This window comes from Bos taurus, chromosome 5, assembly GCF_002263795.3.
Source record: "Bos taurus isolate L1 Dominette 01449 registration number 42190680 breed Hereford chromosome 5, ARS-UCD2.0, whole genome shotgun sequence".
Taxonomy (NCBI): domain Eukaryota; kingdom Metazoa; phylum Chordata; class Mammalia; order Artiodactyla; family Bovidae; genus Bos; species Bos taurus.
The window spans coordinates 116,556,382-116,819,872 of record NC_037332.1 but is presented as its reverse complement, the minus strand read 5'-3'; the positions used below and the strand labels follow the sequence as shown (position 1 = coordinate 116,819,872).

Below are 263,491 nucleotides of genomic sequence, written 5' to 3'. Positions count from 1 at the left end.
GTCCTTCACTGTCTCCCGGAGTCTGCTCAAATTCATGTCCATTGAGTCGGATGCCATCCAACCATCTCATCGCATGTCGCCCCCTTCTCCTCCGGCCCTCAGTCTTTCCCAGCATCAGGGTCTTTTCCAATTAGTCAGCTCTTCGCATCTGGCGGCCAAAGTATTGGAGCCTCAGTTTATGTTAACATCTTACGTTATTTTGTTACCAGGGAACCGATATCTATGTGTCATTGATCACTCCAGTCCAGACTTTATCCAGAGCCTTGTTGTTTAGTCACTAAGCCGTGTCCGACTCTGCGACCCCATGGACTGTAGCCCTCCAGGCTCCTCTGTCCCTGGGATTTCCCAGGCTAGAAAACGAGTGGGTTGCCATTTCCTTTTCCAGGGGATCTTTCCCATGCAGGGATGGAACCTGCGTCTCTTGCACTGCAGGCGATTCTTTACCGCCGAGCACTATCTTTACCTTTTTAGCCACTATCTTTAGCTCTGTTCTTTACCCGTGAGCCAGTGTTCTTCACTGAGAAGCCACTCTCCAGAGCCTTACTTTTATCTAATACACTTTCTCTGTTCCCGCACCCCCCGCCAGGATCCCTCACGACGTCAGTCACCGCATCTCCTTAGCTCCTCGGGCTCTGACAGTCTCTCCCACTGCGCTTGTTTCGATGGCCTTTGCTGTCCTGAGGGGTGTTGACCAGGAACTTTGCAGGGGGCCCCTTGCCTGGGATTTGCCAGGTGTTTTTCTCAGGACTGGACTGGGGTCCTGGGTTTTGGGGGGAAGACTACAGAGGTGAAGCGCCCCCGGCCCGTCCCATCAGGGCAGATGCCTTGGCCACTGTGCCGTCGACCTTGCTCACCGGGCTGAGGTGTGGCTGGCAGGTTTCCCTACGGTAACTTCCCCCCAAGCCCCACCTACTCTGTACTTTGGGGAAAAGTCAGAACAGTGACATGTATCTATTTAAATCTTCCTTTACATAAAGCATGATGAGAATGTAGTTTTATCACTTTATATAGCCAATACTTATAGATTTTCCCACCTATACATAGAACTTTTATTGTGGTAAAATATTCATAACACAGAATTTACCATTTTAACCGTTCTTAGGCGTACGATTCAGCAATGTTGGTGCGCGGCCGTCACCACCACCGACGTCCAGAACGTTTCTCGTGTTGCAAAACCGACTCTGTTCTCCACTAAACACCCCCTCCCCGTCCTCCTCCCCAGCCCGGCACCACCATCGTCTTTCTTTCTCTGTGGATTTGACTCCTGTTTGACCTTCAGTAAGTGGAATCATACGGCATTTACCTTTTCCGTGTTGGCTGATTCCATTGAGCACAAGGTCCTCAAACTCCATCCACGTGGCAGCAGGTGTCAGAATGGCCTTCTTTTTCAGGCTGAATGACATTCCATTGTATGCAGAGACCGCACTTGGCTTACCCATTCACCATCAGTGGAACTTGGGTTGTTTCCACCTTCCGTCATCTGTGAACAACGCTGCTATGAACATGGGTGCCTTCAATTCTTAGGGAATATATGTGTGCGTGTGCGCTCAGTCATGTCCGACTCTTTGTGACCCCATGCACTGTAGCCCGCCAGGCTCCTCTGTCCATGGGATTTCCCAGGCGAGAATACTGGAGTGGGTTGCCATTCCCTCGTCCAGGGGATCTTCCCGACTGAGGGATCAGACCCATGTCTCCCCGTGTCCTGCGCTGGCAGGTGGGCTCTGCTCCACCGCGCCACCCGGGAGCCCATGGACTTGCTGGGCCGTGTGGTAATTGTGAGCTTTGCCTTTTCAGGAGCTGCCAGACTGTCCCGCAGAGGCTGCGCCCCAGTGCACGTCCACCAGCGCTTCCTGGGGGTCCCGATTCCTTCCCATGCACACCAGTGGAACGTTATTTTCCTTTGTTTTCTTTTCCTAAATAGTGGCAGCAATCCTGACGGTGTAAAGTGGCACATCTTTTTAAATTTAACATTTGACATTTAACATTTAACATTTCTCTTGTTTTTTGAGCAGATGTCACGGACTAGTTCCGTTTTCTTCCCTCCCCAAATTCTTGTGCCGAATCCCTCATCCCAGCATGGTAGCGTTAGGAGACGGGGCTTTTAGAAGATGCTTAGGGTTAGATGAGCTCATGGGGGGTCCTCACGAAGGGCTTAGTGTCCACCCCACAGTCCATCTTCGGGGTGGGGGTCTCTCTCAACTGTGCCAGTGCCGGGTCACGACCCAGGTCCTCCCTGCCTCCTCCCGTGGTCTGGAGGCCGGGGCCGTGCTCAGCAGCCTCCATCCAGCAGCCCTTCCTGCACCCAAAGGCTGAACCCAGCAGCATGCCCTGAACACACCCCAAACCCTCAAACTCGCTGCCCCTCTGCCCACAGGATGCCCACGGGCAAAGCTGTTACCAGGAGAAGGGAGGAGAGGCCCAGACCGGCTCTGCCTCTTGGGGGAGAGCTTGCTTGGCGCCTCCGAGGAAGTGTAGTGAATGGGGAGCAACCTGGAGCCCAAGGCCCTGGGCTCCTGTCTTAAGGCAGGAAGGGTCAGACCAGGAGGCGGGAGGGTTGTTTGGCCGCTGGCTGTGGGCCCTCGCCTCGTGCCTTTGCCGCCCGGTCCCTGGTGCCCCCACTGCACCCCTGGAGTGACGACGCGTGGCCTGGGGCTGAGAGCACAGACGCCGGAGAGGGACCGCCTGGACCTGGGTCCTGGCCCTGCTGCCTCCAGGCTGTGTGACTCTGGACAAGTGGCTGAGCCTCTCTGTGCCTGAGTTTCCAAACCTGTTCCAACCTGTGTGATCTGTGTGATTTGTTCACACAGATCAAACAGAACCAGGGGTCTTGTGAGGAGTCAGTGAGTTTGTATGTATAAAGCATTTAAGACAGTGCCTGCCACATGGTGAGTGCCAGGTAATCGGACCTTCGAAGTTTTAGCCAACTTTTCATTATCCATCTAGCAAACATCTACCCATCGTGTGTACTTACCAGGTCTTGGGTTGGCAGAGATGAATGAAAAGAAAATACAACATAGGAACAAGTAACTGCTCCCCACGATAAGCTGGAATGGGCAATCGGTGAGGGGTCCTGGGTTCGAAGGGACATGAGAGGCAGGATGGAGGCTTTCTGCCTGGGTTAGGAGAGGAAGGCTTCTTGGGGGAGGCGGTGTTTAAGCTAGGCCTGGAAGCATGGGCTGGCAGTGACAGGCGCACAGAGTAGGCAGCCCGCTGATCGGCTGCCAACCTGCCAAAGTCTGAGTGCCGATGGGCTCTAAGTCTGCTGGGACCCGGGATCTGAAATGACTTCTTTGCAGAGCTGAGCGAACCCGAAAGCCCACTGGAAACCTGCGCTGACTGGTAGCACCCCACGGGGTGCCCACCGTACCGACCAAGCCGGAGGCCGGCAGGGGGCACTGTGGGCTGCTGGTCTCTGGACCGTGCTCCTCTCACGTGCCTCAGCTGAACCCTGAGGCTGGGGGTCCTGACACCAACCTGACCCATGAGGTGAGACCCCTGGGGCCTGGCCTGCCCCACTCCCGTGCAACGTTTCTGCAGTCTTACCCCGTATTCAGGCCTCCAGCTCTTGCCAAGGCCCACAGCTATCACACCGCTGCAGAGAGCCAACCTGGGGCCCGGGCCCTGCCTGGGCAGAGATGGTGCCCGGGAGGCAGCAAGCCGCACTGACTCCTGGGAAGACGGCCAACGTCTGCACCAGCTTGCCCAGGCGCACCCCTCTGCCCCCGGCTAACCATGACGCAGGCATCAGGGCCCGGCCTAGCTGTCACCTCCTCTGGGTGGGGACCAGGGCTGTCCATGCGGTCTCCAGCCTTGGTGCTTCCGTGACACGGATGGGGGAGGCGTAACAACAGGAAAAGTCAGGAAACCGACAGACTGATCTGGAAAACCGACAGGAAAATCCATTCAGACCCATCAAGAAGAAAAGGAGCTGTATCAGTGAAGCTGAAGCTCCAGTACTGTGGCGGCCTGATGCAAAGAGCCGACTCATTAGAAAAGCCCCTGATGCTGGGAAGGATTGAGGACAGGAGGAGAAGGGGATGACAGAGGATGAGATGGTTGGATGGCATCACTGGCTCAATGGATAGGAGTTTGAGCAAATTCCAGGAGATGGTGAAGGATGGGGATGCCTGGTGTGCTGCAGTCCGGGCAGTCGCAAAGAGTCGGACACGACTTGGCGACTCAACAACAGAGGGCCCTTTCAGAGTTACCCTGTGGGGCGGGGACTAAGCTAGGAGGGGAAGGCCAGGGGCCATGGCTCGTTGGAGGCCATCTTTGGAGACTGACTGCCACCTGGCAGACTCTGTGTCTGAGCTCAGGTCTCTGTATGAGACACTCAGACTGTGTCTGAGCCACTGTGGCCCCTCTCCTCCTCTGGGGCCATGGCCACATTTGGGTCGACTGGAGTTGCAGTGAGATCCTGTTTCTCTGAGATCTGCTCCTGGCTCCTGTTTCTACTGTGTGACCTCAGAGCCAGTCCATACAGTGCCTGTATCAGTGAGCTGTTGCCGTGCAACAAAACTCCCCCAAGCTTGGGAGCTGCAACCACAACCACTCCTTTTTTTTTTAATTAATTTTTATTGGAGTATAGTTGCCTTAAAACACAACCACTTCTTATTCCTCCTGAATCTATAGGCCGGCTGGCCGGTTCCGCTGGTTGGAGTTGGCATGTCCACAGGGTAGGCTGTGTGACCTTCCCCTTGGGCTGGGCGCTGAGGCTTCGGCAGAGGGCTCCTCTCTGGCCTTCTGCTCTCTCCCCACCTCGGAGGCCCATTCCCAGGGTTGCAGAGCTTTGCGTGCTAAGTTGCTTCAGTAGCGTCCAACTCTTTGCAGCCCTATGGACTATGGCCCGCCAGGCTCCTTTGTCCAAGGGATTCTCCAGGCAAGAGTACTGGAGTGGGTGGCTGTGCCCTCCTCCAGGGCATCTTCCCGACCCAGTGGTTGATCCTGCATCTCTTATGTCTCCTGCATTGGCAGGCAGGATCTTTACCACTAGCACCAGCTGGGAAGCCCCAGCACCTTGAGAGGGAGCAGACATGCACGGGACCCTTAAGGCCCAGGCTCAGACGAGCATGGAGTGGTTTATGCCATATTCTACTGGCCAAAACCAGTCATAGGCCACTGCTGATTCGTGGTGGAAAGTCACATTGCGGATACACGGACACAGGGAGGGTGAAGAAGGCTGGCCAGGTGTCACTGGTCTGCCGCTGCGCCCCGGGGAGACGGAGGGGCCCAGTCCCCGGGTCAGGACGCCCAGCTTGGCGGTGTCGGGCACTGCTTACCACTCATCGCTTGGCCGGACACCTCTGGGGACCCCTGTGACCCTGCCTGATGCTAATGCCTCCCTCAGGCTGGAGGCGTCATCTGAACCAGGCCAGCTCAGGAGCTGGATTAGAAATGTGAGTCTTGGCGTCAGCATCAGCTGCCGAGTTCACCTGAGATGCGCTGAGTGCAGGAGCTGCGGCTGGTTGCCGGGTGCACGGAGGAGTGGAGAAGACGGGCTGAGAAGGGAGTGAAGGCCGCGGGGGCACGCCGAGCGGGAGGACGGCGAGGCAGGGAGGGCCGTCCGGCTGCGGAGGGCCCGCGCCTCCAGCCTGTCCTTCCAGCGCCGTTTCTTCCGGGCCAGGGTGCGCTCCACTCCCCACCCGGCCACCGTACCTCCCGCACCCTCTATGCTCAGGGAGCCGCAAAGCTCCTTCAGATCCAGATCGGAATCCACGGCGGTGTCAGCCTGTGCGTGGTCAGTGTGCTCAGAGGGGCGGGGAGGCCGTGGGGCCGGGCGCTCCCGGGACCCGGAGCTGGGAGGCCGGTGGGGCGGGCCGGGCACTCGGCCGGTGGCAGGCTGACGGCTCAAGCCGGGGACAGCGGCGGTCATGCAGGAGGAGGACGCGGGGCCAAAGCTGAAGGGCAAACGGGGGCCAGGCGGGGTCAGCAGGAAACCAGCTTCCGCCTGCCAACGCTGGTGGGAGCCCGGACAGCCGGGCATGGGGTCCTCTAGGGCGTGCTGGACTGCAAGGCGGGGAGGTGGTCACCCAGTCTCAGGATCCGCTTAACGCCCGGAGACACGGGGAGCAGCGGACGGAGGAGGGGAGGGGCTGAGGGTCTGGGACTGCCCCCTCCCCCGCCCGCCGCCCCTCCCTCCTCACCGCCCCCCTCCCCTGTCCGGAGCCCACTCTGTGCCGTGGTGGGGGGCTCCCGAGGACGCCTGGAAGTGGGGCAGCACAGACAGAACTTGCCGGTTCTCTGTGTGGTGAGGCGTAGGAGAAGGAGATTTTTCGGATCCCGGAGTGTGGTGTCCAGCCCGCTCTTGGTTCCCAGAAGAGCCCCAGTCTGTTACCACGTCCACCCTTCACGCAAAAATAGGACAGTGGTCTGGGTTCAGAAAAGCCAAAGCTCTGCCCAGCCGGGTGTGGCCCGTGCTGCCCAGAGCTGGGGGCGTCTGCCGCCTCCCCCCTGCACCCGGGGTGCCCCAGCTCTCCCCGCGGCCTGCCTCCATCCCAACGGTAAGATGGGCAGAACCTTCTGGAATGGGCTCCCTCCTGCCCCAGGCTCCCTGCGTGCTCCGGCTCCCTTTCTCCTCCAAGAGGCCATCTCCCCCTCCAGGTTATGATCCAGACGGACCCGGAGAGAAGGGCCGCCCTGGCCTGGATCACACTGTGCCGAGCCTGGCATCCCCGGGCACCCAGAGCTCACCCCTAGACGCAGGTAACTGGGCAGAGCTCATCCAGGCCAGGGTCCAGCAGGGACCTGCCATCAGGATGGGCTGCTAGCCTCTGTGGACCCCGCGGCTCGTGGGGGTCCCTCCCCAGCCCCGCTCGGGGGCTCAGCCTGCGAGGCTGACACTCGCGGATGCTCCTAAGATCCAGGGGGCTGCACTGGGGACGCCCCGAGCCTCTCCTCTTCTCCCTGAAGCTGTCCCCACTGCTTTCTCCAGGGATGGGGCGAGCCGTGGGGGCGGGTAACCCTATGGTCCTGATTCCTGAGCTCTCAAAACCCCGCTGTGCTGAAGGTGGGTGGTGAGCACAGGGCCCCCATCGCCACGTGGGGCTCACACCTGGTGGGGGTTCGGCGGGTGGGGACAAACTGGATTGCTGAGGGAGTGGGGCTGTCCCAGGGACACCCCAAACTGGCCTGTCAGGCAGAGAGAAGTTTCGTCGGCCCGAGGCTCTGAGTCACAGGCCGACAGGCAGGGCAAGAGAGGGCTGCTGGCTCTGTGCGGCCCCCGGGCCCCTTGTCTCAGTCCTGCTGCCTCTTGGAGCTTTTTTCTGCCCAGCTTCTTCCCCGGGCATTTCAGGCCCAGCCAGGGCATCCCCTCCCCCAAGGGCCTCCCCTGACCAGCCCTGCCACCCCCGGGCTCCGTCCCACGACTCATCGTGCCCTGCAGCTCCCTCCTGACTGGCACAGAGGGTGCAGAGACCCCCAGATCCCCAGAGGATCTGGGGGTGCCCCCTTCACACCTCTACCCCGAGCCCCTCTCCTGCCACGCCTGGCCCAGCTGCACCCTCTGCATCCCAGACATGCTCATGGGTGCCCCCGGCTACACCCCACGGCAGCCCAGCTTCCGGAGGCAGGCCGGCCTTCTCGGACTCAGCACTCTGTGATGTCTTGGCCAGATAAGTGACTGGTTAGTCTGGTGACTGGTTAGTGTACTTCTTATCTCTGTCCTCAGGATCTTGCAGGAGCTGAAGTCAGCAGTGGCCTGGGGCCTGGTGGCCCGGGGAGTGTGTGTGTGTGTGCTTCTGTGTGTGTGCGTATCTGTGTGTGTGTGTGTCTGTGTGTTTGTGCGGTTATTTGCGCATAGGTGTTTGTATATGGCTGAGTGTGTATGTGTGTATTTGTGTGTGTGTACATGTATTTGGCTTCCCTGGTGGCTCAGACGGTAAAGTGTCTGTCTGCAGTGCAGGAGACCCAGGTTTGATCCCTGGGTTGGGAAGATCCCCTGGAGAAGGAAATGGCAGCCCACTCCAGTATTCTTGCCTGGAGAATTCCATGGATGGAGGAGCCTGGTGGGTTACAGTCCACGGGGTCGCAAAGAGTCGGATACAACTGAGAGACTTCACTTTCACTTTCTTTCACAGGTATTTGGGCTTCCCAGGGGGTACTAGTGGTAGAGAACCCGCCTGCCAGCGCAGGGTACTCAGGAGACATGGGTTCAGTCCCTGGGTTGGGAAGATTCCCCTGGGGAAGGGCATAGCAACGTGCTGCAGTGCTCTTGCCTGGAGAGTCCCAGGGACGGGGGAGCCTGGCGGGTCCGGTCCAGGGGGTCGCACAGAGTCGGACACGACTGGGCTCACACACACTTGCACTTGTGCGCTCAGGACGGAAGGGAGCGCCGTGCCCCCCACAGCAAGGGGCAGGGGGAGGCCCAGGAGAGACCCCGTCCCGAGCCGGGGAGAGGGAGGCAGCCTGAGGGCCTGGGCGCATCCTGGCTCCTCCAATTCCTGCCGCCGGTCCTCAGACGGGACACCCAGCTCGCCGTCTCCCGAAGGACACGCTCGTCTTCCTCTCGGGCGGTGGGGGCTTCAGGCTGCGGCTGGTTCCCCAGATGGCAGCTCGCCCACCTTCCTGTGGGAAACCTGACTGGAGACACAGGCGCCTGGCTCACGCGGAGCCCGCAGAGGGTGAGCAGGGCGGAATCTCACCCCCGGGGCTGTGTGCAAAGCTCTCTGAGGGGCCTGTGGGCTCCGGAGTTGCCCGAGGTGAAGGGGCCAGCGAGGGCCTTGACGGGCCGCCTGGCCTCTGAGCCCCTTTCCACGGGGTGAGGCTCCCCACCAGGCAGCACCGCCAGGCTCAGGGAGCCGAGCAGCGGAAGCGCTCAGTGAGGTGCGCAAAAGCCGAACTAGACGTCATGTCGCCCCCTTTACTGAAGCAGAACCGAGAGCACCCTCTTCCCCGGGCACACGGCTGGAGGGCGGCAGGAGCGGATGCCCCCAGGCTGCTTCTGCTGCGCCCAGCTCTCTGTCCATCCCCGGCAAGCTGGCCTCTCCACGAGTTACCTTCCACAGCCCGCCAGTGAGCCAAGGTGCTAGTCAAAGGAGTGACTCTCAAATGCTGGAATTTCTGTCTAGGAGACAGATAAGAGAGCAGGGCTCCGGGGGACTGGCTGTCATGGGGCAGGTGGCCTCGTCCCTGTCACCAGGAGACTCTCGGCTAGGGTGTGGGGACAACCCACCTGGCACCTGCTCCTGCCAGGGCCCCGTGTGTGAGTGTGGACACACCCCTTTCAGGGTGGGGACCTGTACCCTCAGCCACGCTCCCTGGGCACCACCTCACAGCGGGCACCACGTTTCATCAAGTGATCCTGCTTCTCTCACGGCCACTGCTGTTCTAAAACGCGCACCTGGCCATGTCCTTTCACAGCTTAAAATCCCTCTCACCTGCAGCGAAAGGCCAGACTCCTTCATCCCATCCCTGCCCACCTCTGAGGCCTCATCTCCCACCCCTCAGTAGCACTGAATGTCGTATGTTCTCCACTCTCCCCCAACACACACGATGCTCTCCGCCTCTTTCATGCTTTTGTGTAAGTTTCTCCCTCTGGCTGGAATTCCACATTCCCATTTACCTGGTGAACTCCTATTCATGCTTCAAAGCCCAGCTGCCCTTTTCTCAGACCTTCCCCCTCCTAAGAGGGAGAGAACACTTTCTCTTTGGAGTGACCCTGCCCCTCAGTCTCATCTGACAGTGTTTTAACGAGTACATGGGAGTGTCTCTCTGCCTGGCAGGCCTCGGCCAGGGCAGGCCAGCACATCTGAGTAAGTGGGGCCTGCGTCCAGCACAGGGCTGGGCAGAGGGCAGGCCCTCAGCAGCCCAGATGAGATGCAGCGCCCTCCCCACCGTCTTGGCTCCAGGAAACAAATCTATAGGAGTGGGCTTGGGGGTCACAGTGGGGTCCTTTGGGAAGGCTCCCAGCCTCCACCCTGGATCAGAGGCCCCTGTCCTCCCGAGGACGCGTGGGTGGGCGAGGCTGTTGATGACCTGATGCTTTGGCTTCTGCTGCCAGCACCGCCTGGTTCTCACCCTTTCGCAGGCGGTGTGAGCGGAGGCTTCCCCGCAGGAGCCCCAGCGCCAGCCCTGCGTGGCAGGCAGGACAGCCCCCCGCTGGACGCCCACCTCCTACTCTCCCAAACCTGAGACTCGGGTCACGCTGCAACAGGAGCTACGGCGGAAGGTGGACCCAGTGGCTGAGATGGGAAACGACCCTGGATTATCCCGGCGGCTCCAGTGTGATTGGAAGGAAACCTCACGGTGGAGGGGGGACGGGAGAGCCAGTGTCTGTGACTCAGCGTGAGAGAGGCCATCGCTGGCTGTGGACGGACGGAGGGGCCGTGAGCCAAGGAATGCGGGTGGTCTCCAGAAGGTGGGAAAGGCAGGAAGCGGGTTCTCCCCCCCTGGAGCCTCTGGAAGGACGCAGCGCTGCTGACACGTCAACCACAGCCTCGGGAGACCCCTGTGGACCCCTGACCCCCAGACTGTAGGGTAATAAATGTGTGTTGTTTTAAGCCACTAAGTTTGTGGGGTGTTGTTACATGGCCGCAGGAAATGGATGCACCCATTTCACAGACGAGGAGACTGAGGAGGAGGCTGAGAGAAAGGACCTGCCCAAGCCCACAGCCAGGGCACCGCCGTGCCCCCTGACTCACTGCCCCACGCTCCCTGTCCTGTCCACTCTCCTTCTCCAGCAACCCCCACGGTCCATTCCGCAGAGGTGAGAGGCTGGGAAGAGCTGGCCGCCGTCATTTTTCTGGCTGCCCTCGTGAATAAGTGAATTTTGTGGACAGAGAAGCACGTGTGCCTTGAATCATGCAAAACGACCAAGTACCCAGTTTTGACAGAAGTCGAAACTTGCAGGAGCCGAACGCCCTGCCAACGGTCCCTCCCCGGCCCCCCACCCCCGGGCCCCTGCAGCAGGTGGCGGCGGGCCCCCGGTGTCAGCGGGCTCCGGGGTTCCTCAGCTCTGTGGGTACCAGGAAGGGAGGTGCCCACCACACCCACTGCCTCCCGGGGGCAGCCTGGTGGCTCTGGCCTATTTACAGCGTTCCCATCCATCTTCGTTCCTTTTGATCCGAGCAGGGGCTGTTGCTTTGAGGCACAGCAGATCTCAGCATGCTCACTGAGCGGGCGTGACTCACCGCCCGGCCCCGGCGAGGGCTCTCCTCTGCCAGCAGGACGGGGGCCTGGGGCTCACCTGCCGCTCCCATCAGAGTCTCTGCCCCCTGCCCCCTGTACCCGCACACCCCAGATGACTCCTGGAAACCCCCGGGACCTCAGGCCACCTGCTCCCCTGCACGGACGGGGCCTCTATGAAGAAGGCGTCTTTAGCTTGTCTTTTCTTTCTTTCCAGACTGGGGACTTGGCTTTGGGGGCTCCTCGGGGCTGGCACCTCTTCCTTCGAAGCCACTGGGGGGATTTCAGTCATGCTCCCAAACCTTGCCCCTGTCTCCAGATGGCCAAAATCCCCATGCTCACTGGAATCTGGGGTAGCCTTCCAAACCTGAGGTCTGGGGGAAGCGCAGAGCTGGCCACTTCCTTCCTGCTTGGGGTCAGGCTTGGCCTAGAGGGCAGTCAGGGGGGCCCTGTATCCTGCTCCAGCACCCCACGTGGTCGGCTCCCTCCCTGTCCCCGGGCTGACCAGTCTGGAGGCCTGTGTTGTGTTCCTGACACGTCCATGGAGCGGACGGCTGGGCTGGGCTGGGGTGAGCACACATTCTACCGTGTGTGGCAAAAATAGTGGTGACCTTTCAGTCACTGTTCCCCGGAGTCGGGGCCTCTGCCGGCGTCATCCCCCCGCCAAGGGTCACGCGCTCATCTCCGAGGGCCCAGTGAGGGGACGCACGCGCACAGAGGAGGGGGCAGAGGGACAGGGCCGGCTCCCAGGCTTTGGACCCCAGGGTGTTTTAAGAAGATATAACTAGGACTGGGGACTGTCTTCACCTCCTCTGGGTCACTTCTGTGGCATCGTGAATGGACTCACCTCGCCCACTGTCACGTGCCCATCTCCCCCACAACCTGGAAAACTTTACAAGTTCAGCGAGAGAAATATACAAAGCACGGGGTGGCCCCGGTCCCCGTCTCCCCTGCAAGAGGGAGGTGGAAGCTTCCTGAGGGAGACGCGGGGCCTTATCCACCTTCACCTCCCCGCAGCTCCCGCTTCTCATCACTCTTCCCCACGAGTGCTGCGGCTGAGGCACCGCGGCCCTTCGGTGGAGACAGAGGCTCCGTGGAGGAAGGCGCTGGTGCGTGAGGCCCACGGTGTGTCAGAGTGAGGAGGCGTGCAGGCAGGAAGGGACAGAAGGGACCTGCGTCACCCACTGCCCTGTCGCCTGGCCCAGCTCTGGGGGCCCTGGCGCCTCTGTTTCTTTCGCCCCACTTCCACTCCACAGACAAGTCCCGCCGACTCCCCTCCAAACCCCAGCCCAGATCTGACCATCTCTCCACCCTCTGCATCCCCATCGTCCCGCTCAGGACGCCTAGGTCCTCCCCACCCACCTCCATCAGCCAGCGTGCTGGTCTGACAGCTTTCATCAGCTCTCTGCCCTCTCCTGTGCTCAGCTACATGCTGCCTTCCCATCAGACCCCAGGGAAAAGCAGAGCCCTGACGGTGGTCCACAGGACCCTGGCCACTCCCCATCCTCCAACTGCACCAGCTGCAAACCCCGGCACACACACTCCTGCTTCAGGCCCTTTGCACTTGCCGTCTTCCCTGCTGGACTCTGCTTCCCCAAGATGTTCCCGAGGCCGGGTCCTCACCCCTTCAGCCTCTGGCCCTTTGTCACCCGGCCAGGCAGCCTTTCCAGATCACTTCCCCCAAACAGCCCACCTGCCCCTTTCTCCCCGTTATTCTACTGTTTATCCTCGGCCTGAAGCATATTTCTTTGTTTTTACTGCCTGTATCCTCCCTGTATCCTTGTGTAATCGTCCACAAGGGCAGGGCATTGCCGGCTGCATTCACCATGGTATTGAGTGGACACTGAACGAATGCATGCATGAAGGGAAGGGAAGCCCAGGGCTGGGTACGCAGCAGCTGCAGGGTCCCCTGACATTGCTGGTCAGTGATAAGGAGGAAGGTGATGGTGTTGGGGAGGGGGCAGAAAAACAGAGGCCACCAGCTGCCCGGCCTCTCCCCAGTCCTGCCTGGGGCACTCCCTTTACCCAGCAGGAACCAAGGAAAGTCCCTGAAGAAAGTCCCCTGTGAGCCATTAACGACAGCATGGTTGTGGCCCTATTTTTGTCAAAGTATAAAAATAGAGAAAATTTTCAAAAAAGACTTTTGAGTGCAAATTTGCAGAGAGGAGTGCCTTGCTTGTACTTTTCCACTCAAAAGGAAAGGCGGTTATTCAAAATAATCAACAAAAGTGGAAGAAACCCAAACATCCATCAGGTGATGAGTGGATAAACACGCCACGGCCTAGTCACACGATGGAACATTACTCAAGCATAGAGATGAATGAAGCGCCGACGCGTGCTGCTGCAACCCAGGCGATGCTGTGGGGACGGAGCCAGACATAAGAGGCCACGTGCTGTGTGACCCCACTGACTCGAAGTGTCCGAGACAGGCAGATCCACAGAGACAGAGAGTGGATCGTGGTTGCCAGGGGCGGGGCTGCGGGGAGGAGGACAGCCAGCTAACAGGTACGGGCTCCTTTCCAGGCTGATGACAGCGTTCTGGAATTAGAGAATGGTGATGTCAGGCAGCTTTGTGCATATACTAAAAGGCACCGCGTTGTACATTTTTAAAAGGGTGATAAAATATATCTCAAGAAAAGAAGAAGAGAGGTACGGGAAAGGGAAAAATAATCAAAGAAGATAATCAGCAGCGCTCCCCTGAATTGGCTTTGTGATGGCGTGGGGGTGGGGGAGGACGCGACAATGACGATGATGACGATAACAGGAACAGAACAAGGACGCCTGCCACGGCGACTCTGGGGAAATGCTGGATCTTCAGGTGGTCTCTGCGGGCCCGGCTCGCAGCCACGCACGGGGCGGTCTCCTGCTCAGCTCTGTTCCTGCCATCTGCGGCTTCCTCGGCCCTTGGGCGCCTCCTTCAGACCAGCCGGCTCCCTCCAGGGGCTCAGGCACTGATCTGGGCCTTCCTGTCTGCCCACTCAGGTCACTTTCATGATGAAAGTCAAAGAGAGTGAACAAGTTGGCTTAAAGCTCAACATTTCAGAAAACTAAGATCATGGCATCCGGTCCCATCACTTCATGGCGAATAGATGGGGAAACAATGGAAACAGTGGTAGACTTTATTTTGGGGGGCTCCAAAATCACTGCAGATGGTGACTGCAGCCATGAAATTAAAAGACGCTTACTCCTTGGAAGGAAAGTTATGACCAACCTAGACAGCATATTAAAAAGCAGACACATCACTTTGCCAACAAAGATCTGTCTAGTCAAAGCTATGGTTTTTCCAGTAGTCAGGTATGGATGTGAGAGTTGGACTATAAAGAAAGCTGAGTGCCGAAGAATTGATGCTTTTGAACTGTGGTGTTGGAGAAGACTCTTGAGAGTCCCTTGGACTGCAAAGAGATCCAACCAGTCTATCCTAAAGGAGATTAGTCCTGAATATTGGAAAGACTGATGCTGAAGCTGAAGCTCCAATACTTTGGTCACCTGATGTGAAGAACTGACTCATTGGAAGAGACCCTGATGCTGGGAAAGATTGAAGGTGCGAGGAGAAGGGGATGACAGGGGATGAGATGGTTGGATGGCATCACCAACTCGATGGACATGAGTTTGGGTAAACTCCCAGAGTTGGTGATGGACAGGGAGGCCTGGCGTGTGGCAGTCCATGGGGTCGCAAAGAGTCGGACACGACTGAGTGACTGAACTGAACTGAACTGGTGACTGGACTGGATAAGAACCTGGAGTGTGAGTTCCAGCAATGCCCGCCCCGTGCTGTGCGCTATGGACTCCAGTTGGCCAGGGGTCCCCAGACCTTGGCCCCTCACCCTGCAGAGTCCCCAGAGCCCCAGGGAGTGTGGTCTGGCCTGCTCAGGGCAGCAAGGTGCTACCCAGCTCAGGGCTGCAGGCCCCACATGTGCACTCACCGCCCAGAGCTCGGGCCTGTTGCCGGCTGCGAGCTTGCTGGGGCAGAGGCTGTGCTTGGCCACTAGAGGCCAGTGCAGCCCGAGGTGGGCCTGGGTGGGCCTGTGCCCGGCTGGCTCAGTGCGTGCATGCATGTGTGTGTGTGTATTAGGGGTGGGGGGACCCGGGTAGAGGCAAGGCCCATTGTCGCCGGCGTCCCCTCGTCCCCAGCTCCCCAGAGAGAGGCAATGGCAGCTTGCACGCGAAACCTGTGCCCATCACCCTGTGCTCACAGCACTTCTGGGCAGTCCATGCCAGCTTTGAGAAACTTCCAGAATCCTCCCGGGACTGAGGCCTGTTGGGGATGGGCCGGGCACACGTTGGTCAGGTGCCAGTCCCTCCCGGAGCACCTGAAGGAGTTGAGATCTTCAGAGGGGCCTTCACCCAGGGACCCCCGAGGCCACACACCCCAGTCCAAGGGCCTGGGAGCCCGAAAGAAACCCCAGCGCTTGTATTTAGAGGCTCTGCAACTTCCAAGCAGAAAAGCCATCTTCTTTTTGTCATAACGTTACGCGGCTTTTTCGGGGCAGCACTGGTAGCTAGAATGTGCTCTGTGAGGATCTAAGTTTCCTCCACCCCCTTGCTTCTATTAACCTCTAATTAAGTCAAGGTCCTGCTTTGTTCCATCTTTTAACTTTCACAATTTCCACCAAAGGTAAGGGGCACCGTGAGAGCAGAGGGCACGGCAAATTCTGCTCCCAAGAAGGTTTTCCCTCTGAATTCTTAAAAAAAAAAAAAGGGCACAGTGGGGCCCGGCCTGGACTTGCTTTTCCGCTTTCACCAATAGGGTGTTTCTTTTTGCTCCTCGCTGTTTAAAGATTGGCCCAGGAATTTATTGTTAAGGAACAGATTCCAGAATTCATGTGGGCTCTGGTTCGAGCCCCTGGCAAAAAGCATTTGGGGCTGCTTTTTAGAACACGTAGAACACCAGAAATCCACACCTTCTGCCTTCTTTTTTCTTAGTTATGTTTTTTATTTTTAAAAAGCATTCAGTTCACGTGAAACACCTCAGGGAGCATGCAAAATATAAACCCCGGTTACGATTCCTGAGCCCGGGAGGGGAGGGGAGGCAGCCACGCCAGGCGCACAAGCAGCTTAGGCAGGGGTCTCTTCCTGCAGCGGCTCTGGGGGGGACGGAGGAGAGGCTGCCCCCTCCAGCCACGCCTGAGGGAGAGGGCCTGGGAACCGGCCGCAGCTCCCCAGGTGGTGCTGGACAGGCCGCTGCAGTGGCGCACCCCTTCCCATCGCCCCGGGCGCATGCCTTCCCGTTCTGGGCCCGGTTTCACTCTCCACGAACAGTCAGGGTGGACTGGATCAGGGACCAAGCACGGACTCCCTCACTCCTCCCCACCACCCCGCCCAGGAAGTCGGATGGAAGCTACAGCCCCTACTTCTCCAGAAGCAAGGACAGTGCACACTCTGTCTACTTGGCCATTTCCATCACACCCTGGGAGGCAGCTGTGAAGCCCCGTGGTCGCATGTTCCTTGGTGGAGATTTGACTACAGCAAAGGTGACCAGAGTAGGTTTGTACCCGAGCCAGATCCAGGCCAGCCTCCTTCTGCAGAAGATCTCATTAATCCCCCAACAACGTTAGGAATCTAGACTCCTGTTATCTCCAGTTAGATGAGGAGTTAGGTCCTGGCGAAGCCCACATTCCCAGGTAGAGGCAGAATTGGAGCTCCACTACCTCCCCGCCCCCCCGCAAGCATTTCAGATTCCTGAATCTGTCTCGCCGAAGCAACTGGATCGCCCGGAAGTCACATCACAAGCCAAGGCCTGTTCTTAATTCCTTCCTCCCACCCCACTCTTTAAAATTTTGGACTGCAGCATACAGGAAATAGAAAAGCACATAAAGCAGATATGTAGAGTTCAGGAGGCAGAGTGGTAAAGAATCCTCTGGAAAGGCAGGACATGCAGGAGACTCAGGTTCGATCCCTGGGTCGGGAAGATCCCCTGGAGAAGGAAATGGCAATCCACTCCAGGATTCTTGCCCGGAAGATTCCGTGGACAGAGGAGCCTGGGGGACTACTGTCTGCATCTGGGTGCATGCTATGCTGCCTCAGTCATGTCCGACTCTGTGCGACCCTGTGGACTGTAGCCTGCCACGCTCCTCTGTCCCTGGGATTCTCCAGGTGAGAATACTGGAGTGGGCTGCTGTGCCCTCCTCCCGGGGATCTTCCCAACCCAGGGATGGAACACACATCTCTTATGCCTACCTGCACTGGCAGGTGGGTTCCTTACAACTAGCACCACCTGGGAATCCCGGGGTCGCAGAGAGTCCACACGAGTGAGTATACACCCCCCCCAAAAAAAAGAGTTCACTGTAAGATCATAAAGCCAATACTCCGCTAACCCTCAGGTGTAGAAGCCGTCACCCCCTGCTCCCCAGCCCTCCTCTTGACCACGCTCTCATCACGTCCTTGACTATTTTTCATCTTTTCCCTGTTTTCCCATCTTTTCCCATCTTTTCACTGTTCATTCCTAACAGTGTGGCAGAGCAGCCTGCTTCTGACCTCTGTGGGAGTGGAAGCTGTCCCTGCGTCCCCCTCTGGGCCCCTGGAATCAGGAAGTGGTGCTGGGCTGTCCCTGCGGTTCCCTGCAGCTGGCAGGTGTCTTGTTCCAGGAAAGCATGTCCACGCCTAAACCCACTCACTGCATCTGAATTTTCAGAAACCAGCAAGAGCAGTGCAACACAACCTTTTGTTTATTTAAACCCAACCCACCCTATTCAAAGTCCCATTGCGAAATAAGCGCTCCAGGGCTTCTCCAGCAGGGGTCCCGTTCCCCTAAATCCCGGCTGGGAGCTTTCCAGGAGTCTGGGATGGGGAGGGTCGTCCCAGCCTTCCTGATCTTAGAACTCCTGCCTCTGACCCTCCCCAGGAAGAGGAAGGGCAGTCTGGGGAGGCCCTGGACCCTCACATTTAAGGGATGGACAAGCAGCACCGACTGCATTTCCCTACGGGGCTTAACAGTGGAAACTCCCAGATTAAAAGGTTCCAAAACCCATTTACGTTTTAGGTCAATAATAACGTATTCAAATCGTTGCTGAGGGGAAGAGAATGCTGGTATTTGCCTTCAGCCTAAGCACACTGTATTCGGTAACTTTCAGCCATATGGGTTGTTTATTTTTTGTGCCCCAGCTCCACAGCTATTGGCGCTCAGCTCAGAAATGCCGCCCGGGTCCCAAAACTCCATTCTAGAGACAGGACGAGTGGGTGAGGACTCTCACCCCTACGGCTGCCTGGGGAGGGGGGCGGGGGGAGTCACAAGGAGGGGACTCCGTCCGGATCCCCCCGACCGCTGGGAGGCGAGGGCCTAGAGTGTGTTCTGGGACCCAGAGCTTCGCGGACGACAAGTGCATCTCCCATCAGGAGGGGCCACAGCCCTAAAGCCCCGCGGGAGCGGGAGGGTGTCTCGCAGCACGAGCCCCCCCGCCCGCAGGCTGTGCCCGCAGGAAGCGAGGCAGGTGTCAGTCAGTTCTAAAGCACCCACTCCCCATCTGCGCCCCGTAGGAGGCGGCAGTGGTGTCTCAGCCCTAAAACTCCCTTCCCGGGCTGTTCCCCGCAGGAGACGGGGTGGGGCCGGAGACCGGCCGCTGTCGTAGGGTTCTGGGGGTCCCCCCGCCTCGCCCGCGGCGGCTCTCCGCCCCCCGAGCCTGCGCTCCGGGCCGCTGTGCTGCGGCCGTAGCCTAGGGGCCTCGAGCCCGAGCGCGCGGCCGCGAACTGTGCGCTCCAGCCAGTCTCACGCGCGGGAGACGAGCTCGCCTCCGCCGACTCCAACTCCGATCCCAAGTGTCAACTCGGATTGCTTTTCTTTTCCTTTAAAAGTTCCCTTTTAAACCCAAGGGGACCCTATTCTGGTTAGTCGTCTATAGAGTATCCAAGTCCAGGAAAATTTCTCTGGGTTAAGCACTTTAGCCTCGGGCATATGGCTGTAAATCTGTAACCCCCCACCCCCACCCCCACCCAGGCAGCAGCCGCCGCTGGAGAGCTGCCCCCTCCCGGGAGCCTCCGCACCCTTCACTCTCCCCTGTCGGTCCAGCCCGGGTGGCGGTCTCCACGGATCAGCGTTGCCGGGGTGGGGAGGGGGGCTTCGGTTGCTCTCAGCCCCCGGAGAGTGGAGCCACCGCCGCACTGGTGGCCACGGCACCAGGCGCCCCCCTACGCCGCTCCGCCCGCCTTTCCCGGCCCGACTCCTTCGGCCCTGCCCCCAAGGGAGGCCGGGTGGGGAGGCCGCTGGAGAGTGGGCCCTGCCCGCAGCCCCCGCCGCCGCTGCGCCCCCGCGTCTCCATAGCGATCCTCCCGGCGCGCACCTCCGGGCCGGCTCCCCCAGGGGCCGAACAATACGCGGCGGGGCCGGGGGCGGGGCCGGGCCGGGCCAGGGGCGGGGAGAGCGCGGGCGCTGGGGGCGCTGGCCGAGCGCACCGCCCAGGCAGCAGCCGGCCGCTGGGGTCTCGGCCGAGCAGTGCGGCCCGTCCCGCTCCGGGAGCGCAGCCCTGGTCCCGCCGCGGGCCCGCCCCGCTTCCCACGCCGCCCTGTCGAGCCCGCGCAGGAGCCACCTGGAACCACCCAGATCCGCCGCCACCGCAGGTTGATGCGCGACGCCCTCCCGGGACGCGCGGAGGAGCCATCTTGAAACCAACTTCGCAAACTTTCGCAAAGTGCTCTTGAAGTGGAAGCTGCGGGGGAGACCGGGAGCCCGGCCCCCGGTGTCCCCTCCAGGGCCCCCGGGGAGGCGGGGCGCGAGCCGCCCCGAGGGCCCGGCACCGGGCGCGCGGGAGCCGCCCCCCGGCCGCGCCGGGTGGATGCGGAGCCGCGCCGGGTGCATGGATTGTGCTCGGGCGCCCGGCTCGGGCTCCGGGCCATGGCGCCGCCGCCGCCGCCGCCGCCGCCCGTGCTGCCCGCGCTGCTGCTGCTGGCTGCGGCCGCCGCCCTACCGGCGCTGGGGCTCCGAGCGGCCGCCTGGGAGCTACAAGTGCCCGGCGGGGCCCACGCCTTCGCCCTCGGGCCCGGCTGGACCTATGCGCTGGACGTGGCGCACACGCCCCGGGCGCTGCGGGAACTGCTGGACGTGAGCCGCGACGGCCGGCTGGTCGGGCGGCGGCGCGGACCCGGCGCGGGGCTCCTGGGCTGCGCGCGCCTGGGGGGACGTCCGCTGCCACTGCAGGTCCGCCTGGCGGACCGCAGCGCCCAGACGGCGTTGAGCCTCCGCCTGCGGGCACGCGCGCACGGTCCCGGTTGCGGCGCCCGGCTCCGGGGCCGACGGGCTCTCGGCGCCGAGCTGCGCGCGCGAGCTGTGCTAGCGGTGCCTGGCCCCGGCGCGATGCTGTGCTTCCCGGCCCCTGGCGGCGGCGGGGCCACGCTACACTCGGCGCTGGCCGCCTTGACCACGTTTCCCGCCTGCAGCTGCCCGCCGCGCCCCGGTTCCCGCTGCCCACGCCGCCCTGTCTGCCTGCCGCCCGGGGGCTCGGCCCGCCTGCTCCTGCTCTGTGCCCTGCGGCGCGCGGCCGGCACCGTCCGGGTGGAGCTGGCGCTGGAGGCGGCCTCGGGGACGCCTTCCCCATCGCCGTCGCCGTCGCCGCCAGGCCTGCCTCACGCCGGGGCGGGGCCGGCGCGGCGGGCCCGGCGGGGCGCTGGCGGCAGCACCACCCCGCAGTTCCAGCTGCCCAGCTACCAGGTGTCGGTGCCCGAGAACGAGCCCGCGGGCACCGCGGTCATCGAGCTGCGAGCGCACGATCCCGACGAGGGCGAGGCGGGGCGCCTGGGCTACCAGATGGAGGCGCTGTTTGATGAGCGCTCCAATGGCTACTTCCTCATCGACGCGGACACGGGCTTGGTGAGCACCGCCCGCCCGCTGGACCGCGAGACCAAGGACACGCACGTACTCAAGGTGACTGCGGTGGACCACGGCTCGCCGCGGCGCTCCGCCGCCACCTACCTCACCGTCACGGTCAGCGACACCAACGACCACAGCCCGGTCTTCGAGCAGTCCGAGTACCGCGAGCGCGTGCGCGAGAACCTCGAGGTGGGCTACGAAGTGCTGACCATCCGCGCCACCGACGGCGACGCACCCTCCAACGCCAACATGCGCTACCGCCTGCTGGAGGGCGCGCGCGGCGTCTTCGAGATCGACGAGCGCTCGGGCGTGGTGCGCACCCGGGCGGTGGTGGACCGGGAGGAGGAGGCCAGCTACCAGCTGCTGGTGGAGGCCAACGACCAGGGCCGCAACCCGGGCCCGCTCAGTGCCACCGCCACCGTGCACATCGTGGTGGAGGACGAGAACGACAATTACCCCCAGTTCAGCGAGAAGCGCTATGTGGTCCAGGTGCCGGAAGACGTGGCCGTCAACACGCCGGTGCTGCGAGTGCAGGCCACGGATCGCGACCAGGGCCAGAACGCCGCCATCCACTACAGCATCGTCAGCGGGAACCTGAAGGGGCAGTTCTACCTGCACTCGCTCAGCGGCAGCCTGGACGTCATCAACCCGCTGGACTTCGAGACCATCCGAGAGTACACTCTGCGCATCAAGGCCCAGGATGGGGGCCGGCCGCCGCTCATCAACTCCTCGGGGCTGGTCTCGGTGCAGGTGCTGGACGTTAATGACAACGCCCCCATTTTTGTGAGCAGCCCCTTTCAGGCAGCCGTGCTGGAGAACGTGCCTCTGGGCCACTCGGTCCTGCACATCCAGGCGGTGGATGCTGACGCGGGGGAGAACGCACGCCTGCGCTACCGCCTGGTGGACACTGCCTCAGCCTCCGTGGGGGGTGGCGGTGCTGCGCCCGCAGCCCCGGCTCCGGCCGCGGACTTTCCTTTCCAGATCCACAACAGCTCGGGCTGGATCACTGTGTGCGCGGAGCTGGACCGCGAGGAGGTCGAGCACTACAGCTTCGGGGTGGAGGCGGTGGACCACGGCTCGCCGCCCATGAGCTCCTCGGCCAGCGTGTCCATCACGGTGCTGGACGTCAACGACAACGACCCCGTGTTCACGCAGCCGGTGTACGAGCTGCGTCTGAACGAGGACGCAGCGGTGGGGAGCAGCGTGCTGACCCTGCGAGCCCTCGACCGGGACGCCAATAGCGTGATCACCTACCAGCTGACCGGTGGAAACACGCGGAACCGCTTTGCGCTTAGCAGCCAGAGCGGCGGCGGCCTCATCACGCTGGCGCTGCCGCTGGACTACAAGCAGGAGCGGCAGTACGTGCTGGCCGTCACTGCGTCCGACGGCATGCGCTCGCACACCGCACAGGTCTTCATCAACGTCACCGACGCCAACACCCACCGGCCCGTCTTCCAGAGCTCTCACTACACGGTGAGCGTCAGCGAGGACCGCCCCGTGGGCACCTCCATCGCCACCATCAGCGCCACGGACGAGGACACCGGCGAGAACGCGCGCATCACCTACGTGCTGGAGGACCCCGTGCCGCAGTTCCGCATCGACCCCGACACCGGCACCGTCTACACCATGACGGAGCTCGACTACGAGGACCAGGCCGCCTACACGCTGGCCATCACGGCTCGGGACAATGGCATCCCCCAGAAGTCCGACACCACCTCCCTGGAGATCCTCATCCTCGATGCCAATGACAACGCGCCCCGCTTCCTGCGGGATTTCTACCAGGGCTCCGTCTTTGAGGACGCACCGCCATCCACCAGCGTCCTCCAGGTCTCCGCCACCGATCGGGACTCGGGCCCCAATGGCCGCCTGCTGTACACCTTCCAGGGCGGGGACGACGGTGACGGGGACTTCTACATTGAGCCCACGTCCGGCGTGATCCGCACCCAGCGCCGGCTGGACCGGGAGAATGTGGCGGTGTACAATCTTCGCGCTCTGGCCGTGGACCGGGGCAGCCCTGTGTCCCTGAGCGCCTCGGTGGAAATCCAGGTGACTGTCCTGGACATTAATGACAACCCTCCAGTGTTTGAGAAGGATGAGCTGGAGCTGTTTGTGGAGGAGAACAGCCCGGTGGGGTCCGTGGTGGCGAGGATTCGAGCCAGCGACCCTGACGAAGGCCCCAACGCCCAGATCATGTACCAGATTGTGGAAGGCAACGTGCCCGAGGTCTTCCAGCTGGACCTGCTGAGCGGGGACCTGCGGGCCCTGGTGGAGCTGGACTTCGAGGCGCGGCAGGAGTACGTGCTGGTGGTGCAGGCCACGTCGGCGCCCCTGGTGAGCCGGGCCACGGTGCACATCCGCCTCCTGGACCAGAACGACAACCCGCCGGTGCTGCCGGACTTCCAGATCCTCTTCAACAACTACGTCACCAACAAGTCCAACAGCTTCCCCACCGGCGTGATCGGCCGCATCCCGGCCCACGACCCCGACCTCTCGGACAGCCTCAACTACACCTTCCTGCAGGGCAACGAGCTCCAGCTGCTGCTGCTGGACCCCGCCACGGGCGAGCTGCAGCTGAGCCGGGACCTGGACAACAACCGGCCTCTGGAGGCGCTCATGGAAGTGTCAGTTTCCGGTGAGTGGCCGCAGGGGCTCCGAGGGGCACCCCCCTCCCCCCGGGGAGCGGCAGGGGGCTGCCAGGAGCCGCCTGGCAAGCCGGCGCACCTTCGGGCAGGGCCCCGGCGGCTCTATGGGGATCTGTGGCCTTAGGTTGGATGGTGGAATACCGCTCGCGGGAGGCAGGCCACATGGCTGCTCTCACTGAGCTTGCTGGGAGCAGGCCTGGGCATCTTCAAGTTCAAGACCGGACCTTCCCAGGCTTTTCTCAGAGGGCCTGGCTCCCTGCGTTGTGCTATTGAAACCTGGCTCTGGGGTTATCTGAGTCGTCTGGTTGGCTCGATGGTGCTCTGCAGTCAGCACTAGCCCGTTGGGAAAGATCAAAGGTCACTGCCCTCCCCATGTGCCAATTAGTTCCCGGGTGGGACCGTTGGAAATTGCTGGATGGGTCCCTGAGTCACCCTCTAAGACGGCTGCAGTTAGCTGCCTTCGTCTCTCCTTTCTGTCTCCTCCAGATAATAACAGGCGGGCTTCTGCGTACTCGCCCCTGTGGGAGCGCTTTGAAAACGTAGCCTCGTTTGATCTTGGCTTGTGCTCCTGGACAGGGGCTTGTAATTTGTGTGTAACTGAGAGGCCTGCCCAGGTTGGTGCTGGAGCCAGTGTGGGAACCCAGCCTGCCCGCTCTGGGGCTGGAGGGACGGTGTCCCGGCTCGGCCAGCCCGACCCAGGTGGGCAAGGGTGCCCTCCATGCTGCTGACCCCCTGGGACAAGCAGGGCGGTGGGGCAGAGAGGGGGGCAGATAGAAGGACAAGGAAGAGAGAAGGGGAGTGGGGGGGGGACAGTCAAGAGACCCCAGGTGGCTCCTGCAGGCTGTGACCTTAACTAGGAGACGAGACCGTCATCAAGAATGGCTGCGATCTGTGCAATTGAGTCAATATTTCAGATGAGTTGTTTAAATGATAAATTATTACAATGCAGCATACCCCTGGATGAATTAGCAAGTTACTTCTCGGATTTATTTTGTTTCCACATTTTGCTATAACTCTCCATATATCAGGGATTGTGTTGCATGTAGGTTCCAGCTGTTTGCTTATAAAAGCTGGTATCTGCAGGTCCGGTTTGGAGGCAGTGCAGTACCGCGACATTGACTTTGGCCGCCTAGTCTACCCGCAGGTGAATATCGTGGGTTTTGTGAAGTTGTGACTGTGTGTAGAGAATATGGAATAGAGCCTTAAGGAGAACTGTCAATCAGGGTTGTGGATTTTCTGAGCAACGATAATTTTTTTAAAAAGTCTCTCTCACAAATTTCCACTTTCATTTTTTTTCCCCCCTGTATCTGCTAGGTAGAGCAGAGTGGAAAATTTAGCCTATATAAAAGTGTCTTGGCAACATCATAGGGTTTTGAACTTACGTGGGACATGGTGCTTTTGTGGGAACCGGAGCTTGCTGGGAGCGAGGGTGTTTGTGTCCGAAGCATCAGGAGTGTGGCCCTCCCCGGCCCGTGATGTCTGGTTAAGGGGTTTAGGATGGATTTCAGTCTTTGGAGGTTGGGAACTGAGGGCTGTCTTGTCTACCTGGTGGGCCCACAGCCAGGACCGCACTGGAAGGTGAGCCGGGCGCTCCATGCTGTGTAGTGAACATCCGGTGGTCCAGCTCTGGGCTCTGAAGCCCGTGGAGTCTGCCAGGCACTGAGGCCTCGTGTCCACCTCCCAGTTGGTGGTGGTCACCTGGAGCCGGACTTCAAGCACTTTTGTAAACTCTTCTTACTGCCTTGTCACTTATCCATCCGGTACCTGGGATGCGAGTGGCATCATGCTGTGCCCATTATATAGATGAAGAGGCTGAGACTCAGAGGTGTGAAGTCACTGCCTCGGGGTCACTCTGCTGGCGAGCAGAAGCGCCAGGCATCCAACCGAGACCCAAACCCTCCCCTCTTACCTGAGAGAGACATTGTGAGGAATTAGTTGCTACGGCGAATTATTGCAATGCTCTGGTTTAAAGTAGACTTTCGAGACTTTCCTGACCATCCAGTGGTTAAGACTGCTCGCTTCCCATGCAGGGGGCGTGGGTTCAGTCCTCAGTCGGGGAACTAAGAACCCACATGCCTTGGGATGCAGCCAAATAATTAAATAAATAATAATGAAGTAGGCACCTTGGGATCCTACACAGCCCTCCAGCTGTTTGACAACTAGTTAATACTTCGAAGAACAAAATACTAGAAACTGTAAAAGCTGTAACTCCCAACAGCACGGCTGTGTGTAGAAATGGAACAAAGTTAACCGGAGTCAGAATCTTAGGTTTTCTTTCTTTCTTTTTTAAGAAACAGTGGGAAAGCTGTGGTTTCAAACTCTGCTGCTTTCATTGAAGTGTTACTGGCTTCTCCGGGTTTACAGCCTTACCCTACAGCTTCTGGCGCCCTGGAGCTGGAGTTATTAGCAGCTTATAATCTGCAGTTGTTACCGCCCTGGAGCTGCTGTCAAGAGAGCCCAGCCATCCACTAGGTTTTGTGGGAGCCCTTGAGGACAGGCTGGGTGCCTTCAGGAGAGGAGCCCGCTGGGAAGGTGCACAGGATTGGAAGGGGTATGTGGTACCCAAGATGGACACGCTTGGGAGGAGGGCAGCTCCTTGTGCCTGGATGGGGGTCTTAGTATGGTCTGGGAGCCTATAGCATTGATGGTTTTGTGTAGCCCACCAAGGACAAAACCCCGATGTTCTCTGAATTCTAAATATCGTCACATTCAAATCTCCGCCATTTTTAGAAAGCATCTGGTGATACACGGTGTTAGTTTTACATGGGACAGTTTTGAATGAGATTTAGCATTCAGTGGGAGGGGAGCCATCAAACCCGGAGAGATATTGAAGGACAGGGAAGCCTGGCGTGCTGCAGCCCATGGGGTCGCACGTGGAGCCCCTTGGGTAGTTCTCCTAGGAGCTGCTCATTTAGTGAACGGACGTTTTAAATACCCACCTGGGCATGTGTGTGCCTTTGGGTGTCGAGGCGTGAGTCTCACGTTACGGAGCGCAGCACTGGGGGAAAATGACCCGTGCTTTGGGCCTGAGGGCCTTTGGGGTGGTAAGGGCATCGTTGGTGGGGTAAAAGTGGTCGGGCCGTGAATCATTCAGAGGTGTCAGCAAATCTCAAAAGTCATGAAACAATGAGACTGAATAACCTTTACCCGCTTACTTCGGTGGGGAGCCGATAGGATAAAGTTGTCTAGGCTTGATAAAGGTTTAAAATGTGTTTTCTGAGTTAAATCCAGGATATCGCAGGGACAGCGACTGCCAACAAGGAAATAGCGAGGTGGGCATAGTACCAGGCGGTGTCTGGAGGCAAGCATTATGTTTCTTTTCTGCTTCTCGCCGTGTGGAAAAGGATCAGACCAGCTTAACCACGTCAGTTGTCGAGCTGCATTCTCCGGTGACATAACCGGCCCTGGAAGACTTAGGCACCTGGGGAAGCAGTTAACCGTCTCGGGGCTTCAGTAGCCCTGGAGGTAGTGTCCTGTTAATGTACTTACTTTCAGAAACACTGGCTCAGAAACAAGGGAGTGTTTGTTTATTGAGCACCTACTGTGTGCTAGACCTACTGTGTGCCTGGCCCTGAGCGGGAGGTTGGGTGGGGACAGTGGGTAAACAGCAAAGTGACTGCAAGGGGAGGGTGGGCTGGGGACGCCCCTAACCACAGTGAGGGTGATGCGCCCTCCTGGTGGCGGGTGGGGGTGGGTGGGGCAAATCTCCCCCTCCCCTGAACTGCTGTTGGGAACATGGCTCTAGGGTGAGCATGGTGCATGGAGGGGATTCGGGAGGCTAGATGGTCAGATGTGGGAGTGAGGTGGGGTTGATCAGCCGACTTGCCCCGCCTGCTGGGAACACCTCCCCCCCTTAGCCTCCTCCCCCCTCCGCCCCTGACCTCATGCTGCCCATCTGAGCCCTAGTTCTGCTCCTGCAGCAGCCTCATCCACAGAAGGCATCCCTGGCATAGGCTGGACCTGCCTCCAGGGCCTCCAGCTTGGGCTGCTGGCACTGGGATTTGAACTCTGGGCAGCGGCTCACGAGCTGTGCTTTTGGAAACATGCAGAGGAAGCTGGGTGACGAGGTGTGTGCAGGGGGGCCGGACCCTATGGACCCTGTGTGGCTGGACCCCTTAGATGTTGTCGTGAAGATGGTGGGACGTGTGGGTTCGGGCCGGGGAGAGCAGCTGGGGTCACAGCCAGAGGTGGGCTGCACGGCCTCGGGGGTGACAATCTGGACCAGCACGCCGTGGGTGGTCAGTGACCCGTCGGCAGGGCACTTGGGCTGTGATGGGGACGGGGGTCAGGTCCAGCCTGGGGGCGTGGGGGCCTGGCCTGAGTGGCCTGTCAGGCAGGCTGAACCTGCCTGAGAACTGGAGCTGGAATAACCACCCCGCAGGAGGAGAGAAATCAAGGGTGCCAGGCCAGGGGGCCGAGGCAGAGCGAGCGCCGGAAAGCGGTCAGCAGTGGTCGATGCCTTTTGGTGTCCAGGGGGCCTCAGGCCAAGTCACTTTGGGTTGGCCAAGAGGAGGTCCTTGGTGGTCTCCCTGAGAGCCAGGGTGGAGAGGGGCTTGTGGGGTGGACGACTGGGTCAGCGGGCGCCGGAGAGGCTCAGAGGGGAGGCGGGATGGCCGTGGGAGTGCGGGTGGAGTTGAGGGTGGAGAGGGGTCGATGAGCTAACGTGTACCGCCCTCCTGGTACTCCACCCGCCTGTGCGGGCCGCCTGTCGCAGGCGCGGGCCCCTTTGGGGAGCCGTGGACTGGACCAGGCTGGGGATCAGCGTCAGGGGCAGTTGCGGGCCTGCTGTGGCCGAGCTGCGTGCACCAGGGGCTGCGGGACTGGGGTGGGGATGGGGGCCTCTGTGTCTGCTTGAGGACCTAATGCAGGAGCGGGTGGACCCGGCTCCCCCGTCTCCGCGCTGCCCGCCCAGTGACCCGCGGTCTCCGGCCCCACCCACCAGCAAGGGTGACAGAGAAACCGCTTTTTTAAAACCTGGGAGAAGTCGCGGCCACACGAGCCCCTGGGAAGGAGGCTGGAGCTGAAGTCATGTCGGGAAAGGTGACTGGTGCTGGCGACCTGGTGACGCTGTGGGAAGTCCCCTTTGGGCTGCGCTGATGCACGCATGCACCTGCCCACCTGGGGGACACCGGCGGCAGAGACCCGCTGAGGAACCAGCTGGGTGGGTGCTGGGCACCCCCCCGCCCCTCCAGCAGAGGCCGTGCCCCGGGACGTGTGGTGTGGCTGGGACCACAGAGCCTGCATCTCCCCCAGCACTTATGTGCTGCGAACAGAAGTTGATTTTATCATGTGGGGCAGAGAGTGCGGAGAGTGTTCCCAGGTTCGGCTTGATTCTTTCCAGCTCACAGCCCTGGGGGAAATAGTTTTGGTTTTTCTTCTGTAACCTGAACACGTAGACTCTCCTGCGAGCCCTCTCTGAACGGTGGGTGGAGGGGGATGGTAAGGAACCCTCTTCCTTCTGCGTGCTTGGTCTGGGAGGGTCACCCTGGTAGCCTGAGGAACCGTGGGTGGGGACCCCGCTTGTGGGGACAGAGGGGATAACACGGCTGAGGACCCCGGGGCGCCCTCGGCTGTGCCCTGCGGGCCTGAGGCTCGGCACACAGCAGGTGCTCAGCGAACCTGTGGTCCCCGGGGAGGGCCGGGGGCCGCTGGTGCGGAAACAGCACAGCCCGAACACATCGCACTTTCAGTCTCCTCTGCTCCCCTGGAGGCTTGGCCCCAGGTGGAAGGAATGGGCTGCTTTTTTTTTTTCCCAGGAAAACTCTAGTGTCTGGATTCTCCTGCTTTTGCTTCAGGTAAGAACTTGTGGCTCCCTGGCTAATCAGGCACCTTTTAGGGAATGAACATTCCGGAGCTGGGAAAAGCCCAACGCAAGGGCTTATCATCCTCAACATTCTGTCCATACTCTCCTGATGTTCTGAAGAGAGGCGGTGGTTTTGTCTTAAATACACAGACACACATGTACACACACACACATGTACACATGCTCACACATGGATATACATGTACACACAGGTACACATGTACACCCAGGCATACACACACGCACACAGATACTCATGTATACACTTATACACACGTATATGCAATACACATGAACACACGTGCACACATGGCACACATATACATGCACACACACCTACACACGTACACACCCATGCACACACGTGTACACATATGTGTACACGTGTACGCAATACACACGTGTACACACACTTACATGTGTACACACACATGATCCTGACAACTGCTTTGAAGGCAAACTGTAGAATCACCTTCCCTCAGCTAGCCCACCCTGGGTTTTCCCCTTTGCTCTCACATGGAGGCGTGGGGGCCACACAGGGGCTCCCTCATGACTGGGGGCTTGTGCAGGCGCTTGGGAGGGACAGAGGATGGGGACCCCATGCCAGGGTGTCCTTCTAGCCCTTGGCTGGTGTACATCACGATGTCGGGTCCACAGTGCCTGGCAGGTCGGCAGCTGAGGCTGTGGGGACCAGCCTGTGGCCACCTTTCCACAAGCTTTTCCATTGGCGCCGCCAGGACAGGTGACCCTCGGGTGAGCAGGTGAGCTGGTGTACCTCCTCCCTGAATCTCGTGGGTGAGGATGCGGAGCCTCCATCTTCTAGGTGGGAATGTGAGACGAGCTGTCCGGCCCCTCTCCTGTCACTGTGTCTCTGCTGAAAGTGTGGGCGCTCCGGGGCCCCTGTGAGGCTTGTGCCAGCTCTGGGGAGCCGGGGGCTTGTGGGCTTCCCCGAACCATCCCCCTCGCTGGCCGTACCCGCTGGCCCCCTGCCTCCTCTCTGCTGTGGCTTCGTGGTCAGGGGTCAGAGCCTGGCCCCGAGGACCAGCAGGCCTGCGGTGCAGGAGGAGGCTGGCCTCAGAGCTGGACAGGGGGTCTGGGGTGGTCACAGGAGAGCACGGTCACCACTGTTCCGGTTTGCGTGCCTGGGCCCTGCCCACGTCATCTCGCTTGGATCTCAGAGAATGCCCATTACACAGCAGAGAGACTGAGGCCGGCAAGCTGGTTGGGGTGGGAAGGACCAGACCGTGGTGTCCAGGTGCTTTAACCGCTGTGCTGACCACCTCCTTCGATCTCCCCCTTTGGCCAGCAGCTAGGCCCTGGACGGGGGAGTGCAGGTGAGGGGGCGCCGAGGCTGGAAGCTCCGTGTGGCGGCCCGTTGTCCAGGCTGGGAGGCTGAGGGCCGCGTGTGCTCCACGCTTAGTCATGTGGGAGCATTCCCTTGCCCCTCGGGCGAGCAGGGTGGGGAGCTGCCCCTGAGCCTCTATGGGGCCTCCTGTGGTGGAGCCGCATCGCAGGGAGCTGTGGCGTGCAGGACTGGTGTGCTTCAGGTGCAGGCAGGACCCAGGGCCGGTGCAGGGGTCAGAGCCTCGGGCAGAAGCGGCGGACACCGATGAGGAACGTGCCTGAGTAGCTGTCTGATGTGCCCCGGGAGCACAGGTTCTGCGGGTCAGGGAGCCCCCCCCACCTGCCTTCCCTCCCGCCATCTGTCAATCAAGCCTTTTCTTTCTTTCCTAAAAGTCTGTTTTTACTGCCGGTTCTGTATCTTTCTTATCTTTTCAGGATTTTAAAAATACCTAATCTAAATGACACTTGGTTAAGGTAAACTGGCAGCAAGTCGTGTAAACAAAGCCGTGCTCTAAGCGTTTGGAGATAAGAGCCCTCTTGCAGGGTAATAAATTTTCATCAGTGAGCTGATGGTCGCGGGACGGTTTCTGTGAAGTGCAGTAGTTCAGCTGCTGTGCGGCCTGCGGTGGGGACGGCCGCATGCGGCTGCCGTCCCAGCAGCTGTCCTTTTCGGGGCTGTGACCCGTCTCTGGTGTTGAGAGAGCACAAAGTTTCAGGGGGCAGCAGAGACAGGCGCCGACTTCTGACGCTGGTCGGGCGGCCCTCTCGGGGCCCACACTGCAGCGGGGGCAGGGGGCAGGGCGGGTTGGTCATTGCCCAGGACCCCTGCTCCCGACCCTGTGTGCTTCTAGAAACGAAGGGTCGGAAGAACAGCAGTGCAGCTTGAGCTGTGGCTTGGGAAACTTTTCTCTCTTGTACTTTCTCACCTTGCACGTGCTGAGAAATGATCATATGTAAAAGTGGTTACGAAATATTTTCATAACCTGTATCTGATAAGGGATTGCTATTCGGAATATATTAAGCACTCTAGCAACCCAACAGCAGAGAAACAAACAGCCAGATTAAAAAGTCAGCAAAGGGCTTGACAGATACTTCTCCCAGGAAGAGAGACAGATGGTCCACAGGCGCGGGGAGAGATGCTCAACATCACTGATCCCTAGGAAAACGCGGATCAGGGCCGCAGTGGGACTCCGCCTCCCACCTTCAGGATGACCATTGTGAACACAAAGCAAAACAGAAAATACCAATTGTGGGCCAGGACTTGGAGAAATCAGAACCCTTGTGTGCTGCTGGGAATGTAAAATGGTGCAGCTGCTGCAGAAAAGGTGTGGTAGGCAGTTCCTCAACTGCCACAGAATCCAGGAATCCCACTTGTGGGTGCATACCCACAAGAAGCGGAAGCAAGAACTCAACAGGTATTTGAATGCCCGAGCTCACAGCAGCATGATTCACAATGGCCAAAGCTGGATGCAACCCAGGCGTCCTTTGATGGATGAATGGATAGGCAAAAGTGGCCTGTATACACCACGGAATATTATTCAGCCTTAAGAAGGAAGGAGATTCTGAAACAGGCTGCCACGGGGGGTGCACCTTGAGGATATTGTGCTCAGTGAAATAAGCCAGACACCAAAGGACCAGCTTTTTTGTAGGCGTATGAGACTCTAGGGTGGCCAAATGCGCAGAGATAAAAAGCAGGGACTTCACTGGTGGTCCAGTGGCTAAGACTCCTTATGTAGTGGCCTGGGTTCGACCCCTGATTAGGGAACTAGATTCCATATGCCACAACCAAAGATCCCGCATGCTGGCCAAAAAAGAGAAAGGAAAATGCCGTGTAGCACAACTAAGACCCAGCATAGCCAAATAAATTTAATACTTTTTTTTTTTTTTTTTAAAGAATGAGTATTACCAAGGCTGGGAGAGAGGGATGGGGGGAGGTTTTGTGATGGGTATAAAGTTTCAGTTTTGCAAGATGATCTCTGGAAATGGATGGTGTTGATGGTTGCACAATAATGTGAATGTACTTAGTACCTCTGAGCTGTAGATTTTAAAATGACTAAAACATTAAAATTCACATGTGCGTGCATGCTAAGTCACTTCAGTCGTGTCTGACTCTTTGAGGCCCTATGGCCTGTAGCCCGCCAGGCTTCCCTGTCCAAGGGATTCTCCAGGCAAGAATACTGGAGTGGGTTGCCATGCCCTGCTCCAGGGGATCTTCCCGACCCAGGGACTGAATACAGATCTCCTGCATTGCAGGTGGAGTCTTTACTGCTGAGCCACAGGGGAAGCCCAAATTTTATGTATATCTTACGATAATTTGTTTTTAAGTGCCACAAAGCAGAATTATTCTGGTCACTCAGGTGCTGGCCAGATGGGAGCAGGTACCTCTGATCTGTGGTCCCCCTGCCCGGAGGGCAGTGCCCTGATCCCTTTTGTCCTGTTTTGGGTCCTGACAGCATCCAGATGGACCCTGCAGAGCCCAGGTCTCTCATTCTGCGAGTTCCTGAACTCTTAACCTCTGTCTTGTAAACAGCAAAAGGGGCAGACACGGTCATATAATTTTGTGTCTGGCACAGGGGTAAAATCTCTTTGATGTTTAACTATATATGAGAAGCCGCAAAGATGAACGTGGATCTTAAGGCCCAGGGTAAGCAGAAGGGTGCTCAGTGCCTGGGTCCCCAGGTGTCCCCAGCGGAGGAGGTCAGCTCAGGGCTGGAATCCAGACCACAGGCCGGTGCCTTGGGGGGAGACCAGCAGAGGGGTGGAGACACTGCTGCCCCTCCCGCGTGTGGGGGGCTCTGCTCTCCCCAGCCCTGCCCTGTCCCTTGGCCCCGACCCCACCACAGCTCGGCACGTCTGCTGGTCCAGGCGTACTTGGCTGGCATTCTGACACATCTAAGCAATCAGATGTGATCTCTTCTCCGTGTTTATTGGGGTGACATTCATGTAGCATAAATAAACCATTTCAAAGTGGACGCTTCAGTGGCGTTCGGTACACTCAGGATGTCTGCAGCCACCACTGTGACTTTCAAGAGAGCTGGTGGCCCGAGAAAGAGGTTCTGGGCTTTTCCATGAACCGCCTCCCCAAGAAAGGGGGGTCTCCAGGGGAGGCATCTGGGTCAGGATGAGACCCCCATAGGCATGGATTTCAGGAGTCACGGAGGGAACGCAGTAGTGAATGTTATAGGGTGGGGCGGTGGGGTGAGGCTTCTCAGGAAGGTCTGAAGTGAGCTGGGGCTTGGGCAGGTCCGACTGATGGGGCTCTGGGGCCCGACGGGTGGAGGGGCAGTGACTAGTCTCAGAGAGGGGCTTGGAAGCTGCCGTGTCGTGGGGATTGAGGAGCAGAGTTACCCCAGGCCTCTGGTGCTGAGGTTGACAAGTCCCAGGGTCGTGCGGTCAGGACCAGCCAGAGCCTTCACCCCCGCATCCTCCCAGATCTGAGCAGGGCAGAGATTCAGGGCCAGCCGGAGCCTTCACCCCCGTCCCCCCAGATCTGAGCAGGGCAGAGATTCAGGCGACATCATGGGAATGCTCTGGACTGTCCTGTGTGGGATCCCCACCGGGCACATCCGCAGCCTCCTGTTCCCTTCAGAGCTTTGCTGGGGCTGCGCACAGACGGTTTGAGCTGTGGCTTCCTTGCTGAGCCCAGTCCTCTCTGTGTCCCTTCTGCAGGGTCCTGGCTTCACTTACAGACTTTTACAGGCTTCAGCCTGGGCTCCACACCAGCCTCGGAAGCCAAGGGACTTGTGATCGGCCGGTTGTTAGACTGAGTCGGAGGGTTGGCCGCTTCTCTTTGGACCCGTGCTTTGTGGTTAGAGGCCTGCTGAGTTGGCTTCCTGGGGCTGCTGTAACAAAGTCCAGCCCCACCCCCAACAACTGGCGCCTTCAAACAGCAGGCGTTTATCCTCTCACGGTCCGGAGGCCAGAGATCCGAAATCAAGGGGTCAGCAGGTGCTTGCTCTGAAGCTGTCAGTGGAGGGTCTTCCTGCCTCTTCCGGGGCTGCTGGGATCCAGTCTGCAGGAACATCACTCCAGCGTGTCTGCCTCAGTTGCCACCTGGCCTCCTCCTCCGGGTGTCTCTGCGTCTTCTTCTCACTCATAAGAACTCTACTCAGCAACTCTACTTCTGCTGAGTTGTTGTTGTTTTTGGCTGAGCGGCACGCAGGATCTTGGTTCCCCGAACGCGGTCGAACCCGAGCCCCCTGCTGTGGAACTGCAGAGTCTTTACCCCGGACCACCAGGGAAGTCCCTCCAGTTCTATCGACTTGAGGGCCCACCCCACTCTTCTGGTGGCTCAAACAGTAAAGACTCTGCCTGCAGTGCGGGAGACACAGGTTCTGTCCCTGGGTCAGGAAGATCCCCTGGAGGAGAGCATGGCAACCCACTCCAGTATTCTTGCCTGGAGAATTTCATGGACAGAGCAGCCTGGTGCGCTACAGTCCATAGGGTCACGAAGAGTCGGACACGACTGAGCGACTGACACTTCCCACTCCTAGACGTGCTGTGCTGTGAGTGCTCAGTCGCTCAGTCGAGTCTGACTCTTTGCAGCCCCGTAGACTGTAGGCTCCCCTGTCATGGGAGGGAGCCTGTGGCTCCCTCTGTCCATGGGATTCTCCAGGCAAGAATACTGGAGTGGGTTGCCATGCCCTCCTCCAGGGGATCTTCCCGACCCAGGGATCGAACCCATGTCTTATGGCTCCTGCATTGCAGGCGAGTTCTTTAGCAGTGAGCCCCTGGGGAAGCCATCGTCTCCTGGATGACATCATCTTAATTTATATCTTCATCACATCCTCAAGGATACTGTTTCCAAATCAGGTCATGTTCACGGGTACCAGGGGTTGGGACTTGGTCATATCTTTCGGGGCACACAGTTCAACCCACTACAGCACCTGCTGCATACTCATGCGTGTAAGTGATTTCTTTGTGTGAAATCAGGTGATGGAACTTTCCCAGTGGAACCCACAGTTTGCCCACCGGAACACCCGAAACACAGCATGGGTCTCCTTATTGTAGTGACCCATCGGGACCCTGCGCTCTTCTCTCTTCCCCTCAAACTCCTCTAATTAGACTGAATATCACACTGGTTGAGGTCCCGTGTTGGTTGCCATCCCACAGGCCCCGCACTGTCCATGCGCTTAGGAAGCCGTGGTGGCCTTTGGATCTCGCTTCCAGGTCCCGTTCGGGCAGCAGGGGTGCAGAGTGTGTGTTCAGCGGAGGGTGGGTGTGCGGCGGGTGAGTGTGCTTTCAATGACAGTGCCCCCAGCTCTGCCTTTTGTGCCTGATGCCAAGGGGCCCGGCTGTGGGAGTGGCCTTTCTGATCCATCCTGTCTTCTAAGCATGGAAAATTCTCTACTGTGCAATCGAAATTCCTTCCAAATCTTCAGAGAAGAGAAAATGGAAAATATGAAGGTTTATTGTTCTGGGAGGTTTCCTGTGCATCCGGCACGTGGCTGTCGGAGGTCAGGGGTGTGTTTGTGTGTGCGTGTGTGTGTATGTGTGTGTGAGAGTGTGACGGGAAGTCCAGTGCAGTGAGTTTCAGCGCGTGTGCAAGGGCACCTCACCGTGGAACAAACATGACTGAGGAAGCGGAATTGGCGGCCGACAGCTCTATGTCCAGACAGCACCACTTTCTGCTACATAGATAGTGCTGGATGGAGTCCGTTCGGGAGGGAAGCCGGGGGAGGTGGCCCCGAAGCCAGGAAGCAGAAGCCTTCAGGGTGGGGACAGCTGTCCGGCCCGGCTGGCCCGAGAAGGCCATTGTGTTTGCTGCGGGAACTCGCTCTCCCCCACCTTTGTTTCTGTCTCATCAGTCTGGCATTTTTTTTTTGAACCCAGAGTGACTTTGGGACAGTGTGAGAGCTGACCAAGCTCTTTCAGGAGCCAAACCGGTGCGTGGCAGCTCCTTTCTCTGGAGCTGGGAGGCCCTGGGAGGGGTCTTCATCCCTCTTTGAAGTGACCCCCTCAGGAAAGGGCTGCCTCCACCAGGACGCCCTCCATCCCGCTTCCCCGGAACCAGTGGGTCTCCGTGTTGGTGTTCTCTGGAGCCGGCGCCCCCAGCTTCGGGGTCCGTCCCTCCTAACCCCTGTTTGAAAACCAAAGAGGGTGTCTCCTGGCTCACCGGCCGGGACACGAGTTTGAGTCAGACCCGGGGGGTCAGCGCAGGTTCTTCTGGGCGGCAGGAGGGACTGTGCCGTGTAGCTTGGGGCACAGCTTCCTGCCGCAGGCCTGGGCTGTGGCCCGTGTCCTGAGAGTTGTTTTTAAACCCCGTGCGAGCTGGCGAGAGGCAGAGAGAGCGGAGCCGGGGCGCACAGGCCGTGAGGTGGCCGTGGGGAGCCCCAGGTGGGTCACGGTGGAGAAGGGGCTGTGCGGTGGGTGCGCCCATTACCGTTGTTCTGTTACAAGGTCACCCATGTGTGATACCCGTCAGCCGGGGCCGTCTCATAGTGTCTGATAGTGTTCTCGGGGTCGACTCAACAGACCCTTTTAGGGAGGCGGCCCTCTTGGGAGGAAGCCCTTAGTGAAAGTGAAAGTCGCTCAGTCGTGTCCGACTCTTTGCAACTGTACAGTCCATGGAATTCTCTAGGCCAGAATACTGGAGTGGGTAGCCTTTCCCTTCTCCAGGGCATCTTCCCAAGCCAGGAATCGAACCCAGGTCTCCTGCATTGCAGGCGGATTCTTTACCAGCTGAGCCACGAGAGAAGCTCAAGAATACTGGAGAGGGTAGCCTATCCCTTCGCCAGCGGATCTTCCCAACCCGGGAATCAAACTGGGGTCTCCTGCATTGCAGGAGGATTCTTTACCAGCTGAGCCACAAGGGACACCCAAGAATACTGGAATGGGAGCCTATCCCTTCTCCAGAAGATCTTCCTGACCCAGGAATCAAACCAGGGTCTCCAGCATTGCATGTAGATTCTTTACCAGGTGTGCTACCAGGGAAGCCCATACATCCTTAGCGCCACCAGCTAATAACACGGGGGAAACCGTTTGGCTGCCCGAGGCTGTGATCGCTGAGCACGGTCTTGTGTGCCGTGTACAAGCGTGCAGGCAGGACAACTTACTGAACGCGAAACCCACCAGGCATCACGCGGTGGACAGGCCAGTGGCGTGTGGAACATTCTCAGCGCTGTGCAGCCATCGCTCCTGTCTAGCTTGGGAATATTGTCTTCACTCTAGCTTGTACGCTTTTTGTTTTACTTTACTGATGTTTGACGTGAAAGTGAAAGTTGCTCAGTCGTGTCTGACTCTTTGTGACCCCATGGACTGTAGTCCATGGAATTCTCCAGGCCAGAATACTGGAGTGGGTAGCTGTTCCCTTCTCCAGGGGATCTTCCCAACCCAGGGATCGAACCCAGGTCTCCTGCATTGCAGGCAGATTCTTTACCAGCTGAGCCACAAGGGAAGCCCAAGAATACTGGAGTGGGTGGCCTATCCCTTCTCCAGGAGATCTTCCCAATCCAGGAATCGAACCAGGGTCTCCTGCATCGCAGGTGGATTCTTTACCGACTGAGCTGTCAGGGAAGCCCATGATGTTTGACAAAGTACTGTTAAATCACTAGCATGCGTTGTGACCAGTTGCTTCTAGCGGACTATCTGGTGGGAAGGGAGACTGGTGTCCACCCTCATTCTCGTGGGGCCTGTGCTGGGGGGCTGTAGCCGAGCCTGGAGACATAGCTTTGTGTCTTGACCTTTGACCTTCTGCCTGCTGCCCCTCGCTGGCACCAGAGTTGACCCGGGGGTGTCACCATATAGGACTTCAGTGCTAATGGTGAGCATGTCCTGGGCAGAGTGGGCTGGACGGTCACCTCGATCTCCCCGAGCCTGACAGTCCTTCTTGCATGACGCCCTGGACTCCATCGGAGTCCTCAGGTCTCATCCTTCACGTCCAGCCCTGTGGTCCATCCAGGGCAGCACCAGCTCATGCTGACCAGGCCCCGTCCCCTCTGCCCACTGCTGCCCGCTGTCCCATGTGTCTTCTAGGGTTCGCTTGTCTCCGCCCTTCCCTGCCCACCCCGTAACCCACCTGCCTTGGGCTTATCCAGCCCCTGGCCCCACCCCCTTCCCCAGCTCCTGCCCCTCCACCTGGACTGAGCAGGTGTGTCTGGGCCTGAGGCTGTCTCAGCCTTCATCAGTTCAGTTCAGTTGCTTGGTCGTGTCCGACTTTTTGTAACCCCATGGACTGCAGTATGCCAGGCCTCCCTGTCTACCGCCAACTCCCGGAGCTTGCTCAAACTCACATCCGTCGAGTTGGTGATGCCATCCAACCATCTCATCCTCTGTCGTCCCCTTCTCCTCCTGCCCTCAATCTTTCCCAGCATCAGGGCCTTCATGTTTTGTTTCTAAATGGTATTCCGTGTCTCATGCCCTACCTCAGTTCCCATCTGCTGGGGCCTCAGCCTTGGTTGCTGGAGGCCTGGCCTGGCACCATGGTGGCTGCTCAGCAAGTCCCCAGACTGAGGGTCCCCCACGAGTCACCTGGGTCACCTCCCTCGGGGCACTTTCTCCTGGGTCAGATGCCAGGTGGCGGAACTGAGCTGGTGGGGCCCCTGCTGCCCCCACGGGCACCCACACTCTGCTCCCCCCGCCATCCCGGCCACCCAGTCACCCTTCCCAGCAGCCCAGTCTCAGCGAGGTGTCCCTCCTGTGACCCTGTGGCCCTGGGACTTGGCACACGAGCCTCCCAGCCTGCTTGTAGGAGCTGTACCCTCAGGAACTGCAGAGGCCAGCCTGGGTGATGTGTTTCCAGTGTTGGGACGGTTCGTACTTTACACAGAAAATCTGACTCTCTGGGTATTCTCCAGACTTCCCTGCTTTTAAAAAAGCTAATTTTGTTAATGAGATGAGCTGTTGGGGAAGCAGAAGCCACCCTAGGTATTTCAAGCAGGAAGGAATTTGACGCCGGGAGTTGGCTCAGGGGGCGGAGGCGGGCATCCTGCTCTCCCCGCCCCTCGGTCTCTGCCCCTGCTCCACGGAGACAAGTGGTCACCTTCTGTGGGCTGTCCATGCCACCCAAGGGTTGGACCGGATCAGTGACTTAGGACAATCCTTCAGCAACAGAACTCTCTGCACAGGAAATCATGGGTTTTAAAATGAATCCATTCCAGCCGGGGGCCTTGGGGCTCGACGGGGGAAGGGGGACGCTGCAGTGCAGGAGGGTGCCCATGTGGGTCCCCGCCCTTCGGGGGCGCTGAGTTCTGAAGGCGACACAGGCTTGGGGGTGTGGGGTTTGAAGTGGACACCAGAGGCCCAGAGCGGCCTAGGCGCTTGCCCAGTGGGCTGGCGGGCTGACGGGTGCAGGCAGGCATCCCGGGGGTGGGGTAGGGCTCCAGGGCTGTGCCTGCAGTGACTTGCTCTTCTCGGAGGGATGGGGATGACTCAAAGCTGGCACCCTGGCCCGAGGCTCTCTCTGCAGCTCAGCCGAGCTGTGAGCAGATGTTCCTCTTCGCTGCAGCCCCGGCTTCCTCCATGGAGGGACTTTTCCTCGAGGGTTTGCTGCTCTTGACACTTGGGAGAGGGAGCACAAAGGAGTCAGTTACCATCTGTGAGCGTGAGAGCGCGGGCAGGGAGAGTGACCCTGGTGCTCGCCTCGCAGCCGGGATCTGGCCATGTGGGGCTCTCCACGTCCCCCCAGGTCCAATCAGACTCACTGGCAGCCCAGAGAGACGGGGCCTCCGGAGACAGGAACGTGAAGCGGGCCTCGGTGGACGCAATCCCGGGGGGCCTATTTAGATGTCGGGGCTTCTGCACCACACGGCTCAGCAGCTCAGGAGCGGCTCCCGCAGTGCAGTTTAGGAACCTTGACCCTGGCGTTGGCGCCCAGCGGGGTGGGGAAGACCCCCAGTCAAGGTTAGAGGCGGGTCCATTCTCAAGGGCCTGTTCCCGCTGCGGGGCTGGGCGATGAGAGAAAAGTGGACGAGCCCAGTACAGAGCTGGCTCAGGCTGTACACAGGACATTCGCGTGGGCTTTGTTTCTCTGAGGCTGTGTGAACTTTTGCTTCTGGCTTTCGCTTCTGGGCTCGTATTCCAAGGAGCACGTGGCGGGGAGAGCTGGGCCTGGGGATGGCCCGATGGGCCGGACAGAAGCGTTGCAGGCGTGCAGGCAGCATCTCCTTCCGTGACTGTAATGCTCCCCGCCCAGCTTGCTGTCTGCTTCTCGGGTTTCATGGTAGAGGACGTGGCCTGGGACTCGAGTGTGTCTGATCCCTTTCCTTTCCGTGTGGATGTTTTGTGTGACACACTGGACTTCCTGGTGTGAATAAGGATCCTGGCTAACCCCCGCAGCCTGAAAGCCTTACTTAGGACGCTCCGTGGGCCTGCCCAGGGGCTTTTGAGGTCTTAGTCCCCTGACCAGGGATCAAACCCATGACCTCTGCAGTGGAAGCAGAGTCCTAACCACTGGGGCACCTGGGAATTCCCCGTCGGGACTGATTTTGAACCTGGATCTTAATCTCCCTGCCCGGCTACTCCCCTGCCCTCTCTGCATCTCAGTGACACCCCGGGGTGCTCCGTGACTTCCTCGGGCACCCAGGGGGCTGTGACCCTGCGGGGTGCCAGACCGGTCCACCCAGAGCTGCTGTGGGTGCTGCCTCCCTCGTGTCGTCCAACGTGCAGAGAATAAAATCCTCAGTGAGATGTGTCAGTTCGTGCCCCCGGTCTGGCAGACTGGAAGCCATCGGGCGTGGGGCTGGGGTGGGGCCTGGCTTGTGCCAGCTCGGGCCTCTGCGCGGAAATGACTCGCACTTCCCTGGAGGCAGCGGGAGCCCAAGTGTGTCCTGGTGGAATGCAAACCGCTGATGCTGGGGGAAGCGAGCGGAACCTGTCACTCCACGGTTCCTCGGGCAGGCCGGGCAGTGAGCAGGGAGGCCGGGCTTGTGTCGGGTCTCCAGGAGGCGCTCTCAGGCTGGGAGTGCCGGGGGGCCGCAAGGTGGTCACCGAGGGCCCCCTCTGGTCAGTGGAGAGAGTGGCTCATCCAGGCGCTGCCCCACATTGGGTGGTGCCCTCGTGGCCCCTGACCCTCCGTCTGCTCACCTGGGCCCCCCGCCCCCTCTACTTCTGCCCTCAGTGACGCCCTGAGGTGCCCTCTTGTGCCCAGGGGCATGTGGCACCGTGAGTGCCACCCGGCTGCCCCGAGAACTTGTGGCTGTCCGTGCTGTGGGTGCCCAGCTCGACGTGAAGGAAGGCCAGTGTTTGTTGAATGGATGTATGCTGATGCGCCAAAGACATGGAGCAGAGTTAACGTTGGGTTACAAGCTGGGACCTCAGGGAAGGTTTACCCTGTGTTGCGCTCTGCTTGGGAGACCTGTGGTGTGGTGACGCGCCGTGTCCCTGCTGGGGTTTAGCAGCCTTGGCCGGGGGGTTGTCAGGAGCCTGGGCGGTGCTTACGGGCTGTGGACCTGCCGGGCTGGCCCCCTGGTCTGCAGGGAGGGAGCACCCGGCTGCGCCTGTGGTCTTGCCTTTCCCTGTATCTGTCATGTTTTTTTTATCCCACCTACGGTGCCTGAAAAGTGAAAGTGATGGTCGCTCAGTCGTGTCCGACTTTGCAACTGTAGTCTGCCAGGCTCCTCTGTCCATGGGATTCTCCAGGCAAGAGTACTGGAGTGGGTTGCCGTTCACGTCTCCAGGGCATCTTCCTGATCCAGGGATCGAACCTGGGTCTCCCGTGTTGGAGGCAGACTGTTTACCATCTGAGCCACCAGCACCTAGGAAAAGACAAAACCAGAGCAGCTACTGAGCAGACTGAGGAGAAGGTGACGCTGTGCGTTATTTATTTGTTATTTTTGGCCACACACCGCACGTGGGCTCTCAGTTCCCCGACCAGGGATCGAACCTGTGTTGCCTGCGGCGGAAGCCCAGCGTCTTCACCACAGGACCCCTGGGGAAGTCCCAACACTGTGCTTTTTAAATCTTTTAAAGCTTTATTGTGGGCTATAAACAGAAATTGCTTTTCCGAATCAAAAGCATTCTTGGTTTGTTCAAAAAGCTCACTCAGAAAATTCTTCCAATGTTGAAAAGCAGTAAAGGAGGAAGTGGGCTTCCCTAGTTGCTCAGCGGTAAGGAATCTGCCTGCAACGCAGGAGACGCGGGAGACTCGGGTTTGTCCCTGGGTTGGGAAGATCCCCTGGAGGAGGAAACGGCAACCCATTCGAGTATTCTTGCCTGGAAACTCCATGGATAGAGGAGCCTGGTGGACTATAGTCCTTGGGGTCGCGAAGAGTCGGACGTCAGGAACAAGGGAGGGAGCAGGACCTCGCCGCAGACCCCAAGCCCAGGGACAGCCCCGCCGCCCTTGTGGCTGGTCAGCCTTTCCCTGTGGCCCTTTTCTCTCTGGCTGTGTCTGCGGGGAGGAGGGTAGTGGTCCCTGCTCATCCCGCTGTCGCGGTCCGCCTGCCTGAAGCCCTGCTGGGGTTGTCATGGCGATGGAGCTCTTTGTGAGGCACCTCTGGGGCCCTTGCCCTGGAGAGCCGTCCCTTTGTCCAGGGACAATGGGGCCCTGAAGGACCGTGGTGTATCTGGCTCACTTTAATGACCTTCGAGGGGAACCCCTGGGGAGGGGGAGTCCCTGTCTCCTTGGAATGAGCTGCTCCTTTCCTCAACTGCTCACCCTCGGATCCCTCGCTTTAAACAACACGTGTGTGTTTCACGGCAGAGGCCTGAGCTGTTCTGACTTCACCGCCGTGGGCCAGGGGTGGACTCTGAGGGTGGCCCAGGGGAGGCCCGTCCGGGTCTGCTTTGTGCAGAGGGTGCAGAGCCAACCAGCTCACCAGGTCTCCGGCCTCTGTGACAACCGCCCTGGGGAGCACGCTCACCCTCCTGGACTGCACTGCCTCCCGCCGTGTTCCGGACGTGGGGCTCCCCGCCACCGCCGCCTGTGTGCTGGGCACGGGGTGGCCTCTGCCAGGAGCCGTGAAGCTCCAGCTGTGTCACCTGTGTCCGGGGAGGCGGCGGGCGGCGGGCTCAACGGAGGAAGCGAGAGCCCCCGGTGCTTGCGCTCCAACCAACAGCCGCTGGCTCCGGGCACGGGGCCCGCCCTGCCTCCAGGGGCCACGGGCCCCCTTGCTGGGCCTCTACCAGCCGAACCCTTGTTCACCCCTAGCCAGGTGTCCCCTCCTTCCTCAGAGGGCATTCCCCAAGTCCAGTCCCTCCTGAGCACCCCAGAGGCCCTCGCCTCTGTCTCACTCCCATGCTTGCCATCTGTTGGCCCCCAGAACAGCTTCCCCCCGTCAGCACTGTTGACATCCGAGGCCTGGTCATTCTCTGTGCACTGGGGGATGGGTTTTTTTTTTGGCAGCACCACTCGGAGTGGGATCTTAGTTTCTTGTCCAGGGATCGAACCTGCGCCCCCAGCTTTGGAAGCTCAAGTCTTAACCACTGGACCACCAGGGAAGCTCCATCAAACGGCATCGCTGGCTCCCACCCTCCAGGCTCTGGGCTCCCCACCCCCAAAGTCCCAACAAACAAAGCTGTTCCTGGACATCAGCCCAGGTGCCCTGGCCTCTCCCCCGACCCCCTTGACGTGACCACCTAGAGCTGGGCATCCGCTCAGAGGGTCCTGCCTCTCGTGTTCGGTTTGCCTTTGATCCCCTTGCCTGATACAGCCCAGGCACACAGGGAGTCCTCGGGAAGCCCTCAGGGGTCACGGCGTGTATGGTCTGGTAGGGCCGGCTCGGGGCTGGTTGCATGGAGGCCGTGCAGAGTGATCCATGCAGCATAGAGCTGGGCCTGTGGGTACTAGCTGGAATAGAGGCTGGCTCAGCCCGACCCCACCCGGCTGCGTGACCCCACCTGGCTGTCCTGGGTGCCCATCACCCTCTCTGAGCCCCAGTCTCCTCACGTAAGGGGTGTTGAGACCGCCTTGCAGATGTTGTGGACACTGGAACCCCCAGTGCAGGCCCCCCAGACCCCAGAGTCCTCTGATCCTGCCCCAGGAGTCTGCGGGAGGGCTGGGGCGCCTGCACCCTCTGACCTCCCCGCAGCAGGCCCTGGGCATGCTGGACTGGAGGGACCACCCAGCACGGAGACAGGGCACCCAGAGCCCCTTAGCTTTGTGCCAATGGCTTTAAGACGGAGCAGAGGACGAGGCTGGTCACCACCTTGTCCTGCCTGGTCCGGGGGCTGTGGTGGCAGAGTTACGCAAGGACCCTGGGCTGGCCACTGATCCGGAGGGTCCCCGACATGGCGCTGGCATCCCTGGTCCTTGCGGCCGGCGGCCTCCGGTCACCTCGGAGCCCCCGGCTCCCCGGCGCTGACGCCTCTCGGCCTTCCCGGCGCTTTCTCAATCTGCACTGTGTTCTCAGCGGCGCCTGCGGGAATGCGCTATTTATAACTGTGCGCAGACTCTTTCCTCGAAATTCTGGCATTTCTAAATTTCACCCAAACCGGGACTTCATGGTCTCCGGAGGGGAGACGAGCTCTCAGGATGGGGCGGGCGGGAGCGGCCTGGGTGGCAGCGGCTGGGGGCCGGGCCCCTCTGTCCGGGGCAGGGGGTGGGGGGCCACGAAGGGAGGCAGGACGCTCGGAATTTGGCGAGGAAGCGAGGGAGGGGAGGCACGGGAGTGTGTGAAATGCCACACCACAAAGGACTCTTGTGGGCCGAGGGGCCCCGTGGGGGCGGGAGCCCCCAGGGCAGACAGCAAGCAGGGCCACTGGCCCGTCTGACCCCCGCGTTCCCGGCCGGCGCCCCCTCCTCCCTCCCGCACGTACATGGGCTCCTGCTTGGTGTCCAGGACGTGGAGGGGAGTCTGCCCCCACGGCCCACCCTGATGGAGACGGAGGGCTGCCCGACAGAGGGGACCTGGAGGTGCTGTGCTCGGCCGAGGCGGCCCTCGCCCTGGTGTCCCCGCTCCACGGGCAGTGCCCTGGCTGTACGCATATCCCCAGTGCTGTGGCTGTGGCAGGACCACAGGGGTGGCCAGGGCGGTGCTGGCATGGCACGATCGGACAGGATTTGGGTGACACGCAGAAGGCTCCAGAGCACCCCTGGCTGTGTCCACCCCCGACGGCTGGGTCTCAGGGGCCCTGGGCTGGTGGGTGATTGTGGAGGGCCAGCGGGCCAGACCGGCCGGGCACTCTCTGAGCACCGAGTGCCCCCCAGCACGTCGTCCCACTGGGGAGCCCACCACCCAGGGCAGTAGGTGGATGGCCAGGGAACTGGACGGGGGCGGGGGTAGGTGGGAGGCAGGGGCCCCACCGGGCCGGCCAGCACGTCCCCGGCGGGCTCCTGCAGTGTGCTGGGCTGCGAGGGGTTCTGGGCGCCTGGCAAGGGAGGAAGCAGGCAGCATGCCCCCCTCACCTCGCCCACCCTGTAGTGGGGAACCCCCCGCCTGGCTGGACAGGGCTCCCCAGCACTCAGAGCCAGGGTGGGACACCAGGTGGCATGGCCGGCCAGTTTGGGGGCAGGGAGGTTCCCAAGGGCAGCTGCAGAGGCCTGGGTGGAGGGTGAGGGGTGGTGAGGGTCAGGGACCAGTCAGCTGGGCTGAGGGGCTGAGCGGTGGGGAGTGACGGGGTGGGGAGTGACGGGGTGGGGTGTGACGGGGTGGGGTCAGCACGCCCACTGCCCACTCTGAAGGGGAGAGCAGGAAGCTGGTGAGTGTCGGGTGTTGGGGGCAGCCAGAGCCAGTGCTGGGGGGGACGTCGGCATAGGGACCCCCTTGGGCGCCCCAGAGAAGCATGCGTTTGCCCACTGGAGGAGCTCGGGTGACCGTGGTCTCTAGGGGAGCCCAGCGGTTTCCCCGACCCCCCCCCAGACCGTGGCAGATGTTGGGGGTCTGGATGGAGGCAACCCCCAGCTGTGGGTGCCTGGCTGCTGCCTCGATGGGCTCTGCTGGCGTCTGTCTCAGCATCTTTGGGGTGCCCTTGGGCCCCAGCCCCCCGTTACCGCCCATCTCTCCAGGGACCTCTCGGCGCCTGTTTGCATGTAGGCGATGGGCTGGAGGCCTGAAAGTCTTCTGAGAGTCAGAGTGAGCTCCTGACTCGAGTTCGCGTGTCTGCACCCCATCAGCGTAAATGGGTTGCTCTGTGTCACTGGGGGAGGGACTTCGGTGCTGGGTGTTCTGGGAGCATCCCCCAGAGGGATGGTCTTGGCGGTGGGTGGGAGTTCCAGGGAGAGAGATCTTTCCAGTCGTGCTGGGACTGGAGCCGGGATAGCGGGGCCCTGGTGAGCTGGACCCCTGATCTGCAGAAGGGGCCTGGTGTGAGGGCAGGGGCAGGTGTGGAGTGGGGTCTGGAAAACGAGGGGAGTAAAGACAGTCTGAGGGGGGAGGAGGGACCTCCCTCGCCAGGTGCGCCTGGTCAGAGCGCCCTGGGGGCTTGTCCGCAGCTCTGCAAGTCCTTCCGGAGCCAGGCTTTGCGGGGAAAGGGGAAAGATGGGTGGAATAGATTAACTTTATCTTTTATAAAAGTTCTGAAGAATCTTGTTAAAGAGTAAAACAAGCTTGTAATAATTCAGAAGCGCACAATAGTTTTCTGTTTTCTGTGAATCCTTCCATACATTTTTCTGTGGATAGAAACACACATGGAATTCTTTTCTTCACCTCCCCATCTGCCCCCCACGTGCTCCTTCAAGTGGATTGCCATGGACGTTCCAGTCTAAATTCCTAGAAGTGAAATTATTGGTGCCAAAGGTCTGCCCCTTGCCTTTAGAAAGTTTGGACTAAGTTGTACCCAAATCCTCTGAATTTGCATCATCATGGGAAAGATGAATCTTTTTCATCCTCTCTAATCCTGAAGATAAAAATAAGTGTCTTCCTTTTTTGATGTGTCTTGAGAGAAAGGAAATCGTTTTTCCATCAGTTTATCAACCATTCCCGCTTCTTCTGTGAGTCGCCCGTCTGCTTTTTCCATTAGGCTGCTCATCTTTTACCGATTTACCTTTGCTCTTTGTATATTTGTAGGATCTCCGTATATACAGCACACCTTCTTACGTCTTGCACACGTCTTTTGTAGTTTTGAACTCTTCTCTTAATGCAGTGGCATCGTTGTAGCTCGATGGGGTGACTTGATGGAACTGCGGCCGTTCTCACTCCTGGCTTCTGTGTGTCCCAGGACACCATGTCACCACCACAGACAGAGGGAAAGGGAGCCCCAGGCTGAGTCCCTGTGCAGGCTGACTGCCAGTGGGAAGCAGACACCAGCACAGCCACAGCCCCTGGCCCGCAGGCCCAGTGTCCGCTCAGGGCCCCTGGATGCAGATGCTGGGTCTTCTGGCACGTTCTCCGGCTGACCTCCTGGCTGGAAGTAGGCAGCAGAAGGCGTCTGGTGGTTGATCGAACATCACCGGACCACCGGCAGGTTGGATTCCTGGGTGCAAGACACCATTCCTAGGGCGGGCAGGCTCTGAGCCTGCTGGCATCTTAGGTCCTGTCCCCAAGAGCTCCAGGGACCCCACGGTGGAGCTAGCTGAGCCTGTACATCCAAGACCACTTCCATCACCAGGAAAGAGCCTCACTAGGAAGAGCTGCTGGTAACCAAGCCTCTGGAGGGGGTGGGGGCAGAGAAGGGGCACAGTGCTCGTCGCCTTTGGAGTGGGCGTGTCCAGCTGGATCAGAGGCTAAGCAAAGAGGGTGGTCTCGCTGCTCCCAGGGGTACACCTGTGCCGCTCACCCTCTGTGGGAGACTTTGCAGTCAGTCATCCCTGGCCTGCCTCCTCTGTCTTCTTGGTTTAAAAGCATCTTGTTCCTTTCTCCTCCTGTCAGGGAGCCCATGACTGTGCCAGAGAGGATTAAACAGTATTCAGACATTCTTTTCTCAGGCAGTTACTCCCAGCTGATAGAAAGATGCGTTTAGTTCTTTCTCACGGGAGGTGTTCAAATGTCAAAGGGTGATGTTTGCTTTAAAAAAACAGCATTATAAGTTCTGCCTTTGTGGGCGGGCATTAAAAGTATGATGTTACGTGTGTGTCATGCGAACAGACTGGTTTTCAGCTCTGATGGGCCACCGCCAGCCCTGGAGTGTACCCGGCCAGCTCTGCGTGTAATGGGAGGTCATGAGCCGGCCATGCCTCTCAGCCACAGGCCAGCCGACATTCGGACCCTGGGCAGGGGTCGCGTCGGTGAGTTCCACTCTGAGGCTGCAGTCGACGTCCGCTTGTTGCTGAGAATGTAGGCGGGATGGTGGTGATCCAGTCCCCTTCAGGAACGGTGACATCTGACCAAGGACCCCAGGAGGCCTTGCTGTGAATTCCCCCGAAGATCAGAGAGTGCAGGTGTGGCCCGGCCTCGGCTCTTTTGTGGCGGCTACGGGGCCATTCACGCCCCCTGTGGTAGCCCTCCCGCGTCATTTTGCTAGTGGCCTTTGTCCGGGCCCCCATTCAGCCCGCCCCGCCATCTGAATGAGCACAGAGCTGCCGCTGTCATTGTCCCGAGGTTACTGATCAACCGCCCGCCTGCCTGCCCGCGCAGGGCTGCCCGTTTCCATGGTTACCGCCGCCGCGAAAGTGATCCCAGAGCCCTGGGGGAGGGGCCGGAGCAGCTCCACAGAGAGAGCGTCTCCGGCAGGCGGTTGAAACCCTGCACCAGAGTTTTACTGCGAGCTTTCCTTGTGTCCTGTGTCCCCGGGGGCTACGGGCTCAGCTCTCCTGTTAGGCCAGCGCTGTGGGCGAGGGGCTGAGATGCAGTTACAGCACGAGAGGTCCTGACCAACAAAAGTCAAACTGGGGTTGGGGGGACCATCACTTCTGGGGGTCTGGTGTGTTCCAGGGGAGAGGAGCGGGGAGGGCTTTGGCTATAGGGAGGGGATGTGCAGACAGGGGAGGGGTTTCAAGCCCACCGGTCGGAAAGATCCAGAAGGGAGCTGGTGGAACCCTTGGCATCTGGCAGCTTGGGATTTTGAGCATCAGAAACAGAGGATGCTGGGAGATGGGGGCAAGGGTGGAGGGGCGGGGGGCACAGGGCAAGATGGCAGGGCACAGGCTCAAAAGCCCCTGCAGAATTCCCTGTGGTCGGGGGCGGGAGATCGGTGAGGTCGAGTCCTGTCTCATTCCTTGCTGTTACAGCCAAAGAGTGACTATCCTTGGGACAACGGTCTTGGGGCGTGTATTCCAAGGCGCCTTGAAAATAGATGTGCAGAAGTGGGTTTGCTGCTTCAAAGACCGAGCTTGTTTACATTTTGAATGAATTACCAAATTGTCTTCTAAAAATGCATCACTAGGTGACATCCTTGCCACCGGCTCAGAAGCTTGGTAATCTGTGTCTCCTCCTAAGCTTGATGTTATCGTTGTCTAAAACGTTTGCCAATCTGATGGGTGAAAAACAGCCGTCTGTTGAATTTTTGCCCTTCTCTGGTTCCCTGGAGATGGAGCGTCTTTTCACATGTTTATCGGCCATTTGCATTTCTGCTGGGGCCTGCCAATTCCTGGGCTCCCCTCCCTGGTTTCTGCTGCGGGTTTAGCATTCCCACGATTATAAAAATGTCCCATGTTTTATTTTTTTAATTTTTTTAAGAAAGTATTCCTGTCATGTATGGCTCTTTAATTCGTTGAGTTAAACGCGGGGCAATGGTGTAAAATCAAGGTTTACTTTTATCAGTGGTCTCAATACGCTTTATTTGCACGGTCCATCCCCCGCTCCTTGAAATGCCACTTTCCTCACAAAGTGCATGCCCACAACCAGGTAAGCGGACCTGTTTCCCACCTGCTGCCGGGGCTGTTTGCCCCCACCCAGCTCGCTGCTTTAATGACTGATGCACTGTCGGTCTCCTGAGAGCCAGGGCTGCATAATTCCTCTCATTGTTTTTGTTTGTTTTAAAAAAAATATTTGCTGATTTTTTGTTTTTCGATGCGTGGGGTCTTAGTTGCAGCATGCTGGATCTTTCGTTGCAGGGCACGAGCTTCTTTCCTCTATGGTGAGCTGGCTCAGTAATTTCGGTGCAAGGATTTAGTTGCCCTGAGGCACGCAGGATCGGGGTTCCCCCACCAGGGGTGGAACCCAGGTCCCCTGCATTGGAAGGCGGATTCTTAACCACTGGACCACCAGCAAAATCCGACTTTCATTGTTCTTTATCATGATTTTCTTGGGCTGTTCTTATGGGTTTTCTCTTCTGTGTGAGCATAAAAATACCTCATAAGGCTTCAGTGAATAATAATAATTAAAAAAAAAAAACTGTAGGGATCTTGGTGGGAATTACATTGTGTATATGGATTACTTTGTGTCATGGGTTAACTAGCGGGCCCCCAGAAAATACATCTACCAGGAACCTGTAGGGGTGAACTTCTTTGGAAAAAAGGCCTTTGCGCATATAGTTAAGGGTCTCGGGATGAGATGGGCTTGAACGAGGAGGGGCCCTGAGTGCAGTGACCAGCCCCGAGGACAGCAGGGCAGGACACAGAGGGAGAAGGCCATGTGGGCTGAGGGTCACTGGCAGCACCAGAAACTGGGAAGAGGCGAAGAGCAGACGCTGTTTCAGAGCCTCTGGAAGGAGTCAGCTCCCCCAGCCAGACCCTGATTCCAGACCTCTGGCCTCCGCGGCCGTGAAGGAATAATTTCCTGCTGTGTTGACGGCACCCAGTTCGTGGCAATTTGTTGCGGCAGGTCCAGGAATCCAGTACACTTTGGTTCAAGGGGTATCTTCTAGTTCAGTCACTGAGTCGTGTCTGCGACCCCGTGGACCACAGCACGCCAGGCTTCCCTGTCCCTATCTCCCGGAGCTTGCTCAAACTCATGTGCATCGAGTCGGTGATGCCATCCAACCATCTCATCCCCTGCTGCCCCCTCTCCTCCTGCCTTCCATCTTTCCCAGCACCGAGGTCTTCTCCAGTGAGTCAGCTCTTGCTTTTCTGCCTTAGAAACATGGTATGTTTTCATCTCTTTATGTCATCTCTTATGTGCTGTGGTGAAATCAATCATCTCCTCCACATACAGGCTTCATTTTAGGCTCATTTCTAGGGATTTCATGGGTTTTGTTGCTGTGGTGAGGACTCTGTTGATTTTGATTGTATTTTTAACTGGATCTTGGTGGGTGCTGTGAAGTAATGAATTTTTGGTGATGTTGCATCCAGCCACCATCACAAGCTCTCTAATTAAAATAATTCCTGAACTGATTCTCTAGGAGAGCTGTCATATTGACTCAAACAACAAAGATTTTGCTCCTTTTGTTCAGATATATCCTCTCTCTCCTGCTTTTTTCTGTCTTACTTTGTGGTCAGGTGGCTTTACTTGCTCAGACCCCCTGTGGCCCCTGTTCATTTGCTAACAGACTGGACTGGGATCTCCTGGCATGAAGTCCAAGAGCCTTGTGGTGACACTCGGTGCCACTAATAACTTGGCTCGTATCACCCAATCAGTATTCATTTGGTTTCTACTTCTGGAGAAGGTAATGGCACCCCACTCTGGTACTCTTGCCTGGAAAATCCCATGGATGGAGGAGCCTGATAGGCTGCAGTCCATGGGGTCGCTAAGAGTCAGACACGACTGAAGTGACTTAGCAGCAGCAGAGGCCAGACCTTTGATTTAGGTTCTGAATTTGCAACATTGTGCTGGAAGTCAGCCAATACAATAAGACAAGAAAAAAAAAAACCCTGTAAACATAACACTGTTATTATTATGAATAATAAAATCTATTAATAATAACATTGTTATTATTCACAGATGATGTGATAACAGAGAACATCCGAAAGAATCTGCAGGTAAATGGTTAATAATAAGGGACCTCAATAGGACTGCTGGATGCTTGGGTAATATATGAAATCAAATGTGTTCCTGTGTACAAGCAGTAAATGGTAAATGAAATAAGATGTATCATTTTCAATAGCAGAAAAGATCAGATAACTAGAAGTAAATCTAATAAAAGATGGGCAGAAAACTCTAAAATGTTATTATGAGAAGTTCAGATAGACTTAAGTACGTGAAGGAGGGATTAACTGTGTTCTTGGATTAGAAAACTCAATACTGTAGAAATGTCATTTCCCCCCAGACTGATGTATAGATTCAGAGCAATACTAACTAAAACCCACAGGATTTTTAGGGGAAATTGAAAAAAATGGACAAGTTAGTTATGAAACGTATGTGAATACATATAAAATTTACATGTAAATACATATAAAATTTACATGTAAATACATATAAAATTTACATGTAAATACATGTAAATTTGGGCTTCCCTGATGGCTTAGGCAGTAAAGAATTCATCTGCAATGCAGAAGACCCAGGGTCGATCCTTGGGTTGAGAAGATCCCTTGAAGAAAGGAATAGCAACCCACTCTAGTACTCTTGCCTGGAGAATGCCATGGACAGAGGGGCCTGGCAGACTGTAGTCCATGGGGTCGAAAAGAGTCTGACACAACTGAGCGACTAACACACACACATGTAAATTTACACGTATAAATTGCATGTTAATTTACATATAAGCTCACAGGTAAATAAAATCATATGTAAACTTTGTTTGTACATGATACCGGCCAAGAAGATCTAAGACAACCTTGAAGGACGAGGAGGGTGGACTTGGTCGGCTACGTGTCAGGCTTGTTACAAAGCCATTGTGATTAAGAGGGTCGGCCACTAGCCAGGGACAGCTAGATAGATAGGCCAGCGGAACTGACCAGAGAGCCCGGAAAGCAGGCTCTGCATGTTCAAAAGTTTAACTGATCAAGTAACAAAGAATAAATCGAGAACACAGAAGAGCTGAGTTACTCCCTGTGAGGGTGGGTCCTATGCCTGCCGTCGAGCTTCTGGATGTGCTGCGTCCTCAATATGCTCTTTTGACCTGTCTTAAGATGTACTAACTTCCTCATCAGCTGGGCCTATTCTGCTCCATCTAAGTTGGAAGGTGCCTTGCTCACAGGCAGGGGTCCTGCACAGCGGTTCCCCCAGGCACCCGGGCACCCCGATGGCACGTCACGTCCTCACCCAGCTTATCCTTCTGTCCCTGGAGGCCTTCGGGCCCAGCAAACTTTCCAGATAGAGGGACCTGTCCTTGGGGCTCCCCGTGGGCAAGTGAGAGAAAGGACACGGACCAGGGTCACTGTGTGGTGGCTGCTGCTGACAGGCAGGGATGCTGCTCAGTGTCCCAGGGCAGGGGACAGTCCCACGCGACAAAGAAGGAGCCCACCCCAGTGTCCATAGCGCCCGGGTGCAGAAGTCCGACTTCAGGAGATGTACCGTGCGGATTTCAGCTGAGCTCCTTCCTGCGCTGGGGGAAGGGTGTCCTGACTCCCTCCTACATGCAGAGGCAGCGAGTGTGAGAAGGTCCTGGAGCCCCTGACTGGACATGGGCTTGCAGCTTCACACACCATTAGCCAGTTAGGTGACCCTGGGCAAGTCACGTAACCTTCTGACCCTCTGAGGCCTGGTCAGAGCTGCCCAGGAGGATCGCATGGAGACTTGATGACGTTCCCAGGGTCAAGCCAGACTGGGGGCTGGGTCATGGTTGGTGGATGAGAAAACCCCATCTGTGTCTGGAGCATGGGCTGCTGCATCAGTGGAAAGGCTTGCATTTTTCTGTTGTTCTCAAGGCGAACCCCAGCTCCCCAGGTCTGCAGGCTGCAGCACGTGCCCTGTGACATGGTTGGGGAGGCCATCTGGGGTTACCTGGCGTTTCACCCCAGGTCGTACCTCAAAGGTATTTTTTGAGTAAAATGCTTATGGCCCTAGAGTGCCCAGGTGAGTTTTTATTTCTCTCTTACTGTGACATAAACCGTCGAGGCTGAGAATAGGAATGTTTAGATGGAGGCCGCAGGCAGAGTGTTCAGGGGCCCGGCTCGGCTGGAAGCTCTCCCGACGGCCCCTCCAGAAGCCGTTCTCCGCCTCCTTGTCAACAGGTGCATGGCCGGGCAGGACCCCGAGCGTCTGGGGGCTCTTCTGGAGGGAGGAGACCAGGGCCCCTCTCCAGGCCTCTGGGTGGGGGTGCCCGGGTGGCCCTGGAGCTCTTTGCACATTGAAAGCCTGGCCTCGGGAAGCGCCCCATTTGCTTGTGGCAAATGGGATGAGGAAGCTGAGAACGGCAGGGGAAGGGCCAGCTCTCACACCCACCAGGCTGGGCAGCTGCAGAAGGCTCATCCTGGGAACCCCCAGCCCTAGCGTGTTTCTTCTCAGACAGACTGAACACTGCTGTCGGAGACCTGGGCCCAGGCTCATCTCTGAGTCAGGGGAGGCTGGGCCGCCAGGGCCCCTTGGAATCTCAGCAGCGTCTGGCCCCTGATTACAAGGGGCAGGACGGCCACTCGGCACCTGCAGAGGCCTGGGCGCCCCAGCTTGGGCCTCCTTGTCTCCCGCGGTCATTGAACCCTTCATGGTGGTGATAAATGATGGTCTCGGTGCCCCCGGAGCCGAGCGTGGGAAAGTCAGGCCCCGGGTTAATAGTTAAAAGCGCCCTCGTCAGAAAGGCATCCACCACCCCTGCTGCTGGGCCAGGCACGGTTGCTCCTGGATCCTGACCGGCTGGCCCTTTGGGTTGTGACAAGTAGAGGAATTGGGGACAACAGCCATCTGTTGGTTAACACGTTCAAACAAAGAAAAACCACTCAGGCATCTCTGACTGGTTGCACACTGAAAGTAATGGTTTGCTTCGGGAGAACTAGCTTCCTGGCAGGTAATTTTTCAGATCAGTGTATAATCAGCAGGAAGGAGGCCCTGCCCTGGGGTGTGGGTGCTTCTGGGCACCTGAGCCCATTTATCCCTTCCTGCCTCTGAGACCCCAGGTGCCACCTGCTGAAAAGAGTACCGTCTCGGTGCAGACGAGCAGGTCCCTTGTCACCAGGCACAGTGACAAACGGGGACAGGGAACGCCAGGGCCAAGGCTGTGTGGACTGGTAACCTTCACCAGCTGCCCAACCAGTGCCCGTCCTCCTGCAGGCCCCTTCCCCCCGAAGCCCATCTCACGCTGGACACCTCCCCCAGCACCCCAGTCTCACCCTGGATACCCGCTCCCACTCCACACACCCCCATCTGCACCTCGGATGCCCCTCAGGCTGCGATTGTCTGCAGTTCCTCCTGTCACCCCCACCAGACTGAGGACTCCTTGAGACAGCCCTGTGGGTTCTCCTCTCCGAGATCTGGGCTCAGAACACAGAGGGCTGCAAGGATTGGCTGCATTAATGAGTGATGACAATTTTAATTAGTTTTTTTGAGTTTAGCTTGCAGATTAGGTCGTTAAAAAGGCTTATTATCCCAAACAATTTTAAATTATAAATGAGTTGTGAATGTCATGAGTCGCAGTAATTCCTGAGCGAATTGCATACATCCTTTCCAGGACCCTTGGGGGAACTAAGAGGGAAATCCAATTTGTTGTTTTTAAGTCATCTCTTAATCACTTAATAACAGGAAATCTGATATTAGATTAATCTCTTCCTTCTGTTTAGACCCATGCTAAAGGCGCCACTGGGAGAACTTGGAGCTGGCGTTCTTCGGAACCTCAGAATTGTGTGTGCCTGTGTGTGTGTGTGCGTGCCTCTGTGTGTGTCTGTGGGTGTCTGTGTGTCTGTGTGTGTGTGTGTGCCTGTGTGTATGTGTGTGTGTGTGTGCCTGTGTGTGTGTGTGTGTGTGTGTCTGTGCCTGTGTGTGTATGTGTGTGTGTGTGCCTGTGTATGTCTGTGGGTGTCTGTGTGTGTGTGTGTCTGTGCCTCTGTGTGTGCCTGTGTGTGTGTGTGTGTGTCTGTGCCTGTGTGTGTGTGGAGGAGGGGAGGGCTGGAAGTCCCTGGCCCGGCACACAGCAGGTGCTCCTGGGAGCCAGGAGGTGGCCTGCGGGGCTGGGGAACACAGGTGTGACCCCTGCCTTCGGGGAACAGGGCTGGACAGGTGGGTGGGAGGGACGAGAGGCCAGAGAACATTCCTGATGTGTGACTTTACCAAGTACCTGCAACACGAGAGCGTCTTAGCAGCAGAGCAGAGTGGGCCACAGCGTGCGTGCGGACTTTTGAGTCTTTCTCGAGTATTTTCACCTTCAGATGACTTCAGAGCCGACCCACAGCTCATTAGTTTCCAGGAAAGGCAGTAAGGCGGCCGCCAACAAAGGCCGCAGGAGGAGACTCCCAGGGCACCTGTGAGGAAGGAGGACTCGTCCTCCCCTGGAGCCGAACAGAGGAGGTGGAGGCGTGGTTCCACCGTTTGAATCCTGGAACCTGGTTTCGCCATCTGGACGGAGAGGAAAGAGGCCTGAAAGCGAATTGTGAGACTCAACTCCAGAAATTTAAGATGTAATACAGACAGGAGAAGAAAGGATGCCAAAACACACACTTCTGCTGTTTGCTGAAAGATATGTTTTCCCCGGGAGGACCTAGTGACTTTTCTCCTGCGCATCGTCTGGTTTCTGGTTAATTATCTAAAATGGCCAGGTCTTACCCTTCTTAGGTCATGCAAAATCGGTCTCTTGAAATTTAGGGTTGGAATTTTCTTAGCAAATACTTAACCAGAAAAAAGAAAAAAATCCTGCTTTTCTGCTCTGGGCAGTTTCGATGTATCATGTAAATTAATAGATGCCTGGGCCAATATTTGATCTTTTCCCCCAAAGGAAACAAGGCTTCCCTGGTAGCTCAGCTGGTGAAGAATCCGCCTGCCATGCAGGAGACCCCGGTTCAATTCCTGGGTCTGGAAGTTCCCCTGGAGAAGGGGAACTTCAATATTTATGGGCTTCCCTGGTGGCTTAGACAGTAAAGAATCCGCCTGCAATGTGGGAGACCTGGGTTCGATCCCTGGGTTGGGAAGATCCTCTGGAGGAGGGCATGGCGTCCCACTCCAGTGTTCTTGCCTGGAGGTCCATGGAGATGCAGAGTCAGCCACAAGAGCGACTAAGCCCAGGGCAGTTGCCCCGGAGAGAACGACGCGTGGGGTCTTCGCTCGGTGGGAGGGAAGGGCCTCGGGAAGCAGCAGAGATGGTCCCTTGCTGTTGGAGGGTGGTCGTGCCCCTGATGGGGGCCAGGCCGGGTGTTTATTGTCCCGGTAGCACAGGGGTGAGCTCATAGAGAATGTCAGTCCAGCATCTCCGAGGGCCACACGGTGTGAGGGCAGCTGCCTCCCTCGTGGGGAGCCTGAGCTGCCCCCTCAGACCTGGGGAGCTCAGGCACCAAGGGGCCAGGCCCTTAATATAACCTCCCAGTGGCATTTGTAACTTAGAAGAGGGTTCAGTGAAGTTACTCTGCCCGGGACTTCAGGGCCCTGAGGGCGTTGCTGGCAGGGGGCCTGGAGGGTAACCCTAGTCCCCGTCGGATGCTCTGCCCTGTCTCTTGAGGAAGGGTAAGCCTGCGGCGGCTGCTGCCACAGGCTGGGCTGGAGGGCTGGTGCTGTTCCGTGCTGGGGCCCTGCAGGCGAGGGGGCGGGCCGGATGGGTGGCCCGCACTCTGCCCAGGTGCCAGGCCCCCCCACCCCACCACTGCAGCTCCCTCTCTACGGCCTCATTCCCTGGGTTTCTGGACTGAGAGCCCTCTCTGCAGGGGCTCAGAGCCGGGCAGGGTCCGGGGCCATAGGTGTGTCAGAGCCGGGCAGGGTCCGGGGCCATAGGTGTGTCAGAGCCGGGCAGGGTCCGGGGACCTCAGGCGTGTCCCAGCCTGGCAGGGTCCGGGGACCTCAGGCGTGTCCCAGCCGGGCAGGGTCCGGGGACCTCAGGCGTGTCCCAGCCTGGCAGGGTCCGGGGGCCTGGGAACGTCCTGGGTCTTGTCTGGCGTCACACACGCTGTGCTCAGCTCTGCGCTCTCTTACCTGGAGGCAAGGGAAGTGGAATCTGAGGCGGTGGCTTCCAGCCGCCTTTGTTGTAGCCCATTTGCTCATAAATAGGTACAAATTATTGGTATTAGAAACCCTCGCAGCTCCTCTCCTCATTAAGCCTCTGCAGTTAATAATTATTTTCTCTCTGGAAAGCCTTCGTGGGAAACAGCGGAGGAGACGTGGGAGGCTGCCCTTCCTCCCGGAGGCGGGGTGTCCTGGGCGTCCCCGGGCCCCACGCCCTGGGCCCGGGGCAGCAGCCTGAGCCGTGGGAGAAGCAGAGGGGGTCACGGCTCACGAGAGCAAAGACGCAGCCCCACAGCCCTCCTGGGCCTCAGGGGGAGAGCCTGCCGTCCCGCCTTCCGTGTGGGGAGCCAGGAGCCCAGGGTCACGGCAGAGGTGGGCGGCGGGGCAGGGCTGGCTGGGCAGCGTGGGATCGGGGACCGCTGTGACCCGGGGGTCACGCTGCGACAGTCTTGTCTCTTCTGTTAGTTGAAGCCGTCCGAGGCCCACCCAGATTCCAGAGGAAGGGGACACCCGTTCACCTGTGGGTGGGAGGAGGTTGCCACATTTGTGGCTGTTTTAAAACCACACATCCCTCAATCCCATCACTGCCCAGACAGGGAAAACCTCACCTCCTTCCTGTCTGGGAACAGGATCCCCATTCAAGCCTGAAACCTCGGGCCTGCCGCTTCGCCCCTTTCCATCACCCCCATTGCACTCCCATTGCCTTTACAGAACTTTCACTGTTGATTTGAAACAGTTCAAAGCTATGAAATAACAAAGGACAGTTACACTCACACATGCGCAGTGCAGCCTTCCACGCCCCTGAAGCCCCCTGGGTGTCACCTCCCGGTCCTGTCCTGGTGTTTGTTTTGACTCTGGGCCATGTGGTCCTAGATGTTAGGATGCCAGTCCATAGCCCTCAGCTGCTTTCCCCAAATCCCAAAGTCTGAAAATCAGAGTCAGTTCGGTTCAGTTGCTCAGTCATGTCCAACTCTTTGCGACCCCACGGACTGCAGCACACCAGGCTTCCCTGTCCATCACCAACTCCCAGAGTTTACTCAAACCCATGTCAGTTGAGTCGGTGATGCCATCCAACCCTCTCATCCTCTGTCGTCCCCTTCTCCTCCTGCCTTTAATCTTTCCCAGCATCAGGGTTTTTTAAAATGAGTCAGTTCTTCACATCAGGTGGCCAAAGTATTAGAGCTTCAGCTTCAACATCAGTCCTTTCAATGAATATTCAGGACTGATCTCCTTTAGGATGGACTGGTTGGATCTCCTTGCAGTCCAAGGGACTCTCAAGAGTCCTCTCCAAGACCACAGTTCAAAAGCATCAAATTCTTCGGCACTCAGCTTTCTTTATAGTCCAACTCTCACATTCATACATGACTACTGGAGAAACCAGAGCTTTGACTAGACGGACCTTTGTTGACAAAGTAATGTCTCTGCTTCTTAATATGGTGTCTAGGTTGGTCATAACTTTTCTTCCCATGAGCAAACGTCTTTTAATTTCGTGGCTGCAGTCACCACCTGCAGTGATTTTGGAGCCCAAGAAAATAAAGTCTGCCAATGTTTCCACTGTTTCCCCATCTATTTGCCATGAAGTGATGGGACCGGATGCCATGATCTTAGTTTTCTGAATGTTGAGCTTTAAGCCAACTTTTTCAGTCTCCTCTTTCACTTTCATCAAGAGACTCTTTAGTTCTTCTTCACTTTTTCCCATAAGGGTGGTGTCATCTGCATATCTGAGGTTATTAATATTTGTCCCAACAGTCTTGATTCCAGCTTGTACTTCATCCAGCCCAGCATTTCGTGTGATATACTCCGCATATAAGTTAAATAAGCAGGGTGACAGTATACAGCCCTGATGTACTCCTTTTCCTATTTGGAACCAGTCTATTGTTCCATGTCCAGTTCTAACTGTTGCTTCTTGACCTGCATACAGATTTCTCAGGAGACAGATCAGGTGGTCTGGTATTCCCATCTCTTAAAGGATTTTCCACAGTTTGTTGTGATCCACACAGTCAAAGGCTTTGGTATAGTCAATAAAGCAGAAGTAGATGTTTGTATGGAACGTTCATGCTTTTTCAATGATCCAGCAGATGTTGACGATTTGACCTCTTGTTCCTCTGCCTCTTGTAAATCCAGCTTGAACATCTGAAGTTCGCGGTTCACGTACTATTGAAGCTTGGCTTGGAGAATTTTGATCATTACTTTACTAGCATGTGAGGTGAGTGAAATTGTGCGGTAGTTTGAGCATTCTTTGGCATTGCCTTTTTTTGGGACTAGAATGAAAACTGACCTTTTCCAGTCCTGTGACCACCACTGAGTTTTCCAAATTTGTTGGCATATGGAGTGCAGCACTTTCACAGCATCATCTTTCAGGATTTGAAATAGCTCAGGTGGAATCCCTCCACTAGTTTTGTTTGTAGTGATGCTTCCTAAGGCCCACTTGACTTCACATTCCAGGATGTCTGGCTCTAGGTGGGTGATCACACCATCGTGGTTATCTGGGTCATGAAGATCAAAAATTCATTTGGCAGCAAAACCAGACCCAGACCAGTGGGAGGCTGTTGACAGTTTTTATCCTTGTTCGTGTGACTGTTCACACGCAGTCTGCAATAGGATTACCCATTCAAAGGCGAGATCAGTTGTTATGTAAAATGGAATATGCACTGTTTATAACTTCCATATTAAAAAACTCCCAAATTCCAGAACCACCCGGCCCCAGGGGTTTCAGGCAGAGGACCTGGCCCTGTCTCACTGGGTCGTGTCTGTGTCTGGGCTGTGTGCACGGCGCCCGCTGCGTGACCTTACGACGGCCTGCCCCTCCACTCGGCACCGTGTCGGCATTTCAGGCTGTAGCTGGTTCCTTTCACTGTTGCGTGGCGTTTCGTCTGTGAACATTCCATTCTTTTTTAAAAATTTCATTCATTTTGCCTGTGCCAGGTCTGGGTCGCCACATGCGGGATCTTTGATCTTGGTTGTGACTTGCGGGGTCTTTAGTCGAGGCTTGCAGGATCCAGCTCCCTGACCAGGGGTCAAACCCGTGTCCCTTGCACTGGAAGGCAGATTTTTTGCCACTGGACCGCCAGGGAAGTCCCCGTTCCACTGGATCTCTTCTGCTGCTTGGACATCTGTGTACCTCCTGCCCACGGGGGCGTGGTTTCCCCAGCGGTGACTGCCTTGGGGTGATCCCCCTGGAGTGACTCCCCTGAAAGTTTCTCCCCGTCGGGCCTGAGGGTTAGGTGACTCCAGAGTTTTGCAGAGTGATTGGACCAATCACTTTCCACCAGCAGTAAGCAGCCGTGCCTCCCTCGAATGGGCCTGCCGTCACTTGTGGGAGTCTGGCTTCTTCACTTTCGCCAGTCTTTGGGTGTAAATTGGTATCTCACTGTGGTTTGGATTTGCATTTCTCCAATTGCTAGTGATGTCGAGCATCTTTAAATTTGTTTTAGGGCCAGATATCTTCCAGTTTGTGGCTTGTCTCGTCATTAATTTTTAAAATCATATTCTTTGTAAAGTTCTTCTAGTTAATATCAAAATGATACACTTTTCCCCTTTAAGATCATGATTTACATCTTAGGAAATCCTTATTTGCCTCAGATCATAAACAGTAGTTCTGTACAGTTCCTTCTGAAATAGGTTTTCCCTTTCATACTGCTGGCCTTAATTCCCTGGAATTGCTTTTCGTGTTCAGTGTGAGACGGGGATCCAGTGTCATTTGGTCTAGGGTTTCCCTGTGAGTCAGCAGGTGAAGAATCTGCCTGCCAAGGCTGGAGACACAGGAAATACGGATTTGATCCCTGGGTCCGGAAGATCCCCTGAAGAAGGAATGGCAACCTACTCTAATGTTTTTTGCCTGGAAAATTTCATGGACAGAGGAGCCTGGAGGTCTGCAGCCCATGGGGTCTCAAGTCGGACACGACTTAGTGACTTAACAACAATAACAGATAGACGGCCCCGGGCCCACCTGTGGAATGCTCCTCTCTCCCAGCGGCAGCTCGGCCACCTGTCGTTTTCCTGTGCTCGTGGGTCTGATTCTGGTTTCTATCCTGGCTCTAGCTTGCTCCGTGTCAATCCCCTCCAGTTACCGTGGACTCGGACGAGCGGTCACGTCTCCTGCAAGCTGTCCCCCTCACCCTGCCTGGCTGTGCTGGTCTGTCTGTCTTCCTTGTGGATTACAGACTGTCTTGCCAGTTCTGTGAGGGACCCTTTTGGGACCCAGACAGATAAGGCAGTGATTCTTGTGTCAGTTAGAGGAGAAGGGCTGCCCTTTCCATGTTGGCTTTTCCTATCAATGAATATGGTTGGATCATCTTTGTTTCTGCCAATAGTTCAGTTCAGTTCAGTCGCTCAGTTGTGTCCGACTCTTTGTGACCGCATGAATCGCAGCACGCCAGGCCTCCCTGTCCATCACCAACTCCTGGAGTTCACTCAAACTCTTGTCCATCAAGTCGGTGATGTCATCCAGCCATCTCATCCTCTGTCGTCCCCTTCTCCTCTTGCCCCCAATCCCTCCCAGCATCAGAGTCTTTTCCAATGAGTCAACTCTTCACATCAGCTGGCCAGAGTATTGGAGTTTCTGCTTTAGCATCAGTCCTTCCAAAGAACACCCAGGACTGATCTCCTTCAGAATGGACTGGTTGGATCTCCTTTCAGTCCAAGGCACTCTCAAGCGTCTTCTCCAACACCACAGTTCAAAAGCATCAATTCTTTGGCACTCAGCTTTCTTCACAGTCCAATTCTTACATCCATACATGACCACTGGAAAAACCATAGCCTTGACTAGATGGACCTTTGTTGGCAAAGTAATGTCTCTGCTTTTGAATATGCTATCTAGGTTGGTCATAACTTTCCTTCCAAGGAGTAAGCGTCTTTTAATTTCATGGCTGCAGTCACCATCTGCAGTGATTTTGGAGCCCCCCAAAATAAAGTCTGACACTGCTTCCACTGTTTCCCCGTCTATTTCCCATGAAGTGATGGGACCGGTTGCCATGATCTTCGTTTTCTGAATGTTGAGCTTTAAGCCAACTTTTTCACTCTCCTCTTTCACTTTCGTCAAGAGGCTTTTTAGTTCCTCTTCACTTTCTGCTATAAGGGTGGTGTCATCTGCATATCTGAGGTTATCGATATTTTTCCCAGCAATCTTGATTCCAGCTTCTGCTTCTTCCAGCTCTGCGTTTCTCATGATGTTCTCTGCATAGAAGTTAAGTAAGCAGCATGGCAATATACAGCCTTGACATACTCCTTTTCCTATTGGGAACCAGTCTGTTGTTCCATGTCCAGTTCTAACTGTTGCTTCCTGACCTGCATATAGCTTTCTCAAGAGGCAGGTCAGGTGGTCTGGTATTCCCATAATAGTAGTTTATCTTTTTATTCTTTTTGTTTATAAAGGGCTTCTGTATCTTTTATTGGATTAGTTCTTAAGTGCAGTCTATATTCGTTCTATTGTAAATGATATTTTAAAAATTGTGTTTTATGAGACTTGTGATTTAGTATATAGGAAATGAGCTAGATTTTTCTTTTTCTTTTTTAAGGCATCCTTTGAGATTAAAAAAAATTTTTTTTTTTTTAAATTTTGACCGCACCATGTGGCATGCTGGATCTTAGTTCCCCAACCAGGGATCGAACCCACACCACCTGCACTGGAGTGCAGAGTCCTAACTGTGGACCGCCGGGAAGTCCAGATGTTTTTGTCTCGCTCTTTAGCTACCTTGCTATGTGCTCTGGTGCGTTCTGACGGGTTGCCTGCAGAGCCTGTGGAGTTTTCTGTGTCGTTCGTCGCATGATCTGTGAGTAACGATGTGACATCTTCATTCACTCATCCATGTGCATGGCGCTGACCGGGCCTCCAGGACGACGTGGAAGTGGACGTGGTGGGCACCTCTGCTGAGTGCGCTGTTTGCTGTTGTGTTTATCATCTGAGGGAAGTGTCCGTCTCGCCGTTGTTTGCTAGCATCTGTGTTAGGAGTCATTGCAATATTTTACTGACTCTTTTCCTCTATTTATTGAGATGCAAATATGCTTTTTATAAAAAAGTGTTATGTTAGCACATTTTCAAATGTTAAAGTCTTAAGATAAATCCAACTTGGTTTTGATACATTGTTTTATTTTTAATAATTATTAGATTTCGTTTTCTGCTTTATTTTTAATAATTATTAGATTTCGTTTTCTGTTTTATTTTTAATAACTATTAGATTTTGTTTTCTGTTTTATTTTCAATAATTATTAGATTTCGTTTTCTGCTTTATTTTTAATAATTATTAGGTTTCGTTTTCGTTTCCTTTTTAAAGGGTTACTACATTTTGTCCATGAGTGGTGTGGCCTGTACTTTTTCTTTCCAGTGCTCTCCTTGTCTGATTTCTGTCTTTTTTTTTTTTTATAGTTTTGTTTGTTTATTTTTGGCTGTGCTGGGTCTTCGTTGCTTTTCTCTAGTTGTGGAGAACAGGGGCTCTTCTCGTTGCGGTGACGGGCTCCTCCTTGCGGGGGCTCCTCCTTGCGGGGGCTCCTCCTTAGGGGCACAGGCTCTAGGGTGTGAGAGCCCAGCAGTTGTGGCTCCCAGGCTCTAGAGCTCAGGCTCGGGAGTTGGTGGTTCACCCTCTTAGTTGCGGCACATAGGGTCTTAGTTGAGGCATGTAGGGTCTTCCTGGGCCAGGGTTCGCTCTCCTGTCTCCTGCATTGGCAGGAGGATTCTTAACCCCTGAGCCAGGGAAGCCCTCTCCTTGTCTGACGCTGGTGTCAAGGTTACGGTAACCTCACAGGATGGAATCTTTCACGGCTTCTGTAACAAATGACCACAAGTATGGTGGCTGGAGACAACCTGGATGTATCCTTGCTCAGTTCGCTGGGTAGGAGTCCGGCACAGTCTCACTGGGAAGAAACCGGGTTGTGGCAGGCTGCGCTCCTGTCTAGACGCCCCGGGGGGACTCTCCGCCCGGCTCCTCCAGCAGCCAGAGGCGCCCCCACCGCAGGCTCGGGCCCCCTCCCTGTCTGCGCAGCGGCGGTGCGGCATCCCTGTGCCTTTCTCTCACTGCCTTCTCTTCCGCTTCTCGGGGCCCTGTGGTCACACTGGGCCCACCTGGATGGTCTCCCTGTTCCAGGGTCAGCCTATCAGCAGCCCGACCCTTCGTGACGTAGCGTGACACACTCACGGGTTCCGGGCCTCTGGACTGGGCCTCATCTGGGGAGGTGAAGCATTATTTTGCCCACCACGCAAAGCCACAGACAAAGATTTACACGCGTGCCGAGTAACAGCAGGGGGTCCCCTCCTCACCTGTCCCCCACGAGCGCCACTGGGGCCCACGTCTCCTGCCCAGAGGCTTCCTGGGTCTCCTGCTTCTTTGGAACCTCCCGGACTGCCTGTGGGCTGCTCGCTAACTGCAGTGACTGAAGAGGCCCCGGCAGCGCCCATGGGCTCAGCAGCCTGCAGGGTTAACAGTTAACAGTTAACTGGGTTAACAGTTTCATCTTTACTGCCCACTGTAGTCTCGGGCTGACCTGCCTGGGGCCGCAGGACATATGAGTGACCCTCGGCAGGTGCCGGGGCCATGTCACCCTGATCACCCTGGAGGTCGTCGCTCAGCTCGGAGCCAGGCAGGACAGGGCACTCACCAGTTCTTTTTTTCCCCCCAATTTTTTAAAATCAGAGGATAACTACTTTACAATACTGTGGTGGTTTTGCCGTACATCAACGTGGATCAGCATTATGTGTGTGTGTGTGTCCCTCCTTCCTGACCCCCCCGCCCCCTGCCCACCCCATCCTCCAGGTTGCCACAGAGCGCCGGCTTTGGGTCCCCACGTCGTACATCGAGCTCCCACTGGCGGTCTGTCTTACTCGTGGTAACGTGTAGGTTTCAGTGCTGCTCTTCCGAATCTTCCCACCCTCTCCTTCCCCCACTGTGTCTAAAATGTCTGTGTCTCCTTTGCTGCGCTGCAAGTGCACATTCCCTGAAGAAAACCAGAGTTGAAAAAGACACGTGTACCCCAATGTGCATTGCAGCCCCGTTTACAACAGCCAGGACACGGATGCAACCTGGATGTCCATCACCCGATGAACGGATAAGGAGGTTGTGCTATACACAGTGGGATGTTACTCAGCTATAAGAAGGAGTGCGCTTGAGTCACTAGTTCTTTGAAATCCATTTGGACCTGAGTCTTTGTCGTGGGGGAGCTTTGGCCGATTTCCTAGGATGGGACACAAGAGTGGCCTGTCTGGCTCTGGCAGGGCAGAGTGAGGCCGGACTGACTCCACGTTGGCCCCGACGGTGGAGGGAAGCCCCACTGCACTGCTGGAGGCATGGAGCCCCTGGGCCGTCCTGCCTGACGCCCAGCTCCCGGGTCTCACCACCAATCTCAAGCCAAAGAAGAGTCCAGAAACCTCCGTGTGGTCTCCCAGAGCAGGGCTGTCACCTGGGTGTGATTCTGCCCCCGTGGACGTCTGCCGAGGTCTGGAGTCGTTTGTGTTTGGGGCTGCTCAGGGGTGGGTGACCACCTGGCCTGGGAGTGCTGTGTCGCGCCCTTAGCGCCCGGGCCGGCCCCCAGCCGCAAGTTACCCACCCCTACCCTTAGTGTCCGCGGGCTGCCCACGGTGCGGGGGCCCAGCCGGATGCTGAAGGCCCTGCCTCTCCGCCTTTCTCCCCCGAAACGTAACACAGCCTCTGTCCCCAGCGAGGAGTGTGGGAGGATCTGACTGCTGGCTTCCTGTGCCGCCAGCGAGGCTACGCATTGTTCAGCCAGTGCTGGAAATAAAACAAAACCCAGGAGCAACAGCGGTCCCTGACAGACGCTCCACGAGACCCCGTCGGAGCCGGGGCTGCCGCTGTGTTTTCACTGAGGGTGTGTGCTAGTCTCTTTCGCAACGTTCAGTTGACAGTGTAAACAGCCGGCCTGGCCTGAGCGGGAACTCGTGTTTTCACCGTCACCATGGGTCAGAACGTGGCTCCCAGCTCTGTCAAAGCTTCTGCTCCCCGCTGTCGGCTCATCTCCTCTGACTCAGTTCATCAGTTAGTTTTAAGAAAATCCTTCTTACAATGCCTTTTTCTTTTTTTTGGCTGCACTGCTTGCCAGATCTTAGTTTTCTGACCAGGGATCGAACCTGTGCTCCGGGGAAGTATAGAGTCCTAACCCACTGGATTGCGAGGGAGGCTCCACAATGCCTTTTAAAATAATTTCTTTCCTTTTGGATAATCTCATGCAAGATAAAACTATACTCTTTATAGGGTGAATCCTTAACTCTTTTTTCCTTTTTAATTATTGAGGCGGCATTCACATCACGTCGTAGAATGAGCCGTTTCAAAGTGGACGCCTCAGTGGCATTTGGTACGCTCAGGGTGTTGTGCAACCACCCCTCTGTCTAGTCCCCAGATATTTCCATCACCCCAGGGACACCCACACCCACCAGCAGGCCCCACGCCCGTCCCTGGCAGCCCCATTTGGTTTCTGTTATTACGGATTTACGTGTTCTGGACAGTTCATGCGTGTGAAATTGTAGTGTGTGCTTCTGAGACGGGCTTCCTTCCCTGAGCGTGTTTCTGAGGTTGTCAGTTCTTCGTCTCCCTGTGTCTGAGTTCGTCATATGGAGGCACCACATCTAGTTTCTAGTGTTTTTTTTTGGACCACATCTTGTTTAGATAGGATGCATCAGTCCATGGGCACGTGGGTTTCCACTTCCTGGCTCTTGTGAATCGTCGTCGGCTGCGCCAAGGACCACGTACAAGATTTTGTGTGGATATATGTTTTCATTTATTTTATATTTCCCCTCGGAGTAGGATTCGGGGTCAGGTGTCAATTACATGTTTAACTTTCTGAGGAACCGATCCTTGACTCTTAGGTGAAAGTGCTTATCTTGACAAGAATGCGTCTCAGCTCCCAGCTTCTGTAGCCCAGGGTCAGAGTGGCGGCTGGGAGCTGTGAGAAGCCTTCCTGGAGGTAGTGAGGCCTGGTACGATTTCAGCCTTCCAGAAGGTTCTGTCCGGCATGGACACAACGCACTGTTTCATGGGATAACTCGATATTGTGGATGCTGAATTCGACCCTGGGACAGGAGCTTCGCTCACACACGAAATTAGGAGAGGGCGTCTCTGAGTCAGAGTTATCCCGTATCAGAAAGCTTTACAGTAAAAAATAAAAGTGGGAGTGAGAGGAGAAGGCAGCTTTGGGATCTTGGCTGTTTCTTTATTCATTTCTTCATCCTTCCTGTTTGTTTGCGTATTCATCTTTCTTATTCAAACTGTAAAATTTATAACATAAAGGCTGTCGTTCAACCGTTTTTCTGTGTACAGGTCCGCGGCATTAAGTCCACTCACACCGTTGTGTGACCGTCAGCCCGTCCGTCTCCAGGACGTGTTCATCTTGTGCAGCTGAGACCCTGTCCCGCTTAAACGCTAGCCGCCCCCCACCCCGGCCCCCGACACCCGCCGTCTGCTCTGTGTCCGTGAGCTCGGCCGCTCTGGCTGCCCCGTGTCCCTGGGCTCACACGGCATCTGCGCTTTTGTGTCTGGTCCCTCTTGCTCAGCGCTCTGTCCTCAGGTTCCTCCGTCTCATACCTGTGCCGGGACCCCCTCCTTTGTAAGGTCTCCCCGATCCTTGTGCCTCGTGAGGCCGGGTGTTTCCTGACGAGTGTCGGGCGTGTTGGCCTCACTTGATGATCTGGTGATGTAGCTGGACCTGTGCGGGTACGATGAAGCTAAGCACGGTCAGGAGGTCCTCCTGGACTCGGGTGGGTCCCGATCCAGCACTGGTGTCCTTTTAAGAGGGGAATCTGGACACACGACCCACGGCGTGACGTGAGGCAGAGGTGTCTGCAGGCCGAGGACTGCTGGCAGGCACCGGACGCCAGGTCAGCACCAAGGGACCGGTCATCCCTCTGAGCCCCTGGGCGGAACCAACACTGCTGACCCTTGACTTTGGACTTCCGGTCTCCGCACAGAGAGGGTTGGTGTTTTCTGAGCCCCAGGCTGCGGGCCGGCCGTCCCGACACGCCTGTGTCCTGAGGCCGCGGCCATCTGGGCCCTCCTGCCTTCTCCATGCTCCATGCTGGGAAGGCGGCTGCCCTCCGCCGACTGACCCCATGCCCCGGCCTCCTGGGGCCTTCCTGTCTCACCTTCCGCCAGCCCAGCTCTGTCCCCTGCCCACTGAGGGCCCCCGGCTCTGCGGGCACTGAGACGGGCGGGGCTGAGCGAGCCCAGGGTCTAGACTGTGGACGACGGCTGCCCCCTGACCAGAGCCGAGCTCGTGGACGGGCCCCTCCCTCCATGAAGACCTTCGAGGCCCCCTCGCCTGTGGTCTCTGGGGTTTGTGGGCGGTGCCCACTGGTGGGTGCCCCAGCCCTGCAGCCCTTCTCCTCTGTCTCTTCTCTGTGACTCAGGGACCATGAGGGGACCTGGCTGAGCTGGCGAAAGCCCTTCGCCCTCCCGGCTTGGAGGCCCTGGTTCCAGCCCCATTTGCAGCCGCGGACGAAGGACCTGCAGCTCAGGCCCGGGGAGTCCTGCGGGAGCTCCCTGGTCTCCCAAACAAAACAGGCTTCTGAGTGATCGACCAGACGGCTGCTCAGGCAGAAGCAGGTGAAAGGCCCCTGAACATCAGCGACATTCCTGACCAGAGCTTCTGCAAACAGTCAAGATCATCCAAACAAGGAAAGTCTGAGAAACCGTCACAGCCGGAGGAGCAGGGGACGAGACGCCTACACGTCTTATGCGGTCCTGGGACGCCGAGGACAGGAGGCGAAACCGAAGAAAGGACAGGGGAGTGCGGGCTCCGGTGAACAGTGTGTCCATCTCGCTTCATTCAAATACACACCCCACACAGTGTGATAATAAAATTAACTGTGGGAGTAACTGGGTCCTGAATATTCACTGGAAGGACTGACGATGAAGCTGGAACTCCAGTACTTTGGCCACCTGATGCGAAGAGCCAACTCACTGGAAAAGACCCTGATGCTGGGAAAGATTGAAGGCGGGAGGAGAAGGGGACGACAGAGGATGAGATGGCTGGAGGGCATCACCGGCTCGATGGACTTGAGTTTGAGCAAGCTCCGGGAGTTGGTGATGGACAGGGAGGCCTGGCGTGCTGCAGTCCATGGGGTCACAGAGAGTTGGACTCGACTGAGCTCCTGAATAACAGGACACTGGATGCTCGGTATACAGGACCTCTCTGCACTGTCTGTGCAATTTTTCTGTAAACTAAATCTACTCTAAAATAAAAGTTTTCCTTAAAATTTAAAAACAAACTAAAAAAGTTTTTGATTTAAAAACAAATTCAGCAACCCAGACAGAATCCCTGTCAGCACTGAAGTTTTTGCTCCCCATGCTAGTGGCTCTCTGGACTTGCGTGTAAACATGTGTGTTGTGTGAAGAGTGACTTACTTTTGCCCCCTAACTTCACGTTGTCTGGGTCTGCCCTGATGCCTGTGGAGGGGGATGTCACCCAGTCGGTGTGGCTGAGCTGAGCTGCACGGTGCAGACAGCCGTCCTTTTATTTTGTGGCTCCCTGTTGATGGGCAGTCGGGTTTGTGCTCCTGGAGACTCAGAAATCCAACCCAGATGATGTAAACTCAGAGCAAATTCATTGTCTCCAGGACCTGGTTGTCCAGGACAGTCCATGGTCTTGAAATAAATTAATGGTAAGATTAACAGTAAGGTGCATAAGCACCTTTGACGTGAGTTAATATTCAGTGCTGTTTTCTGGTCATAACCTGGCTCCTTGGTCCTGGATGTTCCTCTGTGCTCTGCCCTCCTGGACTCCCTGTGGGAGGGTCTGAGCCCTGGACCCCTGGGAGGGAGAGGGCAGGACAGCTCAGAGCACATCCAGATGGCCTGAGCTTTTGAGCTTAAAACCAGCATGACCCTCGAATCTCGGACCAGAACCCATCTGTGTGTGGTTTAAGATTAAAAGAATGTTTCATAACAAGTGCTACCAGGAAAGAATATCCTATGTCTCGTATTATTACATTGGGCCTTTGCAAAAAAAAAAAAAGAGAGAGAGAGAGAAAAGAAACACCCGCAGAAAAATAGCTTGGATGGAAAAATGAAGTCTCTGAAACTGTTGGTGCTAATGTCAGTCTTGGGGTTAAAGAGATGCCGCTGGACAAGGTTTTTCCCTTCCCCCCTCTGCTGCCCCCTCCCACCTTCCCCCGAATGTTTGTCCAGCGGCCTCTGAGTGCCAGGGACCGCTGTAGAAGTGACAGGTGCAGCAGGAACAAGACCTACAGGTTCTTGGTCCTCACGACTTCACTGGGGGAAGAACGGACATGAACAAATAAATCAGGCCGCGGCCGCTCCTATGCAGGAATTAAAGTGGGGGTGTGGCAGAGCATGAGTCGGGGGACGCGGAAGGCCCCTCTGATGGGGGTCGTGCCGCTGAGTCCCGGGTGGCCCAGGGAGCAGCTACCAGCGACAAGGATGCCGTGTTCCAGGCAGAAGATGCGGCGCGCAGGGGCCCTGGGGCAGGGGGGTGTCTTTAAGACAAGGGAGGGTGGTGAGGATGGACCACGCAGGACCATAAGGACCGTAAGGTGTGTGGGCGCTTCCCTGGCGGTCCAGTGGTTAGGACTCCATGCTTCCACTGCCAGCGGCCTGGGTTCAGTCCCTAGTCAGGGAACTAAGATCCCGAAAGCAGAGCAGCACGGCCGAAAAGAAAAAAAGTCAGCCTTTCCAGGTTATCGTGAGGACCAGGTGGAGCCGTCAGAGGGCGTTCACTGCCTGACCTGCTAGGCGGTGGGTGTGGTTACTGGGGGAGCCGGGGGCCCCTCCACCAAGCATGAGTTCTCAGGTGTGAGACTTGGCTTCCCAGGGTCTCAGTTTTTCTCGCCTGTCAAATGGGGTAATGCCGGCTTCTCTTAGAATCCCTGGGAGTCTCAGGTTTGCACCCGAACGTGTTGTGACTTCTGCAGCGGTTACGTTTCTCCGCTGTCTGGACAGGTTTGTGACTCAGGGTTCCCCACAAGTGGCTTCTGGCTCCTGGGTGTCTGAGGAAACCCGTCCCAGGGCAGAAGCTCCCATGCTGTGCCTGCCGTGCCTTCTAAGGGCTCCCAGCAAGCTGAGTGTGGTGGCGGCTGTGCCGGGTCCAGAGGGACAGGGTGGCCTCCCGGGCTTGTCGCCTCACCGCATCCTCTCGGGGGTCCTGAGGCTTCCCAGACTCGGGCTGGAAGGTGGTCCCTGGCCCCTGACCGTCCGGGGGCACAGCCCAGCTCCAGCTCTGGGAGGGTGGGGCCCGCCGGGGGCTCAGAGCTTGCCCAGATGCCCCAGGGAACCGGGGCGGGGGTGCTCACGCAGGGCACAGGCTGCACCCGCATTGTGGGGCATCCATCTGGGCTGCCGGGACCCAGAGCCGAGCTGAGTCACAGGGATGAGAATTTGGCCAGGTGTTTCTCGGGCCCCAGAGCACGTGGTGTGGGCGGTGGACGGGAGCAGGTGGAGGTCCCTGAGCATTGTGGCTGCACCTCAGGGCTGCCCTGGAGGTGACGGAGCTGCCCTGTGGCCATCGTGGCCGGAGCCAGTTCCTGGGGCAGCCGCTGGACAGCCCGCCTGGTTCTGGGCTGGGAACCTGGGGCATTGCTCAGCCTGGTGACCCAAACCCTCCGCCGTCTCTGGCCACCAATTCCTGAGGACCTCCCTTCATGAGTGGTCATTTGTGTTGGCTGAGAGGCCGTGTTCTCCTGTGTCTTCCTAAAGCAACACATGGTGAGCTTCTCCTGGATGCTGGGCTTCCCAGGTGGCGCCCGTGGTAAAGAACCTGCCTGCCAGTGCCGGAGACATAAGAGACATGGGTTCAGTCCCTGGGTCGAGAAGATCCCCTGGACAGGGGCATGGCAACCCACTCCAGTATTCTTGCCTGGAGAATCCCACAGACGGAGGAGCCTGGCGGGCTGCAGTCCATGGGGTTGCAGAGTCAGACACGATTGAAGCGACTGAGCACGCACGGGTGTGTTTAGATGAGCAGGACACAGCCAGGAGGAGAGAGGCCGTCAGCGCAGCAGAGGTCAAGGCCGTACCTGGGCGGGGACCGTGCTGGACACCGTGGGCTCTGAGCTGGGCTGGGGGGTGGGTGGGTGGCTGGAGCAGGTGCAGAGAGAGGAGAGAGCAGGGAGAACGGGGTCTCGGCGTCCCCCCGCGTCTGGAGGAAAGTGTGTGAGGCCAGAGTCTCAGGCAGTGAGGGCTGGGTTGTGTGGTGAGGGTTGAGATGTCCTGATGAGCTGGGGGGGCGGCTCCCCTGGGGGCTTCTGAGCTTGATGGGCGTGACGGGAGCTGTGCTTTCAGAAGCCGAGTGCTGGGGGAGGAGGGAAGCAGGCCCTGGGATGCGGGGTCAAGGTCGTGGTCACGAGTGGGCAGGGGCCTGGGGCTCGGGGGTGCCGGGCGAGGGGACCGGGCAGGCAGGCTTCTGAATGACCCCCCACCTTCTGTCTCACAGACGGCATCCACAGCGTGGTGGCGCTCTGCACCCTGCGGGTCACGGTCATCACGGACGACATGCTGACCAACAGCATCACCGTGCGTCTGGAGAACATGTCTCAGGAGCGGTTCCTGTCCCCGCTGCTGTCGCGCTTCGTGGAGGGCGTGGCCGCCGTGCTGTCCACCACCAAGGACGCCGTCTTCGTCTTCAACATCCAGAACGACACGGATGTGAGCGCCAACATCCTGAACGTGACCTTCTCGGCCTTGCTGCCCGGCGGCGTCCGGGACAAGTTCTTCCCGTCGGAGGACCTGCAGGAGCAGATCTACCTGAACCGCACGCTGCTGACGGCCGTGTCCACGCAGCGCGTGCTGCCCTTCGACGACAACATCTGCCTGCGGGAGCCGTGCGAGAACTACATGAAGTGCGTGTCGGTGCTCAAGTTCGACAGCTCGGCGCCCTTCATCAGCTCCCCCACCGTGCTCTTCCGGCCCATCCACCCGGTCAACGGGCTGCGGTGCCGCTGCCCGCCTGGCTTCACCGGCGACTACTGCGAGACCGAGATCGACCTGTGCTACTCCAGCCCCTGCGGCGCCCACGGCCGCTGCCGCAGCCGCGAGGGCGGCTACACGTGCGAGTGTCAGGAGGACTTCACAGGTAGGGGGCCCCCCACTTCTCCCCGGGGGGCTCGGGGGCGCGGGGAGGCCCCGGTCACCTGTGCCTCACACCAGGCTTCCAGCTCACAGGTCAGAGTGCCCGGAAGTTTCCTCCGTCCACTCCCTTCCTGAGGGACGTGGCCAAAGGCTGGACCCCGGGTCCCCGGGTGTTGGCTCTGCTTCCTGACCACAGCTCCGGGGTCTCCACTGACCCGTGCTATTTAAGCCACCCTCTTAAGCGTCTGCCTGCAATGCGGGAGACCTGGGTTCCATCCCTGGGTCGGGAAGATCCCCTCTGGAGAAGGAAATGGCACCCCACTCCAGTATTCTTGCCTGGAAAATCCCATGGAAGGAGGAGTCTGGTAGGCTACAGTCCATGGGGTCGCAAAGAGTCGGACTGAGCGACTTCATTTTCACTTTTCGCTTTCTTTGGAAGGACAGTGGAGGAAGCTTGGGCAACCAGAGCCCACTGAAAATCTATCCAGATGAAATGACATGTGTTTTGTTTAAGTGGCTTCATTTTCTTTTAAAGATTTTTTTTTGATGTGGACCATTTTTAGTCTCCGTTGAGTTTGTTACAATATTGCCTCTGTTTTATGTTTTGCCTTTTTAGGCCACATGGCACGTAGGATCTTAGCTGCCCCCCGACCACAATTAGCTGCCCCTCCCCCGACCACCAGGGTCAAACCCACATCCCCTGCCTTGGAAGGCGGGGGTCTTAACCACTGGACCACAAGGGAAGTCCCTAAGTGGCTTTGAATTTAAAGTAGTTCATTCCTGATTTCGAGTTTAATTGGTTATAGTGAAACAGCATAGGAACCTCCCTGGTGGTCCAATGGGTAAGACTCGGAGCTCCCAGGGCAGGGAGCCAGGTTCGACCCCTGGTCAGGGAACTAGGTCCCACGTGCTGCAACTGAAGATCCTTCGGGCTGCAATAAAGATCCAAATAAATAAATATTAAAGAAATTAAAATAGCATAACTGGGATAGAAACAGTGAGCCACTAATTGTTGGGATCTGGAAAGATGACGTTGGCTTTTTCATGCCTCGTTGTCGCTGTAGAAATTACTCATCTTCCCTGCCTCCAATATACGCTTCGCTTGAGACATCCTCATCTGTCACCAAAATGAGTCTTTCTAAAGGCAGCCGATGGTTGTTTTTAAAAACAAAAATCCTACCGAAAGCAGCCCAGAAACACACACTCTTGCTGTGGTCACGTAGAATCCAGTCGCCCGTTCGAGAAACAAGTGTTCTGAGGCAGATGGTGACCGTCTGTCTTTCTGGAAAGTTCTCTGAGGTCAAGTGGGACCTGACTCGGCCCGGAGGAGGCTCTGAGAGTCTTCTGTGGACCATGTCCTCGGTGGGCATGTTTTGTGTAGACAGTGGGGAGACCGTTTCTGCGCGCGTGGGGCGTGGCCCGGATGGAGCCCCGGCCAGGGCTTACGGGCACAGCAGGTGTTCCGGGAGCAGGACGAGCATGAGCCTGCGGTGGGGACTCCAGGGGCGGGAGGCAGGCAGGCCGTGCTCTGCGCCGAAGAGGAGGAACCACTGCTGGAGGAGGCGGTGTCTGGCAGCCTGGGGAGCTGGCGTGCGCCCCGGCCCGCTGCGTCTGAGCCCAGCCTGGTTATAACCCGCTGGCACGTCTGTGGCAAGAGAGGCTTGATTGCCCGCCCTGGCGCCCCTCAGCCGTCTGTGTCCATCTGTCCGTCCATCTGTCACGTCCGGCCCTGCCCATCTCTTCTCCATGGTCTCCCAATTGTTAACTGTAAATTCCTGGCTGCCCTGGGATCTGGTGATGAGCAGGGAAGGTAAAGGGGACCCCGGGGCCCGAGCCCACACCTGAGTCATCAGGGCTGTCGTCATGCCCAGGAGCCGTGCCACGGACACGCGGGTGGGGCTCCACCCCTTCCTCCCCTCCCACTCCTCGCCTGTTCTGTTCCGAAGTCCCTGCCCAGTTGTGCCAGCCGTGGTCAGCCCTCCACACAGTGGGGAAATGTTCCCCGCCTCCCCGCCAAGCTGGGTGTCTCTGCCTCCCTCCCCATCGCATGGCCTAGATGGGGACTGGGTCCACAATGACTCCTGCTTCCAGCGGAGAAGCCGTGGCCCCAGGCCCCTGGGACAGAGCCTGGTGCCCTCCAGGGAGTCAGCCAGTGAGCGGTCATTTGCTAGCTCAATGAGCATTAGTTGAGTACCTGCTGTATGCCGGCCAGCGCAGGCATCAGACCTGCCCCGCCCAGTGGGGTGGGCCACCCAAGGTTGCCATGCAATCGGCCGTCTCCCTGGTGGAGACACATGACGGTAGGGGCCACATGGGGGACACCCCAAGCACCCCAGACTCTGGCGGCTTCATCTTGAAGATGGCCAGCGTGGGGGGTGCTCTGTCCTGATTGAGCAGACCAGCGTGGCCTCGTAGCCGCAGCCACAGACCTGGGCTCCAGAAATCCCAAATGTGAGCTTGAGGCCACATCTGGGCAGGGTAAGCAGAGGCACTGGGGACCCGTGGACCCTGGGTCCTCTCCACAGAGGCATCAGCCTATTGGTGGGAAGGACTTCCAGACTTCTCAAGTTCCGTTTTCATCACCAGAGTCATTTCTAGAGAAATTATGCCCGGGAATGACCCGGTGTGTCATCGCTGCTGAAAGGTCCTGATGGGCAGGGGCCTCATCTGAACGTCCTTGGTACTGAGTAGTCGTACGCATTTCCCTCCGAGATAAGGCTGAGTCAGACTGATTACTCCTCCTGCATCCCCCTTCCTCTCTTTCTTCCTCTCTCCCTTTGAAGCCCTGCTCTCTCGCTGGAGGTAATTGAGCCCATTTATTCCTGGTGAAAGCCGTGCTGTCGTCACCAGCGTTTTATTACTGGCTCCCGGGTAAGGCGAGCTCCGGCCTGGCGGGAGGGAAGCTGGAAGGGGCCCAGGACCGCCGGAGGACCCCGGCTTCCTGTGTTGCCGGACGGGAGATGAGCTGGGTGAAGGAAGGTATCAGTTAATTTCAGGAAAAGCTCATGAATCTGATGCTGGAAAAATACCCCGACGGCTCCCCGGGGTTTGTTCCGTCCCTTTTGGCCTCAAGGAAGTTCCAGGGCCCCCGGAGCGAGGGCTCCCTGTCCTTCTAGGGAGGAGGCATCTCTCCTTGTCATAGCTCTGCGTGGGGGCCTGGCTGGGGTCTTCAGGGGCCCCGCTCTGGAGGGAACGGGCACAGAGGACTGCAGGCATTGAGGTCAGCCTGGCGACCTCGCATGCCGGTTTCCTGGGTCTCGGTCCCTGTCCGCTCCGGCCTGTGAAGAGCGTGGCTTTGACTTGGGTTTTGGTTAAACTCCCCACGCATGTGGCCCATCCCTCCTGCCTCCTCTCCTCCGCACCTGCCATCTCTCTGTCATCACCGCCCTTGGGTTCCAGCCCAGTGCTGTCCCTGCTCTGGGGAGCTTCCAGGAGGTCCCTGGCTTCCTGAAACAGTGACTGTTGATCTCCCTGGAAACTCCCTCTGTTTACATGTTGGTCGATCTGCTCTCATTTGGGGTGTGAGCCGCATATTTCCACGACCCTCAGGAGGGCAGCAACCTGAAGATGGTACTCGGTGGGCCCTTCTGTGTGCTGTCCTGTTCCAGACGAGTCTACCCCATTTCCCTGATCCTCCTAGCAGCTCCGTGGCCCGAGTCGAAAACTGGAGAGCCTGTTGTGCAGGACATTCAAGTGTCTCATCTAGAGGTTCTCTGTGGGGGAGATTCTGCCCCTAGGGGACACGTGACAACATCCCAGGATGGGGGTTGGGGTGCCCGTGGCTGGAGGCCAGGCGTGCTCCCAGTGCACTCCAGGGCATGGGGCGTCTCCCACAGAGAACGGTCCTCCCACAGAGAACGGTCCTCCCCGGAGTGTTCTGGTGGCGGCAATGGGCCTGCTCTAGAGCCGGGTGAGGGTGAGGCAGGATTTGAAGCTGGTGCTCTGGCTTCTGAGCTCAGGCTCATCCACCCTGTGGACCCCTTGAGGGCGGGATGGCCGGGTTCACCTTTACCGAGTCCTTTTTCTTGCTTCATTGACGTCACAACATCTGTTCAGAAGCGCCTTTTGCATGCAGGGCGCTAAGGGTTCCAAGTGAAGTGCGAAGGGTCTCTGAGCGGTGGCAGCGGGAGAATCACACTGCGTCCCCCTGTTCCCGAGGTCAGTCCAGTCGCTCAGTCGTGTCTGACTCTTTGCGACCCCATGAACCGCAGCATGCCAGGCCTCCCTGTCCATCACCAATTCCCGGAGTTCACTCAAACTCTTGTCCATTGAGTCGGTGATGCCATCCAGCCATCTCATCCTCTGTCGTCCCCTTCTCCTCCTGCCTTCAATCTTTCCCAGCATCAGGGTCTTTTCCAACGAGTCAGCTCTCCGCATCAGGTGGCCAAAGTATTGGAGTTTCAGCTTCAGTATCATTCCTTCCAATGAACACCCAGGACTGATCTCCTTTAGGATGGACTGGTTGGATCTCCTTGCAGTCCAAGGGACTCTCAAGAGTCTTACTCAGCACCGCAATTCAGAAGCATCAGGGGGAGGCAAACTCCTCCCAAGGAGGACTTGCCACTGGGCGGGGCCAGGGCAAGCCTCGGGCTGTGACTCTGAGCCTGGGTCCCGCTGCCCCTTGGTGTTCGTGTCCCTAATTAAACAGCCTGATCGCGCCTCGCTGCCATGGGGGAGACCGTGTCCACCCAGGCTGTGGTCTACTAGGCCTGCCACAACCCCGTGAGGTGGGGACGGTTGTCACCCGGTTCAGGGACACCCAGATGCAGAGCTTGGTGGGGGGCGGGCGGACCCCGGGGTCTCTTTCCCGAGCACCGATTGCAGTGCCCGACCCAGCCTCCCCACCTGGCCTCCCCACCCTGGCTTCTCATTTCAGCCTGTTCAGGGCTCACAGTGGGTGCCCCCTGCCCAACCCCATGCCTCATATTTAACCTGAAGCCAAACCTCCCGGCCCTGCCCCTGCGATCTGCTCTTCACGGGTGCCTGGGGTAGGGTGGGTGCCCAGAGGGTCCCTTTGGTGCAGAGCTTCAGCCTCCCCCACAGCCTCGGACGCCGACCTCAGCCCAGCACACCGCCCCTTGCTGGCCTTCTAGGAGCAAGACTGGCTCCTCTCACCAGGGCAGGCGGGAGCTTTGAGGTCAGCTGGGAAGGAGGGCTTTCCCGGACAGCTCAGCCACGTGCATGTCGGGGGACGAGGGGAGGGTCCTGTTTATTCCTGAGCCTCTGTGTTTAGACCCCGGGCCGCTCCTCTGCGTTCAGAGGGTTCAGCGAATAGTCCTGCTCTGTGCGTGAAGCGCCCGGCTCTCCCTGGGCTCCCGACGTCCACGCTGCCAGACCCTGTGTCGTCAAAGGTGTGCCCCAGCGGACTTAGCCTGGACTGGGGATCAGAGGGTCAGGGACCACTTAGTACCGTCTCTGTGATGCTGGGTTTGAGCTTTGTGCTAACTACCCCTGGGTGGGACGTCCCGTTGTCCTAGGGGGGCCCTTCTGGGACTCTGACTGTCCCTCAGAGTGACCTCCCCCAGGCTGGGGGCCTGGACTGTCCCCAGGGTGACCTCCCGAGGGCCAGGGTATTTTGTGTAGGTTCAAGGCCAGAGAAACTGTTAACATAAAAATTGAGTCACCTTTTCTGTTCATGGGGAAAACACTGAAGTCAGTTCTGGCGCTTCTCTGATTCTGCTGTGAAAAATGACGCTTACCCCACCTCTGAGTGTTCTCTCGGCATCTCTCATCACCACAACGGCATCTCCGCGCTCCCGGGACGCACTGACCCTGTGCCCTCGTGTTAGACGGAAAGCGCTCCGTGCGTCTGAGCTGTGCCCTCCTCCTGGGGGTGACGGGCACATGACACAAGAGAAATACGTTTGCTGCGCTTATTGCCGTTTACTGGATTAAAGCTCATTTGGAAGAGTTCGCCGTCAAGTTGAATTTAGTCCTTAAACCCGAGTGTTAAGTATCATTCGAAATGAAAATCATTATCTGGCCTATAATTAAAATCTCAAATAAAGCAGAGGCAGAATCCTTTCTTAGGAAGATGTACTTTCCAGATACTCAGGATTACTCCAGTTTTCTCTCTTTGTAGCATCTACAGCTTCCTGGTTGGGGATAGCAGGCATTTCTCGAGTGCATTATCGTAAAGCTGGGGAATTATTGCACTTCTGGGAGACTTTGTTTTCCATTAAAATCATATTCGAGGCATTGCGGTGAGGATAAATTTGGCCAGAGAGCTCCTTTTCTCTTCCATGGAATTCTTTTCCCCAAAGCTGGGACTTTTGGCACACAGCATTAGCGTCTTCCTCGCCGGTCGGGGTGTCCACGCACAGCCAGATGGTTTCTGGGGAGAAGGATGGTCCTCGGGGTCCTGTTAGCTCCCTGGGCCTGCTGTCACAGGGCCGCACACTGGGTGGTTTAAAGTAACAGAAATGTATCTGGAAGTCCAAAATCAAGGAGTTGGCGGGGACTTGCTCCGGGGGACAGTCCTTCCTGCCGCTTCTTAGCTTCTGGTGGCCCGGGTGGTCCTTGGCTTACAGCTCCATCTCTGTCTTCATATGGCCTCCCCCACCCCACCCTGGGGGGCTCTGTCCCCATGTCCAGATTTCCCTCATCTTAAAAGGACACCAGTCATTGGACTGACGCTGAAGTTCCAATACTCTGGCCACCTGATGGGAAGAGCCAACTCATTAGAAAAGACCCTGATGCTGGGAAAGATTGAGGGCAGGAGGAGAAGGGGACGACAGAGGATGAGATGGTTGGATGGCATCACTGACTCAGTGGACAGGAGTTTGAGCAAGCTCTGGGAGTTGGCGATACACAGGGAAGCCTGGTGTGCTGCAGTCCACGGGGTTGGACACGACTGAGAGACTAAAGTGAATTGAACTGAGTCATGAGACCAGGGCCTTCATCAATCCAGTATAATCTCACTTTAACTTGGTTATCCCCTGGAGAAGGAAATGGCAACCCTCTCTAGTATTCTAGCCAGGGAAATCCCATGGACAGAGGAGCCTGGTGTACAGTCCATGGGGTCACAAAAAGTCAGACACGACTGAGCAATTAAATAACAACAGCTTGTTTCCATCTACAAGAACCTGTTTGAAGACTAATTCCCGAGACCAGGGATTAGGGCTTAAACGTAAGGTCTGGGGAGTGGAGGGGTGCTGTTCCACTGGCCTCAGGGCTTCTGGGGGTCGGTGTGATGGCCACTTCTTATCAACCTGCTTGTCCAGCAGCTGCTGGGCCAAAGGACACTCAGACTCTGTGGTTTACTTTCTTTTTAGACACCGGAACACAAGCGTTCCCCACATCCACCCAGCCGGCGTCCAGGTGGGTCAGTGAGCTGGGCGCAGGGCCTGAGTTGTTGAGAAACAGAGGTCGGTACTGAAGTGTCCGACCGCAGTGAGCGAAGCGGCCTGAGGACGTGCGGGCGGAGCCTCCCTGGGCCGTCCCGCCTGCTGTCCTGGGGGAGACGGGGCTCCTTGGCCGGGTCCTGCCAGGGTCTTCCCCGCATACGTGCAGGCTGTGTCGGATGTGCGTGCTTCTGCGGAAAGACCTGGAAGGCGGGCTCCACAGGAGCAAGGGCTGGGCTTGCCTCCCCCCAGCTCGTGTCCTGCAGCTGCTGTGATAAAGTCCCACACACGAGGGGCTTAAACTGCGCGGGTTTATTCTCAGAGCTCCAGGGCCCCGGGGAGCCCCCTCCGGGTCCGGCTTCCGGGCGCTGCCTGCTCTGCGTGACTGGTGACGCCCCCCCTCACCCCGGGTTTATTCTCAGAGCTCCAGGGCCCCGGGGATCCCCCTCCGGGTCCAGCTTCTGGGCGCTGCCTGCTCTGCGTGGCTGGTGACGCTTCCCCCTCACCCCAGCCTCTGCCTCTGTTTCACCACTTCCCCGCTGACCCCCAACCCCCAGGACCCTGGTCATTACCTCGGGCCCCCGGGGATCCAGCTGGCCTCCCGGTGTCGAGTCTCAGGGTCCCTACCTGACCCACACCCGCCCAGTGCCTTCGTGGGGTGAGGGCACGTGCCCACAGGCTCCAGCGGGTAGGGTGGGAGCCTCCGGGGCTCTGTGCTCCGCCACCGCGCCCGGGTCCTGGCGCTCACTTGGTGCTTGTGTGGGGATGCGCACGCGAGGCCTTTGCCGTGGGCACTGACGTGGGGGGTGGAGGGTCCCTTCTGTTTCTGTGGAGGCACCACGTGGACTGAGGGCCGCCCACGAGTGTTGCTGGGAGTCCAGTCTGAGCCCCAGACCCAAGAGCGGCCACCCCGGACGTCCCCACAGAGAGCGGTCTCTGCTCACACAGCTGCCCGTCGCCCACCCTGAGCCCTGCCCCTGGTGTGGACAGGCTGACGTCTCCCCGGGCCAGGGGCCTGCGGGGCTGGGGTGGCGGGGTGACTTCTCTGCGGGTGGCCGGGCGCAGCTGAGGAGGCCGTGTGTGTCAGCCAGGGCGGCGCGGCTGTCCCGACTCCAAGCGGCGACTGAAGAACGTGAGTTCTTGCTCGGGACGTGGCTCCGTCCCCAGACACTGTCCCCGCTCCTCCTGGCACCGTGCGGGAAGGGGAACCTGAACCACCGGCGGCTCAGCCGCTACTCCGCGCCGTGATTAAGGTTTTAGTGAGCACTCCGGCCGAGTCTGGACACGTCACTCTTCCAGAGTTGGCATGCTTTCCCCACAAACTGATAACATGCTGGGCACACCCCTTTCCGGCTTGGCCCCCACAGCTGCGGGTTGACTGTCCACCGACAGGATCTTTCCCGTGGTCACTGGGGACCCCCAGCCCGGCCTCCAGGCCTCTCCCCTCACCCCCACACAGCAGCCTGGGGCCAAGCCCTGCACCTCCGTCTCCCCCGGGGCGTGGGGTCTCTGCCACCCCTCCTGCACAAGCCCATCCTCTCTGCGAGAGGTTCCCGGGCCCGCCCGTGCCCCCACCCTCAGAGGTGCCCATGTCATTAGAACTGAACTGCAGGCCTGAGTCTGAGATGCTGTCCTGGGGCTGGTCCTCAGGATGTTGCAGGACAGATTCCCCGGCCACAGGCTGGCCATCCCTGGGGCTCCAAAGCGGGGACCTCTGGTCTCTGGAGAGAGGCCTGCAGAGGCCCAGGAGGACACAGGGGAGCCCTGGGCAGCCCTACTGTCAGCCCACAGGGCAGGATGAACCTGCCTCCCAGCAGGCCCCAGGGGATGTTGGCAGCGGCCAGTCTGCCTGGGGTGGGACCCTCCGCCCGGCTCTGCCTCATCCTGGGCCCCCAGCTGAGCCCACATCCCTGGCTGGGGAGGACCCTGCCTTTGCTGTTGGAGGCGGAAGCACCTGGTGAGGAGCCAGGATGGGGTTCTATGTGCTCAGGCCCTGGTGGTCAGCTCAGTGGCACCTCCGCTGGTCGCCAGGCGCACCTTGCCTCAGGCCCTGCGTGTTCATTTGGCACCTCCTGGGTCCTTAGCAGCTGCCCGCCGGGCACCACGAGGGCCTGGGGGACACGGGGCACTCTCTCTTCCGTGGCCCTGGGTCTGCTGAGGTTTCTGGAGATGCTGAAAGGTGTCAGGTGTGCTGCTTTCTCCTGGGACTGTGCCCAGGAGGAAACTTCTGCTGAGTCAGACTGGCCTCTGTGGTGTGTTTAGGATTTATCGTGGTTTCCCGTGGCTGCAGGAATTGAAGACCAGACGGGGCGGCCCGACACAGCAGAAATTCATCCTTTCACAGATCCGGAAGCCAGCACTCTGAATCAGGGTGTGGGCGTGGCCGCCTCCCTCCCCAGCAGGCGCTGGTGGCCCGGGGCGGGTCCGTTTGCCTCCTTCAGCTGCGGTGGGCTCGGGCTCCCTGGGCTTGTGGCCACAGTGGCCTCTGCCCCATCCTCACGTGGGCTGCAAACCCCAGCTGCTCCTCTTTCTCGATTGCAGAGGGCCCTTCTGGGTAACAAGGAGGCCTCATCTCCACATGCTTATTTTAATCCCGTCTCGCGCCATGTGACGTGATATTCACTCGTCTGCCCCGTGGGGTGATGTTCACAGGTGCCGGGGGTCAGAATATGGACACATCTCTCAGGAGCCACCGTTTAGCTGACCTCAGGTTGGCTATTTTCTGTTCCCCCCACCCCCCAGAGGACATCAGGGGGTAGGGAGAGCACCCGTTTTCTGAACGGAGGGTCCCCAAGTGTGGCTGCGGGCCGGGCCGTCCCTGTACCAGGAGGTTGGAAAGCACAGTGACTTTTCAGGTTCTCCGGGTTCCAGCCCCTCGGGTGTGTAGGTGACTCTTGACTCACAGCCAGGAGCTGAGGGTGAGTTGGAATCACTTTTCTTTGCTGCTGGAATGCATTTTTTAATTTATATTTTAAAAAATGGGTGTGCCGGGGTTCTGGGAATTTGCTTCAGAGACAGTAGTGAAGTCAGCCCAAGGCCCAGCCCGGGACAGGCCTGCCATGGTCTGGGCTTCCGGTTTCTGGCCTCTGGGAGGCCTTTCCCAGCTGCCTTGCCCACTGGGGGAGGAGGCTCGGGGGCAGGGCCAGAAGATGAGACAGTCCAGCAGCCCTGAAACTCAGAGTAGGAGGGGAGAGGCTGGAGGAGCGGGGAGCAGGGCTTTGGGGTGCAAGGGGTGGACAGAGAGCACCTCCAGTGTCAGGAAGCCAGTTCCTAGCAGGTGTCACATGACAGCTCCGCGTGCCAGGTGTGCAGCTCAGAGCTTCACGGAATCAACTCATCTCACCTGCACCCTGGCCTCCGAGGGGCCTGGATAGTTCCGGGGCCACAGACAGAGCTCCCGCCTTCAGTGGGGGGGTGGGTTTCCAGCCGGGGAAACTGAGGCAGTGGTCAGGAGCCTGCTCGGGACATCTGTCCACCGCAGCGGCCTGCGGGGGCTGGCTGGGAGGAAGGCAGGGTGGATGGGCCGATTTTCTCAGGGTTTAACCTTTGCAGGACCCTGCCCTTGTCTCCGCTCCCACTGCTGAAGCTGCCCCCGTGAGCAGGGTGGGTGGCTTGCCGTGGGGTCTGGTTCTTTAGTTGGCAGCCCTGAGCTGCTGCTTAGGACCAGGCGGCAGCTGTCTCTTTATCGAAACGCTGGTGGCCTCAAGCCTCTACTCGCCCTTCCCCTCCTGGGCCCCGTCCTGCCCTCCTTCAGGGCTGGGGGTTCGGCCTGGCTACGCAGCCCCCGCTGCCGGCCCCCAGCGCCTCACCTCCCCTCGCCCCATCGGGGCAGACCCGGCCCTTCTGAAGTGCCTCTTGGCGGGACCACAGTCACATCAGCATCTCCTGGTTCCTGCCCTGCCCCTCGGCTCCCAGACCTGCCGTGACGGTCACACACACGTGCACACGCCCCACATCACATGTACACACCACACACACACCACATATACACACACGCACACCACATAATAGACACATCACATAATACACACACACGCGTGCACACACCCAACATCACATATACACAACACACACGCACATTATACACACACCACATATACACACATGCACATCACATAATAGACACATCACACAATACACACACACGCATACACACAATATCACACACACACACCACACACAGACACATTACACATACATGCCACACACATCACATATACATGCCACACACATTACATATACATACGACACACGTCACATATACACACAAATCACATAGAGATCACAGAATACACACACATTACATATACATGCCACACACATGTCACAGATATACACACATGCACATCACATAATAGACACACAAATCACACAATACACACCCACATTATATGTACATGCCACACACACGTCATATATACACACAAACATCATATAATAGACGTAATAAACACACATTGCATATACATGCCACACACACCACATATACACACATGTATATCACACAATACACATGCACACACACCCACATTACATGTACATGCTGCACACATCTCACACACATTACATGCACATGCTGCACGCATCACATACACACACATGTACGTCACATACACACGCATGCACACACACCCACATTACATGTCCATGCAAAGAGCATGCACACATCAACAAACACTCTGCTGGGCCTCAGTTTCCCACCTGTAGGATGGGGGCGTGTAAGAGCTCCCACACCAGGGGCTGTGAGGCTCCCCTGTCCCCTGTCACCCTGAGCTGTCAGCACAGTTGCCTTGCACACGAGCCCATGTAAGCTCGGTGCATCTGGGGCTTCTCTCAAGGACTTAAGGCCCTCCAACCTGGGGTCTGTGGTTCTGGCACTTCGGGCTGGGGTCCAGGCAGGCAGTGTCCCTCAGCCCCCAGCGTCAAGCCTGGGCAGGACAGGCATCCCATGGTGGGGACGTGTGTGAGGCCATGGCAGCCAGAGGGGCCTCAGCGTTTGCAGCTAAGAATGCTTCTTTAGGAGGTGGGGATCCCACAGTGGTCTCTGTGGGATTGTGCCCTTGCCACCGTGAGCAGGAGGCTGGGTCCCAGACCCTGTGGGCAGGGGTTGCGGTGCTGTGTGCAGTATGGAGCACAGCTGTGGGTCTGCTCGGGTGAGCCTGATCCTTGTTGTGGGGTGAGGCTGGCAGTCATAGTGGACAGGGGCCGCACAGGAGCAGCAGGGGGTCTTCCCCAGGGTTAGGGAGACTTGGAGCAACATTTGAGCCCAAGCAGGGCACTGGGACGCTTGAAACAAATTTGGAAATCCAAATTTATTTTAAATGAGAATTCCTAGAAGAGGAAAACTGAAGTTAAATCTTGATAAGCAAACGTAACTGAAAACATTTATTACAGTAAAATAGTGTTTCTTGTAAGATATATATATATATATATATATATATATATATATATATATACACATATATATTAAAGATAGAGGGCTCACTGAATTTGATCCAAGTTATTTGCCTGAAGTAAGATGATGATGTTGAAGCTGAAGCTCCAATACTTCGGCCACCTGATGCGAAGAACTGACTCATTTGAAAAGACCCTGATGCTGGGAAAGATTGAAGGCAGGAGAAGGGGACAACAGAGGATGAGATGGTTGGATGGCATTACCGACTCGATGGGCATGAGTTTGGGTGAACTCTGGGAGTTGGTGATGGACAGGGAGGCCTGGTGTGCTGCAGTCTATGGGGTTGTGAAGAGTCGGACTCGACTGAGTGACTGAACTGAACTGAAGATGATTTTAAGAATTAAAAGCCATCACATCATGTCTCTTCCCTACTCTGAGTTCTGTGGTGCCAAGCTGGCTGTGATGAGGGTACATCCACCATGGGAATCCGGCCATTGGGATCTGCCAGGTCACCACTGCATAGAGGATACAGTTAAGGAAACACGGAAGTGGATTCCTGTGTGGTTTGAACAAGTCAGCGGGAACGTCTGCCTCGAAAAGTACCCTGTTCAGGTGCCCATAGGGCCCTAGGGTTGGCCTGGGTCTCGCCCCCGGAACCCAGGGGTGAGAGCCTTTACAGGGAGCCCCATTCATCTGAAACTGGCATGCTCAGAGTTCTCACTGCCTTTTTTATTTTAAAAAAGTCATGTTTATCTGTAGAATTAATTCTTCATTCATGACATCAACATCTTTCCCGACATCATTTGAACCAAACATGTGAATTTTGCAAGTTTTATAATTCTGTACGAGCAGTCGTCACCAGCTTGCACGTGGGGAAGTCCTGGCATTTTATGACTTCATCTCACAGGCACTCGTCCAGAACCTGCTGCATGCCGGGCGTTTACCAGGCACCCTCTGTGTGCTGGGCATTCCGACTTGACCCTCGGACAGGCGGTGCCCCTCCCCCAGAGCCTGGGGAGACAGAGGCTGAGGGACAGTCATGCAGTGGGTGTCACCCTGGGGCTGGGACGGGCTGGGATGGAGAATTCTGGGCCCATCAGAGTCTGACCTGGCGCCCTGGCCCTGCCCAGGTGGGCGAAACCTCCAGAGGGATGTGGGTGCCTGAAGTGGGTCTGCATCTGGGCACCGGAGAGTCATCTGCAGAGACTAGAGAAGACGTGCCAGGCCAGAGAAAGGCGGTGTCCACGGGGTGACTGCTGATAACAGTGAGCGTGTGCGAGTGTGTCTGGGCGATGCCAGGACAGAGAAAGGTGGTGTCCATGGAGTGACTGCTAATAGCAGTGAGCGTGTGTGAGTGTGTACGCAGATGCCAGGCCCAGAGAAGGCAGTGTCCGCAGAGTGATTGCTGATAGCAGTGAGTGTGTGTGAGTGTGTTCGGGGTCTCCTCCGTTAGTCTAGTGAGTCCCGCGGCCGCCCTTCATGGAGGGTGACTGTGCGGCTGGCCTGGGAGGTGAGGAGCTGGTGTCGGCTGGGCAGGTATGTGTCTGGCTCCCCGAGGCGGAGGGTCTCTGTGGAGCGGCAGGACTGGCTGGGAGCCAGGTGGGCTTTCTGGAAAGCTCCCCTGGGTGTTCTGTGGGGAGCCAGCAGATCTATGAGGCGCTGAGCTGCTGCGGGGGTCCCAGAGGCCCAGGGGTGGTCGCGGCGGTTGTGCAGATCGGGCTGGTTTAGACTGGGGTATGACCGACAGTGGAGGCGAGTGACTCGGGCTTGGGGGGTGGCTCAGGCCCTGGGGGTGGCACGGACCCTGGGGGTGACTCGGGCCCTGGGGGTGACTTGGGCCCTGGGGGTGACTCAGTTCCTGGGGGTGACTCGGGCCCTAGGGCTGCACTGGTGAGGACAAGGCAGGAGGGGTGGGTGGCTCCAGGGCTCTTGGCCACCATCCTCCGTGGTGGCCGCAGGACCCTCCCTGGGTGGGGGACCCAGAGAACAGACTTGGTTTGGGGAGACAGGTCTGAGGCCTGGGTTTGTGGGGCAAGAATGGGAGGAGCGGGTGGGCGGGTGTCGGCCCAGAGAAGGGGCCCGAGGTGTGGCCGTGGAGCTGCGGAGCTGGCCCCTCGCTGGCCGGCTGGGGAGGCCGGAAAGAGCATCCCGGGGGTCAGGGAAGCCAGAGCCGGTGAGTCACCGGGTCCCTGAGAAACCAGGATCGCAGCCCTGCAGGCTCGGGTGCAGGCCCCTGAGGCAGCGTTTACCGGGAGAGCGGTTTTAGGGCGGACGCAGAGGCCAGCAGGGGGCTGGATGGTGTCCCCCCAGGTTCATATCCAGAACCTCAGAATGTTGGAAGCAGGGTCTCTCCAGGTGTAATCCGTAAGGCTCCCAGTGATTAGTGAGCATCGTCCCGGACTCGGGGTCCACCTGAACCCAGTGACTGGAGTCCTTATAAGAGAGAGGATGGGGAGACGAGACCCAGGGAAGATAGCCACGTGACCACGGAGGCAGAGATGAGGGATGCGGAGGCCACAACCCCAGGAACAGGGGTGGGGGGGGCCTGACAGCTGGAGGAGGCGGGAAGGAGCTCCCCTGGAGCCTGCAGAGGGAGGTGGCCCTGCTGACACCCCCAGATCTACGAGAGAATTCGTTTTTGTTCCCTTTAAGCCCTCTGCTTTGCCGTATTGTCACAGCAGACCCAGGAAACAAATACAACTACCTATGAGAAAAGAAAAACCTTTTGTGCTTAAAACAAATAATTTCACGGCAACTGAGCTTTATTTGCAGTTGATTTAAAGTTGCACGATGGGTTAAGCAGAGGAATGGAGGAACCCCGCAAGGCAGCACGCCCTTTCCGCAGCATGGTGGAGGCCCTGCAGCAGCGGGCTGAGCGGCTGCGGGGCCGCGGGCAGCACACATCCTGCTGGGCTGTCCTCCCTTCCCCAGGGCCGCCTGAGGACCCAGGCTTCCCAGCAGCTGCTGGAAAACCACCCGTGAGCAGGAGTATGGCGGGCAGAGTCAAATGCAGGCCTCAGAACTGAACGGAGGGCACGCTCGCTCTCTCTGTGCAGGGCCCTCCTTCTCTGGGCCCAGGCAGCTGGGAGCCCGTTGCGGGAGGTGGAGGGGTCCAGACGTCCCGTTGGCTCGAGGGCAGAGCCCGTGAGCCGCCGCTGTGGCCTTGGTGGGGGCGGGGCTGCGCTTGCCTCCCGGTGACATTGACCACCGGGGCGAGCCCAGCAGGGCAGGGTTCCGGGCGCTGTGGGGAGGGCCGGGCCAGGCCCCCCTTTGTTTGCCGTCACGGCTTAGGGAGCGCGGCCCACCCCGGCCTCTCACTGCCGCTTTATTACTTCAGAACACGCTGTGCTTGGCCCTCGACCCGCCAAGCTGGGACTTGGAGAGCAAACAGTCCCAGACGTCACATGGATTTTAAAAGGGGAGATTAGAGAATCTGAAGTGAATGAAGAACAAATACACCTTCGGCTAAGCATTTACAATTAATGAATAGAATTTAAGAAGGCTGCGAGCCGCCCACCTGGGAAGGGGCCAGGAGCAGGGCTTAGTGTGAGAGTGTGAGAGTGTGGGTGCGTGTGTGTGCATGTGTGTGCGTGTGGCTGAGGGCAGGTGTGAGGGTGCAAATGCATGTGTGGGTGTGAATGCTTGTGAAAACGTGAGCGTGTGTGTGACGGTGCGAGTGTCAGCAGCGTGTGACTGGGTGTGAGTGAGGGCGCGTGTGTGCATGTGTGTGAGGTTATGCGTGCCCACGTGCGCGTGTGTGTGCACAGCCTGCCTGGCGTCTGTGGCGGGCGGGGTGGGGCGCCCTGGTGACCCCAGAGCCGGCGGGGAGACCAGAGAGTCTGCCCCGATGGTGGAGCCCAGAGTGGGGTGTGCGGCTGGGTGGGCCTCTCCTTTCCAAGCAGCGTGTGAAACCTCTGCTCACAAGTCATTTGGGGGCAGCTGCCTGCTAAGGGAGAGCAGGTGGGTGTCCTGGGTGGGCCTGTGGTCTCTCCCTTCCCTGCCTGGTGGGGAGGAAGGGGATGGAAAAAAAAATCCGCCTGACCCTGCCAGGCCCTGGGGGTGGACACAGCTCTGGGTGGGGGCTCGGCCTGGGCCCCTGGCCTGGTGGTCCGTGTGCGGTTATGAAATTCAGTAAGAGCTCAGCGGTTGAAACTCTCCTGCCTGTGTTTGAGGGGCTCAGGCTGGGTCACCTTCACTTAGCAAGTTGTGTGTCCTCAGCTGTTGCAACCTGGGGAGGAAGATACTCCGGGGAAGGAGAGGAAATTCAGATTTCCCTGGTGCCCCGCTTGTTTCCGAGGATCGTCGTGCCAATTACAGATCAGTTTCACCTGCTCCTCAAAAATAAGCTCTTGTGAAGCGTTCCCTCTCAGTGACGGATGGAGTTTTCTTACACCTGTCAGTTACCAAGCTCTCGAAAATAAGAACGTTCAGAGGTTGGCCTCCCTGAGAAACAGACCCCAAGGCCCGAGATCCGCCTTCCCAGGAGCCACGCCTGGGCAGGGGCTGGGGACAGGGGCTCACGGGGCTGCCCAGAGGAGAGGCTGGGCCTCAGCAGTGCAGCAGCAGAGGCCTCTGTGACCCCACATCTCAGCTCTGGCGATGCGGTGCAGAGGAGGCTGCCCTGGGCCACGGGGCTGAGCTTCCCCATCTCCCTGTGGAGCTGTCGCTGGCTGTGAGCTGCCCCAGCGGGGGCCATGCCACTGTGGGTGAGGAATTTCGGGGGGAGGGTCTGAGTGCAGGGTCGCAGCTGTGAGTGGTCGTCACCCAGCCCTCCAGAGCCTCTGTCCTGGCGGGGCACGTGGGGTACACACAGTGGGGTACCCACTCTCCACCATATCCAAGAATTAATGATCGGGACTTCCCTCGGGGTCCAGTGGTTAAGAATCCACCTTGCAATTCAGGGAATGCGGGTTCCGTCTCTGGTTGGGGAACTAAGACCCCACGTGCTACAGAGTAGCTCAGCCCACGTGCCACAACTCGAGTCCGTGCGCAGCAAGGAAAGATCCTGGATTAACACAGCAAATATCGTGTGCTGTGACCAAGACCCACCGCCGCCAAAGTTTAAAAAGCTGATGATAAATTTTAATATCACCATCCAGTTTGTTCACATTCCCAATTGACTCATATGTGACTGCTACCGTCTGAATTGCATCCGCCCTGCCCCCAAATTCACAGGTTGCAGCCCTAGCCCCCAGTAGGACTGTGGCTGGAGGTGGGGCCCGCAGGGAAGTAGTTCAGGTAAATGATGAGGGTGGGCCCCCATCCGATAGGGTCAGTGTCCTCCAAAGAAGAGACGACAGAGACCTGTGTCTCCCGGTGCACAGCTGTGGAGGACGGGCTCTGTGAGGACAGAGCGAGAGGGCAGCCAGGAGGGAGCCCTCGGGGGAACCCAGCCGTGCTGGGACCCTGATCTCCCTGAGACTTCCAGCCTCAAGGGCCGTGAGAAATACATTTCATCATTTAAGCTCCTGGCCTAAGGTATTTTGTGATGGAGGCCCGAGCAGACTGAGACAGTCGGGAATGTATTCGCACAGTTCAGTGTTGAAGAGGCACAGAAGGGCACCCAGGGACACCCGTGTCTGAGGACCCTGGTGACTCCAGTTCCAGGGTGGTGCTGCCTCTGTGCACCCAGGCTCCTGATGCTGGGTGCCACCGAGCTCTGAGTGTCCTATCTCTTCATACCCGAGAGCTCTAGCATCACAAAGGAAAGATTGATCAGTGTGACTGCACCCAGATGTAATACTTCTGTTGCTGTTGTTGAGTCACTCAGTCACAGCTGACTCTCTGACCCCATGGACAGAGGAGCCTGGAGGGCTTGCTTCTTCCCAGGCAAGAATATTGGAGCGGGTTGCCATTTCCTACTCCAAGGGATCTTCCTGACCCAAGGTTCAAACCCACGTCTCCTGCACTGCCAGGCTTTATATTTGTATTATAAAAATGTATATTATACTTGTATTTATATATTTATATTCTTTACCACTGGGCCACCAGGGAAGCCCTATAATATTTTTATGTGCCACAAATACAAAAATAAATTGAAAGTTAAACTTAAGCCAGGAGGGAGTTGTCATAGAAATGGTAGAACATAATTTCTGAAATTTACAAGGAGCTTGTATACAGAATAAAACAAGACCAACCATCTGATCGAAAAATGAACGCAGGAATCATCGGGCAGTTCAGAGAAAGGAAAAGGATGTTGCCAGTAAAATTCGGGCAGATGTTGCACCTCAGCAAAAATTAATGCAAATAAAACACCTTGGAGGTTCATTTGTCAGAAATATAAAATATTTTACAGATTGATCACCACTCTGTGTTGGTGAGGATATATGAGTTTGTGCATCCTTTTGTGGAGGGCAGTTTGGAAATACTTATCAAGTGCGTACCTTGATTCACCACTTTCAGGAATTTTCTCTGGAGAGATATTCTTAAAACACACCAAGGACGTGTATCAGAAAGTTATCCGCGGGGGCCTCCTCAGTGGCTCAGTGGCGAAGAACCCGCCAGCCGAGGCAGGAGTCACGGGTTTGATCCCTGATCCGGGAGGCCCCCATGTGCCACGGAACAGCGGGTCCCGTACCCCGCGACTCCCGAGCCTGTACTCCAGGGTCTGCGCTCTGCAACGGGAGAAGCCACCGAAGTGAGAAGCCTGGGGACCACGACTGGAGAAAGCCCTTGCGGCAGCGAAGAGCCAGCGCAGCCAGAGACAAATAATTAATAATTTAAAAAGTGGTCTGCAGTAAAAGCGAGTTATAAGCAGCCTACCTGTCCATCAGCAGTAGAAGGAGAAACATCGGTGATTTGGGTTCTGATGGGGTCCTCTAACAGAAGACTGTGCAGCCACTGGGAGGAAAGAGGAGAAGCTCTGAGTGCCCACAGGCAGGGTCTCCACGGTACCCCTGGCCCTGAGCCCACATGCGGGCGGCAGGGCACCCCGCTCTCCTGTCTCCTCCGGTGGGACCTGCAAGAGACTGAAGATTTTCCAGGCCTCACTGTTTACATGGTGATTTTTTTTTAGTGTGTGAATGTAATACTCTTATTTTAAATGTATTCATTAAGGGACCGCCCTGGTGGTCCGGTGGTTAGGACTCCACGCTTCCACTGCAAGGGGCGTGGGTGCGATCCCTGGTTGAGGAACTAAGATCCCACATGCTGAGTGGCACGGCCAAAAAATTTTTTTAAATGCGTTCATTTAAAACTCAGTACCTGGTGAAAATATGGGTGAGAGCTGGGGAGTTTCCGGTTGTTGGAAGCGCCTGTTGGTCTGCGGGTCTGTGAGGGGCTGGCGATGCCCACCCTGTGACACGCAGGCCCGGCTGTGTTCCAGGGAGTGAGGGTCATGCAGCCAGGCCCCCGCGGCGGCCTCACCACTGATGGGCAGCCTGGGTCTGGTAGGCCTCTGGGGCAGAGACGGTCAGCCTGGGCTCCCTGGTCAGTGGAAGCTTCCAGAACTCCCCTGCCACGGGGGTAGCCGGGGCTGGGGGGGTGCAGTTTTCGCAGGGAGGCCGTTGGAGCACAGCTGGGGGCCAGTGTGCAGGACAGACTTGATTACAGGATCGGAGCCCAGCATGGTCAGGGGGGCAGTGGGTCTGCGTGGGAGGTGAGGGACTGGGGGCGCTCTGACGAGCCCCAGGATGCCCAGCCGTCGTGCAGACATGGGTGTGGGGAGGGCACGGGGCCCTCTCAGCATTCTCAGTCTTTCTAGGTGGGGCTCTTGGAAGAGCGCCGGGCTCAGCTGGGGGTTCAGAACGGGTGGGGTGCCCCTCCCCTCCCCCTCCCCTCCCCCTCCCCTCCCCCTCCCCTCCCCCTCCCCCCACCAGGCTGCCGTGTGACCCCCTCTCTCCCGCTCCGTCCCCCTAGGCGAGCACTGCGAGGTGAACGCACGCTCCGGCCGCTGCGCCCACGGCGTGTGCAAGAACGGGGGCACCTGTGTGAACCTGCTCATCGGCGGCTTCCACTGCGTGTGCCCCCCCGGCGCGTTCGAGAGGCCCTACTGCGAGGTGACCACCCGGAGCTTCCCGCCCCAGTCCTTCGTCACCTTCCGGGGCCTGAGGCAGCGCTTCCACTTCACCGTGGCCCTCGCGTGAGTGCCCGCGTCCCCGCCCGTGCTGGAGGTTGGGGTGTGGTCTCGGGTCTTGGGGCGGCCCTCCGGCCCTGCATCCACGGTCGCCCTGGCCAGCGCTGCCTGCAGGACCCCGTGCAAATAGAGGGTGTGGCCCCTGATTCAGGGGCTTCCCCTGTGGCTCAGCTGGTGAAGAATCCGCCTGCAACACAGGAGACCCCGGTTCGATTCCTGGGTCGGGAAGATCCGCTGGAGAAGGGATAGGCTACCCACTCCAGTATTCTTGGGCTCCCTGGTAGCTCAGCTGGTGAAGAATCCACCTGCAATGCGGGAGACCTGGGTTCAGTCCCTGGGTTGGGAAGATCCCCTGGAGAAGGGAAAGGCTCCCCACTCCAGTATTCTGGCCTGGAGAATTCCATAGACTGTATAGTCCCATGGGGTCGCAAAGAGTCCGGCACGACTGAGTGAGTTTCACTTTCACTTCACTTTCCCCTGATTCGAAAGTGAGAAATTTCCAGTTGGCAACAGCAGAGCGTTAACGAGCCTGGGGCCCTGTTTGCCCAGCTCCCACGCCTGTGAAGCCAGCCCAGACGCCCTGGTGCTGCCCACCTGCCACCACACAGGCACCTCTGCCATCCAAGTGCCCAGAAACAGGGGGCAAGGGCTTGGGACTCAGACTCGGCGTGGGCTCCTGTGAGGTCTCTGGCGAGCTGGGTAACAAGGGCGAGTGGCCTCACCCCTTTTAGCCCTAGTCCCTTAACCCGTAACCGGGAGCAGGTTGACTGCACGCTCGGGCCATTCTTTTATTTTTTCATCTTTTTCTCCAAGAGAATTTGGATTTAACTTTTAATTTTTAAGATCTACTGTAAAGATTTTTCTCAAGTCCAACTTAGTAGAATAAGGTGTTTTCTGTGTTTGGTGAGTATTTGGGGACGCAGTCTTTGGGGACACAGTCTTCATGGGAGTGCGCCATCCGTGTGCCCCAGAACCAGATGCTTGCTCTGAGCTGCCCTTTGGAACTCGGGGCCTCTTGGGGCAGGATGGCGCAGCTCCTCTCCTGAGGGTCCTGCCCCACCCGGGGAAGCCCTCCCCTATCTACCCCCCGCCACTGCACTCAGGTCCTCTGAGTCCTTCACCCCCATGTCTCCCTGTCTGGCCGCTTCTCTCCCAGTTTCCAGCATCTTGGCCTGGGCCACCATCCTCCCCTCGGCTGACAGCTGTGGTGTCCTCGACTCTCAGCCCGCGCCAGGGGGATCCGGGCCCGCCTGCCACCCGGGGTAAAACCCAGCTTCTGAATATGGCACTTGGCGGCCTCCCTGTGCTGACCCCTGTGACCCCGATCCTGGCGGGGGCCGCCCTCACCTCCTGATGCTCTGGCCCCGCCCAGCCCTGCGCGGGTGTTTCCTCGGCCCCTCCCGCCTGCCCCCATCCCGTCTCCCGCTGCTTCCTTCAGGAAGCCCAGTGAGCAGGCTGGCCACGCCTGCATTCCAGTGCTGGCCGTCCAGGCTTGGCCATCGCCTGCTCGACTGCTGCCTTCAGCCTCCGATGCCCCTGCTTGCGGGATCAGGCTGCCGTCCACCCTGCCTGCCCCTGAGGTCCTGTGGAGGACACACAGTTAACACGGGGCTTGTACATTGGCGAGTTTTCTACATTGTGGCCCAAATCTGCTCGCTGTAAACCCATCCCCCACACTGGGCGGCCGGGTGGGGGGGCCTGGTGCCAGGATTCCTGGCCCTGATATTTTTTTTCCTGGTTGTCAGATGATTCGATTGGGCTCAAGTCTCTGAAGCAGATGCTCGTCCTTAGAAGCCTTTAAATGGCCCTTTGGGTTCCCTGGCTGGGATCCGGGCTTCAGCCCCAGGACTGCTGTGCCCGTGCCTGTCCACCCGCTGGCCAGAAGCTCCTCACGGGCTTCTTATCCTGCGTCCTGACACCCAGGGGCCCAGAGGCCACGAGCAGCTGACTGGTAGTTCCATGCCGACACGGTGTGAACACTTACTGTTCCCCACCTGTAGCCTGGAGATGTCACTGGGGGGCCTCCTGGCCTCCCAGAACAGGGGCTCTTCCGCCCGGTGGGGGTGGGAGGGGTTGAATTGCAGAGGGCAAAGCTTCCAGGCATTCTCAGTGGTCTGGAGTGCCGGCTGGGGCCCTACAGAGGTGGGCAGACCCCTGAGCCCCCAAACCCACCTGGGCCCGCCCACCTTGTCCAGCTCCAGCCCCCCGGTAGGTTCTCGGGCTTGGACATTCGCACTGGGTACAGATGTGTCCTCTTGGAGGGCATTCCGTTTACAGACGCAGGTCCCTGGTGAGATACCTTCTGGGCTCTGCCCAGCTCATCACAGACCTCAGCGTGGACCGCTCAGTGGCCAGCCTGCTTATCCTAATCTGCAGGCATTTCCCCGTTCAGCCCCCTTCCTGAATCTTCCTCGGAGGCCAGCTTTAATGAAAGAGCAAGAGTGGCCCTCATCCGTGAGCGTGCCTGTCCTGGATCCTTTGAGCATCGCCCCCTTTCCCGGCAACTTGGAAGGAGAGTGGGAGACACAGCTCTGGTCGGCCCCCTGGCCCGACTGCAAGGCTGGAGTGGTGTTTGATTCCAAGGGCAGTTGCGAGGTTTGGGCCGTGTGGAGCCCGCTGTTGGGGGTGATTGCTGACATCTTGGTGCACGGTTCGCGGCGCCACCACAGCCTGTAAACCAGCGAACCAGGGTCCCTCTCCAGGGTGTGGAGAGGGCGCACATGAGTTGGCATGTGCTGTTGCCCTCCCACCCTCTCACAGGGCCTCCGTGCCAGGCCTTGGTCCCGGCCCCGCCTGCTCCCAGCCCAGTCCCTCCTCTGCCCGTAAGCCCTGTGCATAGGAGGCCACCGAGTGGGCACAGCCTCCAAAACAAGGGCTCCTCTTTGGCACCCTCGGCAACTCTGCGTGCCATGTGCCTGGATGTTTAGCAGGCTCCTGTGGGTGCCCATCCCCAGGTCAGAGGTGCCCTGTGTCTTCTGGCAGATTCATTGCTCCGGGTGGTTTTGCTGTCTCTGTGGCCGTGGCCGCTCACCACTGGGCATGGCCAGCAGCCCTCCATCGAGGGCAGCGCAGCCACTAAGCTGCAGGGGGCTGACCTGAAAGGTGGCCGGAAGTCCTGGGGTTGGGGAGGGGGGGTGGCCCACGGATGCAGAAACTGGCAAAGGAAGTCTGGCAGCTCCAGACTCAGAAGCTGAAGAGCAGTCGTGTTTAATTCAGCGTCCCTCTAATTCAGCGTGTGTCTCTGCTCGGGAAGTGCAATACTTTAGGTGATCATGTGACAACAATTTAGGGACAGTTTCCCATGGGCCTGATGATGGCTAAGGTGTCCAGGTGACGCCAAACCAGGGAGCGTTCTGCATCAAAAGCAGAATGTGAAAAGTCCCCCAGAGCATGGGCGGGGCCGGGAAGGAGCTGGCCCCCTGCCTGCTGGGGGCTGCGCCATGAGAAAGGTGGGCTGGGGCACTGGCCCAGGGCTTTTGTTTCAGGCAGTTTCTCTGGAAGCTGCCTCTCCCCTTTCTGGCTCTGTTTGCCCAGGGCCTGGGCTCGAGTGGGCGCCTCCGCCCGCCTCCTTTGTCCTTTCTGTTGCCCGGCCCCCTCTCCAGGCTGCGGTTTCTGTTTCTGGCCTTTCTTCTTTGGCGCTGTTCAGACCCTGCCCGGGGCCCCAGGGCTCTTCGTTAGCTCTTCCATCCTGGCAGTGCAGGGGGCCCACCCCTCAGGACCCTCCCGCACTGACCCTCTGCACCGGCTCCCACCCTGGTCCAAAGAGAAACCCACACCTGTCAGACCTGCAGAAGGGGAGCAGGTGCGGCCCGCGGGTCTCAGGAAGAGAGCCGCTGTTAATTCAGCTCCTCTCTTCTTCTGCCTGCTGGCTCCACATTTTGCTCTGCAGGTATTGTTTGGGTTGTCATTGGCGCCCGCTGCCTCTAAACCGAGGGGCTGCCAGCTGTGGGCGGGAGGTGTCAGTTCTGGGCACCTCAAGGAGTGGGAGCTGGGGTCAGGGCTCAACGCTGGCTCCCACAGACCCCTGCTGCACGAGAGGGTAACTGACCTGGAATCAAAGAAAGGACTTTCCCCACTTAATCTTGGGGGAGAGGGACACCCAGCTGTCTCAGGAAACAGTCTTGTGTTTCCCCTGGGATTTGCGGGTTCTTTGTAACCAGGGAGTCCAGGAGGTGTCGGGGTGTGTCGGGGACCCTCGGCTCTGATGGTAGCGGTCTCCTATTGGGTAGGAGGAGATTTCTGAGGCTCTTTGTTTCTTGTCGGAGTAAGTGGTTTTTTACTCTCGATGCTTCAAGTCTGACAAGACTATTTTCACGCGTCTTTTGGTTCACGGGAGCCCCATCCATGCATGGATGCAACACATGGGTGTCACACACTCTCCTGGACCAGATCTTTCTTGTTTGGTCTTGGAAATGCAGTTGTGAATGAGAGTCATCATCCCTCCCCTTAAAGGATCACTTGTCCTTTTGTAAACATTTTTTTATTTTAAAAAGTTTTTCAGCCTGCGGGATCTTTGTTCCCCGACCAGGGATCAAACCCTCGCCCTTGCACTGGAACCTTGGAGTCTTAACCACCGGACTGCCAGGGAAGTCCCAGGAGCACGTGTTCTCCTAAAGGAACAAAGAAGCAGGACAATTTCAGAAATGAAATGAGTGGCGTGATAGACTGTGGGCGGGGCACAGTTTAGATAAAACGAGTTGGGAAAACACAACTGCAGCGATGCCTGGGAGACCTGCAGAGGCGGGGAGTTCACCCCCGGGCAGGAGGCAGCAGGTGCGGAGGCCCCTCCGGGGGCAGGGAAAGGGCAGAGGGACCCAGCGTGGCTGCGGCTGGAGCCTGGTGGTGGAGACGAGGGGCTCCGGCCTGAGCTGGTCATCGGCACCTGCTTCCCGTGCCCTGGGGGCACGCGTGAGTCTGCCCCCCTGAGCAGCAGGCACCCTGCCTGTGTTCAGTGCCCAGACATTCCCCGTTGGTAGAGCGTCTGTGTCACCCTCCTAGAGCATCATACGGAGGTGGTGGTAACCAAGCTCCCCCCAGAATCTGCTTTGCTCCTTCCAGAAAAGAACGTCGTTAATCAGGATTTGTGCTATTTGTATGTTAAGTCGTGTCCAACTCTGCAATCCCATGGACTGTAGCCCGCCAGGCTCCTCTGTCCATGGGATTCTACAGGCAAGAACACTGGAGTGAGTCGCCATGCCCTCCTCCAGGGGGTCTTCCTGACTCAGGGATCGAATCCGCATCTCTTGTGTCTCTTGCATTGGCAGGCGGGTTCTTTACCACTAGCTCCTCCTGGGCTGTCAACTTCTGATGTGAAAGAGAGTCCCGGGACCAGGGTCTTGGCTGAGCATGGCCCATGCTGTCACCCACTCTGGCTGGGCCGGTCGCCCTGGGCGCCCCGCCCCCGGCCACCTGCAGATTCCACCCTGGGGTCATTCATTGTGTGATGTGTTCTGCCCCCAAGGTTTGCCACTCAGGAGAGGAACGCGCTGCTGCTGTATAACGGCCGCTTCAATGAGAAGCACGACTTCATCGCCCTGGAGATTGTGGACGAGCAGGTGCAGCTCACCTTCTCGGCAGGTAAAGCCTCCCGTGCGGGAAGGAGCTGCCCTCGGGCTGCATCCCAGGCACTTGGTTGGTTAAAACCACCCCATCCTGCAACAGCGCCCTCTAGCGTGCCAATCCCTGGTTCTCCACCTGGAAATCCATCCTGTGGCGTGGGGGCGTGGGGGGGGATCCCCGAACGCACAAAGATGTTCACTGCAGCGCTGTTTATAATGCTGTAGGCACAGCTCCAGTGTCCAGAGACTGGGGAATCCTGCGCCCTCTGTAGGATGAACATATTGACAAAGCCGTTGAAAACGTCTTCCCGGTTGCTGGGGAGAACGCGGGTCCAGAGGGTCAGAAGGCCTTTTCGCCTTGGGGGTCTGCTCACTGTTCCTCTCTCCGGCCCCGCAGGCGAGACCACGACCACGGTGGCGCCGCAGGTTCCCGGGGGCGTGAGTGACGGGCGCTGGCACGCGGTGCAGCTGCAGTACTACAACAAGGTAGGCATCCCCCGCCCGCCCCGCCGGCAGCCCCGGCCCATGCGCCGAGGTGCAGATAAGCATGCCGGGTGGCAGAGTTACGTAGGAAACGAGCATCTGTTGAGGGTCTGTGTGAAGATACCCAAGCCCCGCGGTGTGGCAGATACTCCCTCAGGGAGCGCTGGGACCCCAGAGATCACCCGACCCCCAGGGCAGGACGCAGAAAGAGCTTATTCATTGCGGCTGCCTCGGCCGAGCCATTACTGGGGGCTGAAATCCCAGGCCATTCAAACACAGTTCCAAAGCCTAAACCTTCCCTGCCTCCCTGGATGAAACCCGAGAGGCAGAAGGCTCTCCCAGGAAACGCTGTGAAGGTCTGGGCGTTTTTGGGGGGTTTCCTTTCATTTTGCTGTTTCTTGACTCCTTGCTAGTTTTTGCATCAGAATGCCCCGCTTTCCAATTGCCGGGGATTTGGCAAGCCTCTCTTTTCCTTCTTGGGGAACTCTGGGGCGCCTCCCCCTCATGGCATTCAGCCACAGACGTGGGCCTGGCTTGGCTCGCAGACAAGGGGTCCCCGCTCGGTAAGGGATACGCCCACGGAGAAAGAGCGCTGCCTTTCAGCCTTTGGACACAGTGGGGATCTAACTCTCCACGTCTCCACCGCCCTGAACGTGTAGCCCCTGGCAGTGATTGCCCCGCAAGGTGACCCTGGTTTTTTGCCCCCACCTGAGGGCAGGCGCTCCCGTTACCCCGCCCCGGGTAGAGGGCGGCCGGATTCTGACTCGGGTGTGGAACTCGGCGCCGTGTTTGTGATGAGGGCCGGGGTGCAGGTCTGAAGCGACGCAGGGGCTGGTGTCCCTCTCGGGAGCGTGAGGACCAGGTGGGAGGTGTCCACAGCTGCCTGGGACAGACGCCCCGCGCTTCCCGCTCTGTTAGGCCCGGGCCATGGTCTTGGCGGTGGCCGTGTTACCCGACGCAGGGCCGAGTGTGAGAGCTAAGGACGTGGGCTGGGGGCTGGGTGTTGGGTGGGGGGCCCAGAGGGAGGCAGGGCGCCCCCAAAGACACGGGGGCAGTTTCCTCGCTGCCCCGTCGTGCGTGCAGGAGCCTTCTCCTGCGGGTGTGCCTGTGGCCATTTGGGACAGTCATTAGCCAGCGCGAGGCACCCACCTCCTTCCCACCTGGAACAGCCTCTTGTGGCCGCAGTGGGAGATGAGGGGTGTAGGGGGACCCTCAGAGCTGACCTCCCAGGGCTTGAGGACAGACGGATCCTCAGCTTGGGTTTTTCTCTCTGCGGGGTCTTAACCCACCCAACCTCCTTTCCCCAACCCGTGGGCCTTTCTGACCTGATTCAGCTGCTCTGGAGGAAAGCAGGGGTCCCCCCAGGGACCCCCAAGGGAGTTCTGCCCCACAGCCCACTCGAGGTCAGATGCTTTCTGACGCATCTCTCTGCCCTGGAGGCAGTGTGCTGAGCAACCGTAGGAGCCGCAGGGCAGCAGCTCTCAGCTGGCGCAGGTGTGAGGGCTGCCCGAGCCTCCTGGAGGGCCAGGTGCCCACGGCATGGGGCCCCGTCCACCGAGCAGGGACGGCCGGCTCTGACCTCAGGGCCTCGATGTGCTCCAGCCAGTCCGGCAGTGGACGGCCCTGATGCCCCAGGTCGTGGCGATGACTTTCCCACGTCCAGACGGGACCAGCAAGAAGCCATGTTGGTGGCAGGGCTCCTGCAAGGCCGACCCCCTCCTGGCGCACAGATGGGGGACACGGGGGTCAGTGGTTCTCTGGGGCTCTTGAACCTGTGGTTCTCTGGCTCAGACGCCTGTGGGCTCTTTGTCAGGATGCTGCACACGCCCTCGAGTAGAACGAAGGGAAAGTTAAGAGTCACAGCGGTGCTCCAGGGCCACGCGGCAAGGACGAGGTGCCCGCCGTCTGACCTTCCTGCCTCTGAGCTCTCAGCCTCTGGCCTCCTCCCCTTGCCGGCAGGGCCAGGACCCCAGGGAGGGGCCGTCCCTGGTCATCCTCTGGGGGGAGGATGCGTGCGTCCGGGGGGCTTCCCGCCCAGCAGGGTGCCAAGGAGACCCCCGGGGGCCCCGCTTCATGTCAGGGAAGCACCCATGGTACCTCTTCCTTCCTGCTTGTGTGGGAAACATACCTCCCGGGGCCGGCTGAAGACTGGGCTTGGGGGCTGAGTCGGCCTCGACTCCCCAGCAGGGTCAGCTGCCAGTGGTTCCAGCTGAGCAGAGATGGGGCCTCTGGCTCGGCCCGCCCAGCCCTGGTCCCAGGGCGTCCATCGGCCTCCGACATCGCCAAGGCCTGCCTGCTCACAGCGCCCCTGCAGGCGGCCCCGAGGAACAAACTCCCTCCTGAAGGGGCCCCCGGGGAGGAGGGGCCCAGGAGACGTGGACCCCTGCCACCCCCGCTTCCGATCCTGAAGCAGACCCTCCGTGCGGGATTAGGCCTCTCCTCTGGGCCACTCAGCTGCTTCCTCTCTCGCCCGAGGCTGCTGGGTGGAGGCACCCTGCAGTTTGCACGCAGACCTGGAGGCCGCCCCTGTGGTCTGCCTCCGCGCACCATGGGAAGTGCTCGGGATTAGGGCGTCTGTCTCGGGGGCTTTGTGTCTCTTGGGGCCAAGGCGCGGGCTTGTCCAGGCGCAGAGCCCCACCCACCCTGGGCCCGGGCGGGGAGCAGCTCAGGCCCGTGTGGAGGGGCTACGGTGGGGGGCTGCGGGGGCCCGTGGCTGCGGGGGGCCGCGTCAGGATGCGACCGCGGGCAGGAAGGAGGGCAGACGTGAAGGTGGTCTGTGGGGGGCGGGTCGCTCTGCTCTGCAGCTGTTTGTCTGTCTGTCATCCACGTCGGGTCTGGTCCTCAAGGTGGGTCCTGTGTGGGAAACCCCTGGGGCCCCATGGGGCCTGCCCCCACGTCCACGGTTGCCCTGGGGCCTGTCTGGGCTATTTTACCAGTCACCGCCCCCCGCCCTCCGAAACAGGTAGAAACCTCCCCAGGATGGCGCAGGAGGGCTTACGACCAAAGGGGACAGGATGTGGGGCTTCCATCCATGTGGGCAGTGCAGAACCCAGGGCTGTGTGAGCCTTGAGGCCGAGAGGGACCGGGAGAGCGCAGAGTGGAACCTGGACAGAAGAAGTAACCTCCTGGCAATGCCCCCCACCCTCAGTCTCCTGTTAGGCCTCCCACTGGCCAAAGGCAGCCAGGAAGCAGAGGACGTGACCCCTTGATAGGGTCCATGCGGGCTGGTCCCCCAGGCAGAAAAGTGAAAGAAAGTGGAAGTCGCTCAGTCGTGCCCGACGCTCTGCGACCCCACGGACTATGCAGTCCATGTAATTCTCCAGGTCAGAATACCGGGGTGGGGAGCCTTTCTCTTCTCCAGGGGATCTTCCCAACCCAGGGATCAAACCCAGGTCTCCCGCACTGTGGGTGGAAGAATCTTACCAGTTGAGCCACACGGGAAGTCCCCCAGGCAGGGAGTCCAGCAAAGTCAGTTCCCTTTTTCTTTCTGCTTGGGGTGGCATTTTAAGCGAGAAGGGCCGGTGGCAAAATTCCCTTTCAGTGGAGCTCGGGTGCCCGCTGGAGCTGGGTGTTTTCCTGGGAAGGTATTTTGAAGGCGGACACTTTGTACAAACATGTTGAAGTCCGTCAGGCGCAGGTGGAACCTGGGGCCTCTCTGCTCACACCGCCCATGGAGGTTCGGGGAGGATTTGGAGGGTTTGTGCTCTGGTGAAGACCTGCCTGCCAGCGCAGGAGACTCAATAGACACAGGTTCGATTCTGGGGTCGGGAAGATCCCCTGGAGAAGCAAATGGCAGCCCACTCCAGTATTCTTGCCTGGAAAATCCCATGGACAGAGGAACCTGGTGGGCTGCAGTCTATGGGGTCGCAAGAGTGGGACACGATTGAGCACCCACTCACGCACGCCCACGTGGTCATCACCTGGTCGCAGATGTCTTTTCCTCCGAGGCTGTTGTGCATGATCGATAAACGTTTTCCCCGCCAGCTTGCAGAAGGGTCTGTGTGGCTCATGCTTAAGTGATTTCTCTGCACTGGGAACTCGGGTTCAGCATTAGTCAGAGCTCTGTGGGGTGTCTGTCCTTCCCCCTCGCCCTTGGGCATCAGAATGTTTGTGTTGAGACCCCCAGGGCCATGGGGAGGGGGGAGGAGCACCCCCCTGTGGGAGCAGCAGGGAACACACGTCTCTGCTCTTCGCAGGGAGGACAGTCTCTTGCTGAGCACCAGCAGTGCCCCCAGCGCGGCGGGGGGGGGACATCTGGAGGGGTTACTTGGAGGCCTTCACCCTGTCCAATCAGGCATCTGGGGCGCAGACACATCAGCCAGAAGGTGACTGACGGGATCCTGGGCGGGGCCTCGGCAGGCGGGGCCTCGGCAGGCAGGGCCTGTTCTGGTCCTGGTGACTCCCAGAGGACTGGGTTGTCTCCGGCCTGGTGCTGGAAGCATCTTGGAGCAGTGAGAGCCTGGCTGCACTGCTTCTCTCGGTGCCCGCATCCTGTGCTTCTCACCGAGCAGAGCGTCCCATGCTGAAGGTTCCAGTGACCCTGGGGGAGGGGCCGCTGGTGTGGGGCTCGGCGGGGATGGTTCCACCCCGGCCGCACTCATCCCCAGGCTCGTCCACGTCCTTCTTGACCTCTCGGGTCTGTGCCGCACATGACGTTCCAGGGGCTCCAGGGAAGTGGGCTCTGCGCGGCATGGTGCAGGGGGGTCTGATTGCCTGATTGTGGTGTTGAGCAAGACTCTTGAGAGTCCCTTGGACTTCAAGGAGATCCAACCAGTCCATCCTAAAGGAAATCAGTCCTGAATGTTCATTGGAAGGACTAATGTTGAAGCTCAAACTCTAATACTTTGGCCACCTGATGCAAATAACTAACTCTTAGAACAGACCCAGATGCTGGGAAAGATGGAAGGTGGGAGGAAAAGGAAATGACAGAGGATGAGATGGTTGGACGGCATCGCTGACTGGATGGACATGAGTTTGAGTGAACTCCAGGAGTTGGTGGTAGACAGGGAAGCCTGGTGTGCTGCAGTCCATGGGGTCGCAAAGGGTCGGACACGACTGAGCGACGGAACTGAACTGAACCACCCCCAGGCTCAGGGGGCTCCCTCTGCTTCGGCAGATCTTCCAGAAGACTCAAGGGTTTCCACTCAGAACCTTGTTTCAGGCTGGTCTTCATGGAGGTCCTCCTGGTGTCCTGCAGACCTCTGTGGGTTCACCCCTGGGCAGGGCTGCCCGGCCTCTGGGTCACTCCCTTCTGCCCTTTCTTCGTAATACATGGAGCAGTTACTGAGTGCCTGCTGCATGCCACGCATTGTTCTGGGTATGGGATACACAAAAAGACCAAAAAGATAAGACTGTTGTCGTGTAGGTGTGCGTGTTCCAGAGGGCGTGGGGGAGGGTAGGAAGGGAGAGACAGTGAGCAGAGGGAGAGAGAGAACTCGAGGGAGGGAGGAGGTCCGCTTTACCCGCAGAACTCCGGATCCTTTCCGTAAAGGCAGGTATTTAGGAATCAGGATTCAGGTGCGGGATGCACTCGTTGCTCCTAGGGGGTCTCACTCCCAGTCTCTTACTGGGCCAGTAGGGCATGTATATGTATGTACAGGTATGTGTGTGTGCTCATATATACTCATACTGAAATTCATGTTTCTTTCTGTCTCTACTTATTGAAAACTTTGAATTCCGTTCCAGCACCACAGAGTCATTCCAGTTTTTTTCCCCTTCCATGTTTGTAAATCTTTTCTTGCTCAGTGAGAAAACCTGTTCCCATTGCCCTCGGTAAAACTCTTCATTGTCTCAATCACCGTCGTTTAAACGGCCTCCAACCCCAAAGGGCCGCCACCTCCTTGCTCACTCTCATCCCCCACCAGGCCGCCTCCCCAGCCACCCTTCTCATCCAGCCCAGCCTTGTGACTGCTGCCTCTCTAGGCCCTGAATCTACCGACTGACTCCAACCGGTGCTGGGAACAAGGGACGTTCATAGAGATTTGACATAAGTATTCAATTATTCAGAAAAGGGAAGAAGGGGGAAAAAATGAAGGAAGTTTGTTTAAATCTGTGTTTTTAATTTAAAGGAAATGAAAATACAAAATGCCAAAATATGTGGGATGCTGAGAGGGAAATTCATAGCATTTCATACTCACATTAGAAAAGAGCTGTGCTAGGCTGTGCTTAGTCAACCAGTCGTGTCCAACTCTGCGACCCCATGGACTGCAGCATACAAGGCTCCTCTGCCGTTGGGGATTCTCCAGGCAAGAATACTGAGGCTGCATCTCAAATCAATCATCTCAGTTCCCACTTCAGTTCAGTTCAGTTGTGTCTGACTCTTTGCGACCCCATGGACACACGCCAGGTTTCCCTGTCCATCACCAACTCCCGGAAGGCTCCTACTTCAAGAACCTCCACAAAGAAGAGCAAAATAAACCCAAAGCAAGTAGATGGAAGGAGTGAATAAAGACAAGAGCAGAAACCAGAGATTTTTAAAACAGGAAACCAATAGAAAGAATCAGTGGAACAAAGAGCTTTGGGAAAACCCGTAATGTCATCAAACTTCTAGCAAGAAAAAAAAAGAGAGGGAGAGAAGATAGGTTAGTAGTATCAGGAATAAATTCTCAATTCCTTGAAACACACACACTGTCACAAACCAACCAACACGAAATAACTAATTCAAACAACTATGTTACTATTACGGAAACTGTGCTTTAAAAACTCCCCAGGATGGAATCTCAGGCCCTGGTGGTTTCACCTGAGAGTTCTATCAAACGTTTCCAGAACTACACCGATTGTGTACAGTGTCTTTCAGAAAATAGAAGAGGAGGGAACACTTCCTGGGCCATTTTTTTAAGTTAATGTTCCCCTAATACCAAAATCAGATGAAGACAGTACCAAAAAAAAGCTACAGACCAACGTTTCCCATGACTATAGATACAACTCATGTACACAAAGATTCAGAACAGCTTACATCCCTAACATTCCCAAACTGAATGGTTAACACAGACTGTACATCCACGCACCACGGAACCCGGAATACTACTCAGTAATAAGACAGGAGGAACTTCTGACACATGTAAGAGAAAAGTGTGCTGACCAGGGAGAGCCAGTCTCATGAGTTTGCGCCAGCAAAGATCCATCTAGTCAAAGCTATGGTTTAAAGTCATGTATGGATGTGAGAGTTGGACTATAGAGAAAGCTGAGCACTGAAGAATTGATGCTTTTGAACTGTGGTGTTGGAGCAAACTCTTGAGAGTCCCTTGGACTGCAAGGAGATCCAGCTAGTCCATCCTAAAGGAAATCGGTCCTGAATATTCATTGGAAGGCCTGATGCTGAAGCTGAAACTCCAGTACTTTGGCCACCTGATGCAAAGAGCTGACTCATTTGAAAAGACCCAGATGCTGGGAAAGATTGAAGGCGGGAGGAGGAGGGGACCACAGAGGATGAGATGGTTGGATGGCATCACTGACTCAATGGACATGAGTTTGAGTGAACTCCAGGAGTTGGTGATGGACAGAGAGGCCTGGCGTGCTGCAGTCCATGAGGTTGCAAAGAGTCAGACACGACTGAGTGACTGAACTGAACTGAGCTTGCGTGCTATGTGGTTCGATCTGTATATCACTCCTGAAAGAGGGCATGGCAGACCTGGAGCACGGATGAGTGGCTGCCTGGGCTGGGGGTGGGGGTGGGAGGGCCGTGGGTGGGGTCCTCATGCTGATGGAAACACTCTGTATCCTGACAGTGTCGGCGTCCACATCTGGGCCGTGATGTTTGCAGTTGGTGGAAACTGGGTAAAGGGCGCCTCAGACCTCGCTTATTTTTTAGAATTGCGTGTACATCTGAAATTAACTCAAGGGCTTAATTAAAAGAACTTGGAAAGATGGACAAATATGTGCTGGCATACGCACATTTTTTTCCTGAAGGGCACCCTCCTCCCCTCTGAAGCAAGTCCATCAACAGCACGGATCAGATAGCTGTGCTGGGTCCTGAGCCAGCCCACGCGTGGTATCTTGAAACATCAGCTGTTTATTATTCCTGTGATTCAGTGATGGGAGGCATTGTTGCAACTCTTTCTGCAGAGAGTCCGCCGCATGTGGATGCCTTTGGGAATACGGTTAATGAGAAGGGGGGGCCTTTGTGTTCGCTTTAACTTCCTGTGATGTCTTATGTGTTTCATGCTTTCTTTTATTAAAGAATACAGCAGGAGTCATCTGGGTGATGGGCTCGTGAGCCATTTTTGTTTTCTTTTCTGAAAAGTTTTCCGTTTAGAAAATCATTTGATTCAAAGCAGGTACGAGATAAGGAAGCTAAACTCTTTTCAAGTGTAGGTAGGCATTTGCCAAGTCCATCAATGCTTCGTGATGCAGGAGAGGGCCAGGTGGGTGGTTGCCGTCCCCCGGTCTGCACGGGGTCTTCTTAGCCTCGCTCCTCCCGCTCACGGAGGTGGTAGTCTGGGAGCCTTGCAGGCGAGTCGGTGGGACACGCTGTACACGCTCAGTTCCTGCCGGGCAGGCTCACCCGTTCCAGTCCGAGTCTGCGGTCTGGGGGGTGAATCGTTTTGTTTCTCTCTGGCTGGATTTCTTGCTTTCCTCGGCCAGTTTCTGGGGACAGGAATGGTCCCTGTTGTGTCTGGACTGGTGGGTAGCCAATCTGTGTCTGACATCGATGTTCCCGTGACCACAGTGTGAGCCCAGTGCCCAAGCGGGCGGGGCGCCCACCTGCTTCCTTTCCAAACACGCCCCATCAGAGGGCAGAGTCACCCGCCATGGAAACAGAATCACTCAGCCCCACCCGGGCCCCCGACCCCCGCCTGCCGTGGAAAGTTGCCCGCAGCCCAGAGCTCCAGGCGGCTCCCTGTCTGGTGGCCTCGTGCCTCCACCGGCCGCCCTGTCCCACCCAGCACGCCCAGCTCAGACCCCGTCACCGCCCCCCAACGCTCTGCAATGAAACACTGCCCGCCCCAAGCCCTCTGCCCTCCCAGGCTGCCCCCCTTTCTTCACCCCTACCCCCTGCCCTCCCCAGGACCAGCCTGTCACTGCCGAGGGCCTCACGTCCAGCCTGGGAGGAGGACACAGAGGGATGGGGTTGGGGCTGGACGGAGCCCACCTGCCAGCGCCCTCCCGCTCTGCCCTCCCCCCCCACCTTCCCAGCCCTTCCAGGCCTCACCCCTGCCTGCTCCCCACCGACCCAGCCCTGTCCCCACCCCTGCACGGCACCCTAGAGGCCTGCGCACCCGAGGTGGGGGCAGGGAGGCTGACCCGGAGCAGGGTGGAGGCAACTGGGAGGCGCTGGGGGTCTGTAGGGAGAAGCTGAGGGTCCTGGGGTCTCTTTGTGGCCATGCATGCTCTGCGGACAGAGGCAATCCTATTGGGGTCCCAGCAGGAGCAGAAGGGGGCTTTGCAAGAGTGTGTGTGTGTGTGTGTGTGTGTGTGTGTGTGTGTACATGTGAGTGTGAGTGGATGCTTCTCGAAAGCCTCTCTCTCTTTGTCCGAGAAGGTTTTCCGAAAAGATGACCTGTAGCCTGCAGACCCCGGCAGCCCAGAGACGTGTCACTGCTGACGCCGCCTCCCTTTCTCTCCTGGACCGTTCCAAGGGCCCCTCTGCGGCTCTGGTCCAGCTGGGAGCAGCCGACGTCAGAGTCATAGACTCCAGGGGTTCAGGGCGTGCACTTCTCGTGGGGCGCTTGAGGGGCCTCCCCTTCGTGTTGAGCAGCTTCTGGTCCACAGAGCCCCTAAAAGAAGGAACATGTGTAAATGTTCCAAGAAGGCACTGTGTAAATGGAAAGAACCCTGACCTTGAGCCCTCCATCTGTCACTGGAGAAGAGACCCCCTTGGAGCAAAGCTGCGTGAACTCCTGGGTTCCCAGAAAACTCGGAGAGCCTGCCCGGCCAGGCAGATACAGATAAGGGACCCGGCCTGGTGGGGACGGCAGCTCTGACGCTCCTGGGCCCCGCTCACCGGCCCCCGAGCTTGTCTGGTGAAAGGCCACACCTGGGGAGGATCTTTTCCAGAACAAAAGGCGTCCCCACGGAGATCGCTGGGGCCAGTAGGAGGTGCTTCTTCATACGCAGTGCCGAGCGCACAGGCCACGCTCGGTGGACCTCTGCCTCCCAGCCCTGGGTTTTCCCACGTCTGAGCAACTATCACAAAAGCACCTCCTTCGACCTGTGGCCGCAGTCCTCAGGAGTCGGGTCACTGCATTGCCTGAGAAATGGACAGCTCTGCGGTGGTTCGTGTTAAGGTGACCAGCTGATTCTGACCCTTGTGAAAAGTCTCCTCTTTTTAATGCTCCCCAAATAAGAAGGGTCCATTCTCACAGCACAGTATTCTGCCGGGCAGCCGGACACATGAGGGACTCAGAGCTGAGCGGTGCTCTGCGCCCTAGAGAAGGACCGGGGACTGCCGCGACGGCGCGCGGAAGCCCGGGCTGCTCGCCGCTCCTGGTCTGCTGCGTGTGGTTTTGCCGTGTGGCCGCTTGCAGGATCTTAGTTTCCCTGCGAGAAATTGAGCCTGGGGCCTTGGCAGTGAAACTCCCAAGTCCTAACCACTGGACTGCTAGGGAACTCTTGTATTTTCTTTAAAGGTGTTAAAAAAAGAAGCTATATATTTTTCATGCAGGAAAACAGCGTGGCGAAAATACAGGGAGAACGGCCGTTTGTGTGTATTTTGGCTTTCTTCCCGCCTTTCTTAGCAACAGCGCGGCAGCAACAAACTTCCTGGAATGTTCCCTTCACAAATGTCCCTGTGCATTTAATCCCACCCGGGAGGCCCCGTTTTCACCTCGGTTTTACAGCTGAACCTGGCTCAGGGGTCTGGGGTGGAGAGTGGGAGTCAGGGGACTCTGCTAAGTGGGGTAAGGATGTGACCTCTTGGCCTTTTGGAGGTGATGCTCGTTGGAGGCTGTGGACCTTGCTGTCCCCTGGCCCCTGCCAGCCTTGGGCCCTGGCTGCGTTGGTGTGACAGCCAGCCCAGTATCAGGGACTCGGCAGGGGGCCCGGGTCCTCAGTTCTGAATGACACTGGACTTAGCCTCTCTCCAGGAGATGCTGCCAAGCTGGGCAGCGTGTCCCCTGCCCCAGGTCCCCGGCAGGCGAAGCAGGCAGGAGCAGGTGCCCCTTTCGGCCAGCCGTGCGCCCTGCCCGGTGGCCCCGTCAGGCTTCCATGCAGCAGTGTGCTGCCCACGCCCTGGGGGACACTGTGCCCATCCTAGGGTGCGGGCGTCCCTTGTCTCAGAGGAAAAGGGTCAAGAAGGCCTGGGCTTAGGTCTTAATGTTAAATTCAAGAAGTAAATATGTTTACTGCTTCAGTTCAGTCGCCCAGTTGTGTCCGACTCTTTGCGACCCCATGAACCACAGCACGCCAGGCCTCCCTGTCCACCACCAACTCCCGGAGTCCACCCAAACCCGTGTCCATCGAGTTGGTGATGCCACCCACCACCTCATCCTCTGTCGTTCACTGCTTCATCTGGGGGAACTCTGAGCTCCTGCCAATTTCACTGAAGAAGGTTCTTGTTGCCGTTTAGGCACTAAGTTGCATCCGGCTCTTGCAACACCATGGACTGTAGCCCATCAGGCTCCTCTGCTCATGGGATTTCCAGGCAAGAATACTGGAGTGGGCTGCCATTTCCTTCTCCACTGAAGAAGGTGGAATGACTTCTTTTTCTACATTTTATTGAAGTATAGTTGATTTACAATGTTGGGTTTAATTTCTGCTGCCCAGAAAAGGGATTGATAGATATTCTTTCCCACCGTGGTTTTACCCCGGGACATCGAGCATCGTTCCCTGCGGTGCACATGGATGTTGTACATCTACTCTATATTTAACAGTGTGCAGCCACTACCTTGCATCCCACCCTCCTTCTCTGCTCCTGCCTGGGTGGCTTTGGGGCAAATCCCTCCCCACAAGAGAGGTGGACCTAGCTCTCCATCGCAGAGCCCAGAGCCCCTGTGTGGGGGCCTGGTCAGTGCTCCGGGTCTGGGAGGTGCCGCAGCCTGCCTAGGGGGCGGGAGGGCATTCCCACTTGTGTGTTACAGGCGGGGAAGCTGAGCGTCAGAGTCGCTACCAGAGCATCCAGGGACTGTCTGCACGTGGGGCGCCCCCCAGACCCAACCTGGGCCCCCGGGGACGCAGCATCTTGATCTGCTGTTGGAGTTCCAGCAGAGTCCTGTTGGGAGGCTCCCTGGGCGTTTGGTTTGGATCCTGGAAGTGTGTGTGCCTGGGTGTTTTCTCCTCTCGTCCACAAGTTAACATCAGAGAGAAACACCACGCCTGCTTTGGAGGGGGGCCTACTCACCTTTGTGCCTGGACCGGGGCGGGGGCTCACCCACATTTCTCGGTGTGCCCATCGTCCAGCGGGCTTCGTTCGTCCAGCCGGCCCAGTCGTCGGGTCTGAGCCTCACACATACACGTTCCAGGCTGCATTTCCACTCTTTGTGACATTCCTCAGGCCCAGCCGTCTGTGAATTCTTTGATATGAACGTCGGTTAATCATTTCTGACACAGAGCGTGGATCTATTTCGTTCCCAAGACTTGCCCCTCCTGGTATCTGGTTTCGAGCCCCCACCCCACACCTCCTTCCCTTGCAACCAGCATTTGAAATTGAACCCCCATCCGCCTCCCTGATGAGGAATTGTCTGTAGCAGGTTAAAAGGCTGTAGAAATATGAGCACTTCGTGGGGACCAAGCCCTATTGTGTCACAAACAATCCCCACGGGCTGCTCCGGGACCCCTGAATGGAAAAGCCCAGGGAGGGGGGGTTGCTGCCCAAGGAGAAGAAATAGCTGAAGGGAAATAAAAAGGGGCAGACCCCAAGTGACGACTTGGGGCGGGTTCGCCGGGAGCCAGGAACCCGGATCCGCACAGATTTGCAAAGCTGGTTGTTTTGGCCCGCCCCCCCCCCCCCGATGCGCAAGGCATCCTTCAGAACTCTTCCCGGGGGTGGGCACGGTGGGCCTGTCCTCACTGGCCCCGATCCCGCCTGCCCGTGGTGGGCTCTGCTCGGGGCAGCCTGTGGGCACTGAGCAGTGTAGTCTGCCCCTTCTTCAGGCCCTGCTGGCTGGCCTGGGCCTCCAGCTCTTGGATCGTATGCTGTGTCCCCTCGGCCCCTGGGTGTCCACGCCAGGCCGCTGTGGGGTGGGGCTCGGGGTGAGAAAAGGGCAGGGATCCCCCGACTGGGATAGCTGCCCCCTGGGGCCAGGCCCCAGGAGGAGGAGGGAATGTCAGGGCTCGGGCCTTTACCTGTCCTGTGCCCGGAGCCCCTTTCGCTTGAGAAGTAAGGTGACTTATGTCCTGCCACGTGGCCCCTTTATTCCTGGCCGTCTTTTTCTCTTGCACAAACTTTAAAAATTCATCTTGAAGATGTGAAGGGGCAGCTCCTTTCGCCTTGCTGTCTGTTCTTTGCTCCTCCCCTCTGTGCCCACAGAGCCTTGCATGCCTTCTCCTCCCCAGCCCCAGTCTCGCCCTGAATGCTCGGGTGAACCGCTCGCATCACAGTCCCTCCTGCCAACGCGCGGCTGGCCGTGTGCGCCTGAGCCAGGCGCCGTCGCCGCCTCACGATTGTCCTGATTCCTCCCCCCCACCAGCCATCCAGCCATGCTTTGTCTTCCCTCGACCAAGATGGATGAGCTGAGCCCAGATCAGACACCCTTGCTGGGGCCTTTGTTCCTCCCAAACCCCCAAGTCAGGCTGACTGTGTCGACACACACACTTCCCAAGCCTGATGGAGAACGCTCGCTGCTCTTTCTGCCTGTAATTGCTTGTGAGTCTCTCTAGGAAGGCTTTGGGATGCAGTTTATCCTCGTTTGACAGATAGAAAAAACGGGGAAGGTGAATGGTGGGTGTCCATCCAATTTTTTTTTTTCTAATTGGGTGAAGTTTACATAAAATTAACCATTTAAAGTGGCATTTAGTGCATTCATGATGCTGTGCAGCCACCACCTTTATCTAGATCTGAGATATTTCCATCACCCTGAAAGGAAACTCTGTACTCATTACCAGCCCCTCCCAGCCCCCCACCACGCCCTCCCCCTGAAACCACTCCTCTACTTTCCGTGTCTCTGTCTGGACACATCACATAAATTGGGTCACACAAGGCATGATGTGTGTTGCGTGGTGCAGAAGACGTCTGTGCCAGGCGTCTCTCACTTGGCGTAATGTCTTGGAGGCTCACCCACATTGTCGCGTATAACAGTATTTCGTTCCTTTTTAATGGCTGAATGATAGTCCATTGAATGGATATACCACATTCCGTTTATCCGTTCACTTGCTGATGGACTTTGGGGTTGTTTTGCCTTTTAGCTGCCGTGAACAGTGCTACTGAGACCTTTTGTGAACAGGTTTTTGTTTGAGTCCCTGTGTTCGGTTCTCTGGGGTCTATTCTTAGCAGTGGTTTCCTGGGTCACGTGGGGCCCCAGCTCAGTACTCCCTGAAGTTGCTCAGTCGTGTCCGACTCTTTTCGACCCCATGGACTGTAGCCTACGAGGCTCCTCTGTCCATGGAATTTTCCAGGCAAGAATACTGGAGTGCGTTGCCATATCCTTCTCCAGGGGATCTTCCCGACCCAGGGATCAAACCCACATCTCCTGCATCTCTTCCATTGCAGGCGGGTTCTTTACCACTGAGCCATCGGGGAAGCCCCGGGTCACGTGGCTGCTGTGTTGAACTCTTTGAGGACCCTCGTCCATGTGTTCTGAGTCACTGCAGTTTTGGTTCCTGTTACCCACAGCCTTCCCCCCAGCTCCCTTCTTGTTCTCCTGGCGATCCTGACCACACGTGGACAGTTGGCCTGGGCGTGAGGCTGGCCGGCCTGGCATTCTGCTGGTTCAGGAGTAGCGGCCGTGCTGCGGAGTCAGGCGCTAGCCCTGGGATGTCGTGGCTCCTCCCCGAAACCTCCCTGTGCGTCTCTCCTGCTGGTACTCACAGTTCTTACTCTGCGGGTGCTCAGTTCTGTGGTCCAAAGGGCCATCTCTTTTGGCCCAGTGGCTGGTGGATGTGGGAGCAGGAACGAAGAAGCAGATGCCAGTGCTTGTTTGTTTCCCCCCGCCTTGCTGCTTCAATGAAGTGACGCCAGACTCTGGGATCTGTCTTACCAGTGAAACCCGTCTCACGTCTGTAAGTGCTGCTGTAAATACAAATGCTGATTTTTTTTGTTTTTTGTGTTTTTCTGTCTTTCCGTTTTCCTCCTCGTTTCCGTTTGAAGCCCGTGGCTCTGAGCTGCTGATTATCAGCAGCGGTTTACAACAACCACAGTTGTGTAGACAGCAGGTTCGTTTCACTAGCGCCTCCCAAGTATAAATGCTGTTTACGTCCTTCCCCTGAAAGGCTCACACCCATCCCCAAAAATGTAAATTGCAAGTTGTAAAGATAATACGGGGCTTGCACAGCTGGAGGACGGTTCTTTCCCCGGGATCGCACCTAATATTTAAGCGTCTCATAATAGGCACTTGGACGTGTTCTCTAAAGGGGACTGCTATTACAGAGCGAGAAAACAGGTTATTTTTTTACTTATCTAACTGTTGCTTAACCAAAGGTGAAATCTTTAAAGGAATAGCTTAGCCAACCTTGTGATCTCACCAACTGACGCAGAAGAAAATGGAGAGAATTATGCGCGAGCTGGGCCACCACGGGCAGGGGCAGTCTTCCTCTGGCTCTACCTGAGAAGGGCTCGAGGGAGGCTCCGGCGTCTCACGTTGACGTCGTCCTGAGGTCCCTGTCGCACAGAGAGGATGGGTATTCCAACATTAAACCTTCGTCTTGTAGACAGAGAGACAGGTGTAGTGATGGCCTTGTCCGGGTCGGATGGTGGCCAAGGAGGAAGCAGGAGGTTTGGCTGGGGTTGCCAGGTACAGTGATGTAGGCTGTGCAGAGCGCAACTCCAGAGGGTAAGGCCAGGGCGAGCGAGGCCTCCTGGAGTCACACAGCTCGGCCGCCTGGCTGAGCTCCTGTTACCAGAAACCCCACGTCCTGCCTTTCGGCCCGGCATCCTCAATCAAACGGATACTTTTTTTGTTCCTATTAAAAACTGAAGGTTTGGAGAAAAGGAAACCGAAGGTTTGGAATGAACTGTGTAGTTGTTATTTCCCCGTGAAAAGACATCGAAGATGATTCAATTAAATTCTCTGTTTTTACAACTCCCCATTTCCAATATTATTATAAAGAAGCATCGAATTTCATCATTATAAACTCGACTGGACCCAAGACCTATCACGTGGAGGCCCTGAGCCCTTGCTCTTGGGGTTGATGGACAGTCCCCACTGGGACTGGGAGCAAATGTTCTCTGTGGGGGAGGAAGGAGCCCCCACACGTCGCGTGCGGATGGTGAAGCGTGGTGACCCTCTGGGTTAGCCCACACGCCCCCTCAGGAGGCAGCGCTCGTCCAGGCTGTGCAGATGGGGAAGGGGCCCAGGCGCCTGGCCTGGCCCGAGCCTGCCCTCTGCATTTCCGGAACAGTGCCCCTTCCTGTATCACGTGGCTGGTGTGAACGGCGGCGCTGTATCTCCCGTTAGGAGGAGTCTGAGGGCCGTCTGGGTGGGTGTGCTGGGTGTCCTCGAGGGCTGGCCGGTGGGGGACTGGTGAGGAATGCCCAGGATGAGCGGGCTGCCCAGGGAGAGGGAGTCAGTCCTCGGATGTGAACCTCAGCCTCCCTGCTTGGGGAACGCACTCCTTCCAGAAGTGGGCAGGCTGCCCCCTGCGCAGTGGTCCCAGGGGATTCTTCTAAACAGCCCTGGGCAGGGAGACCAAGTATGTGAGAACCACGGGGACACCAGGGAACGCGGGGAGCTGGGGAGGACGGTGACTGATCCGGGGCACAGAGGGTGGCTGACCTCGGGCCAGCCAAAGGGGCTGGAGGGTCACCCCCGGGCCAGGAAGAGCATGAGCCCTCGAGGGGTGAGCACCTGGAGCTGCCATCCTTCTGGGCCAGATGAGGGGTACCCCGCCGGGTGTGGGAGCACTGACTGTGCAGCCCTCACCCCAGGAACCAGGTCAGGAGGTGCGTGGACATGGTCTGGCCAAGGTGTGGACTCACACGGATATTCAGAAGGGGTCCCGGGGCCCTGGTGTCGGCTGTGGGACGAGACACACAGACTAGGGGGCTGACAGCAGACCGGCCTTCTCCCTGGTCCTGGAGACGGGCATCTGGAGCCAGCTGTGTGCAGGGCCTCCCGAGGGCTGCAGGGCACGCTCCTTTTTGTCTCCGTCAGGGGTGCTGGCGCCCTTGGCTGTGGCAGCGTCACCCGCCTCTGCCTCCATCGTCACACGACGTCTCCCTGGGTGACTGTGTGTGTGAGGGTCTATCCCGCTGCAGCACGCCCTCAGCCCAACCAGTTACGTCTGCCAGATGCCAGTTTCCAAACAAGGCCACATTCTGGGGTTCTGGGAGGGACGTAAGTTTGGGGGGCTCCCCGTTCACCCAGGACAGGTGGTTTGGAGACTAATTTAAGACCAGGCTAGTGGGGGGGGCGTGTGCCGGGGCTGGGGAACCGGCTGGGGGCGCTGGCGGGAGGTCACACTGACGGCTTTCTCGTCCCCCAGCCCAACATCGGCCGCCTGGGCCTGCCCCACGGGCCGTCCGGAGAGAAGGTGGCCGTGGTGACCGTGGACGACTGTGACACGGCCGTGGCCGTGCGCTTCGGCAGCTTTGTCGGGAACTACAGCTGTGCTGCCCAGGGCACTCAGAGCGGCTCCAAGAAGTGAGTGTCTCGGGGGCGGGCCCTGCAGTGCGCCCTGTCCACAGCCACTGCACCAGAGGGGTCGCCCAGGACGGGCCACAGTGCGGGGCACTCTGGGCCTGGAGTCCTGGCAGTCCCAGTCTGGGGTGAAGTCGTGCTTTGTCCCTCATCCCTCGATATGTCAAAGCCTCCCAGAACAGGTCCCCTTAGACTCATCTGCCTAAGCGGTGGCCAGGCCACACCCAGAGTTGTGACGGCCGGCGTGCTGAGCCCAGAAGCCCTTGCCAGCCCTGTCTCCACGGGAGCCCTGGCTTTGTTCCAGAAAGCGCTGGTCCCTGCGATTCAGGGCTGGGTCAGTGAGCCCTCTGTTAGGTCCAAGCGGCTGCATCACCATGTGGATGCCGGGGTCCCTGGGGCCCATCGTAACCCCGGGCAGAGACATGCTGACGTGGAAATTTCCAGTCGAGGGGTATAAGGGTCCATGCAGGACTCAACTCGGATTGCTTGGGTGGGATATTCACTAAGCTCTTTGAACCCCACAGTTAGTTGAGCCTGGTCTGCTGGGGCATCTGGTATGAAACGTGCCTGTTTCCTAGGCTCCCCGCCCCCAGCTCTGGTGCAGGCGGGGCGCCCCCGGCTCAGTGATGGGACAGGTGTGCGCCCGCAGAGCCAGGGTTCGTGTTTGCTGTGACCTCCACTCAAGGTCGTTAGGGACCAGAGGCAGGTGGCACCACTGTTCGGCTCTGCGTGTCCTGTTGCGGTGTGGACAGGCCAGGCCAGCGGGCAGGACTCGGGCGGCCACCCGAAACCTCCCGTTTGTCAGGACCTGATGCGAGGGGGTAAACTGAGGCACAGAGCGGCTGAGAGCCGGGGGCGGCCCCGGAAGCAGGATCTGCCGAGTGTGTTCTGGCCTCTTGGCCGCCTGCTTCCTTGGCCTGCCCACCTGTTGGATTTACTGCTGCTCAGGGTGACGAGTCGGAGAAGGCAAAGGCACCCCACTCCAGTACTCTTGCCTGGAAAATCCCATGGATGGAGGAGTCTGATAGGCTGCAGTCCATGGGGTCGCTAAGAGTTGGACATGACTGAGCGACTTCACTTTCACTTTTCACTTTCCTGCATTGGAAAAGGAAATTGCAACCCACTCCAGTGTTCTTGCCTAGAGAATCCCAGGGACGGGGGAGCCTGGTGGGCTGCCGTCTATGGGGTCGCAGAGAGTTGGACACGACTGAAGCGACTCAGCAGCAGCAGCAGCAGCAGGGTGACGAGTGAGCCCGCAGCTGAGGCCACGGCTCAGCAACACCAGGTTATGGCAACGCCAGGGTCCCCCTCGCCAGCCCGCCATTTCAGCGGTTGACGTTGCCTCCACAGGTCCCTGGACCTGACTGGGCCGCTGCTCCTGGGGGGCGTCCCCAACCTGCCTGAAGACTTCCCGGTGCGGAACCGGCAGTTCGTGGGCTGCATGCGGAACCTGTCCATCGACGGCAGGCACGTGGACATGGCCAGTTTCATCGCCAACAACGGCACCAGGGCAGGTGCGGCGGGGGCATCATGGGGTCGCGGTGGCCAGGCAGGGAGGGCATCCTCCACCTCCTGGGCCCTCAGGCCTGCCACCGACCCAGACCCACGATCCCAGGTCCCCAGGTGGCCCGGTCGGCTGGCGGGCTGGGCCTGCGGCTGCGGGCCTTCAGACATGGCCGTTCCATGGCGTCTCAGGTCTTAGATCCTGATGGCCCAGAGGGGCCCGGGTCTGCCCGCCACCTCTCCAGCTATATCCACGGGATGCATCTCCCTGCCGTGCGGGTCGGTGCTGAGAGACACGAGTAGACCCCCACCCCACCCCCTCGTGGTTCTCTGCTCCGTCTCGTGCTCTGAGCCCATACCCTGCACTCCATCTCCAGGCTGCGCTGCTCAGCGGAACTTCTGCGACGGGACCTGGTGTCAGAACGGGGGCACCTGTGTCAGCGGCTGGAACACATACCTGTGCGAGTGCCCGCTCCGCTTTGGCGGCAAGAACTGCGAGCAAGGTGAGAGCTGGTGCGGTGGGTGCCGGGTGCCCCGGCCTCCCGTGGCACGTGTGTCCCCAGGCCTGGGTCCTGGTGGGGAGCTGGGGGGGCGGGGCAGCCCAGGGCCAGGGCTGCGGGCACCATGGTGCGTGATGTTGGAGCAGAGGCCGGGCACCCAGGATGGGTCTGCAGGACCCAGCCCTTTGCGTGAGCCGGACCAGCGTGGCGTGGGGTGTCCACGAGGGCCAGAGGAGCGGGCGGGGCCTGGGTGAGCCTCCTGGGGGCTGTGTGTCTCCTCACGGGCACCCTGAGCTGCCAGGGGCAGCTCCCCAGGCCCCGTGCCCCCACGCCCCTTCTCACCACCCCGGGGCTCCGCCAGCTGGCCGCCTCCCCGCCGGACCGCACACTGCGTGGGCATCAAAGCCTGGGCCTCCCCCCAGACCCCACCCCTGCTGTTGTAGAAACTGGCAGGTTTTAAATGACTTGTTCATTTTGAGGCAACATGGTGTTAAATAAGAGCAGTGATTTAAAACCACTGACGCTCCTTACAGTCGAGGGGCCTAAAGGGGCAGGCGGAGGCCACACCAGCTTGGACCCTCTCCCTGGGTCTGCCTTACAGTCAAGGGGCCCAAAGGGGCAGACGGAGGCCAGACCAGCTTGGACCCTCTCCCTGGGTACAGTCAAGGCCCAAAGGGGCAGGCGGAGGCCACACCAGCTTGGACCCTCTCCCTGGGTCTGCCTGGAGGTGTTGTTGGTGTTGTCCAGTCGCTCAATTACGTGCGACTCTTTGCAACCCCGTGGACTGCAGCACGCCAGGTTTGGAGCTGCCCGGAGCCCATTAGCAAGTTGATGGCCTGGGGAAGTCCTGCCTGTGGCCACCCGCTGGCCCCCAACCCACAGCCTCTCCGTAGAAGGCAGACGCTCCTCACCCCAGCCTGCAGGCCCCGAGGGATGGGCTCGGGATCTCCTGTGGCTGTTTGCGGGCGTGGGGACCACGGCTTCCCTGAGATTCCCTTAAGGAGGTGATGAGCAGAAGTGGGCGGGCCCCGTGATAGGAGGTTCTCAAGGGGAGCAGAGTTCACAGCGCGGGCGAGAGGGTGGAGCTAGCGGGCAGCCCACCTGTGCCGGGCGGCCCACCCTGCTCAGGGCCACAGCGACGGAGCTGAGACGCGTGACGTGGGAGCCGAGGTGTCGTGTTACGACTGCAATCCTTGTCCGGGACGCGGTCACTGGTCAGGGCCCCCTGCTTTGTGTCACGAGGCACAAAGCCTTTCAAGGCCCCAAAGGTCTGCTTCCTGTGTAGCAGGTGGGCACGGCCCATGCAGGCCCCGTGGCCAGGTTAGGTCCAGCCCCAGCTGAACGCCACGTGCAGGAAGCTGGGGTCGCGGGAGGGGCAGAGGCCCCTGGGGGACACAGCACCATCCGGCCGCCTGCCCTCGGAGTTCCTGTTATGGAGGCTGGGAGCCTGGCTCCGACTGTGCCAGAGCAAACAGCTGCCAGGGCTGGGTTCCTGAGAACAGGAACCAGATGCTGGTGCCCACGGGGCTCAGTGGCCCCCCGAGGCCGCCCCCGTCTGGCATGCCCCGTGCTGCCCAACCTCGTGGGGATGGCCCCGGGCCCACCTGGGGACCTGGGCTGAGGCTCGGGGAGCGGCCCTGAAGCCTGTGATACGCAGGGGTCTGGAGGCAGAGATGAAGCGGGGTGGGCTCAGCATCACCCCACCCACCGGTCTGTCTGTCTGGAGGCAGAGACGAAGCGGGGTGGGCTCAGCGTCACCCCGCCCACTGGTCTGTCTGGAGGCAGAGACGAAGCGGGGTGGGCTCAGCGTCACAGACGAAGCGGGGTGGGCTCAGCGTCAGGTGTGTGTCGGGGGTAGGGGGGGCACGTAGACTAGGCTCTCAGGGGCCCCCACTGAGCCCAAGGGTCCTGGGCTGTCCCGCTCTGCCTGCAAGCCCCTTCCCTTACACGGGCCTGCTTGAGAAGCCCCAGGCCTGAGCCTCACTGTCCAGGAGTGTGGCCTGTGTCCTGGGGGGTGAGAGGAGGTTTCTGCAGGGCCCAGAGTTCCTGGACTCAGAGGGCGAGTGCTCTAAAGTAGAAGTCTGAGGTCAGTTCTGCATTAAAATAAGAAAGGCCCAGGGTTTCTCCCCTCCCGCTCCCTGGGGCCCTGTCCCGCCCTCTGCTGCTGAAACGGACTCTCAGGGGCCGTCTGATGCGGGGAGCCTGTGTCTGTGTCCACAGTCATGCCCCACCCCCAGCGTTTCAGCGGGGAGAGCGTCGTGTCCTGGAGCGACCTGGACATCATCATCTCCGTGCCCTGGTACCTGGGGCTCATGTTCCGGACCAGGAAGGAGGACGGCGTGCTGATGGAGGCCACGGCGGGCGTGTCCTCCCGGCTCCATCTCCAGGTGAGTGGGAGCCCCGTCCCACCCCGGGTGCCGCAGGACAGCTGTACACCCACGTGAGGCGACCAGAGGCTCGGGCCGTCCGCCCTGAAGCCGGGCCTTCCCACTGCCCTCGAGGGGCGCCTGGTCACTTCTCTCTGCCCACGCCGCTGAAGGACCAGGAGAATGTGACCACCCAGCGCCCAGCACCAGATCAGTCAGCCTGTCAACCCTGCTGGGCGGGGGCTGGGGGCGCGGAGCCCAGGGGGAGCCCCTTCTCTTCTCCCACCTGCCCCACCCCCACCTGCCTCTCACGCCTCCCTGTCCCCTCCCCGGTCTCTGCTCAGGTGCGTCTCCCGCGCAGGCGCGTTCAGGTCGCACTGAAGGTGCAGTGTGTGCCTCCCGGGTAAACACGGCCACCATTGTTTTTCCCGTATTAACCAGGAATTGTATGGGTTTACCAGGCGGCCCCAGATGCCCGCTCTGGGCCGGAACACGGCGGGCACTCCTCTGCCCGGGGATGGGGTTTCCCTCTGTGGTGGTTTTACCGTTGGAACAAATTAAATTGGCTGATTCAGGTGACGAGTGGGCGCTCGCGGGCTGTCATTGGCCATGGGGTCTCCGTCGGAAAAAAGTACGCTCTCAATGGAACAACACCCAAAGCCACGAACTCCTGTATTGTCTGAGTAATTAAGGTATGAGTAGCTGATTCAAACATGAAGGGTTTCTGCCAGGAACCGTGGCCAGCGCCTCCCTGTGGAAGCCTGGGTGGCAAACGTGGTGACCTCGGGGCGGCAGGGGGATCTTCCAGACCCCGGAGGCCACCCAGAAGGCCGCCCCAGGGCCGTTCCCAAAGGCTGGTCAGCTGGGGATTACAGACTACTCTGGGCTGTTTCCACACGACGCTTGTGGAATGCAGGCCCCCCGCGGCCCGTGTGCTCTGGGGGCGGTCTCCGTGGTGTTCCCAGCCTCCGCAGCGGCCCAGACAAGGCACAGAGTCATCCTGCAGCCGGAACAATTTGGCTGATTGCTCTTAGGTGCCCTAAATCCACCTCCATTGTCAAGTGGGAATCACCTGGCTGCTGCTAAATGCTCTCCTAAATCCGGCGACAGACCTCAGGTGGCAAGCAGCTACTCCCAGTGCCCTGGGATCATTCTGCAGGCGCTGCTTTTGTTTGTGGTGGTACGTCATTTCATCGTGGAGCTGCTGGCTTCGGGGCTTTGTTAGCGAGGACAGCGAGAGAGAATGGCAGGGCAAGTTTAATGAGTTGACTGGGGCTTCTGCGAAACGAAGGGAAACGAAATATAAAAAGGTGAAAAACTGCCTTCTTCCGTTGACTCTCAGTTAAGACTGAAAAGTGAAACACATTACTAGCTGCGTTGTCTTTATAATCAGCTAAACACATTTTCTGTTTTCCGTCAAGATTTCTTCTTTGGCCCTTCGGGTATTGGTAAGCAGCTCTCTCAGTTAGCAGACAGGTGGCGTTTTTAGCCGTTTTGTTATTGTTTCCAGCGTAACCGCAGGACAGAGAACGTTCGCCGTGTGATTTCGGACCTTTGAGATGTGCTGAGACTTGCTTGTGAGCCCCGCATTTGGTGATTTTTGTCGATGTTCTACCTATGCTTGAAAAAAACACGTGTTCACCGCAGTCGAGTTCTGCGGCGTTCTGTCTGTCAAGTAGGTGGCGTGTGTTCACAGCGCGTTCACATTTTTTTCTGTCCTTATTGCTTTAGGGAGTTTACTCAGCTGCTGAGAGAGGTGCGTTAATCTCCAGCCTCGACTGTGGCTCACCTCTGAGCCCCTCTGGACCTGTCCGCTCCTGCTTTGTGGATCTGGAGGCTCCATTGTTGTTCTGGTTGTCACTGTTCAGTTGCCCAGTCATGTCTGACTCTTTGTGACCTCATGGACTGCAGCCCGCCCGGCTCCCTGTCCCTCACCATCTCCCGAGGTTTGCCCAAGCTTACTTCCGTTGCCTCGGCGATGCCATCCAGCCATCTCATCCTCTGATGCCCTCTTCTCCTGCCCTCAGTCTTTCCCAGCATCAGGGACTTTTCCAGTGAACCAGCTGTTCGCATCAGATGGCCAAGATACTGGAGTTTCAGCTTCAGCATCAGTCCTTCCAACCGGTATTCAGGGTTGATTTCCCTTAAGGTTGGTTTGATCTCCCTGCTGTCCAGGGGACTCTCAGGAGTCTTCTCCAGGACCGTGGTTCGAAGGCATCAATTCTTCAGCATTTTGCCTTCTTTATGGTCCAGCTCTCACAGCCGTATGTGACCGCTAGAAGACCTTAGCCTTGACTAGACGGACCTTTGTCGGCAGAGTAACGTCTCTGCTTTCCAACACACTGCCTAGGTTTGTCATCGCTTTCCTGCCAAGAAACAGTCGCCTTCTGATTTCATGGCTGCAGTCACCATCCACAGTGAGTTTAGAGACAAGAGGAAATCTGTCGCTGCTTCCACATTTTCCCCTTCTGTTTGCCATGAACTAATGGGGCCGGATGCCATGATCTTAGTTTTTTCAATATTTAATATTAAGCTGGCTTTTTCTCTCTCCTCCTTCACCCTCATCAAGAGGCTCTTCAGTTCCTCTTCACTTTCTGCCATTAGCATGGTATCGTCAGCATGTCTGAGGTTGATGTTTCTCCTGCCTATCTTGATTCCAGCTTGTTACTCACCCAGCCCGGCATTTCTCACGATGTGCTCAGCATGGAGGTTAAACAAACAGGGTGGGAGCAGACGGGACTGTGGTGCTCCTTTCTCAATCTTGAACCAGTCAGTTGTTCCACACAGGGTTCTGTTGTTTGTCAGGAGGCAGGTAAGATGGTCTGGTATTCCCGTCTCTTTAAGAGCTTTCCAGTTTGTTGTGATCCACACAGTCAAAGGCTTTAGTGCAGTCGATGAAACAGAGGTAGATGTTTTTCTGGAACTCCCTAGCTTTCTCTATAATCCAGTGAATGTTGGCAGTCTGAGCTCTGGTTCCTCTTCCTTTTCTAAACCCAGCTTGGAAGTTCTTGGTTCACATAAGGCTGAAGCCTAGCATGCAGGATTTTAAGCATGACCTCACTAGCGTGGGAGATGAGTGTAAGTGTCCAGTGTTCAGTACTGCCCTCCTTGGGAACTGGGGTGAGGACTGGTCTTTCCCAGTCCTGTGGCCACTGCAGGGTCTTGCAGATTTGCTGACACATTGAATGCAACACCTTGATGGCATCACGCTTTAGGGTTTTGAGTAGTTCTGCTGGAATTCCATCGCATCCGCTAGCTTTATTAGCAGCAGGGCTTCCTGAGGCCCATGTGACTTCGCTTTCTAGAATGTCTGGCTCTGGGTGATGTGATTAGGCAATGTTATTAGGTGCATACAATTTTAGGATTGTTTTATCTTTCTGGAATATTGACTCTGTTATCACGATGAAAATCCTCTTTATTTTCATAATTATTTTTGCCTTAGAATATACTTTGTCTCCTGTTAATATAGCTGTGCTTAGCTTTTGTTGGTGTTTCTGTGATGTATCTTTTTCTATCTTTCTCCTTTCAACATTTCTGTTTCCTCGTATTTCAGGTTCCTTATATTCAGCAGTGCACTAACAGTGTTTTTTTTTTTAATATGCTCTGTATGTAATTTGAAGTTAGGTTCGTTACAACACTGTGTTTTTAGATTTCTAACATGTATTTTTGGAAGTGTAGTTGATTTACAATCTTAAAGTATTTAAACATGGTAGCTTGAGTCTTATCTCATGAAATAAGGAATAATTATATCCAGAAATAAGTCTACTGGTACCTGAATCAGTCTCCTTGAAAGCTCTGTGGTTCCCATTACTGTTTTCACGTCTGTGTCTGATGGTTCTCTCATCTGGATTCCCAAGAGTCTGTTTTAAGACACCGTCCTCTCTCCTGGCGTTCTTGGTTATTTTTGATTGAATACTGGACATCATGTTGACAAGCAAGAGGCAGTTTGAAACGAGGATGGTGGTGTCATTATCCCCTGTGTTTGCTTCTGGTTGCAGCCCTCACCCTGGGCAGGCTCAGAATTCCACTTCCTCTCCTCCCAGCCGCACAAGCCAAGAAAGCTTCGCACAGCTCTCAGCCTCATCGGTTCCTCCCAGAGCCGTCTGGCAGCTGTGCGGCAGGGCCGAGCGCGTCCCTGCAGACCCCCACCCTCTGCCTGGCTGTGCTTCTGTGACTTGCAGTGCCTTGGGTCACTCTGGTGCCTTGGACAGCCGTGCGTTAAGATTCTGCCTCATTTTCCCGGGTGTGCTCAGGAGGCGGGCTGGTCCAAACTGCCCAGTCCTTCACTGGAGAAAGGGAACCATGATCTCAGCGTTGCCCCAGCTACGTTCTCTCAAAACACGAATGTCTTAGGCCGGTTACCACGCTGACTTCTGTCTTTTCATACATATATTTGAACATGGTGGCCTGAATCTTGTCCCATAAAATGAAACATTTACATCCAAAAATAAGAGCCCAATAGTCAACAGAACCTGTGATTGTTCCGATACCTAAGTCCAGGGGGCTTCGTCTTACTTGATCTCTGCCAATATTTGATGCTTCTTACCATATAAGAGGGGCTTCCCTGGTGGCTCAGCTGGTAAAGAATTCGCCTGCAATGCAGGAGACCCTGGTTTGATTCCTGGGTCGGGAAGATCTGCTGGAGAAGGGATAGGCTACCCACTCCAGTATTCTTGGGCTTCCCTCACAGCTCAGTTGGTAAAGAATCTGCCTGCAATGCAGGAGACCTGGGTTTGATCCCTGGGTTGGAAGGATCCCCTGGAGAAGGGAATGGCTACCCACTCCAGTATTCTGGCCTGGAGAATTAGGGTCGCAAAGAGTCGGGCACGACTGAGTGACTTTCACTTCACTTCACTTCATCATAGAAGAAAGCATGTGATTCTGGAACATGTGACAGGCAACAGCAAATTAGACTTTGCCCAATTTTTATGTTCATCTTTAACTTGGTGCCCCACGGTGAGTCTGTCTGCATGGCTTTGTTCCTTAAGTGACTGCGATGTGGTTTGTATCTTGTCATCACTGCCTCAGTCCCCAGTGGAGCTCTTCCCGTCCTGCAGATCCTGAACAACCACGTCCAGTTCGAGGTGTCCCACGGCGCCTCGGACGTGGTGTCCATGCAGCTGTCCAGGTCACGCGTGACCGACGGGGAGTGGCACCACCTGCTGATAGAACTGAAGAGCGCCACGGAGGGCAAAGACATCAAGTACCTGGCCATCATGACCCTGGACTATGGCATGGACCAGGTGAGTGGGCCTGCGGGAACGCAGGGGGACCCCGCCAGGTGCCAGGTGCTTGTGGATTTGGAGGAGTGCTTTCTGGGCTCCCCTGAACTCGGGTCTGATGTTCCTCCTTCTGCTGGGGTCCCGGGAGCCTGCACCTCATCCCTGCCTAGACGGTTTCTTGTAGCAAAGCTGGCTTGAGCCACAGCCATTCTGTGCTGTGCGTCTGGGGTACACAGATGGATCTGGTGGGGGCACATGACCGAGGTGCCGGAGGGGCTGTGGGCCCCCGGAGAGACACACCTGTTGCAGCTGGGCAGGTGGCATGCCAGGCAGGTGACTCAGAGAATGCTGGATCTGCAGGGTGTGAGCCAGGTGATCGGAGGCATGTAAGGGGACCCCCACACACTGGAGGGGCTTCCCTGTGCTTCCTAAGAGCTCTCGGAGTCCAGGCTCTTCCCGCACCTGGCTCTCGGAGTGAATAGCTGCCGTGTTCTGAGCTTGAGGATCCGGCTGAGACTTCCTTAGGTTCCTGCCACCACGGATGGGTTTTACTTTTTTTTAGTTTATCGAACTTTCTTATGCAGTGGCTCATTGGCGGTGCCCATGACAAGTGGGAGGGTGGCCCATGTTCCCCCAGCCGTCCACCTTGGCCGGGTTGGGACACAGACACGTGTCCCCCGGCTGGTTCCCGCACCCCGCCATCTCATGCACGAACAGCTGTGGTCTCCACGGAAATGGCTGCGTGGCCCCCTGTGTGAGGCAGGGACGGCCCCCAGGCTGAGGGGAGCGCCCGGCATGGCTGGGTTGCAGTCTCTGAGCACGCGCTTCCTAGCCAGGTGTCTGCAGGCGGTGGCCCAGCCCCTCTCTTTGCACAGGACACGGTGCAGATCGGGAACCAGCTTCCCGGGCTGCGGATGAGGAGCCTCATCGTGGGGGGCGTGTCTGAAGACAAGGTGTCCGTGCGTCGCGGCTTCCAGGGCTGCATGCAGGTACCCCGCGTGCGCGCCCTCCCCAACCCCCACCCTGGGCCTCCACGGCGGGCTTAGGGCGGCCGGCACCGCCGTGGGTGTCATGATCGTCCTGCTGGTTTTCAGCAAACGAGTTCACTTGTCTAATCGCCCACCCAACTTGAACACATCGTGTTTCCCACTTACGGCCCCCCTCCTCCCTGCCTCCCCTCGAGTTCTGCACCGCCCTCCCAGCCACCCCCTCGTCCACCTGCAGCCCTGCCTTCATGTCCCGTCCAGAGCCTCCCTCTGGCCGCCTGCAGCAGCCCCCATCCTCACCCGGACGGGCCCCACGCCCATCCCCTAGACCAGGTGTGCTGGCAGCAGCCTGAGGGAGCCGTTCATAACGATGTTCCGCTCATGTCCACCCGCCCCCAGCCTCCCACTGCGGGCGACAGTCCTTCGTGCCTGCCCTGCGCTCTTGCGCCTCCGTGATCTGGCCCCATGGTGCTTTGCACGGTGCCTCGACTCCGGACACCCTCTGCACAGCCCCCCGCTTCTCCCAGGAGCCGCCCTGCCCTCCGTCTCCAGCAGCTGTTCTGCTTCCTGCTTCCTCCGTGACCCTCACCATGGAATTATCAGAACATGGAATTAGTCCGTCTCCATCCCAGATGGCCTGAACCCCGTCCTGGGGTCCACACCTGGGGAGGGGCGGCAGTGCGTGCATCCTGGCCTCACTTTTGCAATAAGGGACCCCTGGCTCCCTTTTGGGGATTCCTCCAGCCCCGAGGGACTGACTCTGGGCCCCCCTTTCTGAAATGCAGGGAGTGAGAATGGGGGAGACGGCCACCAACATCGCCACGCTGAACATGAACGACGCCCTCAAGGTCAGGGTGAAGGACGGCTGTGAGGTGGAGGACCCCTGCTCCTCCGGCCCCTGCCCTCCCCACAGCCGCTGCCGCAACACCTGGGGCGGCTACGCCTGCGTCTGTGACAGAGGTGGGCACCTGCCGGCCGCGGGGGGCGGCGCCTTCTGTGCTTTAACCCGCCCCGCACGCCGAGCCGGGCGCTGGTCCCCCAGCAGCTCTCTGCCGGCGTGTGGTGCCGGAGCTGTGTTTCGTAACTGAGGAGGGGCCCCTGTGCTGTCTCTTCACCTGGGGGCAGGGACACTCCCGCTGTACCCTCCGGGCACACTGACACGAGGGAGCGGTAGTGAAGGGCACACGCTTGAGAATAACATGTTGGGTGCTCGCCTCTGACTGTCGAGGTGATGCTTGGCTGGTACCGTCAGCTCCCCCAGCCTCCCACCCTCCCCAGGCAGCCTGGGAGGCCCTCTCCTCCGTGTTTCCAGGTCGGACCCCCTGAGTGTCCATGCTTCCCGTGCTTCCAAGGGCCTCTTCAGCTTTCCTCTGCAGAGCAGCCTGGAAAGGGGGTCTCGGGGCAGCCGCAGATTGCAAACACAGGCTCACGCAGAGGGTCTCTCCCCACCCATCCCCCCTCGCGGAACAAGGACCTGCGGTGTGAGAGGCGGGTCCCGGGGTGGGGTAACACTGGCCTGTCCCCACAGGGTACTTTGGGAAGAGGTGTGTGGATGCGTGTCACATGAACCCCTGCAGGCACGCGGCGGCCTGCGTGCACAGCCCCGACTCCCCGCGCGGCTACGTGTGCGAGTGCGGGTCCAGCCACTACGGGCAGTACTGCGAGAACAGGTGAGCGCCGCCCCCGCCGGCGGGCCCGTGCGCTGCCCCCGCTCCCGACCTGCTCTCTCCTCTCTGTTACTGAACCCCAAGTAGGCGAGGTACCTTCTGATCACCTCCATCTGATTCCCCCTTCATCACCACTCGGTGAGTTTACAGTAGCTTCATTACGGGGTTTAAAAGCCTCCCCAGGTGGCTCAGTGGTAACGAATCTGCCTGCGAGGCAGGAGACACGGGACATGTGGGTTCAATCCCTGGGTCGGGAAGATCCCCTGGAGGAGGAGATGGCAGCCCACTCTAGTATTCTTGCCTGGAGAATCCCATGGACAGAAGAGCCTGGCGGGTTACAGTCCATGGAGTCACAGAGTGTCAGACACGACTAAGCGACTGAACAGCAACATATGGTTCTGGATAACAAGGACGTGTCTTTTAATTTGGCGTGAAATAAATGAGAATCCAACCGGGCATCTCTCACCAACCCCTACTGAGCTTGTCTCCACCCAAATGCACAGCAGAGCTGCCCGGCCTGCCGGGTGATGGTGGGATGGAGTCAGGGAGGCTGAAGGGAGGGGCACCTCCAGGGGGTGTTCCGGGGGGGACACCAGAGGGCAGAGCCAGCGAGCAGTGATGGCATGAGGCCTGTCTAAGGAGCTCAGAGGGTCAGCCAGTCCCGGGCAGGGCTGGCACATGCTGTCCCAGGCAGCTTCTGGACCGGGGAGACTCCCAGGCCTGAGTGGAGGGCCTGCCCGCAAACGGGGAACAGAGCTCAGCTTTGTGGAGGCCACGGGGGCCCCGCAGAAAGCTGTGGGGGGATCAAGACTGGGTGTCAGAGAGCCTCCGACTCTGGGGTGCAATGTGGCTCAAGCAGGTGGAAGCCAGAGGCCAGGGCACCGGCTGGGAGGCCGTGTGGCATCCCTGAGGCCTGGTGTTGCCCGTAGTGCAGGGCTGAGGAGGCAGGGGGAAGGGGTCCCCCCCAACGTCGATGCAGATCCGTCAACACCAGACTGGAGCCCCACCCCTGTCCCTGCCGTTTGTATTCCCCTAGTGTGTACACAGTCAGTACTTAATAATTGCTGGTTAGGTGAACAGGTGAGAAGGAGGGATTGACGCTGGTGGGAGGGCGGATGGAAAGCTGTCAGCCAGGGTAGTAAACGTAGGGCAGGGTTTCATTTTGTGGAGCCTGAAGGGCACGCATGTTGGGTGGCGCCGGGCCACGGAGAGCCAGCCTGGCGTGAGGGTGGCTGTCACCCACCCCGTGGGCCAGGCGTCCTGGTGGGGGGTGCTGGGCAGTGTGACACGGGAGGCTGGGCCAGGGCGTCACCAGTGTCTTCCAGACCTGGGCCCCTGAAGGCTGGGCCTGGCACGTGAGAGGCTAAGGGCTTCCATGGAGGCAGCATGGGGAAGCGGACCACTCGGGCGGGGGGCGCCCAGATCCAGGCCAGTTGGGGCCCAGGCCGCCAACATCCCTCTAGTGCCACAAAGGGCAGTTATGCACCTTCCACGCACTATCTGATGTCCCAACAGAATCGACCTTCCGTGCCCCCGAGGCTGGTGGGGGAACCCTGTATGCGGGCCTTGCCACTGTGCGGTCAGCAAAGGTTTCGACGCCGACTGCAACAAGACCAGCGGGCAGTGCCAGTGCAAGGTGAGGCCCGCAGGCCGTGGGGACCCAGGGGAGGGAGGGGCGGGCACCGCGCCTGCCTGGACAAGAGCACGTGAGTTAGGTGTTCACGGTGTTCACCCTCAGCACCCCAGGCCTTCTGGCTCAGCCCACCCGGGGTCATCAGAAGCTGAGACATTTCTGTGAGTTTTGGCTCATCTTCAGCACCAGCCGTGGTTCTCCCCGGTTGGCCGTTTTTCTGGTCTTTTATTGAACCACCCAACAATGACCCCCATTGAAAATATGAGGGACTTTCCTGGTGGCTCGGGACTTTCCTGGCATTCCGGTGGCTAAGACTTAGCCTTTCAGTGCAGGCGGTGTGGGTTCAATCCCTGGTCAGGGAACTAAGATCCCGCGTGCCTCATGGCCAGAAAGCCAAAACATACAACAGAAGCAATGTTGTAACAAATTCAGTAAAGACTGAAAAGTGGCCCACATAAAACATTTTTTAAAAATGTAAACAAATAAATGTGGAAAGCGTTGCCCACTCCCCCCGCCTTGTATACCTGTCGCCCTCATGCACGGCCTGTTCTCAGCCCAAATCACATGGAAACCCGGCCCCCTTGGCCTCCTGGAAAACACCATGTACCTTCAGAATATTGTGTCAATAATCGCCGTGAGCTGCCAGTAACTTGAATCCCAAAGGGAAGGTCTGTCTGTAACAGTAGCTGCTCAGAGGGACGCGCAGTCTGCTGGCTTAGCTTGCTGACCCAGGAAGGGACCCTGCCCTCATGGTGCTCTCTGCAGCCCCAGCGCTGTCTGACACCCGCGTGTTGCTTGGGGTCTGAAGAATCACGAGGGCCCAGCAGAGCAGGACCACGCACGCAAGCCACGTGGTGGTGGATGGGGTCGTAGCCTCAGTGGGGGGCAGGGCAGAGGGAAAGAGGGTACTTGGGGAGAACGTGCCTAGGTTTTTCTTTTTTTTTTTTCATAAAAAGTTATTGCAAATGCAGAAAGGACTATGAACGTTGACAGTGACATCCATGTCCCCTCCCAGGGTGGCTGCTCACGTGTAGCGTCCCCTCTAGGCCCTGGAGGACATGTGGTTGGACCCCCCAGGGGACAGTTCTGTGTCCCTGTCTGACACGGAAGCCTGTGTCACTGTGTCCTGGGCTGCCAGTTGCCCAAGTCACCGCCTGTCCCAGTTTCCAGCTGGCGACCCGTGGGCTTCGGGGGACCGAGTGGCCCGGCAAAGGCGTTGTGGCCCGTGAACCACCCAGCTGGGCGTCAGTCCAGGACTTTCCAAAACTGAAGCCTGTGTTCTTGACCATCACCCTGACCTGTCTGATGACAGATGTTCAGACGGCTTCTAATTTCTTACACTTTAAAAAAACAAAGCACAAAGCTCCCATCTGCCACCCTGGTGCCCCCGTGCACAGATCGCCACTGAGTCTCTGATCCTCTTGAGGACAGCAGCTGGCTCACAGTAAGCACTTGCTGAGATGTGAAGACACCCCTGCCCCGTCCAGCGAGGGGGCCCCAGGCACCGTCCGTCTGGACGCCGTGGGTGGACGGCAGCCGTGAGGCCGGCCGGCCGGGCTGGAACCCTGACGTCACTCAGGACACGTGCTCCAGGGGCGGGGCCTCTGCGGCACTGACGTCCAGCCTCTGTTTCTGGCTCCCGCAGGAGAATTACTACAGGCCCCCAGGGCAGGACGCCTGCCTGCCCTGTGACTGCTTCCCGCATGGCTCCCACAGCCGCGTCTGTGACATGGACACCGGCCAGTGCAGCTGCAAGCCCGGGGTCATCGGACGCCAGTGCAACCGCTGCGACAACCCTTTCGCCGAGGTCACCGTCCTCGGCTGCGAAGGTCTGCATCACCCTCGACCCGCTCGGGCCGTGTGGCAGGGACGGGCACTGTGGGTCTGCCTCTGGGGGGGGTGCTGTGTGTGTGCATGCGTGCGCTGCGCTCTCCTGCGGCGTTGGGGGGTGTGTGTGTGCACACGTGCGCTGTGCTCTCCTGGGGCGTGGGGGGCTGTGTGTGTGCACGCGTGCACTGCGCTCTCCTGCGGCGTGGGGGGCGCCTGACAGCCTCGTGATCCAGTTGTGTCTGCCTGGCTTTCTATGGCTGGTGCTCCAGGCGGCGTGGGTCAGAGCCTGTGTCCCCCTCCCTGAGTCTCACCCCCATGGTGGAGGCGTGCGGGGTCCGGTTCTCGGTGGGGCTGGGCTCCCTTCCGGGAGGAGCGTGCAGGGAGCACCGCACACTCATGTGCCAGGCTGAGCGCCTCCCCTCTGTCCCCAGTGATCTACAACGGATGCCCCAGAGCGTTTGAGGCTGGCATATGGTGGCCACAGACCAAGTTCGGGCAGCCAGCCGCAGTGCCGTGCCCCAAAGGGTCCGTGGGTAAGTACCACAGGGTGTGGCCTGTGGCATCCGTTCCAGACAGGACAGTCAATGGTGTGGGGCTCGCGGGAGGGCTGGCCAAGGCATCGGAGCTCACTGGATGTTCCGTGTTGAAAGAGTTCCTTTACCCAAAGTGCCAGGGTAATAAGAACTTCTTCGTCCATCGTAAACGGCAAAACCTGGAAAGAGCACAGGAAAACGTGAAGAGCACCGCGGCGGGAGGGTGGGGTCTCTTGGTAAGATGGGGGTGATGCCTGCGCCCGCGCCTCCAGGGGCCTGGAAGGTCCAGTGAGACGACGCAGGGAGCGCCAGCCCCAGGCGGGGTCCAGGCGGGCCCGCAGTGCACATGGACACGGTGGGCGCTCCAGAGACCACCCAGCCGATTTATCTTTTCACGGACTTGCTCAGCTGCCCACCCACGGTAACTGAGCGGCCCAGGTCAATTGTAAGGTTGCAAATGTAGGGCAGATGTGGGCACGGCCCCAGACCTGAGGGAAGAGCTGTGTCGGCTTCATGGCTGCAGCACCCTGGGCCCTGGGCAGCCAGGGGTTGGTTCACAAGTCAGCTCTCAGGCTGGACGGGTCCTTCTCTGCTCCTAGGAAACGCGGTCCGGCACTGCAGCGGGGAGAAGGGCTGGCTGCCCCCGGAGCTCTTTAACTGCACCACCGTCTCCTTCATCGACCTCAAAGCCATGGTAGGCTGCGCCCTGGGGACACGCGGGAGGGTGCTGGGCGTCCAGACCCCGGGATCGCGTGGGCCCAGGCCGGCCCTTGGAGGCCGTCTCCGCCTCCCTTTCCAGATCTCAGCCCGCGTCTGGGTCTGCAGACTCGGGGCCCCCGGGTTTGGGCCCCCCGCCCACAGCTGCCCGCACCCTGCCCTGTCCCTCGTCCACCTGGGCTCTTTCTCCAGGTGCTTTTGAGCCTGACACACCCTCCTTTTGTGTGCCATGGCCATCTGGGAGTCTGGGGGTTTTTAAAGTTCTTTCCTGAGAAGGGGGTTTCCACTGGAAAGCGACGGGCCCTGCGTCCTGGGAAGGGCCCAGGGCTGACGTGGCGCTTGCTTCCTGACCCAGAACGAGAAGCTGAGCCGGAACGAGACGCAGATGGACGGGGAGCGGTCCCTGCGGCTGGCCCGGGCGCTGCGCAACGCCACGCAGCACGTGGCCACGCTCTTCGGCAACGACGTGCGGACGGCGTACCAGCTGCTGGGCCGCGTCCTGCTGCACGAGAGCAGCCAGCAGGGCTTCGAGCTGGCGGCCACACGGGATGCCGACTTCCACGAGGTAGGAGGGTGGCAGGCGCGGGGCCCTCAGCCCCACACATCTGGGGTCCAGGTGGGGCTGTGACCGGCAGGCGTGTCCAGTGTCCTTGGGGCAAGACCCCACTTTCCCCATGTGAGCTCAGGCCCATTTAGTGACTGGAAAGGGGACTCCTGAGGGTTAGGAGCATCGCGGAAAAGGAGCAAAGGAGCAGGCCTGACGGGGAACAGCAGGATGCCGTGCGCACCAGCGTTCGGGGTGGTCTACCTGAGTCAGCCCGCTGACTGCCACACTCATCCTCTGTGGAGCCCACTGTTGCCCAGCTTTACAGTTAAGGAATCTGAGGCCCAGGGGCCCAGGGCACGCAGCCTGTGAGAGGCCCCTGAGCTCCCGATCTCGGGTGGCCTGGCGTCTCCTGCCCTAGAGACAGCCATGCATCGTGTTTAAGTGATCAGTCCCTACAAAGCATCTGTTGAAAATAACCAGTGAGGAGCCGCGTTCACTAGCTTATAAACTGCTCTTGTGTTGGCGGGTGGCTGGCATTGCCTCGTGTTTCTGCTTCACTCCTAAGGCCTCCTGGTCCATGTAGAGCCCCCGGGGACCCTCTCCAACCACTCAGAGCCCCCGGGGAACCTTCCTGTCCATGCTGACCACCCCCAACCCTGGGAACCTCCATGCAGAGTCCTCAGGGCCTCAGAAAGTCCTGTCACCCGCATTTCAATCCGGGCCTGAGGGTTTGGGCCAAGGGAGTTTTGTTCCCATTTCCAATTGCTTGCAAACAGAAGTTTCTCATCCTGCCTTCAGCCTGGGTTGTGGCCCCCTGAGTCCCAGTGACACCCCCGTGTCCTCACCACGCTGCCCCCCGTTCATTTGCAGTGTTCGGGGAGGGGGCGTCACCTGAACCAGAGTGCACCGGGCATCCTGGGCTGCCTCCCTGTGGGCTCAGCAGTGGCCAGGGTCCCCACGCCCGGCTCTCCTGGTGGGGTGGGGGTTGCCGATGTGACCGGGGGGCGTCTCTGCCTGCCTCTCCCCTTTGCATCTCGGGGGGAAGCCCTGCAAGGATTCACTGACCATGGAGGTTACACTCCAGCGCCTGTCCCCATCTCTGACGTCTGGGCCCAGCCTTGTCCCGAAGGCTCCCCAGAGCCCGGGCCCTGTCTCGTCAATCAGGCTCCTGCGGGCTGGCCGCACGTAAGCTGAGCACCGTCTGTCCGTCTGTCTGTCCGAGCAGGACGTCGTCCAGGCGGGCAGCGCCCTCCTGGCCCCAGCCACCAGGGCCGCCTGGGAGCAGATCCAGCGCAGCGAGCCCGGCACCGCTCAGCTGCTGCGGCGCTTCGAGGCCTACTTCAGCAACGTGGCCCGGAACCTGCGGAGGACGTACCTGCGGCCCTTCGTCATCGTCACGGCCAACATGGGTGAGGCCACGGCCCAGCGGGGGTGGGGGACCCCCAGGGCCCGTCTGCAGTGCCACCCACCTTGGCCACGTGTCGGCGAAGGGTCGACGCGGGGAGGATCTTAGTGGTCCGCAGGCCTTCCAGACCTGGGGGTGGGGCTGCCCAGGGAGGCGGGCTCGAGGGTCTGGCCATAGGTCCAGCCTCCAGCCTCAGGCAGAGGCTCAGACCCCAGAGGGGCAGAGACAGGCCGCTGGTAGCAGGCGCAAGGGAATACCACCCCCCATATCCACCGCGCCGGGCCGGGGGCTGAGCCGTCCGCACAGCGGACGCCTGTGGACCAAGTCGCCCCAGGGACCCAGGACGTGCTATTCTGGGCTCGGGGCTTAAACAGTCGGCTTCCTTCCTGGGGAGGAGGCCCTGATGTAGGGCCAGCCCCACCTGCCCAGACAGGGAGACGCTGGAGGGTGCCGTCCTGGACGTGGGGCTGCTGGTCTCCCTCCTGTGTTTATTAAGCTCCCCCATGGGGCCTCAGGTGGGACCCCAGCACTGCCCCTTCCCTGGGAGTTGCCCCTTAATTTCCGGGATCATCTGTCTCCAGAGGGCTGAGCCTTTAACCCAGAGCTGGCGTGGACCCTCGGGCTCATGGGGAGGGGCCTCACTGATGACCAGATGCTCACGCTGAGCTCACCTGAGCCTGGGACGCTGGGGTGGAGGAGAGCGTGGGATGCTGTCGTCACTGGGGCAGGAGGGAAGGAGGAGCTCCCGGGGTCCCTGCCTCCGTCTGTGGAGAGGATCTGGCAGAGCCGGCCTGCAGACTCCCGGGGCAGACAGGACTCAGGCACCCGAGGGGCGTCTGGTGCAGCTGCTGCCCCCCAGCCCCTTCGAGAGGCCGGTCCCGGCCAAGCCTCTGCCCGCACACCCTCCAGCGTCCACCCCGATGCTCTGGGGTTGGGACCCTCCCCCTGCCCTGGCCCGAGAGCGTCCTCCTGGGTGCTGCTTGTGCTGGGGCCAGCCGTCCACCTTCCCAGCCCTTGGGGCCAGCCGTCCCTGCCTCCCGCGTTCCAGGGCTCCCGCTGCCCCTGACCCTGACTGCCAGGGTGGGAGCACCCCTCCTTTGTTGTGCAGTGACTTCGGGGTACCCTTCACAGAGCGGGTGTTGAATCAAACAGCTCAGCAGCATGACCTGGGGGTTCTCCCTGGAGCCTGCAGGGGTGACCGTCGGCAGGGACACGGCTGGAGGGAAATGACACTCCTGTGGGGGGGTGAGGGCACCCCTCCTAAAGCTCCCCAGGTCCCCAGGCCCCCGGCTGTCTGATTCAGCCAGAAGTGGGCGTTGGTTCTGTTCAAAGGGGATGGTGACCAGGGACAACCCTTCTGAGCCGTTCGAAAGCATCAGCGGTCCAGTCGGGCTCTCCACGGGGGGCGGGGGTCAGGGGCCGTGTGTGATGGGGCCCCCCGTCCCCCCCAGTTCTTGCCGTCGACGTCTTCGACAAGCTGAACTTCACGGGAGCCCGCGTGCCGCGGCTCGAGCACCTCCGGGGCGAGGTCCCCAGAGACCTGGAGTCCTCGGTCTTCTTCTCAGAGGACTTCTTCAAACCAGCGGAGCGGAAAGGTAAGGCTGATGGGACGTGGGGGCTCCCCCGGGGGGCCTGCAGTGGGGGCAGGAGAGGGGGCTCAGCCTGCTGTGGCCCCCGCCCTCTGCCCTGCACCCTGCAGCCTGGCGTTTGCCGGCCCAGAGGGAAAGGCAGCCACGGGGGTGCCTTACAGAAATTGGGCTGGTTTATAACTTGGTGATGGAGTGAACACCCACACTGTGTGTGAGCCAGTCCTCCTTGTGCAGTGAAACACTGCCTCTCCACGGATGTGAAACTTTAGACTCTTCCCCGACCCCCCAAAACCCAAGCAGAGCCATCTGAGTGCAGTCCTCCAGTCCTAAGTTAGGACTTGCCACACAGCTTAAACACTGCAGATTTTCTTTAAGTATGTTTCCCAGATCTGCTCCAGCTGCTGAAAACATCTCTCCCAAATAGGGACTTGATGATTCAATGGACACTTTAAAATTTGAAACCTTTTTAGTCAATTTGTTTTGTCAGTAATATGCATATTATTTAGACATCTTAAAACCTTTAAAATTTTACACTGACGTAGGATATTGTTGTTGTTCAGTCTTGTCCAACTTTTTGCGACCCCATGGACTGCAGCACACCAGGCCTCCCTGTCCTTCACCATCTCCCGGAGCTTGCTCAAACTCATGTCCATTGAGTCAGTGATGCCATCCAACCATCTCATCGTCTGCTGTCCCCTTCTCCTCCTGCCTTCAGTCTTTCCCAGCATCAGTTTCTTTTCCAGTGAGTTGGCTCTTCCCATCAGGTGGCCAAACTATTGGAGCTTCAGCTTTAGCAACAGTCCTTCCAATGAATATATTCAGGACTGATCTCCTTTAGAATGGACTGGTTGGATCTCCTTGCAGTCCAAGGGACTCTCAGGAGTCTTCTCCACACCACAGCTCAAAAGCATCAGTTCTTCAGCGCTCAGCCTTGTTTATGGTCCTACTCTCACAGATATTTGCTGTTAATTTTTTAATGTGCTAATTTACCAATTAAACTTTGTATGTATGCATAGGAAAAAAATACAGGGTTCAGTACTAAGACCTAAGACTAAATATTAAAAAAAGTAGGATCATGGCATCCGGCCCCATTAGTTCATGGCAAACAGAAGGGGGAAAGGTGGAAGCAGTGGCAGATTTCCTCTTCTTGTCTCTAAAGTCACTGTGGACTGTGCCTGCAGCCATGAAATCAGCAGACGATTGCTTCTTGGCAGGAGAGCGATGACAAACCTAGGCAGTGTGTTGGAAAGCAGAGACGTTGCTCTGCCGACAAAGGTCCATCTAGTCAAGGCTAAGGTCTTCCCAGTGGTCAGGTACGGTTGTGGGAGCTGGACAGTAAAGAAGGCAGAACACCAAAGAATTGATGCCTTCGAACTGTGGTGCTGGAAAAGACTCCTGAGAGTCCCTTGGACAGCAAGGAGATCAAACCAGTCAATCTTAAGGGAGATCAACCCTGAATATTCCCGGAAGGACTGATGCTGAAGCTGAAGCTCCAGTATTTTGGTCACCTGATATGAACAGCCGACTCATTGGAAAAGTCCTTGACGCTGGGAAAGATTGAGGGCAGAAGGAGAAGAGGGCATCAGAGGATGAGATGGCTGGATGGCATCACTGATGCAAAGAACATGAATTTGGGCCAACTCTAGGGACGGTGAGGGACAGGGAGGCCTGGTGTGCTGCAGTCCAGGGGGTCGCAACGAGCTGGACACGACTGGGTGACTCAACAACACCAACAACTATCTCTGGTTCCAGGCGTCCACAGGGGGCCCTGAAGCGCAGCCCCGCAGCTAAGGTGCGGTGGACAGCTGTGTGTGTGTATCTGCATATAGTTTAGTGTCTTGACCTAAACTCAGGCTCTTTCTCTGTGAGGGCGTCAGTGTCACCCTCTCTCGGGGCCTGTGGCATCGGGAGTCGACACGCACGAGGCCATTTGCTTTAGGAAACCCCATGGGAGAAGCTTGTGGTGCCTGCTCCCCTGCCCTGCTTGGGAAGCCTCAGCTGACGCCCCGGCCCCCTGCACGTGGCCTTTATTCAGTGTGGTATTTACTTAAGTTGCCAAAGTGTCAGTTGACCAGCACAGTCACCCCGTGGTAAACCCGCCGATTCTCTTTTGATAAGATCCCACCCCGGGCCTCTGTGGCCTCCCCCGGCCACTTTCCCAGACACCTGACTTGCCACGTGGCCGGGAGGCTGAGGACCGCAACCCTAAGCTCCCCCAGCCCGAGATGTGGGTGAGACCCTCATGGCTGGGCTTCCCGGGGTGCAGTCCGGCCCCCTGGCCCCCCGTGTCCTGCCGGCCGCTCGGGTGTCCCTCCTGGAAGACCCCCTTCTCCCCGCCCCATTGCCCTGGGGGCTCCAAGCCTCTGTCCACTCTCACCCCCGCCCCCTCTGGCGTCACCAAGCCCACAACCCCCTTGCTCAGACACTGACCTTCACGCCCTGCTGACGCCACAGCCAGTGTCGGCCAGCCTGCCTCACTAAGCAGCCTGAGGGTGGCTAGCCAGGGTTGTTAACTGGCCTGAGGGTGGCTAGCCATGCTGTTAACCGGCCTGAGAGTGGCTAACCAGGATTGTTAACCAGCCTGAGGGTGGCTAGTCATGCTGTTAACCGGCCTAAATGTGACTAACCAGGATTGTTAACCAGCCTGAGGGTGGCTAGTCAGGGTTGTTAACCAGCCTGAGGGTGGCTAGCCATGCTGTTAACTGGCCTGAATGTGGCTAACCAGTGTTGGTAACCATCCTGAGGGTGGCTAACCAGGGTTGGTAACCAGTCTGAGAGTGGTTAGCCGGTGCTGTTAACCAGCCTGAATGTGACTAACTAGGATTGTTAACCATCCTGAGTGTGGCTAGCCAGTATTGTTAACTGTCCTGAGGGTGGTTAGCCAGTGCTGTTAACCAGCCTGAGGGTGACTAGCCAGGGTTGTTAACTAGGCTGAGTGTGACTAACCAGGGTTGCTGACCAGGCAGAGTATGGTCAACTGGAGCTGTTAACCAGCTGCTGACCGGCACAGCCCTGAGCAGGGTCAAGAGGATGTGGAAAGTGGGTGGCTGCCTCGGGGCAGAGGGGCGTCTGCTGGAATCGGCCGGCCACCCTGAGGCTGGCCCCCCGCCTGCGGCACCCAATCACGGCAGCAGAGGGAAGACCCTCTCCCACCACCCGCCTCCCTGGAGCCCGTGCTCCGGGCAGTGTGTGCTGGCTGGAGATGCCTCCCAAGGTGACCTCTGGACGAGGCCCAGCGGGCACCCTGTGGGTTGTTGGGAATGTGGGTGGTGTGGCCATGAGCCTCCCGCAAGGGTGGCGGGGAGCTGCTTTCTGTGCGTCCTAGGGGTCTCTGGGGCCCCACGTGAGTGGGGTCGACAGCGTCCCACTGGATTCTCAGGAGCACCATGCCCTCGGGTTCACCCACGCTGTGGCCCGTGCGGATGGACCACGTTCTGCCAGCCCGTCATCCATGCAGGGACACCTGGGCTGCTCCACCTCGTGGCTGCCGTGACTCAGGGGGCCGTGGGCGCGGTGTGCACGCCTCAGTGAAGCCCTTGCCCCCGGCTCTTCAGGGCACACCCAGAAGTGGGGCTGCAGGGTCCGGGGCGGTTCCATGTTCGTGCTTCTGAGGAGCCGCCTAGGGTTTTCCACAGAGCCTGCATGGATTTCACGGGCTCGAGGAGAAAGCGGTCTGGTGGGATCACAGGTGTCTGGCCCCCATCCTCACTCTGTGCTTCCGTTGCAGAGGGGCCCACGGCGAGGCCGGCCGGTCGCAAGACCACCCCCCAGATGGCGCGCCCGCAGCCCAGAACCGAGATGGAGGCCCCGTCCAGGAGGCAGAAGAGACACCCCGAGGAGCCTGGGCAGTTCGCCATCGCCCTGGTCCTCATCTACCGGACCCTGGGGCAGCTGCTGCCAGAGCACTACGACCCAGATCGCCGCAGCCTCAGGTAAGGCTGACTCCAGGAGGCGGGGTGGAGGAATTTCCAGAAGGTTCCAAGGCGCCTGTAGGTCAGAATCTCGACCACTGGAACATCTGTACAAGGACACTGCACAGTGACCCCGGCTCCAGGCCAGAGACCGCTGCCCCGCGATCTGCCTCGGCAGGCGTTCTGAGCGTGCCTGGTGTTTCTGCCGGAGTGCCCCTCCCGACACACGCCCCCGGCTTGGCCGTGTCGCCGCGGCCTGCCACCAGCTGCCAGTGGCCCCAGGCCCAAGTTGTTGTTCAGTCGCTCGGTCCTGTCGACTGCGACCCCACAGACTGTAGCACCGTAGGCTCCTCTGTCCTTCACCGTCTCCCAGAGCTCGCTCAAACTCATGTCCATCAAGTCGGTGATGCCGCCCAAGCATCTCATCCTCTGTCCTCCCTTCTCCTCCTGCCTTCAGTCTTTCCCAGCATCAGCGTCTTTCCCAGTGAGGTGGCTTTTCTCACCGAGGGCAGCTCAGTGAACACTGGCTGAAGAATCAAATGCCACCCAAGGGCTTTGAGGCCTGAGCAGAGGCAGGCACCCACGGAGGCTTGGCTCTTTTCAACCTTCGGGTCACTTTGCAGCTCTCCTGCCCGGGGCTGAGGTCCTCATGTGCGCCCCTCCCGGGGGCTGGACAAGAAGCCTCCCAGAGCCACAAGAACGGCATCTCGTTCCTTTTCCGGGACGTTCCCTGCAGGCCAGGGTTATCCAGTTCTGTTATAGGTTGTGGGGCCCGACATTTGCTCGCTCATTCCTTCTCTTCATGTTGAATTTCCAGAGTCCACCTCTGTCCCAGAGGGGCGTGTGCTCTCCTGTCTGGGGTTAAACCTTCACCAAGCCCACAGCCCTCCTCCTCCCCCAGCCCATCACACGCTCTCAAGGGCAAAGGCCCTGAGCTTGCCCGCTTGGTCTGGTCCCTCCTGAGAGACCCCCGAGCTGTGTCCTCCCGGGGCCGCAGGCGGGTTTGTCCTGGGTTCTGCTTTCTGCCTACAGGTTGCCTAACCGGCCCGTCATCAACACGCCAGTGGTGAGCACGGTGGTGTACAGCGAGGGGGCCCCGCTGCCTAGCCCCCTGGAGAGGCCCATCCTGGTGGAGTTCACCCTCCTGGAGACCGAGGAGCGCACCAAGCCGGTCTGCGTGTCCTGGAACCACTCCATCACGTAAGGGTGACGTCACCCCCTGCCCCCAGCGCTGTGTGTCTCTGGGGGAGCTTTGCTGAGCCAGGGTGCCTGCCCGCAGGTCCCCAACGCTCCGCTGGCAGAGCGTCCTGGTCGGGGGCATTCGTCTGTGGTCGCTTTCTCCCCTTTCAGTCCCTCCTAGGGCGTCAGAGCCCTCCATAAGCACAAGTACACACGCATGTACACGCATGCACACCTGGAAACACATGTGTGTGCACACACACCCAGTTATGACCAGGCGTGTGTGTGCATGAGTGCACGTGGACACATGCCTGGAAACACAGATGTGCACAGCGTGTACACACTTGCACAGGCACACACGGTGGTCTCTCGAGAAGCCCAGCCCTGCAGGACTCTTGCCAACAGGTGCCCCGGTCACCACCGGACAAGGCGGGGGCTCGTTCTGGACACACGGGGGTGGGAGTCAGAGACTGGGTCCAGGGTCCTCCTGCACTGACAGTGGGAAATCCCAGATGTGAGGGAGGGGTCCCCGTAGCAGACCAGAGTCCCTGACCTCAGCCGTCCCACCCTGGAGACCCACATGGCAGCTGCTGAGGCTGGCTTTACTGCTCAGAGGCCCCGCCCACAGCAGCAGCATCCGTCTGTGTCCAACCCCCGCACGCCACGCTTGCACCCGGGACAGAGCCTTGAGCTCGCTCCAGTGCAGCCCAGACCTTCCCTGACATTGTGGATCCGCTGACGGCAGGGTGTCTGACGCGGGGGCCCTGCGGGGCCGTGGGCTGGCACTGCCGCTGGGAGGCAGGTTTGGCTCGGCACAGACCACGCATCATCCCCCTCCTTCTGGTTTTTCCAAATTCTAGTTAACGAGCAGCCAGCATAGCGCCCGGAGGGTAGCAGGCGCTTGGCTTACAAAAGAGAATGAGGGGCCCCCTTTGACGAGGAGGGCGGCGCTGAGGTCTGTCTGGCGCACGCTGGGCCCGGCTGTCTCTCTGGTCACTTGATTAGACCCCGGCAGTAAGCGGTGCGCTAACGATCCGCCCTCCTCTGTGCTGCACCTGCCGGCCTGACCTTCATGTTCTTGGCAAACGTGTGTGAGCCTTCACATCCCACTTCACAGATGAATAGACTAAGGATCAGAGACGTCGCTTGGCTTTCCCAGAGTCAGGAGGGCAGGGCCCTGCGGCAGCCTGTCATCTGGGGCTTCCCTTCAGTAAAACAGGGTAATAATGGGCCCCGCTTCCAGGCGGCTGCCATAAAACTGTGTGCAATCTGAAGATGAAAGTGTGAAACGGACACACCAGGTCTCTTCCTAAATCATCGAGACTCAAAAGGAGACCAAAGCACAAAGTGGCTGTTTGAACAACTGACTAATGTCTCCGACAAAGAGGCCTGTGACACCCGTTGAAGTTTTACTGCGGGATGACGCATGAGACGTGAATTTCCGAGGGTGCCCATTAGAGGCCTGGGAAGGGAAGGGAGAGGGTTCACACGGTCACCGGGGCGGCCAGCCTGCGTCCTCACAGCGGGGACAGTGGCGCCTGGCCAAGGCACGGCAAGGACGTTGCTTGGGCTCCAGCGGGGCGGGAGGGCCTCAGAGGCCCCTCCTCACCCCCTTTTCCTCTGCAGCACTGGCAGGACTGGAGGGTGGTCGGCCAAAGGCTGCGAGCTGCTGTCCCGGAACCGGACCCACGTCGCCTGCCGATGCAGCCATGCTGCCAGCTCAGCCGTGCTCATGGACGTCTCCCGGCGTGAGGTGGGCACCACCCCAGGGCCGCCCCTGCCCACCTGGCCAGTGTGTCCAGGGACCCATCCCTCTGGAAAATCAGCCTGGCCCCACGCCTACCCCTCTGCGAGCTCTGCCTCTCCTTCTAAGGGCTCTGAACAAACCGATGCCACGATTGCAAACTGTGTTCTGGGAGGACTGGCCAGACTGTGTTAGGATTCCCATAATAAAACCCCCCAGAAGGGGTTTTCACAGAGGCCACACTGTAAGTTAAAAACTGTGATGGCCGCCCCGAACCTCGGGCTGAAACTCCTGGAATATACACCTCACTTCAAAGCAGGGAGCTCAGCAGCCTGTTAGGTGATGCGGTTTATGCTGCACGAGACCGGGGAGGGGGGAACAATAGAGTTATTTCCCTCCAACGCCATACACACCACCCCCGGGAAGACAGAGGAGGCTCGGTCAGGAGCCGCAGAAGCGGTGGGCAGCTGATGTTTAACCTCCAGTCTTCAGTGGCCTCCGTGGGCCTCCGATGAGGCCATGGGGCCTGGGGGCAGGGTGGGGCTGGCCGTCGGGGGCGTGTGCTGCTGTCGAGGAGCCGGCCCGGGTGGCTTGGGTACCTGACCTTGTATTCAGGCCTGTCATGTGCCCCGGGCAGCCGGCCATCGTCCCTCCCGGGACGCCCGGTCTGCAGCGGCCCAAGTGTCTGTCCCGTCCTCAGGAGGTGAGTCAGCCACAAGCTGCTGCCGACCGGGCGTCAGAGTGTCAACAGCAGAGACTGCGCCTCTGGGCGGTAGGACAGCAAGGCTCCCCTGGGCAGGGGCACTTTCCAGCGGGAAGCACTGGCCTGCGGCCTGGACAGGGTTAATTGTGAATCATCTTTGTCCACAGAGGGGCGGGTTTGGGGGTCCACAGATGGCCAGGAAGCTGGGCAGCACCAGGAGCAGCCTCGCAGGCAAAGGAGGCAGAAGGAAGTCCTGGTAGAAGAACTTAAACGAGAGTAGGAGTCGAGGCCCCCCACGCCCGGGTGCTTCACAGCCAGAGGCATCTGAAGAGCCCCCAGCCTCGGGGAGTGGGTGCTGCCACACTTGCGGATCACTCGAGGCCCCCCAGGCCTGGCTCCTCGCTTCCCCCGGGAGCCTGGCTCACGGTTCCGTGCCCGTTCAGAGCAGTGCTTCTAGAAGTTTCCATAGAACCAGTTTGTTTGTTTCCCAAGTGCTGAACCTCCACCGGGCGCCGGACCCTAGACGGGTGTCCGTCCTATTTTGAAAAATATTTGAAAAAAAAAAAAAATCAGAGGGGACGACTGTGGTTTCCTGCAGCTCTGAAACCTCTTGTTTTTTGCATGAGCTGAGACTCTGTTGGAAGGTCTCTCAGCTCAGAATTGGCTCCATACCTCCTGCCAGACAGTGCAAGTTAGGCTTAAAGTTGTTTTTTTTTTTTTTTCCCACTTTTTTGTCTGTTTTTACTTTGGCAAAACACACCTAACATGAACGTGGCCATCTCGGCCGAGTCTGAGCATGCACCTGAGAGCCACGTGGCAGCCACCCTGGCTCCTGTCCACGTGATTAAGCATCAGTGTGTCTTGATTGTGCAAAAACGCCGTCAGAGCCACGGCCCTCACGTGTTCTCCCGCCCTTGGCCCACCCGCCCGCAGCACGGGGAGGTCCTGCCTCTGAAGATCGTGACCTACGCGGCCGTGTCCTTATCGCTGGCCGCGCTGCTGGTGGCCTTCGTGCTCCTGGCGCTGGTGCGGACGCTGCGCTCCAACCTGAATGGCATCCACAAGAACCTCATCGCCGCGCTCTTCTCCTCCCAGCTGGTCTTTGTCATCGGGATCACCCAGACCGAGAACCCGGTGAGGACCCTGCCCTCAGCCCCCTGTGGGGCCACCTGGGCACGTACGTGGACCGACCTTCTCCAGGGCTGGGGCAGGAGGGGTCTTCTCACCCGTTCTTGGGGCCGGGCGGCGTGTTTGCGGCTGTTTCCAGGGATGAGTGAGGCTGGGAGTCTGGTGGGAAGCTGGGGACCCAGGCCCTGCATGTGGGCATGTTGCTTAGCCCTCGGCAGGAATCTCCCTGCAAGGTCACCTTGGGAGCCAAGAGCTCTGTGCACATCAACTCTCACTTTTGTGATCCAGACGCTTGCAATTACATCTGAGAGTACACTCTGAGACCCCAGAGTCCTACAAGCTGTCACTTGAGCCTGAAGCCCCCTGCTGGGCCATGTCTCCCAGCCCTGCATTTTCTGGGGAGTCATGGCCACACTCTCTGTGAAAGCACTGGTGTTCAGGACAGGCAATGCGGTGGTCCTGGGTCGGCAGGGTGACGAGAGAAGGGAGCCTGCAGAGAGAGAGAATCGTGGGGGAGAGGAGGAAGGATGAACGTCAGTGTGATCACATTAAATACGGGGCGTCTCTCTCAAGCCACCCCAGGTCACGTGGGCTCCTGGGGCATCACATGGGTTCGTGGGGTGTTACCTAGGCTCCTGGAAGTTATGGTTAGGTGATTATACATCTGATATGATGGACCTCACAGAAAAATCCAGACCAACCTACAGACACATTATAAGAAATGATTAAAGAGTTCAGCAAGGTAGCTGCCTATTATGGGGCTAGATGTATATAATCAGCTGCATTCTTGCCCACCAGCCACAGTCTATTTAAAAGGTAACGAACAAAGGAGGGGGTGGAAACGACAGCACTTGGAGAACCTGGTCGAGACTGAAGTAGTTTGGCTTCAGGAAGGAGAGGGTAAAAGATGCTGGCTGCAGCCAGAGCGGGGGCAGGGCACAGGCTGTTCTGTAGGATGTGAGGGATCTGAGTCCCAGAGGCATGGCTGACGGGGCTGGGTCGAGGTCCCTGGGGCCTGGGGTAGGGACCTGCCCTGGAGGGGAGAAAAAGGCAAGAAGGAGGAGGGAGCGTGTGGCTTGGTCCCTGGCTGGCTGCTAGTGGCTTTTCCTTTTTCCCAAAGAGGTTTTCAGAGACCAGGGGTCACAGCCCCTCGATGGGGGTGAAGGAGGAGGCACGGGCTCTGTGCCCAAGGCTTTGCCTGCGTGCTCTGGCTCTTGGCAACCTCCCTGGGGCCCTGGGGGTGGCAGCATTCCTGCTCACAGGTGGGGAGCCCCGGGGCCGGCCAGGTTGGGTAACCCGGCCCAGGGCCGACAGTTCATCATGTCTGAGTTCAGGGTCCATCACTAAATGGTGACCCCAATGGCCCTGGGACGACATGAGGCCCACTGACCATCACATGTGCACACGTAGTGATGGCAGGAAGTTCGGAGTTTGCTTTCCTAATTCCGATCTCTCCTGTGGTGAGCAGTGGGCCCTTAGCCTTTCAGTGGGCCGTTCCAGCTGCCCCCTGCTGCTGACACAGGTGTCATTCCTCCGTCCCTCATGCAGTGAGGACTCGTGGTTGGCGCTGTGTTAAGTCTGCCCAAGACCCAGACCCTGGAAGCGCTGCAGCCTCCATCCGTGTGTCAGACGCCGACAAGGGTGGGGCGTTAGGAGTGTCAGATGCCAACCTGGCACCGCAGGGGCTGATGGGAGCGCTGCGCCAGCCCAGAGGACGGCTGAGCAGGATGGTCCCGTCACTGTCCGGTGGGAGGGGCCTGGATCTCTGGTCATCTCTGTTGGCAGGCAGCCCTGTGCCACGGACAGCCAGGGCCAGGTCTACGTTTTGGTAAACGGATGGTGACAGGGAAGAGGGTGGCTAGGGCTGAGGCTGGAGGTCAGAGGGGCACCAGGATGGCATCTTCCTGGGGTGGGGGGTGGAGCCGCGGCCAGGACCGGGGCAGGGGGAGAGGGCCAGGGGTCAGGACCCTGCGGACATGGAGGGAGGGGGCGGGGGCGCGATGCCTCGAGTGTCCAGAAGGGGGCGCCACCAAGTGAGCTGGGAACAGCGGCGCATCTGGGTGAGCCTGGACACACCGGTCTTTAGGGGCTGAGGAAGAGCAGAGCTGGGCATGAGGGACCAGCCCTCACTGCAGGAGGAAGCGTGTCTGTGAGCGTGGTGGCCCGGAGAGCATGCAGTGTTAGGAAAAAGGCACAGCCTTACTGGCTTGCTGGCCCCGGGGCCCTTGCAGGTTAGCGCTCTCCCTTCTCTGACCCTCCGGAGGAGGGTGTTAGGGAGAGAGGCAGGGCGTCCAAGCAGACGACCTTGAGAGGGCTCCATGATGACCTTGGCGGTTCGCCAGGCCTGGCACAGAGGACGGGCCCGTATTTGTCAGGCTCCCAGGGCAGGTGGGGGCGCTGGACTGACTGAGCTGCCCCTCTGCACCTGCCGGGCTCAGCACCCCTCTCCCTGCCTGCGAGTCCCTATCCCTGCGCCAGCCGGGGGCGGGGGGAGGGGGGCTGCGTGACTTAGGGCAAAACCCCTCAAGGGTGTCTTTGAGTGGTCTGAACAGAGGGACGGAGAGGTGGGGATGGGCCACTCCTCGCAACCAAACCCGGCGTGAGAAACGCTCAGGGGCTGTTGCTGGCTTCAAGCTCTGACTCACCGGCCTCTGGAAGGGGAGCTGAACGGTCTCCACGCGCTGGTGAGCACGAATAAGAGGAATGCCGTGCGCGTAATTCTCGGGATTGGCGCCGCGCCTGGCTTTGATGGGTTTTCTGTAAACTGAAGTCCCCTCTCCAGGCGAGGTTTTCATCTCCCGGATCACTGGCAGGTTGAAATGATTTATTGTGCATTAGTGTTTGTCTTTGTTCTGTTTCTGGAAAAGGTAGTACTTTTGGTGCAGAAGCCCCTGAATGTATGGTCCCATTACATTTTAAAACATCGGCTTCTGGCGCATGGGGACTTTTCCCCCCCAAAGGTGGTTTTGTGGGTTTACTTTTCATGTGATATAAGGCAGCACACCAGTCTCTTCCCCCTTCTTCATTCTGCTGAGCCAGCCATGGGTCAAAGGTGGCTCAGTGGTAAAGAATTCTCCTGCCAATGCTGGAGACGCAAGTTTCAATCCCTGGGTCAAGAAGATCCCCTGGAGAAGGAAATGGCAACCCACGCCAGTACTCTTGCCTGGAGAATCCCATGGACAGAGGAGCTGGGTGGGCTTCAGTCCACGGGGTCACAAAGAGTCGGACATGACACACACATGAGCCAGCTGTGCTTTGCACAGCGGGGCTGGGGGTTGGTATGGGGCGGACCCAGCCTCAGTCTCACCCTTTGCGGCCAGGCTGACCGCTCTGCCCATCCCTAAGGGTGGACTCCCCCATTTCCTGTGCAGCGTTGGAGGCACAGGGTGTGTCTCCAGCCATCACCTAAGGTTCTGTTTTTGCTTCTGCTTGGGTTCCCGCTTCCTGCTGCATTTGACAGATGTTAATCTTAAAAAGGGTCCCTCCCACATGTCCGGGGTTCTGTTCCTGGAGAGAACACCAGGTGGACTCAATGGCAGGTGGCACTGGTGTTTCCAACAAGCCTGGGGCCTGGGGACCCCTCACGAGGAGGCTGCCCGGGACTGAGCAGAGAGGCCTCAGCGTGCATCAAGTGGTGGCCCTCGGTCTCCAACTCGGTGTCTGTTGGGGCGGAAGTGTCTCTTTGGCACAGACGGTGAGACCCGGGGAGGTCGGGCTGGCCAGATAGCAGTGAGGATTGGACAGGATGTCTCAAGGGGTGTGGCTCCGCGGGGGCGTGGCTCTGCGAGGGCGTGGCCCAGCTAGGTGTGGCTCTACGGGGGCGTGGCTCCGCGGTGGGGTGTGGTACCCTCGGGGGCGTGGCTCCGAGGGGCGTGGCTCTACAGAGGGTGTGGCTCCGCAGGGGTCTGTGGTACCCCGCAGGGGTGACCAGGGACTTTCTCCTCCTCCCCCGCATCTGTCCTTCCTCTGCTCTCCTGCCAGTCCAGCCTCCTGGGACCTGGAGGGAAGCCTGCCCAGCCGCTGGGCCTTGGGTTCCCGGACCGGGCAGCCAGCCTCCCCCCAGCAGGACGGGTGAGGCTGCTCTGGGCCAAGGCAGAGGTCTTGAAGTTCCGTCCCTGGGCACCTGGCCTCAGGCTGGACGCCCCGATCCCACAGTGTCCCCAGTCCCGCCCCCCCAACACTATCTTCCTCCTGTTCTCGCCCCACCTTCGGTGTCCAGGGACTCGGGCTGGTTGCCAAGGCCCCCAGAGGCCGGAAAGCTGAGCCTCGACTATGGAGGTTGACTTTCTCTTCCCGACACTCGGCCCCACCAGCCGGGGACAGAAACATGACAAACGCTGCCCACCCTGCTTTCTTCCGTGGGAGGCAGAGGCCCCGATAAATCAGCACAGGCACGGTGATTTCTTTCTTATTTGATGGCGTGGTCACAGGGCTGAGGCTCCATCTCACCGGCCGCAGCTGGACTGCGGAGACCTGCAGCAGAGCCCGAGTGGTGGATGAAGGCCACGCTCACCATCGGGGCCACAGCCTGAGCTGTCTCCATGATACGTATTTTTTAGTGTTAAATGAAATGGCAACATTAAAACATTTGGAGCCATGAGGTGAAAATACAGATTTCTAGCTTCTAAATCTCTCGAGGCTGAGTGCACCCATCACCCCGGGTTAGGCTCACTCGTGGCGCTGACCTCGGCTGGGGGACGGGTGTCCTGGGGCCCCAGGCACCTACTCCCTGTGCTCTGTTCCGCGTGGGGAGCCTGAGACGCTGGCACTTGGCGCTCAGCTGCACTTGGGTCAATCAGGGAAAACGACTGAGCTGCTTTCCTTTCTCAGACCTGCGTGCCCTCTTGTTTGCAGCGTGCCGGATTTGGTCCCTCCCCAGGACCCCACCCCAGCCCCTCTCGGCCCCATGCGGTCTGGTCCTCACCCCACCGCCACTCCCTCCAGCCCGCCCCGCCCCCAGGCGCCCCCACCCCCGTCCCAAGCCGCGTCAGCCCACCGTGCAGGGGGAGGGCCGCACTCAGCCGCTGCCTCTCCCGCAGTTCCTGTGCACGGTGATCGCCATCCTCCTGCACTACGTCTACATGAGCACCTTCGCCTGGACCTTCGTGGAAAGCCTGCACGTCTACCGCATGCTGACCGAGGTGCGCAACATCGACGCGGGGCCCATGCGCTTCTACTACGTGGTGGGCTGGGGCATCCCGGCCATCGTCACAGGTGAGCATGCGCAGAGCGGCCACGCCCGGCCAGGGACCCGCGGGACATCGCAGGAACCCACGTCAGTGCCCCCAGGTGCTGGCAGGGGAGCTCTCTGGCCTCGTCCTGGGCACCTAGCACCCACATCTGCTCACAGGAGTGTGATCACTCAGTGTCCCTGTCAGGTGTGAGCACACTGAGGGCTGGGTTCAGGCCATTCAGGGTTCTTTCTGGCACCTAACAGACAAAAACTCCCACGTCTGCCGCTTTGTGGACAGATGGGTGAGTGGATGGATGGTGAACGACGGACAGATGGGTGGGTGGATGGATGGTGAATGACGGACAGATGGGTGGGTGGACAGGTTGGTGAGTGGATGGATGGATGGGTGGATGGATGGGTGGGTAGGATGGATGGATGGATGGATGGATGGATGGATGGATGGATAGGTAGATGAGTGGTTGGATCAGTGGGTGGAGAGATGAGTGGATGGATGGATGAATGGTTAGGATGGATGGATGGATGGGTAGATGAGTGGTTGGATCAGTGGGCGGGTGGATGGAAGAAGGAGTTAATGAACGAACAGAGCAGTGGCACTTGCTCAGCACACTTTTCTCTAAACATCAGGAAGTCAAAGTTTGCTTCCTGTGGGGAAAGATCCCCACTGGTATCACAACAGGTGAGCGGCACCCTCTCTCCTCTCAGCACCTGGGCTCCCAGGGATCCTGAGTGACCACTGTCACCTCTGTCCAGGGCTGCTGGGGGGGCAGTGGGGCCTCCCGTGCTGGCAGCCACCCCTCTTGACCCAGAGAGTGACCCTGGCAGACACACCATGCTGCATGTCTCTGGTCAGCTCAGGAGAAAGGTGCTGAGTCAGGTGGTCTCTGAGCCCCAAAGACTGGGAAGAACAAGGGCTCAGAGCAGCTGGTTTCAGGGGCCCCCACTGCCCATCTACTGAAACCCTGAAGCCAAGACCTGGTCCTGCTTGGACACTCAGGACACTCACCTCATCTTGAATTTCATCTCCAATCTGCTCAGAGCCTCAATTATTACTTGTTTTTTTTTTTTTAATTAGCAAATTAACCTCAGAGACCAGAATGTCAGATTTTATTTACATTAAATTCTATGAAGAGGAGTGAAGAAGTCAGGTCGGAATTATTTGCCGATTTGCTTATTTTACAAAGCGAAGAGTTAAAGTGTGCCATCTGGTTTTCCAGGCTTCCCTGGTGGCTCAGACAGTAAAGAATCTGCCCGCAATGCAGAAGACCAGGTTCAATCCCTAAGTTGGGAAGATCCCCTGGAGGAGGGCATGGCACCCCACTGCAGTACTCTTGCCTGGAGAATCCCATGGACAGAGGAGCCTGGCGGGCTACAGTCCATGGGGTCGCAAAGAGTTAGACACAGCTGAGTGACTCACACTTTTCTGTGCCCCCAGTAAACTTAGAGTGTGGCTTCTGGTCTGTAATGTACCCCGTGGCCGGTCATGCGTGGCCTGGGGCCGTAGTAGTATTTGTGATGGGAATGGAGTTCGCTGCGTGCACAGATGTCCCACCTGTAGATGAGCCCCAGTCCGATGGCCAGCCCCAGGGCCACGCTCAGGAGCCGATGTCCTGGCCAGCGTGGGCTGAGGTTTAAGCACAGGTGTTCCCACTTCAGGGCTTCTGAGACAAAGTATCACACACTGAGGGGCTTAAAAGACAAACAGAAGCTTCTTCTCTCGCAGGCCTGGAGGCCAGAGTACAGATCAAGGGGTAGGCAGGATGCTCTCTTTCGGAGGCCCTGGGAGTAGTCTGCCCCTCTGGTCCCCTGGCTGCGGCAGCCTGGCCTTGTGGCTGCGTCCCTCCCGTCTCTCCTCCCCCATGTCTGTGTCCAGACCTCCATCTCCTTCTGAGAACACCAGTCATTGGGTGGAGCTGCTGCTGCTGCGAAGTCGCTTCAGTCGTGTCCGACTCTGTGCAACCCCATAGACGGCAGCCCACCAGGCTCTGCTGCCCCTGGGATTCTCCAGGCAGGAACACTGGAGTGGGTTGGCATTTCCTTCTCCAATGCATGAAAGTGAAAAGTGAAAGTGAAGTCGCTCAGTCGTGTCCGACTCTTCGTGACCCCGTGGACTGCAGCCTACCAGGCTCCTCCGTCCATGGGATATTCCAGGCAAAAGTACTGGAGTGGGTTGCCACTGCCTTCTCCAAGGGCCCACCCTAAATCCAGGATGACCTCATCTTAGATCTCCAGCACACTTCCATCTGCCAAGACTGTATTTCTACATAAGGCCACATTCAGAGATTCAGGGAACACCATTCAGGCTGCTCCAAGGCAGCCACGTGGGAGTTCACGGGGCTGAGGCCACGCCGAGCCCCTACTGGGACACTTGGGACCTTCGTAGGAGAAACTCGAGCCCCCACAAAGGGCTTCTGTGCCGGCGGACTCGAGCTGGGTCCACGTGGTCACTCCAAGTGGGGCCGTCCTCACCTGCGAGCCGGAGGCGCCGAGCCCCGGCTAACAATCACGGGCGCTGTTGGCCCCAGGCCGGCCCAAGGCGTGCTGCGAAGGAGCCAGCAGGAGGCTGTCCTGCACAGGCAGCCTGTCCCTCCGAGGACGAGGACTGCCCACGGGGAGAGAGGCTGCTCTCAGTGCCCTTTTGCCTCACACCCTCTCCCGGTCGACCCCGATCTGGGCAGGGGCACCGCCAGTGCAGAAACACTGCTCCTCTAAGGCGGCGCTGGAGTCTCAGTTCAGACCGTTCATGTTTCTAACTCGCTTTAAGAACAGTTTTGGGTGCTTTCCTTTTTTTAACGCCTAAGCCTCTTGCCAAAGAACTTAAGGCGGTTCCCGGGACCTCGGCTGGAACGAGGCATGGTTCCGGCCACACTCCGGCCCACGTGGACCCCGCTCCAGCCCGGCCCAGCCTCGGGTCAGTCCCCGGCCAGCCGTGCTCCCATCATGTCTTCCACGTGCTGGGCCCTGAGGACACACGCCCCCAGCCCCGCAGCCTGGTTCCTCTGAGCCTTCCAGGGCGGAGGGTCCTGCCTGGGGGGCTGGGGACACCCCAGGTGTGGGCCACCCCTCATCGGGACGGCCCTCACTCGTCCCCTGCCTGTTGTCCAGGACTTGCGGTGGGCCTGGACCCGCAGGGCTACGGAAACCCGGACTTCTGCTGGCTGTCCCTTCGAGACACCTTGATCTGGAGCTTCGCGGGGCCCATCGGGACCGTGATAGTTGTGAGTGCTCAGAACCCCTGATCCTCAGAGGTGTGGGAGGCTGGGTGCCCCTCGCGTGAGTTGAGTGGTGTTGAGAGCCCATGGGTTACCGGCTCCACTGGCCATCTGGACGGGACTGGAGGGGCTGACCTCCCGGTGATGCAGCTGCGTCCTCAGACCCGTGGATTCCAGGCTTTGGACCACATCCACATTCACTCAGACCACTCAGCGTCCGCCCCCAGCAGGCTCCTGGGCCCTGAGGGCTCATCTCAGGGGCACACCCCCCGAGATGAGGGCTGAAGACCCTCAGAAGCCTTTGGGTTGTGAAGGTGTGTTGTGACAGTACTGTGAGGCTGCCACCTGACTTTGGGATTTTCTGTTGTTTTTTTTCAGGTCAATACAGTCATTTTTGTCCTGTCTGCAAAGGTTTCCTGCCAGAGGAAGCGCCATTATTATGAAAGAAAACGGGTCGTGTAAGTTGGTGCTATACCCGGGCAGTGGGCGGGACTGGACCCAGCCCCTTCTGAGACCCCCGCCGGGCAGAGCCTGTGAATGTGCCCGTCACCCAGCGGGTCAGCTGCTGGCTTTTCTGGGCCAGGTCAGGGGGTCACAGCAGTGGGGCTCGGCGGGCTGCAGTGGGGAGCGGGCGGCTGAGTCTGGCCGTGTCTGGGCTGAGCCCGGCGGGCCTGGGGCGGGGGGCCAGGATGGCAGCCTGGACCAGGGAGGGGCGCACTGGACCCCAGAGGTTTTCGGGGTGCAGGACACACGGGGCTTGGTGGCAGAGTCCCCGAAGGGAGACGGGTGAGCGGTGACACCCGGGTGGGGGCGGGGGGGACAGTGACAGCAGATGGGGGAGGTGCCTGGAGTGGGGGCGGAGTGGGACATTCCAGGCCGTGGTGATGATGGTGATGTTGGTGCCGCAGGAGGGGAGGTACTCGCCCAGCGAGAGGAGAGGACGTGCAGCACAGCAAGAGTGGGGGCCCCGCAGAGAGGGTGCCTCCAGCGTTTGGGGGCTGGACCAGGGCGGGGGACCTACAGAACAGCCTTGGGGAGGCAGGGCAGCAGCTGAGAGCACAGCGTGGGGCCCAGGAGCCACGAAATGGTCAGAGCAGGGGTGACCACTGGGCCAGGCGACCCAAGCTGGGGCCAGGAACGGGACGGTGTGTGAGGAGGAGCTTCGAGGCAACAGGAGGCTCCTGTCCACACACCCCCGGAAGAGCAGAGTCTGAAACGGCTGTGGAGGGGTGGAGACCCCGGGCAGGGGACACAGGGCAGCCTGGTCATCGGCTCCACCGCCCTCCACCTCCTCCACCACGCACATGCACCTTTCCAAGCACTTAACTCACCTTAATGCACATGGTCCCGCCACCCCAATGACCCCACGAGGGGTGCACATCGCCAGCCCCCTGACAGCTGGGGAGACGGAGGCAGGGAGCGGGGAGCCCTAGCAAGTAGCCTGCACGGGGAGCCTGACACCCCTCTTCTTGCCCCTCACCTCCTCCGGGTCCACGGAAACTCCCAGGCCTGTGCACCAGGCTCTCCACGTCACTGTGGACACGGCCCGTCCCCTATCTTGGCCCCCAGCTTCTTGATTACCTCATTTCAGTTCAGTTGCTCAGTTGTGTCTGATTCTTTGCAATCCCATGGACCACAGCATTCCAGGCCTCCCTGTCCATCACCAACTCTCGGAGTTTACCCAAACTCATGTGCATCGAGTCAGTGATGCCATCCAACCGTCTCATCCTCTGTCGTCCCCTTCTCCTCCCGCCTTCAGTCTTTCCCAGCATCAGGGCATTTTCCAGTGAAAAGACCTCCCCCTTTGCTGGTTAAGTCCTCGCCTGCGTTTCACCTCCCCGCTAAGCTCCACCTGCCTTTTCCCCTGTGAGCCCCGTGGTAGATGCTTGGAGAGGTGGTGGGAAGGAACGGGGTGGGGGGGGCGGGTGATGGCGGAGGGGCGGGGCATGCCCGACACTCAGCCGTTGCCCCGCCCCCAGCGCCCTCCTGAGGACCGCCTTTCTGCTGCTGCTGCTCATCAGCGCCACCTGGCTGCTGGGGCTGCTGGCTGTGAACGGAGACGCGCTCGCCTTCCACTACCTCTTCGCCGTCTTCAGCTGCTTACAGGTGGGCGGCCGGGGAGTGACCCTGCGGGGCCGGCCCTGGGGCGGTCAGGGCTCACCCGTGCTGCTTCCTGCCCCCCGGGGAGACCCTTGACCTGCCATCCAGACTGCGTCCTGGCTCTCCGGACACACGGGACCACGCCGCGGCTGTCTGGCCGGTGTCACCGCGGTGTGTGCGGGGCTACGGAAACGCCTCGTCGTGGTCCTGCCGCCAAAGACAAGCCTGCTGCTGCAAACGCAGCTCTGCTCGCAGCCCCCCGCCCCAGGGACCCCGGTCCACGGCCCGCTGTGTCTGTCAGGACACAGTGGTCTGCTCAGCTGGAACGGGCCTCACGCTGTCCCAGCCAGCGGGGTGTAGACCCCGCTGTGTCCTGAGAGTGCTGACCATTTACAGCCCACATCGAGGGCTTCCCCAGACCCTGACTGATGATGCGACATTGGGGGCCCAGATGCCCCGAGGGCTGGGGCCCAGGAGGGGATGGTCCTCCAGGCACCTGGCGGCAGGCTGCTTGCCCTTACCAGGCCCCTCCTGGAGAAATCGGAAGCGCCCAGGGCAGGGCAGGGCGGCCAGGTGTGGGCCCTGCTGGGCTCCGCGCGGTCTCTGGGCAGGCAGGCACGCGGGGGTGGCCGCAGCCGGGTGTCTCCCCGCGAGGCCGAGCCGCGCTGACCCCGCGCCGCCCCGCAGGGCCTGGCGGTGCTCCTGCTGCACTGCGTGTTCAACAGGGAGGTCCGGAAGCACCTGAGAGGCGTGCTCGCTGGGAAGAAGCCGTACGCCGACGACTCGGCCACCACGAGGGCCACCCTGCTGACGGTAGGGGGCGCCCGCGGGCCCCGGGGTAGGGTGGGCCAGGCTTGAGGGGACGCAGATCAGATGCAGCTCCTTGGTCTCGCCTCCCCCACCACTTGGACGTCACAGGCCTGAACCGGAGCACAGCCGCCTTCCCTGCAGCCTGGGAGGAGTGGGCTGACAGGGTCGGTGTCTGTCCCGCCGCGGCCCTTGGTCCCCTGAGGCCGAGGCCAGCGGGGGTCCCGACCAGGGGCGGAGAGGCTGCTGTGCCCAGCGCCCGGCGGGTGCAGGCAGGCTGCTGCGTGGAGCCCTGCAGAGGGGACCCAGCCGTCCCCCACGGCCCGGTGGCCTCCGCTCGTCCGCTCACCAGCCCCCCGCCCCGCAGCGCTCCCTCAACTGCAACAACACGTACGGCGAGGAGCCCGATGTGTTCCGCACGGCCCTGGGCGAGTCCACGGCCTCGCTGGACAGCACCGTCAGGTCAGGCCGCACTGGGCCCTGCTGTGGCCGCGGGGCGGGGTGGCGGGGACAGCTCCCAGAGCAAACGCCAGCTTTGTCACCTCCACCCCGTCATGTGTCCCGTTGGTTGGGCCCGGCAGGGCCACCCTAGCACACACATGGGGCACTGGGTGAGGGCAAGGCTGGGTGGCCAGTCACGTGTCCCCCCTCCCCGCGCAGGGGCGCTGAGCCCACCCTCTCCCCTCTCCAGGGACGAAGGGGGCCAGAAACTCAGCGTGTCCTCAGGGCCAGCGCGGGGCGGCCACGGGGAGCCGGACGCATCCTTTGTCCCCAGGAGCGCCAAGAAGCCCCATGGTATGTGTCCCATGGTGGGTGGTCTCCCTTTCCGGGGGCCGGCTGCCCTGAGGCCCCCACCTCTGGCCTGGACCCAGGTGGCTTCACTCAGCCCTTGACAGGAAGCCCCCCACCTGCCCCCTCCCCAGGCCATGACTCGGACTCGGACAGCGAGCTCTCCCTAGATGAGCAGAGCAGCTCCTACGCCTCCTCGCGCTCATCTGACAGCGAGGACGACGGGGGCGAGGCTGAGGACAAATGGGACCCGGCCCAGGGCCCCGTGCACAGCACCCCCAAAGGTGAGCGAGCCCCAGGCCACGGCGCAGATCCCAGGCGTGGCCGCCCGGCCCTAGGGCAGAGCTGTGGCGGCGGCAAACACAGACCCCTGCTCGCCGTCTGGGCAGCACAAGCAGGCCTGCTGTGGGACCCCCCCTAGCGAGGATTCCGTGAAGCCGACCCCGCCGCTCAGGGAATCGAGGCTCCCGGGGCTGGGGGTGCAGGGTGCTTGCAGCCGGGGACCCCGCATTGGGACCAGCCCTCCCTGGGTCTTGATGTCCCCCCTGGGCTTGCGGGTGGGGGGCTGGGGGTCAGCGCCCCTCTGGACAGGCTCTGCTGAGCAGGAGCGGGAGGTGGTGGGGCTCATGAGCTGAGCTGGCGGCCACACGTTGAGGGTGTGTCTTGCGCATCAGTGGACGCCGTGGGTAACCATGTCTCAGCCGGCTGGCCCGACGAGAGCCTGGCTGGGAGCGACAGCGAGGAGCCAGGAGAGCTGCCCCGCCTGAAGGTGGAGACCAAGGTCAGCGTGGAGCTGCACCTGGACGAGCAGGGCAACCACTGCAGCGAGCGCCTCCCAGCCCGGGACAGTGGGGGCCCCAGGCCCGCGGCCGTGCCGCCCAGCCAGCCCCCTGAGCAGAGAAAAGGTGCCAAGGGCCTGGGCTCCCCTAAACGGGGGGCTGGGGAGTCCCTGCTCCTGGGGGAGAGGGCCCCGGGGACGGGGTGCTAGAGAGGGACCACCCCTCCCCTGCAGGACACAGGGGAGCCCTGAGGTGGGGAGACCAGCGGCCATGCCTGCAGCCCCGTGTGACTATCCCTCCCCCAGTCCCCCACGTCCCCAGCATCTGGCAGGGCCAGCCTGGCTGTGACCTCTTCCATCTCCCCCAACCCCGGACCCAGGCATCCTGAAAAACAAAGTCACCTATCCGCCACCGCTGACCGAAAAGACACTGAAGTCGCGGCTGCGGGAGAAGCTGGCCGAGTGCGAGCAGAGCCCGGCATCTTCACGCTCGTCCTCCGTGGGTTCCAGCGACGGGCTCCGCGCCCCTGACAGTGCCATCACCGTCAAGACGCCGTGCCGGGAGCCTGGCCGGGAGCACCTCAACGGGGTGGCCATGAACATGAACGTGCGGGCCGGCAGCGCCCAGGCCCATGGCTCCGGCTCCGAGTGAGTAGCCTGGGCCTTGGGAGGGGCGGCGGGGGCCCCTGGCCAGCCTCCCCTCTGCTCCGCATCTGGAGGGCGGACGCCAGGTCCAGGGGCCCATGGCCAGGGTCTGAGCACAGGGGTGCCCAGGATGAGGCCTGGGGGGCCGTGGAGGGGCTTCCACCCAGGAGAGGAGCTCTGCAGGGGTCAGGAGGAACCAGCCGGAGGTGGGCCAGACCCCCATCCTGGGGGCCGAGTCAGCCACAGCCGAGTCCTGTCCAGCCCTGAGTCCTGTCCAGCCCTGACATTCTAGGATGTGAGAGCATGTGGGACTAAGCATTGTCTCCTCAGCCCGGGGTCATTACTGACCCATTTCGTGGCTGAGGAGACTGAGGCTGGGGGTGGGGGGACACCCGGCCACAGAGGCATGGAAGTGGGCTCCAGCTCCGAACCGGTCTGCTCATCTCACCAGATGGCCCAGGGAGGTGGGAAGACTGGGCCTGGGTCTTCTAGTACATTAACAGAATGGCCTTCCTAAGCCCAGAGCAGGAGTCTGGTTGTCAGTGGCGCTCCGTGGGCCTCTGTGGAGGACACTCAGATGGGCCTGGGTCTCTGTGGCCCTGTGGGCGGGGTGCAGTTTCGACCTGCCCCCTCCCCTGCCTGCGAGTGTCACTGCCCACACGTGAGTTTGCCCTCCGTGGAGCCTCCGGGCGTCCCCTATCCCCAAGTGGGGGCTCTACCCCCGCCCGACCTCAGACCCAGCCCCGCTGCTAGCTTCACGGGTGGCAGGGCCGTCCTCGCTGACCCTCTGCCTGCCTGCCGGCTTCTTCCCACGCGCAGAGGCAGTAACGAAACTTCAATTTGAACCATCAGGAAACCGTGAGACAAGCCCGCCACCTCCACCAGGCCTCGGTGCCGTGTGGTCGCGCTCCTGGATCTCGGAGCCCCAGGGGCCCCCGCGTGGTCAGCGGAGCAGGCCCTGAGGGCAGGGGTCCCTGCAGGGGCAGCCCCACAGCTGGCGTGACTGAAGGTCCAGACGCAAAGCCCTGAGTGGCCTGGAGGCTCCAGGCCCCTCAGGCCCCGTGACAAGTGCCAGAGGCCATGGGGGGGCTCGGACTCCCAGACGGGCACGGCTCAATCCTCAGACTGCAGACAGAGCCCAGACTGTGTGCTGGCCTGGCCGGGACTGGGCCCAGCAGGAGAGCTGCCTAGAGACAAGCCGCCAGGCCGGCTGGCCAGGACTCAGGGCCCCAGGCCAGCAGCTAGCCCCGCAGCCGCCTGCAAAGCCAGCCTGTGCCTTAAGGCAAACCCTTTCCTTTGTCGCAAAGGTGTAGATACTTTTGTATATTTGTATGGAACTTTGAAAAGGCGAAAACCTCTGTATATTTTGCATCTGTACTGACTCTACCCTGGGAGATCCGTGGGGGTGATCGCAGACTCCAGCCTGGAGTCTGGCATGCAACCAGCAGTAGGTATCCCAGGAAAGCAGAGATGGGACGTGTGTAGGGTGTGAGCTGGACAGGGGTTCCCGTGCTGCTTCCAGCCAGGAGCCTGGAGCCCGTGGGCGTCACACGGGGCCGCCCCGGATGAATTTGAGCTGCTTGCCCTCAGCTCCCACCTGCTTGGATGTGGGTATGGCTCCAAGACAGGACCGGGACCAGGCAGGACTCAGGAGCCCTTCTGAGCGTGGACGCGGGTGCACACGGCTGAGACGGGCCCGCCGGCCAGCCCCTCAGCCCCGCGGGCCTCCCTGGCCCCCTTCCCGGCCGGGGCTGCTGCAGGTGGGGCGCTCCTCTGTCTGCTCCTGTTCTCGGCGGGACTGCGAGTGTTCACACGTCCCCGATTTGGGCGGAGGGATGAGGTCTTCCAGAATGTCACATTCCTTCCTGCCAGTTTTCCAGCTCTTTGAGGCTCCGAGGATCTCCAGGCAGGCGGGGGTCTCACCCCCAGAGTCTGACCAATTACTTCACTTTGCTTCGAATGGCCAATTGTGCGGAGGGACAAAGCCACAGCCACACTGCTCAGTGGTTACCGGGCTGCTTTTGGGAAACTCACACCGGGGACCTGCTGGGACTGCCCCTCTGCGGGCAGTTGGTGCGGCGTGGCCCGAGGGGCTGTGGAACAGGGCCCAGAATCATTCAGACACGTCTCATTTCAGTGTTTCTTTTGTTCTCTAATCGGTGCCCAAATAAACGATCTGCCCAGCTGCTTCCAAATATGAGAAGCCGTAAACTATGAGGAGAATCGAGTAAAACGCAAAGATGTCCGTCTACTGTGTTGTTCTGATGGAAATGCGAGTGTTGTTCGTGGTGTAAAGGAAAGCTTATCTGATACTGGTCTAAGACCACAAGTGAAAATGAAATGAGATCCCAGAGCCCTCACAGCAAAATGAACTATAAATGTGCCTTAGCAGGGGAGTGGCCTTTTCAAGATGCACAATAGTAACAGTACCTTCGAATGTTTACCATGGAGGAAGCATTTTCTAAGCAAAAAAGAAAGTGGAAATATTTTTGAATCTTTGAACACTCCATTTTCATATTATCCCATATTCTTCCACAACTGGATTTTGTCCCTTGAGATGTATTTAGTTTTTAATTTGATCAGAACTGTTACCAAAAGAGAAAAAAAATGTCAGTTTTATTAAGACAGGAAAAATGTAAACCTATTTTTGTGATTTAAAGACTTTATGAGAAATACTAGACACTGGAGGGTTTTTTTTTTTTTTAACAAATGTGTATTTATTAATGTTCAGAACACTGGAATTGCAACACAAATGAGGAAAGAGTCTACAATAAATTAAGATGTTTTTGAATTTGTACTTCTGCTCTGCTTTCGCCCCATCCCTACTTCTGCACCCCTGTTCCCTCCCTGTTCTGAGGCAGCCCTGGAGAAGGGACCACGAACAGGACGAACAGGACGCTGAGAAGCCTGGGGGGGCAGGAGCCATTCTAGAACTTTCTGTATGTTCTTCTGCTCATCCAGACTCTTGCACCTCACACTTCAAAATCTTCCCGCCCCAGTCTCTCTTTCCAGCCCCGCAGGGACTCCAGTGAACACGAACGGTTCCTGTGGCTTTGTTCATTTGTGTTCATTGTTTCAGGTTAGATCACCTCTAGTGATGAGTGTTCTTTTTCTTTTTTGCGGGGGGAGAGGAGCCTCAAATCATTTTATTTACATAACAAAGGGAAGGGTGACCCAAGACTAGAGGATTTGGGAGTACTTGGCCTGCATATTTAAATACATAAACTATATATATATATATATGACATATATGTGGAGTGGGAAATGGCAACCCACTCCAGTAGTCTTGCCTGGAGAATCCCATGGACAGAGGAACCTTGCGGGCTGCAGTCCATGGGGTCGCGAGAGTTGGACACGACTGAGTGACTTTGACTACTTTGACTTGACTGTAACATATATAAGGGTATATGTACACACACACACACACACACACACACACACACACGTAGTTGGGCTTCCCCGGTGGCTTAATCAGCAAAGAATCTGCCTGCAATGCAGAAGACTCAGGTTCGATCCCTGGGTCAGGAAGATCCTCTGGAGAAGGGAATGGCTACCCACTCCAGTATTTTTGCCTGGAAAATCCCATGGAGAGAGGAGCCCCGAGGGCACAGTCTGGGGGTTGCAAAGAGTCAGACATGACTTAAGCAACTAAACCTAAATCAAAACCATATACATATATACATAGATTGTACCTTTTATTTTAAACCAAATTAATGTTAACTACCATTTTACTATTAAAAATTTTTTAAATTAGGATATATATAATGCTATGTTGGTTTTTGCCATACAGCAACATGAATCAGCCAGAAGTATATACAAATCCCTTTCCCCTTGGGACTCCCTCCCATCCCACCCCTTAGTGAGCCACTTTCAAGCTCACTGATTCCTTCTTCTTTAATATCCGTTCTGTTATGAAGTCCATGCAGTGATTTTTTAAATTTCAAATATTGTAAGTTTAAGTTCTAAAATTTCCACGTGGCTCCTTTTTATAATTTTTATTTCTCCACTAAAGATGTCTAAGTTTCCATGAATTACAGAAGTGTTTACCTTTACCTCATAGAGCATGGTTGTAACTTTAAATTCTTTGATAATTTGGACATCTGGGGGCCCAAAATCTGTTTTCTTTCCTCTTGGCATTTTCCTGGTTCTCTGTAAACTGGCTAATTCCACACTGAATCCTCGACACTCAACGTTGCATCATGAGCCTCTGGGTCCTGTTAAAATCCTCTGGCAGATGTTGGTTTTGTTTTAGGAGGCAGTCAACCCAGTGAGGTTCAGACCACAGCTGTGTGTCCCTCTGTGGCTGACTGCCGTGCGGCCCTGGGCCCGCCCTGCACACCTGGTGCACGGTCAGCCCGGGACCCGGGGTGGTTTACGGCCCATCTGCTCTCAGAGCCTTTCATGTGCTGCCCGGGGTCTGTTCCAACTGGGGTGAGCCAGCGCCTGTCAGCGTACGTGGAGTGAGGGGTCCGCTCTGCCCACGCTCTGCTCTCTGGGTTCGCCTCACGTACGCTTACTCCCGGGGCCCCTTCCTTAGTTCCTCTGTCCAGAAAGACGGGTTGCCCCCAGGGTCCTAGCCGCCTGCACTGCCGCGCTTCCACCCAACTGGGGCTGCCTTTGGGAAAAACCAGTGGAGCAAAGAGAAACAGCGGGGACCCCACGATCTCAGCCCACAGGGCCCCTCTTCCCGGGCCTCCAGGAGCCCTCGCCCCGGTGCTGGCCACACAGCTCCAGAGGGCGAGGCCACCCTTGGGTCAGGTCTGGGAGGAGAAAGAGGAAAACCACCCAGAAAAGCCCTCCCCAAAGGCCTCTCTTCAGGTCGTCTCTTCAGTCCACCTGCGGACAATCGCCTCTCAGAGAGCTTGGCCATGAGAGCAGCAGACGCGCTCCATCTCAACCCAGAAGCCCTCCTGTGGGGGACGCGTCTGAGAAGGCGAGGAGCCCCTGGGGAGAGGGGAGCAGGCGCATCTGCTGGGCCTGGGTGTCCTCCCGTGGACGTGAATGGCGGCCCTCCACACCACCCCCAGCCCCAGCTGCTCCGGGACCCACACAAGACAAAAGCACTGAACAGATGTGAACACTGAACCCCGTCCAGGCCACGCAAACACCCTACGTAGTAACTGCCCCTCACGTCACAGCTGTTGCCTCGCCCCAACCGCCCTCCCTGCAGACACTGAAGGTGCTGGGAGGCCTGGGACTCGTGAAGGCCTCCCTGGACGTGGACAAGAGGCCGCTGGAGCCCCAGGGCTGCGGGCAGAAGACGGGCCCCAGGGGCTGACCCTAACACGGACTTGAGCCTCCCAGGAGCGGAGCACAGGCCGGGCTCAGGGGTCTGTCTCGCCAAGGTGACGTGTGGGGGGCGGGGCAACCCTTCATCTGCATCGAGAGACGGGGGTTGGTGTGTCAAAGCAGCAGCCCGGACCCTCCCTCAGGATGCCCAGTGTGGGGTGACTGGCCTGGAGGCAGGGCACCAGTGGGGGAGAAGGCAGGGAAGCCCATCCACTACCAGCCCCAGCCCCTCTGAAGGTCACGGGGTTATAGCCAGGGCCCAGGGGGTGGAGCCAGAGGCCAGCCACACCCCCTGCCGACAGCTACAGCTGAGTCGGAGGAATTGCCCAGAGACCTCCTGAACACACGGGAGGCAGGCTGTGCCCAGGAGGTGGCACTGCAGGCCTGGAGGACTCGGGGGGGCAGGCAGTGCCCAGGAGAAGGTGGCACTGCAGGCCTGGAGGACACGGGGGGGGGCAGGCAGTGCCCAGGAGAAGGTGGCACTGCAGGCCTGGAGGACTCGTGGGGGCAGGCTGTGCCCACAAGGTGGCACTGCGGGCTTCTAGGCTCCCTCGAGTAGTGCTGAGCCAGGGGTAGCGGCAGGTTTATGACCCTCCTCCCACCTCCACTGGCCGACCTGGCTGGAGGCCTGGCATCGGGCCAGCAGGACAGGCAGAGCCATCAGGAGGCTAGAAAGGCAGCTTCCCTTCTGCTGGTCTGTGTCCCTGCCAACTGCCCCCCACCAGCCACCGTTCCTCCCACCGTGGAGGCTCCCCAGACGGCGAGAGCCCCAGCCCAACGCAGTGGACCCCGGGGAACCTGAGCCCAGGGGGGCTCCACGCCGCCCCTGGAGCTGGCAGAACACAGGCGGTGTCTCAGCTCTGGCCTCCAGCGGGGCTGAAGGTACCCAAGGCACTGCTGGCCTCCCTGCCCCACCCCCACCCGGCACAATGCGGAGAGCGGCTGCGGGTCTGCCTCCGCGCTGGGCTGAGCAGAGCCTCTCTGGCCGAGCCTGGCTGGAGGGCCCCTGGTCTTGGAGGCCACGCAGCATAGTGGAAAGTGCCAGACGTGTCCCCTGCCCCACCCTGGGGACGCGCCCTGCTGGGGGCCTGGAACCGGGGGAGGGGAACGTGGGGGGCTGCAGCTCTACAGATGGAGCAGCACAGAGAGAAGACCCTGGGGTGGCTGGGGCCCACAGTCCCTACGGAGCGGTAGCCTTCTCCCTGCCTGTGAGCGCACCCTGTCCCACCCAAGGCCAGGCCCTGGTCTCAGACACGTGGCCCGGGCAGCTGAGAGAGAAGACTCCCGCATCAGTGAGCCACCAGCTCTGGGGTGTTCTGGCACGGCAGCCTGGACGGACCAAGGCGTGAGCACCTGCCAACCACCTCTTGGTGGACCCGCCCAGGGGCCCAGGCCCCCTGCTTCTGCCGTGACTGGCCAGGGTGCAGGACACTCTGGTGGGGTGTGCAGCTGCCTGGACTCAGGGCAGGGCCGCACTCAGAGGGGCCTCAAACCTGCAGCGCTTCCCGGCAGACACCCTACAGGCTGGGACCCAGCTCAAGGCTGTTTACACGGCCCTGCCACAGGGGAGGGTGGGCACAGGCGTGAATGGAGAGGCAGAGAAGCGGGACCCATCCCCTCTGTGCCATCCCCTGCCTTGCCACACACCCCCAGTGCCCTGGAGCCCCGAGACAGCCCCCCAAGAGGCACCGTCAGAACCTATGTCCCAGACAGGGTTTTTATTGGACGCTGCCCCTCCTGGGGGTGTGAGGCAGGAACCCTACAAATGGGCACCTGGGACAGATCCTCCAGCCAGCACTGGAGCGGCTGCCGGGTCACCAGAGGGGAGGCAGTGCTGAGCCCCTGGCGGCCTCCCGGCTCCGCTTCCCCACCCCTCCTCCCGCGAGCTCCGCAGCAGCCGTTCCACCTCCGTCAGGGTGCAGGCCCCAGGCCCGGGCTGTCACTGGGGCCCTCCTTGGCCACGCTGGACGTTCTCTGGCCCTTCTGCAGTGTGTAGGCGGACGGCCCCAGACGTAGGATCTTCCCGCTGCCCAGGCACTCGTCCCCTTTGTAGAACACGGCGAACTGGGGGGACAGAGGCCACGTCACCTGCAGCGGGACCCGGCCTCCGGGTGCCCTGAGCAGCCTGGACCCGCGCGGCTGGTCTACTGCTGGGGGAGGGCGGGCCCCGGGCCGCCTCCCCCGGCTTCAATCCTCGCCTCCCTGGGCCCAGGCCACAGGAGGGCCAGGGCGGGGCCACACGGCAGCCAGGCTGCGTGCTCACAACTGGGAGAGCAGCGCCAGGTGCAGGGCTGGCCGTGTGACCAGCACCCCCACACCCCTCTGCCCTCAGCCCCTCATTGTCCAGAAGAAAGGCAGGCCGTCTGTCCTTCCAGAGCATGAAGCCTCTACCGAGAGCCTGCATGTCTGCAGGCTGAGCTGGTGCTAAGAAGGGCCACACACAGCTGCAGGGCCACAACCCCATTCAACCCGCCAGCCGGAGTCCCCACTCACCTGTCCCGGGGCGAGAGCGCGCACAGCCTTCACGGCAGTCACCCACACGGTGCCATCCTGATTGAGGGTCAGCACGCAGGGCACTGGGTGGAAGACAAGGATCCTTGGAGGAGGCGCTAGCCTTGCTGACTGCGCAGCCTCAGGTCTTAGCCCCGGGGAGGAGGAGCAGGAAGTGCGGACAAAGGAAGCTTGGGGCAACAGCAGCCAGAGGGGCTCAGCACCGCCCAGCCGGGGCCAGGTGGACACACACACTACCTGCCAGCCACCTGCCGGCTGGACCGAGGCCCCCACACCCTTCCCAAGACGCCCCCCTGCATCCCGGACAAAGGGGGCTCAGCTGGCCTCAGTGCCCCCAGCCTGTCTGTGCATAGGCAGAGGGCGAAGAGGGCTGAACGGGCTATGTGGTCTGGACACTGAGGCCCTCCCTGCCCCAGGTCTGATCCCCTGTCCCAACTCTGCCCTGGCCCACGGGCCCTCCCTGCCCCAGGTCTGACCGCCTGTCCCAACTCTGCCCTGGCCCACGGGCCCTTCCTGCCCCAGGTTTCACCGCCTGTCTAAACTCTGCCCTGGCCCACGGGCCCTCCCTGCCCCAGGTCTGACTGCCTGTCCCAACTCTACCCTGGCCCACGGGCCCTCCCTGCCCAAGGTCTGACCTCCTGTCCCAACTCTGCCCTGGCCCACGGGCCCTCCCTGCCCCAGGTCTGATCCCGTCCCAACTCTGCCCTGGCCCACGGGCCCTCCCTGCCCCAGGTCTGATCCCCTGTCCCAACTGTGCCCTGGCCCACGGGCCCTCCCTGCCCCAGGTCTGACCTCCTGTCCCAACTCTGCCCTGGCCCACGGGCCCTCCCTGCCCCAGGTTTCACCGCCTGTCTCAACTCTGCCCTGGCCCACGGGTCCCTGAGCAGTCACCTAGCGCCATCTGGTGGCGGAAGCGGAAGTGACACTCCATCATCTTGTCGCGGACCAGGGCAGCAGGCGGCTCCTCCGCGATCCAGTGAACGCGGCCGGTCCGCAGCAGGTCCCTGTACAGGGCCGGGTGGTCCGTCCGGGGGGCCTACGGGACGGAACGCGAGGCTGTGGTGCCCTGCACCCTCAGTAGAGGGTCCCTGCCCAGAGCCCCTCACTGCACTGCATTCACAACTGTAGCAGCGAACACGCACTGAAAACCACGCTGCCCCGTGGACACTCGCGCGCGTGTGTCCCTGGAGCCTCCCTAAGCCTGTGCAGATGAGTGCAGAGGGAAAGCCACTCGCCACGCGCCCTCGGCAAGCAGCAGAGGAGCATGCGGTCCACTCACAGCCTCACTCCTCTCGTCCCCGCCACACTCTGCCTGTCCAGCGCCCGGACACCCGGGCCAGCCACATTCCCACAGGGATCCCACCAAACACCACGTGGCTGGGAATAGGCTCCTGGGGCCTCCACACACCCTGGCCTCCTAGCACCCAGCAGCCCCCTCAAGGCAGGACCGAGAACATCAAGTCCAGTGCCCTCAGGCTCTAAGGAGACAAGGACACCCACACAGGAACCAGCCTTTCCCAAAGCGAAAGACACTGCTGAACATCACACGAAAGTCACTTTAACTCAATGCGATCAGAATCGCCGTTCAGACTTCTGCACCAGGGCTCTCCTGGGAGGAGATGTCCCGGCCACGGTGGGCAGGGTCACTGGCCCTCCACCCGGTCTAAGAACAGCATGCGCTCAGCCAGGCTGCTCACCCCCAGCCCTGCCGAGACTGGGACTGGATCATTCCGCAGGGGACAGGGCCCCGGGCTTCACCCGCTACACACCAGCAGGACCTGTTGCCCGCCCCAATGCTGTGACACTAAAAATGTCCCCTGTTAAGCTGCTAAATCGCTTCAGTCGTGTCCGACTCTGTGCGACCCCATAGACGGCAGCCCACCAGGCTCCGCCGTCCCTGGGATTCTCCAGGCAAGAACACTGGAGTGGGTTGCCACTGCCTTCTCCAATGCATGAAAATGAAACGGAAGTGGCTCAGTCATGTCCAACTCTTCGCGACCCCATGGACTGCAACCTACCAAGCTCCTCCGTCCATGGGACTTTTCAGGTAAGAGTACTGGAGTGGGTTGCCGTGGCCTTCTCCAAAAATGTGCCCAGGTCCCGCTAAAGTCCCAGGTCCCAGAGCTACAGCAGGTGGCCTGGGCTGGCCCCAGCTCTGTCCTTGTCTGCTCAACAGCAACTCGCTGGGGCCCCTCATGAGCAGGCCCATCCTGGGCACTGCCCACCCCACGTCCACGAGGCCTTCCGCACGCTACTTCAGCTTTGGGTCTGTCCACTGGGTACAATCAGAGGAGTGACATCTACTTACAGGGACTGACGTGATGACGACCAGCGTGATGGGCATACAAGAAGAGCTATCAAGTACCTTACACAAAACCTTTGGTAGCGGCGCCAATCTTGGAGGGCACAGAGAAAAGGCCCTGCAGAGCCCCCACCCCGCCTGCTCAGCTTCGTGGGCTCTGCCCAGCCCGGCCTCGTCTCCTCCCGCCGACTCACCACGAGCACATCGCCCTTGGCACCATCCTTGTCCACCACGTACCAGGGCTCCCGTAAGCCTCCTATGTTGGCTCTCTGGCCCAAAGTGTACAGGAACCAACCTGTGGAGACAGTTTCTCGGTGAGGTGGGAGGAGTCCTCTCGCAAACGTCCCGGTGGGACGGGGCGGCAGGCAGGAGGCGCCCCTCTGTGGACCGCTTGCAGCAGCTGGGGTTAGGCTGCACCTCCCACCCTGCAAGGAGCAGTTCCAGCCACGGGGCCACCCAGCCTGCAGTGAGCAGGGCCCACTCCTTTAGAAGGAGGACCTAGTGCCCCGCTGGAAGCCACGAGCCCCTCCTGCCGAGCCTCTGTGCGTTTCACAGGCATGCCCGCTCCCCTGTACTGACCACATGGGGCGGGGGCACCAGCGCAGCCTCGCTCCCTCTGTGCCCAGTGCTCTCCAACTTCCTCTGTGTACCCCCCACCCCACCACCAGCAGCACAAGACCCAGCGGGGACAAGGGGACCCACGGTGCCCAGGCTCAGCGCTCCCCTCCTGGACCAGGCTCCCCGAGGCTCCGGCCATCTCCTGCCAGGACAGGCTGGGAGCACCCTGCAGCTGTTCCCAGCAGGGCCAGCTTCTCCTCCTGCCTCAGGTCTCGGGGAGCCCATGACATCTAAGCCCCACCCCCCCACCAGCACCAGGAAGGGGAGGCCATCCAGCCCAAACCAAGGTGGACTTCTCTAAGGAACAAGCCCCTGTTGAGTGTCCACGTCTGAGGCCCAGCCCTCCTCCTCCAGGCAGGTCAGACCCTGCTGGGCCGAGTCTCGCCTGTCATCAGGCCCCCAGGGTGCAGCCCCACATCTGCCCTCCCACCTGGGCACCTGACCTGTCCTCCCACGCCAGCCCAGCACAGACTGGGGGTGCCCAACCCAGCAGAGTCTGCGAATGAGGAGCGGCAGCCCACCAGGAAGCGGGTGGTCCCAGCTCTTCACACCGTCCTAAGTCACGGAACTTGCACTCTGCAGTCGACCCGACTCCTTCCCCCAGGGTGGAACTTTCCTGTAGCCTTCTATTCTCCCTCGCGTGGATGAACACCCAACTCGCAGTGAGGCCTTCTGAGCCAGGCGCACTGTCTATTATTGGCTGCAATGCCTGAGGAGCCACACCTCGAGATGCAGACCCCCGTCACAGCGACGCCCGCCCCTTCCTGCGGCCCTCCGAGCCCCCTGCCACTCAGCAGGGCCTGGGGCACCCCGCCTGAACCCCCAGCATGCAGGCGCCCCAAGCCTCAAGGCGCTCAGCACGAAAAGCAGCCCTGGACTGCGCTCACCTTTGTGTGTCCCCAGAACCTTGTTGTCTTCTATAGAAATAAATCGACCAGGTCGAGGCTGTAAATACTGGAAAACCAGTGCTCCATCACCAACAGCTCCAGGTTCAGAGCAGAAACAGGGCCCCATTCTTTCACATCAAAGAACACTCACCTCAAGGATGAAATTTTCAAAGTTCCTTTTACCAATAAAACAGATGCCCATGCTCTGAAATGAACAGAAGACCACGTGTGAGATGAGCGGCTGGGCGGGGGCCCCACGCTCCACTCGGAGACCCCAGGCAAGGACGGGGGTACAACACAGGGCCTCCTAGGGCTCACCCGCCCTGAGCCACCCCACCCTCCAGGCCAGGGCCCGGCTGCCCTCCTCCAGGGCCACAGACACCAGTCAGAGCCATGCACGGACCTCGAGGGGCTTCTCTAAGGTCCCAGACAAGGACCTGGCGGCTACGCTTGCGAGCAGTGCCACCGCCAAGACCTGCCGGGCCTGCCTTCACGGCAGACCCTCAGGCCAGCCACCCAGAAAGGAAGCCAGTGCTAGAGCCCCGAGGCACTGTCTGTGAGGCTGGGGAGAGGCTGGGGAGAGACAGGGGCCGGAGCAGGAGCAGGAAGCGCAAGCCAGGCCACAGGGCGAGGGCGCAGGAGGGTCAGAGATGCAGGGTCAGGGGCCCTTCCCGAGGTGACACGTCTAGGTGAGAGGAGCGAGTGGGAATGGCCGTCGCCCGGCGTCCTCGCCTCATTCTGCCTTGTGTCTCCCTAGAATGGGGGTCCTGAGGGCGGAGCCCTCGCCCCCTGCCAGCGGCAACGCCCTTCAATCCTACCTCCTTCTTCTGAAGCACATGATGAAGTCTGTTCTCAGCAGCTATTTTCTTTACGAAATCTTTCGTTAACTCCCCCAGGGGGAAGAGGGTTCTCCTTAGTGCCTCCTGGGGAACCTGGCTGAGAAAGAAGGTCTGGTCTTTAAAGCTGTCAGCTGCTTGGAGGAGTTTTACCGCTGCCAAGAGTAAAGAACAAAAGATGTTGCAGGAACAAAAATAACCATACATTGCTTTTAATAGTGTCCTCCTGTTTACTTTGACAGATTAGCCCTGGTCTGGCAGAAACAAAGATCAATAATCAACAGTACATTTCCAGAAAAAAGATCTGCCATGGTTAACAAAAAGTCCCACCCCTAATTCATCTACTGTTGAAAAAAATACACGGAAGGGAGATTTTATGTGATAAGGGAATTTATTCCGGTTCATGTGTTAGGCTATGTTTTCAAAGATTAAACATCACATGACAAAAACATTATGAAATATTAAGAAGAAAACAAAATGAGCCACATTTGGGAAAATCAAACCCTGCTGAGACGGCCTGGGCTGTGCTGTTTCCCACTGACGACAGGAGTTCACGCCCTGGCTGCTCTCCTCACCTCCCGCCCCCAGTGCATGCCGACCACACTCCCCAGCAGCGCCCGCTTCTCAACCCGCTTCCCCGCCTGGTGACAGTGGGCTGTTCAGAGTCCAAGCTGTCACCTGTCAGCCGAGCCTCTGCGGTTTCTCTAAAGGTCTGCGTGTGCGCTAAGTTGCTTCAGTCGTGTCTGACTCTGCGAGCCCACGACTGCAACCCACCAGGCTCCTCTGTCCATGGGATTCTCCAGGCAAGTGTACTGGAGTGGGTCACCGTGCCCTCCTCCACGGGATCTCTTACAGGAAACCCACACCTCTCACATCTCCTGCACTGGTAGGTGGGCCTCTACCACCCGAAGCCCCTCCAAAGGTCTGTTTCATGTGAAGACTGTTCCCAGCTTGATGGCAATGGTGCAGAGCTCTGCCTGACCCTGGCCTTGGGACGGGGTTCTCTGGGCTGCTGGGTCCTGCCTGGCATGTTACAGGCCTTCTACAACCAAGAACACTGGGTCCTCCGCTCTGCAGCTCAGTGACCAACGGAGGAAATGGAGCATGACGCCAGTGTCACGGCCTCTCTCCATGTGTCATGACTAGGGCTAAGCGAAGCCTCAGCAAGTCACACGCCGAGCTCACATCCATGCAAAAGGTACAAAGAGCCCAGGTACAGCACGTGGCCCGCCCCGTCACACGTGTAGCGTGCTCTCTGTGTGGTTGGTTATGTTTTCCTTCTGTGACCTCAAATTTGACCCTCATGTTAGCCCTATGACAGATTTATCCCCATCTTCAGGTGAGGAAACCGAGGCCTAGATAATGAAAGTGACCGCCCACAGGGGTGCAGGGAGACGAGGGCAGAGCTGGAAACTGAGCCCAATCACATGGGTTCCATTCCATCAGTTTTTACGTATAAAACAACAAAATCAAGTGAAAAGTGAAAAAGAGAATCCAGTCAACCAGTCATCAGGTAGGAAGACTCATTTGCCAAATGCTATTTTTTGTTTCAAAACTAAATTTAAGCAAACAAACAAAAAATTTATGATTTTAAAAAAAGCAAGCAGGTAACCCTTGACCAGGAAGAGGGACCCCCACTAAGGGAGGGTTTGCTGGCACCCAGAGCCCCCTTCAGCACCTTCCCTGCTCCGGGTTGGCCAGCGTGCCACCTGCCCCTGATGGGTGAGGACACAGGCTGCCCCTGGGATAGGAAGGGCACAGGAGCTCAGGGTGGGCGCGCTGACCCCGTGCCCTCTCCCCAGTGACTAAGGCCAGGAGGCTTAGTCCAGCCCCCAGGGCAACTGAGTCAGAACAAAATAAAAAACCTGTAGTGTCTTGAAAACACGCAGAGAACAGACACTGCGGCCCTGTTCCAACAGCGACACAGGCCAGAGCAGGCACCGCGCCACCAGGTCTGGTCAGAAAGGCCCGCCAGCTCTGCGCGGCAGCGCCTCTTCCAGGAACTCAGCAGGCACGCTACGCGACACAGAAACAAATCCTTCATCTACTCCCACCCCGAGAGCCACAACCACTGGGTCCTGGGGCCTGATTCTGCTGTGGAGTGCCCGGGCGGCAGGGCTGGGCGGCCACAGTCAGGCCCTCCCAGTGTGCGGGGCGGGGGGCTGCTTTCCTGCTGAGGGGTTCCCCAGGAGTGTACAGGTCGCACCGGGGAGGGAAGCGGTCATGTCTCCCTGCGCACCGGCGTCCCCCAGCGGACACAGTGCTGTGCTGGCGGCAGCAGGAGGCCTTCCCAACACAGGCTAAGTGGCGGCCTGGTCTGGGTCCAGTCAGTTTGTTGATCTGTGGCCTCGGCTGCCGCAAGGTGGAGAGGAGGAGAGATCACAGGGCAGCTGAGCTGCGGCCTGTAACTGGGCTGGACAACACGGAGGACCGGGGAGGAGCAGAGACTGTGGAGCTGGGTGGACCGGGCTGTGTCCAGCCCCCGACCCAAGGCCCCCTGCCAGCGATGCAGCCAAGCTTCAGTTACCTCCTCGGAGAAGAGGACCCGGAGACCCGCCTGCTGGCCCTGCTAAGATGGGTGCAGGGAGGGGACACCTCTGGGGTCAGAGAGGGAGGCGGTGGACAGGAGGCAGGCCAGGGCAGGCCAGACCTGGAGAAACGCAGGTTCCCTACTGTCCTGCAGCCAAGGAAACTGTCTGCAGAGACGTGGCTCTGGGCTCCATGCCGTCCTTCACTGCATAAGGATGTAAATTCCTCTCTTCTACATAAACGTGCACCAGGACAAGCCAACAGCCTTCCAGTCGACTGCTTGGCACTTTCTAGGCTGGTGACACCTCGTGCCCTTTGACACTGAAAATTTATACATGTCATCTTCCGAAGCAAGCTGCCAGACCTGTGCCATGAATGTCAGGAGCCAGCCTCATTTCACACTGAAGTACATCACCCCTCAATCTCGACAACGCAAGGCTGAGAATGGGGTCTGTGACACTCCAACACTGTCGCCTACTTCCCCCAGAACTGGGTTAAGTTTCCCAGCAGCCCTGCCCGGGTGCTCGCCTGAGCCAGTCGGAGGCCCCGGGGGCAGTGACCCTTGAGGCAACTCACTGTCCTTCTTTGAGGAGGAAACCAAAGCCAATGAGCTCGCCTGGAAAACACGGGGAGAAGTCGGGCAGAGCACGCTGACAGCCCGCAGCCACTGCTTCGCTCCCAAATAGTTCAGCCCTGGCCTGACACGTGTACTCACCGTTCCTAACTTCAAACCGGTTTCTGAAGAGCCCTTCCGGCCTCTTGATGTGTTTCTGCTGGAACACCTCTTCATCTTCCAGGGACGTTCTTGCGTAGTGACCTGTCGCCACCGCATCTGCGCCTGGGAGGTTTTTACAGAATGAGGGTCAGAGTTCAGGCGTGCACTTGCTGGCCTCGGTCAGTCTGAGCCCAGGGTGCTCCGTGGGGCAGAGATGCCAGGTCTCACACCAGGCGGTCTGCACAGGGGATCCGCCCCGCTCCCCAATGCCCAGATCCCAGGGAAGAGACACACTCCTGGGATTCCATTAGACAGGTGGTCTTTGAAGTCTCTGAACTAATAAAATGTTAGCTACGAGGTTTTGCTGCATCTCTAACAGCCTTTCAGAAGTTAATGTCAGGAAGTCCCGGGGAGCTCAGTGCTTAGGACTCAGTTCTCTCACTGCCAGTGCCCAGGCTCGATGCCTGATCGGGGACCTAAGAACCCACAAGCCACACGTCCAAAAAAAGTTACCATCTATTTATTCATTCTAGCTTAAGGAAAACATCAAACACATACACAAAGGTTTAAATACAGAAAGCTCATTTCAGCGCTTCTTATACTAAGAAAACACTGAAAACAACCAAACTGTTTAATACCAGGAGACTACGAATAAAGCACCACTGCACGATAACAGCACCACACACACACAATGTTTAAAGGCACCGGGGAAACACTTATGATGTTATTCAACAGATAAAGTACAGGATCCCACTCTTCTCGATGTACAGGAAAACCGGAAGACAAGCAACAGAAAGCCTTTCTTTTTGATTCTGGGAGGAAATTGCAGATGACACTTTTCCTCCTCTTCTTATGCTTGTAAGTTTTAAACTTTCTTTAATAAACGCATAGTACTTTTATCACAGTGAAGGACCATCCAGTAAAATCAATTTCTTCTTTCCATACTATGCAAAAAAGTCAAAGAACCTACCGAGGCATATACTAATCCACAGGCCTTGCATTGTGTGAAAATTTCATAGACATTCAGGATTGTGAGACTGTTTCCTGGAAGCTGCAGCAAAACTGACCCAGCACTTAACCAAAGAACTGTTTAGTCGCTAAGTTGTGTCCAACTCTTTGTGACCCGACTGTAGCCTGCCAGGCGCCTCTGTCCATGGGATTCTCCAGGCAAGAATACTGGAGAGCGTTGCCATTTCCTTCTCCGGGGATTCTTCCTGACCCAGGGATCGAACCCACGTCTCCTTTCTTGGCGGCAGATTCTTCACCACTGCGCCACCAGGGAAGCCCATCAATCAGCTGTCGTTCAGCTGCTCAGTCGTGTCCGACTCTGCAACCCCTGGACTGCAGCACGCCAGGCGTCCCTGGCCTTCACCATCTCCCAGGGCTTGCTCAAACTCATGTCCATTGAGTCGGTGATGCCAGCCATCTCATCCTCTGTCGTCCCCTTCTCCTCCTGCCTTCAGTCTTTCCCAGCAATAGGGTCTTTTTCAATGAGTCAGCTCTTCGCATCAGGTGGCCAAAGGACTGGAACTTCAGCTTCAGCATCAGTCCTTCCAATGAATATTCAGGACTTATTCCTGATGGACTGGTTGGATCTCCTTGAAGTCCAAGGGACTCTCAAGAGTCTTCTCCAACACCACAGTTCAAAAGCATCAGTTCTGCCTGGCTCAGCTGTGATTCTCACTCCGGAGCTGGAGGAAAAATACTTGTCCAATGCTGGGTGAGCTCTTCAAATTTAAGCTTTACATCCTCAGATCCAGCAGATACATGCTGAAACCAACCTCAGCTCCTGGAAATCTCATGATTTTTAAAAAGACAAATGAAGATAATTCAAATCACTTACCAAGGTTATCCACAGCATAATTAAAAAAACAACGGAATTTGATATGCTTGTTGCAGACTATGTCAGGATTAGGAGTTCTTCCTTTTTCATATTCATTTAAAAAATCACTGCAATGAAAAGAAAAGCCTTTTTATTTCTAAGTGTCAAACATCCTACAGAAAAATAAATCAGGTACACGACTTGCTTAGAGATTCTCCATGTTTGATTAAAACTGTAACTTTCTGCAAGATAGTAGCTTCAGTACAGAATCATTTTCAGTATTTTCATCAAACGTTTGTTTAAAGCCAGCTGCGCTTTCCATCTGAATCTGCACTCACCAGACACCGAGGCCCATTGTGCCATTTCCCAAAGTAAGAGCCACAGGACCCCATCCGAGAACCAACTGGAGCGCCTGCTGAGGTGCAGGTTGCAGGGCCCCGCCCAGGCTCGGATGTCTGTTTAACCAGCACCCCAGCTGCTTCCTCAGCCCAACACTGATGGCCCAGGGGCTCCATCCTCAGGGACCAGCCACAGCCGGCCTCCCAGAGCAGACCTGAGCCCTCACTCTCTCATGCTAATTTAGCAACAGAACATCTCAAGGTTCAAGAGACGTTAAAGAGACTTCTGGCAGGTGGCACAGTAATAGGAACAAGGGCTGGGGTGCTCAGGATGCAGGCCTGGCTTCCAACCCAGACTCTCCAGGGGCGGTCGAGGCCTCCCACACACGGTCTCTGGCACCGCGGCCTGAAAAGAGAAAGCACTGGCTGACCCCAGCAGGCCTGCCGTGGAGAGGGCCTGCGCCACGGCAGGGAGCCCTGACCTGAACACGTCGTTCCAGTACTCCTTCGCGTAGGACACCTGGCGGAAGGGGATGTCCAGGATCCGGCACACTCTGTAGGCGTCCTCACAGTCTCTGTCAGCGGTGCAGACACCGTGCTCGTCCAGGGAGTCCCAGTTCTTCATAAACACCCCGGTCACCTGGTAACCTGGGGGTAGGAGTGGAGGGGCAAAGTCAAGAGGGGATGTGGCGTCGACCAGGTGTGGAAAGGCAGTGCCTTCCGAGCTCTCCTGCGCCCCTGGGCACTGGGCCTGGCTGTCCCTCCTTCCGAGCTCTCCTGCGCCCCTGTGCACGGGGGCCTGGCTGTCCCTCCCGCTGCCACGAGGTCTGCAGCGCTCCGACCACATCTTGATGTAAACACTCCTGATGCTCTGCTGCACTTGGTAAAGGCCTCCATCATCACAACACCCTGTGGGGCTGAACTGACAGTGTGCAACCCGGGGGTGTGAACACCCTGGAGGTGTGGACGAGATGGCATCTCTCCATCTTCACGTCCCCACACTGTGTCAGCAAATAGAGAGACTTAGCAATGTGACTGAATGAAAGAAAAGCAGAAATTCTACACAATTTTTCAAAACAAATAAAAACCGCCATTCAGTTATCAGAAAAGTAAACTCAATTCAAAAATTATTTCCAATTACCCACTAAGAATTAGATTCTAAGACATCAGACATAAAGACTGTTGGGAAGCGTAGTGCAAAATAGCCGTAAAAGGAGAAAGTCCTTGGGAAAATGGCGAAGGGCCAGAAGTACGCGGCTTTGCACTACGGACAGAAAGACATCTCCTGCCTTTGGTTATGCTCGGCGCCAAGAGTTAATAATAAACAGGGATGTTACTTGTGAGAGCGGGTTGTGGGAGAAGCCCATGAGTCATTTAGAGCGCGCTGTCCTTGAAATGTTTCTACTGATTATGTGTTAACTCCGTACGCGCTCTGCTGGCCGCATACTTTAAGCTCTTTGTTCCTGCTTCTATAAAAAAGCTTGACTGCAGAAATGAACTTGTCAGTCCTTGCGAGAGACTGTCCAAGTGTCCTTCTTTCAGGTCCGTCGCTTCCAAGTCCCGGGGAGAAAATCCCCAACAAAGACATTAAAACTTTTGGTTGCTTTATCATAGGGCTTCCCTGGTGGCTCAGACGGTAAAGAATCTGCCTATAATGCACGAGACCCAGGTTCAACCTCTGGGCCGGGAAGATCTCCTGGAGAAGAGAATGGCAACCCACTCCAGTATTCGTTCCTGGAGAATCCCATGGACAGAGGAGCCTGGCGGGATACAGTCCTTGGGGTCGCAAAGAGTGGGACATGACCGAGCGACTAACACACACACAGGCACACACATCTATGTACTTTGGGACCTGTTTTTCCCCTTTTCTGTTGCAGACAAAGTACCAAACCAAACGTGGGGGAGACCAACTTTGTAACTGCATAGGTGTCTACCATGTATGAGAAGCGTTTCTTTTGGGTAGGCCGAATGTGATGAAAGACAGGGCACTGGACTGTAAAAGCTTTGACACGGCATTCCAAAGAGCAGAGACTCGGTGACAAAGCTTGGCCAAACTCCAAAACGCCATGTGAGCCAGGCCACTAGCCCCGTCCCAGCAGGTCCTCCCTTCTCTTCTTCCCAAATCCCCTGACCGTGCTTCCCTAACAGTGCACCCTACACTGGGCTCCAGCTGGTCCTGTCTGCGCCCCTGCAGCTACCAAAGTGAGGCGCTCTGCCACCTGCCAACGCCGTCTCCACACCCATGTGTCCCCAGAGCCCAGCACACAACAGGAGCTTACGCAAAACAAACACACAACTCCACACCCAGAGCTTTAAAAATCCCCTCTTCCGTGGCTCATGTGCCTGATCATCCTCCTCCTGGCGACGTGACCACTCACGTGGCTGAGGCCCTGGCGCTCCAGGAGACCACAGCGCTCTGCAGGCTCTCAGCTTTTCAGGAGGCACCTCCGACGAGATTGGGAAAGGCCTCCATGTCGAGGGGACAGGGCCGTGCTGCTTCTCTGCTGTGCCCCTCGGCTTCCCACCCGGAGGAGCAAAACCCAAGGTAGCTGGTCTGTGACGGTGCTCAGCCTGGATTCTGGGAAGGAGCACTAGCCTCCTGAAGGAGTAAGATAACCCAACTAGCCTCCCCAGGGATGTCTGCCACATCACCCTCGACGTGTCGCTGCCTAGTCAGAACCCTTCAAGGGCTCTGCGCTGTCTCCCACGACACAGTGTGAAGCCCCGAACAGAACACACTCCACAAGTGCGCTCAGCCGGCCTCCCCTCCTCTCTCCCCCCATGCGGGGAGCTGCCCATGAGAGGTCCTTTGTCCGAAGGACACAGCTCTGGGAGCTGCCTCAGTCCTTGAGGGTTTGCTTGCAAACACAGCTCTCTGTCCCGCCACCCCAGAGATTAGGCGCTTATTTACTGCAGGCACCTGGAGTTCTGTGCAAACTTCTCACGCACAGAGAAATGTTATCTGGTGTAAGAAATAATAACAGGGAGCCATTCCCATGCTCTCAAGATTTCTTGTGACTGTTTGTAAGATGTATAGGCCAACCAAGAAAAAATGTCAACTGTCTTGTCTTTCTCACGCTTTTCTGTATAAATATAAGATGCTGAATGAAGTCGGTGTCAGACTGCGTCCCTTCGTGGAGCCGTGTCTGAACCTCTCGACCCCATCTTTGTAGTCTCTTGCTTTAGTTTCTTTCTTAGCCCCGCCGTGCACGTTCTCGGGACCTGATCGACTTTGCCGGCTGACACCAGCACCCCCAGACCCAGCCAGCACTTTCGTGCCTGAGCTTCGCACCTGCTGCCGACTCCACCGGAAACGCTTCCTCCTCACCTCCTAAGCCCCAGCCTTTGCTCAGGGAACTCCTCCTCCAAGTCCTCATACCATGGATGAGAGGATCTTAGGTCTCTCATCTTCCACGTTGCAACCTCCTCCATGAATAAACCTTGCTCCGCTCCAAACTCAAACCTTCAGTTTGTCTGGCCTCACTGTACCACTGGACACATGAACTTGGCTTTGCCAGTAGTCTCAGCGCAAACACCACCATCTCTGTGATGCTTTGATTCCCTGCCCTATCGCAATTATATATGCTCACAGCCTGCCTCTACATTAACTGACACTTTTTGTTACACCTTTTGTGACAGTTTGGTTATTAATACGCACTAATAGGCTCTACTGCTGAGTGCCTAACGTGTGCTGGGCACTGTGGTAAAGGCTTTGTGTGTCCTGTTACTTATTAATACTACCTCCAGCAACCCTGGGAGGTAGGCGGTCCCTCCATTCTACAAACAGGGAGAGCTTGACTCACTTGTCCCAGGTCAGGAACCTTGGGTTCCCTCTGCATTCCAAGTGCCTAAGAACGAAAGGCGCCTCAACAACAGAGCGTCTACAAGTGCCACTAGGTACAGGAGGGCTCCCAAGGGAGCGGGTCACACGGACGGAGAATTAGACGGGCAGTGAAGCCCGGCTCCCGACCGGGGGCGCCCGATAGACGCCTGAGAAAACGGAAGCGCTCCTGCGCCAAGAGTCTGTCATCCACCGAGTGGAAAGCACAGCCGTGACCTGATAAGCACACCGCCCGTCGAGACTGGTCGGCCACGTCGTGTGTCGTGGAGGGAAGGACCTCCACGGAGGCTGCGGCGCTCCTCAAGCCTAGGCTGAGTGTGGACGCCGCCGCCGCCGCCGCCGCCGCCGCCGCCGCCGCCGCGGGAGCAAGGCCTCGGGGCCAGGGAGAAACGCGACCGCCCGGAGTCGGAGACCCACTCTCCCCTGCTCGACCCCGGCGGCAACTGGGGGCCTGACCGCTCCCCGACAGGCGGCCGCGCGCTCTCCGACCCCCAGGCGCAGAGGGCGGGCCGGGGCGCGCGCCACCAAGCGGGGCTCTCCGAGAAGGGGCCGCTCGGGGGCGGCCGGGTCACTCGGCCTTCTCACCTCTCCGCCTCAGCAGCAGCGCTGCCACTGCGCTGTCCACACCGCCGGAGACGGCGCACACGACATGCCGAGCCACCTGCATCGACAGCGGCCGATTCCCCTCACTGCCGCCGTCGCTTCCGCTTCTAGCCGGAAGTCCCGCCCTTCCCTGGAGGCGAGAGCGCAGAAGAGGCCCGGGCGGAAGCAGGTGCTCAGCGCCCTGCGTTCCTCCCTGCCCGCTGCTCCCTGGCGGGCCTGTGACCACGCCCCCTGCGCTCCTGGCTCTGGCTTACCTCTCTGCCCGCAGCTGCCGGACACAGTCTTCGCTTCCTACGCGCGCGCGTGCGAGTGTGTTCCCAGAACACACAGGTGTGTGTGTGATGCCAACTACAAATTGGCACTTACCAAGAGCATTCCCAAGGTCTGAACAACAAAGGCATTTGCCATCTGCCTCCACGGATATTGAACCCCATTCTGCTAAAATAGCTCTTGACCTTCAACATCACCTGAGGGCGTTCAGGGTGGACTGAGGTGCTCTGTGCTCCAGGGAATCTGGTAGGACAGGTCTTTGTATAGTTGGATGTTTTTAGGAACAGGTTTTATAATCTCCATCCTTGCATCTCCTCGTATCTAGAGAAGCACTAAATCCCTTCAAGGTGACATCAGACCCTCAGGACTAACAAAAAGCCCTGTGTAAACTGAGTGCTTCACGGCACTGAACTCCCCCTTCCCCAGACCTTCTATCCTGACTCTCCCCCACTGCCGCTTTGGAGCAGTCTCTCAGAGCTGTCTGAGACGCTGCCTCCCGGGCTGCAGTCCTCCTCTTGCCCCAGATAAAACTTAACTTGCAGCTCTCAAGTTGTGCATCTTTTTTTAGTCAACAGTGACAGGCAGGCGCCCAGTGAACGGGCTGCTAAACGATAGAAGGGTGTGAGGTCGCCCCGGGGCTGTGGTGTCCAGCTGGGTGCTTCTGGAAGTGGGCGCGGGCCTTCCCTTAGCTGACCGGGAGGGGAGGGTGAGCAGGCGGAGGGCCGGGCCCTGAGTGAAGGGCGCTGGGCCTGGGGATGAGCGTGGGGCCAGACCCAGCAGGGGCAGGGTGCCTGCCGACCCCGGTTCAGTCCCAGGGGAGATGCTCGTGGCCACAGTGCAGACAGGCACTGAGAGCCTGGTGGGGGCTGCTAGGTCAGGCATCTCGTCATCAGCGCTGGTCCTGCTGCTGTCTGCTTCCAAAATCAGTGCTCACAAATGGCAGAGAGGCAAACTGCCTTTAGTCCAATGCCAGCAATCTGGGGGAGGTGGTGGGCTCTCCGTCCCATCAACCACCTCTGGAGATTCTGCTCGGTTATGAGTTTTTGAAGGGGAACAGAGAAGTAGTCTCAGTCATTGAAATAGTGGGTCAGAGTCACCAGGAGGTTTTTTTTTTTTCCAAATTCAAGTTTTTATTTACTTATTTATGGCTGCGCTGGGTCTTCATTGCTGCGCACGGGCTTTCTCTAATTGTGGTGCCCAGGCTTGCCACTGCAGTGGCTTTCCCTAGAGTCTAGAACAGCCACTAGGGGACCAGGGCTTAGTTGCATGTGGAATCTTCCCAGAACAGGGATTAAACTTGTGTCCCTTACACGAACTAGCAGGTCAATTCTCAACCACTTGACCACCAGGGAAATCTTATTTTTCCTGTTTAAAACTGTGGAAAAGTTAGGGTTTCCCTTGTGGCTCAGCTGGTAAAGAATCCGCCTGCAATGTCGGAGGCCTGGGTTCGATCCCTGGATTGGGAAGATCCCCTGGAGAAGGGAAAGGCTACCCACTCCAGTATTCTGGCCTGGAGAATTCCATAGACTGTAAAGTCCATGGGGTCGCAAAGAGGTGGACATGACTGAGCGACTTGCATTTTCAGATAACTGCTGGGGCGGTTCACAAATTGACTTCAGGTAGGACTTGAACCACGGTTTGAAATAAGCAGGGGAGGAAATGCACTAGAGATGCAGATGGTTTTTATTTTTGTTTATTTACTTTTGGCCACATGGTATGTGGGATCTTAGTTCCCCAAGCAGGGATGGAACCCACTCAGCCTGTCTTAACCACTGGGCCACGAGGGAAGTCCTGCCGATGGTTTTTTAAATCAGGCAAATATACACACCAAAGCTTGGCATTAAAATCACATTAGTTTCTTAAAAGGTTAACAGTGGACGTTAACGTCTAAATGCGAATAATTCTTAAGGCAAGTCATTTTCTTGAGAACAGGAGTAGTTTCGAGTTCAGAGTGAAGGAATTCCCTGGCAGTCCCGTGGGTAAGTCTCCACGCTTCCACTGCAGGGAACTCGGGTTTGATCCCAGATTGGGGAACTAGGATCCCAAATAAGGAAGAAAAAAAGAGAGTCTAGAGTGAAATGCGGGAGGCCCCATGTCCCCGTTTCTGAGATGAGAAGCAGGAAATGCCAACCGAGAGTGCAAGAGCAGGAGGCGTAAACTCTGTGGTTGGAGCGAAGTGCACGGGGCCCTGCAGGGAAACAGGAAAAGGACGTTTCAGAATAAGGTGTCCGAAAACACCCGAGGGGGCCATGGCATCTTGCATTTCCCGGGAGAGATGATGACACCTGGCCTTCAGAGGATTTCAGGGTGAGCATTTGTTTAGCGGAGGCTGTGGGATGGCCCAGCTGATGTCACTGGACTCTGGGCTCTGTCTGGGGGACCCCGCCCGCCTGAGGCAGAGTCCAGTACCATGCCCAGCACATGGCCTTGGGGTCAGGAGAGCTGCCACCCACCCCCACAGTGGCTGAAACAGGACACCTCGGCAACCGTGTTTTCTGCTCCTTCTTGGTTAAATGGGCGGTATTAGCTATTTGGGATCGCAGTCAGACACAACTGAGACTGAACAACCATTTGCTACTTGGCAGCTCCAAATCTTTGATCACTGCCTAACACAGGTGCACGATGGACCAGCCGTGTAAACGACAACGACATCCCAGGTGCCCCAACAACAGCAGTGTGAGCTGTGTGAATGTCAGCTGTGAAACGTGAAAGCGTGTACTCCTGAGAATAAATGGAACGTGACCATCACGTGAAGCTAGGCCTCTCAAGCTGGGAGGGTGGCCCTCTGGCGGCAGCTGAGGCTGTTCACCCCCAGGTCCCGAGGAAAGGGCGGCCCCTCCCCTCCTCTCGGTCTCCCTCCCAGGGGTGGGCTGGGGACCTGCGAGCCAGAGAGGAAAAGTGCTTTGTGGGACCAGCTGGATGGAAACCCGGACAGGAAGGGAAGAGAGCGACACACGCGGATGGCAGGCACTGCTTTACCCACTGTGCACTCTGGGGCCTCCTCCCAACTGTCTGAAGACTTTAGATCCGGTTACTCTGTCCTGCCCCGGGACACCTGTAGACTGGACATGGCACCGTGGCCCACAGGAGAGTGTGGCTGCTCCAAGGAGAGCCTGGGGGAGCAGGCGGGGGCCAAGGCCCAGCTCACCCCTGCGCTGTAGGCCGGACGGCCGGAGCCCCTCTCTCCCACCCACCGCCACGCCCCCAGAAGACAGCCATGTGCGAGCTTTGCACCCCCATGACCACTGCCCACAGGAGAGTCCCCATAAATATTCAATGAATGGATCCGACCCCAGATTTTGGCTTTCCCCTGTGAAATGAGGAGCCAGACCAGACATCTGAGGACCTTAGTGGTGGATTAACACCACACTGGCCACCGGGATGGAGACAAGGGCGGAGGAGCAGACCGCCGTGACTCCCGCGGGCTTGGCTCCACTGGCCCGGGGGAGCTCCCAGGGCGAAGGCTGTTTTAGGTCAGAGCACGGGAGGGCCACCCTCCCGGGCAGCCGCTGGTCAGCTGGACGGTTGCCCCCAGGCAGGAACCCCGCCTTCTGAGCAGCCCCTCCTTTACCTGTGGCGCTAGACCTGCAGGTGTGGCAGCGCCGCCCAGGGCGCACTTTTCACTCTTGATCCACTGGGGTTGCCCTTCCAAACGATGACCTGGAAGTGCAGGACACCCCTCTGGGGTCAGAGGCCGCCTGGCTCCATGCGGGGAGCCCTGGATGCGAGCCCCAGAGCGGGTCCACTTAGCAGTGTTCCTACTGTTTGCTGTGTAGCCACCGCAGAGACTGAGAAATTATCCGTACACACTAGCGGCTTTCCGGTCCGCTCATTTTCAACCAAGATCAAGTCAGAACAGCTGCAGGCCGCGAGTGCGCCTCCCAGGGGCCCTGCCCCCTCCACAAGGAGCGCTCCTGCTCCAGCACCCCGGGGGTCTGTCCCCTGCACACCACCCATCACCCCCGCATTCACACGAGCTCCTCCTCCCCCGTGCTCGCCTCCCCTCAGGTGTGGTCTGTGGACCATCACATCAGGACCCCCTGGCTGCCCACTCAAAGTGCAGATGACTAGGCTGCCCCGGACCTGGGGGCTGGGGCCTGGGGTCTGCACTTAACCAATTTTTCTTCATGCTAAATTTTGAAAATCACTTTGGGAGAAAGAATTAACATTTCGAATAACACATATTGTGCATACTGACCACTAATAAACGCAGCCATCTGTCTTTGAAAATTAGGATAATCTGAAACATCAAGAGGTGCTTTAATCCATTTTCATTTACTTTACCATTTAACTTAAACTAGAATATTTAACTTTTCATACAATGTTAACTTAAAAGATGGGTCACTTGCTATTTTACATGCAAAAAATCCAGACTCATCCGGAGCGTAGCCATTCTTCACTCTGCACCCAGCACGCAAGCGGGGCCGGGAGGACGGGGGCCATTGGCCTGCAGTGACCTCAGGTGGCCAGACACCGCCCCCAAGCCCATCGCCCGCTCCAGGCACGGTAACTTTACTTAGCTTTTTGTTTCATTTTACAGCTTTTCCAACACAAACTCTTCTAAAATTTATCTCTGACAGTTGAATACCACTTGAGGACTGTTCTTGTAACTGAGTGAAGTGCAAAGGACTGTTTCACTCCACTCAGAACTTGAGGAGCGGAGACTCCATGTTTTCCTTGTCAGCCTCGGGGCTCAGCAGGATCAGAGGGGAAGCCAAGTCTATGAGCTGTAGGAGAAAGGCCACACAGGTGAATGGAGCGTCTGTGACCCCCTTCCCGCCCCAAAGACCCCGAAGGACTGGCTCTCTGAAGCCAGGGCTGCCTGCGGCCGGTTCCCCACGGTTTGGCCAAAGTACTGGGTGAACTTGGCTCGGGCCCAGAGGAAAGGCACCTTGAGCGCCACGCTGAAGCCGCTGGAGGGAGGCAGCAGCACACCCAGAGGAGCTCTGAGTTCCTCTGGCGTTTCTGCTCCCTGTTAAACGCTGGGGGCCATGGGCACAGAAGGGCTCCAGCGAGATGCCTCCTTGGCACTCACACTGCTGAGGGTGAGGCGAACCGAGCCATGTGGCCCTCGGAAGCCCCCGTGGCCACTCTCCAGGGTCATCGTGATGTGCCTGAGCATCAAACCCAGCAGAGACCACTTGAGGCCAGAGCCAGCAGGCCCTGCTACAGCTCACCTGTCCCACCTCGTCAGGGGGCTTGGCCACGGCCTTCCTGTTTGCCTCTGGGGTGTTTGTCAGGAGGTCAACTAGAGGCCCACTTCCAGACCGCAGGGCCACGACTGCCTCGGGGCTTCTGCAGAAGTCAATGAGCGGGCGGTCGTCTAGGGCTGTGGCCGCAGCCTCCATGGTGAGGCTGAGTTGATCCAGTTTGAGATCCACGAGGAGAGCCTGGATGACAAACTAGAATGAAGGGCCATCCCAGCGTCTTCTGTCAGCCATCTTGGGAAAGCGGTGGGTTCTGCCTAGGCCCTGGGGGCTGCTGGTCTGGAGGCCTAAGGAAGGAGGCTGGGATGGCCCTGCTGGGCCGGGCTGTGGTGTGTGAGCACCGAGGACTCCCCTCCTGCCAGTGGTCAACATGGGAAGCCCCTCCCCTGTGAACCCCCGTCCTGGCTTCCCACCCCTCCCGTGAACACCAGCTGCCCCGATGTCAGACACAAGGAGATGCAGCTTCTGTCTCCTCCAGGGGAGGAGGTCCCACAGCCTCCCGCCTCCCAGCCGTGGCCTGGCTGACACCACAGGCCCCGGGCTGCAGGTGACGTCCTCAGTTACCCGTAGGACCCAGGAGCGCAGACGTCAGCCCTGCCTGTGCCCCTCACCTCACTGGGGGCTGTGGCTTCAGGGGGCTGTGCTTCATCCAAGGTGACTTCTACAGTGACACTTTGTGAAAAAGTAAAATCACTCTTTTCTGGAGAAAAGTCCAGTGCCTGTGGCACAGCAGACGGAGGTGAGCAGCTGCCGTTGGGGGACAAGTCGAGGCGCCTGGATGCAGGCTGGCCGTCGCCCTCCATGGCAGGCGCAGTTCTGTAAAGAGAAGAGGGCATCCATCAGGACACGCCACACAGCGCTCTTGTCTGCCTGTGACCCGGGTGGACCATGGCGGGAGCGGAAGCGGCATCTGCTGCAGAGCAGACCCCCCCAGCACATGGTCACTTGAGGTTTTACAAATTGGCGATGAAGAGACTGCAGCCTTTAACTCTCACCTCACTGTGGATTTTTTCGGGGGCTCAGAAGAGAGTCGCTTAGCAGATGTAGGCAGGGGAGAAGCCAGGAGCCTGGGCACAGTCGTGGGGGTTGCCAGAGGGAGGCTGGAGAGCCGGCGGCCGGCAGGCGTGGGCAGGGCCGATAGGCGCCTCGTGCTCACGGGGGTCCTCATGCTGCTGACAAGGCTCTGTGCGGCTGAGGACCACCTCATGGGAGTGCTGTGGGCCACCCTGGAAAGAAGAAAGCCTTCAGCAGAGATGACCCAAAACCTAACGACTCAGCCACACACTGAGAGTAGAAAACCTGTGGCTTTAACGTGGAAGGCTCAAGCCAGCGAAGCCTGTTAGACCCCTGGGTGGCGGGGGTCACGGCAGCACCCCCTGGGAGCCCTGGAGTGGGCTTCGGTTCCTCAGTGGGCCCATGTGAGGCTCCGCTCTGGTTTGGCTGCACATTAGGGGTGGGACCAGGAGACGCTGTGTGGGAGTCTACGGGGTGCCGAGCCCCCTCTCGCTGGCTCTCCCATTTCCACGAGGGAGCCCAGGCCCAGGGCGGCCCGGCGGGGTCACGCAGTCTCCCTGTGTGCTCCCACTCCGAGTCCAAGACCCCTGAGCTGGGTGAGCACAGGTGAGTGGGTCGGGTGCCAGGCTCCCCACCCATCTCTCCTTCCCACCCTAACCGTCCAATCTGGTCTCGCTCTGACCCCGTGTGCATGGCAGGGAGGCAGCCCAGCGTGGCTGGTGCTGGGAAGGGAGGGCTGGCCCAACCCCAGGAAGTGTCTGCCAAGTTCATGTACAAGCAGAGGCACTCCCAGAGCCCTGGAGAGCCGAGAGGAGGGCCAGGCTGGCCTGGGGCAGAGCCAGGAGGAGGACCCTGGCCCCGGGGCTCGTCCTGCCTGTCCCACCCTGCAGGGTCCGAGGCCACACTCCCACCCTGCTCACGGGCACTGGCACCAGGACCCTGCCCTGGGCGCAGCGTGCCTGCGGGTCAGGTGACCTCACTGTGCCCCGCCCCCAGCCAACAGGCACAGGACTGAGGGGCCGGGTCCCTCCTCTGTGACAGCACTCAGAGCTGGGGAGGGCCAGCTGTGTGGACAGTGCTGCCCGCCCCCTCGGGGGGGACTGCCCTCTGTGTGAAGAACCCCCAGGAGTGCACATGTGCATGGGGCGTGTGTCGTGTGTGTGGATGTGTGCCTGTGCGTTTTCTTACTGTTTGACTGGTTCCATTCCCACTGGGCAGACGAGGAAATGAGGCCAGCAACCTTTCACAGGCTGCACGAGACGCTGACCGGGGCAGCAGCAGCTCCGGGACCCAAACCCGAGCCTGAGCCAGGCCGGCGGTCTTCAGCCGTGGCACATGGGAATCACCTGAGACCCGCAGGCCCTCAGCTCCACCCAGACCGACCAAGCGGAACCTCCAAGGAGGCTGGGCGGTCTGGCTGGAGACCCGCATGTCAGGGCTGAGGACCGGCAACCCCGCCCCGGGGGCCAGTCTGTGCTACTGCCAACCTCGAGGGACACCACGGCGGCTCAGGAGACCAGGCTCAGGCCAGGCCCGCGAGGCCAGGCTGGGGGGCCCCACACGTCGGAGAACACACTCTCAGAGGTCACTGGGGACTCGGTTTGTTCTCGTAAGAGAGGAAGCAGACAGACTCGGTACCTCCCCACCGACGTGCAGGACTGCGGCCGCTGCGCCCGACAGGACTTCGGCGTTGCACCGTCCGGGGGCTCACCTGAGAAGAGAGAGGCGGTGAGTGGTCAGGCAGCCGGGACACCACCTTCACCACACGGGCAGCCTCCTCTAAGCGTCTCTGTCCTCCCAAGTTGCAGGGAAAACCTGTGTCCCCAGAGTGCGGGGCTGGGGGAGACACATCCCTCCCCAGGGACCCACCCCAGGACCAGCAAGTGCAGAAGAGGGAGAACCCTGGTCCCACTGCTGCCCTCGGCCTGGCTGACCCCCAGACGGGGACGGAGCACTTGGTAGATGACCCTCTCAGGTCTCCCAAGAGCCCCCCACAGCAGAGCTAACAAGGGGGTAGGAGGAAGGTTCCAGACGGGCCCCACGGAGCCTGCCACAGCCTCTGCTCTGGGGAACTGGGGTGGCCCGGGGTCATCACAAGACATAACGGTATTCACGTGCCATCTGGAGGCTGACAAGAGTTTCGTGTGATCTCACCTGGTCATGGAGTGACGACAAGCGGGCTCAGAGGACTGAGGCCAGGGCCACTGTTCACGGGACTGAGTCCCAGACTCACCTGGGGCCAAGGCTCAGATGCCAAGCCCCGGGTAGCAGCCTGTTGTCTTGGAGGCCACGGGCAGAGGCCATGACAGTCCCAGACGAGAAGGCGGCCCGGGCCTCCGAGGAACTGGGAGAGGCCCAGGCCAGGTCCCCCATCTCAGAGCAGCCTGCAGCGGCCGCTGTGCTCCGGGCCTGCTCCCTGCCCCGTCCACGTCCCTGCGCCTCTTCACAGCAGGATCTCAGAGAGCCGCCTGCACACGCTCATACCCACCCCCACCTCCTGTCCCCTTAGAAGCTGATCTTATCAAAGTGATTCCTGCGCCAAAACAGACAAGTTGTAAAAGCCACCCCGCCTCTAACCTGCTTCCCGAGGGGCTCGCCTTCTGGCTCTACGTTACACATCCTGCGACTTCCCACGGGCTCCCCACCCCAGCCCACACGCCTGCCCAGCCCCCAGGGTTTCTGTTTTGGCAGCGAGCGTCTAAGAACAGCACACAGCCCACCCCTGCAGCGCCCACCCACCCCACCTCCAGGGCTGAGAACTGCTTCCGCCTTTTGCTGCTTTCTTATTGGGCGTCCTGTGATGAAACTTCCCTGCACACGGTTCATGCCACCTCCTAAAGGAGCTGTGCTGACCAGCAAGCTGAGAGAACCTGTCTGGTTAAACTGTTCTCCAACTTCCTTTATTCATGCCATTAAGCACAAGCTGGAATCAAGATTGCCAGGAGAAATATCAATAACCTCAGATATGCAGATGACACCACCCTTATGGCAGAAAGTGAAGAACTAAAGAGCCTCTTGATGAAAGTGAAAGAGGAGAGTGAAAAAGTTGGATTAAAGCTCAACATTCAGAAAACTAAAACCATGGCATCTGGTCCCATCACTTCATGGAAAATAGATGGGGAAACAGTGGAAACAGTGGCTGACTTTATTTTTGGGGGCTTGAAAATCACTGCAGATGGTGACTACAGCCATGAAATTAAGACGCTTGCTTCTTGGAAGGAAATTTATGACCAACCTAGATAGCATATTCAAAAGCAGAGACATTACTTTGCCAACAAAGGTCCGTCTAGTTAAGGCTATGGTTTTTCCAGTGGTCATGTATGGATGTGAGAGTTGGACTGTAAAGAAAGCTGAGCGCCGAAGAATTGATTATTTTGAACTGTGGTGTTGGAGAAAACTCTTTGAGAGTCCCTTGGACTGCAAGGAGATCCAACCAGTCCATCCTAAAGGAGATCAGTTCATTGGAAGGACTGATGTTGAAGCTGAAACTCCAATTCTTTGGCCACCCGATGCAAAGAGCTGACTCATTTGAAAAGACCCTGATGCTGGGAAAGATTGAAGGCAGGAGGAGAAGGGGACGACAGAGGACGGGATGGTTGGATGGCATCACCGACTCAATGGACATGAGTTTGAGTAGACTCAGGGAGTTGGTGATGGACAGGGAGGCCTGGCGTGCTGCAGTCCATGGGGTCGCGAAAAGTCGGACATGACTGAGTGACGAACTGGAACTTATGATCTGACAGTGTACTTATCTGACTGCATTTTTTATCTCTTACTAGAAAAATCTAAGTTCCATCGGTGGGAGCTATCTTACCATGATGCCCCTTGTACCTGTTAGACTGCCGAGCAACGGACAACACTCAACAGCCGGCTCATTCCTTTTCAGGGTGGAGGGCGCAGGGCGCGTGACAGCTCCCCGAGTAGGGATTAAACCCACACCACCTTCTGTGGAAACGCAGAGTCAACCACTGGACCAGGGAAGCCCCAGAGTGGCTCATTCTTACATGAGCAAGAACTCCAGTGAGGTTTTCCAGTGCTAACAGCCACCTGAATTGGTCAGCAAAGCTGACAACTTCGACGTCCTGAAGCCGCTAGACAGCACGTACTTGAGAGGGGAGGCCAGAACCACCCTGGGCTTTCATCAGTGCCGTGCAGCCTCCTGCGTGACCATGTTCCTCAGATGAACTCACCTTGACCAGACGCTGCACCTGCCAGGCACCACGTGGGCTTTCTGCCCAGTGGCCCTGGCAGGACGCTGCGGCAGATGGGGAGAGCCCGAAGGGGCTGGAATTGGGAGCGGCAGTGTACTAGACACGAGGGAGTTAGAGAAGAGAGGACTAGAGAGGGAAGGAGCTCCGGGAGCCCAAGAGGGACCCCGAGTCCTGGCTGTGCAGTGAGCAGCAGCGCCACGTGGGTCGAGAACAAGCGCCAGGAACGCTGCCTCGTCACAGGGCTGGGAGGCACGCCCAGCAACTGGCCAGAGGGGACACACGGCACAGGCAGGAGGGCTCGGAAGGGCCGCAGGTGGCAGGGCTGAGCTGTCCCGAGAGTAAAGGCCGAGACCCCCACCATCAAAGCTCTAAAGGAAGCCTTGAACGAATCAAGTTCTACTGAAACCTAACTGCCTGTCAAAGCAAGGTTCAACTCCTTCAAGTCCAGATATGCAGAAAATTTATGATGTCTAGCAGACAATAAAAAATCGTTAGACAAGTGAAGAAGCAGGAAAATGTGACCATCACCAGGAAAAAAATTAGTCAATAGAAACAGGCCCCAAACGATACAGAGGATGGAATTAGAACACACCATTATAGACATGTTCAAGAATTCACAGGAAAACATAAGCACCACGAGGACAATAAAAGGGGAAACTGTAAGGTCAGAAATGAAAATCTAGCTGGATGGACTTAAGAGCAGATTAGACACACGGTGGAAAAAACAAACACGTGTGCATGGAGACAGGCCAGAGAAACGAGCCAGACAGAAGCAGAGGAAGGAGGGGGGCGGAGCGCGAGTGACCGAGGGGACAGCACGAGAAGGCCTCTGACACAGAGACTGGAGTCCCAGGGCCAGGGGGGCAAGGAAACATGTTTGAAGAAACAATGGCTACATTTTCCCCAGACCCAGTTAAAAATATCAACGCACAGAACAAAGGAGCTCAAGAAGGCCCAAGCAGGATAAACACAAAGAAAGCCACACAAAAATACATTAGTAACAAAAACCCTGAAAATAACAACAGAAAGTCTAAGAGTAGCCATGGAACAATGATATGTTTACAAAGAGGAGAGTAATTTAAGAAATTCACTAACTTATCCAAACCTACAAAAATTAAAAGACATATAAAATGCTTTATAAGAAATGAAAGCAAACACCATCACCAAAACTGATAATTATTTGAACTTTATAAATATAATTTGTTCACTATTTTAAAAACATGTTAAAGTTTATCTATGACTTACCAGTAGAAAATCTGGGAATTTTAAATTGATTCGTAGGGGTAGCCACAGCCTTTGTCTTGGAGTTTAGACAGGAATCGCGCCTCCTTGTACCCCCGGTCTTATCCCACTGAGAAGACTGTGACAAACCACAACAAGAGCTCGGCCCAGGGCCTCCCTGTTCCGGGGTCTGGGGCTGGGGGAGAGATGCTCTGGGGGGCCCCCTGGGCCGCTCCGCCGTCCACTCCGCAGCCTCTGGCCTCTGGCTTTGCCTGCAGGCCACGCCCCCGGGTCCCGCCTTCAAGGACGGCCGTGGCAGGGCGAGCCCCGCTCTGCCCGTCTGGCTGGAGCTTGACCGGGCACTGTCCGCAGAGATGCCTGGACGCTCACTGGGCTTAGCTGGAAGAGGAGACAGGAAATCTGGTTGTCACTCACCCCGATGCTGTGTTTAAATGATGAAGTTATTTAACATACACACACAAGATATGCTATCTTTAGCATATCTACCTCAGAATGTGGAAAAGAAAACAACTTATTTCTATCATGGTGATTTCCATATTAAAAAATACGACACAGGAACAATATTCTGCATGTCCACCAGACAACATCCTCAGACACAAGACGACCCGGGTTGCTTGTGGCTTAGCTGAGTATGATCCGAGGTGCTGATTCTAGACACGGTTGCCAAGATGCATCAGGATGCATAAACTCAAGCTCTCTTGTCCTCACTATGTCGACAGCAGAACTCTATCCCAGCTGAGCAGGTGAAGACGGACAGTCTGGTCAGATGCCCCACCTGGCCAATCAGGGGTGCGGGCAGGGAGACATGGAGAGCAGATGCTCCTTACTAGTCAGTTCCTTTCAGCCACAGGGAGGCTGGGTCCTGTCAGTCACCGGGACTATTTAAACGAGCTAGCTGAAAATACTCAGTTGCCAAAATAGCCAACACAGGCCAACCTGGGGAAAGGCTCTTAAAGAGAAACTTAGGAGGACTAAACCGCAGCCCACGTCACACAGAGTGCAGGCTCATGGTGCTCTTCCCGCCGCAATGACGGTCAGATCCCCATCAGATCTGACCCTGGGGATTTTGCCACGGAAAACTGAGGAACACACACCAGAAGGCCCCCCGCAGCCTGTCTCGACCTTTCCCAGAGGTAGGCTCAGAAATCATAGACAGAACTGGTGCTGATGCCTGAAGCAACACAGCCAGACTCACGGAGCCTAGTGTAACAAAACTTCGTTTCCCTGAACACGCGCCGTGCCACACACGGGGCCAGGGCACCGTGTGGTCCTCAGGCCCGCAGGGACACTGCGAGGGCGGGGCCGCCCCCTAGTTTGTAAAGGTACAGACGCAACTTCAGTTCTCCTAACCACCCAGGCGGTCGGGGCCCCAGATCGGACCAGCCTCGCTCCAGAGGAGAGACTTCTCACGTCTGTGTACAAAACGCAGGCCGTGCTGCCCGGCTTAGAGCCTACCCAGCAAATCTGTTTCAAAGAAGGTTTTAGTCCTTGAGGGCAGGAGGCCGCGTGCCTTCCCACAGCCTCCTAGGGTTTCTCCCCTTTACCAGCAGATGGCACCCTCGGCTTGGAAAGACAGCAAAGTCGCCTGAGTTGAAACAGGTTTGAGCAGATTTAAACAAACACCCAGGAGTTACGGCTCCTACGCCTACACTATCTGGAACAGCCCCACTTTAAAATACTACATTTGATCACGTGGCTGAGGCTGGCCTCAGCGTCATGCCGGGTCCTTGGCACCAGCAGGAAGTGCCCACCTTGTGACAGCTTGTGCTCAGTCATGTCTGACTCAGAGACCTCAAGGACATAGCCCACCAGGCTCCTCTGTCCATGGGATTTCCCAGGCAAGAATACTGGAGTGGGTTGCCATTTCCTTCTCCAGGGGATCTTCCCAACCGAGGGATCAAACCCAAGTCTCTTGCATCTCCTACATTGGCAGGCGGGTTCTTTACCTACAGAGCCACCTGTGACAGCTTAACTCAGCAGAAACTAAGACCGCCTGCCTGACCGTGCCTCTCCTCGGAGGAGGGGAGGCACCTTGAGGATGGAGGCTTCAACAGTCTCCCTACCCCAGACCAGAGCCAGCCTTCCAGAACCTGCAGCCGAGCTGAGTGGTTCTGTGAAGAGTCTGGCAGGAACAAGGCGCTCAGGGCTGGCCTTACCTCCGCCAGTCGCAGGGGAAGCACGTGCCGTGGAGCTCAGGCCTGAGACAGACCCCGACGAGGACCTTCCTGCCAGGCCGCCAGCATACCCAGGTGGTTTTAGCATGGTTTTCTTCGGCCCGGACTAAAACAGAGACTGCATTACCTACCCAAGACTTATTTCTGCAAAATTCGGGGTTTTCAACAGCTTACAAGATATCATCTCGAATCAGAGAGAGGCTGAGCAGTGTTCCCTGGCGTGGCCGCCAGGCTGCCTGTGTGAGGAGCGCCGGGAGCCTGCTGACCGCAGGCGTGGGGCCTGGACTCCAGCCTGGGGAGTCGAGAGCTGCAGGGCCCAGTGTGGGCAAGCTTAGCAAGTACCACCAGGGACGTGGCACTTTCACAAGCACACAGAGCTCAGCGCTGGAAAACAAACAGCAAAGACGAGGACGGTCGCCCCCACGCCTGGGAGGAGCTGTAGTTTTCAAAGCACCAACAGCCCATCTCCTCGGCACACCAACCCCGTGAGGGAAGCAGGGGCATCTCTGCCATCAGACACCCCGATGTCAGCTCAGGGGGGGCCGACGTTCCGCGGTGCTCACGGCTCCCCGGGGGCAGTGGCCAGGCCCTGCCACGTGCCAGTCCTGTATGCCCTGCATTTCAGCACACCGCCCCTCCTAGATCCTATCTTCAACCTCCTAAACATTGATTTTGGTCCAGACGCATCCCACATCCCACATCCTCAAAGCTGCCTCTTACTCCCTGCACTCACAGGCCAAGCCCCACCCCTGCCCCAGCCCCGGCCAACCCACCTTGTTTGGAACAGGGAGCGACCGCTTGCCTGGGACCAAGTGGCTTCCACTGGCTGGCACGCTGGCGACGGCCCGGGTGGTGCTGAGCTTGTCTGGGGGCACGCTGCTGTGGGTGTCCTTTTCATTTTGGATTTTCATCCTGGGAGGACTAGCTGGTTTCTGTCTCACAGGCTGAAAAATTGTAAATCGAAATGTGAGAACTGTCTAGTCTTTCACAACGTAGAGACACATAAAGGCTTCAATTAGAGGGCATGCACCATCCATCTTCCCAACATGCAGTCCTCAATTCATCAACGGGAGAGAAAAGAACATAGCGGTTCACTTCCTCCGCCAAATTACCACAGAAAAAAATGATGATGGAGCCTGCTTCCTCATTAAAAACAGGGTAAAATAATACCAAGACAGACTATTAATAGGAGAGAACTCCTCTAGGCTAGTCCTCAATCAGGATTCTTATTTAAGGGTGATAATGAGGAAATGGGATCTGGTTACACAAATTTTAAAATGCCGTCCAGAAAGGAATCGTTCATTAAATGGTCATGCCCTCTACCAGAGGAGCTGCTCGGCTGCAATGAATCTTCATCTAGGACTGAAAGCCATTTTTCTTTAGTGAGCAGAGCCCAACAAAGAATACATTCCTCACTTTTAGGTACAAGGGCATTCGTGGAAGTAATTCATGCTTCCATAAATAACCCCCCATACTAAGAAGAGTTCAGAAGAAGCAAAAGCAGCTCATAAAGCAGTAACCTTCTTTCTCCTTTACATCATTTTTTACATCGAGATATGCTTCACCTAAGCTAAGGTCCACCATTTTAAAGCGTGCACTTGAGTGGCTTTAGCATACGGTCACAGCGTCACTGGACAACATTTTTGTTGCCCCAAAAAGCAACTCCTGGCCGTCAGCACTCCTTGCACCTCCCAGCAGGGTGACCATGGACCCACTGTCTCCAGAGCAAGACAGGACTCGCCTGCTACGGTTACTTCCTGTGAATGAGACCGTACAACATGGGACCTTCTGCGTCTGGCTTCTTCCTCTGACCGTGTTCCCAGGGTCACCCATGTTTACCAGCATTTCTTCACGGGCCAAAAGTATCCCACTGCATGGACCAGTCATCAGCTGGTGGGCATCTCGATTGTTCCTACTTTTTGGTTATTATGAATGAAGCTGCTTTCAACACTGCTACACGGGTTTCTGTGTGGACATATGTTTTCAATTGTCTTGGGAATACGCCCAAGTAGAACATGTGGAATTGCTGGATCATGTGATAATTCTGAGTTTAACTTTTCCAGGAACTGCCCAACTGTTTTTCCACAGAGGCTGCACCACTGCACAGCCCTATGGGCAATGCACAGGGATGCAGTTTCTCCACGTCCTCATCAACACTTAGTTTTTTAATTCTCACTACAGCCATCCTGGGTTTTCCTCGTAGCTCAGATGGTAAATCATCTGCCTGCAATGCAGGAGACCTTGGTTTGATTCCTGGGTCGGGAAGATCCCCCGGAGAAGGAAATGGCAACCCACTCCAGTATTCTTGCTTGGAGAATCCCATGGACAGAGGAGCCTGGCGGGCCACAGTCCATGGGGTTGCAAAGAGTTGGACACGGCTGAGCGACACCACCACCACCCCAGTCATCCTGGCAGGTGTCCTGAAAAGACACTTCTAGGCGGCGCCATCAAGAGGCCCAGCCTTGTCCACAGGTGATCCTCACAGGTGGCGGTGTGTAAGTGAGTCAGTTTCCATAGAAACAACATGGGAAGTGATGGGGGTCCCTGTGTGAGCTCAAACAGCTCCATGGTCCAGCTAACCCCTCATTGACCAAAACTCAGCTCTCTGGCAAGAGTGCTTCTTACGACCCAGAAAATTAAAGGATCCAGAATAGTCATGGGCTTCCCTGGTGGCTCAGACGGTAAAGAATCCGCCTGCAATGCAGGAGACCTGGGTCCGATCCCCTGGTTGGGAAGATCCCCTGGAGGAGGGCATGGCCACCCACTCTAGTATTCTTGCCTGGAGCATCCCCGTGGACAGAGGAGCCTGGCGATCTGCAGTCCATGGGGTTGCAAAGGGCTGGACACGACTGAGGACTAAGCACAGAACAGGTGAAATTACACCACAACCCCGGCCCTGAGCCTATGTGTGACCACACAAATCCGGGCCCAAGTCCGGTGTTGCACCTGGACCCACGATGCTTTCATTCTGGAAAAGTCACTTCAGAAATTTACATCCAAACGATCTCCAGGAAAAGGCATTTGCAAGACTAAAGGACAGCTTCAGCCCTGGGGAAGCAGAGGCCACACGGCCCCTCGAAGGGTCTCCGTGCAGAACTGCGTCCAGCCTGGTTCAGTTCTGGGCTCTGCTGGCAGGCAGTTGTGGGCTCAGGAGCCGTGCAGGGATCTTCTTTGCCTGTGCTGGGTGTTTTGCACGGACCTAACCCTGCTGACAGCCCCGCGAAGCAACGCTCCTCTCTAACTAGCTGGGAGTGCTGAAGCTGGTGGCCAGGGCCGCGGAGCTGGGGACGGCGCAGGGCAGGCTCCCGGCTCTCCCTCGCCTCCCCTGTGCTACCGCCCCGCCCTGAGCTCAGAATCAGAGGAGACAAACCCAGGTGGCAGCCGCAGTCTGACCCCTACCCTGCTACCCACAGACTGCTAGGACTCCCAGCTTGGCTAACAGCACCCCAAAGACACACGTGTCCCCCACATCCCAGAGCAGCACCTCCACTCATGTCTGGGAGGAAGGCAATCTAAACACAGTCATGGTTCAGAGGGAGACTCGTGGCCATCCAGAAGGGGATTTGGCAAAGAAGCTGCTTGTTAACGCACCTAAAATCCCTAATGGGAGCGGGGAGGGGGGCGGGTTGGTGAGGGGAAATGTCCAGTGCTGTAACAAAACGAAAGGGAAGACCTCAAACAGAATGGAGGAGGAGGTGTCCTTGAGTCACCACGATAGGGACCCAGCCCTGCCTGTGCCACCCCTGCCTGGCTCCCCACGCCACGGACACAGCTCCTTCTGAAGTTCCCATGCCAGCATCTCTGAGTCCTCCCTCCAAGCAAGACATCCCCAGGCTTCCCCCACAGCGGTCTGTTCCGGGGCATAAACCCAGAGGGCTCGGAAGCAAGGCCGCGTCTGGTCCCCGAACAGAAGTGCTGGGGGAGCTGGAGGGGCTACCTTCTCCACGGCCGAGTGAAGGCTCTTTGCTCGAAGGGACGAGGTTCGGGGCGGCAGCAACTTGCTGGCGACCTTCTTCTGAGCCCCGGCCTGGTTCGGAGGCTGAGCAGCACTGGGCTCTGCTGGCAGAGAAGGGCACAAGGTGGGCGGCGGACCCGAGGTCTCGGGGCAGCCGGTCTGGGCCGGAGCGGCCAGCGGGGCTGCGCTGGAGGCGGGCTGAGTGCCCCGGAGCAGGGGTGCCCTCCAGAGGTCGTCCGACAGGCAGTATGTCTCCCGCTTAAGTGACTTGGGGCTTTTCTTCACTTCGTTTTCTCTATCGAAGAGGTTTATTTTGAGTTTAGGCTCCTGAATGAATCCTTCCCCTCCCTGGCCCCCAGGGTCTTCGGGCTGGGCCGCCTGGGCCGCCGTGGTTCTGCCGTTGCTTTGTATCTGGAAGGCCAGTAAGTGAGCTTCTTTATAAACTTCCACAAACTTTTCCCCCGCGAGCGGACTCCAGATGAAGTGTCTTTCAGAAGCTGGCAAAGGAGGTTCTTCGGGAATCTGATTATTTAATTCTAAGCTGGCAGCAATACATCTTTCTTTATGGCCAATAGGTCCGAAAAAGACTTCATCATCTTCATTGGCACTATTTTAAAAGAAAAGGATTATTAACACTGGCATCACGCAAAAGACTTGACCGAACGTGGTTACACCAAGGCAAGGGGAGAAAACTCATTTTTTTACCTTGAAGAAGACAACGAAAGGTCGAAGTCAAACTTTTCATCAGCCAACAGAAGAATGTCTGGGGAGGAAAAAGTCGGCCGTTACCTTAGGGGTGGGCTGATAACGAGCAAACATCACCAGCCTCCACCAGCGATCAAAACTCTTCAAATTTCACTTCTACAGTGTGACAGCAGTATTTTAATAATCACATTTTCTCAAGGGGCTCTAGATTATCTTAATTTTTCCTTTAAAAAAAAAATAGCATCAGCCATTCTGTGTTCGCTAAGCTGCCATCAAAGCCCAAGTCCTTGTTTTTAAGTTCTTATATTTAAGACACGATCTAAAATGCATTCACCGAGTCATTCGATTAGCTTTGCAAGACTCAGTCAGTCATTTTCTGGTAAAGAACATTTTCAAAAGACCCCCTGCCTCAGCTCCCCAACTCTCCAGTTACAGACTACAGCTAGTCCTCTTTCAAAAGCAAATTCAGTGCCCCTCACAGGCACAGTAGGGGCCCCATGCACACCTGAGGACCATCACCTCTCCCTGGACCCCATCCCAAATGGCCAGATAAAGCGCAGCTGACATCCTGCGTACACAGGGCCTTCACCAGCCCTGACGGCCCATGAGCCTCTGGGCGAGCGCACCCCTTGGCTGGGGCCACCACTCTTTGCCCCAGCTCCACATCCCGCTCCATGCCCGCCTCCCTTAGGGCTTCCTGGGGCTCCCACGGCCCCGGCCCTGATGTCTGCCTCAGCATCACCATCCTGTAAGGACGTGTCTCTCGCCCTTCTGCGGCGCCACCCGGCCTGGACGCGCCTCCAAACAGTGAACGGCTAGTCCTCTCCCAAGCTCCACCTCAGGGTCTGGACACTTAGCAACTATTTCTCAAAAAGCAACGAACCGGGGATTCCCTGGTAGCCCAGTGGTTAAAAATCTGCCTTAACCAACACTAAGCAACATTGACCAACAAGTGAACAAAAGGAAAGAATGTGGAGGTTAAAACTGCCGCAACGGACAGATGCTATGATTACATACAAGAAGTATCAAGAAAATCAACTGAAAACTATTATAAATTGTGAAAGAATAAAAGCAAATGTCTGAGGACAAAATTATTATACGACAAATCAACAGCTTTCATATCTAAAAAGAAGAGAAGGTATAATGGAAGAGAAGACCTCATTTACTATAACCAAAAAATGCAAAACACCTGTGAATTAACAAGAACTATGCAAGATGGATACAAAGAAAGTTCAGCATATCATAAAAGTAACATATCAAATAAAAGGGGAAAATGCATTATTCAATGAATGGTATTGAGATAAACTAGATAATCCTTTGAGAGGGAGAAATACACACATCTGAAGTTTGATCCATAGCTCATAGACCATACCAGGACAGATCCCAAAAAGGTCCAAGACTTAACTGAAAAAAACTAAACCCAAAAGGAACAAGAAACCACGGGGAAATCCCTGTATAGCCTGGAGTGCGGAGGTTTAACTCTGTCACCAAGCTGGAAGCCATAAAACAACAGGTTGATAGTCCAACATATTAAAGATTTAACGTCTCTGCGTGACAAAAACCACCGCGAGCAGAGTTGGCAGGAGCAACAGACAGGGAAGAGAACACGCGCGGTCCCATCGCGAGGGCTGATGGCGAGCGCTCCCACAGACCGCAGGCGAGCGCTGGACACGCGGGAAGAGCAGGCAAAGGACACGAGCAGAGCGAGGCACAGGGGGCAAAAGGAGACGTTCTGAAACACACGACCGGAAGCTCAGTCGCACTCAAAAGCAAGAGCCATGAAAAACTCAGAGACGCCCAGGACTCCAGTTTTCATTGATAAGACTGTTAAAAATCTAAAAGTTTGATCTGTAAGCTACTACAGCTGTACGGAGGGCAGCCTGACAGTGCCTACCGAGAAAGAAGCGCACGCACCCTGGCGGGAGGCCCACTGCTGCCGAGCACCCCACCTGGTTTGCTGCAGCAGCACTTGCAACAGCAAGATACCAGCCACAAAGCCAAAGCTCCCGGGTGGCAGATAAGCGTACAGCACATCCCCACAGCGGAATGGAACACGACTTGGGCTCAGAGAAGAACAGTAACACTTCCTATATTGACACACAGAGCTCATGGAGATAAATGAGAGGCAAAACCCAAGATGGCACCCAGGGTTCTACATGCTATAGAAGAGGGGGCTGGACTGACAGGTACTGCCTCGCACGTGCACAAGTCAGGTCTGGACTGCCCAGGAGGCCGAGGAGATCAGTGGCCTCTGGAGGTGGTAACTGGGCAGCGGAGGGGCATAAAGGAGGAGGAGATGGACTTCTCACTTTTTAATGTGTCTAAAACCTAGGAAGTCAATTTCATGGGTCACTACCAGAAAATTCCAAACGTCTGCTGTGGGAAAAGGAATTCTAGACCGGGAGTCAGGGGAAAAGCCTTCCACGCCAGGCTCCGCCGGTGGCTCAGGGTGACCTGGGCTAGCTGCCCCTCCATCCACTCTGCAGACGTGGGCTGCGTCCTCCGCTAGGCACTCCTCAGGGGCGCATTGTCCAGTGGGCATACACCGTGGAAGGCGGTGTGGGGAGGGGCCGCCGGGAAGTAGGGACACCTCTGAGGCCAGTGGCTGGAGGAGGTGGAGACACAGGTCAGGTCAGATCCTGGGTGGCGTCCAAGCCATGGCAAGCTTTTAGTTTATTCAGAGTGCAATGGGAGCTATCGAAGGGTTTTAAGCAGAAGAGTATTGTGCTCTAACTTCTGTTTTTAAAAGGCTACCCTGGTGGATGTGCTATAAAAGAAGCAGGCGGTATCTACTGAAATTTCAGCATACACATTGGCTAAAATGCATAATATATATGGTAGGTGGAGGCAAGTTAATATGGCTGAGACCAAGGTGGTGGCATCAGGGTGGAGCTGGAAAGAGGCAGATGGATTCAAAATATACCGTGGAAACGACAGTAATTGATGACTGAACAAATGCTTCACAACCTTCTCAGCTAGGTGAATGGACAGACACTTGACTTCTATTACAGAGACAATAGAGAAGGAAATGGCAACCCACTCCAGAATTCTTGCCTGGAGAATTCCATGGACAGAGGAGCCTGGTGGGATATAGTCCATGGGGTCACAAAGAGTTGGACAGGACTGAGTGACTAACTTTCTTTCTGCTTTTCACAAAGACAAAGAATCAGCCAAGAATGGGGTGGGAGGTGGGACCCGCTGAGTAAGAGGTGGGAGACATTCACGTGAAGACGCCAGCCAGCCAGGTGGATGCACAAGCCCAGAGCTCAGAGGAGAGGCTGTGCCCAGACAAAACGTGGGCACCACCAGAAGGTGGAAGGATTTAAAGGACTGTCTGAGAACCTGTTGGAGGGTAGGGGGAGTTCAAAGAGACCCCAGACCAGGTCCTGGGCAACTCGGCTTCAGAAGGTAGGGCAGAATGAGAAGTCTGCAAACAGATGGAGATATACTGGCCAGAGTGGGCAGAAGGAAAAGCAAGAAGCCAAGCTGGCCAAGTTTCCTGTAGGAGAAGAGGTCAAAAGTCACTGAAAGGACAGAAAAAAACGACCGTAGATTTCACAACACGGATGTGCTCACTGGTGGACAAAGGCAGTCTGGGTGAAGTGAGAGGGCAGAGGAGGTTCGGAGGGGTTGAAGGTTGTGGAAAAGAACAGCAGAACAAGTGGGAAAGCTCTTGCCCTGAAGTCTGGCTCTGAATAAGGCACACAGCAGCGGAGAGGGCGTGGAGCACATGAGGGCAAGTCGGACAGCGGGACCTATTTGTACATCATGAGCATGAAGAACAGACAAGAAAAGATATAAAGATACAAAGGATGGGTGACAGGCAGGATTAGTCCTCAGGAAGCAGCAACAGGGATTCAGCTGCATGTGGAAGGGACTGGAAAAGGAGGGCGTTTTCGCCAGGGTGGAGGTCAGGCTGCAGCAGCAAACCCTGTTCTAGAACCGAGGAAGCAGCGCTGATGACTAGCAGTCTTGGGGCTGTTTCTGCAGAATGGGGGTGTTAAGGAGAAACTGGGTACCCAGTCTCCCTGACTCGCACACGTGTCCTGAAGACAAAGGATATAAAGGATGTCCCCGCGCTTCAGCAGAAAAAGAGGGCAGGGCCCGTAACTCCTTTTGTAAGGCTGTGCTCTCACTTCCACACTCACAGCAGGCAGGAACAGAACAGGACAGCAAGGCTACAGGCCAGGTCGACTGGTCCGACGTGCTGGCAACGATCCTGGCAACGATCCTGGACAAGTCTCAGCAACCAGCCAAGAGGCAACATCAGTTCCCCAGACCTGAGTGCCTGTGGAGAACGTCAGGCCCTGGGGACAATGAAGTATATAGAACAGAAAGAATCCCTGCTCCGCGGGAAGTCACAACTTGGGGGGTAAAGAGAATGTAGAAAACCCGAAAAAGAAAGAAGTTAGAGGAATGAAAAAACTCGGGGAAGACAGTTTACCGGGGCGCAGAGAACGGGGTGAGTACTGAATAAACAAACGAGCAAGTTTTCTCAGGAGCATTAAATCGACCTGCGTGTTCCCTGAGACCCCCGGACCGACAGGGCTGCGGAGACAAGGACGTACCTTCCTTCTTGGGAGCCTCCATCTCCGCTTCCTGGGGGGGCCAGGCAGGCTGAAGGCACGTCGCTTCCTCCTTCCGCGGCCAGGGCTGTCAGAGGTCACAGCAAGGAGCAGGAGACAGAAGCGGGGTGGGTGTCGGAGCCCGGGTTCCCCCAGCCCCCCAGGGAAGCCCCCACCGTGCGGGCCGCTGCAGCACCGGCTAGGCAGAGAGGGCTGGTTAGGGAGAGGTCGCGAGGCCAGCAGAGGCCAACGAGTCAGGGAGAGACCGCGAGGCCGGCAGAGGCCACCACGACCGCAGCCCAAGACCCTCCGCCCCGGGGCCCGCTCGCCTCTGGGCCGGCGCCACCCGAGGCAGGCCCGAACGGGGGCACTGGACCCGGACAACCAGACCTCCCCGGCTGGGCTTCAAGCCGGGGGTCTTCGGCTTGAAGACCTCCTTCAGCCTCGCCGGAGCGTGCAAGGGAGTACCCCCCGCCCCGAGGACCCCTGACTGCCCCCCTACACAGAGCCACACCCGAGTCGCCCGACGACCCCCTTACCCCAGAGCCGCTGCGATACCCCAGCCGACGCGCCTGCGCCCTGGATTTAAACGGGGCGCGCAGGAAGCGCTGCGGGCTGCTGATTGGCCGGTTTGAAAGGCCGCGGGGCCCGGTGCATCCTGGGGGTTGTAGTCGGAGCCTCAAGAGGGGTGGGGGGAGGGAAATGGAAGGTGGCGCGCGTGCGCACTGCCTTGGCTCGCTGCGCATGCCCGACAACTGGCCAGAGCCGGGCCGCACTGGGCTGGGTGCCTTAGGCTCCTTTGGTGTCTCCGTAGGCTCAGCATCAGGACAGCTACGTGTCGCAAGGGACATGGTTATGACACCACATCTTCAACCTTAAATGAAGATCCAATTCCTATGGTAGGAAATAGGTGCGTATGCCCGCTTTGTAGAGCACTGCCGGTTCGTTCTGGGGGATAAGAAAACCCCATCCCTGCCCGCGGAGCGCCCGGTGACTCTGGGTGACCAGACACCCTAGTTTATGGCCCTGGACCACCCTGACACCTCATTTCTATTTAGAGGCTCCCTCTGCAGCCTTCAGCCTCGCTCTTTGCGGTCCCCTTCACTTCTGATGTGCTGGGTACGCACTCCCTCAACCCTCCCTGAGCTTCTGTCCACAGGCTCCCTTCTGAGTTCCATCATCTGTTCAGGATCCTACTTAACTGGAGAAGAGAGATGGGGCCATGCCGGGAGCCTTCATATTGCATATTGAGTGCATATTGCGTGCAGCACTTTCCACAGCATCATCTTTCAGGATCTGGAATAGCTCAACTAGAATTCTATCACTGCCGAGAGCCAGCGTGAGGAACTCCGCCCATGGCAAAGGTCAGGAGGAAGGAGGCTCAGCATAGGCAAAGGCGGGATTGAGCCTCAGGAGTCCCCCTGGAAATTCTCGAGCATTTACCCCCAAAACCAGAGTCTGCCTACTTTCTGCTTTGTGCCTTCACCTACACTTCTGACTTTACGGGGGGCTGTCCCCCACTACCTCTCTGAAAAAAGAGTTAGCTTACAGCTCCAGTTAATAATTCCTGGGTGTGACAGTGTTTCAACCTACAAACTCCTTTGGAAATCCTCTAGCCTGCCTGAATAGGTTTTTCTGGCCACATGTGATTGTTCAGAGCCTCCCAACTGTGAGAGGCAGGAGATGTTCTAAACTGTCTAAACACAGATTCCTTTGAGTAGTTAAAAGATTGATTAGAAATTGTATTGGTGAAGGGATTTTCACTTGTTGGGCCAATGTTTGCTGCATCCCTTACCTGCTGTGTCCCTGGCAGTGTATTGATTAATAGAATTGGTGTAAGTAGTAGCTTTAATGTTTGTAACCTGGGACCCTTGAGTTAATTCTTTTTCTTGTTGTAGCCCACCACACCTTTGCCCTATAGGAATGCAACTTTAATGCTTTTGGAGGGTGGCGCTTGACTAATCACCTTTAGAGAAAAATAAGTTTTCTGAAGAAAGGGTCTTAAAATGTTAACAGGCCTCCGGGCCAGAAGATGATGCAAATCACCTAAGCTTTTGCATATGATAAGTTTGCAGGAAGAAAGCCTGGCTTGCTGCATGACTCTACCCCTTCCCCTATTATCCTCTATGCATAACTTAAGGTATAAAAACTACTTTGGAAAATAAAGTGTGGGCCTTGTTCACTGAAACTTGGTTTCCCTATGTCGTTCTTTCTCTTACCTTCTGGCTGAATTATTCAGCCTCTTTTCTCCACTGAATTCCCTCACTGAGCTATCCTTATTCTATTACTCTTTATATCCTTAATTAACGTTTAATTAAGCAGTTGTTTCCCGATCCTAGCCGACGCCGTCCCCGCTTCGAATTCCCTGGATCCACCGGGGCTGGACCCCGGCAGGGCCATACATACCCAAGTTAAATCCCAGCTGCAGATACTGGTCATGAGCCTCGGGGTTGCAAGTAACAGAAGACCAGCCTCAAGTTGGCTTCAGAAGAAGAATTTATTGGCTGGAATTGGGAAGTCCAGGAGCAGCCCTGGCTGCAGGTGTGGATGGAGAGAGGGGCTTGAAGTAGGGCACTAGGTCGAACTGTCCCCCAGCGGCCTCTCTGGGTCTTGCTCAGCTTCTGACAGGAGCCTTTGTTGAGCCCACTGCCCAGGGGCCCCAGGCTTCCCTCTGCCTGCTGGGGCCTCCTGAAGGCAGTGGCCAGCTTAGTGCTGTGTGTGCTCAGTCCGTGGTCCCAAGGCCTGGGTTTGCCTGATTCATGACCACAGGGCCACTGCGGCAAGAGCCCAGTGGGTCCTAGCCTCAAGGGGTATTCACCCAGGTGTCAGATCCACACAGCCCTGGGGAGGTCTGCTGGGGGCCAGGGTCCCCAAACGCTCACTCCCAATGCCCCTCCCCCTGTATCATGTCAGCACATGAGACTCGGTCAGTGAACACACCAATTGTTGATAGCTCATTGCGGCTAACTGAATTCTGTCTTCATCCAGCCCTTCTCTTGGGCCCCTCCTCTCTTCTGTCAACGGCCTACCCACCTTTTCTTCCTGTCCCCAGTCGGATTCTGCTTCATTTTGTAATGCACTCATTCAAGGGCTCATTCACCAGTCATGGGTTCACTGACAGGTAGTCAGGGCAAGTTCCGTGCTGGATGATGTTGGGACACAGATGTCCCTGACCTGCGGAGGGCGGAGCTGGGGGAAAAGGTGCAGTAGCAAGGACTGTGGGACCCTGGCCTGCAGTGGGAGGCCGGAGGCCTTCCTGGAGGAGGGGGCCAGGGTTCTTGCTCCCCTGGCCAGGCTGTGTCTTGTTTGGAACCAGGAGAGGGGAGAGCATATGGGGTATGAGCATGGGAGCTGGCAGGAAGGGACAGCTCAGAGTGGGAGGGCAGGCTCCCCTTGGGATGTGTCCCTAACTCCTGGGGACAGACAGCAACTCTCTTGAAATCCCATTGTAATGACTCTGCTTTTGACTCACTGCCCTAATCCAACCCCATGTTCAGGAGAAGCCTGTCTTCCCAGGACCCAGCCCAGGCCTGGCACATGGAGGAGGCTCAGAGGTGCCCACCCAGTAACAGTCAGGCAAAGGAACCAATTAACTAATTTATTTTAATCCCAGGAAATGTGTCTAGTCGATTTAGAGGTGTCTGCTGCCTCCCGGAAGACCCGCCCCCTCCGTGCCCCGTGAGTCCCTAACCTAATTTCAGTTTGCACTGAAGGAACCTGAGAAACACCAGTGGGCAGAGACTGCCTCTCACAGCATCACCAAGTTGGACGTCAGGGCCGGGTTCCCCGCGGGGAGGGAGACAGAGGCAGCAGTTATAAAACTGGCTCAGATCTTGTTAAAGCCAAGTCACAAGGCTTTGGTTTCTGCGTCCACACTCAATCTTCACACCTCAGAAAGCACAGCAGATCAACGAGTGTGCATACATATGATTAAAATCATGGTTGACAAAAATAATCAAGGACCCACTGCAGAACACAGGGATCCCTACTCCATAGTCTATAACAACCTAAATGGGAAAAGAATTTGAAAAGGAACAGACACATGCATGGGTATAACTGAATCACTTTGTTGAAACTAATACAACACCGTAAATCAACTGTACTCCCATGTGAAGTAAAAAGTTTTTAAGAATCCTGGTTGACAATGTGCAGTTTAGAATTAAGAGAAAATCTACCCAAATCAGTGCCACTAAAGCCCCAGGGGAAGCTTGCAGACGTCTCTGCAGACACAGCAGAAGGGCCAAGGGCCCAGGCACTGAGGTGGGAGCCCCTCTCCCAGGAGGCACAGGGCCCCCACTAGTCGGGACCCTGGGCAAGTCACTCCCCACCATGGGTCCCCTCATCCAAAAGGTGGGACGACAGAACCTTTCCAGAATATGGAGAGGAAGGCAGAATGGTGGGCTTTATCCCAGGGGCGGCCTGGAGTGCGGAGAGGGGTGCCCCTAGGGGTGGATGGGAGACTCCCCTCCCCAAGCTGAGCCCACCACCACCCCACCCCGACCTTCCAACCCTCGAACTGGGAGGTGTAAAGGAGGGTCCCCTGGGAAAACAGTTTTTGAGGCAAATAAAACAGCAGCCCCCACCTAGGCTCTGCTTGAAACCGCACTATGGCCCTGAGCGAGTATTAGAAAAAGATTTGGAACCATGCTGAAAATTGATTTCTGCCCCTCTTCCTGTAACGCTGCTGGTTACAGGGCCTTCTGCTTTACAGGCCCAGCCAACTGGCCCCAACCACTTGTAACCCTGCGAAGCCCATGCAGCAGCCGGTCTGAGGGTCGCAGAGGCCCCGCGGGGTGGGCAGCCAGGCCGGCTCACTGCAGGAGGTGGACGGCGGCCGCCTTGCGGATGAGCCTAGCGGTCAGGGGGGAGTTGGGCTTTAAGGCATCTCGCTCCATCAGAAGGCTCCTGGGGAAACAGAGACAAGGTCAGTGCTGGAACCTTCTAGAAGCTGGGGGATGGATGGCTCTCCACCCTGAGGCAGGACATGAGCAGCATGGGCTGGGGCTGAGCTGGCAGAAAGCAAGAAGCCCCCTCACCCAGTGGTGGAGGGAGGGGCTGGCATCACGGCCCAGGGGACAGGTGGGACCAAGGCCCAGAGGCAGGAGACAGGGCCTTGGCAGGGGTGGGGAGAGGACAGCAGGTGGGCAGCGCTGTGAGGTTGAGAAAGCCTGGGCTCCCGCCCCACATCTTCATGCTGGCCCAGGCCATCCATGATTGGAGAGCACCCTGGCAGTGTCCTGGTGATGCCCAAGTGCAGAGCGTTTCAGGGTGGGCACACCCCTGTGGCCTCACCTGCCCCAAGACTGGGGCCTGTCTCCTTGCCATAAGGAGTGCCTGGACCAGAGGGTGGGGCGTGACCATGGAGATGGAGGGGAAGACCATGCCTGAGAATGCCGGAAAAAACCCTGATGCTGGGAAAGACTTGGGGTAGGAGAAGGGGATGACAGAGGATGAGAAGGTTGGATGGCATCACCGACTCGATGGACATGAGTTTGAGCAAGCTCCGGGAGTGGGTGATGGACAGGGAAGCCTAGCGTGCTGCCGTCCACGGGGTTGCAAAGAGTCGGACACGACTGAGCGACTGAACAACACCGTGCCTGAGAATGTTCTAGGGAATCAAGCGGCCAAAGGAACGGTGAGGGGAAAATTCCAGCTTTCAACAAGGGAAGATAATTTAAGACAAAGACCCCCCGCCAAACAACTGACCATAGTGATCCTTTGCACTGAGGGCAGGGTTAAGGGGCTGGGCCTGGCACTGGGGCTGGGGACACCATGGCAGGGGGCTGAGGCGTTCTGCTTTGGAGGGGAGGGGGGCTGAGCAGCGTGAGGATGCCAGGAAGGTACCCCGCCGGCAGCGGGTTCCCCAGCACCCCCAGCGTGGACCGCATCGTGCCCTCCAGCTGACCCCAGCTCCCCTGCTCAAGGCCTCGCCCGCCTCTCTGTCCACAGGGCCCCACCCTCCCTGCCCAGCTGCCACCAGGCCTGGAGCCCCCAAGCAGCTCCAGCACTAGAGAATGTGTGCGGCTCTGCATGTGACCGTGGGGGGCTGATAGAGGGGCCATGCGTCCAGGGCGCTACAGGGTGTGACCACTTCCTGTGTGTCTGTCCACACTCGTGGGACACACCATCAATGCTCGTTTCATCAGCACCACCAAACCTGCACTGCTCGGCTGGAACCACCGCTGAGGAAGCTGGGCCTTGCCTGCCATGGGCTGCGTGGACTCTGGCCCCTTCCGCCGGACCTCTAACCTCCAGAGTCCAGCAAGTGCCCCCTGTGCAGTCTGGACTTGCAGCAGCAGCTTCACGGGGCCTCAGGAAACCTCTTCCACCCACCTGGCACCCCGGAACCCCTTTCCCTTTGGCGCTCCAGCTGGCCAGGAGACTTGGGCGAGGAGGGGGTCTCATCTCACCCCCAGGGCACTGGGGCCGGTGGGGCTGAGAGGAGCCGGGGTGGGAGCACAGAGGTTGTGGCAGAGGCTGGCTTCCCAGAGCTTTCTTCCTGGGGTGCCCCCACCCCGACACCCCTAATCCTCCAGCCGCACCCCTCCTCCTGAGCAGATCACCTCTGAGCCGATTAAACCCTCTTGGTTTCAGGAGTCCGCCTGAATGTCACCTCCACGGGCTCCCTCCCACCCTGGCCCCCATCCACTCAACCCCTCCACCACGGCATCCCGGGCAGTGCGCCCACGCCCACAGCGTTTTTACACACATTTGTGGAATGAATCACTTACTCCCTGCAGGAGAGGGAAGCTCCTCGCAGCCTCGGCTGGGGCCTACCCACCCACCTCTCCCCCTGGCACCTGGCACAGTTTGGTAGGATAATGTGAGCCGAGGCCTGAAGGCTCAGTGGGTGTCAGCGGGTGCACAAGGAAGGACGTCTCAGGCAGAAGGGCGGCACGTGTGAAGGCCCAGGGGCCTGCACAAGTAACGAGCTCAGCGTGGCCAGGACAAGGAGTGCGCTGGGGGAGGGCGGGGCAGGGGGCGCTGAAGGCAGGGCCCTCTGCCCCTTTGGTCAAGTTGCAGATGCTCAGAGGGGAGAACCAGGCACCCTCGGGGCCTCGTGTCTTCACAGGCTTAGAGATGGGCACCACCTTCGGCCAAGGCAGGTGGGAACCTCTGGGACCCTGAAAGTCCGGGGGAGACCCCCGAGTGACAGGGGCTGTGCTCGGGGTCCTTCTTGGCTGGGCTCTGGGCCAGAATACGGAACTCACCGGGCCACGTGCTTGTGGAGGCCGGACGAGCAGTTCAAGGCCGCGTGAATCAGTAACTGGTTGAAGACATCTCTCTGAAAGATGCACTGGGCACGTGAGACCCCGTGACACGGGACGAGGGGTGGGGACCCCCTCCCCCACTGCAGGCCGGCCAGTCCTCAGGGACAAGCTCATGGGGGTGTGAGCCGCAAGGACCTTCCCACCCCACGGGAGCCCGGGGGCTGCGGACTGTGGGGGCTCCTGGCCCCAGGGCCCTTGTGTGACACGTGCAAGGCTGGGGCTCACCTGGGCATTGCTGCCTCCTATCTGGACCAGCCGGTAGCGGATGGGCAGAAGCAGCTCCACCACGCGGTCGGGGCTCCCATCCTGGGCCTCCACCAGGGCCTGGCACAGGGGCAGCCCCACGTCGCGGGCCAGGAGGTGCTGGCAGTTCTCCCCTGGGGACCTGCCGGCCCAAGAGGGTGCCCTCAGCCCTGTGCTGCCCCCGTGACGGCACATCGGTCTCCCACCCAACTCAGGTCCCTAAGAGGGTGGCCTCCTCCTCAGCCCGGCGCCCCTGACTCTGTGCCCCACACAGTAGGGGCTTTGATAAGGTGGGCTGACGGAGGACAGGCCACCAGGGATGGGAGAGAACAGGCTCTCAACTCAGTCCAATGGCGCTGTGGCCTCGGGCCGGTGCCCTGACGCCTGGCCTCAGTTTGCTCATCTGTAAAGTGGGAGTAGCAGGGCTGACCTTGCAGGGAAAGCAAGTCAAGGCTGTACTGGAGCTGGTGCTGCCCCTGGACTGAATGAACAGCTGGGGCAGGCCTCGTCTTCCCAGGGCCCTCAGGAGGTGCCCGATCTGGGTCATGAGGGCTGGGGGCCTCAAGCTATGGCCAAAGCCCCAGGAGGAGGGGCAGGGCAAGTGGCCGTGGGTGTCAACCTCCCTTGGGCAGCCGGGACAAACCGCCAGGGCTCCTGGTCCCCAGCTGTAGCCCTCCGCTCGGGAGACGGCTGGCCACATCCCTGGTGGCCTGTACTGTGCCTCCCCGGACTCTCTGGCCCCGCTGTGATTGGTGCGGGGATGTCACCATGTCACTGCCCCCATTCTCCCACCAGCTGAGCAAGCAGGCTGACAGCAGAGAGCTGAGACCCTGTAAGGGGCAGTCCCTCTGGCTCCAGGGCCTCCCCACCTCCCCTGGGCATGACATTGACCTTGACCTTGAGGCGTAGAGGACAGGGACTGCTCTGTGTCGGGGGGGGGGGGGGGGCGGGGTGGGAAGCAACCGTACCCTCGAAGGGCCCGCCCCACGGGGACACACAGCTGGGGGAGACTGAACACCTGGGGCACGCACCTTCGGAGGATGTTCGTCTAAGGGGCACCCCTGGGAGGGCCGCCATGGGCATCCGTGTGGCTGTGCTCACCTGGGGCCTCCACCCTCGGCCTCCCGGCAGGCAGAGGCGGTCTGCCGCGCTGCCCCCGCCCCCCGCCCCAGGCCCTCCACGTACTCGCTGGCATCCCGCAGGGTGCTCAGCAGCTCCTGCGTGGTCTGGGCGTCCCCTGCGCCCAGGGACGCCATCAGAAAGTGCGCATCGTTGAAGAGCAAGATGTGGTCTCGGCTGTGCTTCCGGGTCACAGACAGGACGTCCTGCCACCGCTCACCCACGGAGACCCCTGGGGACACGGGGGGACACCCGCGGGCCTGGCGTGAGCGCTGTGTGCACGAGCCTCTGGCCCCCACAGGTGGTTCCACGTGAGGAGACCCTGCGAAGCTGGCAGGTGGCATCTGGCCTCGGGCTTAGGCCTTTGGGCCTGGCTTACGTTAACTTTGTTTAATCATAAAAGCAGCAGATGGGTAAGGTAGAAAGCCAATCAAAATAATAAAAGCTATGGAAGGGTGTTCAGTGAAGTCTCTGACCCCTTTGACAAACCCCAAACCACTGTATTGGAGAAGGAAATGGCAACCCACTCCAGTCTTCCTGCCTGGAGAATCCCATGGACAGAGGAGCCTGGTGGGTTACAGTCCATGGGGTTGCAAAGAGTCAGACGCGACAGAGCACAACCACTGTAAAACTTGCTCTTGTGGTTCTCACTGGGAAGGCCCCTGACACAGGGCAGGGGGCCAGTCAGAACCTGCGGAATTCATAAAGAGTATCCTTTGGGTCTTCCTTTTGGGGCTTCTCTGGTGGCTCAGAGGTAAACAATGTGCTCGCAATGTGGGAGACCTGGGTTCGATTTCTGGGCTGGAAAGATCCCCTGAAGGCGGGCATGGCAACCCACTCCAGTGTTCTTGCCTGGAGAATCCCATGGACAGAGGAGCCTGGCGGGCTACCATCCATGGGGCTGCAAAGAGTTGTCGCAAAGAGTCGGGCACGACTAAGTGACTGAGCACTCCTTTGGGTCTGTATTTCCAGCTCGAGACTGTTCCTTCTACTCTGCTCTCTCACACCACCTCCCCTCCTGTCCCTCGTGGATCCCGAAAGTTACCCGACTCCCCCTCCTGCTCCTCACGTTCCTCCCGCGACCCTGTGGCTGCCCTGGACCTCCGCGTCTCTGCCCGTCAACTGGAAGCAGCCTGGAGGCTCCACTCTGCGGTGAGGAAGCAAGTGGCCTTCCTCTCCCTTCCCCAGCCCCATGGCACCCCGATGGGGTCTCCCAGCCTCCAGACCAGGGCCCGGCCCTTCTGAGCCCCTCCTCACAGGCATTCGGGGGGCCCAGGCTTGAGGCCCAGGCTGGACCTCCACAGACGAAGGGTCTACAGGGTCGGGGTCAGCAGGACGCAGCTTCCCCGGGCCCTCTCCTCCCCTCCCAACTCTGGAGGCTCTGGCTGAGCAGAGACACAGGCCCCACCAGCCGGGCTCTGGCCGCCCAGCCCCGTCGCCCCCTCGAGCCTGGCCTCCCCTTGCTCAGCCCGCTTGCTGGACGGAACCAGTTCAGCCTGGCCCCAGAGGCCCTCCAATATGCAGATAAAAGCTGCATTCATCACCCTCCATCCCCACCCTTCAGCCTCCTCCGCTCGTGCCGCTCCGGACCGTGCCGCTCGCTCATCCCCAGAACAGGCCATCGGCTGCCGTCCTTGTGGCGCTGGATAGGCCACTCCCTGTTCTGATGTCCTTTCCCATCGCCCCTCGACAAAACCCTGTGCTCCTTTTCGTGGCTTCCATCTCACCTCCTCTAGGAAGCCTTCCCAGAGCAGTCTAGAAACAGCCTCATGCCCACTCTGTCCCGCTGACACGGGCCCTGTGGTGGGCAGGGGTTTGGCTCTGCTGAACCTGGGAGGGCGGACAGAGCCGTCCGGTACCCGCAGCGGTCGGCCGGAAGCCCTCCGTGGCCCCCAGAGGTATGACCAACCCCGTCCTGGCCATGTCCAAGCATAAGGTGACACTGTTGAGAAATGTGTCTCTCTGAAATCCCTGGGCATTGAGAAACAGATGGTACCAGAGACGGGTGGCCAGGTGCCACCTGTGCCTTGCAGGCCGGGCAGGTAGGCTGTGGGGACGGCAGGGGCCCGCCAGGTTTGGAGCTGGAGGCCTGTGCTCCGAGGGGAAGTGGGAACCAGGACAAAGGGCAGCTGGGGCCTGGCCCCTGGCCTGGGGCCGCACTGCCCCAGGGCTGAGAGCAGGCCCTGGAGAAACTCGCTCAAGCGCTCCTGCCGGCCTGGACCCCAGCCACGGCACCGCCCGCTCGTCACACTGGAGGGGGGAAGCAGGAAGCAGACAGGGCTACCTTCCATCTGCAGCCGGTACAGCATGGAGCAGCTGTCCACCACGTCCAGCATCGCCCCGCTGGCCCGCAGGCTGGGGAGGATCTGGAAGACAAGGGCGGGTGGGGGGTGAGGGGCTGCAGGGACCACCCGAGTCCGCCCATCGGGGCCAAGCCCTCAGCCCACGGAAGCCACCGCCAGCGTCCCCTCCACGCACCCCTCAGGGCCATTCGGCTCTCAGGGCCTGGGCCGCTCCGGGTGCCTGAGGGACACTGGACAGACTTGGGAGAGAGCCCAGCGCACTGGCCCCAGGGGAGAGGGCGTCGGGCCCTGGCCCGCCTCGCACCGCGTGTCCCCGCCTGGCCTGACAACAACTACTCCTCCAGCGGGTCTGCACCCCACCCCACAAGCTCCCGTCACCCTTCATTCCCTACCGCAAGGAGTGCCTTATAGAGGATGGAGCTTACATAGGCTTTCCTCTTACAGGAAACCCTACTGAGCATTTTTCTCCAGGGTTCAGAGCCTCAAATCACAAGCATGTCTGTGCCCCAGACTGTTCGTAAGCCCACAGTGGGGTGCCCAGAAGTTCTGAGTGAGGCTTTTTTTTTTCTTTTAAACACACATCTTTGGCTCAAAAGTTGAGTCTGCCTGCTAATACAGGACTTGGGTTCAATCCCTGGGTCAGGAAGACCCCCTGGAGAAGAGAATGGCAACCCACTCCAGTATTCTTGCCTGGAGAATTCCCTGGACAGAGGAGCCTGGCGGGCTACAGTCCACAGGGCCGCAAAGACTCAGACATGACTGAGTGACTAACACTTTCACTTTCAAACATATACTTAGGGCCTGGAGAGAGGGGGAATGGTTAGCGTTGAGTAGGTGGGGATTTTCAGTTTGGAAAGATAAAAAAGTTGCAGGAATGGATGGTGGCGAAGGCTGCATTGCAATGTGAATGTACTGACCACCACAGAGCTGTACATGTAAACTGCTTACCATGGGAACCGCACACCTAATGCGGTCACCATGGTAACTGTACACACAAACTGGTTGCCATGGTGACCGTACACTTGCACTGGTTACCGTGGTAAAATACAGTATGTATGCTTTATCTAGTGCTCAGTTGTGTCCGACTCTGCAACCCCATGGATTGCAGCTCACCAGACTCCTCTGTCCATGGGATTCTCCAGGCAAGAAGACCGGAGTGGGTTGCCATTTCCTCCTCCAGGGGATCTTCCCAGGGGATTGAACCCTCATCTCTTGCATCTCCTGCATTGGCAGGTGGGTTCTTTACCACCGAGCCATCTGGGAAAGCAATCTCCCAACGCCCACAGGTGAGCAGAATCAAATCCCATTCTGGGTTTCAACACCACCCTTGGAGAGAATCAGCACTGTGAGGTCTCACACAAGAGCTGGGCTCTCGCTCCAGCTATGGGTCTGTCTGGGGCAACACGGACTGGATCAGGGAACTGTTCGAGACTGAAGGTGAATCGACGAAATAAACTGAATTGGGTGCAAGCGTGGACTTACGTGGTCATCGTAAATGGTCAACGCAGCCTCGTATTCACCCTGGAAAAATGAAGTTCCAGGATTAACACAGGGAGGAGGTGAAATGAGATGCTGAGACGTGAACTGAAAACGCCTCGACAAAGGCCCCAGCCTGCCTACCCACAGCTTGGTGGGTCTCGGGATGGGAGGAGGGGAACCCACCCGGCCCCAGCCCTTCTTCCCAGGTGGGAGACACGGCACCAGCTGCTGCTAGGGGAGCCCTTTCCGCAAAAGCATCATTTTTCGCATGAAGCGCTTGTCGAGCGGCTGTGAGCTCTCCCATCTATTTCTTCCAGGACGGTTTCTTCCTCTCTGTCTTTTCCTCATGGCCCATTCCGCTGGGTTCACCGCTTTCTTGAAGATGCTGTGTTACTGCATTCTGCATATCCTTACAGGGTCCTTACCTTCCAAGCATTTCTCTTTGGACCTTTAGGGAGCTTCTAGATTTTCTCTACGACAAACTGTAAGAAGAGCCCCTATAAATGGGACCCAGTGGTGGGGTCGCTGGGGTCCAGCATGGCCCCACACCCGCGCCCCCACTGGGTGAAGCACTGTGAGGGCCCCACGGCTCGTCCAGGTTCACTGTGGGGTGCAGGCCTGGAGTTCACTGCAGGGGCTGCCTTGGAGCAGTTCACACTGGAGCTGCCTTGTCGCCACAAATGGCACATGTGTGTACAGGGTTTCTGAGTCCAGGACAGTGGGAAGCACCTAACGGAGTTCAAACCTGAGAAGCTGTTTGAAAACATGAGTGCCCGACTGTGTGAGAACACCGCTGAAATGCACACACACACCACTGCTCCGCAGGGCATACAGTACAGCACAGGGGAAAAGCCTTTCTTTCCTTGGAGGGTAAGCCCTCCATCTTTGTAGGGTAAGACAGCCGGTCATCTTACCTTTTCAATCAGATATAAGGCCCAGTGCCAATAATTATGACAAGCAAGCATGTCAGAGTCCTGGGGAAAGAACAAGAGAATGAGAAAAATCTGACAGCCCAGGGTCGGGGGTTGGGGGGGCGCGGTACGGGGGGATAAGCAGCTGCTGTCCGTGTCAACGCAGAAGCCCGCAGCTTCGGGTGCAGGAAACACTTCCCAGCCCCTGCCTCGGCTGCCCTGGCTGGCAAGTCCACGCCTGTCCATTCCTTCGGCCCTGAGCCTCGGCAAGCGGTATGCCTGAATTTACTGAGGGTGCTGAGGCTACGGCAGGCTGGCATCTTAGCCCCAGGACGAGGAGACAGGAAAACCAGAGCCACCCAGAGGGGGCCACTTGGCACCCCAAGCCTCGCCTTCCTTAGGTGTGGTGTGGAGAAAATGAGGAAGTCCATCCAAACGGCTGCAGAGGCCGACTGTGCCCAACAGGCAGGGCATCCCAGTAAAGCCCGACGGACAGCTGTGCCCGGGGCCGAACCTCTGCAGGTCCTGGCACAGCCCACGGGATAAGAGGGCAGCGGTGGCACCTGGACGGCTGCGGCTGCTGTGCTTTGGGCCCCACCACGAGCGCCAGCCTACAGGGTTACAACAGACACTTCCTCCTCTGCTTGGGCACCTCCCACCTCCTGGGAGGCAGCTAACGCTGCCTCCTCCATGGCCCACGTCTACCTGGCACCTATGTCTGAGGATTCAACCCTCCCAGCTCCCCTCTGTCACAGGCCACTGCGGACTTCTGTTTACACTGATCCTACACTTCCCTGTCCTTTGTCCATAAACTCCTACTCACCCTTCGACATTCATCTCACAGGCTGCCTCCACCAGGAAGCCTTCTCTGACTGCTTCCCCCTCAAGCCCAATTGGGTGGGATGCTTCCTCTGGGTTTCCATACCCCCAAGAGTGCCCCTGTCATGCTGTGGTCATGCTGGGAGCTGCTGGCTCCACTTGACGGGCCTTTTGAAGACAGAGAAGCCTGGGCAGGACTCTCAGTGGGGTCCCTGGGATGAGGTAAAGCCTGGGACACTGACTGGAGCCTGAAGAACTGAGCTTGGTGCCGGCAGCCAAGAGCCAGGGGCAGGTACTGGAGGACGGGAAGGGGAGCCGCGGGCCCCGCCATCTGCCCCTGGGCCATGCAGTCAGGCTGGAGACCGTCAGGAGCCACCGTAGGGGCCTTGCACAGGCGTCGGGGCCCAGCGCCTGCCAGATGAGCCCAGCCATCAAGTGCTGCCTCATGTTAAGAGTCAGACCAGCGTCCATGGGTGCTCCTTTGGGGCCAGGGGCCTCACGGCAGTGGCAACAGCAGGTTTATCAGATGAGGAAACTGAGGCTCAGAGGGATCGGGCTCTTGCCCTGGGGAGAGGTCAGGCCTCAAGCACCCAGGCCCAGGAAATCCAGAGTCTGGGGCAGGAAGTAAATGGAATGAATACAAATGACCCGGCCTTGGCCAGGCCTCCCCGGCCTCCCCCCGGAGGGCACGGCCGCCCAGGTGCCCTCTCCATGCAGGGTCAGTACCTGCCGGGGGGCCTGAGGTCCGGGGCCCGACCCACACTGCGCCCCCCACTCCCCATCCAGGGCCGAGGTCAGGCCCAGGGTCTGGGGATCCTTTAAAAGCCGTGAGTCTGAATCTAATGCCATCACAGTTCTCTAAGTGCACCTTGCACCTGCTCGCCTGCTCCACCTAATACCCCTCCCGGAGAGACCGGGATGCTGCCTTCTCGTCAATGACTTCTCACTGGCCTTCCTGGGCCAGGGAGCCGCTGGGAGGCACCGAGGTGACCCAGCCAGTCCCCGATCCCTGCTGGGTTCCTGGTCTCGCCTTCGTTTGCTCAGTCGCTGACCACCTGCTGCTGGGTGCCCACCGGGGCCCAGAGAAGGGCTGGGCAGCAGATGCCCCTGGAGAGGTAGCCCGGGTGTGTGCCAGGGACAAGCCCGAGGACAAGAGGCACGTGTGAGGGTGGAGGGCCACCGCAGCTGGGCACAGGCGGGCACAGGGAGGCCCCAGGGCGGTCAGGCCCCAGGAAAGTCCCTGGCAGGGCTTGAGAGGTCTGGATGGCAGGGGTGCCGCTGCCCCACCAGGGACCCGGCCCCCGCATGCCAGCCCTGCAGACGGTCGCTGGGCCCTCACCCACCCCATTGGCCCCTGGCTGCACCAGCTGCTCCCTGAGGATACTCTGTGGCTCCGGGGTCTATGTCCAGCCCTCTGGCCGGTGGTGGAGCAGGCAGCTCAGAGCCTCCGTGGTTCTCACCAGCACCAGGCTCTGGTTCGTTGCCGTTGTTTAGTCGCTCAGTCGTGGTCGACTCTGCGACCTGGTGGACTGTAGCCCGCCAGGCTCCTCTGTCCACGGGATTCTCCAGGCAAGGATACAGGAGTGGGTTGCCATTTCCTTCTCCAGCGGGGGATCTTCCTGACCCAGGGATCGAACCTGGGTCTCCTGCATTGTAGAGGATTCTTTACTGCTGAGCCACCTGGGAAGCCTGGGTTCTTGTTCACCCAGTAATTTTTCTCATCCATTCCTTCTACAGCCAAATGCCTCAGGCCACGACCAATTCTAGGATTGCCTACAAAATGCTGGCAGGTGTTGGGGAGCCATGTGGCTCCCAGGGGACCTGGTGGTTTGATAGGAATGCTTCCAAGAGGAACAGAAGTTTCCCCAAAACTAAGCTGCACCCAGTAACCCTGGATGTTAATCCTCAGCTTAACTTACGAAGACAGATAGAATTTTCCAGGCAGGTGGATGGACAAGAACCATACCTTCCAGTGGGCCTCTGAGTGCTGCATGAACTCCAATCCTTCCTGGACCTCCGCTCTCATCTCGTGAATGTGCGCAACGGTGTGCACCGACCATGCGTCCGTCGGGTTAATGGCTAAAGCCTACGTAGGTGAGGAGGGGGAGGCAGGAGGACAAATTAACGTGATGCGTGAGTCGGTCCACCTGGGGACAAGGCGTGCCAAGTGCAGGGGCGCCAGGGGCCTGGGCTCTGCCCCAGAGTAACGACCCCAAAGACCAGCCCGTGAACCGAACGCTGGATGCTGCCAACGAGGGTGTCAGTGCCCACTTCACGGATGAGGACACTAAGGCGCAGGGAGGCTGAGTGACTTGCCCAGAGCCACACAGTGGGACGGCAGTGGGGTCTTTCCAAAGCAGGGCTTATCCAGCCCCTTCGCCCCAAGCCTCCGGTACACAGCTGAGTCACGTGCAACACGCCGCCCAGCGTCTCCACCTTCCTCTCGGGGCTGCCATGGAGGCCAGTGGACACTGAGTGTGCACGGACTCCGGGGGCTCTCAGCTGCCCCTCCCAACTAGTACACACCCAAGGCCACACACAATCAAGGCCCACAACACGCAAGGACCACAGGTGTGGCTTTCCAGGCTCGTTCTGATACTGCTAGTAATAGCGACAGCCACTCACAGGACTGGGGGACTTGCCAGAGACAACACGGCAGAGGGGTGTGAGGCTACTGGGCGCCTACTGAGCCCGGCACGGGGCAGTAAGCCGAGCTTCCCCACGACCCTGGGGACCACCCACACGGGTCCAGACCCCCCACACCCGACCACGGGCCCCCCAGCCCTGCCACCTCGGTTCCCCCGTGCCTTTCACCTCTGCCCCTGGCCTGGCCCCTGCCAGGTGGTCTGCGCTGCAGCAGGCGGTGTGAAGCCCCACTGCACGCGCCCGTCCGGTCTGCGTGGGGACAGAGAAGGGGCCCGCCTGCAGGGATGCCGGGGGCCTGGGGCGGAGCCCCACAGGACCGGGATGCCGCGGGAGACCCGGGGGTGCAGCACAGGGCCGGGGCTTAGGGCAGGGGCTGCTCTCACCCCCTGTGGGGATCGTGGCCGCCCTCCCCGCTGACCTGCTTCCCCCACAGTTTCCTGGGGCAAAGTCCGCCTGGCCAGGGTGACCTGGCCCTGCTGTCCCCAGACTTTGCTCCCAGCACCCGGCCCTCCCGCCTCCGCCCTAAGCCCCGGTCTATCAGTGCTCAGTCTATCAGTCAGCCCCGGCCTGCCTCTCCCCTTCCCCACTGCCGCCCTTGGCTCTTTCTGCCCTGGGGGTTCAGCCTGCAGAGGAGGCCCGGGTGTCACCACCATGAAGCCTCTCCTGATCCCAGAGGAGCCTGTGGAGCCTACTCTCAGTTTCCAAGAAGCCTGGCCTTGCCCAGTACCTGTCTGTAGTGGACTGCTGCTGGAGTCAGCGTGTGGGCGCCCGCAGGAGAACAACTGTGAAGGGAGGGAAGGGGGCCCCCACATCACCCCTTCCTGCTCCTGCGGTTGTGACCCTTCACCTTTTGGTCGCCCTCTGACTTTCTGAACCATCCTGCCACCCACAGGTGCCCACACAGATGGCGCCCTGCAGGAGGGCCCGATGCCAAGGTGTCCAGGAGACCTTCCTGCAGCCGGCCCCCTGGGAGGTGACGCCTGGTCCCCCAGCACGGAGCCAAGAGTACCATGAAGTCCCCTGTGTCGCCCGCTCAAAGCCCTGACTCGGGACTGCATCACAGACCCTGTCACCTCCTGTCAAGTCCCGCCTCTATTTGTGAGCCCGGAGGTCTGCAGAGACCCATGTGCCCTGTGGCCCCAGGAGGGCACCACTGCCCCCTGGGGAGGGGGAGGGTGCTGGGAGCCCTCCAGGGCAACGTCTGGGGGACGAGCCCTGCTGGGAGCTGGGGAGCAGGTCTGTCCAGGCAGCATGGATGGTGCTCAGGCAGCCTGGGGGAGCTTGGCACTGCCTTCTGTGGGCTGGGCGGCCTTGGCCTTGGCCTCCTAGAGCCCGGCTGCTCTCCTCTGAGTGACGAAGGGCTCAATGCCTCATGGCATTGCATCCAGCAGATGGACCGGGCATGTCCAAGTGAGGGCCAGCCCTGAGCCAGGCCCAGGAGCGGCTGTCAGTCCCGGGTACATGGTGGTCCCACCCTGGGCCTCAGTCTCTGCTCCTGGGAGGGGAGGCGCTGGAGGAGGGGCCTCTGAGTCAGAGAAGCAGAGGCCCTGGGGCCTGCAAGCCAGGGTGTCCAGGGTGCCGCCAGGGTAGCGGCCAGCCAACGTGCCCCAGCACAGAGGGAGGGGCCGGGCCTGCGGGAAGCACTTAGCATCCCGCCCAGCTCTGTGCCCTTGGCTGCGGCTCCCTCTGGTGGAGGTGGTACACCTCCAGCAGGCCCCAGTGCCAGGTCAGGGCCCACCAGAAGCAGCCTGATGAGATACAATTTATATTTTAAGGCAGGACAAGAAAAATTAAGCATAAGATCCTCCCTGTGCTTGTTCGGGCCTCTTCCCTGGCTCCCTGATAAGCAGTGCACGTCTGCATCACACATTAACCAGAGCTCCTCAAAGAAGGGAGTGCCTGCTCAGCCCTAGAGATGGAGTCTTCCCTCTCTTCCGACGCTAGCAGCGTAAGTTCTTCAGAGAACTCTGCCCTTTCGCAGCTCTGCAGCGGGGCATGGTGACTCGCTGCTCACTTTGTTCGTGCTTATCCAGACTGCGTGTGCTTGGTGGCCTTTAGGGAAAATATCAGGATGTCATTTTGATGTTCGGTCCTTAGTCTCACAAAAGTAAGTGACTGTACCTTCAAGTTCTAACAGGCGGAACAGTGCTCAGAACTGTTTGCTTCCCAGTTTACAATCCTCAGTTTGGCTCGAGTAAAATTCCCTTTCTTTCCTTCTTAACTTGATAGTTCAGTGGATTTTTGGCCACAAGCCTCACTCAGCACCTCATGGTCCCCTCCTAGAGGCTTGGTGCTATCAGCGACGGTTAGAAACCTGCGGTTCCAGGTGGGAGAGGCAACGCTGACACCCACTTCCCACCTACACAGTCTGGGTCCAGAACACACCCGGGGGGCCCTGGAGACATGGAGCCAGGGTACACAGAGCCGCCAGGCCGTACGGCCCAGAGGGGGAGGGGCGGACGGAGCCCCACAGGCCTTCCCCACCTGTGCGAGGTGGCTCTGCAGACCCGAGGGGCACAGGTGGCCAGAGGGAGCTGCCCTCTCTGTTAACACACGGCCTCCCCGCAGGAAATGGGGTGCAGAGTCGGGGGCCGAGCCTGGCCTGCTCTGCGCCCCGACACCGCTCCCCTCGGGCGCTCCCGCACCTCGGGAAGGGCCCACCTACCTCTTTGGCGAGCTTTTTCGCCTGATCGTAGAGGTTGGTTTCCATCAGTCCGAAAGAATAGATGCCTTTCACATAGCTGGAAACAAACAAAAATTATTATTTCTTAAAAATGGATGGGAACCATTCCACCCGTGACACGGCGGGTGCAGGGCTGTGTCCCCCCAGATGGTGTGTCTGGACACATGCCCTACGTGGAATTCGAATCTTTGCAGCTCATTATCAAGATCAAGTTAAGCTGAGGTCATCCTGGATGAGGGTGGGCCCCAAACCCAATGGCTGGTGTCCTTATAAGACAAAGGAGAGGGACGTTTTGGATACAGAAGACACTCAGAGACACACACAGTGGACAGACAGCCACGTGGAGACGAAGGCCGAGACTGGAATGGCTGCAGACTTGCCAGTCCCCACAGTCCCTGGAGCCAATGCCTCCCTCCTCCGCCCCCTTTCTCTCCCTCTGGGTGAGTGCAAATAACATAGATATAGATATACACATCCTGGGTTTCCCTCGTGGCTCAGTGGTAGAGAATCTGCCTGCCAACGTAGGGGACTCGGGTTGGATCCTGGGGTCAGGAAGATCTCCTGGAGGAGGAAATGGCCACGCACTCTAGTATTCTTTCCTGGAGAATTCCATGGACAGAGGAGCCTGGCGGGCTAAGTCCGTGGGGTGGACACAAAACTTAGCGGCCAAGTAACAATAAACACATGTCCTGCTGGTTCCGTTTTCTGGAGGGCCCTGACACAGCCCTGCAACCTCTCAGTCCCCTTGCCCTTCACAACAGTCCTGCGATGCAGACGCAGTGGGGGTGCGCCCGTGTGGTGGCCCCTCGGCCTGCTCACAGGTAGCCCATGCCTCCCTCTGCTCCCAGCCCGTGGTGGCGCTGCGCTTCCTGGCCTCCTGTGGGGGTGACTGGATCTGGCCAGCGACTCAGAGCACTTCACTCTGAGCACTGATGCCATGCGAGTCCCCCAGGAGAGCTCTCCTTCCTCTTAGCAGCTGGCGTGTCCAGAGAGTAGTGGCTTCACCAGCTGGGATCCCAGAGGGAGACAACGCATGGGCCCAGAGACTCCGCCTGCCTCTGACAGACATGTATCGCGAGGGAGAAGCTCGTCTTTCTCGTAATAAGAAGTGGAGTAAAAGACCTAGAGGATGTTTGTTACTGCAGCAAAAACTACGTAGTGCTGACTGATACATAATGGCATTCATTCCCAGGATGGGATAAAGATCAGATGAAGATGTGAAGCCTTTTCACTTTTTGTTTTCTGGCTGAGACTTGTGGCGAAACCATAGTTCCCTGACCAGGGGTCCAACCCAGGCACAGAGGCCGAAGCCCTGGGCCACCAGGGGACTCCCACCTTTCACTTCAGAGAAACAGGAAATAGCAGCAGCAGTCTCACGAGTTTCAGGGCAGAGGAGAGAGGCTGAGACAGGAATGATGTGACTCCTAGCGGGCACCGACCTGCTCAGGGAGATGTCGGGCGTCCAGAAGGGATAAACTCGAGCCACAGAATCTCGCATCTGCTCCTGGTAGCCCAGGTAAAAGTAGGCATCGTGGGAAAACTTCAGGGCCAACATGTCTGTTGGGTGGTCCTGGAGAATCTGCTCCCATAGCTCACAGGCTTTCGGGAAGTTCCTGGAAGCCAAGAGAAGTGTCTCAGCAACCCCGAACTCAGTTCACACACGGCGAGTGGAAGGGGCTTCACTTCCCGCCAGGGTCACGGCTTGCACTGAGCTGCTTAAAATACACAGGCACGTTTCTGTGTCAGGTTGTGGCTCAGGAAATGCAAAAGCCAGTGGGATGGTTTACTTTCTAATTCAAGCAAACAAACAAAAAAACTGGTTTCACAAGTTGCCAATCCACATGAGACCGTGTACCAGGTGTGGGGAGTCTGAGAGGTGGATTTCCGGCCCTGGGCTGACATTCACACTGATTCCCCAGGAAGACAGTGAAGGGCAGGGCAGCCTGGTGTGCTGCAGTCCGTGGGGTCACGCGGAGTCAGACACAACTTAGCGACTGAACAGCAGCGACACCAGGAAGGCCGGGACGTCACTGCTCAGAACTCCTATACCGTCAGCTCCTGTCACCCGGGTCTGCGGGCACCTCCCCTGCACGAGCAGACACACGGGCTGTCCTGGGGCCACAGGACACACAGGGGCACAGGTGGGAACCAGGGGGGAAGGGGGCAATGGGCAGATGCTCACCTGGCGCATCAGGACCAGGAGTCTAAGGGCCAGAGTCTTCCTCTCTCTTTTATCTATTTCTTTACTGTGATCCTATTATTTTTGATGTTGTCATCCAGTCGCTAAGTCGTGTCTGACTCTTTGTGGCCCCATGGACCGTGGCAATTATTTTTGTAACGAAAATAATAACCAACTTATTCAATGGAACCAAATAAGCTGCTTTGAATGTCAGACTAGGGATCTGAACCGACCGTGCCCTCGGTCAGCTGAGGGTACAGCGGCACATAAGGCGCGGTTCTCAGTCAGACGCGCACGGGAGGCAGGGCGGGCATCACCCCGCCCCTTCTGCACAGCGCACGGGAGGCAGGGCGGGCATCACCCAGCCCCTTCTGCACAGCGCTGGGGAGGCAGGGTGGGCATCACCCAGCCCCCTGCACAGCGCTGGGGAGGCAGGGTGGGCATCACCCAGCCCCTTCTGCACAGCGCTGGGGAGGCAGGGTGGGCATCACCCAGCCCCTTCTGCATGGCGCTGGGGCAGCCTGTGGCATTGGCCAGCGAGCGTGGCCCTGGAGTGCCAGCCCCCGGGCCAGGGAGGCCCCTCACCCCTTGGCAAAGGTCTCTACTGCAGACACGTGCAGCTGCTCCCGGTGGGTCAGGGGCTGGGTTTTGGAAATCTCCACCATCGTCTTCACGGCCGCATCCAGCTCTTTGTCCAGCCTCACGGAGCTTCCGGTGCCAATCAGCACAAGGCCATTAGCGATGGCGTGGCCCATGGCTGGCGAAAAGTGGGAAAAGAGCTGGTGATTCAGATGGTCCTGCCCAGCCCAGGCAGGCCCCGCAGGTGAAATAAACACCCCGCGTCCCAGGAGGAGCAAGTCAGGTGGCCTTAGGCTGTGTCCCCACCAACAGCGCAAAGCTCAGGTCCTCACCATGCGCGTGGAGGTGCAGCAATCCTAACGTATCCTGCACCCCCGCCCTCCGAACACGTTTCCAGCCAGGACACTCCAGGGAGCACAAGTGTGTGGGTCGCCTGTGGCCCCACCACCAGGTGAGCTGGTCAGGGGCTGCCCCAGGCACTTCGGAAGCCCCTCTGCTTCCTTCATCAGCTGCTACTATCCCTGCCACCAGCACAGGTCCTCCCAGGGCCCAGTAGATGCTGTCGGGGGGCTGGCCCCCAGAGCACAGAAGCCATGATGGTGTCTTGGCTGCCTTCCTGCGCTGAGAACTTGGCGGCTGAGAAAGACTGGAGTGGGGGTGCCTTGCGGCCCTTGCAGCAGTCTTGCTGGCAGGTGTGCGGGCCCCCAGGCCCCACCTGGGCTTGCCAGCCCCCACCCTGACAGAGGAAGGATGTCCACTGGTGTTTCAAACTCCAGTCCCTAGCCCGGGTCTGGGACCTAGGACCCAACCAGAGTGCTTGGACCACATGTGGCCCCCACGTCTGACCTGGGACCAGGGTCTGCTCAGAGAGCCTGAGCCCACGCCCAGAGGCTAGCTCCCCTGACAGCTTCCTTCATCCCCTGTTCTGCGCCCCTTGCCCTCAGTGGGACCTGGCCATGGCAGGGGGTGGCGGCAGGGATGAGGGGAGGAGTCCCTGCTGCCCTCCCCTCCTCAGCTCTTCCCCCAGCCCAGAACCTTACCCAGGCTGGGGCTACCCTGCTGGGGTTCTGGAATGCACTGGGCTGACCCCCATGCCTGCCATGCACATGGCTTGCCTGTGACCACAGCCCCTGTCCCCAGGTCAGTCTCCCCTGCCCCAGCCTCTCTAAGGGAGGCCTCACTAGTATGCAGAGAGGCTGCAGAGGCCACTTCTTGTGTTTCAGAGGGTTCCAGGCTTTGGATTGAGACAGCCGTGTCTGATCCCAGATCCCCAACTACCAGTTGGATAGCTTTGGGTGTATTTCTTACTCTGTCTGAATCTCAGTTTCCTCATCTGAGAAATGGGATCAGAGTCTTCCTTGCAGAATTAATGTACAATTAAGGAAAACGTTTGAAAGACACCTTCTATAGAAACTGGCATCTTTATGGGAGCAGCTGTTATTCCCAACACAGTGCTGACTGTGATCTTCCCTTCCTCCCAACCTGGTCACTAGCACAGGCCTGCCCTCTGCGGCCCAGCTGAGGTCTGTACTCAGAGAACCAGTAAGGGGCTGGACTCATGAAACATGGCCCTCAACCCAGGGGAAGGAAGCATCACTCACCGAAGGTCGGATCTGCCGCTTTGAGCTTTGACAGGCAGCCCTCAATGCCACCAAGGCCCTGGTCGTTGGTCCATTTTACATACTGAAATTTAAAAGGTGAAACAAAGCTGTCCCAAGGGAGCTTTTAGTCCGTGTAAATGAAGGCATGTATCTAAACCTTTTTTTTTTCTTTCTAGAACACTGAGTATTTTCTGGACCTCAGCTCAAAGAAAATGTAGCTGGGTGCATCTCAGATGAAGAGACTTAATAGATGTAACTCAAACCACATTTTCGAGGGCCAGTGAGGCCTCTGTGTCCAAAAATGACACATCTAAAGGAAAGTCCTTCCTGACCGGTGACCTGCCCGCAGTGTCAGCCTCGTCAGCCTCAAGAGGGCACTTGACATTTGGGTACTTGTATTTATTCTTTTTAGAAAAGAACCATAGTAAACATCCACTATAGAGACTTAGGAAGGGCTTCCCGGGGCGGCTCAGGGCTAAGAATCCTCCTGCCGATGCAGGGGACACGGGTTCGATCCCTGGTCCATGGTCCAAAGGCCGTGGAGCAACTAAGCCCATGTGCCATAATCATTAAGCCTGTGTTCTATGCTCTAGAGGCCACGCTCTGCAACAAAAGGAGCCATTGCAATGAGACGCCCCCGCTAGCTGCAACTAGAGAAAAGTCTGAGCAGCAGTGAAGACCCAGTGCAGCCAAAAGTAAATTTAAAAATATATTAAAAGAGAAAAGAGGAAGAGGCGCACAAGCTAAAAGATCAAACTTATCCTAATTCCCCTGGTGTCTCGGCTGGTAAAGAATCCGCCTGCAATGCAGGAGACCCTGGTTTGATTCCTGGGTCAGGAAGGTCCACTGGAGAAGGGACAGGCTCCCCGCTCCAGTATTCTTGGGCGTCCCTTGTGTGGCTCAGCTGGTAAAGAGTCTGCCTGCAGTGCAGGAGGCCTGGGTTCGATCCCAGGGTTGGGAAGGTCCCCTGGAGAAAGGAAAGGCTACTCACTCCAGTATTCTGGCCTGGAGAATTCCAGGGACTGTACAGTCCATGGGGTCTCAAGAGAGTTGGACACGACTGAGCGACTTTCACTCTCACTTTCACCCTAATCTCATCTCATCGTCGCTCTTGACAATTTGTTTCCAGTCTCTCTGTTTTAATGCCTCCTCACTGATTTGGCTGTACTGGGTCTTAGCCGTGGCAGCGGGACCTTTTACTTGCAGCACTGGAGCTCAATGGCAACAGGTAGGATCCCCGACCGGGGATGGAGCCCGGCCTAGCACCGGGAGTATGAAGCTGTAGCCACCAGACCACCAGGAAAAATCCCTTACTGCCTAGTTTTTAAAACTCTGTGGGATGTTCCTGGCGGTTCAGGGGTTGAGATTTGTGCACTTCCAACGCAGGGGGTGCATTTCCAGTTCCATCCCTGCTGGGGGAGCTAGGATCCCACATGTCTGGTGGCCCAAAGCCCAAAATATAAAACAGAAACAATTCTGTAACAAATTCAATAAAGACTTTAGAAATGATCCACATCAAAAGAGAAATCTTAAAAAAAAATCCTAAAACCATAATAAGGCATTAGATTTTAGAATGTGCTCTATCTGATATCCAACCTCCATCTATACAGAATTAGCACGTGGTATTTTAACAAGACACAGGAGAGTGGGCACAGAGACAAGGACGCAGGGGACAGCGTACACATTGGCAGGGGTTGGAGCATGGGGCTGCGCTGAGGAATTTTTCCTGTAACAAATCACGCTCTGCAAAAGCCAAAAGGGGAAGGGGACACACAGGTAAAGAGCTCAGAGGCACACGGCGCAGCCCCTGGGCAAGCCAACAGCCTCTCCCCGGTTGTCTCTTGGCCGGCCCTTATGTCTCTAGAAGCTTCCTCGGTCCTTATGCTACACGGATGCAAGCAGTAGGCAGCGGCCTTCCTGCTCTTGGAAGAGCCCCGCCCTAATTTTCCATTGAGGTGTGCAGACCCAGGTGCATCCTGCCCCTCTTAACTCACTGCAGGAGTCAGCCCCACTCTCCAGGCCTCAGCTCCCCTGCCTGTCAACCAAAGCATTTGGACCTTATCTCTGAGACGCTCCTAGTTCGAAGACTATAGGCTCCTTCACTGCCGTTAGAAATGACCGGTGATACGGTGGAAGGTCTTAGAACAGCCACAGGTGGAACAGTATATTCACAGATTAGACCCAGGAGAGGAGAGAGGGAGGGCTCACGTCCTAAATGGAGGAGCTCCACACCAAAAACCCCAGCACCCTCATAGACCAATGCCCGCCGCCTGGAGGACCTCCCAGCTATGTCGTGGGGCAGCTGGAACTGCTCCCCCATCCTGAGGATACAGAGGACATGGATTCTATTGCACTGGATTGCTCAAGTCTGCATGCAGCTTAAAAAGCATCCATGGCTTTCTGAGCCACTGACTTGGACTTGGGAGCAGCCTGAGCCATTGGTCCAGTGCAAGGATGCTTCAAAGCATCATGAAGGTCCCCAGGAAGTCTTTCTACACTCGAGTTTACCAGGGTACAATAACTCTGGGTACGAGTGGGGTTAACGGGCTGCAATGTTTATAAAATCAGGATAAAGTGGGAAAGCTTTGAAAGCTTCCAGTGCATGCCTGTATGCAGTCACCACTGACCAGCTCTACTTGGACAGCACATTGGATGAAAGGCAGTTCGGCTGTAACCTTAAGCAAGCTATGCGGATGGAAGCTAGAGATCACTGTGCCTGTGTGGAAGCATCATGTCCTCGTGGCGCAAATAAATGCGGCTCTAAGACACACCAAACATATATCTCATGAACATAAAAACCATTCACCAATTTAAGAAACCTCCTCTTGGATCTTTACAGACGGAACTGCCCCTTCCCTCTGCAGGCGTACCTGGGTCAGGGTGGCATCAAACAGTCTGCAGGCCTCGTTGCTTGTGGTTGAGAGCGGCAGCCGGGCATCCTTCCATGCCTGTACACATCAAGAAGCCGTCTTATTCCTTGTAGCCTTTCCAAGGAGCACACATGAGCCTCCACCCCCAAACCCCGAAGGTGCTGATGCCTGTACTCTGCAGGTATGGGCCTGGAGAAGCCCCATCCTTGTGGGCCAGGTGCGGACTCCCAGATTTCATAGATGGTGCAGATCAAAGAGAGTTGAATCCTGGGTGGGGCCATCCCTAAGTAACTGCCAGGGACTACTGAGCAGCCAACTGCCCTCAGGCAAGCTCCTCCCTCCCTCTGACCTTTGGCCCCTCTGTGAAATGAGGCTCTGGAGGATACCTGGGTGACCGGGACATATCCCCCAGGGCTCCCACGCTCAGCAAGGGGGAGGCACTCATCAGGCTGCAGGGGGTGTGCCAGGGCAAAGGAGGGGCTAGAGTTGGAGTCCAAAACCAGGGGCTGGTCCTTCTCCCTGGCCTGCAGGGTGCCAACCACCAAAGCGATTCCTCTCACTCCACTTTTCAGTCAGACATTAGGGAACACCTCCAGCTCTCAGAACTCTGCACTGTAGTGGCGGCCCAGGCATCCTGCCATGGGCACAGGCCGCTCCCCTTACTCCCGGAGCACAGCCGGCGGCCCCTCCAAGTAACAGTCGGGGCAGGCCCCCTCGCTCCTCCTCCTCGGCTCCCCTCCCCAGCGGGCCCCGGACGACACTCTCCACTGCCCGGCCTCCCCTCCGTGCGACGACGGGGTTGCTGGGCTACGCTGTTTAAGAGGATCTGGGGTCGCCGAGGGGCCGGGCCTCCTGCCACAGAGCTCTCGGTGGTGGGGCGCACCGGAGTATCCTCTGGAGCCGTCCGTGCGCCCAGGACGCCCGCGGGGCTGTCGGGGGGGCGCCCTGCCACCACCACACCCCAGGAAGCTCTATTCCTACCAGCCCACATGTCGCGGGGCCACCCCAGGGATGCGGGGCCGCGGGCGCTCGGCCGAGGGCGGCCTCCGGGTACCTGACAGTCGCGAAGCGGCACGGTGGCGGCCATGGTGCGGGTTCCGCGTCCGCGGTGCGGGCTCCACGACCTTCCGCGTGAGGGCGGGGTGTCGAGCCTCGGGGGCGGAGCTGGGGGCGGGACGGGGAGGTCTCCGCCCACTACTTGCTTTAGACACACCCGCCCTGCCCGGAGAGTTACCCTCCCCAGGCTGAGCCAGGGGCGGCAGGGGCGGAGGGCGGGCGTGGGAGGGGGAGTGGGATGAGGGACTCCCTCTCCATGGGAACCCTTTGAGAGGTGACTGCAGTCCCCTAGGAGGCAGAGGAGCCCTGCGGCAGGGGTCCCTTTGAAACTCTGGTGGGGCGGGGCGGTTCCCAATCGTCGAAATGCGCATTCACAGAGGTCATTTTGACCTGAAGGCTAGCTTGCCCTGCACCCTCTCCAGGGTAGAGGTTGTAAGTGGCCGGGAGGGAAAGTGTCTTTGAGACCAAAAAAAGGTGATGTGACATTTCCCCTCCCCTCCCGCTCACCCTTGCAAGTAGCAGGGCTTTCTGGAGACCCTTGACCTGTGCTCCTGCAGGGCCTGGGTCCAGAGCTGGTTTGGGGTGCTAGGAGCAGCTTTGAACAAGTGGGACGAGGGACTGTGCTGTAAGGGCCCCAAGCCTGGGTGCCTCTGTCCTGGGTGTGGCCTGGACAGTGGCACAGGGCCTCACACTTAGACGGTTCCCATGCTCGCTCTAAAGCTCTGCTGTGGTCATCTTGAAATTCTTGACCATCTTTGAAGAAGGTTCCTACATTCTGATTTTGCACGGGGCCCTGAAAATCATGTAGTTGGTCCTCTGACAGCCAATGCATTAGCAAGTGCATCTTTTCTGAATTCCTCACAGCTCACCACCTCTTCGGCCACTAACCCCAAACTGAGTCAGGACCAGCTCACTCGCATACCGAGTGCTCTTGCAGCAGGCAGGCCTGGGCCTTTGGTTTCCCTGGACCCCGCCTAAGAGGCCCCTGTACTTTCAATCCTGTCCACCTACAATCTATCTCCCTCACAGCAGGAGGATGCTTCCAACCTGGAAATCAGATCAGGCCCTTCCCCGCTCAAAACCCTCAAACACTTCCCCAACCCACTTGAGATGAAATTCAAATACACGACCATGGTCTCTGAGACCCAGCTTGCTCTGGTCATTGGCCGTCTCTCCAATGACATCTCCTACCACCTCCTCTCCTCTCTGCTTACTCAGGCCCCACTACTAACCTTGTCTCCTTCCTGCCTCCCTGCATTTGTACTTACAGTTCCCTGCCCTAGCTATGCCCTTCCCTAGCTCTGTGTGAGCCATGCTCCCTCATTTCACGCTGATCTGTTGGCTCAGAGGGCACCTCCTCGAAGAGGCCACCTCCTCGCAGAGGCCTTCCTCGATTCCCCACCTCACTGTCATTCTTATCTCTGTACCTGCCTTATTTGTCTTCATATCGCTTTTCACAGTAAAATCCCACATGGTATGTCATGGTTGGATTATTTTTGATTGTCTTTTACCCCCATTATAATGGAAGCTCCATGGGAACTAGGCCTAGGGCTAATGCCTAGGAAAATGCCTGGTATATAGTAGGTGCTTGAGAGCTGTCTAAAATGACCAATGTTAAATGAATTAATGGGGAACAAAAAGGAAAACAATCAGACATAACAGTGGATAATCAGAGAAAATAAAACAAAAACTTAGGTGACAGATCTAATCCAAACATATCAACACTTGCATGAGATGCTGAGCGGACTTATATGAAATGTTGATGGCCACTTGTTGTGCAGTCACTAAGTCCAGTCTGATTCTCTGCCACCCTACAGACTGAACCTCACAGGCTTCTCTGTCATTCACCGTCTCTCAGAGCTTGCTCAAACTCATGTCCACTGAGTCCGTGATACTATCTAGCCATCTCATCCTCTGCCCTCCCTTTTCCATTTGCTTTCAATCTTTCCTAGCATTGGGTTCTTTACCAATGAGCTGGCTCTTTCCATCAGGTGACCAAATATTTTGAGTAGTCCTTCCAATGAATATTCATGGTTGATGGTCTAAAGAACTCAATTAAAAGGAATAGATCAACTGGATAAAACTGTAAAACTCTATTAAATGTTGCTTGTAAAAGAACACTATAAAATAAAGACATAAATAATTTGAGTGTAAATAAATGAAAAAATATTATGCCACCTAGAAAATAAGCATGAGAAGGCAAGTGTGGTCATCTTATTTGACTTCATCCCCACCAACACCAACCCTGCCCTGTTTTATTCAGATATAATTGACAAATAAGATGGATATTTTCATATCAGGTAAAGGAGATTTCAAAACAAAGATTCTGACCAGAGATAAAGACATTTCATAATGATAATAGGGACAGTTCAGCAGGAAGACATAACAACAATTGTGTATCTACCTAATAAACAGAGCTCCAAAATATAGGAAAAATAAGTTAACAGAATTAAAGAGAGAAATACACAATTTCACAGTTGCAATAGGATATTATCTTCTCTCAGCAATTGCTAGAACTAGAAAAAACTGCAGAAAAGATACAGATCTAAGGAACAGTACCACCCTTCTTGACTTGACTCCCAAACAGAGGACAGTAGAATACACATTCTTTTCAAGTGACATGGAACACACAGATGGACGCAAGACAGACCACACGGTAGATTTACACAAGTCTCAACTCGTTCGAAAAGGTAAAGGATCGCACAGAATAGTCTGTGACCATAACAACACTGAATTACAAATCAATAACTGTGAGGATTTTTACAGAAACTCTAAGAATCTGTAAGTGAAAGTGTAACTTGAATTGACAGGTCAGAGCCAAAGAGGGGAGATTAAACGACTGATTTCCTGGGCCGCAGGAACCCCACTGACCACGCTGACCCCAGGCCACCGAGGCCCCCGAACCCCACGCCCGCCGTGACCCCGGCCCGCGCCCCGGCCGCCCCGCGCCCGACGCGCCGTGTCCGTTGGCCCTCCGCCCTGCGCCTCCGACGCAGCTCGCACCGGGCGCTGCCATGGGGCCCGGGCCGGCTCTCCTGCTCCTGGGCCTGGGCCTGGGCCTGGGCTGTGGGCCCGGCCGCCCGCCTCCGCCCCCGGCTCCCGCGCAGGCGCCCGGCTCGCCGTCCCGAGACCGCCCCATCCCGACGCCCGCCGCGGCCCGAAGTGCCGCGTCCGAGACCCGGGCCCTCGTCCAGGCGCGGCGGCCGGAGGCCGCGCTCCGCTCGGTCAGGGCCTCCCGGGACCCCGGGGAGCGGGGCGCAGGCTTTGGCGGCCTTGGGGCCGGCCGCGCCCGCGTCAGCCTCCGGGCCCGCGCGGCCACGGGCGGCGGCATCTTCCTGAGCGGCCGCCGCGGCCTCTGCCTGCCGGCCGGGCGGCCCCCGAGCCTCGTACCGCGCTGCGTCCGCGCGCACGTCCAGCTGCGCGCCCGCCGCGCCCCCGCCGCCGCCGCGCCCGCGCCGGTGGACCTGCAGCTGTCCGCGCCCGGCGGCCGGCTCTCCCTGCGCTGGCTGTCCCGCCTGCCGCGCTCGCTCGGGCCTCTGGAGTGGACCTTCCGCCTCGGGCTGCTCGGGCCCGCGGCCGCCGAGAGCCGCGCGTTGCCCCGTCGGGCTCTGCAGCGCGGCCGGCGCTCCTACCCGGGATTCGTGGCCCGAACCGAATGTCCCACGGACGGGCCCACCCCGGTCGTCTTAGAAGCTATCAGCCCGAACAGCTCAGAACCCACTGAGTCCTCCGTGTCCTGTCAGGTATTGCGACCCTGGCCTTGTAAATTGGACCCCGTGAGGATAAATAGGAACGACGATAGACCGGTGCGACTGACCAGGGACATGGAAGACACCTTCAATGCAACAGTCATCCTCTTCTGTCCCATCCAGGAGTACTATTATCGGGGTTGGTATATCTATTCCGTTCCTTATGTAGGGGCCGTGCCTGACTGGACTAAACCTCTGGAAAAGCCACCGGTCAAGTTTAGTAGAGGTTTCTTCGAGGTGACTATACCCCCATATTCTTTACCTTGGGGGGTGTATCTGTTTAATTTCTCGGTGGTTGTCAGAACGCGGGATCCCCAGGTTCCAGGGAAGAACGACTCAGACCGCATCTATGTCGTCATTTTTAGACGTCCCCTGAATGCTGTTATTTCAGGGCCTTCCAACATCACAATTAATTTCACAGATGGGGTGACTCTCAATGGAAATATGTCTTCTGATCCAGAGGAAACAGACCCTCTAGAGAAAGAGAGACTTAAGTTTCTCTGGTACTGTACCACAGACTCAAGAAACTATGATGGAGAAAACATAACAGTGATAAGCAAGGAAGTTTGTCTCCCGGAGCAGGTTGATCTCAAGTGGACATGGGCTTCTGGTCCTATTCTCACACTTTCTCCAGAAACACTTCAAGGCGGCCGTGTATATTTTTTCAGACTGGTGATCCAGAAGACAAGCAGGTCAGCCTTTGCTGATGCAACGGTGCACGTGCTTCAAGGAGAGCCGGTAGCAAGCACTTCATGCATTGAAAATTGTGACCAGGTTCTGGTTTTATCAGAGAGATTCTCGTTGTCTCTGGATTGCACAGGTTGTACAGCAGGCCGAGATGTCTATCGGTGGTCCATTCTGACGTCTTCAGGTCAGGAGGTGCCATTGGACTGGACGGGGCAAACTTCAACAGGACGGAATGGTGCTTATGTGTCTATAAAAGCTTTTGCTTTCTGGAATTTCAGGGAAGATAAGTTTTGGATTTCTCTAAATGCAGCAACTTGGAGTGGAGTCACCTTGGTCTTAAGATATCCTTTCGTTATTCACCATGTCCGTATAACCACAGACTGCAAAATTGTTCCAGAAAAAGGAATTTCCTTCATTACTCAGTTTGTTGTCATTTGTACTCATTTCAAGCATAAGAACATTGTTCTTACATATAAAATAATAGTTCCTGATGTACATGGTTTTGGTGAGATCAGTTCTTTGAAAGAGAATAACTTTGGATCCATCCTGTATTTGGGAAAGAATTCCACATCGCCCCCTTCCTTTCTCCCTGTTGGTGTGTTGGACAGTCATTATGCCTTGAAAATAATTGCTCAGGCATATAATACCTCTCTGGGAGCTTTTTCTCAGGTGAACTTGTATGCCACTGTGCGGCCTCCCACTGACGTAAAGTCATCACCAACTGTGCTGGAGGAGTTATCCAACTTCACCATGGGACCAAATTCCTCCCTGTCTACTTTGCTTCAACAGCAGGATTTTCTAAATGCAAGTTATTTAATATACGTAGTAGCTTCTGTCTTGAATAGTATGAAAAGCGACTTAAGTCTGCAAGCTGACAAAATTAAAATCCGAGAACACCTTTTCAATCAGACACTTATTCTTCCTATAAACACTTTGGTGAATATTAGCCAGGTGGTCATGGCTGTTACTAAATTAACAGAGAAAACCTCTGAGATCAGTGCATTCTCCCAGAAACTGGCCACAGTGAGGTCTTGGCAAGCAAGCCAAGCCCTCCAAGATAGTCATCAGAGAGATAAGAGCATTTCTTCTGAGCAAATAGAAAGTGTGTGCATTGGAATATTAATAACCTTGTCTAACATCCTGAAACTGCTGGTTCATTATGAAGTCTTTGAAGAGCCTTTCCACGTGCTTGAATCTCTAGCAGACACAGTATTGGCTGTGAAAGTGCCGGAGAATGAGACCACTGCCTTGAGGACCTCCAACTTTAAAATGTATGTCAAGAAAACCGAAAAGTGGAATGTTACCAAGTTCTTCAGCACCCAGAAGCACTGTCAGAATTGTTTTTATCCCAGCCTAAATGTGAACAGCGTTCCTAGTCTGCCTGCCAGCGCTCCGATTTCGACGATGTTTTGTGAATTTGCGGATGACCCTTTCCCTTGGCTAAATTATGGGGAAAACATTTTGACCCAGGTGGTTGGATTCCGAATGACAGGAGTGGAGGCCACGGGTGACGTGATTGAGATCCCACCCGATGCAGTGGAAGTGCACCTCATCAGGAAAAACCTGAGCTTTGGAAGTTTTAATCTCACGGTGGGACCCAGCTCAGAGCCTTATGCAGTGGATGAATCTGCGACAAAGACGACAGGGGCGTTTAGCTTTGTTGTGGACGGTACCGCAGGCAGGGACGTGTTGATCCACATCATGACAGACGTGTCCGTCTTGTTCACGGTGTCTGTGTACGCAGGCCGTGAGATCACACCCAACTCTTTTATGACCAGCTACCTGGTGCCCCATAAAATCCCTCCGATTGCCAACGAGAGTGACCTGTTTGACCCGGAGTGTGCAGTGAAGGAGGCCCGAGTGGTCTGCCTCCCCGCGGCCCTGGTGCAGGTCATAGCTCAGCGAACCGATTCCTCTGAGTGCACCATCGCTGTGGTTCTACAGGCACCTCGTTTCGTCCTAAAACCCAATAACAAGTTGGTGAGAATTTCTGTTTTCAGCAGTGAATGCTTGGACATGTTTGGGATCCAGAGCGATTGGAGAGAAGATACCTGCGCTGTGGGAGAGAAGACCACTTGGCAAAGAGTGCACTGTATCTGCAAGAACCCACGGCGGGCCAAACGGCAGCTGGATATAATCAAACAGGCCAACCTTCGCCTGCGTACCCACTATTTGACGGCCAAGGTGATCGTGGTCCCTAACCCTGTGGACTTACGAGTGGAGACAGTCAAGAACGTCACCCAAAACCCTGTGACCCTCTTCACGGTACTTCTCATTATGCTGTTGTACTTGATCCTTGCGTTCTGGGCCTTGCACAGAGATGAAACGGACCAGTATCTTAGGGAACATGTGATAGTTCTCCTTGATAACGATCCTTATGATAATGTGTGTTATCTAGTCACTGTTTTTACAGGAAGCCGTTGTGGTTCTGGGACCAGGGCCAATGTCTTTATCCAACTGCACGGAACCAAAGGTAGCAGCGATGTGCACTGTTTAAGCCATCCACAATTTACGACTCTCTACCGAGGAAGCATCTGCACTTTCCTCCTAGCGACGAAAAAGGACTTGGGTGACATCCATTCCCTCCGTGTGTGGCACAACAACGAGGGCAGGTCCCCTGAATGGTATTTAAGTAGAATCAAAGTGGAGAATCTGTTCAGCAGACACATCTGGCTCTTCATGTGCCGAAAATGGCTTTCTATCGGATCATCTTTGGACCGAACCTTTCAAGTAATGCCCCCAGATAAGCCTCTCAAGAAAATGGACTTTTTCCTCATAGATTTAAGTTACAAGCTGGGGAGAAGCCACTTGTGGTTCTCCGTTTTTTCTGGTGTCATTTCTACACCATTCAATAGGCTCCAGAGGCTGTCCTGTTGCTTAGCCATGTTGTTATCCACGCTTCTGTGTAATATTATGTTCTTTAGTCTAGAGAAGGAGATCGAAGCAGAGCCACAAGAGCAGAGGTACATCAGGTCGATGGTGATCGGACTGGAAAGTGCCTTTATTACCCTCCCTGTGCAACTAGTGATCAAATCTTTGTTCATGTATTCCCAGAGGAGACCTCAGGTGACTCTACATGAGGTCACTCCTCGGAAACATCCTTTGAAAGCACCAGCAAGGCAGCACTGGGAAGAACGATTGGGAAACTGGCATGCCTATGAAATTGACAAGGCAAGCTCCCAGGAGCCTGTGTCTAACAGACATCATGCAAAACCCAAGGGTTCTGTCAACGTCACCTCTAAAAGACAGCCCCCGGCCAAGCAAGCAGAAAGCCAAGGGTCTCCCATCAAAAGCAAGGTCTCCAGAACTCAAAGCAAGGTCTCCAGAAACCAAAGCAATGTCACTCAAGCACAAAGCAAGTTCTCCAACATCCAGGGAAGAAATATAAACACCAATAACCCAAATATTGAAGACAATACAAATGTTTCTGATGAGCAGCCTCCCCAGCCAGGTTCAACAGCCCTTAAAGAGAAGACCAGAATGGTCCTGCCACAATGGTGTGTTTGTGTCGCCTGGCTCTTGGTTTTTCTTACCTGTGCAGTATCCTCCTTCTTCATCATATTTTATGGACTGACTTACGGCCTCGAAAAGTCAACAGCATGGCTGTTTGCATCGTTTTGTGCGTTCACTCAGTCAGTCTTTCTCGTGCAGCCATCTAAAATCATGCTCGTATCAGGCTACAGAACACGGAAGGCCAAGTACTGTAAAAACGTTTCATGGATTGGCAACAGCCGCTTCTCTGAGATCAAGCTGCACAACATTCGGAAGGACCCAGAAGAAATGGACAGACGCCACCGGTATGTCATGGAGCTCCGAAACTCGAGAATGTACCAGCCTCTCACCCAGGACGAAATCACAATATTCCAAAGAAAGAAGAGGATCAAAAGAAGAGCTTTCCTGTTCCTGAGTTACATCCTCACTCACTTCATCTTTCTGGCTCTCTTGCTGAGCCTAGTCACCATCCTACATCCCACTGACAGCTTTTACTATAATCAGTTTACTCGGGACCAGTTCTCTGTGGATCTGGCAGGCGTGACCAGGCTGGAAGACATCTATCAGTGGCTGAACAGGGTGCTGTTGCCTCTGTTCCACAATGACCCGAATCCCACGTTTTTCCCTGACAGCTCCTCTAAAATCCTTGGCTTGCCACTCATGAGGCAGGTGAGGGCGCAACCTGGAGACATAATGTGTCTGCCGGCCAAGAAATTTGTGGAGGGCAGCCTCAAAGGAGAGATTCGCTGTCACCCCGAATATGGCATTGACCCAGAAGACACAAAAAACTACTCTGGGTCATGGAATAGAGTTAGTAAGCGGGACACTGACAAGACGACCAGAGGGTTTACTTATAGGCCTCCGGAGAAGAGGTGGGCGTACTCTTCCTATGGGCTGCTGCACACCTATGGCTCAGGAGGATACGCCTTCTATTTTTTTCCAGCAGAGCAGCAGTTTAATTCCACACTGAGGCTCAGCGAACTCCAGAAAAGCCATTGGCTGGATGAGAAGACGTGGTCTGTGATTGTGGAATTGACCACCTTCAATCCAGACATCAGTCTCCTCTGCAGCATCTCGGTCATCTTCGAGGTCTCTCAGTTAGGTGTTGTGAACACTAGCCTGAATGCGCACTCCTTCTTGCTCGCTGATTTCAACAGAAAAAACTCAGCCGACTCAGCAGAAAACTACTTGTACTTGGCCATCTTCATTTTCTTCCTCGCCTACACTGTTGATGAGGTTTACGTAATCACACAAGAAAGGACTGCCTATGTGCAAAGTGTATATAATTTGCTCAACTTTGCTCTAAAATGTATCTTTACCCTGTGGATTGTACTCTTTTTCAGGAAGCACTTCTTGGCCATCAGTATAGTTCAGGCTTACCGGTCGAACCCTGAGGATTTCATTCCCTTTCATGCAGTGGCTCAAGTGGATCACACCATGAGGGTGATTTTGGGTTTTCTGGTATTTCTGACGATCCTGAAGACGCTCCGGTATTCCAGGGTCTTTTACGATGTGCGTCTGGCTCAGAGGGCCATCCAGATTGCCCTTCCTGGCATCTGCCACATGGCATTGGTGGTGTCCGTGTATTTCTTTGTCTTCATGGCATTCGGGTACTTGGTGTTCGGGCAGCACGAGTGGAACTACAGTGACATGATCCATGCCACCCAGACAATATTTTCCTACTGTGTCTCAGCTTTTGAGAACACGGAATTTTTCAATAACCGGGTTCTCGGGGTCCTCTTCCTCTCATCTTTCATGCTGGTGATGATCTGCATATTGATCAACTTATTTCAGGCAGTGATTTTGTCAGCCTACGAGGAAATGAAGCAGCCCGTGTACGAGGAGCCCTCAGAAGAGGCGGAAGCCATGACTTATCTGTGTCGCCGGCTAAGATCTGCTTTTTGCTGCCTGTGCTTCAAACCCAGGGCAGAAGACGAGCCCAAGTTCTTCATCAACATGGTGTACGGGCAGCCAGAGAAGAACAGCCGCCACTACCTGGGGCTGAAGACCAGAAACATTAATGGGAAGAAAATGGTTTACCTCGTCGTGTGATCCATGGCAGTGTCAAGGCCCACAGACAGGTTCCTCCAAAGGCTCGGTTTCTGGGGTCGAGGGGCGTTTCATGGCTCAGTTGTGTTTCCCACCCATATTCTTCACAGTGCACCCCGCGTCTGGACGTGTCTGCAGCGGAGGCCTCCAAGCTTGGAACTTGAAAGGCGGGTCAAGGGCAGCATGGCCTCTGCGGAGAGAGGAGGGCGACCATCTGTGAGTCCCGGGTTCATTTCCCTTTTTCTTAGAAGCTGCTGTCTTTGGCACCGACTGCAGTTTAGAGGGTTAGAGACCTAGATTTGGGGGAGGGAACTGAAAGGGCCCCCAACCTCATCTCAGCTTGTCAGAAGCAGCAGGTGAACGCTCCTGCTGTCCCGGTTCCCCTGTCCCCGAGGCTGGGAGGCCAGGGCTAGTGGTTGGGGGCAGAGCCCAGGTCCTCCGGCCCTGCTGGCCCTTCCCTTTGCTGATGGGGCTGCAGAGCCTCCCTGCCTCCTTACCCCCACCACACACACTCCAGCTGGGCAGGGCTGGAGGGGCCTCATGAGGGGTCCCAGGAGTGGCCCTTGTGCCTGGAAATGGAGGGATGTGGACCAGGGCGCAGCAATCTGAAGCTTCCCATCTGCTCTTTAGGCCATTGCAAGTTATGGATGTAACGTGTTTCTGGCCAGGAGACATGACTTTTGTTAAAGAAGAAGGTGTGTGTGTGTGTGCATGCTGTCGAGCTCACACTGAAAGGTGGTAAATGTTCTATGTCATGAGTGTAGCCATCTCTCTCTCCAGGATTTGGGCTTTTGTTTATTGATGGCCTGGTGGCTTGTTTATAACACATTGTTTAAGAAAATTGTTAACGGCTCCTGTGTTTTCAACCCAAAGCATGTTCCTTCATGAAAATGTCATGCAAAGCTTCATCAGAATTAAAATATGATTCCTCTATGAGGCCTGCAGTGATTTCTGTGAGAGGGGCAGTACACAGATGGCACCTGCCCTCGGAATGCAGTGCCAGCAAAGGGGAACGAAGCGCAGGTGTGCCTGCTTTGACCCGACTGTTTATCACTTGCTTGGCGCCCTGATGGTGCTCACTCAGCTGCACTGCATGGCCATAGCACTTCGCACCTTGGCAGGTAGGGGCACGTGTACATGTAGAGGCCTTCTCTCCCTTCGTCCCTGGGGTCGGGGTGGTCTTCCTGCCAATTAGACAATAGTCTTTCTGACTCACCCAAGACCACCCAAACTGTCATGATCAAATGCCCAGTTTTGTGTTTTCTAACTTCCCTGGTGGGAGTTCACAGGTGTGGCTAGGTTCTGGTCAGCTGGTGCTGGGTGATGTGCAGATTCTGCATAGCACTTCTTATTGTCACCCAACTGCCACCTGTACATTTTTTAGAAACATGGCCTTGCCCAGTAACCGTATGGGACTGGTGCTGGGGTCAGAATGTCCGACTCTTGAGAACCCATGGACTGTAGCCTGCCAGCCTCCTCTGTCCTTGGGATTCTTGAGATAAGAATGCTGGAGTGGGTTGTCATTTACTTATCCAGAGGATCTACCCGACCCAGGGATTGAACCTGGGCCTCTAGAGCTGCATGCAGATACTTTACAGTTGAACCATCAAGGAAGCCCTCAGGAGAACAAGTGTGAAAGGAGAGAGAAGGCCCCCACATCACCCCTTCCTGCTCCTGGCAGTTGTGACTCATTTCAGTCACCCTCTGACTTCCTGAACCATCCTGCCACCCACAGGTGCCCACACAGATGGCGCCCTGCAGGAGGGCCCGATGCCAAGGTGTCCAGGGGACCTTCCTGCACCGGCCCTCTGGGAGGTGACACCTGGTCCCCCAGCACGGAGCCAAGAGTACCATGAAGTCCCCTGTGTCCCCCGCTCAAAGCCCTGACTCGGGACTGCATCACAGACCCTGTCACCTCCTGTCAAGTCCCGCCTCTATTTGTGAGCCTGGAGGTCTGCAGAGATCCATGTGCTCTGTGGCCCCAGGAGGCCACCACTGCCCCCTGGGGAGGGGGAGGGTGCTGGGAACCCTCCAGGGCAACGTCTGGGGGACGAGCCCTGCTGGGAGCTGGGGAGCAGGTCTGTCCAGGCAGCATGGATGGTGCTCAGGCAGCCTGGGGGAGCTTGGCACTGCCTTCTGTGGGCTGGGCGGTCTTGGCCTCCCAGAGCCCGGCTGCTCTCCTCTGAGTGACGAAGGGCTCAATGCCTCATGGCATTGCATCCAGCAGATGGACCAGGCATGTCCAAGTGAGGGCCAGCCCTGAGCCAGGCCCAGGAGCGGCTGTCACTCCCGGGTACATGGTGGTCCCACCCCGGGCCTCAGTCTCTGCTCCTGGGAGGGGAGGCGCTGGAGGAGGGGCCTCTGAGTCAGAGAAGCAGAGGCCCTGGGGCCTGCAAGCCAGGGTGTCCAGGGTGCTGCCAGGGTAGCGGCCAGCCAATGTGCCCCAGCACAGAGGGAGGGGCCAGGCCTGCGGGAAGCACTTAGCATCCCGCCCAGCTCTGTGCCCTTGGCTGTGGCTCCCTCTGGTGGAGGTGGTACACAAGAGAAGGCCTGGCCAGCAGGCCCCAATGCCAGGTCAGGAAGCCAGCCTGCTGAAATAAAACTTACATTGAACATAAGGGGCTAAACTTAGGACGATCTGTGGTCTCTGAGCGGCCAGGACACGCCCCGTATTTCTTGGGGCCTGGCTGCACTGGAGAGTCCACTTGTCCCTTCTGTGTGCCCAGGACCCGCACTCATCTCTTGGGGACCTCGCCCTCTCTGGTCCCCAGGAAGGTCGGATCGCACTGCCACCCGCGCGCTCCAGGCAACCCCGGGGATGCGGGTCCGCGGGCGCTCTGCCGAGGGCGTCCTCCGGGTACCTGACAGTCGCGCAGCGGTGAGGTGTCAGCCATAGCGCGCGCGCGTTCCGCGCCCGCGGTGCGGGCTCTGCGCTTCGCCGCGACCTTCCGCGTGGGGGCGGGGTGTCGAGCCTCGGGGGCGGGGCGGCCCCCGCCCACTACTTGCTTCCGACACACCCGCCGCGCCAGGAGGGTTACCCTACAGGCTGGGGAAACCCAGGGCCACCCCAGGCTGGCAGTTTTGGTGTGAGCCCCCACCTACCCGATCAGACAGGAGCCAGGGACGGCAGGGGCAGAGGGCGGGCGTGGGAGAGTGGGTGGGATAAGGGAGTCCCTCTCCATGGGGACCCTCTGAGAGGTGACTGCAGAGTCCCCTGGGAGGCAGAGGAGCCCTGGGGCAGTGGTCCCTTTGGACAACAAGTGGGACCAGAGGCCGTGCTGTAAGGGCCCCAAGCCTGGGTGCCTCTGTCCTGGGTGTGGCCTGGACAGTTGCACAGGGCCTCACACTTAGAAGGACCCCATGCTCGCTTTGAAGCTCTGCTGTGGTCATCTTGAAATTCTTGACCATCTTTGAACAGGGTTCCTACATTTTGATTTTGCACGGGGCCCTGAAAATCATGTAGTCGGTCTTCTGACAGCCAATGCATCTTTTCTGAATTCCCCACAGCTCACCACCTCCTCGGCCACTAACCCCAAACTGAGTCAGGACCAGCTCACTCGCATACCGAGTGCTCTTGCAGCAGGCAGGCCTGGGCCTTTGGTTTCCCTGGACCCCGCCTAAGAGGCCCCTGTACTTTCAATCCTGTCCACCTACAATCTATCTCCCTCACAGCAGGAGGATGCTTCCAACCTGGAAATCAGATCAGGCCCTTCCCCGCTCAAAACCCTCAAACACTTCCCCAACCCACTTGAGATGAAATTCAAATACACGACCATGGTCTCTGAGACCCAGCTTGCTCTGGTCATTGGCCGTCTCTCCAATGACATCTCCTACCACTTCCACTCCTCTCTGCTTACTCAGGCCCCACTACTAACCTTGTCTCCTTCCTGCCTCCCTGCATTTGTACTTACAGTTCCCTGCCCTAGCTATGCCCTTCCCTAGCTCTGTGTGAGCCATGCTCCCTCATTTCACGCTGATCTGTTGGCTCAGAGGGCACCTCCTCGAAGGGCCTTCCTCGATTGCCCACCTCACTGTCATTCTTATCTCTGTACCTGCCTTATTTGTCTTCATATCGCTTTTCACAGTAAAAGCCCACATGGTATGTCATGGTTGGATTATTTTTGATTGTCTTTTACCCCCATTATAATGGAAGTTGTATGGGAACTAAGCCTAGGGCTGATGCCTAGGAAAATGCTGGGTATCGTGTAGCTGCTTGTGAACCCTGTATGAAATAACTATAGTTAAATGAATTAAGGGAGAATGAAAAGGGGAAAAAATCAGATATAAACAGGAATAATCAGGGATAATAAGAAAACAAATAATTAGGTGACACATGTAAGTCGAGACATATCAATCATTACATGATCTGGTTCAAGATGACAGAGTAGAAGGATGCGGGCTCATCTCCTCCTGCAAAAGTACCAAAATTGCAACTAGCTGTTGTGGCAGCTATTTGCCACAACAAATAGCTTCTATTTTCTGGAAATAGAAGGATGCTGGAACCCACCAAAAAAAGATACCCTATGTCTAAAGACAAAGAAGGAGCTGCAGTGATGTGGTAGGAGGAATGCAATCAAGATAAAACCAAATCCTATACCCACTGGGTGGGTGACCCACAGACTGGAGAATAATAATCCCGAAGAAGTTCTCACACTGTTCTGAAGGATTTGAACTCCATGGCAGGCTTGCCAGCCTCAGGATCTGGTAAAGGGACTGGGAATCCCCAGGGAATCTGGCCTTGAGGGCCAGCAAGATTTGATTATAGGACTTCCAGAAGGCTGGGGGAAACAGAGACTCCAGTCTTGGAGGACACAAACAACATTTCACCTGCCCCCAGACCCAGATGAGAGCAGTGACCCCACAGGAGAGTGAACTCAAAGTACCTCCTAGTACTGGGGGCCTCTTGGAGGCGTGGGCCACCACAGGGCCATTGGCAGAAACCCCTTTGGAATTCACTATTAACCCTAGAGGTTGTAGTGGGCTGGAGTGGCTATAAGAGATACCCCACGTGAAGAGATACCCCACGTCCAAAGGCAAAGGAGAAGCCCCAGCAAGATGGTAGGAGGGGCGAATTCATGCTTAGACTCAAACCCCATACCTGCCAGAGATGCTCAGAAGGGTCAAACATACCTTGTGTGCACAGGACCAGAGACCCCACGGAGACTGGACAGAACTGTGTTTGAGTGTCTCCTGTGGAGGTACGGGTCAGCTGTGGCCTGCCACAGGGGCAGGGGCTCTGGGTGCAGCAGTCCTGGGTATGGCATTAGCCCTCTTGGAGGAGGTCACCATTAACCCCACCACAGAGCCGCCAGAACTTACACAGGACTGCGGAAACAGACTCTTGGAAGGCACAAGCAGAACCTTGTGCACCAGGACCCAGGAGAAAGGAGCAGTGACCCCACAAGGGACTGACCCAGACTTGCCTGAGTGTCCAGGAGTCACCGGTGGAGGCGTGGGTCAGTGGTGGCCTGCTGCAGGGTTGGGGGCACTGAGTGTGGCAGTGGGAACTTTTGCCTGCATGGGACCTTTTGAAGGTGCCATTATCTTCATTACCTCCACCATAGTTTGGCCCCAGGTAAATAACAGGGAGGGTACATACAACTCCACCCATCAACAGAAAATTGGATTAAAGATTTACTGAGGATGGCCTGGTGAGGTCTCTTGGCAACTCTGGTGGGGACTCTTCTTTGCTGAGACTGACATCCTGACCACTCAGGGTACTCAGGGGCCAGCTTGCCTGCCAATGGACCAGACCCAGAGGCTGCAACTGGGACCCTTTTGTCCCTGGTCTCCTCCTGATGCGGACAACTGGCCAGAGTGCCCCGACTGGTAAGGAGCAAGAGACTTTATTGGCCTATCTCGCCTTACCTCTCTCTTTCCTCTCCTTAACCCTTCCTTCTACTTAACGGCCAGGAAGAGCTACCCCACGTTCAAGGAGCGGTGGCTGCGTGGGCGCAGGAGGGCCAAGAGGAGCTACTCCAGGAGGGGTGGTTGTGAGGAGATACCCCTCGTCCAAGGTAATAGAAACTCAAGTAAGGTGGTAGGTGTTGCAAGAGTGCATCAGAGGGCAGATACACTGAAACCATAATCTCAGAAAACTAATAAATCTAATCACATGGACCACAGCCTTGTCTAACTCAATGAAACTAAGCCATGCCCTGAGGGGCCACCCAAGATGGGCGAGTCATGGTGGAGAGGTCTGACAGAATGTGGTCCACTGGAGAAGGGAATGGCAAACCTCTTCAGTATTCTTGCCTTGAGAACCCCATGAACAGTTGAAAAGGCAAAATGATAGGATACTGAAAGAGGAACTCCCCAAGTCGGTAGGTGCCCAATATGCTACTGGAGATCAGTAGAGAAATAACTCCAGAAAGAATGAAGGGATGGAGCCAAAGCAAAAACAACACCCAGCTGTGGATGTGACTGGTGATAGAAGCAAGGTCCGATGCTGTAAATAGCAATGTTGCATAGGAACCTGGAATGTCAGGTCCATGAATCAAGGCAAATTGGAAGTGGTCAAACAAGAGATGGCAAGAGGGAATGTCGACATTCTAGGAATCAGCGAACTCAAATGGACTGGAATGGGTGAATTTAACTCAGATGACCATTATATCTACTACTGCGGGCAGGAATCCCTCAGAAGAAATGGAGTGGCCATCATGGTCAACAAAAGAGTCTGAAATGCAGTACTTGGATGCAATCTCAAAAAGGACAGAATGATCTCTGTTCATTTCCAAGGCAAACCATTCAATATCACAGTAATCCAAGTCTATGCCCTAACCAGTAATTCTGAAGAAGCTGAAGTTGAACTGTTCTATGAAGACCTACAAGACCTTTTAGAACTAACACCCAAAAAAGATGTCCTTTTCATCATAGGGGACTGGAATGAAAAAGTAGGAAGTCAAGAAACACCTGGAGTAACAGGCAAATTTGGCTTTGGAGTACAGAATGAAGCAGGGCAAAGGCTAATAGAGTTCTGCCAAGAGAACACACTGGTCATAGTAAACACCCTCTTCCAACAACACAAGAGAAGACTCTCCACATGGCCATCACCAGATGGTCAACACTGAAATCAGATTGATTATATTCTTTGCAGCCAAAGATGGAGAAGCTCTATACAGTCAGCAAAAACAAGACCAGGAGCTGACTGAGGCTCAGATCATGAACTCCTTATTGCTAAATTCAGACTGAAATTGAGGAAAGTGGGGAAAACCACTAGACCATTCAGGTATGACCTAAATCAAATCCCTTATGATTATACAGTGGAAGTGACAAATAGATTCAGGGGACTAGATCTGATAGATAGAGTGCCTGATGAACTATGGACGGAGGTTCCTGACATTGTACAGGAGACAAGGATCAAGACCATCCCCAAGAAAAAGAAATGCAAAAAAGTAAAATGGCTGTCTGGGGAGGCCTTACAAATGGATGTGAAAAGAAGACAACTGAAAAGCAAAGGAGAAAAGGAAAATCATAAGCATCTGAATGCAGAGTTCCAAAGAACAGCAAGAGATAAGAAAACCTTCCTCAGCAATCAATGCAAAGAAATAGAGGAAAACAACAGAATGGGAAAGACTAGAGATCTCGTCAAGAAAATTAGAGATACCAAGGGAACATTTCATGCAAAGATGGGCTCGATAAAGGACAGAATGGTATGGACCTAACAGAAGCAGAGATATTAAGAAGAGGTGGCAAGAATACACAGAAGAACTGTACAAAAAAGATCTTCACAACAAGGATAATCACGATGGTGTGATCACTCACCTAGAGCCAGACATCCTGGAATGTGAAGTCAAGTGGGCCTTAGAAAGCATCACTATGAACAAAGCTAGTGGAGGTGATGGAATTCCAGTTGAGCTATTTCAAATCCTGAAAGATGATGCTTTGAAAGTGATGCACTCAATATGCCAGCAAATTTGGAAAACTCAGCAGTGGCCACAGGACTGGAAAAGGTCAGTTTTCATTCCAATCCCAAAGAAAGGCAATGCCAAAGAATGCTCAAACTACCGCACAATTGCACTCATCTCACACGCTAGTAAAGTAATGCTCAAAATTCTCCAAGCCAGGCTTCAGCAATACGTGAACTGTGAACTTCCAGATGTTCAAGCTGGTTTTAGAAAAGGCAGAGGAACCAGAGATCAAATTGCCAACATCTGCTGGATCATAGAAAAAGCAAGAGAGTTCCAGAAAAACATCTATTTCTGCTTTACTGACTATGCCAAAGCCTTTGACTGTGTGAATCACAATAAACTGTGGAAAATTCTGAAAGAGATGGGAATACCAGACTACCTGACCTGCCTCCTGAGAAACCTATATGCAGGTCAAGAAGCAACAGTTAGAACTGGACATAGAACAACAGACTGGTTCTAAGTAGGAGACGGAGTACGTCAAGACTGTATACTGTCACCCTGCTTATTTAACTTATATGCAGAGTACGTCATGAGAAACGCTATGCTGGAGGATGCACAAGCTGGAATCAAGATTGCCAGGTGAAATATCAATAACCTCAGACATGCAGATGACACCACGCTTATGGCAGAAAGTGAAGAGGAACTCAAAAGCCTCTTGATGAAAGTGAAAGAGGAGAGTGAAAAAGTTGGCTTAAAGCTCAACACTCAGAAAACGAAGATCATGGCATCTGGTCCCATCAGTTCATGGGAAATAGATGGGGAAACAGTGGAAACAGTGGCTGACTTTATTTTGGGGGGCTCCAAAATCACTGCAGATGGTGACTGCAGCCATGAAATTAAAAGACGCTTACTCCTTGGAAGGAAAGTTATGACCAACCTAGATAGCATATTCAAAAGCAGAGACGTTACTTCACCAACAAAGATCCATCTAGTCAAGGCTATGGTTTTTCCAGTAGTCATGTTTGGATGTGAGAGTTGGACTGTGAAGAAAGCTGAGCACTGAAGAATTGATGCTTTTGAACTGTGGTGTTGGCAAAGACTCTTGAGAGTCCCTTGGACTGCAAGGAAATCCAACCAGTCCATTCTAAAGGAGATCAGTCCTGGGTGTTCTTTGGAAGGAATGATGCTGAAGCTGAAACTCCAGTACTTTGGCCATCTCATGTGAAGAGCTGACTCATTGGAAAAGACTCCGATGCTGGGAGGGATTGGGGGAAGGAGGAGAAGGGGATGACAGAGGATAAGCTAGACGGCTAGACGGCATCACTGACTCGATGGACGTGAGTCTGGGTGAACTCCGGGAGTTGGTGATGGACAGGGAGGCCTCAGTTCAGTTCAGTCACTCAGTCGTGTCCGACTCTTTGTGACCTCATGAATCGCAGCATGCCAGGTCTTCCTGTCCATCATCATTTAACTCAGATGACCATTATATCTACTACTGCAGGCAGGAATCCCTCAGAAGAAATGGAGTAGCCATCATAGTCAACAAAAGAGTCCAAAATGCAGTACTTGGATGCAATCTCAAAAAGGACAGAATGATCTCTGTTCATTTCCAAGGCAAATCATTCAATATCACAGTAATCCAAATCTATTCCGTAACCAGTAACTCTGAAGAAGCTGAAGTTGAACTGTTCTATGAAGACCTACAAGACCTTTTAGAACTAACACCCAAAAAAGATGTCCTTTTCATTATAGGGGACTGGAATGCAAAAGTAGGAAGTCAAGAAACACCTGGAGTAACAGGCAAATTTGGTCTTGGAATACAGAATGAAGCAGGGCAAAGACTAATAGAGTTTTGCCAAGAAAATTCACTGGTCATAGCAAACACTCTCTTCCAAAAACACAAGAGAAGACTCTACACATGGACATCACCAGATGGTCAACACCGAAATCAGGTTGATTATATTCTTTGCAGCCAAAGATGGAGAAGCTCTATACAGTCAGCAAAAACAAGACCAGGAGCTGACTGAGGCTCAGATCATGAACTCCTTATTGCCAAATTCAGACTTAAATTGAAGAAAGTAGGGAAAACCACTAGACCATTCAGGTATGACCTAAATCAAATCCCTTATGATTATACAGTGGAAGTGACAAATAGATTTAAGGGACTAGATCTGATAGATAGAGTGCCTGATGAACTATGGACTGAGGTTCGTGACATTGTACAGGAGACAGGGATCAAGACCATCCCCATAGAAAAGAAATGCAAAAAAGCAAAATGGCTGCCTGGGGAGGTGCCAGGAGCCGGCATATTGCATATTGAGTGCATATTGCATATTGAGTGCAGCACTTTCCACAGCATCATCTTTCAGGATCTGGAATAGCTCAACTGGAATTCTATCACTGCTGGGAGCCAGCGTGAGGAGCTCCACCCATGACAAAGGTCATGAGGAAGGAGGCTCAGCATACGCAAAGGCGGGATCGAGCCTCAGGAGTCCCCCTGGAAATTCTCGAGCATTTACCCCCAAAACCAGAGTCTGCCTACTTTCTGCTTTGTGCCTTCACCTACACCTCTGACTTTATGGGGGGGCTGTCCCCCACTACCTCTCTGAAAAAAGAGTTAGCTTACAGCTCCAGTTAATAATTCCTGGGTGTGATAGTGTTTCAACCTACAAACTCCTTTGGAAATCCTCTATCCTGCCTGAATAGGTTTTTCTGGCCACATGTGATTGTTCAGAGCCTCCCAACTGTGAGAGGCAGGAGATGTTCTAAACTGTCTAAACACAGATTCTTTTGAGTAGTTAAAAGATTGATTAGAAATTGTATTGGTGAAGGGATTTTCACTTGTTGGGCCAATGTTTGCTGCTAAGTTTCCATATCCCTTACCTGCTGTGTCCCTGGCAGTGTATTGATTAATATAATTGGTGTAAGTAGTAGCTTTAATGTTTGTAACCTGGGACCCTTGAGTTAATTCTTTTTCTTGTTATAGCCCACCACACCTTTGCCCTATAGGAATGCAACTTTATCTAATGCTTTTGGAGAGTGGCTCCTGACCAATCACCTTTAGAGAAAAATAAGTTTTCTGAAGAAAGGGTCTTAAAATGTTAACAGGCCTCCGGGCCAGAAGATGATGCAAATCACCTAAGCTTTTGCATATGATAAGTTTGCAGGAAGAAAGCCTGGCTTGCTGCATGACTCTACCCCTTCCCCCATTATCCTCTATGCATAACTTAAGGTATAAAAACTACTTTGGAAAATAAAGTGTGGGCCTTGTTCACTGAAACTTGGTCTCACCATGTCGTTCTTTCTCTTACCTTCTGGCTGAATTATTCAGCCTCTTTTCTCCACTGAATTTCCTCACTGAGCTATCCTTATTCTATTACTCTTTATATCTTTGATAAATATTTAAATAAATAGGTCGCCTATGCCGTCTCTCCTTCGAATACCCTGGATCAGCCGGAGCTGGACCCTGGCAGGGAGGCCTTACAAATGGATGTGAAAAGAAGAGAACTGAAAAGCAAAGGAGAAAAGGGAAGATATAAGCATCTGAATGCAGAGTTCCAAAGAATAGCAAGAAGAGATAAGAAAGCCTTCCTCAGCAATCAATGCAAAGAAATAAAGGAAAACAACAGAATGGGAAAGACTAGAGATCTCTTCAAGAAAATTAGAGATACCAAGGGAACATTTCATGCAAAGATGGGCTCGATAAAGGACAGGGAGGCCTGGTGTGCTGCAATTCATGGGGTTGCAAAGAGTCAGACACGATTGAGTGACTGAACTGTACTGAGGATGGCCTCACCATCAGAACAAGACCTTTCCCCCTCAGTCTCTTCCATTAGGAAGCTTCCATAAGCCTCTTATCCTTCTCCATCAGAAGGCAGACAGCCTGAAAACCACAATCAGAGAAAACTAACCAGTATGATCACATGGACCACAGCCTTGTCTAAGTCAATGAAACTATGAGCCATGCCATGTGGGGCCACCTGAGATGGACGTGTCAAGGTGGAAAGGTCTGACAGAATGTGGTCCACCGGAGAAGGGAATGGCAAACCACTTCAGCATTCTTGCCCTGAGAACTCCATGAACAGCATGGAAAGGTAAAAAATAGGACACTGAAAGATGAAATCCCCAGGTTGGTAGGTGCCCAATATGCTAACGGAGATCAGTGGAGAAATAACTCCAGAAAGAATGAAGAGACGGAGCCAAAGCAAAAAAATACCCAGTTGGGGATGCAACTAGTGATAGAAGTAAAGTCGATGCTGGAAAGAGCAATATTGCACAGGAACCTGGAATGTCAGGTCCATGAATCAAGGCAAATTGGAAGTGGTCAAACAGGAGATGGCAAGAGTAAACATCGGCATTTTAGGAATCAGCGAAGTAAAATGAATTTAACTCAGATGACCATTATATCTACTACTGTGGGCAGGAATCCCTTAGAAGAAATGGAGTAGCCATCATAGTCAGCAAAAGAGTTTGAAATGCAGCACTTGCATGCAATCTCAAAAATGACAGAATGATCATTTCCAAGGGAAACCATTCAATATCACGGTAATCCAAGCCTATGCCCTGACCAGCAATGCTGAAGAAGCTGAAGAATTCTATGAAGACCTACAAGACCTTCTAGAACTAACACCCAAAAAAGATGTCCTTTCCATTATAGGGGACTGGAATGCAAAAGTAGAACTTCAAGAACCTGGAGTAACAGTTAAATTTGGCCTTGGAGTACAGAATGAAGCAGGGCAAAGGCAAATACAGTTTTGCCAAGAGAATGCACTGGTCATAGTGAACACACTCTGAACCCAAGAGAAGACTCTACACATGGACATCACCAGATGGTCAACACCAAAATCAGATTGATTATATTCTTTGCAGCCAAAGATGGAGAAGTTCTATACAGTCAGCAAAACAAGACCAGGAGCTGACTGTGGCTCAGATCATGAACTCCTTATTGCCAAATTCAGACTGAAATTGAGGAAAGTAGGGAAAACCACTAGACCATTCAGATATGACCTAAAGCAAATTCCTTATGATTATATAGTGGAAGTGACAAATAGATTCAAGGGATCAGATCAGATACAGTGCATGAAGAACTATGGACGGAGGTTCGTGACATTATACAGGAGGCAGTGATCAAGACCATCCCCAAGAAAAAGAAATGCAAAAAGGAAAAATGGTTGTCTGAGGAGGGCTTACAAATAGCTGTGAAAAGAAGAGAAGCCAAAGGCAAAGGAGAAAAGGAAAGATATACCCATTTGAATGCAGAGTTCCAAAGAATAGCAAGGAGAGATAAGAAAGCCTCCTCAGCGATCAATGCAAAGAAATAGAGGAAAACAACAGAATGGAAAAGACTAGAGATCTCTTCAAGAAAATTAGAGATACCAAGGGAACATTTCAGGAAAAGATGAGCACAAGAACAGAAATGGTATGGACCTAACAGAAGCAGAAGATATTCAGAAGAGGTGGTAAGAATACACAGAAGAACTATACAAAAAAGATCTTCACGACCCAGATAACCACGAAGGTGTGATCACTCACCTAGAGCCAGACATCCTGGTACGCGAAGATAAGTGAGCCTTAGGAAGCATCACTACGAACAAAGCTACTGGAGGTGATGGAATTCCAGTTGAAGTATTTCAAATTCTAAGAGATGATGCTGTGAAAGTGCTGCACTCGATATGCCAGAAAATTTGGAAAACTCAGCAGTGGCCACAGGACTGGAAAAGGTCAGTTTTCACTTCAATCCCAAAGAAGGGCAATGGCAAAGAATGCTCAAACTACCGCACAATTGCACTCATCTCACATGCTAGCAAAGTCATGCTCAAAATTCTCCGACCCAGGCTTCAATAGTATGTGAACTGTGAACTTCCAGATGTTCAAGCTGGATTTAGAAAAGGCAGAGGAACCAGAGATCAAATTGCCAACATCTGCTGGATCATAGAAAAAGCAAGAGAGTTCCAGAAAAACATCTACGTCTGCTTTATTGACTACACCAAAGCCTTTGACTGTGTGGATCACAACAAACTGTGGAAAATTCTGAAAGAGATGGGAATACCAGACCACCTGACCTGCCTCTTGAGAAACCTGTCTGCAGGTCAGGAAGCAACAGTTAGGACTGGAAATGGAACAACAGACTGGTTCCAAATCGGGAAAGGAGTACATCAGGGCTATATATTGTCACCCTGCTTATTTAATGTATATGCAGAGTACATCATGAGAAATTCTGGGCTGGAAGAAGCACAAGGTGAAATCAAGATTGCTGGGAGAAATATCAATAACTTCAGATATGCAGATGACACCACCCTTATGGCAGAAAGTGAAGAGGAGCTGAAGAGCCTCTTCATGAAAGTGAAAGAGGAGAGGGAAGAAGTTGGCTTAAAACTCAACATTCAGAAAACTAAGATCATGGCATCTGGTCCCATCAGTTCATGGCAAATAGATGGGGAAACAATAGAAACAGTGACAGCCTTTATTCTCTTGAGCTCCAAAATCACTGCAGATCTTGACTGAACCATGAAATTAAAAGATGCTTACTCTTTGGAAGGAAAGTTATGACCAACCTAAGATGGCATATTAAAAACCAGAGACATTACTTTGCCAACAAAGGTCCATCTAGTCAAAGCTATGGTTTTCCCAGTAGGCATGTATGGATGTGAGAGTTGGACCATAAAGAATGCTGAGTGCCGAAAAATGGATGCTTTTGAACTGCGGTGTTGGAGAAGACTCTTGAGAGTCCCTTGGACTGCAAGGAGATCCAACCAGTCCATCCTAAAGGAAATCAGTCCTGATCTGGCCCCCTGAAGCAAGGAACTGACTCATTGGAAAAGACCTGATGCTGAGAAAGATTGAAGGCAGAAGGAGAAGGGGATGAGAGAGGATGAGAAGGTTGGATGGCATCACAACTTAATGGACATTAATTTGGGTAAACTCTGGGAGCTGGTGATGGACAGGGAGGCGTGGACTGCTGCAATCCATGGGGTCACAAAGAGTCGGACACAACTGAGCAACTGAACTGACTGAGAAGTTGTAGATCCCAGTGCTGGGTTGCCTCAGACCAAATAACTACCAGGGAGAGAGTGCAACTCCACCCATCAGTAGATAATTAGATTCAAGCTTTATCAAGCAAGGCCCAGTTTTTCCCATGGCCAGTTTCTCCCATCAAGAAGCTTACACAAGCCTCTCAGCCTCATCCATCAGAGGGCAGACAGAAAAAGCAAGAAGAAGGACAGTCTGACAGTAGTTAAATCAAAAACCATATTACAGAAAGTTAATCAAGATGAAAGTCTTCCCTGACAGCTCAGTTGGTAAATAATGTGCCTGCAGTGCAGGAGACCCCAGGTTGATTCCTGGGTCGGACAGATCCACTGAATAAGGGATTCCTGGGCTTCCCCTGTGGTTCACCTGGTAAAGAATCTGCCTGCAATGCGAGAGACCTGGGTTTGATACCTGGATTAGGAAGATCCCCTAGAGAAGGGAAAGGCTACCCACTCAAGTATTCTGGCCTGGAGAATTCCACGGACTGTATAGTCATAGTCAAATCTATGGTTTTTCTAGTAGTCATGTATGGATGTGAGAGCTGGACCATAAAGAAGGCTGAGCACCGAAGAACTGATGCCTTTTTGAACTTCGATATTGGAGAAGACTCTTGAAAGTCCCTTGGACAGGAAGGAGATCCAACCAGTCCATCCTAAAGGAAATCAGTCCTGAATATTCATTGGAAGGACTGATGCTGAAGCTGAAACTCCAATACTTTGGCCACCTGATGTGAAGAACTGACTCATTTGAAAAGACCCTGATGTTGGGAAAGATTGAGGGCAGGAGGAGAAGGGGACAACAGAGGATGAGACGGTTGGATGGCATCACCGACTTGATGGATATGAGTTTGGGTGAACTCCAGGAGTTGGTGATGGACAGGGAGGCCTGGCATGCTGCCGTCCATGGGGTTGCAAAGAGTTGGACACAACTGAGTGACTGAACTGAACTGAGTGTCCATGGGGTCACAAAGAGTCAGATATGACTTAGCTCCTTTCACTTTCACTTTCAATCATGATGAAAAAGCAGAAAGTTATGTCCCATATGAAGAGATAAGATAAAACCCCAGAAAAACAACTAAATGAAGGGGAGATAGGCAGCCTTCCTATAAAAGAATCCAGAATAATGATATTCACAATGATCCAGGATCTTGAGAACAGAATGGAGACAAAGATTGAGATGATTTTAGAAATGTTTACCAAAGACCTAGAAGAACTAAAGAACAAAGACAGATGAATAATATAGTAGATGAAATCAGTAGCAGAATAACTGAAGCGGAAGGACAGATAAATGACCTGAAGACCAGAATCCGTGGAAATCACTGCCACAGTAGAGCATACAGAAAAAAAGAATGAAAAGAAGTGAAGATAGCCTAAGAGGTGTCTGGAACAACACTGAATGCAACAGCATTCACATTATAGGGTCCCACAGGAGAAGAGAGAGAGAAAGGACTGCAGGAGATATTGTAAGAGATAATAGCTGAAAACTTCCCTAGCATTGGAAAGCAAATAATCAACCAAGTCCAGGAAGCACAGAGAGTCCGAGGCAGAATAAAGCCAAGGAGGAATACACTGAGAAACATAGTAATCAAACTGACAAAAATAAAAGACATAGATAAAATATTTAAAGCAACAAATGAGAAATGGCAACACACAAGGGAGCTCCCACCAGGCCATCCGCTGATTTCTCAACAGAAACTCTACAAGTCAGAAGGGAAAGTCTGATAAAATGATATATTACACGATATATATAAAATGATATATTACAGTGATGAGAGGGAAGAACCTGCAACGAAGAATACTCTACCCAGCAAGACTCTCCTTTACATGTAATGGAGAAATCAAAAGCTTTCCACATGAGCGAAAGTTAAGAGAATTTAGCACCACCAAACCAGCATTACAACAAATGCCAAAGGAACTTCTCTAGGCAGGAAACACGAGAGGGAAACGCACTACAGAAAACAAACCCAAAACAATAAACAAAACGGTAATAGGGTCATCACTTCAGTTCAGTTCAGTCGCTCAGTCGTGTCCGACTCATTGCGACCCCATGGATTGCAGCACGCAGACCTCCCTATCCACCACCAACTCCTGGAGCTTACTCAAACACATGTCCATTGAGTCAGTATTGCCATCCAACAATCTCGTCTCTGTTGTCCCCTTCTCCTCCCACCTTCGATCTTTCCCAGCATCAGGGTCTTTTCCAAGGAGTCAGTTCTTCTCATCAGGTGGCCAAAATATTGGAATTTCAGCTTCAGCGTCAGTCCTTCCAATGAATATTCAGGACTGATTTCCTTTAGGATGGACTGGTTGGATCTCCTTGCAGTCCAAGGGACTCTCAAGAGTCTTCTCCAACACCACAGTTCAAAAGCATCCATTATTCAGTGCTCAGCTTTTTTTATAGTCCAACTCTCATATCCATACATGACTATTGAGAAAACCATAACTTTGACTAGGTGGATGTTTGTCGGCAAAGTAATGTCTGGTTTTTAATATGCCATCTAGGTTGGTCATAGCTTTTCTTCCAAGGAGCAATGGTCTTTTAATTTCATGGCTGCAGTCAATATCGGCAGTGATTTTGGAGCCCAAGAGAATAAAGGCTGTCACTGTTTCCATTGGTTCCCCATCTATTTGCCATGAACTGATGGGACTGGATGCCATGATCTTAGTTTTCCGAATGTTGAGCTTTAAGCCAACTTTTTCCCTCTCCTCTTTCACTTTCATGAAGAGGCTCTTCAGCTCTTCTTCACTTTCTGCCTTAAGGGTGGTGTCATCTGCATATCTGAGGTTATTGATATTTCTCCCAGCAATCTTGATTCCACCTTGTGCTTTATCCAGCCCGGCATTTCATATGATGTACTCTGCATATAAGTCAAATAAGCAGGGTGACAATACACAGCCTTGACATACTCCTTTCTCAATTTGGATCCAATCTGTTGTTCCATGTCCGATTCTAACTGTTGCTTCTTGACCTGCATACAGATTTCTCAGGAGGCAGGTCAGGTGGTCTGGTATTCCCATCTCTTTCAGAAATTTCCACAGTTTGTTGTGATCCACACAGTCAAAGGCTTTGGCGTAGTCAACAGATGTTTTTATGGAACTCTCTTGCTTTTTCTATGATCCAACAAATGTTGGCAATTTGGTATCTGCTTCCTCTTTTTCTAAATCCAGCTTGACCATCTGGACATTCTCGGTTCACGTACTGTTGGAGCCTGGCTTGGAGAATTTTGAGCATTACTTTGCTAGCGTGTGAGATGAGTGCATTGTGCAGTAGTTTGAGCATTCTTTGGCATTGTCCTTCTTTAGGATTAGAGTAAAAACTGACCTTTTCCAGTCCTGTGGCCACTGCTGAGTTTTCCAAATTGGCTGGCATATTGAGTGCAGCACTTTCACTCAGCTGGAATTCCATTACCGCTGCTACCTTCACTCATAGTGATGCTTCCTAAGGCCCACCTGACTTCACATTCCAGAATGTCTGGCTCTAGGTGAGTCATCACACCATTGTGATTATCTGGGTCATGAAGATCTTTTTTTGTACAGTTCTTCTGTGTATTCTTGCCACCTCTTCTTAATATCTTCTGCTTCTGTTAGGTCCATACCATTTCTGTCCTTTATTGTGCCCATCTTTGCATGCAGTATTTCCTTGGTATCTCTAATTTTCTTGAAGAGATCT

General features: G+C 57.1%; 5 protein-coding genes across 17 annotated transcripts; 2 read left to right on the top strand and 3 right to left on the bottom strand.

Moving 5' to 3' along the window:
• Positions 1–19,930: 19,930 nt before the first annotated feature.
• Positions 19,931–164,364, top strand: CELSR1 (cadherin EGF LAG seven-pass G-type receptor 1). Of its 2 annotated transcripts, none has more exons than XM_059887206.1 (35): positions 19,931–23,549; positions 73,732–74,370; positions 94,962–95,184; positions 100,640–100,755; positions 101,134–101,222; positions 118,734–118,891; positions 120,239–120,402; positions 120,769–120,894; positions 123,112–123,278; positions 128,315–128,500; positions 129,355–129,468; positions 130,251–130,425; positions 130,994–131,135; positions 132,648–132,768; positions 134,411–134,594; positions 135,027–135,128; positions 135,728–135,822; positions 136,201–136,410; positions 137,618–137,801; positions 139,249–139,392; positions 143,114–143,318; positions 144,330–144,497; positions 146,103–146,229; positions 147,857–148,057; positions 153,091–153,265; positions 156,348–156,460; positions 156,833–156,912; positions 158,434–158,560; positions 159,242–159,367; positions 159,729–159,823; positions 160,053–160,156; positions 160,285–160,434; positions 160,825–161,055; positions 161,309–161,576; positions 162,426–164,364. In XM_059887206.1, exons 1-35 carry the CDS (start codon positions 19,946–19,948, stop codon positions 162,433–162,435), a joined length of 9,123 nt encoding a protein of 3,040 aa, XP_059743189.1. In that variant the 5' UTR covers positions 19,931–19,945; the 3' UTR covers positions 162,436–164,364. The 2 variants fall into 2 exon arrangements, with proteins under 2 accessions (XP_059743189.1, XP_024848690.2); XM_024992922.2 differs by having other exon boundaries at positions 162,393–164,364.
• A 4,201-nt stretch (positions 164,365–168,565) lies between these two features.
• TRMU (tRNA mitochondrial 2-thiouridylase) lies at positions 168,566–183,973 on the bottom strand. 6 transcript variants are annotated; one of them, NR_028029.1, is made up of 11 exons: positions 183,847–183,973; positions 179,903–180,068; positions 179,104–179,210; positions 177,261–177,383; positions 173,999–174,112; positions 173,332–173,385; positions 173,181–173,247; positions 171,870–171,970; positions 170,265–170,409; positions 169,356–169,438; positions 168,566–168,926 (listed from the first exon to the last, which is right to left on the bottom strand). NR_028029.1 is itself a non-coding variant. In NM_001163188.1 (11 exons), the coding sequence occupies exons 1-11, from the start codon at positions 183,926–183,928 to the stop codon at positions 168,774–168,776; spliced, it is 1,254 nt and encodes a 417-aa protein (NP_001156660.1). In that variant the 5' UTR covers positions 183,929–183,973; the 3' UTR covers positions 168,566–168,773. The 6 variants fall into 6 exon arrangements, 5 of the variants coding, with proteins under 5 accessions (NP_001156660.1, XP_024847980.1, XP_059742722.1 ...); NM_001163188.1 differs by having other exon boundaries at positions 173,999–174,171; XM_024992212.2 differs by lacking the exon at positions 183,847–183,973 and adding an exon at positions 181,799–183,553 and having other exon boundaries at positions 173,999–174,171.
• Positions 183,974–188,389: 4,416 nt separating this feature from the next.
• GTSE1 (G2 and S-phase expressed 1) lies at positions 188,390–207,968 on the bottom strand. 4 transcript variants are annotated; one of them, XM_024991521.2, is made up of 12 exons: positions 207,747–207,968; positions 207,211–207,295; positions 202,643–202,700; positions 201,920–202,544; positions 198,756–198,926; positions 197,965–198,088; positions 195,812–196,186; positions 191,994–192,066; positions 190,337–190,567; positions 189,953–190,157; positions 189,312–189,524; positions 188,391–188,861 (listed from the first exon to the last, which is right to left on the bottom strand). In XM_024991521.2, the coding sequence occupies exons 1-12, from the start codon at positions 207,951–207,953 to the stop codon at positions 188,778–188,780; spliced, it is 2,451 nt and encodes an 816-aa protein (XP_024847289.1). In that variant the 5' UTR covers positions 207,954–207,968; the 3' UTR covers positions 188,391–188,777.
• A 2,822-nt stretch (positions 207,969–210,790) lies between these two features.
• Positions 210,791–243,022, bottom strand: TTC38 (tetratricopeptide repeat domain 38). 4 transcript variants are annotated; one of them, NM_001105259.1, is made up of 16 exons: positions 234,965–235,026; positions 233,911–233,988; positions 231,041–231,122; positions 229,446–229,617; positions 228,121–228,294; positions 226,664–226,739; positions 223,319–223,438; positions 220,537–220,596; positions 219,626–219,664; positions 218,117–218,206; positions 217,431–217,473; positions 216,330–216,381; positions 216,152–216,184; positions 214,704–214,884; positions 214,419–214,492; positions 212,019–212,112 (listed from the first exon to the last, which is right to left on the bottom strand). In NM_001105259.1, the coding sequence occupies exons 1-16, from the start codon at positions 234,995–234,997 to the stop codon at positions 212,019–212,021; spliced, it is 1,401 nt and encodes a 466-aa protein (NP_001098729.1). In that variant the 5' UTR covers positions 234,998–235,026. The 4 variants fall into 4 exon arrangements, with proteins under 4 accessions (XP_059742723.1, XP_024847981.1, NP_001098729.1 ...); XM_059886740.1 differs by lacking the exons at positions 216,152–216,184; positions 216,330–216,381; positions 217,431–217,473; positions 234,965–235,026 and adding exons at positions 215,907–216,072; positions 242,936–243,022 and having other exon boundaries at positions 210,791–212,112; positions 214,704–214,863; positions 218,125–218,206; XM_024992213.2 differs by lacking the exons at positions 216,152–216,184; positions 216,330–216,381; positions 217,431–217,473 and adding an exon at positions 215,907–216,072 and having other exon boundaries at positions 210,791–212,112; positions 214,704–214,863; positions 218,125–218,206; positions 234,965–235,039.
• On the top strand, positions 237,601–245,876 carry LOC101904413 (polycystin family receptor for egg jelly). The gene is made up of 2 exons (XM_059887207.1): positions 237,601–245,159; positions 245,574–245,876. Exon 1 carries the CDS (start codon positions 237,981–237,983, stop codon positions 244,944–244,946), a length of 6,966 nt encoding a protein of 2,321 aa, XP_059743190.1. The 5' UTR covers positions 237,601–237,980; the 3' UTR covers positions 244,947–245,159; positions 245,574–245,876.
• The last annotated feature ends 17,615 nt before the right edge of the window (positions 245,877–263,491 follow it).

Coding starts and splice junctions, on each gene's coding strand:
- CELSR1 (XM_024992922.2), top strand. CDS start 19,946: ATGGCGCCGCCGCCGCCGCCGCCGCCGCCCGTGCTGCCCGCGCTGCTG. Junction 131,136..132,647: donor GGGCAGTACTGCGAGAACAG/GTGAGCGCCGCC, acceptor ATGTCCCAACAG/AATCGACCTTCCGTGCCCCC. Junction 156,461..156,832: donor CCATCGGGACCGTGATAGTT/GTGAGTGCTCAG, acceptor GTTTTTTTTCAG/GTCAATACAGTCATTTTTGT.
- LOC101904413 (XM_059887207.1), top strand. CDS start 237,981: ATGGGGCCCGGGCCGGCTCTCCTGCTCCTGGGCCTGGGCCTGGGCCTG.
- GTSE1 (XM_024991521.2), bottom strand. CDS start 207,953: ATGCGCAGCGAGCCAAGGCAGTGCGCACGCGCGCCACCTTCCATTTCC. Junction 202,701..207,210: donor GGAGGCTCCCAAGAAGGAAG/GTACGTCCTTGT, acceptor TTTCCTCCCCAG/ACATTCTTCTGTTGGCTGAT. Junction 190,568..191,993: donor TCCTGCACGTCGGTGGGGAG/GTACCGAGTCTG, acceptor TCTTCTTTCCAG/GGTGGCCCACAGCACTCCCA.
- TTC38 (XM_024992213.2), bottom strand. CDS start 234,997: ATGGCCGCCACCGTGCCGCTTCGCGACTGTCAG. Junction 228,295..229,445: donor GTAGAGACCTTTGCCAAGGG/GTGAGGGGCCTC, acceptor CTTGGCTTCCAG/GAACTTCCCGAAAGCCTGTG. Junction 226,740..228,120: donor CCCGACATCTCCCTGAGCAG/GTCGGTGCCCGC, acceptor GTTTGTTTCCAG/CTATGTGAAAGGCATCTATT.
- TRMU (XM_024992212.2), bottom strand. CDS start 182,069: ATGTGGCAGACATCCCTGGGGAGGCTAGTTGGGTTATCTTACTCCTTC. Junction 170,410..171,869: donor CCAAGGGCGATGTGCTCGTG/GTGAGTCGGCGG, acceptor TCCGTCCCGTAG/GCCCCCCGGACGGACCACCC. Junction 169,439..170,264: donor CCGCCACCAGATGGCGCTAG/GTGACTGCTCAG, acceptor TCTTCCACCCAG/TGCCCTGCGTGCTGACCCTC.